Here is a 288358-nt window from a genome sequence, read left to right as displayed (position 1 = left end):
TTCTTTGCAGCCAAAGATGGAGAAGCTCTATACAGAGTCTACTGAGGAAGCAATTAAAAGACTAAAAATTAATCTCTCATTTAATACTATCAAATAATAATTTGGAAGAAAGATTATTAAACTTTCAGTTCATGATAAATCTGATGATGTTGCAAAATCTAGTAAGGACAGAGAAACTAGACAAGTGGACCTAAGTGAAAAGAAATACGGGCAAGAAATAAAATTATATTCAGTCCAGAAAAATGAATTTAATATTGCACATTATCAGAAATGTAAGCAATCAGCAGGAAATGTAAGAAATAAATGCCAAGTTGAAGCACTAGAACTAGATAAAAATTTGATATGATAGCAAGATACACATAATAAGCACCAACTACAGTTTCAAATTCATAAAACTGAGTTTCTAAGAAATATACTTTTTCAGTCAAAGTAATGTAGTATGTGTATACTGACTACTCTTTGCCACACTAAAGGAAGGGATTGAAGAGATGAAATATCATCACTTCTTTGTTATGAGATATCATAAAATTGTATTACATTTGTATAATTATATCACCTTTACAAACTACTATGTTAAAGACTTTATATGCTTTTTAACCCTGAATTATAAATGTTATACTTTTGAAAGGAAGGCAAGAAAAAATGAGGAAAGAAAGAAAAAAAATAAAGAAGGGAGGTGAAAAAAGAAACTAGAAAGAAATAAAAACATTTCATATCCTCCAGATAACCATTCATTTGACAACATATTTCTTTTTACCTTCCACTTCTCCAAACACCTTTAGAAAGCACCATACTGATCAGACAGAAAATTCTCATTTAGGATCTCCATAGACGTTTACATGACCCAAACAAATAATTAGGGTCATCTCAAGGTCAAATGAGTCAAGTTAACAATGAGAAGAAGAGATAGTATGTGGTTGAGCTCATTCTATATGACAGACCAGGTTGCATATATTATCAAGTTTAATTTTCACAATGACACTAAAAGGTATATCATTTTAAAGAGGTCACTGAAAAAGAGAAGAACCTAGCCAAAGGTCATGGAACTAGGAGGTGGCAGAAAATTAAGAGCCAAGTCTGTCTGACTCCAAATCTTTTGACTGTACCACGTTTCCCAAACTGTATTAAGCGCCTTAAAACAGAAAACATATCGAACTCTATCTGGGTCAACAGTTACATGAAATAAAAGAAGAAGAAAACAAAAGAAAAAGAGGAAAAAGAAGCATAAGTCAACTGCATTTCAATAAACATAATAAAATAGAGGAGGAGGAAGGAAAACCAAGGAAGGAGAAAGAAAAGGCACCCCTGAGTTACTTAAAATCCTATTGAGGAGTGAAATAACTACAGTCCTCGAGGTCTGACATGTAAATAAGCCTCCCAGATTTTATAGAGGAGATTTCTCAGCATAAATTCTGACACAGAAGGTGTCCTCAGTATGGGTATGAGTTGAATAAAAAAATCTGGGATGGACAATTCCAAGCAGAAGAACAACACAATTCCTAGAAGGAAATGATGATTAGCATAGAGGAAGGAAAAATCACATCCAGATATTTTCCAGAATGTTACATCTGCTCATATCCTTAAGTGAACTTTAATTTTTTACATCTTTTTATACTCTAACCAGCTTAGTTTTCCTTTTTTAAAGTTTATTTACTAGACTTTAAAATTCACAGAGATTTGCAATATTTAACTTCTGAGACAAAATCGTGTCTCATAATCTAAAATCGTTCATGTGAGACTGAATGTTCCATTTGACCAATTATTACTAAACAGCTGATGTTATTTGTTGCATTTTAAATTCCAGTCCTTAAATTCACCCTGACTGAACAATGATCTCCCTTTTGTGGTAACAGTTCTTTCTGAAAAGTGATTATGTTATTTATTTCCTCAACAGAGAGTCTGCATGGGACCTACCACCAGGAGTTAGTTTCTCCTGGGATTTATGGTTAAAAAAAATAAAGTGCTAAGTTTTCTAAATATTACGTTATCGAGGTCTTGATGTTTTGTACCTATACAATACTGACACCACTGGAGGAGTGAATTCAGCACAGGAATAAGGCAAAGCTATTATTCCTACTTACTTTTTACCTAACACAACTCTCCAAAAGGACATATTTCTCTTTAGAAACAAGTTTTCATCTTCCACTTATTCCTGTTTCTTTGGAAGGAAGACATTATCTGTTTATGCAGAGCTAAATTATCAGAACAGGAGAACTGGTACGAACGTGAAACTGTTCAGCTAAAATAATTATAGCCTAGTCGGTAAAGAATCTGCCTGCAATGCAGGAGACCTAGGTTTGATTCCTAGGTCAGGAAGATCCCCTGAAGAAGGAAATGGCAACCCACTCCAGTTTGACCTCCCATTTTCATCTGCTTCAAAGATCCATGAATTGCTGTTGAAGGTGAACTCACTGTCAATGAATATTCCTAAAATGAGGCTGTGATGAGGCTCTTAACCCTCAAATCTCTCCCCTTTATACATTTAGTCAGTCACTCAACCAGCATGTACTTAGCACTCATAACTGAATGATGTTCTAAACACAGAAGAAGCTACAGAAAACAGCAGCAGAATCTCTGCTCTAAAGGATCTCAAGTGGAAGGAAACCAACATAAACAAATGCTCAATCGGATACACAGTGTGTCAGGGGAGAAGTGCTGTGGAGGAAATCAAAGCACTGTAACACAGTAGGGGGTGCTGGAGGCAACGGAGAAGTGGCCAGTCTATACAGGATGATCCTTGGGGGAGTGTTATGGAGCCCCAGAGGTAGTGAGTGTAAAGCAATAGTTTGGATACAGAGACAAGATGCAAACGCTAAGACCATGCCTGGAAAGTAAGGTCACTAGCGTGGCATCAAGGAACTCTAATCTTCTAAGCATCCAAGCCTAGAGCCCCAAGAGATTAACTAGACTATGAAGACATCGCTGAGTTTCCAGAGTCACCATAGCTGAAGAAGATGTGAAACAGTCAGGGCCAGGCCAGAATAAAGACATCTGGCAAGAAATGGAACTTGAGAGAGACAGAAGACCTGCAACTAAATGTGGAAGTGTAAATAGCAGCTATACACGATGCTTGAAAGGAAAGCAAATTCAGCGCGCCTGTTGACCTTATGGTCCCGACACTTTGCTGCAGGAGCTTTGGGGTGTTGGCCCCAATTTCTCAGAGGAAATGAAGAGATTACATGAGTTTTCTACCAAGAGCAAACCCTCAGTGCCTAAATGTATATAATGAGGAGGCCAGGTAGATATGGAGTTACAAGACAGCTGAAAGAAAGCCTTGGACTCCCCAAATTTTTTGTCATATCCTGAGCCCTAAATTTCTCAGAATTTCTCAGAGAAAGATTTGATACATATACCAAGTGCACAGGTATCAGAAAATGAATTGATAAGTTAGAAGTTATAGCTATAGTATAAAGTATAAATATAGGTTAAACCATGGAATAATAATATACAGACAGAAAGAGAATAATGAGGCATTTATCTTTCTTTCTAATGGTCAAGAATGACTTATAACATACAACTTTGGGGAAAATGTTTATATTTCTACATCATATCTCTTCCCATTCTTCTACGATCATCTAACCTGGATACTTCCATTAACATCCCTTTAAAGTGACAATATACTATACTTGACCATTTTGGCAGGAACATTTTAATGGCAGGAACGTGAGGCTGCACGTGCTACAGTCCATGGGGTCACAAAGAATCAGACACGACTTGGCAACTGAACAACAACAACTACCATTTTAAGAAGCAAAAAACATAAGGGAAAATTTTTCCTTAAATTAAACTTCCAACTCTTCCATCAGTATCCCATAGATTGCTATACAAAACATCAGCAATTTGATTAATGTATCGTGTTTAATAAAGATTCCGTAAAACTACTCATCATAATGATATAAAACTTTGGCCATACTTAAGTTGCAGTTATTGGCACCTATTTGGGGTTTTGAGTAACTAAATTCTAGACATCAAGGCAGTGAACCATGTATATTCTTCAGGTCAAGTTCCACAAGGAAAAGGAAGCTACAGAGAGTCCATGGTAACGCTCCAAACCATGATGAACTGAGGCGATCTCATTTTGTTGACCATTGCTTCAGGTCATTGTAATTTAATGAGCAGCAATCCTCTTTAAAAATGTGTTTCAGGCAGCAAGGTGCCTGCTGGGAGAGAGTGGCTCCGCACGAACAAATCAATATGCATTGTGCGCTTTCAACCATTCAATAATCGATTCACCCTTGTTATAAGAAAATAAATGTCAAAGTCCCCAAAGTTAATTTCTGAAGAAAGCATTTACAAGGCTATCACATTATTAAAAGTTTCCATGGGTTATCTTCTATTCGCTATTGAAATCTCTGTGTTACATCTCACAATATTCCATTCAAAACCAGTAAGGGAATCCTGAAAGTAAATTCCAGCAGAAAGATTGGTTGCATTTCTTTACTATCACCAAAGTGTTGAAGGCCTATTTGGACTAAAGCATTTTACAGACTCATCTCTTTCCCCCCCTCCCCTCTCTAGTCATACTTTTAAACATACCAGCTGCATTTAATAAGCTATCAAATAAGGCTTTCAGCAGGCTTAACTATAAGATGTCAGATCTTCTGCTTCATGTGTTATTCAGTAATTTTCAATTTCTCAAAATTTGTGCATTAAAAGAAGATAATGTATTCTTTAGACTAGTCAGAATTTTCAAAAGTCTTAGTTATACGCTATGGGCTTTCAACACTTCCCTGTTGCCATAGAAATGGGTTTATGAAGGACTCAATCTGTGTAGCATAATCACAAACATTAAATTGGCATATAAAAGCATTCCAACCTAGCATCTCTACTGTCTATGCTAATGCTTTTGCTGCTTTTATAGCAGTATCTTCCCTGCTGTAATTCATTCAGGCAGCCTCAGACGCTATTTTTCATTGAACTGGATTTCAGAGGAGTGTCTTATACATTGTGTATCATTTTTCTCTGCGCTAGCTGAACTCAGCGCAGTGCGTTGCCATATCAATGAGTTCTCTGGATTAGAAATCAGACCCGAGAGCTAGGCACACCAGAGCACCAACAGCTTACTCATTCAATTAGTAGGATGAGTGGTAAGCGAGATTCATTTCCTTGGATTCCAATGTCATTATCATTTTTTAAAAAATTGATTAAGAGTTCACTTTAGTGAGTAAATACACTTTCTTGGTCACCTAAGTGACTAAACTTGTTTCCTCACATCTTTTTCTAAGACGGTCACTCGTAATTTTAAATGGCACGGTACTTATACATAAAGCTGAACATGATTAGGGTTTTACTTGATTAATAACCAACCCACTCTGCCATCAAGCCAATCCAAAAAAATGCAAGCTAGTCACCTCGGGAGCTCTGGAAAAGTAATACAAAATACTCTTACATTTGTTCCTCTGCTTTAAAGTTCAGTCAGGATTCCCAGCCCTTCTATTTTAACAGCTCAAAACTTCGATTTTTAACTCCCTGTAGATCAAGAAAGCGGATGTTCTCTTCTGCTATCTACCTAAACTGAAGCTAGTTAAGTTCTTTCTTATAACTGAAACTAGAATCTAAAATCAACAGCTACTTTAATTCTTCTGTGTGTCATCTTTCAATACAATCTGCTTTTGGAATGGACACTGTTCAGCAACTTCTCACTTACTCATAGAGAACTAGTTTCATTTGAGCTGATGTCAGTAGTGTTACTGTTATTCTTGGGAAGGTCAAGTCACTTGGATAATCCTCAAAGGAAATACTAAACTCAACTTACTTTAACCATACAAAGAGACTGCACAGTGCTGGTTGTCAAAATAATGTAGTATGACTGTTTTCTGTCACTTAGACATCTAGGTTGTAAAGCAAGGTTGAGAAAACTAAGATCTATTATTATTTGTTGGCTTTGTAGCCAAGTATCTATCCCTGCTTCCTATGATATGATGTCCTTTACATGAACATTGACATAATACACACATACACACACACACACACACACAAATACATAAACCTTAGCTAAATCGAGCCAGGAGACCAAAAGAAAGAGTTCTCATGCCCTGCAATAAGAGCAGAGTCTAATAGGAGGAAGAGAGGCTCATCTTCTTTCCTGACAGACTTGATGGGACATATTTCCAGTACTCAAAGGGATTATCCTCAAAAAGGAGATAAGGCAAAAATAACACAGGAGACATTCTATTTGTGGTCCCTGATTGTTTCAAAATAAACTTGAATAGAATAACACAAAGTAAAAATATACTATCAGAGACTTTAAGAATTAACTAGTAAAGCAGATTGTACCACATTTTTTGTTCCATTAGCAAGCCCTGATAACACAATTAAGGTTGGTCAAATTAACTTTTACTTCATTTGGGAAAATATGATGGTTACTCCTATGAACTGCTTAGAAACACTTATCAATTTCTCTTCTAACAATATTAGATCTAGAGTCATGTTCATGATTCATACTTTTATCAGGCCTCAAAGTACAACCAACATAAGTTAAGGTCACAACTTGAATTAATACCAAAAAAATTTTTTTAATGTGTAACAAAATGCCAACATTAGCATGAAGCAAGAGAAGTCACAACTTTGAGTCCATGTAAAATATCTCTCTTTTAGCACTAGCATATCAGAAAATATGTAAAATATCTCTTTAAAAATGTCTACCCAGGCATTAATATTATAAATGATACAAGCAAACTTTTCTTAACCCAGGGTTCTCCCGTTATTTTCTTTAACCTGCTGACCCTTAAGAACCACTTATTCCTCCTCACTAAAATATTACTTAACTCATTTTAACTATGTGCATATTTCACACATCAGGTATTTACATTAATGAAAATAAAGTATAATATGATACTTAAGAACTTTTAAATTCAGATAGATCTATTTCGCTTTTCAAAAACGGGCAAACGGATTCATTTCTCTGATGTTCAGTCTCTTACATAAGGAGAGTATAATAATAACTGACCTAATTGGTTGGGGAAGGAATAAGAGTGAAATGCCTAAAGCACTTACTAGCAAAGTACTCACATATAATAAGCCCCAACAAAATGGCTCAAAGGCAAACTACCAAGCCAACACACTATCCTGGAAGAGAGAAACAGTAGCCTAAGAATTAAAAATCTTTCATGTTACATGAATTATATGTCTGCATCGGTTTCCTATTATTGCTATAGAAACTTACCAGAAACATAATGGTTGGCTGCTGCTGCTAAGTCACCTCACTCGTGTCCGACCCCATAGATGGCAGCCCACCAGGCTCCTCCATCCATGTGATTTTCCAGGCAAGAACACTGGAGTGGGGTGCCATTGCCTCCTCTACATAATGGTTTAAGACCATACAGGTTTATTATCTTTAAGTTCTGAAGGTTAGAAGTCTGAAAAGGGCCTCCCGGGGCTAAACTCAGGATGCTGACAGAGCTGCATTCCTTAGGGAGGCTCCAGGGGAGAACCTGCCAGGAGCCAGCACGGGAGATCCCACCCATGAAAAGGTCATGCAGAGAGGCCTGATGGGCAAGGCGAGTGAGGCTTCAGGGGTTCCCCCTGGGTTTTCCTGAACATCTACCCCCCAAAACTAGAGTCTGCCGGCCTTATTGTACTGTGCTTTCCACTCTTCTGCCTCTAAAAGGAATTAACTTAGGGCTCAGTTAACTTAGTTAACAGTCTCCTGCATATAAAGAGAATGTCTCGGCTTAAACCCCTTTGATGGCTTTCTAACATATTTGACCGGTCTGCCCGGACTTTACAATTTGTGGGTTGTTTACAGCCCCCAACCATGAGAGGCACGAAGCTCAAAACATCTTAAAGATATAGAGCCTTTTAGAGTTAAGAATTAGTTTGGTGAAGAGTTTGTTGAGTTAATGTTTGCTGCCAGGCCTCCATATCCTTTATCTTTTAGGCACCTGGGAGGATATTAATCAATGTAATCAGGATGCAGAAATAGGAATATAGTAGTTTTGATGTTAGCAATACTTGACTTTTGAATTAATTAATTTTCTCTTTGTTATAAATCACTGTACTCCACGTTCTTGTTATAAAATGTTGTATCCTTGCTATGTAAGACTCTAACTTTATTTAGTGCTTTCTGACAGTGGCACCAGACTTTGGGAAGAACAACACTGTTAAGGCAAATAAGTCTTCTGGTTGACAAACACTTATCAGAAAAGGGCCGTAAAATATTAATTGGCCTTCTGGCCAGAAGATGATGTAAATCACCTAAGACTTATGTATACAACTAGGTATGCAGAGAGAAAGCCTGGTGTCGATAAGTGTCAGGACTGCTGATGTTGCATAATTTTGTATTATCCATTGATCTCTATGCAAAATCAAAAGTATATAAGGCCTTTCTGGACAACAGAGGATGGGCCAGTCACTGGAATCGTTTCCCCCGTGTCTTCTTTACTCTATTTTCAGGCCGAATTCCCACCTGGAGCAGGGAGGCTCACGATGTCTACTTACTTGCCCCAGCTTCTAAGATCCATGAGAGAGGGAGCCCAAGGCGGGGCACTCTCCGCTATTCAAACGGGCGCCGGTGGCCTAACATAGATGGTGCAAGTTCCTTGTCTGGAATTTTATTAGCTTTCCACGTAAACCAAGTTATTCAGCCTCTTTTCTCCACTAAATTTCCCACTACACTATTTTTTCCTAATCTCTCTTTATATTTATAAATAAATAAGTTTTTCCTTGCCTACTCCGTGTCCCCTTCAAATCACCCTGGATCCACCGGGGCTGGACCCCGGCAAGAACCATTTCTTTTCCTTTTCTAGCCTTGACAGGCTGCCGTCAGTCCTTGACTACAGCCCGCCTCCATCTTTACGACCGGCAGCACAGCATCTTCAATACTCTCTCTGACTCTGACTCCCCTTCTGCTTCCTTCCAAGAGTTTACAGAACTCTTGTGATTACCTTGAGCCCACTGGGTAATCCAAGGTAGTCTCTTTAATTGATGAGCAACCTTAATTCCATCTGTAGTCTTAATTCCCACTTGCCATGTAGCATAATATATATGCATAGATTTCGTGTAATAGGACATATGCATCATTGGGAGGCCATTATTCTGCTTACCACAACATCTCTCTGTATACTTATTCTTTGAACTACAAAATGACAATTCCTAGAATTCACTTCAAGGCAGTATACTATTTATATTTTTCATTAACCCAGAAAACACACCCATCCTGGAAAATTCACAATCTCATTAATAAACAATATATTTCTCTATTTTTCAAGTTTTCTTTCATGCCTTTTTATAAGTCTCTTCCATTTTTCTCAAATGTCAGTATTATATTCAACAACTTTGTAAAGTTATCATAAAACTTCTGGCAGTTTACACATTTTTCTTGATTTTGCATTTAGATAATTTTATTATCTGAAAATAAGAAAAGTTCTTTGTCACTTTTTTTTTTCAGTTCTTTAAACCTCATTTATTTTTGATATCTTAGTGCATTGTCCAGGTTCTCCAATACAATACTGAATAGTGAGTGTAAAGTGGGAATAACTGTCTCATTTCTGCTCCAATAAAAACTACTAGGAGATAACTATCTCTCATGCCTCATATTTCCATAGACTTTACGTTTACAACTCTATGCGGCTAACTGTCACTACTTTATCAACCTGATACGTTTAAAAAGAACTGAGCGTGCTCTAATCACCCCGTTCTGGGCCATTCTTCATCAAAACCACTTTCCTTTTGCAAAATTGGGTCCTACGACACAGAAAAGGAGAGAGTAAAAAGATCAATGGTTTCCAGGAGTTTGGATGGGGAGGGATGAATAGACAGAGCACAGAGGATTTTTAGGGCAATAAAAGGACTCTGTATATAAATTGATGGACTTCCCTAGTGGCTCAGATGGTAAAGAATCTGCCTGCAATGCAGGAGACCCGGGTTTGATTCCTGGGTTGGGAAGATCCCCTGGAGGAGGGAAAGGCTACCCACTCCAGTATTCTTGCCTGGGAAATTCCATGGATGAAGGAGCCTGGTGGGCTACAGTCCATGGGGTCACAAGGAGTCGGACACAACTGAGCAACTAACACTTTCCCACTTTCATAAACAAATATATATTTTCAATAGGGCAATTTCTTTGATACACTGCATTCTATTAGAGAATCTTTTGTTCCAAATGACACATTTTACATTTATATATGTTTTTATGTTTTACTTCCTTATAAAAATAACAAGATAATATAGTTTTAAACCACAAGGGAAATGAGAAAAAAAAAAGTGGACAATCTATGTCAACAAATGTCAGGATATGGAAAGGAAGTGAATAAGTTGTAACACACTTAGATGTGCAGAGAAAGCTAAAACGTCAGCATGTGCAGTGGGGCACACCCGTGAGATGAAGGCAGGAAGCCTCATAAACTGCTCCCCAAGTGGAGAAACTGGAGAATGGTAGGCTAGAAGCAGAAGTATCCATCACAGAAAACCTCCCCTCAGACAAACCCAGACTCCTACTACAGGCAAACAAGGAACAACTCCCTTTGGAAAGAGATGGAGAGTTTAGTCTTTAAAGAAATTAACTAGGCAGGATAAAAACTCGGGGAGGCAGTGTGGAGGATAATAAAGTTAAATTCTATGTATTGAAGAGTAAGTTTCCAGCCTTCTCTCCCACCTAAATTCTCATTATGCTAGAAGTCACATACTCTAACAATAGAGTAAATTAATCTCTGGAGAAAAAGATCAGAGAAAAATCCAACAAGACATTCAGGGGTCCCAGAATGAATCTTCTGAAAGTCTGTTAGACTCACTTTGTATAAATAAAATCTACTCCACACACACACACCATAAAGTTCCTCATCAGTCTTTAGTTCTCACTTCTAAACTTGAATGGCTGCCAAGAACCAAAAGAGATTTTTTAAAAGGCCTTCAGCATGCAAAAGAGATGGATTAAAGAAAGTTCACAAAATAGAGAAAAAATATTTTCTGAGATAAAAAAGTTATTTTATCCTTAAAACAAACAAAAAAAAAAGGTACAGGTTTTTTTTTTAATGGGGTATACAGAAAAGGAAGAGAACATGGAAATGTTAGAATAACTGAAATGTAAGTCTTAATAGTCTACCTTGTGAAAGAAAATGAAAGAGTTAATCATTCAGTCATGTCCGACCCTTTGTGATCCCATAGACTATAGCCCTTCACACTCCTCTGTCCATGGGATTCTCCAGGCAATAATATTGGAGTGGGTTGCTATTTCCTTCTCCAGGAGATCTCCCCGAACCAGGCGTTGAACTCAGGTCTCCTGCAATACAGGCAGATTCTTTACTACCTGAGCCACCAGGGAAGCCCAGTCTACCTTGTAGGAGGATAATTTTTTTTTTAAAAAATGAAGAAAAGAGTGGGAAAATAGGAAGAAAGGATAAGAAAATTAGAAAATCAGAGCAGGAAGTGAAATACTTACCTAAACAACGTTCTAAGTTAGAAACAACAACAACAAGAAATAATACTTCCAACAACTGGAGGTTAGTTACCACACTAACAGGGACCACTGACTACCAAGCTCAATGAATTAAAAAAGGGCCCACACTAAGTTATGTTATCATCAAGTTCTAAAAAACTGAGTGTAATCGCCTTCTATAGACAAAATTAAAGGAATATACACAGAGGATGACTCAGTATACAATATAACACAGCAATTCTCAGCAACAGGGAGAAATGCCATCAAATTCTGAAGAAAGCAATACTAATTATAAGTTATAACCAATCAAACTCTCAAGCAAGTCTGAAAGTAGAATGAAAGTACTGTTAAACATTTTATTCATGTAAAGCTTCACAGTCTTTACATGATTCCTAAAATGTTCACTAAAATGAGGCAGATAATCAGGAATAAGGAAAGTCTAAAATTCAGGAAACAGGACACCTACTGAGAGATACAGAGAATATTCACTATAAAGACAAAGAGAAGACCCAGGCGAGTCGTGCTTCAGGCCTAAAGAACAACTATTGTAATTTGGAACAATAATAAAGTATGCAAGAGAACTGAGAGTTACTGCATTGTCCACCTTGGTTGGAGTGGGGACAAGGGATACCTTTTACATCATAGTCAGTGGAAATGCAAATCTGGAGGTTTGCGATACGAGTCACCTTGTGCAGCAGTAAGCTTGGAAGGGCTCCAAATAAGATGCCTCCTGGTCAAAAGAAGAAAGCAAGAAACTGATAAAATTATGATATGCTTTACCGTAAAGAAAAAAGTACCCAATGGTGTTTCACAGTTCCATGAAAGAGTCTGTAAGGAATTAGTGATCATTAGAAAGAAAGCTTTCAAAGTGAGGCAATTTTCAACTTTAGGAAAACCAAGAATATCTGTATTGCTGGAAAGGTGAGCACCATGTACAATTAAAAGACACTTGCTCCTTAGAAGAATAGCTGTGACCAACCTAGATGGCAGATTAAAAAGCAAAGACATTATTTTGCTGACAAAGGTCCATCTAGTCAAGCTATGGTTTTTCCAGTAGTCATGTATGGATATGAGAGTTGGACCATAAAGAAGACAGCACAGAAGAATTGGTGCTTTTGAACTGTGGTGTTGGAGAAGACTCTTGAGAGCCCCTTGGACTGCAAGGAGATCCAACCAGTCCATCCTAAAGGAGATCAGTCCTGGGTGTTCATTGGAAGAACTGATATTAAAGCTGAAACTCCAATCTTTTGGCCACCTGATGCAAAGAGTTGACTCATTGGAAAAAAACTGATGCTGGGAGGGGTTGGGGACAGGAGGAGAAGGGGACGACAGAGGATGAGATGGCTGGATGGCATCACCAACTCGATGCACATGAGTTTGGGTGAACTCCAGGAGTTGGTGATGAACAGGGAGGCCTGACATGCTGCAATTCATGGGGTTGCAAAGAGTCGGACAACAGAGCAGCTGAACAACAAGAATGTGCAAGTAGAGCGTGTTACTTGGCATGTCGGTTAACAGTATTTATGTAATCATTACAGTGAAGACTGAATACTAGTCACATCAAATATCATGATATAGTTTTGCTAGGAGAATATTAAAAGAAAAAGAACATATATGTACGCATCTCCTTAATTAAGTAATATGGGGTGACTCTTAAGAATAAAACCAGCTAAAGAACTGAATGTAGTTTCTCTTAAAACAAGATCTGGGGTGTGGTACCAGAGACGACTCATTCTAAACTTTATTTTATAAACCATTTAACTTTTTTTAGCAAGTAGATGTTACTATTATTTAGATTTAAAAATATACTTGGTAAAGATGAGTGTTAGACATTAAATACCGAGTGTTCCTGCTTTGATTGCAGATTGTGCAAGTGTTATTTTAATCTGTTGATACTGCTTTCATGATGTGATCTGTGACATTGTACAGATTTGATCTAGTAGAGATTCATAATGAGGAAGCTATTTTTCTCAAATCCTAAATGCATCTTTTATTTTGTCTTTGTCAGTTTCCTTTAGGGAAAAAAAAATTGAAAATAAGTAGAGCTGATTACAGTTTATTAAGAACAGATGGATAATGTTTCCATTAGGAAGTGGATCAAATGGACATAATTTTTTCTCCCTTTTTATGTCCATCATCTGCAATAGATACTAGAGTGTGTTAGATTCATAACACATAGATAGAAAAAGTAAATATTCCTAGACTACAGGTTCAAAATCTAAAAGAAAGAATTTTATTTTCCTTCCAGGGACAAACAGACAGATGACAAAGCAATCTTCATAGTTCTTAATGAGATCCCAAGGTACTCATGATGGTGTCAAAAGAGAAATAGTTGAATATCTGAGTTTTTACTAAATGTTTTTCCTAGAACCTCCGGGTTGATTTTAACAAAGAATACTGGACAACAGAGGTATGATGCACTTTTGCATTCTTGGAACATCAAGATTTATTATCAGGAGTTGAGCACTGATTAATGACATCACAGTGAATACCGAAAGGGAGCATGGAGACATTGTCACTTATTATAAAGTGTAGTCACATTCATTTTAGTTTCTTGCTGAGGGTCCAAGGATCCAAAGTCATTACTTTATGAATGAAATATTGTATGCCAGAAATTAATCATAGGGCATCTGGAGATCTCCAGTTCCCCTGGATTATCATCTACGCATACAATTTAGGGAGAGAACTGAAGAGAACTGCTTAGGGCTTTCGAATACTTGAGAGTGATAGTATTGCCTAGGGCAAGATATGGGCCCCTCAAGGCCACAAGGTAATTGTGTAACTGGCAAATTCCCTCAGCTCTAACCTGAATTCCCCTTCATCCCAGAATTATTTTGCTCCCTGCCATCAATGAGCCAAGGGGTAATTTCATTATAAATGTATATTAATTTCTATCTTCCCTGTGACTTATTTTTTGGTGCATTAAATCGTGAACCTAAATTTAATCAAATAATTTTACCTACCAGAGAGTTTCAGTCTCTTAACTCAAGGATGCTGAATCATTCACAGTTAACTGCAGGTTACAGACATAGCTAACAGCTAAACTTAACAAGAAGGATGGTTTCATACCTTCACCCAACAGCTGCTGCTGGCGTCATTTTTTAAGTGTCTGATATATGTAGGCTTGTTAGACAAGAACTTGAAATGAAGTGCAATTTCATGGGGTTAAAAGATATAACTATACCTCTAGCCCACATACCCTCAATTGGGTCTTTTATTAAGTTTCGAAAGTGCTCCTGTTTCACTTTGTAGATGGTTCATCTACTACATTTTGTTTCTTTTTATATCTCCCCCCTTCACACATACATACACACACACACACAATTTTTGATGATAGGATTAAACAGATTTCCAGAAAACTACTTCAAAATGTTTATTTTCTAGCCCTATTGCAGCAAAAATTAAAATTAGGTTTTTCCTCTACTATGAACAAAGAAAGTAAAGGGAGCAGTGAACAGGTGAGAGAAGAAACATAAATGGGTCTAAAAGAATTAATCACTTATTTTACTGGTTACAAATCTGTAGAGTCTGTAGGTAGACTTGTACTTCTTGGTTTAATTATCACTCCCTGACACTATGTAAATGACATCCTGCACCTATTGCCCCTCAACTTATTGCAAAATACATCCTGTACCTGGTGCTTACATTCCCTGCACTCCCTTGTAACAGACAGCCCTTGTAGCTTTTTCATTTCAGAAAGAAACTCACAGGTTGATAAACCAGAACCAGATCCAATAACACTACTACCTGACACCAGCTCTGACTGTCTTGAAATAACGCAAGAAGAAAAGAACACAGGACTCCCAGTACTTCGTTCCTCGTCAAATATCCCAGGTTGTGAGCCCCGCATGTGTGCTTCCCTCCATTTCCCCGTGGAGGGGGGCACAGCTCTTGAAGCGCTAGACTGCGATGTCTTCCCCGACACCTGGCAGAGGAATAAAGTCATCTTTCTATTTCCTCCAAACCCTGTCTTCATGTTTCTATTCGGCATCAGTAGACAGGGAGCCAAGATTTGGGCAACAGTCCCATTAAGAGTAAAATTTCAGAGCCCAGCATAAACTAATTTAGTAACTTTGTTTTCCCGTAAATATAATAGAAAATCATATGGCTAAATTCCCACTTTTGCCCTAGAATCTTAAACCAAACCACTCCCATTTAATTGAAATAACTTTAGAGAAATAAACTTGTCAGCTACGTATAATCACACACACAAACAAATAAGAATTCAGAGTTTTTAACCATTTGTGGTACAATATTATTATATGGTATGTCCTCAGGAAATAATCAACAATAAAAAAATGAAATGATCCACCCATTGACCAGAATTAGCAGAATTCTCTATGGGGCATCATGACGCTAAGTATCGTTGTTAAAAATACTGGGACATAGGTAATTTCTATGATTTCAGTAGTCCTATTAAATCATCGCCCATCCCTCGAAAAGAGCTGCTACTCTTTGCTAATAAGGAAATCTCGGAGTTGTTGACAGTACTTGTGGCAGAAATTGACATTCTCCTTGAGTTCTTAGGGCGTCCCTGGTGGTTCAGACGCTAAAGAATCTGCCAGCAATGCGGGAGACCCATGTCGGTCCCTGGGTCAGGAAGATCCTCTGGAGAAGGGAATGGCTACCCAATCCAGTATTCTTGCCTGGAGAATTCCATGGGCAAAGGAGTCTGGTGGGCTACAGTCCCTGGGGTTGCAGAGTCAGACAGGAATGAGCAGCTAACTTAAAAAAAATTTGTAGTTCTTAATATTCAACAGTTCCCATTCCTCCCTAGTCAAGAGAACTGCTCACGTGGGTGTGCGTGTGTGCTAGTCACGTCGGACTATTTGCGACCCCATGGACTGTAGCCCACCAGGCTCCTGTGTCCACGTGATTTTCCAGGCAAGAATACTGGAGTGGGCAGTCATTTCCTTCTCCAGGGGATCTTCCCGACCCAGGGATCAAACCTGCATTTCCTGCGATGGCAGGGGGATGCTTTCCCACTGCGTCACCTGGGAAGCCCGGAGAACTGCTCACCCTATCAGACCTGTGCGTCCAGTTTTTGTGCTCAGGAACAACTGGGATGGATGCATTGGACCATCTTCAGCCTGATCCATCTGAATACATTTGACAGTAGGACGTGACCTAGTATTTGAATCTGTCTCTAGAATCTTCCTTCCTGCTATTTCCTTTACACATAGAGAAGTGTGTATATATATATATATATATGTATGGCTGCAAGGAGGAGATGCACACGTGCACACCCACACACACTTTTATCATTCTGCTAATCTCAGACAACAGAGTGCTACGTGCAAATATATAGGCAACCCCAGCCCTCAGCCTAGTCAACTTCCAATTCTGCAGAGCCAATCCCATTGACTGGCTGTGGATTTAAGAGCTAGGTAGAATGGTAAGTGGACACTTCACCCATTTGCTCTTGTTTATCACTAATGAGATGATGAAAGAGAGGCTCCAAAAGAGGCTCCTGGTTACCAAGCAGAAGAGACGACAGCCCATATGGTGGAATGTGAAGGGCACCATTATTTGTGAGGGGACGAATACCTGCTGGAAGATAACTCACAGAATATCAGGGCAAGAGGGAGCCTTAAATTTAGTCTGGTCAGGCTCACCATCTGATGGTTTAATTCTTTCTGGAATTCCCTGTCAGTAGTTGTTTACTATTTTCTTAAAAATCACTCATAAATTTGTAGGGACTGAAACTGAAATACAGCAGGTTTAAAATTAATGAGAGGTATAGAATTTGAGACAATAAATTCTATGGTAAAAGGAGAAAAAAAAAAAAGGTAATTTAAGGTTGAAAGACCAAGGAGTTGACTAGTTTCTGAGGGAGGCCTTATTCTCAGAAACTTCTAGCTGTTAGTTCCATTTGATACAGATTCGATTTCTTTGTTACTTCATTCTACACACATTACCAAATACCTAGTATTTGCTAGGATTTGGGGATACAGAAGCAATCAATGCATGGTTTCTCTTCCCCTTTAAGGAGCTTAGACTCTGGCTGAGACACATGCTGCATAAAAAATCATCTTGCAATGGGAGTGCTAAGTGCTAAAGCGAAGTACTCACTCTTAGAGGAGTAGAATTCAGGAGCTCTCTGTGGGGATGATTATACAGCAGATGTGATTATAGGAGCTGGAATCTCTGAGAAGGACTTTGCTAGTGGACAAAGCAGATGGATGAGGTGAGTGAAGAGCCTAATGGAATCCCAAACAGTGTTCAGAGACAAAACGTCCATGACATGCTTAGCAAGCAGTCAGACGTTAGATGCGGCTGCAGCTTCAGGCGTACGGAGAAAAGACGGATGCTGCGAAGGCAGCAGAAGCTCCGCTCTGGAGGGCTCAGTACAGTACGGAAATCCAACTTGATCGAGCTAAAAATCTACTTCCTACTGTGGGGATTTGGGGATTCCAAGGTTAAATAAGCAGCAAAAAACAGGTGTTCGGACCAAAGCAGTTACAGGAGACAGGGTCTTATGTTAGTTATCTACAACAGTGATAGGCCAGATAACTGAAAATGTACTAAATCAAGGAAAACACACGTAATACCTTACATATTTCACTTTATGTCACATAAGACACAATCATTATCTACTACTTTTGATATAGGACAGGGTCTTTTCTTAATAAAGCATGGGTTTGATTCTAATCCCCCATCTTCCTTCTTTCACTACTCATGCATATAAACCATAATATGTGATTCCTTAGTGTCTCTCAGACAAGAATTTATAAATGCCATCAGAAAAGTCTACATTATAATGACTTTACTCCAATTGTTTATATTTGGTTTGCTCACACCTAATTTGACAGCAGACACAGTATTTTTAGCAATTTACCTTTATCAAGACTTTCCCAGAGCATTCTAATTAGTTATCATGGAAACACCTCTTTTCACACTCAGACTACATTAATTCACAGATTATCAAGCAAATTATGTAATTATAATAATCATTGACACAACTGGTTTGGGAATACACTGTGGTAAGCATATATGCCAGCTGATAGTGGAACAGTGCAAACACACCAGACGAGCCGAGCAGGTCAGCAGACTGTTAGCCCTCCGTGCTCTGCAGGCCCCGGGCAGAGGATGGCATGCTGTGAACAGAATGGTGAGCACTTGTTTTCCTGGTGAATTGGTTAAGCGCACAAGGAAGAATACAGAATTTGCCTTGAAAACCATTTTCTTACCGATCCTCCATATACATTTAGATATCTCAAAGACTGGACCAGCCTTTTCAATCATAAAGTCACATTAGGAGAAACAGTAATTCCAAAGATGCTATGTGCTACAGATTTTTCAGACATCCTGGAAGTGCCTCATTAGACCCCTAAACATACAAAACGTGACATTAGGGTTTAGTTCAGAGGACTTGTCCAAAGGAGTGCAAGGGAAAGTGGCTCAGTTAAAATTTTTTAGAAAACATTTCTGTAGTATGCAAGGCAAGTAATCAGATTTCTAGGGAGGCAGAGACATCCAGGCAAGAGTTACTATTGTAGTACGTAAAGACTTTGCCTCACTCCTGTGCCAAACTACCTTTGAAGTCAGGTTTATACCCCAGAGGACCGCAGACTGGTAAAGGCTTAAGTACTCAAACCTTAGACTTGATAAAGTCCACAAAGTTCACATGCGTTCCAAGTCCAAACCCAGCCACCATGACAACGCCTCACAATCTTAAAATGAACACCAGTGGAAGACTTGTGGAAGATATGACTTCATTATCCCCACAAACATTCTCACTAAGTGGCAATAAAGAATCCTAACCATGGAGAAGCTTTGTGACTTGTACATTAACGCACATCACTCTCGAAAGAGTTATAAAATAAGAAGAACCCATATTTCAGATTCTTTAGGATCCATAATATTGTAACTCTTCAAGTTTTGTTCTTTTTGGGGTTATTATGGAAAGTGTTTCAGTTGAGTTACAAAACAGACTAATATTCTTAAGCTCTCCTATGGGAGGACATAGTTCATTTAAAACTATCCTGGAGGGACTTCCCTAGTGGTCCAGTGGTTAAGAATCTGCCTCCCAATACAGGGAACACGGGTTCCATCCCTGGTCAGCGAACTAGGATCCCACATGCTTCAGGGCAACTAAGCCTGCATGTCTCAACCACGGATCTCAAGAGCCACAACCAGAGAGAAGCCCACATGAGCCACAACAGAAGATCCCACATGCCTCGCAACTAAGACCAACACAGCTAATCAATATATGAATACTTTAAAAAATTAAAACTAACTCTGACAATTTTTCAGTTCAGTCACTCAGTCGTGTTTGACTCTTTGCGACCCCATGGACTGCAACACGCCAGGCCTCCCTGTCCATCACCAACTCCCAGAGTTTACTGAAACTCATGTCCATTGAGTCAGTGATGCCATCCAATCATCTCATCCTCTGTCATTCCCTTCTCCTGCCCCCAATCTTTCCCAGCATCAGGGTCTTTTCCAATGAGTCAGCTCTTCGCAGCAGGTGGCCAAAGCATTGGAATTTCAGCTTCAACATCAGTCCTTCCAATGAACAGCCAGGGCTGATCTCCTTTAGGATGGACTGGTTGGATCTCCTTGCAGTCCAAGGGATTCTCAAGAGTCTTCTCCAACACCACAGTTCAAAAGCATCAATTCTTCAGCACTCAGCTTTGTTTATAGTCCAACTCTCACATCCATACATGACAACTGAAAAAACCATAGCATTGACTAGATGGACCTTTGTTGACAAAGTAATGTCTCTGCTTTTTAATGTGCTGTCTAGGTTGGTCATAACTTTAAAGAATAATGTAAGAGAAAGCAAATTATATAGACATATATATTTAAGTATATAATATATAAAAACAATATTTTCATGTCCCTGCTTGAATGTAAGAAAATTTAGGACAGCTAGTTTGTTGTATATAAAATATGATTGTATCAAAAATAGCTTTCTAAATCAACTGAAGTAACCAGATAAATGACCAATAATTCTTCACAAAGTTAAGTGTAGCTGAATTACAAGGGGAAAAATTAAATTTGTCTCTCTGTTCACTATATTTATTTTAGTGTTGGTTATAAACTATAATATAAGGAGAACTCATAGATGACAGTACATACCTATTTTAAACTTAGGTATACAAGACACGGCATTTATAACAAAAGTCCAGTGTCTGGTGCATACACAGTGTTCCTGTTTTTCCATGAATATGCTGCCGTGAATATGATGTTATTACATATTTAATCTACTATAATACCTGTGAAAGTGAAGTCGCTCAGTCATGTCCAACTCTTTGTGACCCCATGGACAGTAACCTACCAGGCTCCACGGTCCGTGGGATTTTCCAGGCAAGAATACTAGAGTGGGCTGCCATTTCCTTCTCCAGGGGATCTTCCCAACCCAGGGATTGAACCCAGGTCTCATGCATTGCAGACAGATGCTTTACCGTCTAAGCCACTAGGGAAGCCCAATATTATTATAATACCTGTAACCAACAATAATCTATTAAAGACATAGAAACAGGATAACTGTACATTTGGATAAACACACTTCACCTGAAGGATCCTACATTTTTTGCACTTTCATCAGGCTTGAAGGTGAAGGGGAAGTCGCTCATTCCTGTCCGACTCTTTGCGACCTCATGGACTGTAAACTACTAGGCTTCTCCGTCCATGGGATTCTCCAGGCAAGAATACTGGAGTGGATTGCCATTTCCTTCTCAGGATTGCCTTTCCAACCCAGGGATCGAACCCAGGTCTCCCGCATTGGAGGCAGACGCTTTAACCTCTGAGCCACCAGGGAATAAATATATATCTAACATATTTTCCTTGTATCATACATGATTCTCTTATTGAGAACCTTCAAATAGGAATGCATATGATTTTGATTGAGTATATTAGTAAGCCATATGGTAATTATAAACTCACTAATGTCAATTTTTCCATATTTTAGAATTAGATAAGGAACAACACATCTTGGAAAATGATTAAATTTCACATGCTGAGTCACAAGACAGTGATTTTGGTTGAAAAAAAAAAAAAAAGCTTGCCGTGATTTTAAAAATACTAAGATACTAGTAAAACAACTACTTAACTTTCATGAGTAGGAGTATTTTAATTTTTTTTTAAAAAGTAACCAAATTCAAACTAAAGTTTTCAGATATGAGCTGAAGCTCAGTTTAATGCCCAAATGTACAGGCTAGCTGTGAGACCTTTTGAACAGATAGTGTTTTCATTAAGGCAATGCCTCAGCCTAGTTCAGTTCTGACACACTTAATATTTAGTAGCACAGACCAATATGCTGGTTATATGTCATCTAGAAGTTAATGAATATCACCTTTATCCCTTCAAAGGCAGGAAATCTTTCCAAGTAGGCAGGAATGAGTTAATACTTCTGTTCCTCACAGGTGCTTGGAAATGTTAGCAAAAGATTTTGGGTATCTTTAGCCAGTCACAGAAATTTTAGGTGATGAAAAGGAATTCTAACCATGGGAACTACCTTGGCAAAGTGAGCAAATTAGTTGAAGGAGCACAGGATTCCTGTCAGTGAATTAAGGAAAGGGTTTCAGTAGGCTCAATATACTGAAGCTAAATAAACCGGGGCTTAGAGTACAAACTATAAGTATGAAGAGACAATGATTGCTAATTCTGAATCCCAAATTTTGGCAGTGGTGAAAGGGAGGTAAGACCTTTGTACATTTGTGGTTATAGGGAAGAGAAGTTTGGAGGTAGAAAGATTGAAGATGCTCTAGGTTAGGGTACAGCCTCCAGACCACAGACTGGCAGATGCCTCTAGTCAGGTCAGCAGCAGCAGCAGATTAAAGTACACGATAAAAGTACTGCACTTGAATCATCTATAAACCATTCTCCCAGCCCCCGGTCCATGGAAAAATTGTCTTCCACAAAATTGGTCCTGGGTGTCGATAAGGCTGGGGACTGCTCTAGATCAAGAGTGAGCAGGGTCTTTGTGGAGCAAATGAATTGTCACTAGCCCTAAAAAAAAGAAGACAGGGCACATCTTCCTCAAACAGACAAGGACGGATGCAAGGAGGAAAGATGAGCAGGAAGGAGGGTAGACGGGCAAAGTCGTGGCTAAAGTGGTGACGTCTATCCTTCTTGTGAAACTGGCGGGTAAGATTACCTGACCGGGTGAGTCTGGTGAAGTGAGACGAAAAGACTGAAGCAACAGAAACTGACGAAAAGTCTGGTTAGAAAAGTGATACATGAATTCAAAGTCGGTGTTCATGACGAGTTTAAAGGTAAACGAGAGGTCGCAGCAAGTCAGATCCACACAGCTGTTTGCTAGCCTGGGAGCATAAAACACAGTAAATCGGCCAGGGCTTGACCCAGACACAGCAGATCTGGCTATAGGTTTTATCGTACAATGGAAGCTGATTGCTGAAAATTCTCACCTGAGCCAGGACTGCAGTGCAGGCAGAATGAACAGTGACTGAGGGAAATGAGAAGCTGGGCCATCAGAGGTGTCTATAGGACAGAAGCCAGTCAACAAGCGGGGGAGAGGATCTAAAACACGGAGCGCAGCCATCTTAGCACACAAGGCGCTGGCTGCCTTTTCTTCCTAATAATCTCCCGAGTCACGTAAACTCCAAACAATGAATGAAATAATACAGGGACTTGTACTGAAACATAAACAACTGCTTACCACCATTTGGAGTCTCACTTTTTAGCTCGTAGAGCGTTTGTTAGGAGACCTAACCTCACTAAAAAAGAGACGTGTCTGCTACCTTCCAAACAGTAGTGAGTAATTAACGGGCATCAAAACTCACAATACGCTGCAGGTTATTAACTCAATTCTCTCCTTGTCTAATCTGCCTTCTGGGCATAAATCAGGCAGCTGTGACACAGCTTTAACTGTTGTAGAACTCTACAATGCTATTTTAATAAGGTGAGTTTATATCAGTTCAATAACATTCACTGAATTTCTACTACGTGCTGACCATACTAGGAAATTCAAACATGCCTAATGCACAAAACTCCTTTGATACATGTATCTCCTTATAGATGCTTCAAGACCGGTTGAGGGGAAAAGAAAAGAAAAAGGAGGAAGGAGATCAGCAAAGTGCAGCAGTGACATTTTCTTTCACTTTTTTCATATGGATATGAGAAAGGGAGCTATAAGCCAGAAAAAAAAAAAAAAAAAAAAACCATCAAAACGAGAAACCCAGTTGTAAAAAGAGAGAAAGAATAAGGAATAAAAGAGTCAACCCACAGTTAACACTATTAATTAGAAGGAGAGACATAAACAGCACAAAGAACAGTGCCAGCTTCAATGATGAAGAGGTTGCTGGTGAACAGGGTAATAAGCTAACTACACTGGTTGAAGAGTTCATGACTGTTAGCATCCAACCTGAAGAAAGTGATTGTTTGTACTCCAAGTATAATTTATATTATGGTTACTGAATATGTAATCAGTTTTCATGGTGCTAGGGAGTCTGTGGATAAGAGATGTAATGAGCTGGAGGAAAATTATTTTGCATTTTATACCCACATGATAAGTAAATAATTAATTAGTGGAATGTGCATAGTCCCACAAGTCATTTCAGTATTAGGATGTTTTTGCTTGCAATGGAAAGAAAGTCAACTCAATTTATGAAACCTAAGAAAAAAAAACAGAGGAAGCACTAATTTGCAATTTTCTGTGACTGAAAATTTCAGAGTAGATGTTAGCTTCAGGCATGGTTGGACCCAGAGGCTCAAACGATATGATCAGTAGCTTATCATTTTCCTCTCTCAGCTCAGTTTTGCTTTGAGGTGGCTGTAATTTAAACATGACCTCTCTATATTGTCTGAGTACTGACACTTCTAGTCTTGCATTATCCCTGTGAAAAGCAATCCCACAAAACCAAATAAATAAAGCAGCTTCTTCATTCTAGTTCATGGCAGAGTTCTTCCTGGAACTGAATTGCGTGCATCCACCTGCTTCACGTACCAATCTCTGAACTGCAACGAGGAATAAAGAGCCCACATGAGCCGCTCCTGACTCACTGGGTTAGATTCAAATCAGCTCCACTGCATAAAGTAAAAGAAGGGAAGGTGGTTCCCAAAAGGAAAACTGAGTCACTGTTTTCAGAGTCACATTCTAAATTAGTATTTCACAAGATAGGTTGAACGGGTGTAGCAGAATCTGGTGGATCAGAATTATATGATCATAAATAGGGAACACAGACAATAAGAGAAAGCATGGGTTGAATGAAACTGAGGGCCACAACTTTAAACATATTGTTGTCTATGATGAGGATATAATCTATTTGTAAATCCAAACATGCAAGGTATGCTCTAAATCCAACATGTATATGTTATTTTCAAATCTAACTTCACCAAAAATAATAGGAACCTTTTGATACACTATCAACATACTTCCCCCTAAAAATTCCTTTCCACGAGAAAAGCATTCCCTCTAATTATTCCCTATACTGTCTATCCTTTATTAGAGCCGCACGTGATAAATATCCCCAGTACAAATAAATCATCTGTCATAAAATAAGGAGCATGAGACAGTGGGATTTATGTACCCAGCTGTGTTAAGTCTTGTTTCAAGACTTCAACAATCTCCAAACTTCAAATACCTGCTTTCCAACTCTGGATACTATTCGGAATATCATTCAGTTCACTTCAGTTCAGTCACTCAGTCGTGTCCGACTCTTTGCGACCCCATGAATTGCAGCACGCCAGGTCTCCCTGTCCATCACCAATTCCCGGAGTTCACTCAGACTCACGTCCATCGAGTCAGTGATGCCATCCAGCCATCTCATCCTCTGTCGTCCCCTTCTCCTCCTGCCCCCAATCCCTCCCAGCATCAGAGTCTTTTCCAATGAGTCAACTCTTCACATGAGGTGGCCAAAGTACTGGAGTTTCAGATTTAGCATCATTCCTTCCAAAGAACACCCAGGGCTGATCTCCTTCAGAATGGACTGGTTGGATCTCCTTGCAGTCCAAGGGACTCTCAAGAGTCTTCTCCAACACCACAGTTCAAAAGCATCAATTCTTTGGCACTCAGCCTTCTTCACAGTCCAACTCTCACATCCATACATGACCACTGGAAAAACCATAGCCTTGACTAGACAGACCTTGGTCGGCAAAGTAATGTCTCTGCTTTTGAATATGCTACCTAGGTTGGTCATAACTTTTCTTCCAAGGAGTAACTATCTTTTAATTTCATGGCTGCAAGCAACATCTGCAGTGATTTTGGAGCCCCCAAAGATAAAGTCTGACACTGTTTCCCCATCTATTTCCCATGAAGTGATGGGACCGGATACCATGATCTTCATTTTCTGAATGTTGAGCATTAACCCAACTTTTTCACTCTCCACTTTCACTTTCATCAAGAGGCTTTTTAGTTCCTCTTCACTTTCTGCCATAAGGGTGGTGTCATCTGCATATCTTTAAGTATGTCTAAATTTCTTTCAAGAGTAATATCTTAAGTATATTTACCGCAAAATAAATTTTGGGCTTAAGACATTCGGAACCAAACTAAACTATATAGATTTTAATAAGTCTTTATTGCATTGTTTTACATAAAAGACTCTATAACACATAAGAATCACACCATTTATGCATTAACTTACTTAAGATATAACTATATAATGTCATATGTTATTTAGAAAATGTATTAAATCATGCCTTTATGACTTTGGCCTATTTATGAAGATAAATCACTACAATTCAACTTGAGAACATTAAAAAAAATAGTGTCTACCACAACATTGCATATAAAGTGAAAATGAGAAAAAGGTATAAAATATGAAAGAAATGTATAAATTCATCCACAATATGTAAAAAAAAAAATCGAACATGTAATTACCTCAAAGAACTTTAAGTTTTCCATGTTCCATTCAGGAACACTAGGTCATTTTTAAAAATCATCATTTAAATCAAGGCCATTAAAAAGATGCATAGTAAAAAAATTCTAAAAAGATGTTTGAGAAAGTGTGAATACTTGGGAATTTTAACACTGTTCTTTTGTGTTCTAATTCAGCTACTATTTTGACACCTATTTGAACATTTGGCTGGGGACTTTTTTCACTTCTGGATGAACTTAATCGATGAGACTATCAGAAATAGAATGAAGTTAACTTTTAATAAGCTTGAACGTTATAAATCCATGAATGTACTTTAGGTTTAGTTGGGGGATTCTTATTTCTCTTTATAGTCTTCTGTCAGTCACACTTCTTTCAAGCCAGGCGTTTTCTAATCATACACATATTGTTAAATTTTGGTTATTCATATATTTGCAAGAAGCCACTTCCTGTTGACTTAGTTTTAGCTTTTGTTGGCTATCTTCCTCATTTTTTATGATCTGTTCGATTTAACACATCTGCCATCCTACTTAACAATCATGTACATCTTGATTCACATGCACCAAATATCATCTAGTAAATTATTAATTTTTTAAACTGATAAAAATCAATTATTTCAAAGAAAATCAGCCCTACTTTTGAGGCTGAGATAGCATAACTTGTTCGTGTGTTTTTTCTCATCCTAAGCAGACCCATCCACACTATGAGACTGACACGTGATGGGGCACTTGGACGTTTTTTCTTTAATTGTCCAAGACAGGATGCACTCACAGGAGCAAAAAACGGTGTCATGTCTGTACCCAGTGGTAGGAATAACTTTAAAGGTTCAAGTATTTTTCCTACATTTGAATTTTATTCTAACTCATGTATGCTTACAAGGTTGTTTTCCCTTTTACAAACAAACTTTCCCTTGGACAATTCTGAAAGGCTTCTCTAACAGTCTATGGGGCTGCAAAGAGGCAGACTGAGCATAGCACATCCTTAAATCAGTCTGCAATATCAAACCCTAATGCATTTGTAATCATGTCTACCCTGTCTCAGGCTTCCCAAACGTCATTCGTCAGACCCCTCTGATATGACTGAACCCTGTAATGAGTGCACATCACCCATTCCTTCCCTAGCCTCTGGAATTTTGTTGCCGAGCCTTGTTTACTTGTCTCTCACACACACTTTGTTGTTCAGTCGCTAAGCCATGCCAACTCTTTTGCAAGCCCATGGACTGCAGCCCACCAGGCTCCTCTGTCCGTGGGATTTCCCAGGCAAGAATACTGGAGTGGGTTTGCCATCTTCTTTTCCAGGGAATCTTCCCAATTGAACTCACATCTCCTGCATGGCAGGCAGGTTCTTTACCACTGACACTTACACCTCTAATCAAGCTACAGTATTTTCTATCTTAAACAAAAATGCTGAACACAATTTAACATTTTCTTGGGGACCCAGTCGTCAAATGAAAGCTATTCACTAGAGCATAATAGATCTGTGAAAGAAAGTGAAAGTCATTCAGTTGTGTCCTATTCTTTGCGACCCCATGGACTGTATAGTCCATGGGATTCTCCAGGTCAGAATACTGGAGTGGGTGGCCTTTCCCTTCTCCAGGGGATCTTCCCAACCCAGGGATCAAACCCAGGCCTCCCGCATCGCTGCCAGCCTCCTTACCAGCTGCAGGAGTGTGTGTTCCACCTCTGCCTCACTTACCTGTGTGACTGTGTGCAAATGACTTACTTCTCTATGCCTCTGTTTAATCATTTATAAAATGGAGTAAACAGCAACATGTATTCCATAGATTTCAGAAAGATCAGATACAAAAGTTCACAAAAAGCATATCCTGGTTCATAGAAACTTCTCAGGAAATTAAGGCCATTACAATGACTACCATTTTCACCATCACCACTATTATCTTATCACTACCACCCTTTTCACTGTTATCATCAGCAGCAACATTATTCTGAGTTGTGCAGCGCTAACCTCACAGATCACAGAGGTTTTTCAGCCTGAGGCCTCCTTCACCTGCAAGTCATCAGTGTCCTTCCAGCTGACCTGCAGGTAGCTCTCTAACTGCTCTTCCTCTTCTTCTAAAATGTCTTTGAAATAGTACAAGTTGGGTAATCAGAAAATAACTTATTGGATTGTTAATAATCCAATAATAGAAACTTGAACAATGAAAGCTATCAGAGAATCTAAGAAGCCTTCCCATGAATACACTTTATGAGCTTTAGTACATGAGCATATTTGTTGGCAACATACAAGCCTTATTTTTTCAACTCTTGGTTTTAACTGGGATCCACATAGAGGAAGTGCAAAGATTCTTTACCTCCTTGATAAGTGAGGGGATAATTGCTTGTCTCCTTGGTCCCCACTAGGCTCCAAATATTGTATATCAAACCTTTTCTATAGTTGTAACTGAATTCCACCCATGCACAAAACAGCATTACTAAGTAGAAAAACTTCTTTAAAAAGTGAAATCTAGCTCTTTCCATATCAGGATTTTCTTAAGCAGAACAGTTGCTCTAGTTAATTCATAATAATCCATTCGTTATCAACAAAGAAGTATTTTGTTTCCCTAAACCAAGGAGACGGAGAAGGAAATGGCAACCCGCTCCCTTATTCTTGACTGGAGAATCCCAGGGACAGAGGAGCCTGGTGGGGTGCTGTCCATAGGGTCACACAGAGTCAGACACAATGGAAGCGACTTAGCATGCATGCATGCCTTGGAGAAGGAAATGGCAACCCACTCCAGTGTTCTTGCCTGGAGAATCCTAGGGACGGGGGAGCCTGGTGGGCTGCCGTCTATGGGGTCGCACAGAGTTGGACACGACTGAAGCGACTTAGCAGTAGCAGCAGAACCAAGGGGACAGAGGCTAAAGCCATGGAGAACCAAACTTCGAGAGCGATTGCTTTTCTGTGTAGATATACTGGCTCAGAATCCTAAAATGATGAAATAAGTTCTTGAAAAATATCAGTATCAGGAGTTTTCAGGCTATGTCAACATCAATTCCTGAAAGTTTTCTTCTTTTATGTCTTTGAACAAGCTCTAATCTTTCAAGTATCACTAATCCACATACACATCACAGACGAAAACTAGCTATTTAATAAGAGCAGGCATGATAGAGAAGCATCTTGCAAACAAGATAGAAAATGCCTTGTTGTAACTATTCTCAAGTTTCCCTCCAAGGTAACCAAATTAACAGTAACTATGCAGCATTTATGAAATTTTACATATATTTGGGGATAACAAGAAGAATGATTTTTTATGAACAGTTTAATACTTTAGAGGTGTATGCATATTTCTTTTTTCTTTCTTTTTAAATACTCAGTGCAATTCTACTTAGTGTACATCATAATTTAAAACATTGGCAGCTGTTCTAATGCCTGCAATATCATTTTGAAGCCACAAACTAAGAAAAAAACATACTTATGTATTCAAATGGATGAAAAAATTTTCAGTGAAATATAGGGATTAAATTCTTATTGACATCCATTAAGTAAAATTTCATTTCAAAAATAATATGTTATTACTGATTTCTGCATACTATGGGTGTTATGTTTAAGATCTAAACTATTTTTTTCCTCTTGAGTTGCTGGCAATTATCATTTTTGCAACTTGTTTCTTTATGCTAGAAGAATTGTACTAGATTTCTTAGCTTTGTCTGAGCTATCTTGAAACCAACTCACCTTTCCTTTTAATGCTACTCCAAAAATAGAGTAGATCAAAACATGTAAAATATATATATATCAGTATCTTCCCTGGTGGCTCAGAGGTTAAAGCGTCTGCCTCCAATGTGGGAGACCCGGGTTTGATCCCTGGGTCAGGAAGATCCCCTGGAGAAGGAAATGGCAATCTACTCCAGTATTCTTGCCTGGAGAATCCCATGGACGGAGAAGCCTAGTAGTTTACAGTCCACAGGGTCGCAAAGAGTCAGACATGACTGAGCGACTTCACCTTACCTTACCTTACCTTACCTTAGAGTAAAAATGTAAGGTTAGGTGAATATTAAACAACCAGAGTTATATAGAGGGGCAGCTGCATTTGTAAATGTTCTAAGATTTTTTCCTCTATTGTCCAGTGTGAGAATGTTTATATTAATATTCTAGGAATAATAAATCGAAAAAAGGAAAAAAAAAATGAGAGAAAATGCCTAAATTTATACCGTAATATTTGGGGAACATGGAGGAATGATAACAAGCATGTGTGATAGGTAAAATAAACTAAATCCTTACCTTTACTCATGAAAAGTCAATAAATAATGTCTTAAAATGAAGCACAATATACAGACGTTCCTTAAAAATAATGGAGGCGGACACCAAAGGAATCAGTCTGAGTCATTTCAAACTGAATAAGATGAACTATGTGAGAATGTGAATTAATGATCAGTGTTGGCTGGACAGAGAAAATCTAGTTAGATGATCTAAGTTTTTTTCTTATAAAAAAACAAACAGAAGATGCTTTACAATAGGTTAGCAATCCAAATCACTAATAACAAGTAAGTATTTTGCAGGCAAAATAAACGTTTCCGTTGGGTTCATAAAACCCAGAGTTAGAAGTTCTTTGCAAATGAAATAACAGCACTTCCTGCTTAGCTCAGCTATACGAAAGGCATTTTTTGTCAAAGTAGTAATTCAAACCACTCCGTAGTTTTGTTGCATTTCACACCACAGGTGCAATTTCACAAAGGGTTAAGCTCTCATTTATCACTTAGACAGACACTGGACAGGTGAGCCAGTCGTCACGAATGGATCATAAATGTATAATCATATGAGTCATATGAAAAATAATGTAGCTATGGATCGTGTGATATTCACCCTGGGCCTTCAAGTTGGTACAAGACCAGTAAGCACTGACTGAACACTCTTACCCTCATTTTCTGAATGTTTCACTGACCTCCTCAGAACATATTTTCTTCCAGGGCTCACAAAATTATTTCTCATCTTCTGTGAGTGCTATTCCCCACTCTTGCCCCCTAGCCTTCTGGTCCTATTTAAGTGTTACCTTCCACTACCTCCAACACTTCATGATTATTTATAATCTAGAATCACATCTTCCACAATGATTTTACTGGTTACGATCTATAACCAGCCTGTTTTCACTTCTCCGAAACCCTTTAGCCTTTTTCACTTTTTTAGTCCTTTTCTAAAAGTCAAGCACCTGCTTTGAGCTCCACAGCCTCCTAGAGGTTAGAGTCTACAGATAATTGAGGTTTTAGAGCAAGGAAGTGCTAATTAATAGACTTTATTCTAGATGAAGTCCTTAGGAGGCTGGGGGGGAGAGGGGAAGGTAAGATGAAGGTCTAAGCTGTAGCTGAGATAACAGAAAGAGGAAAGCTGGAATATTTACTGATGCTTTCTATATATTGGTTTCATAAAAAGACTTTTCTATCCATGTAAAAATGGCTGTATTTTCATCCCATTTTTTACTTTCATTAAGAATGTTAAGTGTGGGACCTACATATGCCTTGGTAGTTACGTGATTTCTATTTGTGAGGAAAGTTTTGACCTTGCAAGAAGTAGAACTTTATAACCTGAATTTATTTTGTCCTCTAGCAGGAAAAAGAACACATTACCACAACAGACCTCTTGAGTATCATTTTCAAACTAATGCATTCAATTTCCAACAAAGAGCAAAGGATAAACAATTAAACATAACATGTAACAGAACTCTTATCCACCTGCCAACAATTAAACCCAGTAATTAAAAATTGTAGGAGAATACGCATAAGCATATCCTCAGCATATCCTCTGACCACGGTCAAAGAGGGGAAAAATCTTTCCTAATACATTCCCTTTCCTATTTCCCAGGCAGCTTTTCTTGATATTAAACAGACATGAGCCTCTGTCAACTGGGTTTCACTTTTTAAAAATAAAAAAAAAAAGAGGGAAATCCCATCTTTTTCCCCTGGGAGGACTATTATATACAGATGAATGTATTTTGTTATTTAGTTTAATAAATGCAGCGTTCAGAACAGATGCTAAAGCTTGAAATTGTCCAGAGAAAGGAACAGCTCAGGTGGCAATAATGCAGCCTTCTCACCTGCCGTGCTTTCTTCTTTGTCTTTGGAAGAGCTGCTTTCACAGGTGAAAAAGTATTACAGTATTTATAGCCACTCAAGTCCTCACCACTGGACTGAAGCTGCCAAACAGGGTGCTAATTAGTACCAGGAGTGGAGGTGGTGATGCTGGTTTTATGACACAGTCATCTGGCCAGTAAATTGGACAAAGAGAAACAGCACATTTACAGAAGCACTGCAAATTCAGCCATACAATGGGTAAGGGGTGCCTGTGAGGATCTGTTAAAAAAAAAAAAGATGGCTCAAAACCAGCCTATTTGGCCTTTCCATGGCTATGCTTTTCTGTGAATTTTCTAATGCACTACTTAAATCACCATAATCTGAAAGGATTTCTTTAGAGTACATCTGTGAATAATGGTATGCATGGGATACTTGAATATTTGTCCTCTGAGTATTATAGTTTATAAAACAATAAATCTCACTGTAAACAACAGTCAAACTGGTTTTGCAAACTAGAGAGCAGTAAACCTGCAAAATCAAATCAAATAATAATTATTTTAGCATCATTAATAAAATTCATTATACATTATTGTATACATTTTAAACAGCTTTATTTAGTTTAAAACAAATCTGAGGTTCATAAATGTGGCCAGTACACCTACAGTGTCTTCACTGATCTGGGATCTATAGTAGCTGTGATAAAAGGAAAGTATGATATTAAATATAATGGAGGAAATTAATTCATTACTAGGAAAGTTTCATTCACACTTCAAAGCATGTTACTGTGGTTAAGAACAAGAGCTTTTGGCTCCGACAGATTTGAGGCTAATTTCACACACTTACTGTGCCATTTGGGCTTCCCGGTGGTTCAGTTGGTAAAGAATCTGCCTGCAATGCAGGGGATCGGGTTCAATCCCTGGGTCAGGAAGATCCCCTGGAGAAGGGAATGGCAACCCAGTCTAGTATTCTTTCCTGGAGAATTCCATGGACAGAGGAGCCTGGTGGGCCACTGTCCCATGGGTTAACAAAGAATCGGACACAACTGAGCGATATGGTTTTCAATCAATTACTAAGGTAATTGCTCCAAGCCTCACTTTCCCCATTCATAATACCTACTTTTGGGGGTTTGTGAAAGTAAATGAGAAAATATATAAGGCAATCAGTAGAGCTCCTGATGCACTATAATTTTTATTAAATAATAGATATCATTAAAACTATGAATGGCTGTAATGAAGTCACAATGCTTTCTCCATTGTTTCATCTTTTGAATGTAAGGTTTTAAGTTTATCCCTGGTTATTTTAAGATTAAATGATATTAAACATTAAAGATATTAAACATGACAATATATGCAAATCATTTGAAAATTATAAAAAACTACATATATTCTACCATTAAGGAATATAAAGTGTCTCATTTTCTATTGAAAAACTAGTTTTTAAAGACAAGTGTTTCAAAAGTAATTTTTATTGTCACTTTCCTTCACCTTGCACACATTTAATTCTCCCAAACCATCTTTCACAAAAGGCAAAATGTTTTTCCAGAGAAACATAAATGCATTCTGGCACCAGAAAAGGTAAGGGCAAAATGACTCATTGTATTTTAAGGAGCAGGATGGTGATGATTTTAAGGAATTTGTGCAGTTCATAAATATACAACAATTAACATATCAAGCTCAATGCTTAAAACTACATCTCTGAGAGGTGTTGTCATGTGAAACAGCAAAGTGAACAGAGCGAGGGACTCAGTTCTCAGTGGGTATGTTTCCTCATGCTCCCAAAAGTACCGGATAGTCATAGCAGGGATGACAAGGAAAAAAAAAAAACCCTACTATAATAAAGCATGTCATGCATTTCTATCAGGCCAGAAGAACTAGGAACTAAGAGCCTCTTAACAAGGGTGAAAGAGGAGTGAAAAAGCTGGCTTAAAACTCAACATCCAAAATAGGAAGAGCATGGCATCCAGTCCCATCACTTCATGGCAGATAGATGAAGAAAATGTGGAAACAGCGACAGGTTTTATTTTCTTGGGCTCCAAAATCACTGCAGATGGGGACTGCAGCCATGAAATTAAAAGATGCTTGCTAACTGAAAGGGATACCATTACAAACCTAGACTGCTTATTAAAAAGATATCACTTTGCTGACAAAGGTCCATTTAGTCAAAGCTATGGCTTTTCCAGTGGTCATGCATGGATGTGAGAGTTGGACCATAAAGAAAGCTGAGTGCCGAAGAACAGATGCTTTCACACTGTGGCATTGGAGAGACCCTTGGACTGCAGGGAGATCAAATCAGTCCATCAGAATATTCGGGAAATCAACCCTGAATATTCATTGGAAGGACTGATGCTGAAGCTGAAACTCCAATACTTTGGCCACCTGCTGCGAAGAGCCAACTCACTGGAAAAGACTCTGCTGCTGGGAAAGGTTGAAGGCGGGAGGAGAAGGGGCTGACAGAGGATGGGATCATTAGACAGCATCATCACCAACTCAATAAGCATGAGTTTCAGCAAATTCCGGGAGACCGTGAGGAAAAGGGAAGCTTACCGTGCTGTAGTCTATGGGGTCGCAAAGAGTCAGACACGACTGCGTGACCGGACAGCAACAAAGAAGCAGCAGAATAACCGTAAAGCTGAGTAGATTTGGAAGATTTCATCACTCGATAGATATTAACGTCCAAACATGTGCCAGACACTGCTACACTGGACGTAGAGACAAAACAGTGAGCTAAATAAACAGAACTAGATTCAGAGTTGTGAGCAAAGCATGGCAACTATCCTCAGGAATTAACAATTGAAAGTAAGACAACTGTAACAGAGAATTCATTCTGAGACTTTAAATCTTGAGGTTACCAAATAACACATGCATTATAAAATCCAGTAGATTATAAACAGAATGTTTAAATTATCACAAAAATGCAATCATTTACAACCTTATTTTGAATCAAACATGATTTGTCTATAAAATCAAACATGAGGACAAAAAAAAATGGAATGTTAATCAGTTTGTCACAATTAAAAGTAAATACAGCTCAGAACTGATTTACTAGATTTCCTGGAAGAGCTGAGCTTCTCAAAGCAATTACGCTAACCCAAGCGATGGGAATAGAGAGGTTCCTTATTTCTCTCAATTTGGCTTTGAATCTCTGCAAAAATTCCCACCCATGTCAGAGTTTGTGGCTGGATACTACATTAATTCCTAGTTTTTGCTTTCAGTAAAAGAAAATTGCAAAGTGACTGCTGGTATATTTTTCCCAATAAAACTTCAGCATATGTGGTTACTGTTAAATTCAAAAGTACATAAAAATGAACCATGGAGATTTTTAAATTTATATATCCCTGTTCCCTACTTTTAGGCTTTCTATCAATAACTTACTAAGTCTAGGATGGAGTCTTGGCATCTGGATTTTTTGACACCCAGTAGGTGATTCTGACTCACATTCAGAATTAAGAATCTCTATACCACAGCCCAAGGAAAACATTTTCAAAGTCTTCTTCCCTCTCACGTCTTACCCTGGAAATATAGCTGGTATGGAAAAAGCGGCACAGCCCATCATGGACCGTAATACCCATTTATATACTAAAGAGGCATGTAGTTTTATGCACTGAACTGGGCTGGTAGAGGTAAACTGAAGCCAAATTACCTGACAGAATCTTCTGTAGACTGTCACATCCATCATACCCCGCCTTCAAAGACAGCTGGTTGATTTATTATATCCCATACAACAGAATATTCCAATGCTATCATCAGACAGTGATGTTCGTCCTAGGAAAGACTAGCCCACACATGTGAATTCAGATAATTAAATTATTTACTTCTCCTGAGAGTCAATTCAAGAATCATCGTTTTTAAAAGTCTGAGAACTAACCACTTTGAATCAGTTCTGATGAGATGGATGAAACTGGAGCCGATTATACAGAGTGAAGTAAGCCAGAAAGAAAAACACCAATACAGTATACTAACACATATCTATGGAATTTAGGAAGATGGCAATGACGACCCTGTATGCAGGACAGGGAAAGAGACACAGATGTGTATAACGGACTTTTGGACTCAGAGGGAGAGGGAGAGGGTGGGATGATTTGGGAGAATGACATTCTAACATGTATACTATCATGTGAATGGAATCGCCAGTCTATGTCTGACGCAGGATGCAGCATGCTTGGGGCTGGTGCATGGGGATGACCCAGAGAGATGTTTTGGGGAGGGAGGTGGGAGGGGGGTTCATGTTTGGGAATGCATGTAAGAATTAAAGATTTTAAAATTAAAAAAAAAGAATAAATATTTGGAAATAATTTAAAAAAAAGAAAAAAAGGAAAAAAATAATAAAAATAAAAGTCTGAGAACTAACCACTTTGAAAAATTCCTGAATTTATAAAAGAGACTCAGTTCCGTGTGTTGGTACATTCCATTTCTCAGCATAGAAACTTGCATATTGCTCTGCTAATCATGTACAATGAAAACAACTACAGAACGGCATCATGAAGGAAAATATATGATTTTCTGAGCATGTTACTCAGCACAGAGAACAGTTGCAGCCAGTGATTGATAACACAGTCATCTGAGACCCACTTAATGGAGAAGAGGCTGAGAAGAGAGAACAAGAGGCAAACCCTCAATAAAGCTGGGGTGACCTGGGAAGTCTGACCTGTGACTCTGCCACAGTTGAGAGTGTTTTGCTGTCATTAACCAAGTGACCTTAAAGGGGCATGGTGAAGTCAGTTAAATCATTTGGCCTGACTCTATGAGAATCTGGATAAATTATCTGAAAACCAGGTGCTTGAAAGTCAGGTGTCTGATAACCAATTGATCTAAAACTTCATTCGTAAAAAGGGGGCACTTTTTAATTATTGTAACACCCATAATAAAAAGGTTGGTGGTATCATATTATCTGTCATTTCAATATTTTTTTAAAAGGCAGTATCAGTGTATCTTTTGGCAGACATTATGCCAGTTGTGTTATGAGATGGCCAGTTGTGTTATGAGATGATTAGAAAAACAATGGGATGGGGAGGGGATAAATTAAGAGTTTGGGATTAACAGATATATACTACTATATGTAAAATGGATAAAAACCACAAGGACCTACTGAATCACACAAGAAACTATATTCAATATCTTGTAATAACCAATAATGTAAAAGAATCTGAAAAGCAATACACACTCACACGTATAACTGAATCACTCTCTGCTGTACACCTGAAACTAACACAGTATTGTAAATCAACTAGGCTTCAACTAAAAAAAAATACAATAAACTACACTGATCAATTATATATCAAGTTCAGTTCAGTTCAGTCACTCCGTCGTGTCCGACTCTTTGTGACCCCATGAACCGCAGCACGCCAGGTCTCCCTGTCCATCACCAACTCCCAGAGTTCACCCAGAGTCTCATCCATTGAGTTGGTGATGCCATCCAACCACATCACCCTCGGTCATCCCCTTCTCCTCCTGCCTTCAATCTTTCCCAGCATCTGGGTCTTTTCCAGTGAGTCAGTTCTTCGCATCAGGTGGCCAAAGTACTGGAGTTTCACCTTCAACATCAGTCTTTCCAATGAATATTCAGGACTGATTTCCTTTAGGATGGACTGGTTGGATCTCCTTGCAGTCCAAGAGACTCTCAAGAGTCTTCTCCAACACCACAGTTCCAGAGCATCAGTTTTTTTGGCACTCAGCTTTCTTTATAAGCAATACAATAAATAATTTACATGAAATTATATCACATAATCATCACAACCATATTACATGTGCTCTATCTATTATTAGCTCCATTTTACAGAGGAAGAAATTGAGACTTAGACTATCAATATGTCCAAGATCACAAAACTAATAACTGGCAAGGCTGGGATTTAAATACAGGGAATGTGTCACTGAGACTAGCTTCAATAAAATGAGGGGAAAATTGAAAACATCATGAAGAGACACAAACAAAAGCACAATTCATAGAAATGTGTCACTTTTATAAATTAAAAATTATCTTCCCAAGTGCAGTGAGGCAAACATCAAATCTATGATTGTTTTATACACACAGTTCTGGCACAAGGTGTAGGCAGATTCAATTCCGCTTGGATGTGTTTCTTTATGAGGAGATTACTTTATCACATGTAAGTGTAAAGAGCAATTTAAAAGTCAAACTGGACTAAATTATAACATTCATGAAGGTGGAATACCCTTGTGGTGATTTTAAAACATGCCTCCACATCAACATGCCTCCTTTTAAAAGGTGAAGATTTACATTCAGTATTTTATAATAACCTAAAATAGAAAATAATCTGAAAATATAATACATATCTCCAAATCACTTTGCTGGATATCTGCAACTGACACAATATTGTGAATCAATCATACTTCAGTTAAAAAAAAAAAGAATCAGTAGAGACTAATCGCTTTGCTCTAGAATATGAGCTGGACTTAGTGACTGCCTTCTAACAAGAGAAATGAAACTAACATATTAACAGATAAACATGGCAGAAGTAACAGAGTATGACTTTCAAGCCTAGGGCATATAAGGTCTCTCTCTCTCTCTCTCCTGCTCTCTCTCCCTTTCCAATCACTCTCTCTGGAAGCTGACTAACATGCAAGGAGGAAACAACTCAGGCAGCTCTGGGGAAAGGTCCAGAAGACAAAGGACTGAGGTCCCCTGCCAGGAGCCTGAACAACCCGGCCAGCCATGTGACTAACCCACCCGGGACGCAAATTCACCAGTCCCAGTCGAGCCGTCAGGTGACTGCAGACCAAGCCTACTCCATAACTGCAATTCGCTGAAAAACCTTGAGTCAGAATCCCTAGTTAAGATGCTCCCAAATCTCTGACCAATAGAAACTCTGTAGGATGTTTTCCTGAGTTTAGCTGCTAAGCTTGTTATGAAATAACCTATGACTAGAACAATAATATCGTCTACACAATCAGCTTAGTGTTGTATCACAGGAGGAAGGTGCTGTCCCTCTTTGTGTATCTCAGTAGTCCTCATTGCGCTTCGTTTATAGATGAGTTCCATTACGTATAAAATGAAGAATATATACATATCTCCTAGAGCTGTTGTGAGTATTCAGTGGACAGATCACAAATACTTGTTAGAGGAGTTCCCAACAGAGGAAGCCTTAAATAAAACTTAGCCATTATTACTACTAAGTTGAGAACCCATTAATACTTGTCAGAGGAGTTCCCAATGGAGGAAGCCTTAAATAAAACTTAGCCATTATTGCTACTCTCTTGTCCTTGGAGTCTGAATGGGACGTCACTGTGGAAGAAAAGAAAGTTGGACTCTCTACCTACCACTCTTGGCTCTGCTTCTTGACTTCACTTCCTTCTTTCATCTGCTCTTATTTCTCATCTTACATGAGAGGTGGTAAAAGAATACTAATTGTGATATTTCTTCTACTTTATGTTACTTCTTAAAACTTTTCCCATTTCGGCAGCTAAACATTTGGCATACATGCAAAGTTTGGGAGAGTAGAAGTACATAGAATAAGCTTTGAAGTGTCAAAAATCTAAGGTGCAGGCAGCTTCAAGGATATAAAGAATATAAAAGATGAAAGTAAAGCTTTCTATCTCCACGAAGAGGAGAAGCAAAGATAGCTGAGACATTGATGTGTCCCTAAGAGAGTTACCTGTACACTAACCATGCCCTTTAATTTGGACCAGATAGACAGAAGGGGATAAACCAATTCCAAACAACTGTGAGGAAGTCTAGGTTATAGAGAACTACCTCGCTTCCCAGAAGAGCTCAGAGAGGTGGAAAGACCTCAGAATTTCCCTGCTTACGAGACACGGCACAAGAGCAAAGGATGCCTGAACCCACCAGCTTTGACCTCAGATCATCTTGTAGTTTCTGCTGTTGACCAGAATGATTCGGGAAGGGAAAAAATGGAGACTCAGATAGGGACTCAGCCGACCCCAAAGAGACCTCTTAGCCAAAAGCAAGATGGCACAGGCATAGTAATGATCTTGGGAAAAAATGCAAAGATCAATGACCCAAAGAGATGAGGTACAGATCGGCAGATATTGAGCACCAAAAGGCTCCAATCTTAACACATCGCCTGGACTCTTCAAAGTCCCCTAGCACTCAGACTCACGCCAGGGAGAGATGAAAACTTCATTGACTTAGATTTTCTATTATCCAGTAAAAAAAAAAAAAAAAAGGAGGCTTGGAGTAGGTTAAAATAAGTAATAAAATGCAGTTACATTTCCAGCACACTTGATTTTGTAAACTGAGACTTACACCTCTACCAAGTAGATGGCAAAAAATGATTTCAAACCTCCATTTAAACACTTCTAACCTCTTATACGTCTCAGAATATAAGTGAGGTTGGCCACTCTGTAGTTAGTCTTTAACTACTCAAAGTTCAAATTTTCTCAAATTCCCTGAAATTACACAGTATTCTCAGTCTCTTCTCCACTTAAGCCTTCTTCTCAACAAGACTTTTTTAACACACAGATTTAAATAGCCTTTTTACTACTACTGCTGTAATGTTATACTCGTGTTTCTTTTTCATGAAAAGTCTGAAGTGTCATCGGCAGGGACCAGGAGCACCATCTGTAGAGAGAGTAGGGGATTACTGCAGAAAACAGAGCCTAGGTTTCATATTTTCATTTGCCCTCGAGGGACCTAGCACGGTGCCAGTCCCTGCCACTTACTTACTGTGTAATTTAAGACAAATTAGTAACCGCTCTGAGCTTCAGTTATCTCCTCTGTAAAATGAGGGCAATGAACCGGCCCTTGTGGCAGTCCAAGGAGATAATGGATGTCTATAAAACGGCTATGTGCTGTCCAATTTAGCTATTTAACAGATGAAAGCTGTTTTTGAACTGACACAAAAGTCTAGATTGTCAAGTCACCCTTGAACGAATCAGAGATCTCACCCAGAGTCAGGAGGCAAAGGCGAAGCAGGGAGAACTGTGGGATACCCCAGGCAGTTCTGACAGCCCTTTCTTTCTAAATCCCAGGAGCTTTCTGACTCAGGGTAAGTTGAGGACTCAGAGAGGATGCCCTGTAAATCCACAGACTCTGCATTTGTGTGCCTTCAGTAATCCGAAAACAAGGACATCAAGCTTCCTAGCATTGCATAGATAAGCACTCTCCTGCTAGTCATGTCGGCAGGAGGGTTCTCAGCATGTCTATGATAATACTGAAGTTGGTCCCCGGCTTTCTCTCACCGCGAGAGAATCAGCCAGTCTGGTCCTCTGGTAGTTATTTATCAGAAGAGAAATGGGTTGCAGCCCACTTGGTTTAATTCTTCCATTTTGTACTATCTTGTTCAATCATTACTGAATCGATATTGAATTAATGTTCAAACTTAATGCAATCATAAAGTAATCTGTGACTATAATCTCTGACTATTTACTGCAAGTGAACACTTCTTTATACCTGGAGTCCTTCTCTCTTTTTCTTTTATGCAAATTATTACACACAGTTGGGACTGTTTTCTCTGTAAACCAGTTCAGTTCAGTTCAGTTCAGTAGCTCAGTCCTGCCCAACTCTTTGCAACCCCATGAACTGCAGCACGCCAGGCCTCCCTGTCCATCACCAACTCCCGAAGTCCACCCAAATCCATGTCCATCGAGTTGGTGATGCCATGCAACCATCCCATCCTCTGTCACCCCCTTCTCCTCCTGCCCTCAATCTTTCCCAGCATCAGGGTCTTGCCAAATGAGTCAGCTCTTCGCATCAGGTGGCCAAAGTATTGGAGTTTCAGCTTCAGCATCAGTCCTTCCAATGCACACCCAGGACTGATTTCCTTTAGGATGGACTGGTTGGATCTCCTTGCAGTCCAAGAGACTCTCAAGAGTCTTCTCCAACACCACAGTTCAAATGCATCAATTCATCGGCACTCAGCTTTGTTTATAGTCCAACTCTCTCATCCATACATGACTACTGGAAAAACCATAGCCTTGACTAGACGGACCTTTGTTGGCAAAGTAGTGTCTCTGCTTTTGAATATGCTATCTAGGTTGGCCATAACTTTCCTTCCAAGGAGCAAGTGTCTTTTAATTTCATGGCTGCAATCACCATCTGCAGTGATTTTGGAGCCCAGAAAAAATAAAGTCAGCCACTGTTTCCACTGTTTCCTCATCTATTTCCCATGAAGTGATGGGACCAGATGCCATGATCTTAGTTTTCTGAATGTTGAGCTTTAAGCCAACTTTTTCACTCCCTTCTTTCAGTTTCATCAAGAGGCTCTTTAGTTCTTCTTCACTTTCTGCCATAAGGGTGGTGTAAATACATTATCTCTGTAAATACGTTTAGGAAAATACAGCAGTCACGGGCACGCACACGTGTGCACACACACACACAACACACACAAAACACACACACACACAATGATTCTCCATCTGAGCAGCTAATGTATATTAATCAATATTCATTCCTTTACTGTGTCATATCTAAATCTGGGTTTGCAGAATAAATACAGAAAATTACTAATTTATGCAAACATACAGTTACTACTTACAGTGAAAAAATCAAAGTGCAGTGTGGGGGAAAACCATGTAAAGAAACTCACAGGAGACAGAGACTTTGAAATTTTGTTTTATGCTAATAAAGCATAAAAATATCTGATTTTAAACAAAATTTTCCCTAAAGTAGAGATACGTGTTCACTTTATTCAGCTCAAGTCTGTTCCCCTCAGAGTGGCTCCGACGGCCCTTGAGTGTTCATATAATGATGCCAGAGAGGAGCCTCTGCCTGAAAATGAGCACATTTCCACCCAAGGACGTTTAAAGTACCTTTTTTAAAAAAATACTTTTTAAAAGTACTTTCTAAGAAGTTTCAATGAGTTTTCATTAAAGGTTTGTTTGCCCGTGGAATAGTCTTTTGTTTTATAAAGTGTACTAATTTCTCTTCCCTAAATGAAGTCACCCAATTATGTAGTTAAGCATTTGCCCTCCACCCAAGAAAAATCATAGGTACATAAAATTGTTATAAGTCATTTTAGCTTCTCTTCTATCCTCAAGCATCAAAACCGCAAATAGGGGGATAGTCACTAATTCACAGATGTTGTCTGCAACATATTGTCAGATACTGTGGCACGGGAAATGGTTAGATATCCACAGAGTTTGCAAATCCAAGCACTCTCCAAACATATTCCAACACAAAAATACAAATACCAAAAGAACTCTGCCATACATGGAATGTTTTCTAAATAATTCTGATTTTCATTCATGGTCATGAATTTCATCCAGGATTGAAATTAAAGCAATAGGAGTCAATCAATTTATTGTAATTACGAAGGCATCTCCTAACAAAAATAAGAATTAACTCAAAGAAAAGCTTAATGCCTCTCTGTATTCCTCCCATTTATCTCTCTCTGCTTCTACTTTAAATTATCTCTAAGAAGGACATACTTTTGGATCGTCTTTTTCGGTTGCTGTTTTTAAATGATCTGTTTCTCGACTATGAGAGCTAGTTAGCTGGAACACTTTCTCCACATCTGCGCAAAACTTTTGTGTTCCAGCACAGTGTGTGCGTCTCTTGTCTTTAGCAAGGTGTGTATTTTCCCTAACTTTTTAGGTCCTGACACCAGTTAGAGAGATGTAGAGATAGGATATCCGAACAATTCAAGGTAAATGATTCCCAAGCATTCTTTATCCGTCTTAATTCTATGTCATCTGCTAAAAGAATTAAAAGCATATACACTAAAGCTTTGCTGTTTATGCAGATTATCTTCGACTATAAAAACCTAACATAAATTACAATTTTAAAGACGTGTTTAAAACTCCATGCCAGTGCAATTTGAGGGTACAGAGGTACAAGGAATGGAATCGAGCTATAGTATGAGAATAAAGAATGGGAAAGCAAGAATTTCTGTAGAAAAGTCTAGAGGATAAACAGAAGTACATAAAGCACAGGAAAAATACTTTTCCAGGGTATTTAAACAAATTTAAAATATTGTATATATTATCTTTGCAGAAAACTTTAAAAAACTGACTATTGACAAGATATCTTATTTGGTCCAACAGTTTTTATTAGACTTTCTTATTCTCCCTAGTATAATAGTAGTGCCTCATGGTAATCATATTAGTAGGAAAAAATACAGCTCAATAGTGATGGGCTAACTTTTAATTTTTAGTAATGTCATTTATTTTTTTCATATACTTTTACTTTTTCATATACTGCTTCATTTCAGGTCAGAAAAATTTCTTCCTAAATCTAGATTTCTGGGCCATTTTAGTCACTAAAAGTTTTTGAAATAAATGAATGCATTAAATGTATAGTTCTCATTTAATGGATGACAAATTAGAGATAAGGCACTATTTTTATTACTTACTTGTACATTTTTTTCTTCTTTTGATGTTCAACTGTTAACCTTTATGAAATGCACCTATTATGGTAATATACTGAAAACGTTTCCCAAAAGTTGAGTTTTGACAAGAGATTTGGAAGAGAACAGGTGGCCTTCTTGCCAGATTGCAGGTGCAAGGAAGAAGGGACAAAGTTAAGTTAGAGTCAAGGGAACCAGGGGGCAGGTGTGAGAGAGAGAGAGAAAAGCAGCAAAAAGTTCACTGGAAGGAAACTGACAGAGACAGAATGAAGAAAGGAAGCAAGCGATCAGAGCAAGCAGTCAGTAAAAGGAGTCCCTGCTGGGAGACATCTGCAAAAAACATCTGTAGACACGTCTCCGTGACCGCCAGGAAGGGGGATCCCTGCCACAGAGACACGAAAACAGGTTTAACTACCTGTGGTATCTGGTTATGGCGCACACAACGCTCAGGGCACCAGGCTCTAATTATTCTATGACAACCCCAGTTCCGCCCTCCCAGTGGAAAACAGATGTCAGAGCACTTAGGATTGATTGAAACAGAAGGAAATTCTTTGATTCAACTCTTTCCCCACAACAAACCTGCATTATTTCACCCTCATTTGTCTGAGAAAAAGAGGGGAAAAAAAAAAAAACCATTCCTTCCAAAGGGAGACAGGAAAAGGTTCTGATCCATTTATCACAAACTGTTCTGCTTTGCCTTCGTACCCGAGGTTAGAAAAATTTTGCCGACACTCCCCTGTCAAGCTGGCACTGAATGCAACCTTAGGTGCGACAGAGGTGCTGGCAGCCGGGATGGTCCTGCCTCAAGTGCTAGAACTGATGACCGCAGCAGCCATCTGGCAGACTGAACAAGCCATTAGATGGTCAGCGGTGAAAAGGACACCCCTCCTCTGCCTGCCGGGTCCCCATTGAACGTCCTGCCCTTCCCAAGTTCTACATTATCCCATTTACAGTTCATTCAGGGCTAATGTAGCAGAGGGGAAATGTGTAGACGTCAGAGACAGGAAGAGAAGGCTTGCAAATGAAAAAAATATATATATATATACTCTTTATCCTGACAAGTGGAGTTCACAGTTTCCAAAAAGAAAAAGAGGGTATAGATTTGTGTGTACACATTAGCTACTCCTGGCCCATCAAGTCATTCAATCGGATAAAAACTGCCCCTCGCAGAGTGAGTGCATTTTGTGGGTCAATCGCAGGCATGTCTGTGCGGATGGGCTGCTATCGAGAGCCGGGGTCTCCAGGTCAACGATGAGCCAGATGCCGCCAACAGTGCCACTAGTGGCTTGCTGCTTCTGAGAGCTGGTGCTTTTGAAGTGAGGCCGGCTGAAAGAAACAAGCAACCACAGAAAATAAAATAGAGCCCATAAGAGGCCTCGGCAAAAAAAAAAAAAAAAAAAATCCATATACACAATTGCCTGATTGTGAGGCTTCACATTCAGTTACAGAAGTCTGCGTTATCTTAGTGACTTGCTGGGCTGTGCTGGAAAGTCACTAAACCTTCCATGCTAGTCAGTTTTTCAATCTATAAAATAAGCTAATAAAAGCAATTTGATACAGAATAGTGTTCCATATAAGCAGGTGTCCTTGAAACCACGCACTTTATTTAAGAGATCAAATAGATTAGCTTCCTATTGACAGCCTTGCATGCTATCACAGAAAGTACCCATGAAGGACAACAGTCAAATGGCTAGGGCATTCATAAAACCAAAATTTACAATTAGCTGGAATTTGAGGAGGCTGCTTCTTTTCCCTTGCTCAGGCCCTCCAATGAGAAAAAGTCAAGGGTTCTAAATGCTTCGATTAGCAACGATTAGCAAAAGCATCAAATTCTCCTTTCCACACACACGCACAAAGGTGGATGGATACACCAGGACAAAGAATTGAGACCTGTGGCAAAGAAACACTAAAATACTGCCCCATAAGCAATTCAACCATATACTTCCTCCACTCAAACCACTTGGAGCTCGGTGCGTAAGTATCTGGGAAATATTTTTAAAAAAGAAGAAGAAGAGGATTAAAAAGGAAAGGAGAAACAAACACAAGAGAAATGGTAGAAAAAGGAAAGAAAAAGGAATGAAGAATAGTTTATGGAACACAAATATTCACTGTCATTTCCTTCCCCTCACCCCTAGTAATATCTATTACCTCAAACTACTATCAGTTCAGTTCAGTTCAGTCGCTTAGTCGTGTCCTACTCTTTGCGTCCCCATGGACCACAGCAAGCCAGACCTCCCTGTCCATCACCAACTCCCAGAGTTTACTTAAACCCATGTCCATTGAGTCGGTGATGCCATCCAACCATCTCATCCTCTGTCGTCCCCTTCTCCTCCAGCCTTCAATCTTGCCCAGCATCAGGGTCTTTTCAAATGAGTCAGTCAACTACTATACTCATAAGAAAAAAAAAATCATTATTTCTTATAAACATCTCCCCATCCAAACCACCATCTTCCACTCCCATAGCATTTTATGAAGTATCATGCACAAACTATAGATGGTCATAAATATTATCTGACATTAAATTCAATCATGGAAATGCAGTAATTATTCTTGGAAACAAATACCACTTTTCCACACTTTAATTTTATATAACTTGGCAGAAGAGTCTGAAAGAAGAATAGCTCTCTCTCAGAACATACAGCAGCATAGCAACTTACATATGCATTTGTATCTACTCATGGGTGAGATTTTTAAAAGTCTATTTCCAAACATTTCATGTTGTTGTTGTTGTTCAGTCCCTAAGTGGCATCTGACTCTTTATGATCCCATGGAATGAAGCACACAGCCTTCCCTTTCCTTCACTATCTCCCAGAGTTTACTAAAACTCATGTCCTTTGAGTCAGTGAAGCCATCCAACCATCTAATCCTCTGTCGTCCCCTTCTCCCGCCTTCAGTCTTTCCCAGCATTGGGGTCTTTTCCAATGAGTCAGCTCTTCGCATCAGATGGCCAAAGTATTGGAAGCTTCAGCTTCAGCATCAGTCCTTCCTTCCAATGAATACTCAATGACTGATTTCCTTTAGGATTTTACCTCCAATTCCCAATACATGCTGATTGATAAAGAGGTACATTTTTCAGAGCCGATCTGTTAAAATCTTACCATTGCTGATTTTATAGTCCTGTTTTTAGTCTTCTATTTGCTTTTGTTAATATGAACCATCTGTGTTTCTCACCGTGTGTTTTTAAATAAGCTGCCTAATTGTAGGATTTTAAATTTTTATATTTTACCCTCAAGCCTGCCGCTGATCACTTTTGTCAAAATTGAATGTCTGCCCTTTAAAAGGTCATTTCTGAGATTTAAACGTGTTGGTTTATGTTATTACAGCAAATCTTACCCCAGATACTTTGGTGTTGTACAATAACAACCCACCCACTGCTGTGTGACATGAATAACTAAGTCAAAAGCCACTATTTCCTCTTAGTTGTCAAGATCAACTTATAAACACATGCACATTTGCTGATTTTCCTTTTCCCATTTTTCAAGCATTTAGCAAGTAACATTCTGAAGAAAATTTACCAAGACAATTCCTTTCAGGTAACTCTTTGAAAGGTAGTATTTCTACATGGTTCAGCTCAGTTCAGTCGCTCAGTCATGTCCGACTCTTTGCAACCCCATGAATCACAGCACGCCAGGTCTTAGACAATGATAAATCTCACCAATACACTCAACAAATTTTTTTTTCCAATTTTAATTTTCTTCGGCCTCATAGATTCAACAACTAAATTATCCTTTATTTTTTTTAATGCAAGATAATTCAATTTTATTCAGTGGAAAGAGAATATATATGCTTTCTAAAGAGAACTGGAGGGAGTTTAAATTACAAGCTAACCAAAAAATTTATAGGTAAGTACAAAATAAAAATTTCAGAAGGAAATTTTTTTTTAAATTTAAGATATAAAAGCACTTTCCCCCCCTTCCCCCCGCCAAGAATATGGATTAGTTGTTAGAAATGTGTACTAAATTTACACTCTAGAAAGCCTGTGGTAAAAGACCATCAGGGGGAGCTATGGTGTTTTCTAATTCTTAATCATTTATTAGACACACACCATTATCTTTTTCTTGATAGTTGCACAGTTATATTGAATACTGGAATTGTTTGACGTTCATAACCATGACCTAACGGAATCAAATACTTTAGCATTCAAGAAATAGTAAGGAGTCCAACAGTCCTATTTACTGGTCCAAAAAGTCTCTAATTTTAGAAACTAGTAGAAATAATAATATCAGTAATGTTAGAAATAACAAATACCTAGTGCATTGGTCTGCATATTTTAAGAACATTAAATACACAATTAAGGATTCTGAAAGAGAACCACCTCAAGATGACAGGCAGATACTTCAGTTGACGTAACTTTTCTTATAGTATATACACTAAAGAGTGCAACTAAAAAATAACTATTTGTATCATTTTTGATGCTCTAGAAATCATAAATATATAAGTGTTATTGTTCTCTTTAATTATTTTACCCGGTTCGATAATGTGGACAGGGATCCAAATATTAATAGAGTATTAATAGGAATTACCTTCACAACTATTTTCCAAGAACGCAGGTCTTTTATTTTGCTGGTATTCCACGGCCATGTTTCTCATTTTTGTTAAAGAGATGTAATGGCAATAGTATGAATTTGGAAGGAAGACAAATTTGGCTTTTGAAATACCTAAGTTCACTACACCTTGCCTGACGCAGGTTACATTACCTAACCACTTGGCTTCTCTGTTTCACAGTATGTACAACAAAGGTTAAAACACAGACCTTGATGGCTCTTGTGAGGGTAAAATTTATGTATAAAGCACTATTCACAGTCTCTTAAACACAGTTGCTGCTTAAGAAATATTTGTCTATAAACAACCTCTCTACAATTACATAAAATGCAACAGCTGAATCATTTCTGAGTTTAATTCTGGAGATTATTTAACTAATATCGCTAGTTATATTAGTGGCAAGAGGAAGTTTTATTTTTTTTTATTGCCACTATCAATGAAATTCTGTTTTATGTTATAATTTCCTTGGTTCCTCTCTACTTCAATTTTAGCTTCCTCCAATTACACATAATCTCTATCCTTTTGCCATAACACAATTATTAATGAGGGAGAAGTAGAAAGAAAGGTAAACTAATGTGTCTTTTAGTATCAACAAAAGCATGCAGTCCTGAAAGAGTATCCAGCTTTGCTGCTGCTGCTGCTAAGTCGCTTCAGTCGTGTCCAACTCTGTGCGACCCCAGAGATGGCGGCCCACCAGGCTCCCCCGTCCCTGGGATTCTCCAGGCAAGAACACTGGAGTGGGTTGCCATTTCCTTCTCCAATGCATGAAACTGAAAAATGAAAGTGAAGTCTCTCAGTCATGTCCGACTCTTAGCGACCCCATAGACTGCAGCCTACCAGGCTCCTCCATCCACGGGATTTTCCAGGCAAGAGTACTGGCGTGGGGTGCCATTGCCAGCTATAAGTTAAACCAAATACTTTCAGCAAATCAGTATATTTTGAAGCTGTGGCAAAAATTAACCTTTAAATTTTCTGACCGTATTACTAAATGACAGCCAACAAACTATCATCATCACAGTCATCTTCTAAAACATGGCGACAGTAAAAAATGAAATGAATGTAAGAAATATATTTGTATTCAGTTTTAAAGAGCACTTTTCTTTACACATCAAAAAAGCCTCATCAATTTATCCTGCTTTATGTAGCAAAAACATACAGCTCCCTTTCTAAAAGTGTCCGATTAAAAAAAAAAAGTTTTGCTATTAGGGTGCTAACAAATAAAAGACCACTCTGAACAACATAAACAGAGTTGAAAGTGAAGTTAAGGTGTTAGCCACTTAGTCTTGTCTGACTCTTTACAAGCCTACGGACTGTAGCCCACCAGGCTCCTCTGTCCATGGGATTCTCCGGGCAAGAATACTGGACTGGGTTGCTATTTCCTTTTCCAGGGGGATCTTCCCAATCCAGGGATCAAACCTGGGTCTCCTGAATTGCAGGCGGATGCTTTACCCTCTGAGCCACCTACTGGCTCACATAAAACAGGGTTAACAACATGTAATAATGGTGTCAGTCAATGGTTCTCGTGGACAAATTTTTATTTTAGAGGAACAGAAAACCATCATACATTACCAGTAATAATTTCAATTATGTTTCTGGTAGGTTAAATATTTAAACATAAATCCAAATATAAACTCCTTACCTGAATATAAAACACATGAATCAAATATGATCAAAGCTATAAAAGCAAAAAATTAAACTCAGTATTAACTTAATGTGATGTCTGACGATGCTTTGCTTTAGATTACCAGATCCAACACTACTGGCTGCTAGACTTGCTTTCTCTTGCACTCAGGGTAACTGCACAACTGATTTGTGTAAGGACTTCATTTTCCCACTACTTTCTGAGATGCCTACTAGCCACACAGAGGGCATGATCAGAAGACAGGGTTCAAGGAAGTGGTTTAGGCTGGATATGTCAAGTTTACTGTTAAGTAAAGTACAGCTGTTGTGAGATCATGGGAGGAATGAAAGTACTTTGAGAAGAAGAGGTCTCATGGCCAAATAATCATGATACAAATCATAATGAAATAATGATTCAAACTCAGGAGAAATAAATGCCTCTGTGTGTCTAAGTCCCCCTGTTCCTTTCACCACCTGTTTATGGGTTTCCTTGTATCTTCATTTCAGATCAGGAAAGTTTAAACTATAGGAAGAGGATACTAGATTCTAAAGAACTGTCTCAGCTGGTGACAATGGGGAGTTGGGAGAATCAAGGAAGAGTGCCAGACACTTCAGCCCTCTACCATTGCCGCAAGTGTACAGGATTTCACTTGCTTGAAAATAATAGGGAGCTAAAAACTAGCTCACTTAAGGAATTGGTTCTGCTGTTAGGGAAAAAAATAGTTATCATTGTATGTCAAGGAGAGGGTGGGATATATGAGAAAGTAACAGGGAAGCAGTATACGCATGGCTGATTCATGTTGACATTTGGTAGAAAACAACACAATATTGTACAGCAATTATTCTTCAATTAAAAACAAATAAATTTAATCATTTTAAAAAAAGAAATAGAGACAAACTTTATAGCAGGAAGTGTGCTGTGAGGGTACATGACCATGGCTACAGAAAGCCAGGACAGTCTGGAGCCCGGATGATAAAAACCCTGCAAGGTGGTAGAATCTTTACACCAGTGTTCCAGCTTTAGCTCAGCTAGGCTACCTATCTCCATTCATACAACTAGAGACTAATCTTTCTCTTCTTCGTAACTTCTGTTTGCTCATAATTCTGCCTCCTCAGACCTCTGGCTTGTGATCATCACTCATCCCATGACATCTTTCAGTTTTTGCTCCCCTTATTAATCATTAATTATTCCTCTATTTCCCAATCAGCCAAGTCAAGAGGGCAGGAATCCATTATCTGCACAAGTCAGATTCTTTAGCAATGGCTGCGGACAGGAAAGGCTGACCCAGGAGAGATTCCTAGTTTGTTACACACCAAAGATAGACATCTGTAACTAACAATAAGCACAATTCACTCAACACATACCTTCAATAAGAATGAAGATAAAAGTTAGCATTTTCAATAATTTACCAAAGGACAGTTACTTGTGGCACAGTATAAGAAAACAGCTGTGACAATAACTACTATCAAAACGTATTAATTTCATCCAAATATAATCCGATCTCAGTGACGTTTGTGTGTGTCACGCTGTCCATAATTTGAGAAGCAATTTACACAAATCAATATAGCACACAGCTGACTTCTTAATAAGGCCTGATATATTTCCTACCTCAACTTCAGAAGATTTAAGGACCTTTTCAGATCATAGTCACATGGGATCACTAAGTCATATTCAAACAACCAGAGAAATCACAGCTGCCAAAAAAATAAAGGGAATGTACTATATGAATTTCTCAAAAACACTTCAAATTCATTTCTTTTCATAAGAATGGCTGAATACAAACAAAAATAAATCAACACTTTGGCCACGGTAAAAATCAATTTTTAACAAACATAAATGCTCTAGTTTAGAAATGCCAGCTGAGGAATTAAGTGTGGGAGCTTCAAACTTAGATTTAATAAACACAAAACTTCCATCCCCACTGCTTCTAGGAACTCTAAAAATCTCCTACTCCTTTATATAGAAAAAGTAACTCCAGAAAAGGATAAATGTTTTTTAAATATCCAATCTCACAATAGACCGATTTGGGCAGGGTGTCTTTAAAAATTTACTTTACAAGCATGGCCATTAAACAGGTAGAACATACAGCGGAAGACATCAAAGTTTCCAGGTAACAAAAAATCTTCTCAAGCAGGTGAGAATGCTATGTCTGATGAAAACCAGATTACATTTCAACTCATTATGAACACTGAGGCTCGGTGTTGGAAGCATTTCCATTTCACTCTCCTTTCCTAAAAAGTTAGGTCATATTTGTCAGTCATTGAATTTTGTACATTCAATAAGAAACTTCTGTGTAACATATATTTGTTCTGTTCACATAGAAGATTGGTATATAACATTTGGCATAATTAGCTAAAAGGCTGAAAAGAGAAACAAGTAAATCAAAAAGAAAAATCAGAATGTGTTTGGAGTGTGCTTGGGGAACCTATTACCTTGAGAAAGCATAAGTCATCTTTTGATAAATACCATCATGCTGATGTGATGTTGTTACTGCTATTTTTTCCATTACTTCAGTGTATAACAGCAATACCACTACCTCCATTTCATTATACCTTTACAGCCATAATGAGGTTTTTTAATTATGCAGAGAAATTATGACTGGATGTCATAGTCTCACCCATGAGGACATGTTATGTAAATATTTTTATGTTTGTTGTTCCTTTTAAAAATCCATATTTGCAAAAACGTAAAAGCAGTACTGCATTACCTGTTGATTACATAACACATGGAACTCATTATCCTTGAAATATTATTCAAATTGGAACTCTGAAAAGTCTGAGTTTAGGTGGATTCACACAGATTGACCCCATTACAAGCTATTTAAAAGATAATATTCTTGAGCTAGAGAATAATATAAAGACAGTACAGTATCATCAGCTCTTCCCAAAATGTAGTTTGTGTGTTGTTGCTATAAACCAAGAATCATTATATCATGAAAAGAATGTTACTGATCTCCATTCTTAATTCTCATATTTCACTGATTGGGGGGAAAAAAAGAGCTTTTAAAAGCTTAAATAATCTTCCCAGTGTCTGATAAATGGTGGTAGAGTCTGCCTAGAAATTCGCGAGTATCCCTCTGATTAGAATTTAAAATCTAGAGGGACTGTGTTGCTAATTCAGTAAGCATGTTTCAAAACAAAATGAAAATAAAAAATCCTAGAAAATTTCGATAGAGGAAATGGTATCCTGAGTAGATATCATTTTAAGTGATGCTAAAAAAAAAAACAACAACAAGTTCTACACTCCTCTGTCTTATAAACTTTATATCATAACTGTTTCATAATGCTTTAAAGCAAATGGGAAGATAAGCATTCTGTACTCGGGTAATGTGGTATTATTACCACTATCCAGAAACAGCCTTAAGATATCACTGGTCTTCCTACCTATGCAGTACAAGGGAAAAGAGATCATCGATACTTAAAATAACATAAAATGAAACAAGAAATTATATTTGGCATAAATTCACCATATTTCATGTCTGAAATTACAAACTACAGCCTCACAAGTGGACTCTCAGGCCTTCAACCTTGATTGTCTGACCCACTACTGTTTTCATTCTTATTAACTGAATTCATTACAAACATTTAAAAAATGGGAGATTTCAAAGAAAAATACAGATTTTTCAAATTCAAAAAAACTGACCATACTTGGGTTGCATTTTCAAATGTTAACAATTCATAGAAGCTGAGTAGCCACCCCATAAAGCAGATTCTACCCTCTTTAAGTACCCTAGAGTCCCCATTACTCCTTATTCTTCAATATATTAACTGTGTGGACCTTGTATTCTAGAGGTTGTAACCTGATTTGCAATCAATATCTAATAATTATACATCAGGTCACTTTGTTCAAATCCCTAGAGACGTATGCCGTGGTTAACAACATCCATTAATACCCAATTAGGATTAAGCAGTATAGACATTTATTAATAGCATCTTGGATGTAAAGAAGTTTTAAACTCAGGGTTCTTACTCTGGCTAACTGAGCAGCTCAGCAGTATCTCAAGCACCTAGAACGTCTTGGTTTCCTGCTCTGCAGTCCTGAGTACACAGCTTTGGTTTCTGTGGCTCTTCTTCTCTCCTTCCAAGCTCACCAGCACTGACCCTGGTGTCACGTAGGCCAGTGAAGTCCAGGGTGAAAAAAGAACGAAACGCCTCTCTTATATCTCCTTTTACCACTGAGGAAATATTTCTCAAAATGTTCTCAGTAGAATGCCTCTAACCTCTCATTTTCATCTCTCGACTAAAAGGAAGACCAACCTCCCCTGAAGCCCTTGGGTTCTCCAGAGAAACAGTACCACTAAAATGGAGATTTATTTTAAGGAACGGGATCACATGATTATGGAGGCTCGCAATTCCAAAATCTGCAGAGTAGAATGGCAGTCCAGAGACCCTGGAAGAGCTGATGCTAAAGTTCAAGTCAAAGGTGTCTGCTGGCAGAATTTTCTCTTGATGGAGTGAGGTAAATATTTTTTTGTTTTTTTCAGGAACAGTTAAAAACTCATGTTAAACTCATGTTAAAAACTGTTACAGAAATATCCAGAATAATGTTTGTTCACATATCTGGGCACCACAGCCCAGCCAAGATGACACATGAAATTAATCATCACACTGTACAAAACGTCAACAAACAAAAAAGGAATGTGGAGATGGAGGAATAGCTAAAGGAGGTCAAAGGTGATTCATCCTGAAAGACAGGTATACCAGTTGGTTGCATTGCTTAAATTTGTGGTTTTGAGGAGAATAATCAAACTGGGAAAAGATGTAAATGCTACCTTTTAAATAAAATTCAGGTTAATCAAGACTGGAGCTAATATGGGCCTTCTGATAAGGACGTGATGCAAGCTACTTGCCCAGCTGGAAAGGTGAAAATGGCTTCAAAAACAATTTTGTGAATCCCTTTTTACTATATGGAGGCTGATACATGGCCACTTCATAAATGCATTCTTAACACCATTAAAATAAGTAGCATATTTCATCCACTGCAAGTACCACCGGGAAATAGACTTTATATACGATTGCATCCACTCTAATAGCTGTCTTCTGCTACTAATAGTGGTAAAGAGGCAGGAAAGCATAGTAGTTAGCAGTATGGATTCTGAAACCAGGATACTTGGAATTGGATTCCAGTTTGCATTTCAATGTGTGACTTTGAGAAAGTTATTTAACCTCTCTGCTTCCATTTTTTTTTAATGAAAAAGTTTTTACTAGTGTAAAAACTTGCAGGTAAGCACTTAGAACAGAGCCTGACACATGAGTGTGGTCTGAGTTTTCTATTTTAGCTCCCTTATAAAAATTTTTGTGATACTTATACTTGGTGAATTGCGCTATGTTTATTTTTTAAAGAAGCATCAAAATCTTTTAGAAAGAAAAAAACATGTAGTAAATATGTAGAAAAATATGTAGTCTCTCCAGAGATTGGACTTCCCTGGTGGCTCAGAGGTTAAAGTGTCTGCCTGGAATGCAGGAGACCAGGGTTCGATCCCTGGGTCGGGAAGATCCCTGGAGAAGGAAATGGCAACCCACTCCAGTACTCTTGCCTGGAGAATCCCATGGAGGGAGGAGCCTTGTAGGCTACAGTCCATGCGGTCGCAAAGAGTCGGACACGACTGAGCGACTTCACTTTCACTTTCCAGAGATTAAATGCTCACTTATCCTGGGTATAGAGAAGAGAACCATTTTAAGAGGGAAAAGGAAGCGGACACAGGGATAAGAAATAACTGTCCTTTAGGCCAAAGGAAGCACGTTTGCAAGTGGAGGAGGAGACACAGGCAATTTGATTTGGGAGAAAAAAAATTGGGAGTTCCAAAGATAAATGAGTAATAAAGAACAGTTTTAGGATCCAAACAGCAGAGAAACTGGAGAAAATTTCTTCTTCTCTCTATCCATTGGTTATCTATTGCTGCACAACAATATTACTACAAATGCAGTGCTTTTAACAAGACACGTTTATTATCTCACAATTTCCATGGGTCAGAAGTCCAGGACCAAGTTGGGCAACTCTTCTGTCCCAGGGTCCCATAGCACTTCAGTATGGTGTCAGCCATGGCTGTGGTCCTGAGGCTCAGTGGAAAATGACCCACTCATGCCCTTGTTGGCAGCATTCAGTTCATTGTGAGGCTAGACTCAGGGGCTGAGTTTCTTACAGGCAGTTTGCTGGGAGCTCTTCTCCTCCTCCAATGGCTTTCTCCTCATGGCGGCTCACAATATGGCATCTTGCTTCTTCAAAGTCAGCAAATGAGAAAATTTGAGAGTCCTAGCAAGATGGGCTGTGAAGAAAGCTGAGAGCCAAAGAATTGATGCTTTTGAACTGTAGTGTTGGAGAAGACTCTTGAGAGTCCCTTGGACTGCAAGGAGATCCAGCCAGTCCATCCTAAAGGAGATCAGTCCTGGGTGTTCATTGGAGGGACTGATGTTGAAACTGAAACTCCAATACTTTGACCACCTGATGCAAAGAGCTGACTCATTGGAAAAGACTCTGATGCTGGGAGGGATTGGGGGCAGGAGGAAAAGGGGAGGACAGAGGATGAGATGGCTGGATGGCATCACCGACTCAATGGACATGAGTTTGGGTGAACTCTGGGAGTTGGTGATGGACAGGGAGGCCTGGCGTGCTGCGATTCAGGGGGTCACAAAGAGTTGGACATGACTGAGCAACTGAACTGAACTGAACTGAGCAAGATGGGTGGTATAACTTTCTGTGAGGTAATCACTCACTCATAATCATGCATGCCCTGTCACCTTCGCCAGACTCTTCTTAGTCAGATGTCACAGATCCTGATCACACTCAAGGGGAAGAGTCTGAGCTAGGACAGGAATACTGGAAGGCAGGAATCACGTGGGCCACCATAGAATCTGTCTGCCTCAAATTACTCATACAATTTCTTCTTTCCAACAATTCTAATCACATAAGAATCATATTGCTCTTTCTTTTTGGTCACTAGGAGACCCAGAGCCAGAATTTGACTCAGCTTTAGTACCTTTGTAAGGCCAAACAGTCTATGTATCTGCAGTGTAATTATCTACCTGCCTAATCCTGACCTTCCCTATAAAGAAATATTTACTGTTGCCCCTAATTTATACTTCTTTCATCCCCTTATTTTTTAATATGTTCCTATAACTGCGGCAAATCCTCTGTAGAATGAGACACAGAATCAATAATTAGACCGTAAGGACAGTGTTCAAAAGAGTAGTTCAGCTTTGAAAAGTTAGAAGTCACAGCGTTGCGTCAGCTTCTCTAGTTTTCTCCATTGTTACCGCAGACATCCCCCAGGCGGAACCATGTCCAACACCTCCCTTGATGCCACGACTGATTCCCCTAATTACAGCATAAGTCGTCTGTTCAGTTGCTATATTTAGCACCACACTCACTTCATTAACGGAAATGTCCTTTTCCATTTGACTTCTGTAAGCTCGCTCCTAAAAACCTACACAAAGAAAAATAATGCAAGAAACATAATCCCACAAGGATTAGAATTAGGAAGAGAAGTGTTTCAGTTTATAATACACATTCTATAAACGTGTACAAGTGATCGCAGAGGGGATGGGGGTAGACGGACACTGTTTTAGAGAAGCATTACTTTGAGTTCCATGAATGAAATATTTTAGAAGACTTTAGCTTAAATTTGATGAACACTGGTATGCAACTTGTAAAAGCTTTCTGTGTTGCCTTTATCGAGCATATTTTTATCTCATGTTCTTCATGTTTTATTTGAATGATAGGGCTAAAACACCATAAGAAGAATTAGTATCCTTGAAGTCACCTATATTTTCTGTCAGCTCCTTTCAGCAACTTTTGTTTCCTGAGGAATAATAATGTCACACAATGAGTAAATAAGAAAGTTTTTTAAGTATACTTTCATCTTGTATTTTCTCACCTTTTCTACAAAAATAGGTGCTCTAATGCTTTTCTGCTTTATAACCAGAAGTTTATAACTTTACTCACTCAGAGAATTAAATGATACTCCTTGATGCTCGGTTCAAGCAACAGCTATGTTTAATAATGATGATTACAGTCTTCTCTGAGGAGATTATTCGGTTGTAGGAGCCGTTTCACCTCACTTTACACAGAGGCAGATTACAGAGGATTTGAATGTTCTCTTTTTTGATAAACTACAGTTGCTTAGTCATCAGAGCCAAGTTCCTATCGCCATAGCTTCCCAGCGTGAGGTAAGCATCCCAGGTTACAATAGGGTAAGTCTGGTCCAGCACTCAGCAAAGTTCACGGAATGTTCTTCGGAGTGCCCCTGTGATTTTTTTTTTTTTAAGAGGTAAGAACTATGTGCATGCTACATCTCCATGTCTTTTAGAGAGGAAAAGGGACGCCACAAAGCTGCCTCAGATGGCTGGGGCAGAGTGGAGGGAAGGAAAGGTGGTTTACTATAAACACAGACATGCCTGCTTTGGAAAGTTAATCTTGCTGCCTGTACTTCACATGGGACTATTTGTCAGCAGATTGCTTTCTGTTCATTATAACTCTCATATTCAGGAAGAAGGAGAACTGGCCAAACCAGTAATATAAATGCATTGTAGGCCCTATTCTCCCTCTTTGTGATTAATTCTGCCACTGGTGCAAATTTGCATGAATGAATGTCAGTGTGTTTTCTGCCCTGAACATTTCCTGCTGGCTTCAGTTCAGCCCTGCTGACATTTATTACAAATAATAGCTAAATATTCCTGATTTAATAGCTGCAGTGGCCCCACATCTGAAGGTGATGTCTATAATAAAAGCAGACAAGACGAGCTTATAACAAATACTAATCAGATTGTGTTTGCACACATAATGGATAAGCCTCACAGTACACTCAAAAAAAAAACGTAATGGTTGTTTTTTTACATGCAGCTGCTAGAAGTCACAGTTCAAGAACATATTGGTTGCTCTATTCTTTTTCATTTCCCTTCTTCCTCCATCTCCTTAAAGTACCAAAGGCCTCGGCGCACAAGCAAGATTGAATATTATCCCCTTTTTTATCTGGAAAAATGGGACACTAAGCACAGAAGACTGGCTGTGTCCTTTTATTCATCTTTTGTTGCTCCTTCTAAACAAAGGGCATTGTCCCCTGATAAATTCCATTTTCTGCCTCTTATTCAAAGGTAGTTTACACACTAGCTCCAGCGATCCTTACACAATGCAGTGACTGCCAAAGATACGAATAACTTTCAAAGTTCTCTCAACCTGTTGACCCAGGTGTCCCTTCTGAAAGATATAAACTAGCATTCCACACCTCTCACAATTGATAAAGGGGACTATAAAACCCGAGATTACAAAGAGAAGACACAGAGTGCCTACTAAAGGCAGGTTTTAAAAACCTTGGGGAATAAAAGGTACCTTTCTCTTTACCCGAACTTCATAAGGCTCCATATGAAAATTGAAGAAGGTCAGGTTAGCATTGTCTTTTATTTGACATTTAAACACTTAGGAATTTTACTCATTTGGCATTATTGTGAATAATTTCTGAAAATACAACCTTGTTTTTCTATTTTTGTAGCATTCTTTGCAGAGTAGATGTTGCAGAAAATTGTAATGAGAGGTGATTACGGTCACAAGAGTTGAAAAATACGTCCCACTGAGATACGCTACTTGATCGGCAGACATTCCCTGTAGTGCATAAACTATGTGACACTTGAAAGCCAAAGTCTTAAACAATATTCACAGTGATGAATACCAAAAAGATACACTGGCAGTTTAAGCATCGGAGACTCACAGACATAGGCACAAGCCAGCGGCAGAACATCTCTGTTGAAGGACCGGCATCATGCCCTGTTCTACAAAGTCACCTTTGAATGTGCCCAGTCACAGCTTCTAACCCCCACCCTTCTCTGACCCCTCCAGCAGTCCAGGGGTCAAAAAGGCAGTAAACTGCAACTCTACCACTATTGCTTGAGTGTCCAGCAATGGTTCCATTTGCATCAACTTGTGGAATGTCGATTCAACAAAATTTACTGTCTTGATACTCAGAAAGCAATTTAAGCTTCCCATCTCATCATATTGGTTGGCACAGTCTCCCAAACTGAAATTTGTTTGTTCACTGTGATCTTCAAAGACCTAGAAAGCTTGGTGAAGTGTATCCACGTCGGCCAGGAATAGAGACTGTCCTCATTTTACAGCCGAGGATGCCGAAGCCCATGCAGTTGCAGAGACGCCGAGAGTCACCCAGTGAATTAGGACAGAACCTGAATAGCTGTCCCTGTCTGAATCCTGAGTCAGTGCTCCCTACACGAGACCTGTCTCCACGTTCCCCTACCTCACCTGCCCTCTCCCAGATCATGAGAACCAATCACTTTACTTGTTTCATCGATCCTGAACTTAAAAGTGTGATCAATCATAGCTTGACTGATCAAAACCCCCAATCATGGGTTTTCTGGATTCTCAATTTATTAGATCCATTTGGGCCAAACAAATGACCAATGTATTCTTTAGACTCTGAACTATGTGGCCGCGATCACTTCATGGGGCCACTGATTTCCGATCTGTATACCCTGTTTGAGGAGAAACCTTGCTCAGACTGACAAAGACTTCACGTGCATTTCTTCACTGCTCAGCGTGACCTGTCCAGGGCCAGCCTTCAGCGGTCAGGCATTCAGGCACAGAGTTGCCTTTCTTCCTGCGGCACTTCTCCCTGCAGGCTCCTTTTCTCCCATTTTCATCACTAATGATTACGCTTCTTCCAGAAAGCCAGTTCACATACTTAGCACACTGTGATCAGATTCCTCTGTCTCCCACCATTTGCCTTCACATATATTCAGCTTCGCCTGAATGTCCATTATATTTCTGGGCACGTCATACATAAATCTGTTTTAGCATCTGTGCCCTTGCTGTGTTCTGGGCTGGGAATACCATTTCCCTATCCCATTTAGGTCCTGTTCAGATACTACCTCTTCTTTGAGGCTTTTCCTGACTATTCAGCCAGATGTGACGTCTCTCACCTCTGAGCACCTAATGCCCTTCTTGTCACTTCTACCTCTGTAGCACTTCTACACTGGCCTATCTGAATCACAGTATGTGCATTAGGCTCTAAACCATGTATTTTATAGTTCATCCTTACACGCATAGCACACAGCAGAGGTCCTTCCTTGCTCGTCACTGGGGGAAAAAATTACACACATATATACATACACACACACAAAATATTTGTTATCCAAAAGTGATAGCCATATATTTTAATCCCCTGTACAAAATAGTGTCTTCTAGCATACAAACAATGAAAATGAAAGTCACTCAGTCAAGTCCGACTCTTTGCAATCTCATGGACTATACATTCCAGGGAATTCTCCAGGCCAGAATATTGGAGTGGGTAGCCTTTCCCTTTTCCGGGGGATCTTCCCAAATCAGGGATCAAACCCAGGGCTCCCACATTGCAGGCAGATTCTTTACCAGCCGAGCCACCAGGGAAGCCCAACAATACTGGAGTGGTTAGACTAACCCTTCTCCAGGGGATCTTCCTGACCCAGGAATCAAACCGGGGTCTCCTGGATTGCAGGCAGATTCTTTTCTTTTAATTTATTTATTTTAATTGGAGGTTAATTACTTTACAATATTGTTTTTGTTTTGTTTTAATTTTTATTTTTACTTTATTTTGCTTTACAATACTGTATTGGTTTTGCCATACACTGACATGAATCCGCCACGGGTGTACATGAGTTCCCAATCCTGAATCCCCCTCCCACCTCCCGCCCCATATCATCTCTCTGGATCTTCCCCATGCACCAGCCCCAAGCATCCTGTAATATTGTATTGGTTTTGCCATACCTCAGCATGAATCCACCACAGGTATACACGTGTTCCCCATCCTGAACCCCCCTCCCACTTCCCTCCCCGTAACATCCCTCTGGGTCATTCCAGTGCACTAGCCCCAAGCATCCTGTAGCATTGAACCTGGACTGGTGATTCGTTTCTTATATGATATTATACACGTTTCAATGCCATTCTCCCAAATCAACCCACCCTCTCCCTCTCCCTCTGACTTCAAAAGACTGTTCTATACATCTGTGTCTCTTTTGCTGTCTCACATACAGGGTTATCGTTACCATCTTTCTAAATTCCATATATGTGTGTTAGTATACTGTATTGGTGTTTTTCTTTCTGGCTTACTTCACTCTGTATAATAGGCTCCGGTTTCATCCACCTCATTAGAACTGATTCAAATGTATTCTTTTTAATGGCTGAGTAATACTCCATTGTGTATATGTACCACAGCTTTCTTATCCATTCATCTCCTGATGGACAACTAGGTTGCTTCCATGTCCTGGCTATTATAAACAGTGCTGCAATGAACATTGGGGTACATGTGTCTCTTTCAGTTCTGGGTTCCTTGGTGTGTATGCCCAGCAGTGGGATTGCTGGGTCATAAGGTAGTTCTATTTCCAGTTTTTTAAGGAATCTCCACACTGTTCTCCATAGTGGCTGTACTAGTTTGCATTCCCACCAACAGGGTAAGAGGGTTCCCTTTTCTCCACACCCTCTCCAGCATTATTGCTTGTAGACTTTTGGATAGCAGCCATTCTGACTGGTGTGAAATGGTACCTCACTGTGGTTCTGATTTGCATTTCTCTGATAATGAGTGATGTTGAGTATCTTCTCACGTGTTTATTAGCCATCTGTATGTCTTCTTTGGAGAAATGTCTGTTTAGTTCTTTGGCCCATTTTTTGATTGGGTCGTTTATTTTTCTGGAATGGAGCTGCAGGAGTTGCTTGTATATTTTTGAGATTAGTCCTTTGTCAGTTGCTTCATTTGCTATTATTTTCTCCCATTCTGAAGGCTGTCTTTTCACCTTGCTTACAGTTTTCTTTGTTGTGCAGAAGCTTTTAATTTTAATTAGGTCCCATTTGTTTATTTTTGTTTTTATTTCCAGTATTCTGGGAGGTGGGTCATAGAGGATCCTGCTGTGATTTATGTCCGAGAGTGTTTTGCCTATGTTCTCCTCTAGGAGTTTTATAGTTTCTGGTCTTACATTTAGATCTTTAATCCATTTTGAGTTTATTTTTGTGTATGGTGTTAGAAAGTGCTCTAGTTTCATTCTTTTACAAGTGGTTGACTAGTTTTCCCAGCACCACTTGTTAAAGAGATTATCTTTAACCCATTGTATGCTCTTGCCTCCTTTGTCAAAGAAAAGGTGAGCCATAGGTGCATGGATTTATTTTGGGGCTTTCTATTCTGTTCCATTGGTCTATATTTCTGTCTTTGTGCCAGTACCATACTGTCTTGGCTTTGTAGTAGAGCCTGAAGTCAGGCAGGTTGATTCCTCCGGTTCTATTCTTCTTTCTCAACCTTGCTTTGGCTATTCGAGGTTTTTTGTATTTCCATACAAATTGTGAAATTATTTATTCTAGCTCTGTGAAAAATACCATTGGTAGCTTGAAAGGGATTGCATTGAATCTATAGATTGCTTTGGATAGTATACTCAAGTAAAGTTGCAGGATATAAAATCAACACACAGAAATCCCTTGCATTTCTATACACTAATAATGAGAAAATAGAAAGAGAAATTAAGGAAACAATTCCATTCACCATTGCAACGAAAAGAATAAAATACTTAGGAATATATCTACCTAAAGAAACTAAAGACCTATGTATAGAAAACTATAAAACACTAGTGAAAGAAATCAAAGAGGACACTAATAGATGGAGAAATATACCATGTTCATGGATCGGAAGAATCAAATATGGAAATAAGTATACTACCCAAAGCAATCTATAGATTCAATGCAGATTCTTTACCAACTGAGCTATCAGGGAAGCCCATGCAAACAACACATCTTTGCAATTCTACATCAAAACTAAAATGAACATGTGCTACTTCAGTGTTCTCAAAGCTATATGAAGACTGAAGAGAAAGCAAAATAATTTTATAGTCTAGCATCCTGTATCTGGCAAAAGTTTAGGCAGGTAATCACTTCCACTTCTTGAGGTGGAAGGGAGGCGGGCAGTTCTAACAGTATAAAACCCAATCTGAATCCAAAAGGCCAGGAACCAGGAGCTGACTTCTCATGTCCAAGAGCAAGAAAGGGTGGATGTCTCAGCTGAAAGACAGGAAGTGAACTCACCCTTCCTCTGCTTTTCTGTTCTCTTGGGGCCCTCAACAGGTTAGATGATGCCTGCCCACCTTGGGGAGGGCAATCTGCTTTACTCAATGCTCTGATTCAAATGCTAGTCTCTTCCAGAAACACATCCACACACATGCCCATAAGTAATATTTGGAGTCTGGCACCTCTAGTATTTAATTCCCTTAGTTGCCTCATTGTGAGCAGTCACATGCTCTAAAACAACTCAGGCAGAGTTTATTATTATCCTCATATTTAGCCCAGGTAACACTATTAATTTGAGCCTAAAAAAATGAGCATGAATTTTTTTTTATTTATTTTTTAAATTTTATTTTTACTTTATTTTACTATACAATACTGTATTGGTTTTGCCATATATTGACATGAATCCACCACAGGTGTATACAAGCTCCCAATCCTGTATCCCCCTCCCACCTCCCATCCCATATCATCTCTCTGGATCATCCCCATGCACCAGCCCCAAGCATCCTGTATCCTGTATCGAACATAGACTAGCACTTCGTTTCTTACATGATAGTATACATGTTTCAATGCCATTCTCCAAAATCAACCCACCCTCTCCCTCTGAGTCCAAAAGTCCATTCTATACATCTGCGTCTCTTCTGCTGTCTCACATACAGGGTCATCATTACCATCTTTCTAAATTCCGTATATATGTGTCAGTATACTGTATTGGTGTTTTTCTTTCTGGCTTACTTCACTCTGTATAATCGGCTCCAGTTTCATCCATCTCATTAGAACTGATTCAAATGTATTCTTTTTAATGGCTGAGTAATACTCCATTGTGTATATGTACCACAGCTTTCTTATCCATTCATCTCCTGATGGACATCTAGGTTGTTTCCATGTCCTGGCTATTATAAACAGTGCTGCGATGAACATTGGGGTACATGTGTCTTTTTCAATTCTGGTTTCCTTGGTGTGTATGCCCAGCGGTGGGACTGCTGGTCATAAGGCAGCTCTATTTGCAATTTTTTAAGGAATCTCCACACTGTTTTCCATAGTGGCTGTACTAGTTTGCATTCCCACCAACAGTGTAAGAGGGTTCCCTTTTCTCCACACCCTCTCCAGCATTTATTGCTTGTAGACTTTTGGATAGCAGCCATTCTGACTGGTGTGAAATGGTACTTCTAATTAAAATTAAAAGCTTCTGCACAACAAAGGAAACTATAAATAAGGTGAAAAGACAGCCTTCTGAATGGGAGAAAACAATAGCAAATGAAGCAACTGACAAACAACTAATCTCAAAAAATATACAAGCAACTTATGCAGCTCAACTCCAGAAAAATAAACAACCCAATCAAAAAATGGGCCAAAGAACTAAACAGGCATTTCTCCAAAGAAGACATACGGATGGCTAACAAACCTATGAAAAGATGCTCAACATCACTCATTATCAGAGAAATGTAAATCAAGACCACAATGAGCATGAATTTTTAAAGGGCAACACACCTTAGTGGGACAACCACCAAAAGGCCTGCTCTCAAACTTTGATATGCAAATGAATCACAAATAGGGAATGCCTTAAGCTGTAGGTTGTGATTCATAAGTCAGGAATGGGCCTGAAATTCTGCACCCATGCCATACACCTGCACCAAGTTCAAACTCTTGAGTAAGAAAACCTAAACAATAACTAAATCAGAGTCCAAAATACAGGGTAGGCATACTTTTAAATTGCAACTTAATGCTTAAATTAAGTAATATATATACATAATTTATAGACTGTATAATGTTATATTATCTGTAATAACATGTTATATTATTTCAGACCTCAGAATATATATTGTTACATTCCCCTTGCCAACATGTAACAAAATTTCTGAAGCCCTTGTTTTCCATATTTATCTCTCGCCTCTGTCTGCTTATATTCTTTTTAATAGGTTCCAAATGAGAAATGTTCACTTCACAGATTTTAATTACCTGAAATCCCTTTTTCCTTATTGATCTCTGAAAGCAAAGTAGCTTTTTGCGTTAACCTTTCAAAATGTCCAATTTAATTTATGAATACAATATTTTTTCAGCTCAGTGTGTTTAGAGGATGCATACTGTTTCATACTGCCGTTATAAAAAGACCATTTTAATTACCCACAGAAATGTGCCCGGGATGGAGAATTGCGAGAATTCATGAAGAGAAGTGCCCAACCATTTATTGGAAGAGTACCCAGCACCAACAAAGCCATTGTATCTGTGGTAGATAAAGCATTCTCTCAACTACTGGGGAAATTTGTTTTGACATCACATTAGGATTAAATCAGTTATGCAATATTCCATAATGGCTGCCTTTATTTTGTGTTTTTGAAAACAAAAGCCTGATTTTCTGGATTCCTGCTAATGTCTAAACATTGGCATAGAGCCTGGAGACATGTCAGTAGGAGGAAGGGGGCTGTTGGTGATGAGGTCATCCTGAGGCATCTGAATCCAGGGCTTCCATTATTCCCAATGTGGTAGCTATTCTGGGAAGCTTCAAGGTCACAAAACCAACACTGCTTGATTGCAGTCACTTCTCTGATGCCTTCAGCAAGTGTTTGCTCCTTTTTCACATTGTCTGGGCTTTGAAATTCACACAGCAACTTTCTCCCCCCAGCCCAATCAGAAGGCTTTCATGCAAGCTATTCTGCAAAACACAAAATCAGGGGGAAAGGAAGCTAAATCAAACTCAAATAAAAAGCAGTGATAGAAGGCTTCAACAAAGTCCACACAGGGAATCAAACCTGCTTTCAAACAAAAATATTGACATAGCAATTTAAAATAAATACCAGCTTCATATGCTGAACACTTTATTATTGGCTCACAGGACTGCAAATGTAAGAAACACATTCTTCTCTGAAACACTGCCAAAGGCAAACCTCTTAAAACCCAAACATTGTGACATGTTCTTAAGTAGCTTGCCATCATGTCGATTGTTGCATTTGGTATAACATAACGGCTGCATGTTCATTAAGCCCACATTTTGCAATTAAGGTACATATGTTTTGCTTCTCCAAATGTCTGAGAGCCAGGTGGAACAAGTCAATCGCTCTGGTGACATTGAGCATTTCTACAACAATGCGGAATTCTAGCTCAGTATTTTGCATAGTAGTCCTATTACACAGAAAACGGAATTGCCAATATGCCCTTTTGTGTGAAGCTGTAAAAGCTAAGAAGATCTCAGCAAATAATGGCTATGTCACTGGTAAGGTAACATGAAGCAGATGTCTACAATTATCCTGTTTAAAAGTTTCATTGTAAAAGACCCCTCAGATAAAGCACTGATGCCGGTAATTGCAGATTAACTGGCTTCACGCCTCTGTGAAGGTCTACCACAGCATGGACGACCCTCTGATTTGCGGCCTTTCCAAAGCACAGTGTATGCTAAAAATATTAAGAGTTTCTTGTTCTTTCATTACCTTTTAATCTTTAAGTAATATGCCTATAGAAAGAAACCCAGTGACCCTATCCTGACATTCAGTATTTCTTCACATTTTAAAAAAGCAAAATAAAAATGATTTCACTATGACTTGGGACTTGTAATATCTAAAGAAAAGAGGCAGAAACAGAGTAAAGAAGCTGACCTAAAGTTAAAATGCTAAGTTTCAGTTCATTGGAACCTTTACATTGTGAGCACTCAGGCAACCAAAATGTTAGGTGTCAAGCAGCCAAACAAAATATGGTTTTTACAAATAAATCCCAGCAAGGCTAGAGTTGTGTGACCTCCCCCAATCCACCTTACTAGGTAGAGCACAGTAAAACTCTCATTGAGGTGTCAGGAAGAGCTAATTAGCTGAAAGCCTCATCCTGGGTGAAAGGGCAATGGGAAGAACACCAAGGATTGCTTCAAAATTGCTCTTACTCTGTGTCTACAGGAGAGGGGTTTAGGAAGATTGCATAAAGTGCAAAAGCTCTTTCTGATATTTCTGACAGTTAAAGTGCCCTAAATTGGAATGCATTCCTATATAACAGAAAAAGGAAGAAAACAATTTCAAGGGAGTGTTGATGGTCATGAGATGGTTAGTCTTTGCTATAAAAGCCCTTGCAATTTGGTGGTTTAAAAAAAATAAAAATAAAAAACCTCTGCAAATAATAGATAAGCATGATGCATGAAATCTTCCATGTTTAATCACTCACCACTCACCTTTGCCCAGTCTCTCACCCCTAGCTCAGCACATCTTTCACTGTTTCTCTTTCCACGATGTCAGGAAAAGGTTTGGCGGGACCTGGTCACTTTTGATTTGCTCTAGACCAAAGAAAGCAAGGACTGAGATGGAGAGGTGCGGGCATCTGAGCAATCTATGGTCTACCTCCTAGGACAATTGAGTTGGAGGAGAATTGAGATAGGTGTCCGAGGGTCCTTCAGTTACCAACAGGCGTGCTTTTTGGACAAGTCAGTCTTTCTTTAATTTCATTTCCTCATATGTAAAATTAAGAAACATCTCTATATTCAGTTTTGAATCACTATGGTATTACAAGATTCCCACTTCTACATTTCCTTCAATGTTCTTAAATATGGAAATTCTGCTTTCCTCTTTCACAGTTCATCAAAATGACAAGAAAAATTTAACTACCAACATCTCCCTTTGTACCCTTTATTCAGAAAATTTCATCTAAAAGCTTATGAGTGATATTCAGTGAAAAAATAACTTTGGAGTTTCAATAAATCTAGAAAAATGGAAAGGAAAGGAATAGGATATCTGAAATTGCCAAAAATATCTCAGATCCCAGAAGGAGATCTCATAACGAGGTCTTCGAAAATGGTTTGGGGAGACTTTGAAAGAGCTGAGAACATCCAAAGTTACTAAACTAAGATTCCAGAGGAATTCATATCAGAACCACATAGGTGAAGTCCTAATTCATGGTATAACCTCTTAACCTATATCTTAAATTAAAAAAAAAAAAATAGAGATTTAAAAACAAATATTGAGAGCCTACTGGGTAGCAAGCACTGTCCAACTGCTCAAAGAAAGGCAAACACAATATGGACCTGGCAGCAGGAGATGACTACTTTGTAAAAACAGCAAAAAAAAAAAGAAAGAAACAAACAAACCCACAACCTCCAGCCCTTGAATTACTTGCACAACACAGACACCATGAGGCAACTAGTTAGAGTTTACAGTGAAGAAGGCAAAATAGACTCAGTGAACGAAATCAGCTTACCAAAAGGGCAAAATCGGAGAGTATGAGTACAAAACCATCAACCCAGTCCAGACGAAACTCAGACAGCATGGCCAGGGTGTGAAAGCACACCACTGTTGGCTTAGTTCAGCAGGCATTTCACTGAGCCAGGTGTCTGACTGACACTAAGCTTCGTTCAGAAAGTGGGATCCGACTTATTTCACTGCATTTGTTCTAAAGCAATACGACCAAGACCAAACAAATGAGATAACAAAAATAAAACCAAATGACCAGAATGAACACAGAAATCACATAAAATATAAAGCAAAAGAAAAGCGAGGAAAGGAGAGTGAGAGAGCTGAGTTAGATATCTAAATGTCTTTTTCAGTTCTTAAGAAAAAAATCCCTTTGATTATTTCAAATATCAGAAATTAGAAAAAATTGGTTCAGATGATTCAAATACCACAAATAACTCCAGGATTATATATATATATATATATATGAAATAATATATTTCAAAGTACATTTATCCAAAGTCCTATTTTAATTATTTCTATTCAAAAATTCTAAGAACTTAAGTGCCAAATTCACTGCCAAGTTTGAAGAAGAGTAAGACACATTTAACAGTTATATGACGAACACATGCTTACTTCCATAAATTGACATTTCTTCCTTGTGATCACTTGGATTTTTGCACTAAAAATATTCCAAACATAATGGTGCTTTTCATCTAGTTACATAATTGTATCATATTTTGATACTTTTCTTGAGAAACAAATGAAATTAGATCCATATACTGGACTGAACGTTTCCAACTTATTTTATATGGCATGTTGCAGGTGGTAGGCAAGGAAGAACTGCTCTAAGAAATATAAACTGAAGCGGGTCAGATTTGTATTATAATTATGGTTCCATGTTTAAAGCTACTGCTGCTGCTGCTAAGTCATTTCAGTCGTGTCCAACTCTGTGTGACCCCATAGACGGCAGCCCACCAGGCTCCCCCATCCCTGGGATTCTCCAGGCAAGAACACTGGAGTGGGTTGCCATTTCCTTCTCCAATGTTTAAAGCTGAACTACCTCTAAATATCTCTAGATATGCTTGCTCCCTTACTTCTCACCCTTATATTTATCTTAACTAAGACTGCATAACTGAATTCTAGAAGTTTCTGTAGCAATTTTAAAAGGTTGCAATTGAAATGTTTTGTTTACTGGACACTAAAATAGTACCTCCTATGGGCTTATCAAGAAACAACACCAGTGGGTAAAACTGCAAGATTATTTTAAATAAACTAAAACCTGGTATAGATGAATTATATTAACTGATGCTAACTTGAGTTTCCTATGGCAAAATTTAGCTACTACTTTTATATGCTGCTTGTACACACTTATCTTGTAGCACACAATGTAAAAATAATTTGAGTAATATATAAATCCCAGAGTGAAGAAAGAAGAAATTGTTACGAAAGATAATCAGATTTTCCAAAAGCATTCACTGAAACGTATTTTTACTACCTTACATATAAAATCTTATCATTGCTTTTACTGCAAAGACACTATGTAATATACTAGGCATTCCCAATCATTGAATTGTAGAACTAAAAAATATCTTAGAGACTATAAAGTCCAAGATAGCAAAGACACAACACATGCAAGCTGCCGTTCATCTTTCCTAAACCCAAGGCAGACAGCACCAATCAATCTCGGGTTTCGTTTCTGCTGCACCTAGGTGTGGTCGCCAATGCTTATCCACACAGCCCTCTAGGCTGCCCTGGCCAATCGATCACAGCTGGCACAGACGATGAAATGTGTTTGCTAACTCTCCACTCCAGAATCCTCAACATACAGAAAGGAAACTGGAGAAATTTTGCCCCATTTTGCTGTTCCATTAGTTCTGCAACAGAGCTAAGATTAAAACAGATTTCAAGCTTTTATAGCAAAGGCTCGTTGCCTTGGAGAACTTTTTAATAGTAAGACATAGGAGGTTTGAAAGTAGAACATTTTTAATTTAAAAATCTCATTGGCTTATTTTCACAGCACTGCAGCTGCTGATTTTCATAGACATAATGTGTTATTTTTTATGCTGTCTCTCTTTGTAAGCCAAAAACACTTCTTAAGAAAAGGCTATTAGTCTCCATCTTAAAATATATATATATTGAAGAAGTTACAATTTGTGACAGATTTTGTTCAAGAATTCATGAGGCCAGTCAGAACTGGGAACAGTTCCTGCTAGCTAGCGTATCTCAGGTTTGCTTTACGACTGAGTGAAAAATTCTGGGGTTGTCCAGCTTTACATGAGGATATCCTCCCTGGCTACTCTGAGGCCTAACAAAGCTCATCATCCACCTTTATGCTACATGCACCACTCCATCCTCCCCCAAACAGGGAGAATCCCCTTCCAAGGATTGCCAAACAGGCGACACCTGGGTTCTGGCCCCATTCTCCTTCCACACATACATCCTTTTGTCCCTCCCCATGATGCCATCCAAACAGAACTTGAATTCAGTCCTTAAAACTTTAAAAACAAATAAGAAACACTTGTCTCCCTTACCATCCAGCTATCTACCCGTTCAGTAAATATTCAGTTCAGTTCAGTTCAGTCACTCAGTCGTGTCCGACTCTTTGCGACCCCATGAATCGCAGCACGACAGGCCTCCCTGTTCATCACCATCTCCAGGAGTTCACTCAGACTCACGTCCATCGAGTCTGTGATGCCATCTAGCCATCTCATCCTCTGTCGTCCCCTACTCCTCCTGCCCCCAATCCCTCCCAGCATCAGAGCCTTTTCCAATGAGTCAACTCTTCACATCAGGTGGCCAAAGTACTGGAGTTTCAGCGTTAGCATCATTCCTTCCAAAGAAATCCCAGAGTTGAACTCCTTCAAAATGGACTGGTTGGATCTCCTTGCAGTCCAAGGGACTCTCAAGAGTCTTCTCCAACACCACAGTTCAAATGCATCAATTCTTCGGCACTCAGCCGTCTTCACAGTCCAACTCTCACATCCATACATGACCACAGGAAAAACCATAGCCTTGACTAGATGGACCTTAGTCGGCAAAGTAATGTCTCTGCTGTTCAATATGCTATCTAGGTTGGTCATAACTTTTCTTCCAAGGAGTAAGCGTCTTTTAATTTCATGGCTGCAGTCACCAACTGCAGTGATTTTGGAGCCCAAAAAAATAAAGTCTGACACTGTTTCCACTGTTTCTTCATCTATTTCCCATGAAGTGATGGCATCGGATGCCATGATATTCATTTTCTGAATGTTGAGCTTTAGGCCAACTTTTTCGCTCTCCTCTTTCACTTTCATCAAGGGGCTTTTTAGCTCCTCTTCACTTTCTGCCATAAGGGTGGTGTCATCTGCATATCTGAGGCAATTGATATTTCTCCCAGCAATCTTGATTGCAGCTTGTGCTTCTTCCAGTCCAGCGTTTCTCATGATGTACTCTGCATAGAAGTTAAATAAGCAGGGTGGCAATATACAGCCTTGACGTACTCCTTTTCCTATTTGGAACCAGTCTGTTGTTCCATGTCCAGTTCTAACTGTTGCTTCCTGACCTGCATACAGATTTCTCAAGAGGCAGGTCAGGTGGTCTGTTATTCCCATCTCTCTCAGAATTTTCCACAGTTTATTGTGATCCACACAGTCAAAGGCTTTGGCATAGTCAATAAAGCAGAAATAGATGTTTTTCTGGAACTCTCCTGCTTTTTCCATGATCCAGCAGATGTTGGCAATTTGATCTCTACAGTGGAAGTGAGAAATAGATTTAAGGGCCTAGATCTGATAGATAGAGTGCCTTATGAACTATGGAATGAAGTTCGTGACATTGTGCAGGAGACAGGGATCAAGATCATCCCCATGGAAAAAAAATGCAAAACAAAATGGCTGTATGGGGAGGTCTTACAAATAGCTGTGAAGAGAAGAGAGGTGAAAAGCAATGGAGAAAAGGAAAGATATAGGCATCTAAATGCAGAGTTCCAAAGAATAGCAAGAAGAGATAAGAAAGCCTTCTTCAGCTATCAATGCAAAGAAATAGAGGAAAACAATAGATTGGGAAAGACTAGAGATCTCTTAAAGAAAATTTTAGAGATACCAAGGGAACATTTCATGCAAAGATAGGCTTGATAAAGGACAGAAATGGTATGGACCTAACAGAAGCAGAAGATATTAAGAGGTGGCAAGAATACACGGAAGAACCGTACAAAAAAGATCTTCATGACCCAGATAGTCATGATGATGTGATCACTAATCTAGAACCAGACATCTTGGAATGTGAAGTCAAGTGAGCCTTAGAAAGCATCACTACAAACAAAGCTAGTGGAGGTGATGGAATTCCAATTGAGCTGTTTCAAATCCTGAAAGATGATGCTGTGAAAGTGCTGCACTCAATATGCCAGCAAATTTGGAAAACTCAGCAGTGGCCACAGGACTGGGAAAGGTCAGTTGTCATTCAGTAAATATTACTCAGTGCCTATTACGAGACAGATGCTGTTCTAGGTACTAGGACTCAGCAGTCAACAAAGTAAAAATCCTGACTCAGTGAATATACAGCGTGTCAAGCGTTGATGAAGGCTGAGAAAAAAAAAAAAAGAGGAAGGGGAGCCCAGGAGTATCCAGAGTGATGGAGGAGGCTCTTTTATACAGGCTGATCAGGGAAGACTTTATGGAAAACCCATTCAGCCACATACAAGTCAGATATCCTTCATGAGAGCTGTTTCAAGGTCATCAGGTGAGCTCAGAGACAAACGGGAACAAAGGACACACAGAGTGTAGAGAGCAGCTCTTTCGAGGGGTTTTGCTATAAAGAAGAGCAAAAAAATGGAGGGAAGGGATTTTTTGGAGTTTTATTATTATAGTTATCTGTTTCTAAGAAAGCAAAGAATAACATGTGTTTGCTCATTGGAATTATTTGATAAAAAGCAAAAAAAAAAAAAATCATGAAGAGAGAAAAACATTTGCTAGAGCAATGTCCTTGATTAGACCAGAGGACAGGACCTTAAGAGCAAATGGTAGGAGTGTGGTCAGGGAGGAGAAAGGGACAGCTTCCACAGAAAGAAATACACCGCATCCACAGTGAAGGATGAAATGGAGGATTTGCGTGTATAGACAGACAGATGGGTTGAATAATGTGAAGAGAGGAAGATAGAGAAATTATCTCCGGATTACTTCTGTGAAATAATACTTTTCTGCTGTGAGATAAGAAACAAAGTTATTGCTTAAAATGAGAAAAAAGAAGTGTTGAAGGTTTGAGGAGAAAGACTTCCTTTCTCCTCTATCTGCTACACAATCTGAACCAACCACTCCCCTGCCCACGTTAATAGAAAAGCATGGGGAACTATTGACTCTCTGCTAATTATCCACACCACTGCCCCCTTACATAATCAAGGGTTGACAGTATGTTCCAGAGACACTGGCAAATGGTTGGCTTATTACTTTCACCTTGAAGACAGTTTTCAAAAGTCACTTAGCTCACAAATATGTTATATAGGCTCTCCCCCCAGCCCCAACCATTTCTTAATCATAATCTCATCATTTTAGTGTTTTCTCTGACTTCACTCAGGATATAAGCAGCTTTCTAAAACAAAGATCTTCACAAATGCATTCACTGGGGAATCAAAAGAGTGGAAAATTACTCACTGTCCTTTAGTCCTTCCAGCCAATTTTCTTTAAACCTCATCTTTATCTCTTTAGTCCCTTAATCCTTACTTATCTTAAGTTGCAGTCTGATAACTATGCCACAGAACTTTAAAGACTGGAAATACCTCAGAAAATGTAAATTATACCATAACATAAAATCTGCTATACTGAAATGAGTTAAGTATCATATTGAGACATAAATATAAAGCAGTTCACATCTGTGATCTTTTTTCTAACACACAAAGTAAACATGTTTCTGTTTATCTGGGGAGGAGGAGTGAGAGAGAGCTAGCAGGATTGAGAGAGAGCTAGCAAGATTGAAGAGCTGTCCAGGGATGCTTCTGGAATCTTTAGACTCACCTTCTCCAACATGCAAAATATATGGCCTATGTATTCTGACCAGTGTATCCCGGGGGCAGAAATCTGTTATAGTGGCAAGTCATACTTTGTTTAGGGCAGGACAGTCCCCTTACAGGGAAGAATATAAAAATAATTCTGCCGACTTCATCGGCACACTGAGAGCTAGAGCTGGAAGATCTTAAGACAATCAGAGGGTTCTCTTTCCCTAGCCTTTCTTAGGAAGAGCCTAAACTACCTCTGATTTATTTGGCACTCATTACTGTGAATGACTCAACCCAATTTCCTAAAATCTAACTACTACGCAAAGGGTGGAAGAGAACATTCAGGGGATGGCAGAGTGGAAAGCAAAAGATGCCCCAGGGCAGAGTTGGCAGGCTTTGTGACGTCTGGTGGCAGAATGTGAGGGAAATATAGAGATCCAGACTGAAAAAGTCAAAAGCAAGCAGAAGGAAACAAAGAAAAGGGAAGCTACAAGAAGAGAAAATGAGAAAAGGGAAAAAGACGAAAGTGGAATTTAAATAACAGGGAAAAAAACAACGTAGCTTAGATCTCATGCCCTCACATTAAAAGGTAAAATGTCTAACTGATTCAATAATTAAATGCCAAAAAGCTTAGAAAAAAATAATACATTTTCTAAATATCCCAATGGGGTATCACATCTTAAATGTAAAAGGATAAGAAATCACTCCAAAAGACGGACCAATTTACTTAAAGAAAATCTAAAATTTGTAACATGAGGACACACCATAAACTAAAAGACATTATTCCCCCTACATCCTTCTCCTCCTCCCTTCCTTTCCTACAAAATTCTGTCTCAAACTGACAGAGAGGGCCAAGCAAGGTAGTGTCAGAATACGTACCCAGCTCTTAAGGTTCTTAAAACGATGGGCATTTTCCCGTTCTTTGCTCTCTTTAACAAGTCTCTAATACTTTCATCATGACAAATATAGAAAACACATAAGAGAAAAAGGAGGGAGATGACGGTTCTGTGGCCTTCATGGACCATGTCCCTTTCACAGGCCTCCTTGCTCTTGCCTTCCCTACAGTCGCAGCTAGAAGACAAACAAACAAACAAACAAACAAAGCCCTCTTTTCCAGCTTTCTCTGGAGCCAGCTGTGGACATACATTAGGGTTCAGGCCATAACAAAGTGGAGGACGTCTCTAGGGAATGTGCCCGTGAATCAAACAGATCAGGACCTAGCCTGCTAGCTCTTTTGCTCTCTTGCTTCTTCCCACCTGGAAGACATGTGTTCTTCCAGCGGTTCAGCAGGCATCTCGAGACCTTGAGTCAAGGCGCATAGGGAAAAAGGCCTAGACGCCAAAGAGAATGGAGTGGGAAGGAGAGCCCATCTCCCTGAGCTTCTGTGACAGCTCTGGACTCCTCACCTGTCCATTTCTCATTTCATAAAACTGGCAAGACTCATGAATGTCAACTGCTATCTACAGCAGAAAGCATCCCTAATGATACATTTATTTAAATAGAGAGGGAAGGAGAATAACAGAGAAAAGCACTTATGCTGGGTACAAACAGAAGGCCTGGGCCAAGGCATCACGTGACTTTCATGGCTGGACTCGGAATAGCAATTGTGATGTTGTCATTCCAGGATTGTAAACATACCATGTGCCACCAAACATGCAACAGTTTTCTAAAACCTCTCCTTCCTTGGATTGAGAACTACTTGTCTCCTAAAATATGGCATTTAATTCAATTACACATGCCACTCATCTCTTACAAACACTAATTTTCTGATATCTCTTAAATGTAACTTTGTATCCTAAATTCTATAATATTCCTGAGACTATGAAGTCCATTAGCAGACTTCAAGGATCTTGCCTTATTCATTATTTCTTGAATTTTCCTGGTTTTAACTTCAATGATAGGGCACTTGAGACCAGGACAGAGCTGGGGAACATGGTACCTACAACCTTTAGTAATAGTGGAGCAAATACATAAGAAAACTTTCATCCTTTGGGACACAACCCAAAGTGACCTCTTGCAAGCCAAACTGCAACCAAGTCTTATGCTTATGCATTAGCTAACAATGTGTATTCAACACAAGGTATAAGAGAAGATATTTGCAATATAGATACTTGGTAAAGGGCTAGTAGCCAGAATATACAATGAACTTCTACAAATCAATAAGAAAAACACAAAAGCAGAAAACTCAGTAAAAAGGTGGACAAAAAAAATGAACATTTAACCAAACAGAGTATCTAAATTAAAAGAAAATATTTAAAATTATGAAAATATCATATTGAAGAGATACAATTAAAACTATAATCAAATATCACTGCATACTCATTAGAATGACTAAAATTAAAAAGATGGAAAAATTGTGTTAAGAACATGAAGCAACTAAAATTCTAATATACTGCTAGTGTGAATATAATTTGCAACACCAGTTTGAAAAAATATATCTTTTAAAGCAAAACATATATAAAACTATGACCCAGCAACCTGGCTCTTAGTAAATGCATACATATGTTCATGAAAAAGTTTTATATCATATCAAAGCTCTTTGTAATAGTCAAAATCTGTAAATTGCCCAAATGCCCATAAAGAAGAAAAAGTATAAACAAAATGTAGTATAGTCACATAATGAACACAAGACAAGAAGAATGAACAGTCTACGCCTACTCACAGAGAACAGTGTTGACTCTTCCAAACTCAACACTGAGTGATAAAAGCAAGACGTTTGTGCTACCCTATGGTTCCATGTCGCTAAAGTTCAGAAACAGGTGGAACTAATCTGTGCTGTTGGACGTCAGGAAGGCTTACTCCTCGTGGAAGGAGGCAGACACTGGAAAACTGCACAGTGTGGTTTGAGGGTTAATGCTCTATTGCTTGGTATGCTATTAGTCGCTTTCAGTGAAAATTTATTATCTCCATACTTATGTTCACTTTTTCTATGTATATTTCAATAAACAATTACCAAATTTTAAAAATGAAAATACAATTGGCATGCTTTTTGTAAATTATCTATATTTAGTATTTTTTAATTTAGGATTTATTTCTTCTGGGTGGGCTTCCCTGGTGGCTCAGATGGTAAAACAAAATCTGCCTGCAATGCAGGAAACTTGGGTCGAATCCCTGAATGAGAAAGATCCCTGGAGAAGGGAATGGCAACCCACTCTGGTATTCTGGCCTGGAGAATTCCATGGACAGAGGAGCCTGGAGGGCTACAGTCCAAGGGGTCAAAAGGAGTCGGACACGACTGAATGACTAACACTTTCACTTTCTTCTGGCTAGTCAGAAAAAGTTGATACTATAGAGAGGACAGGTTTATATATTGGCCTCTGTACCACTTAGAAACAACCACATATTCCAAGATATCGGTTCTCCATTTTGAAGGACATGGGAAGAAGTTCCCAGTCTTTGCCATGAGATCAAAAGCCATTTAGCAAAGCACACATTTCAACTCTCTTCAGCTTTATTTTCAGATACAGTTATAGGTAGTAATCTATCCATATCAAATATTTGCTATTTACCATTGTCTCATTCCTCCAAATCTCTACTAATTTCCATTATCTAGAACCTAAGACCTAATGAATACTCAATATTTAACAAAATAATAAATAGTTGGCATGCAAGTTGATGTTCAGCATTGAGGGCTACTCTGTATAATGATCCCTTACTCATCACGGAAGTTTCTGGTGGCCACTCTCCTTGGGGATCTGGCATACCACAAACTCCAGACAATTTTCTGCAACAAACAGAAAGTATAAACCATCCCCTATGAGGCATTACATGCTCAGATGTCAGCAGTTAGGATGACAGTTTAAAAAACTAAGAGGAGCACAGCTTGGTATGTTACTCTCTAGTCATTATCCACACATTCTGCACACCCCCAAAACTTTACCTCACCACCACCACCACCACCACCACCACACACACACACACACACACACACACACACACACACACACACACACACCAAATATATTGATTTTATGTTAAAATAAAAGTGTGACTCAGCAGATAAAAGATGGAATAGTGTGCACACTCGGGTCAGACAGATCTGAGATCACCTACTGGTTCTACCTTTCTAATCTCAGAATATAAATTCTTCGACTTCAGTAATTTTTGTCTTCTAATTCACTGCTCTATTGTCAGCATCCAGGCTAGACTGTAGCATATGCCTGGCACTTAAGGATTACTGGCTGAGTGAATATGTTAGATTGGCAGCATCCAAAACTGGGCACAGAGCATTTGACATCCCCAAAACAGAGATGCTGAAGGTGCTATGCAATTCAGACTCCTTATGAAGAGAGAACATGTGAAAAAATACAGCTTGTGTCACCAACAAAAAAGAATCCAAACATTGACCACAAACTTCTATACACTGTTCAACTATTTGATTAAAAAAATGAAGAAATATGCAATAAATTATGTGATCTGATTTTCAGAATAACCATTCCAAATCTACTAAAACTGGAAACAAAAAAAAAAATTACTTTTTTTTTAACCAGAAACCTTCTCAATTGGAGCAAGAAACAAAGTGAAACTAATTAAAATATTTATCAAGTAATGAATATGCAGAGAGGTGACAAGAGTGTTGGGCTTGGAGTCAGATGGACCTAAATTTTAATCCTACACAACTTAGACAGCATATTAAAAAGAAGAGACATTACTTTGCTGACAAAGGTCCATCTAGTCAAAGTCATAGTTTTTCCAGTAGTCATGTATGGATGTGAGTTGGACTATAAAGAAAGCTGAGTGCCAAAGAATTGATGCTTTTGAACTGTAGTATTGGAGAAGACTCTTGAGAGTCCCTTGGACAGCAAGGAGTTACAACCAGTCCATTCCAAAGGAAATCAGTCCTGAATATTCATTGGAAGGACAGATGCTAAAGCTGAAACTCCAATACTTTGGTTACCTGATGCAAAGAACTGACTTGTTTGAAAAGACCCAGATGTTGGGAAAGACTGAAGGTGGGAGGAGAAGGGGATGACAGCCAGTGAGACGGTTGGAAGGCATCACCGATTAAATGGACATGAGTTTGAGTAAACTCCAGGAGCTGGTGATGGACAAGGAGGCCTGGCATGCTGCAGTCCATGGGGTCACAAAGAGTCGGACATGACTGAGCGACTGAACTGAACTGAAATTTTAACCCAGCTCTGGCACTTATTAATAGTATTAGTGACTGGAAAAGTTTTACCTGCAAAAAGAGGATAATTATATACCTCATGCGGTTTTTATGAGGAATAAAAGAGATAATGCATTAAAGTTTTAGTACGCAGGCTGGCAAAAGATAGACAAATTCTCAATAAATGTTAGATCTTATTATTAGAGTGCCTTCTTGACAAATATTATGATAGATATTTCACATTTTAATTTTTTAGAATATTTTTAGAGAAGATTCAGCAGCACCCATACTTCTAGGAGTTTCTGAACCTGCTGATAGATAAAATATCAGAAACTTATTTTACCCATGGGGTCAAACTTGCATATGAGATCATCATCCAATCTTCCTCTATTATGTTGAGCAAAATTATTTTCCCAAAGTGATCCACCTTTAATCCAGCCATAAAGAGTTGCAGTTCCCAATTTTAATTGACAAATCTAATTACTGTGATGAGTTTATTTATAGTCACTATTCAATATCAATTGATAGTTTCTTGACCTTGAAGAATATCATCTAATTAACATGGCAATATGTGTTAATGGATTTTTAAATTACTTCACACTGGATAAAAGGTAAAATGAAAAAGGGAAATTCATTTTCAGAAAAGAGAATCACAATTGATGAAAACAAGCCTTACACATGGCACCAAATATGGAACATGAAGGATTTCCACAGCATGCATTTGATATTATGGTATACGGGGGCAAGTTATTTTACAGGAGGGGTGGTACGTGTTTGGGAAGTTCTGTCAGAAACATTGTTAAACAACTCTGCCTCAATATAAAAGACTTTTTTTTTTTCAATTTAGCTCAGAAAAAAAGGCTAAATGAAGTGGTAAGTTTGGGGACCTAATTAATTATGAATGATGTCCCTGTAGGAAGAGGAAGACCCCAGGGATGAATGTCCACAGAGGGAGACCAAGTGATGATACAGGAAAAAGACAACCAGGGGGAAAGACTTCAGTAGAAACCAAACCAGCCAACACTGTGAACCCCAGAACTAGGAGAAAATAAATGTTTGCCTGTAAAAAACCCATTCTGCGGTATTTTGTTATGACAAGCTTAGCAGGCTAACACAGGGAGCTGTGTGCCAGCAACTGGTACAGTAGCTGGCACAGAGTAAGTGTTCACCTTAGAAAGAAAGAAGGGATAGATGAAGTAAAGGAGGAGGATAAAAGGAAGCGGCCTCTTACAGATGGATATCCACATGCACAGGACCCAAATTCAGAATGTCTAGGCCTTTTCCACTGCAGCAAATGCCGTGACACCTTTCAGTTCCAAAACCTGGAAGGCACTTGGTTCACATTTGCCTTGCTTAAACTTTCAACCTTTTATGTTTATTTACCATCTGGCCCCCGCAGGACAGTAATGTCATCATCCATGGGGCCCAAATCGACAAGTCTGAAATCAGCAGTTACATTTAGAGAAAACAGTAAACTAACACCTGTGAAATTCCTATTTTGTTTCTAGCAGTTTATTAAGAAATATTTTCTGGATTGAAAGAAGTGGGTTAGCCAGGCTACACCTTAAGAATTTGCACAGCTACCACAAATTACTCTGCTCTGATATCTAATCTTTTTAGAATAAGGGGCTTTCCTGGTGCCTCAGGGGTAAAGAATCAGCCTGCCAATGTAGGAGTCATGGGCTCAATCCCTGATCCGGAAAGATGCCTGCAGAGCAACTAAGCTCGGCTGCCACAACCACTGGGCCTGTGCTCTAGAGACCAGGAGTCGCAACGCCCTAGAGCCCGTGTTCGAAAACAAGAGAAGCCACCACAGTGAGAAGCCCACACACAGCAACGAAGAGCAGCCCCGCTCCCCACAGCCAGAGAAAGCCTGTGCGCAGCATGGAGACCCAGCACAGCTAAAAATGCAACTGCAAATAAAAACAGAGATGAGAAGGTGTGGGGAGAGGTTTTTAAAGATTTTCTTTTTATTTGGAAATGACCTTTTCTTTCACGACAGAAAATATAAGAAAGGAAATTATACCTCTGGAATTTAGGAAATACTTGTTTTCTTGGCATAAGACAAATGGGAATGAACTATCGCTAGCACAGTGAAGTGTAGCAAAGTTGTTGCAGGAAGGGGGACCCCATCCAGGGCCCCAAATTGGACTCTTGTCTAACGCTTGGAAATGAATTGTCCAAGAAGACACATGTACTGGCAAAGCAAGAGATTTTATTGGGAAAGGGCGGCCAGCGGAGAGCAGTAGGGGAAGGGAAGCCCGGAGAACCGTTCTGCCACATGGCTCACAGGTTTTATGGTGACGGGATTAGTTTCCAGGTTGGCTTTAGCCAATCGTTCTGACTCAGGGTCCTTCCTGATGGTGCCTGCCTCATTCAGCCAAGATGGACACCAGAGAGAAGGATTCTGGGAAGTGGTCGGACATGTGGTGTCTCCTTTTGACTTTTCCTGAAGGCTGCTGGTTGGTGGTGGCTAATTAGTTCTGTGTTCCTTACCAGGACCTCCTGTCGTAAAACAACTCATGCAAATGGTTACCATGGTGCCTGGCCAGGTCAGTGTGCTTCCCCTAACAAAGTGATGTTCAGTGAGGCTCACTGTACACGAAGATGTTTCAGTCAAATGCACTCAAGCACAGTTTTAGAATGGTTCTTTATTATTTGAAGAGAAGCTAGCTAAAAACCTATTTAAAATCGTATCTTCTAATACTTTACTTTTTTCCATCAGCAACAAGGGTTGAAGGAGGCAGTACAATTAGAGGAGATAACAGAAGACCTTCCCGGGAAATTTGGAAAGCCAGACCTTGGCTAGCTGACAATCACATGGACATACTCATCTCTCAGGTCTATCAGTAAGGTATTCACAGTTCATGTCTTAGTCCTATTGATTCTGTGACCCTGTGGATTCCAGAAGTGCTGGCCTGAAGGAAAATATCTCTCCTTTTCTGTTATCTGAATCTTTTGATACAATTATGGCCTACTAATTGATTTATTTTGGCAGTTTTATCAATATTATGTCTGATCCCATCCTTTAAAGCCATTGAACAATTTGAAAGGAAAATAGTATATATACGTGTGTGTATGTATGTATGTGTGCATATTTGTATTGTGTGGGTGTATCTAGGTATATGTGTGTGCATGTGACTGAGTGTCTTAGAGACATGGGGAAAGAGTAAAAGAAGACTTGACTTCCATTAAAACATTCCCAGATTTGTTTATGCAGCTCATTCATTTCAACCTCAGAAGCCACCAAACCCATCACAAATGACTCGAGTCAAAAAGTGAGTAATGCTTGTTTGGCTACTGAATCTATTGTTATACAAATTAGTTTAATTTTTTTCTACTTAACCTCCCTACCTCCCTAACATATTTTGATCTACCTATAAAAACCCTGATTAAGACCCAAGTAAAATCCTTTTTTTAAATTTTTATCAGAGTGAGCCCTGTGTTATAGTCTACATAATTTATAATCTCAAGTATACAAACTTGGCAGGTAATGTGAGTGAATAGTGTAAATACTTGGTATCTGTATGTTTCTCATTTTCCTCACACCTAATACAGTCATGAATATGAGAAATAATCTTCCTCCTAACTCTTCCACAAGGGAAAACACCTCTAAGCAGGAGGATATACGGCAGCTGGCATACAACATTCACGTGGGAACAAAAGGGAGTGGTGGGGACGATGGCAAATTGAAGAATGACGCACTTCCAGAGGGAGCTGGAGCTTCTCGGCTGCAGACACTGCTCCCTCTCAACACTGTGGGTAGAGGATCTACAGCTTTTCCGGATTCTCAAGAGAAGACAAACTCTGAATCTGTTTTTAAATACTGGCAATTAATTAACACTTCTTTTAAATACACCGAAACTTTTCTAAACAACATGCAGGCAAAAGAGTATGGTCCAAACATCTAAGGGACAAATTTAGCCCAAGCCATCATCTGCCACCTCTGAAATAGACATTCATAATACATACAGCTTTAGGGCATCTCCTATTACTATCTAAAACAGTAGGACTGTATAGCATACACACTCCAATGCCTAGCTGTCTGGGTTTAAATTCTGTTCCTCCATTAACTTGCAGGATAAGTTGGTCAAATGACCTAACCTCTCTGTGCCTCCGTTTCCTTCTTTGTAAAATGCAGATAATAGAATTTTTATAAAGATTAAATGAAGTCCTATTAGTACAGAAATTCAGTTCAGTTCAGTCGCTCAGTTGTGTCCGACTCTTTGCAACCCCATGGACTACAGATTTTCATAAACAAAAGCAAAACTGTAGTGCCTCATATACAAATTTAAAATATTTCAGGTTTCATTATGTAGCACGTTGTTTAAGACTGCCTGCTTTTGAACCTAAAGATCAATTACTACTTTGTGGTTTAAAATTCAAACAACACTATGATGGACAGCGGGGAGATGAATCCAATCAATCCTAAAGGAAACCAACCCCGTATGTTCACTGGAAGGACAGATGGTGAAGCTGAAGCTCTGATACTTTGGCCACCTGATGCGAAGAGCCAACTCTTTGGAAAAGACTCTGATGCTGGGAAAGATTGAGAACAGGAAGAGAAGGGGGAGACAGAGGATACACAGAAATTAGAATAGCTTAAATCACAGGGTAATTATTCACTATAAGGTGGCTGTTATTAAATTTCATATTGAATTATAACTTATGGTATTTCTTTGATAACTTCTCCCTCACTAAACTGTAAATGTCTTGAAACTATCATTTTGTATAATGTGACACTTAACATAGCTTCTTTTTCTAGAAGGACCTTCGTATTCTTTAAGCCCCAAATGTAGTAGAAATCTTAAAAAGACATTTTGAGAGACTGACTGGAAATAAGGTCATGAGACTACCTGTCCTTGCCTTTGTTCTATATATTTAAATCTACTGTAAGGCCAGCACAGTGCACTAGTCCATGTCAATTCATTCTATGATCAGTTATAATGAATGTTTTCCAAGTCGCAGACATATAATTTCCTCTTTGATATATTCTATCCAGTCTGTAGTACAACAGACAGGAACTATTTCATGTCCTTTTCTTTTCTCCTTTTGAAAAGGCTAGGAGAGAGTTAGGGTTAGATAGAACAGTAGGGACATGTAGGGCAGACTTGTGTGACTGGAGCCCCTGGGTCTTTCGCACCTGCCTTTACTTAAATTGACAGAGGTTACATCACAAAAACCTGACAGGGGGCTTGTAAAAATGGAGCCATTATTATCCTCATTCTTTTCTTCCACTATAATCCTTGTTCTCTTTGAAAATAAAGAGTAGGTTCTAGAAAGGGAGTGTTACAAAACGGAACCCCCATATTTCGCAGCATGAAATTCAGAATTCTGAGACCAGTAACACAAATAGAGCTTTACACTACAGACTACGATAATGACTGTACCTCAGAACTCTGGGAGACAGGCGCTAACACACAAAGTTAAAGGCATGTCCTGGTCCAATCTAAACTTCTCTCCTCCCCAGATGATATTTTAAAATGTTGAATACAACCATCACAAATCATGTGTCACTAAGCAATCAAAAACCTTCTCCTAAGACTTAGTGGTTTGAAAGTAATACAATGGAATGGGGCCAGAGAAAGTGAAAATATGAGAGGGCTTAAAATATACTGATATTAATACTAAGGGTTTTTCAGAGGAAACTTTTATTGTTGAAACAATAGTCATGAGCCTTGGGCCACCTTGCTGTATTAGTGCTCATACGCTACATGTGGGTTTATGTGGAAGGGGAGGGGAGAGAGAGAATGTGGGAAAGATAGGGTTTTGGAAGAAGCCAAATGAATCAGGAAAGCTTAATGAAGAGTTACATAAACTATGTAGATAAACGTCTCTTGAAAATTTGGCTTAAACAATGGTGAAATCTGAAGGAAATTAACCATATCAGAATTTACAGTACTCAATAGTTTCTTCAAATAAATGGTCACTGACTGTTTAGTCTGTTCCGGGCACTGGACTTGGTTTTGGAGACAACAATGCGAATGAGACATGGCATCTGCCCTTGAAGAGCCACTGATTCCAGTGTTTGTCCCTGTGTGCTGGGAGTAGGCTTTCCCAAAAATGGAGGCAGGGAGGGAGGGAGGGATGAAGAAAGGGCGACAAAGAGAGAGCACGCAATAAAGAAGAACGTGAAGGTCAAGTCAAAGGAGACATCGGTCAGTCAGGAAACAGAAGCAGAGAGCAGAGAGGCTTTATGTGACTTAACTTCGCTCTAACTGACCAGGTGTCGCTAGACAGACGGTGACTGAAGGGTAGCACTTCACAAATCAATCTCTTGAAATGCTTATTTTGCTTCTTTTCATAAGCTCCAAAGCCCAAGCCTGTTAACTTATGGGAAAACAATTCACTTACGCTCTTGCATACTGCCAGGTACATGACAGCAACCATATCCTTAATATCCTAAAAAATCACCGTTTGTAAGGAAATGGTAGACAGTACTTTGAAAAATATATCCCAAAGTCATACCATCCAGCTGTCTGATAAACTCTATAGACCCCAAACATAGAAGACAGAAGCCACAGAAGAAAACAGGCTGTAGACTGGATCCTACAAGAAAAGAAACTAGCCCTAGATGATTAAAATTGAAAGAGATTTATTGAAAGGATATTAGATTGATATCAGATTCACTGGAAAAGTCGGGGAAGCAGAAGTGTGGATACACAGCCAAGAATAATCCCTAAAATTAGCCTAGTGACTTGATGAACTGGAACACCACAGCTGCCTCATTTACCATGAAATATTTATGTATTATTTGGCCTAAAGAGAACGAACAAAAAAAACTTGTAAAATTCATTCCTAAAAGATTCAGATCCACTCAAGAACTGTGTGAAGATGTGAAGTAGAGGAGTCTCTATGCTGATTACCCAGCATTAGGAGTTTCCAATGAAACCAAAATCTTGCCCCCAAAAAACAAAGAAGGAAGAAAAAGCCTAGATGGGGAATAAAAGCATTCCTGGGGAAGAAAGCAGGAGGGGAGAGTCTGTGGTGCTGGCACTTTCTCCTCTCCCTTCTCGCCTCTGTGTGAGTTAGCAGACGTCTCAAAGCAACTCATTATTCAGCTGACTGTGTTTGCTGACCACCAGGACCTGCAAACATTTGGGAATAAGGCAAAGACTGCCCTTTTCAGCTTCCCCCTGAGCCCAGGCTCCTTGGCAGGGCCTCTGAGGCTTTGTCAGGGCTTAGAGGAGCCTGCAGAAATAATCTCGGGCAAGGCGAGGGGGTCACTGAGGGGACCCACCCAGAGACATCCATTAGGGGTTTTGAGGAAAAAGAGGTGTCACTGTTTCCCACAGACATCTGAAGTCAGGGGGCTGCACAGAGAATGTCCCCTAGGTACCAAACCCCATCTCAAGTGTCACACCAGAGAGCCAGCATAGGACACCCACTGTTCCAAATGTCACCGGGCATCCTTGTTAGATGGACAGGAGGTGATGGCCCGTCACAGAGGCGCCCTGAATCCTCACAAGGAGCACTGTGCTCACAGGAGCGACAGGCCCTTACCTAAACCCCAGGCTCCAGCAAACACGGGTGAGCGAGGGTGCAGGACACTCCCCCTCCACTGAAAGACACTGACCATGATAAACACTGACTGTGTCCTGAAAAAAACTATCTGCACAGATTGAGATATTTCTACCGTAAAGATCAAGCTTCACTCCTCAGCCTTATCAGTGGGTGATGGAACAGAAAATAACGTTAACAAGATATGAGGGGGGAAAACTGAATACTGCATGTTTGTATGTTGCTGACTTGAGAGTATTCAAGGTATGGCTTTTATAACTATTTGACAGTTGTATCTGAAGGAGCCTAGGAGAGAGGGTATAAAAAGGGAACAGAATAAAAAACTGAAGCCGGCCAGCCATCGCTGAATTGAGGAAATTTCATCTAACAGAATTGATTCTATCTGGTACTAGGACACCTTCCAATTTCAACAACAACAAACACAAAGAAAATGTTTCTATGGATCCTAAGTAAATATATTGTTCAGTGCTTTTCCAAGAAAAGCAATTATTATACTTGAACCTTGTTATCCATTCCAATAGAACTCTTATATTATTTAAGCCGAACTGTGTTGATTTTTAGCTAAAAAATACTCAAGTCTTGACTGACAGTGCTGCTTACTCTAATGTACCACTGACAATAATTACTTAAATAATAGCAATAATTTACAGTATACAATGTGTCTTTGCTCTGAGAAACTCTTAAACAACCTCACATTTACGATATTCCTTGTTCACGGGCATCCCTGTGAGGACTAGAAATGAACACAAACTGTATTGATTGTGCTGTACAGAAAAAAGACCCACTGAGGTTAAGTACTAGACCAGGTCTGCAGCAGACCCATGATAGACATCTCTAACGGTAACTACATAAACCAGCGTTGGGCTAAACCCAGTTATAACAGATGTGATTAAGGCCCACATCTCCACAACACAGAAACTGGACCTCTCAGCAGAGGCATGAAATCTTAGGCCCGGGCGGACCTCAGTCTCTCTCGAAAGAATCTTAAATCAGCCCATCAGCCTCTGTCATTTTACATTCTTCAAGTTGTTAGGGTTGTGGTACCTTTCTGGTCTGCATCAGGCTAGATGTCTTGGCCAAGACAATGGGCCCCAGGAGTGTGACTACAAGGACTTGCCTGACAACAAAGTAATTCTTCAACTGAGGAAACTTTTTTTATCACAATATTTGAAGATCACAAAGTTCCCTTAATGTGTGATCACTGTAAAATTACTGTTAAAGACTACTTTAATAAAAAAGATACTATCAAGTTGATACCTGACTGGCTAATATTTTCGCCTTTTTCATTTGCTCCTGCTGCTGCTGCTGCTGCTGCTGCTGCTGCTAAGTCACTTCAGTCGTGTCCGACTCTGTGCAACCCCAAAGACGGCAGCCCACCAGGCTCCGCCGTCCCTGGGATTCTCCAGGCAAGAATACTGGAGTGGGTTGCCATTTCCTTCTCCAATGCATGAAAGAGAAAAGTGAAAGTGAAGTTGCTCAGTCGTGTCCGACTCCTAGCGACCCCATGGACTGCAGCCTACCAGGCTCCTCCGTCCATGGATTTTCCAGGCAAGAGTACTGGAGTGGGGTGCCATTGCCTTCTCCATTATTTGCTCCTGCCTGCCCTCATATCTGTATGCATACTTCCCACTTCTGATATTTGTCTTAGGCTAACGATTTTGATGACTTGGTGCTATTGCCAAGATCTCCTTCAACACATTTTTGATTCTGGTTTTTGTCCATTATTTATAAAAACCTACATTTTTCAACTCATCTTGTCACTTATTTCTTTAATTAAATATGGAAAATCTTGGCTAAGAGCTCAATTTTCTAAGACAACAGATTATTTGAATACAAATTTTAGCAAGAATTTGAGTATGCTGACAAGCTGATGGAATGGATTTTTCTCCTAATTACAATGGGTTTTTGAAATTACTTTAGCCCTATTTACTAAAAGAACAAATACTTTTCAATCCTTGATAAGACAGTCAATGGGCTTTATCTATTGAAAAATGGAGTCATTTCCCAGGTTTTCCTGAGAGTTTAAAAAGTCTCTCTCTACTAACATCTGCCCTCCCTCCACATTGCCATCAGTATAGACAAAGGTGAGGCCTGAGGTCCAAGAAGCTGCCTTCTCACACAGACGCACAAGTAGGGGCCAGCAAAAGAGCCATGTGCTATATTCACGAGTTGCAATAATCAGGAATTTCATTGTCTGCAGTGCAGTTATCAACCAAGTCATGTTTGGCAATGTTAAGCAATCAGGAGACAGTGTCAGATTCCAGCTTCCCTACAGGGAGCTGCTTTTATCTCCTTATATTATCATTCCTTATGAAATTTCTTCAATGTATTCTTCTAAATTATACATAGGGAAGCAGCATACAGGGAAGATTATAGAGTTCTATGTACTAATTCTGGTTCAACCATCATTCACTGAGAATCGGTTTCCTTGGCCATACGATGGAGGCAATGATATTCACCCTCTCTCTCTAGAAAAGCTTTAAGAACAAAGCAATGCAAAAGTGCTTGCTATACGATAAAAAACCAGTGAAACAACTTTATATGTAACACTGATATTTTTTTTCAACAAACCAGAGTAGATGTACTCTCTTTTCTCAAGGAATGAACAGCACTTTTCAAACCCTAATAAATGTCAAGGTTACAAAGGTACAAATATCACTTGTAAAGTTCAGCATAAAGGTAAATAGGGTGGCTTATTAGCATCCACAAGAACTGCAAGTAATTTGAACCTAATAAATATCCTGAAAATATCCATAAGAAAATAGCTCATCATGTGGAAAAAAAAAGTCTCTTTTAATGTCATACTCTGCTGGTTTCTTGGGCATGCTGCTAGTTTACCCTTTTCACTGTTTTATGATGCCACTGTCTTCAGCAATAGAGTCTATCTAGTACACAAGTGAGCTTTGAAGTCAGACAGCCTAGATTCAAAGCCCTTCTCCCCACGTATTTCTTCTGTGACTTTGGGCAAAGTACATAACCTCTCCATGCCTCAATTTCTTTAACTGTAAGAGAGAAAAGGTCAATGCCTGCTGCATAATAAATGCAGATTAAATGAAACAGCGAGCATGAAGCACTTAGCACAGTACCTGATATACGGAAACATGACACAGTGTTAGTTGTCAATGTTGTTAGTAATGATCATTATACTGCTGCTACTCAGGTGCTCAGCCACATCCGACTCTTTGCGACCCCACGGACTGGAGTTCTCCAGGCTCCTCTGCCCATGAAATTTTTCAGGCAAGAATACCGGAGTGGGCTGCATTCTCTCTTCCAGGGTATCTTCCCAACCCAGGGTTTGAACCCACGTCTCCAGCATTGCAGGAGAATTCTTTACCACTGAGCCATCGGGGAACCCCAACGGTCCTTATAATGGCTAATATTTATGATCTATTATTAGAACATATCTGTACATTAGGAATCTTCATAATCACTTTAATACTGAATGACCTAGTATATAAGCATGAGCAGTTCTAGAAGGGAACAAGAGGTTTCAGTGCGGGCAAATGTAAACAGGACAATTTCTTACCACTAGTTTGTTCTGAATAGGCAAAAGCTAGTTACAATCATTTCCTGAGTGTCTTTTTTTCCTCTCTCTCAGTTGTCAATTAAATCATCCAGTGTGGCAGAATTCTCAGAGACTTCCACGCTCTAAGTAGGATTCTGAGGTGCTCAACCACGAAAAAAAAAAAAAAAGATACAAGAAGATATCTAACATAGGTAAATAAAGGTATAAGTATATAAAATAAAGGTATATGATATATAAAATAAAGGTACAAGATAAATAAAATGAAGTTTAAGTTAGTTAGAAGTTGAAAACACATTAACAATTATCCATGACATGTCACACAAGGCTTTTGAGCATAATGCCTACATTTAAAGTTACAAGTGACAACAGTCATAATTCAGGAAAAAGATGGCATCCACTTTTCATGATTTATAGATTTATGTGAAAACCCGGTATCTCCTCCTAGGGACACTACTCCCACACATATTAACACACGTGGGGTGAAGATCATAAACAACTAGTATGTATGGAAATTAGAATCCTGCCTCTTCTTCCAAAAATTAAAAGGAACAAACAGTGTTTCATAAATATTCAAGCCCAGAAAAAGCACGTATTTGAGAAAAAATAACATGTATGTTTATCACTAAAATGAAAAGTTTGTAGGAGGCATATTTCAACAATTCGGAACTGCTCTCAGTCCCTGAAAAATTATTTACTCTTGTGAATTTGGACTCTTTCCACTTGCTGCTCCCTCTACCTGCAATATTTATCCATCCTTAACCAAGTCCTATTTGTACCGGGTTATCTTCTCTTCATTCTTGACTTCTCAGCTGAAATGTCTCTTCTAATGGCAAAGCTTCTCAGACAGCACATGTGAAGATGAACTGCCCTTGCTAAGTACCCACATGCCCTGTATTTCACCTCAGATGTGCATTTTCATAGTATATCTTACCCCTTATTTATTTATATCCCCAACTAGACAGTAAGCTCAAGGAAGGCAGGAGTTGTGTGCATACTATTATCACTGCATCCTAAGCACTTAACACATGCCTGATACTCTGCAGGTTCCTGTTTAACATTTGCTGAAAAATGTCAAATGCTCTCAAATCCTAACATCACTTCCAAATTGCATCTAAGCAAATACAGTTATTATGTGCTTTGTAAATAACTTCATTGTTTGCTTTTTCAAATAAATATATAATATGCCATGCTGTGTGGTATAGTCTCCATTATGGTTTTATATTTTTCAATGCCAACAACCAAGAATCCTTTTAGTAAATACTTAAAAATAAGCAATCAGACTTAGCTCCATTTTTCTTTGCCAGGAAATAAGCTCAAAGGACTCTCAAGGGCACTTTAGCCATTTTTGCCTTCTCAGATACCAAGGGATACATTTACTCCAGGTTTTAGTCAGAAAATGCATGATGTTAAGGAAGGATGAATGGATCAGGAGGCAGATGAGAGGCCTGACCTGTCTTTCTCGACTTAGCAAACTATGTAAACAGAAAGTCATTTAACTTTTCCAACTGTCTCACCTGTCGTAGAATGATAAGACTGACTCAGGCAATTTCTAAAAGGGAAACATTTATATGACATTAAAACAGACAGAATACAGTCCCAACTACGCAAAAACTTGTCAAGAAACTGGTTGCTGGAGTCTGGATTAAAACCAAGGAAACCGAGGAGGAAACAATACAACCGAGGAGGAAGAGGTCTGAGCAGTGGGATCTCCAGCAGAACAGGAGAGGGAAGCTCACTTGGGTCCTCACCAGAGCGATGCACGGAGCAGCGGGAGATCCAGTGATGAGGCCTGCCCACAGGGATACTGACACCCCTGGGTGGTCAATCTCATCCCCGATCTGTCTGACACTGCCTAAGTTCTCATTCATCCACTCAGGTCTAGTGTTAAAAGATTATGTTGATTTGTTAATTCTAATCAAGGCTTAATAGATAAAAATTTGGACTCTAGAAACACACATGCACACTAATTAATAAGGTAGTTCAGAGTATACTATTGGTTAACGGGCAGCAATAACCGCTTCAGGCCCCCAGAGTTCTGCTGGACAGATTACTAGTTCTTTCAATGCACAAAGCTGAATTCTGCATGAAACCAGATCTGCATGATCTTAGCTTATAATATTATTATGCCAAGATTCTTTCCTCATTTTCGCTTGCTTTTTTGATGGGTTATTATAATGCAAAACAGAAAGGAACATAAAGAACAGATTTTTTTCTTGATGATTGCTTTGGACTAGTTTTCCCAGCAACTACTAACACAGATCTTTTCCTGTTCAGTGATATTCCATGATAAATGTGAGGATTCTCATGTATAGATGGGGGTAACGATGTGAGTTAGGAGACAAAAATGGACCATCTGGCCCTCTCCTCAGAGAACCATCAGCGATGTTGGAGTGCCCTTAGAGTCCAAAGAAAGTTACTTATTTGGAAGCAATTCTGGAAGGAACGAAACTATAGGAAATTAGGGGATGTGATCTGGGGAACATCTGAATAATATCCCCTCATCAAAAATCTGATCTTCAAGCCTGCCACAGAGACGAAAATCTCACCATAGGGTCAGATCTTTAAGTTTTAAGGACTTAATTTCTAGTGAAATTTCAAAGTCTGATAACATTTAAATAGTAGTGGAACATATTTTAGGTCATTTCCAGTCATTAATATAATAACAGAAATGAGTATATCAAATGAGTCATTCCTTTAGCACGATTCTATTGATTAGGGCACCAAATAATAAAATTGAGAATGATAAGGAGATGGAAAGAAGGAGGGAAAATAGCTCCAGGATAGAGCTGCCTATTCCAAAGACAAAACCAAGGTAGGAATATCTAAAAGGTGAGTAAGAGTTGATGCAGGTAACGAGCACTGAAAAGGGGAAATGTCTACTTCCTGATTTTGGTAATGTCTGAAGAAACACAGTCTTGGCCTTGAAGCAACGTTCAATGCATTCATTCATTTAGCAATGTATTAGGTACTAACATGCTCCAGGCACTGTTGTAGGTACTTTGAATACCAGCGTTCACAGGAATCTCTTAATAGGGAGGCAGTCTACAACTGTGGAACAGAAGCGCATGCAAAGTATCCAGAGGACCTCACGGCCAAAGCTTAAAGCTCGGGTGAGACGGCAGGGAAGTCTTTTTGAAAGAAGTGACATCTATCGAAATAATTAGAAATAAGACAAAACCACCTAACCTGCCTCTTGAGAAATCTGTATGCAGGTCAGGAAGCAACAGTTAGAACTGGACATGGAACAACAAATTGGTTCCAAATAGGAAAAGGAGTATGTCAAGGCTGTATACTGTCACCCTGCTTATTTAACTTCTATGCAGAGTACATCATGAGAAACGCTGGACTGGAAGAAACACAAGCTGGAATCAAGATTGCCGGGAGAAATAACCTCAGATATGCAGATGACACCACCCTTATGGCAGAAAGTGAAGAGGAACTAAAAAGCCTCTTGATGAAAGTGAAAGTGGAGAGCAAAAATGTTGGCTTAAAGCTCAACATTCAGAAAACGAAGATCATGGCATCTAGTCCCATCACTTCATGGGAAATAGATGGGGAAACAGTGGAAACAGTGTCAGACTTTATTTTTCTGGGCTCCAAAATCACTGCAGATGGTGACTGCAGGATGAGATGGCTGGATGGCATCACTGACTCTATGGACGTGAGTCTGAGTGAACTCCAGGAGTTGGTGATGGACAGGGAGGCCTAGCCTGCTCCAATTCACGGGGTCGCAGAGAGTCGGACACGACTGAGCGACTAAACTGAACTGAACTGAAGACAAAACCACACCCACGTATAAGAACCCTCCAGAATTTTTTCTCAATGAAGACTGGACTGGAACTGATCCTCTACTGACCTCCACACATGTGTCTTTCAGAAGCCTACCATCTACAGCAATGAGAGTGATGGTGTCTGGACAGGAAAGACACTAGAATCTTGAGAGGATATGAGATCTCTGAGGGCTTTAAAAGAAAAAGAAAGTAAGTTAAAAACAAAATCCAATGAAGTTTTATGATTCCAAAGTTACCAGTATCCTAATGTTATCTTTAAGGATAATAGTCTTCAGTTTTACAGGCTTTTCGGTTGTATAAAGTTGAGCAAAACTATATTCTGGAATGTCCAACTTAATAAGGATGAAGACATATATAATAGTATGATAATGAAGTCCTTCCTTAGAGTATTTGGTAGTATTCCCTAAAAAATGTACCTCTGAATCCAAAGTCTCCAAACGTTTACCTCTTTTCATTTTTTAAGACACTTTCCTCTAAGTCAGATGATTTGTGGACCCTAATTTATAAGTAAGATAAAAGCAACATTTTAATAATATAGTAGCCTGAATTTAGGCACAAATGCTTTTTTACTATTTATTATAGAATGATTTGGCTAGTGATGTGATTTGAAATGATCAGTTTATCTTGCACATGAATCTCCTAGCCCTTATATGCCAGGCCTCTCTCAAAAGGAAGCTTTACGAAGGAAATATCTCTGTTTTGGAAGCAAAGTGGTCCAGAGAAAGCTACAGAAGCACAGACGAAGGATATGATTACCTAGGGACCTGCCGATAACCAAAGCAACAGTTCAACAAAGAAAACAGGGGAAATATCAATAGTAAACTCTTCGAAAAAACTGAAGTACCTGGGGAGGACACTGGAAGGTGAAACATGGGTTCAGCTATTACAAGGAAGCTGACCCTATACAACTGCACAGTCTGGGACTGATTTGAGGTGAGTGTGTGGGGTGGACAAACGCGTGTGTGCCAACCATCAACCTATCGCCTCTCGGCTAGAAACCCCGCTTCCTCCTTCAGGTACTGAATCCACACTTTACAATGGTTCGCTTTTGCCAGCTGGTCAAAACGGGCCACTGAGAGGCCTGCAACTCCGGAATAAGCAGCAGCGGTTGACATTCTTCCGCACATTTGTTTTCTGCTTCCATGTGGCAAAGAGAAGGCTGAGATCATGTGGGGGCACAGCGACCCCCACAGCGTTCTCTGAAGCACTGACCACTCCAGACCAGCCTCGGGTTTCTGTGAGGAGACCCCCGAGTCCTTCACCCCAGGAGAACACAGTGTATTGTGGACAGTCATGCTCTTCCATCTGAGGTCACCATCTCAGCCTTATGGGGATCTTCCCCTAAATTCCTTCCTGAGTCACCAACTCTGTAATCACAGGGATGGTAGCTATCTTCTGCAATTGCTAACTCTGTTATTCCTTCAAATTTTGTTTACCTTTTGAATCAAATTAATAATCATTATCTTTTCCCTGCTCAAGATATTACTGTAGATTTTGTCTTCTGACTGGACCTGACTGATACAAGGTCACACTTAATAGTCAAGAGTCCCAATTTCCTAGTAGCTTTTCTCCACCTATTAATACAGAACGTCCAATTCCTACAATATCCAACACTAACACAACCACAACTAGATATTTCTGAGATCCACAAAGTGTCTTACACAGACTCACCAAAACGTATACTTCCGGTGAGTCTACTCAAAGAGTATACTGTCTGGCATTAATTGATGCAGGGAGTATCGAACAGTGAACCACACTTCCCTGGGGACTGCCACTGGACCTGCATATAATCAAAGCTCTGGAGAATTCTATGGCAAAGCACAGCAGGAGTTCTGTCTTGTTCCATTTAAGGAAAAGACTCACAAAGCAATGATGCTGGAGTCCTAATGTTTTACACAGATTTTAGGGAAATTGCATTTTACGACGGCTTCTTTTGTTTTCATCCCTCTCCCACTCAGTCTCCATGGGATTTAGACACGTGTGCAACAGGAAAACTGAATGAGTGATGGACATGTTGAACTTGAGGCTGGCTTTGTTCTTCTGTGGCTAAGGTTCACTTTTTACAACAGCTTCATCCTTATTTTCCCCTCAGAACGAGTTCTTCTAAGACTGCTCTCAATGCACAGAAAAAGTGCCCACCCCAATAGTTTTCCAGACCAGTTACATTACATTTGCATTTTACTTAGAACCTCTCCATACTTGTAAAAATGTACACAGATGTGGAATAGTATGGCTTAATAGTTCAATATAATTTGAATATAACATGAGAGAGGACAGAGAAGAGAGAAAGAGGAAGGAGATAAAGTCATTTAACTAAAAAGGACTTGTTTATGAGTTCTACAACTCACAGTTATTTATTATTTATAAATAACATAAATAGGAAGCCATTTGTATTATTTATAAATAGATTAATTCAGAGGATAGACTGGGATGAGGAATAAGGGCAGATGACTCTAAAAGCAGAGAATCCCTTATCTCTCACCTGTCTTTCTAAAGGACAGAGACTATCAATAGAATCTAGGCTAATATTGACAAAATACATTAAATTTCTTTTAGAAAAAATGTCCTCTAACACGAAACAAGATAGAGAAAGTCATCCTTTTCATTTAATCTGATTTTTAAAACATAACATTGAACGTAATCTCTATTCTGGCAAAGAACAATGAGTTTGATTTTCAATGGATGCAATTCATGACTTTCTCATCAATTTGTAAGAAAAATGACTATACCTTCTAAAGATGATATATGAGAATTCAATACACAAAAACATCAAAATAGGAAGCTGTTGTTAAATATAAATGGATGAATTATTTCTGGGATGAAACTGAAATAATCTTTCTATATATGTCAGTTCAGTGTATTTTCTAAGAGGCATTTATATAACTGATACCTTTTTTCTAACAGTCACATCACTTTAATTCTTAAGTGTAGATCACTGTCCCTATTTAATGAAAAAACTCACTCATCTTATGTGTATTTAAACATTTGCACAACTAAAGAAGCAAAAACATACCTTAGTTGGTTTGTTTACATGAATACTTTTAAAACATACATTGTTAAGGAACAAAAGAGATCTTCATTTACTCAGGTGCAGTGTAATATTAATAGATTGCACCCAGGACAAAAAAGAAAATCCACAATCTCTTGTTGTAAAGATATACTTCTGAGCCTACATGTAAGAAAACTATGAATTTGAGGTAATTATTCATAAGGCAAAAACGTAGCTCACCTACTTGTGGAGCTGAAAAGGTTCAAAAGATTTGTAACTACGTCTTCCTAACTTCTCAGGTGACTGTGGTCCTGGAACTGAATTGTGATCCTTGCTTGTTTTCTATTCTACAACCAAAGGGTTAATAAACTCTATCCTTTAACCTTCCCCCCAACAGACAGAGAAAAAAATGGCTTTATCAGAAAGAATGTTACAGGAAGAAGAAGAACACATGTGCCTGAACCATCTGTTTCATGAATACGGTTCACCCTCCAAATCCTTGGATTCTACATCCTTGGATTCAACCACCTGCAGATTCAACCAATTACAGATCAAAATGTTACAGAAAAAAATTCAGAACGTTCCAAACAGCAAGATGAATTTGCCACATTCCCCACAACTGCTTGTCCATAAGAAAGTTTATTTACATAGTATTTGCATTATATTAAGTTGTCCAGAGATAATTCTTTAAATCATCTCTAGATAACTGAAGCTAAAAAGATCACTTTTATATGAAGAACTTGAGTATCTGCAGACTTTTGTACCCAGAGGTCACAGAACCATTCTTGAATACCGAGAGACAGCTTCATAAATTTTTGATTTTGCCCTGTCTTTAAATTTTTTCTTCAGTTTCTCCCTCTCAATCCCTGTTTCCCCCTCTTTTACCCAATTTCTGGTCATTTGTTTTTGCTATAATAGAATGTGCGTTGCTAAAACGTTGGAAAATGTGGTGACAAAATGAGAGTGTGTTAGTTTTCTGTTTGCTGCCAAGACAAATGACCACAAACTGGATACCTTGAAAACACCGGAAATCTGTTCTCTGACAGCTCTGAGTACGAGAAGCGCCAAATCAAAGTGCCCATATGGCCACCCTGCTCCTCCAGGCGCGAGGACGGATCGCATGCATTGTCTCTTCCAACTCTGGGGCTATGGGAACTCGACGTGAGTATCCATCACCCCTCCCTGTCGTCTGCCCTCGACAGCCCACCTCCAGTGTCAAAGGGCCTCTTTCTTCTTCTGTCTGTCTTCTCGGTGCCATTGGATTTAGGGCCTACCTGGAAAACTGAGGATGATCTCCTTACCTCAACATCCTCAATTTATTTATAGCTGTAAAAACTCATCTTCCAAACAAGATTCGGAAACTACAACAATTTCAGGATACGTGGACTTGCCTGTTTAGAGGTCATCATTCAATCCACTAGCAATGTCAGAATAAGGAAGTGAACATAACTGATAGAAATGATGTATTTGTGTGTGACAAACATTATCAAAGTCATTGTTACTTATATAATCGATGGAAATTTGATGAGTCTAGAGGAGAATAAAATAAACGTGCTAAAGAGCTACTAGGTACCAGATAAAGTGTGAATCCAGGTTTTCTAAATCCAGAAGATCTGTTTTTTTAGAAAATAATATAAAATTATGAATACAAAGGTAGAAGTGAAAATAAGTACATATTTAGAATAAGGAAAGGGTTCATCACAAATTACAAAGTTTTTAAAAGCTGACAAATGCCAAGAACATAAAATCCAGAGAACAGCTTAGCACTTTTGCATTATTAATTACCTCTTCCGTATACCTTTTCCCTATATTTTGGTGTTAATTCTCTCTGAGAGAGAGAACAGCATTTGTTCAGATTTTCTCCTTTGAAATCAAAAACAGGATCCAGATGAACAATGATATCTACCAAAGTCAGGTTTTCACCAGGCAAGTGGGTAGACATGAAGAGGATGATGAGCCAGAACCACCCGCAGGCCCAGGACCATCACCAACAGCACGATCTGGGCTTCCTCTCCACATCCCTAAAGTAGATGCTGACATTGAAAGAAATCTATGCAAGTGAGGGCCCTGAAACTTAAGCTTTGTGGGTTTCATCTTAAATTCACTTTTTAAATCAGGTACTATGTATATTTTAAGAATTACTTTAAAAGTTTAAAGCGTTGCTTAAAGCAGTTTGAGATATAGAATTACAAATAACACATGATAAATATTATTTCCAAGTTAGGGCTTTGTAAAATTTGAATCACGTGTATTCAGTCTAAGAAGATATGATTAGATTTGGCATTAACCAGTGAAATCTACTACAGAAATAATTAAGATCACTTTCCTTACTAATAAACAACCAAGGGCAAAGTTTATACCACGACACATAGGAATTTGCATATATGCTTTCAATACAGCACTAGTTTTATTTAACGCTGAATAAACATCAATCAGAATGCCTGTGTACAAAAAAAGGAAATGCCCATTTGCAAATAACCTTTTCCCTTTTCCAAAAAGAAATGACCTATGTACCATAAATATGATCACACAGTAAGAAGATAAGGATTAAGAATAACAAAATAGCATTTAAAGAACTGTCTTACAGTAGTTCACTTAAGCATGTAAGGTGCACAATGCAGGTCCTAAGAATAAACTAGTAGAATAAAATCTGTTTTATGGTTAAAAAAAAAAAGGAGTGGCATTCTAAGATACAGCTGCATAGACTATATGATGAATATTCAACATATGAGAAACTGACAAATTTATCTTCACTCCATCATTAAGCATTTTTGTGACAAGCTGGGTATTCATCGCATTAGGGGTCTTTTTTGTGTGTATTCTTTTTGTTTAATGCTTGCTCATGCCCTTTCCTGACATCCTGCAAGACTAGTCTTTTCTTTTCTTTTCCAAATTTCTGATTGCTCATATTGTTAGAAACTCAGAGAACTCTTTTCAATGACAGGAAGACAGAACCTTGGTCAAAACTCTTTATTCCATCATCAAAAGCTTGATCTAATAGTTTTTCCCTTGACCAACAACAACAAAAAAGGTATCAGAAATAAATGTAAGTTTTTCATTGGCAAATATATATTCTTAATCATATTTGCTCACTAGAATTTCACTTCCTTTATAACTTTTATATTACCCCTAATTCAAAGAAAGATATCTCCTTATTTTATATCAAAGCCTACCACTTCAAAGATTTCCACTTCTCAAAGTAAATCATTCTTTTCATACATCTTTTACTGCTATATACAAGACATAGCATTTGATGGGGGGAGGGGGCATACGTCATCTAGTTTTAGATCACTCATTGAAATGACATGCATCTAATAGTTCACTGAGAAAAAAAATCAATGTCCAAAATGAATTCCTAGTGTTAAGCTGGGAAACAACAGAGGTAATAGGACTAAACTTTGATCTCTAGAAACCGAGGACACCACCCTCACAGAGAAGCTTGCAATAAGATTTTTCAGTAAACTCTTGAAGTTTGACAAAACTGTGCACAAGAAGATGTCACAGTTCCTTTCCAAGATTTGACAAGAAAGAATACTGTTCACGTAAAAATAAAATCTATATGAACATATATCATCAGTAGAACATTAGAGCTGTGGCTCCTTCATATATTATGTATTCAGCGCCTTTAAGTGTTTCACTGTCTCTGAGTTCATAACCAAACATAAATACAGGTTAACACCTTTTCGATATTCCTAAGCTAAGAGCTTATGTTATCAATAATGGTCCAGCTCCTCCCTTCATACTCCCAAGCATCTCAATTATACTGCATACCAAGAGGCATCCTTAAGAATTTATGCAGGCTAACAGTTTTTTAAAATCAAATTTAAGTCGGCTTTAGAGTTAGGAGAGCCAAAGGTCTCACTTTCTTGAAATATTTATTCTAGAAAAGATTTTGTTGGACACAAGACAAAATATGTAAACAGGTGGCTAAGCTCAAAATTATACTTGCATAGTGTTCATACCAAAGTTAAATAGGAAACTGCCTTGCCTACCAATATAAACAGCAGTGACCGGTAAATAAAATAGAGAAATGCCAAAAATGCATGTTTGTCTAAACAAAGATGAGTGTGAAATGGCATGTATTTATCATAAATATCCAGCAACAAAACAGCCTGTTTCACTGAACACCAAGCAGAATCTACTTACTTTGTTAAAACAAATGTGCCAATCAATGCAAAGTGATTTTTCAAATGATACAGATTTTCCATTAATTACGCACATTCATAAAAAGACTGATATAAAAATCTTTCCATTTATATAAAAATGCATATCAAACACATTTTTGTAAGTATGTCTAATGAGACTTTGATTTTTAAGAATTTAAAGAATGCACAATTGCCTACTGTTCTGAAAGGGGAAAGATTTTTCACCTTAAAATTACTGTTACGATAAGAATTCAACTAACAATACGCTATCAGAAATGGAATGATAAATCCTGGCTATCTGAGAGTTTCCTAGAAAGCCCTTTTTTTAAATATTGACTTATTACTGAACAATATTTTTTAAACATTAGGTTATTTTATTATTATAGAGTAAAAATTATCGTACTGTTGAAATCTATCTGATTTATGTCCCTAAGGTATTGATTTCTAATTAATTAAGGTTTTACTGACTGAAGTCTAAAGTGGGCACTTGAATCATAACATGCATTTATGCCCCAATTCTAAGGGTTACTCTAGTTTGAAAGTGTGGTTTTAATCACTCAATAATAAGATATTGCTATGATAACAGGTTATCATCAGCAGGCATCTGAGAAATAATTTTTTTCAGTGTTCTAGAAATTTAACTGAATACTAGAATCAGAAGAGTCATAGCTCCAACTGGATGTTTTATGCTTTATTTCGCTTTACATTCATCCACACACACACATCCTAGTGCCTCTTCCAAGCTAAACATATTCTCTAAATAGAAGAAGGTAGGGAATGTGTCCTAAACAAAACAAAGATGAAGGTGAGATGGCTGTTTGGCTAACAATAGTGCTGAAAACTGTGATTCGGATTAGTGAAATGTGCTAGAAATGGGTACCAAACAAGTTTTAAGCCATCTGTTTGGGCCACTTGTTTCCTAGGAAGTTTCTCTCTCTCTGTCTCTTTCTACCTCTCTGTCTGTCTGTCTCTCTCTCTCTCTCTTTCTCTCTCTCTCTCTCTCTCTCTCTCTCTCTCTCTCTCTCTCTCTCTCACACACACACACACACACATGCATACACAATGTGACTATTATGTGTCAAATGCTTGAATATAGGATACATTCAATCTTCACAATATGTTGATATTTGACCTCCTATTAACACAAGCATTGCATAGAAATAGTCAAATAGTTCAACATCACACCTGGCCAACAACATTAAATCTCTGTAATCCTATTAAGAATCAGGGAATAAACTATTTTATTAAAGAGCTCAAGGAAGCAAAAATAGAGGTCAAAAGCTATGTACAAACTCTATTTTTAAATATTATTCAGTGACTACTTATTCCAGCTTCAGGTAGAATTCTATTAGGATAGATCCCATTTTTCTAGTTCACAGTAGATTAAAAGTAGAAAATTAGAGAAGAGGAAAAATGTGTGTAAGACAAAGAAAAGTCAGCTGATTAAAGACAAATATATATATATAATAGGATATCAAAAATCACTATATATATATATATATATATATATATATATATATATATAGTGAAACAACAAAGAATCTCAGCGGTCATTCAGTTTGAGGAGATAATGACTCAGCGGCCCCCAAACTAGTAACAGTACCTATTACATAGTATATATGGGTGACGTTTCATCACCTACAAGTGATTTAATCTGGTTCATTATATTTGCTGTAAGTAGATAAATCAGTGATTTCTAGTGAAAATTTTATGTAGAAAATGGCTTAAAAAATATATTCTGACAATAAAGCCAAATTTTTGTTGTTATAAAATTTGTTTATGAAGAATATTATATTCCTTGGTAATAAGTATTCATTAATTGCTATGTCAACTTAATGTTTTTAATATTGCATATTTTACTACACAAGCATATACAATCTCATGTACCTACTTTGCATCATGGACTATACTGTGAAAACTGAGAAAACAAAAGGATACATTAATACCTTTGAACCTATCTAGAAAAATAAGAAATTAATTCATGTCAAGCAAATAATTAGTCTGATTAATGAGCCCCAAACCAATGAAGTTGCATTGTTTCTGAAATTTAAAAAAAAAAAGAGCATAAAGGAAAAACAAATTTAAAAAAAAAAGGAAAAAAGAGTGGAATAATTTGCCTCCAGGTGTGGCAAAAAAGAGTAATAACATATTGCATACAGACAAAAAAGATCCACATTACATGAAATTCACATCACATAAAAGAGGACGACAGAAGGAAGAGCAGGAAGAAAGGAGGAAGACCCAGCATCTTAGGACAGAAGAGAACAATCCAGAATCATGACCTTCTTAAATGGAGCTAGGAAATCTGATCTATAGAGAAAAAGACTGTGATCACAGTGACCTAAAGATCAGCCTTCAGATCTCCTCTGAGAAAAAGAAAATAACTACCAATGGATACTCTGGTTAAAGAAAAAAAAAAACCTTCATTTCTATTTCAAAGTGCATAACCGTAAGTGTTACTGCTTTGGCTTTCAGTTCAGTTCAGTTCAGTTCAGTCGCCCAGTCGTGTCCGAAACTTTGGCTTTAGGAACAATCAAAAAATTCAACTACTGTGAAATGATGGACTCATAAATAAATAACCTTGCATAAGTATTAGAAGCTGGCCCGTGAAACTGGAAGATGATTCAAGTGTTTTCTTTAATCTTTTCCCCATCTCTAATAATTTCTTTCCTTTCCTTTTGTCCTTTGTGTAGAGGACAAAGCCTGTCAAGATTCATGTCTACAACACAAACACAACCATCTCCCCTCCAGGTCCCAACCCAACTGTAAATCCATCATTTCAAATGACAATTCCATAGGAAATCAATATCTTGAAAGGAAGATTGCTTCAACTACTGCAGCACGGACTGTTGGTACAGGCAGTGAATTCAAGAAAGCAGACCCATTTGTATCTGCTGCTCACTCTAGCAAGACTGATTGCAGGTAACTTTCTCAAAGAGGAGCTGGAGGAGCTATTCATTTCTTGGGTGTTTTTTTTTTTTTTCTCCCAAGTTACTCCTCTATTCTGGATCTAAAAACAGTCCTAGGTTATAAACAGCAGCAGGAGATAAAGAAGCACCCTGGCCCACTCACAATTCTAAATAATAACTCCACCTATTGTTTAAAGATCGATGCCCTTTCCATTTAGCATCTTATTTTTTCATATTGCACATTACTGGCAGTGGCTGTAAGTCATTGAGGTTACATCTTAGGATATGCCATCCAAGAAACTGTGTTAGCATCCCAACTCATGAAGTTTCCTTAAAAACTGTAACCAAATACAAACTAAAAACCTTAAAAGCTTAAAACCTGAGATTTTTCCTGCTTCCAGTGTTTTTAAAAAATATTACATATTTGTAAAATACTTGACTTTTAATTTTTTTAAATTTTTTCTGAGTATGTACAATATATAGTAATTGAAGAAAAAATTAAGACTCAGAAGGAAAGAAAAAAACTGGATCAGTGTAAACCATCTCCCAGAGACAATCAGTATTATATTTTGGTTTATTTCCTTCTAATCTTTTTCTATATAATTTTTGTTAGTTAATCTCATACTGAGGATACAATCTTAAATCTTTTTATAAAATCTTTCAAAACACAAACTTTCCCTATAACCATGGACACATCATCAATATCATATTCCAAGACTGGATAACAATTTATTTTCTACAACATTTTGTGTAATAATTTTTATTTTAAACTGGATTTATTATAATTTACTTAATCATCTTATTGATGATTGTTGTTCAGTTGCTAAGTCATGTCTCACTCTTTAGGACCCCACGGACTGCAGCACACCAGGCTCCTCTGCCCTCCACTATTCCCGGAGTTTGCTCAAATTCAGGTCCACTGGGTCAGTGATGCTATCTAACCATCTCATCCTCTTTTGTAAACTTCTCTTTTTGCCTTCAATCTTTCCAGCAACCGGATCTTTTCCAATGATTCAGCTCTTCCCACCAGGCGGCCAAAGTATTGGAGCTTCAGCTTCAGCATCAGACCTTCCAATGAACGTGTGTGTGTTAGTCGCTCAGCCATGTCCACCTGTTTGCGACCCCACGGGTTGTAGCCTACATATTTTAGATACATATTTTTGAATACCACTTTTTGCAGATCCCTGGTGTACATCATCAGAACTGTCCGGATATCTTTAGGTCAGTGTATGAAATATGTATCCCCTAAGATGAGTTGAAATGGAGGATGGTTCTATTAAGATATTGCTGACTAAAGCCAAAAAGCAAAGTGACTATCAGCTTCAGTTCAGTTCAGTTCAGTTCAGTTGCTCAGTCGTGTCTGACTCTTTGTGACCCCATGAATTGCAGCACGCCAGGCCTCCCTGTCCATCACCAACTCCCGGAGTTCACTCAGACTCACGTCCATCGAGTCCGTGATGCCATCCAGCCATCTCATCCTCTGTTGTCCCCTTCTCCTCCTGCCCTCAATCCCTCCCAGCATCAGAGTCTTTTCCAATGAGTCAACTCTTCGCATGAGGTGGCCAGAGTACTGGAGTTTCAGTTTTAGCCTCATTCCTTCCAAAGAAATCCCAGGGCTGATCTCCTTTAGAATGGATTGGTTAGATATCCTTGCAGTCCAAGGGACTCTCAAGAGTCTTTTCCAACAGTTTAATCCCACCAAATCTATGTCTTATGGCATGTGAGTTTTAGGTTCCCTAATACCACAGTTTAAAAGTGCCCCCACAAAAGTATAAGCAGTATTCTTTACTCTTCTTCTCCCAAGAATGAAAGAAAAGAAAAGAGAATGGAGAAAATCAGGAACTACCATCAGACAGAATGAATACTTCAACCTCAGGTTAATGAAGGAAGAGAAAAAAGAGCTAACAATCATTAAGTACGTGGTGAGAATGAGTTTCTATTTCATGTTAGTGCTTCATAGGTGCTTTCATTTGACCAATACTCTGACTTTAAGAAGAGAATGAATAGTGTTAAGGAGAAAAACTGGTGACATGACAGTCAAGAGCCAGGGGTTTGTGTTTTGGCTCCAACAAGTTCTGTAGCCTGGGACAAGCCAGATGATTATGCCTCATTGAACCGCTTGGATGGGAAAATTAATGTCTCTGCTTTTCTGTGGCGTTTTTAAATTCTGTGGTTCTCTGCTCTGATTTATACGTATCAGGATAAAATCTGCAGATTTTTTGCTCTCATTTTTCTTGCTGTTTTCTGCCCGTATATTCAGAGGTATTTATGGCCAAAGGTGGAGAATGGGATACAGGCCAAAACAATAATTCAAATGAATTTTCTAAGCACATTGCATAGATACTGGTCTGAAGGTCAAAGCTCTTTTCATTTGCAAGATCCAACCACTTGAAAAGGGATGATGTCTACTAGAATCTAAAAATCTGGCGTGGCTTTGCTTAAAAGGAACAAAGAATGACTCAGAACAGAGGTTTAGAGCACTGCTTTTCAAACTGCTGGTCAAGGCCACAAGAAGGTCATGAAATCATTCTCCTGAGGCTAGACTAGCATTGAGGTTTTGTTTGTTTTTGTTTTTTCCCCCTAATGAAATGGAATAGAGTACTCTACGATTCGTCAGAGTAAGGTAAATGTGTGGTATCTGGGGTTGATAAGGAAATGTGTTACTCACAAAGAGTTTCTATCAAAAAATTTTGAAAAATACCATTTTAAATTACAAACCACATTGGGGTGGGAGGAGCAACATGCTTACGTATTGGGAGGAATCTTTGTATGTACCTATTGGAAAAGACCCTGATGCCGGGAACGATTGAGGGCCGGGGAGAGGTGGGACGACAGAGGATGAGATGGTTGGATGGCATCACCAATGCAATGGACATGAACTTGGGCAAATGCTGGGAGATAGCGGAGGGACAGGGAGACCTGGCGTGCTGCATTCCATGGGATTGCGAAGAGCTGGACATGACTTGGCAGCTGAACAACAAAAGCAACAGATGCGGAATGGGAAAGAGACCTTGGAGAAGCTTGGGGGACAGCAGCAACATGCAACTGTTAATTTGTTGCCCCTGAGCCTCCTTTTCTCACTGAAGGCTTGAAACCCAGATAAACAGAGACTTCAGAGGCCACCAAACTTTCATGAGAATACGTGGCACGAAAAGCTCCACCTCTCGGCAGGATTTTGGAGAGAGAAAGCCTAGCAGTGTGATGCTTAACACGGAGCTGCTGCTTCGGACAACAGGGCATGTCTAGACATAGAAATATCCTGAAACCCATGTCCACTCCATCACCCTTTCTTGAATTCTTTGGAATACAAAGAGAATCTAAGAACAGTCTCCTGCCCAAGTACAGCACAAAGATAAGGTAAAAACTGAGATATGGCAGCCCTGAAGGTTAAGAGGATAAGGAATGTTTGGGGGTAGTGAGGGAGACTTGGAGTACAGAGTAAGCATTTCAGAATAGTCACTGCACTTTGCTGACACGGAGAGAACAGAGGAAAAGTTATTAAACAGCAGTTAACACAAAAGATAGGCACCTCAGATCATATTCTCTTCCCTCGGTGTCAGGAAGATATGGAAGCACTCAAGAACCTAGAGGATCCTAGAAAGGGGAGTAGGAATGAAGCCTTGAAGTTGTCAGAATTGGTTCAGAAGATATGATTTAAACTGGACACCGTCTTGATTTGGCAAGAATGTTTTCCATTATAATGGAAATGAAGGCTTGGAATGCACGTTAAGTTCATTTAAACAGAAATAACAAATGTGAGTTTGCAACACTTTATTCATTGCATATCCCTCTTATGTTAGATTTTAAATACTTTTTAAACCATAAAAGGGCTCTCCAGGAGGTGCTAGTGGTAAAGAATCTACCTGCCAATGCAGGAGATACAAGAGACACGGGTTCTTTCCCTGGGTCGGGAAGATCCCCTGGAGTAGGAAACGGAACCCTGCTCCAGTATTCTTGCCTGGAAAAGTCCACGGCCAGAGGAGCATGGTGGGCTACAGTCCATGGGGTTGCAAAAGAGTCAGACACGACTGAGCAACTGAGCACCTAAAAGCATAAAATACCTTGTTTGTTTTTAAATCACTTTTATGTCTTAGGCCAGTATCTTCTGCAGAATTGCTGTTCAGTGCTTTTATTCTTGTCTGGAGAATTCCATGGGCAGAGGAGACTGGCAGGCTGAAGTCCATGGGGTCGCAAAGAGTTGGATACGACTAAGCAATGAATACTTTTAGTGGTTAGGCCAGTATCTTTCACATAACTTCTGCTCAAAAATGCTGGTTTCAGGGTTTCCAAGCCATTTTATTGGCATAGCACGTATCAAAATTGATATGTGTATTGTGTTCGGCTTCCCTGGTGGCTCAGTGTAAAGAATCCAACTGCTAATGCAGGAGACGTAGGTTTGATCCCTAGGTCAGGAAGATCCCCCGGAGAAGGAAATGGCAACCCACTCCTGTAGTCTGGGAAATCTGGACAGAGGAGCCTGATGGGCTACAGTCCATGGAGTCACAAAAGAATTGGACACAACTTGGTGACTAAACAACAACAGTTTATATTGTGTACTCAGTAAAGTGGAAGAGGCTGACCTGCCCAAAAGTCTGGGCTCACCACATGCCCCACTGATGCATCTGAAGACTGAGGGACTCAATCAGTGAGTGCACAGACAGTCATGTCAAAGCCTGTGGTCTACTGCATTACTAAATAGAATTTGCATAGTGGATTAAGCTTGCCTGTGATATTTAACATGGTACCATAAATTCATATAATACCACATTTACTCAAGTGGTAACAGTGTTTACACACAAATACTGTTAATGAATGTGCAATCAAATCTTTCAACATCTTGTAAACATCTGGAAAACTTCTGCTCACAAGGGTCTACAGTGATCCGTGTGTATCAGAACATCAGGGTGATAATGCTGTATAGCAGGCAAGTACTCAAGAGATTAATTCAGAATTTATGCCAACTATGAACCATTATTTCTTGCCTATTTCATAAATAATCAGCAACACTTCCGTGCTTAGCCATGGCTCCATGAACATGCCCCTGAACAAGTACACAGAAATGTCAGAGGTCCTGTTATAATCAATTACAAAGAGGTTATATAATATTTTTTTCTATTGCTTCTAAATGCCATGATGATTTTTCCTGTTTCAAAGTGTGCTTTTATAATTCTAAAAAGCCATATGAGTTCTTCTTAAATCTAAAAGTATATTTTACTGAGTAACCACATTGATGCTTTTGATCTCTACTAAATAAATAGTGTTCATTTCTAATGATCTACTATTTCTCTAGGAGATAATGAAAATTTTAAAATAATTTTCTTGCTGGAAATCAGGTCAATCAACTACAAATAAGCATACAACATAGAATTTTTGGCTAAACATAATAATAATATTCCATAGTGATTTAGATAATAGAATAATTTTCTTTTAGATGTTGCTTTTTCTATGTGCAATGGCAGGAGATAAAATCAAAGAGGGTGTATTTTCCTGTTATAATACTTGGTCAAGAATCCAGCCATGTGGATTTATTGATTTCAACCATGGATTTATTGATTTCAACTATGTGAAAAAGAAATGTAATTACTTTTTTGAGGGTGAATCATTTACCTGAGTCTTAAGTTTAGTACCTTACAAGCATATTAATTTAATGAAGGTATTCCTATTAGTGACAATGGTCTCAGGACAAAAATAACTTAAATAACTTACAAGGCCCCATTCCAATACCACCTTCTCCACCAAGCCTTCCCTGATCCTCCAGCTCAGCAACTGACCTCTCCCTTTTCTCAACTCCAGCAGCAAGTAGCATCTGAACCCCTAATAGAACCTATGTGTCCTTACAAAATGACCCAAGAAAAAAAAGAGCATTAATCCCCAAGTAGAAGGATACCAAATTATCTTATTCTGTAAAGGTCATGGCCCATATTTACAGATCTTTTACATCATTTGTATTTTTTAAATCTCTTTCAAAGGAAACCAGAAAGCTGAATATTGTTAGAACTAATGGAAATAACAAAGTGCTTTAGCCATCATGGTTTCAAATCCGTCATTTTAAGGCTTTCAGTTCATGAATATTTTATTTATTAATATATACACCAAAGAAGTAATCTGCATATGCATGTGTGAATTCATAACAAGGAGGCTTGTTCTTTTGTGCAAAGTAGACTTGTACTTTACTTGTCAACATTAAAATGCCCGCACTAAACAATAAAGTCATTTGTAATGAAAAGTATACTTCTCCAAAAGCAAAAATGTATTGGCAATGCTTGACAGAATGCTTATAACACTTTAGTAAACACATTAGTTTCACATAAGGTTATTTATTTTCATTTGCTCTCTCTTTTTCAAAACAATGAGTTAAACTTTCATTGCAACCAATGTACAAGGCTGGATAACCCCAGTGAATTAATTATAAAATGCATGTTAAGAGTTTAGCACAGTAGCTAGCTCCCTCTAAGGGCTCAATAAAATATTGCCCTAATACAAATCTTACTTCGGTTGCACATGTCAGAAATCTACTTAGAACAGCCTAAAGGGACAAAAAATAGATTTTCCAAAGGACGTTAGTTTGTTTTATGAAATCCAAAGAATAACTGGACAACCGAGGTATGGGAAAACAAGCAAGCGTCCGGATCTTGGCGGGGGAACGAGATCAAGGACTTAACGTCGTTTCAAGTACTTCCTCTCTCCTCACACTAGCTTCATTCTTTCTGGTCACACATACCTGTCTCAACATACACTACCATATCAATCAGAAATTCCACTTCTGCCTATTCACTCAAGTGACATAAAAACTTAGACCACACAAAAACCTCACCCACAAAACATTACAGCAGGTTTATACCCAATTACTAAAAATCAGAAACAACACAAATGTCTTCAACCTGAGAATGAAGATGCAGACCATGCTCCTGGTACATCCACATGCTGGAACATTACTCAGTGATTGGCAGTTAAAGAATAAACTATGATAAATGCAACATCACGTATGCATCTTAAAAGTATTTCATTAATGAAAGAACTCAGACACAAAAGACATACTGTACGATTTCTTTTATATGATATTTTTGTAAATACAAAACTATAGAGACAGAAAATAAATCAGTGGTTGCCAGGGACTGGGGTGGGGTAAATTTTCAGTTACAAAGGAGATAGAGGAATTTAAGGGATGAGAGTGCTAGAACTATTTCCATATCTTGACTATGGTGACATTTACAAGATTTATGCATTTCTCAAAATCCAAAGGACTTTACACTAAAATGGGTAATTTTTTTCTATAGAAATTATATCTAAGAAATTTTTGAAAAAGAAAAGATAAAGATGATTTAGAAAAAAGGACAGATAAATATTGAATAGACAAGTCTGAGTGAACTCCGGGAGATGGTGATGGACAGGGAGGCCCGACGTGCTGCGATTCATGGGGTCGCAAAGAGTCGGACACGACTGAGCGACTGAACTGAACTGAACTGAAAATACTGAAGATGTTGTCCTAAAAAGCCAATCCAAGATATAGATCACACGAGTCTCTAAAATAAAAAACAAACCAAAAGAATGGAACAAAAGATTTGAAACTGCATATAAAACAGCACACATGTACTTGACAATTTAAACTAAGAACTACTATCTAAAGTACACACTGGTAAAATTACCAAACTTTGAGGGAAAAACCCTTTGTGCACTTTTTTTTAAAAAAAAGGAGAACGTTCATTTTATATGAAAAATAAAATTAGATTATCATCAGGCTTTGATGGCAATGCTTTATGCCAGAAGAAAATGGAATAATATATTTGAGAATCTCAGTGACAGAATATGTGAATCAAGGATTTCATATCCAGCAAAACTGACTTTCAAATATAAACAGTGTAAGACAAACTATTATCAACGTTAAAGAATTCAGGAATGTTCTCATGAGCACTTCCTTAAGAATCTACCAGGCAAAGAATACTGACAACCAAAATGAGAAATAGTAACATAAGCACTGACAGTGAGCATTAAGTTTATAATTGCATTTAGAACCAAAAGAAATGAATTACTAAGTTAAAAGGAAAATATAGTATGTAATTGTTATATACTCAGACCTTGCAGTTCAACTACCAGAAAATGAGCAAGGAATGAGGATGGCATATGCAAAAATCACACATAAATGTGACCCAGAAGCATACTGATAGTCATTGTATTAGTATTGTCATTCAGGACTACTATATGTATAATTTCTTAATAAAGAAAACAAGAAATTATAGCATAAATTTAATTCTGCAAACCCCTATGTTCTTGAGGAAAGGTTAAGTAAAATCCTGTCATACTTAAATTGATTTGAAAATATCAGTATAAATCCCCAAGATACATTATCTTTGGATATGTATACATTTAAACATATATATTTCTGTATGTTTCACTCTGCCAACATAATTAATTTTATTAAAATGCCTAGGAACAATGACCAGTCCAAGATAAATAAACATCCCTACCATCCAGACTTTAATCCTGAAATTCAATTTTCCACTAAACCATTCAGCTTGATTTCTTAGAAAAAGTGTGATTCTAGGACTGAGACAGGAAATATGTAAGATAAATGTAAAAAGTCTTGTCAAATTAGATAGTAAATACAAAGTAAGCAATCAAGAACTAGTAGGGTCCTGCCAAAACACTCAAAAGTCAAATGGAACAGGTTTCCATTAGCCAAAAATGAGACAACTGAGTTTCAATAAGACAATACTGCCAACAGATTGAAATATACCAAAATACATTTAAAACTATGAGTCCTTTATAAAGACAGAGAAAAAGCCAATGGGTCTCTAGAAGATGACTGAAAATCAACTCACTCTCCTGGAAACTGGTAAATTAAGAAAAATAAGCGTCTATACTGCCTTCCTTATATGAATTCTACCATTGGGTAAATACCATAAAAGATGGGGAACAGCAACATTTCATAAAACTATTCCATCTGATAAATGAAAACAAAATACTAAACTTACATATATCACCAGTTCCCAATTAGCATGAATGGTTGCTAATATTATAATACAAGAGTTACACTGTAACTCTTGAGGGAGAGAGGGAGAGATTCTGGCTAGGATGAGGGGACTGAGATAAAACCAGACAGTACATGTCTCCTTAATGACAAACCAAGACAACCAATAGGTTTGCCAAGGGATCTAACCCATCAGGTCTTTGGAACCAGCTGCCAACACGCAAGAAGTCAGAGGGCAGAGGAATGTGAGGAATAGCATAGCGCTAAGTATGAAATTACCAATCCAGAGTGGGAAATCCTGAAAGTTAAATGAATTCCAAAGAAGAAACAGATATAGAGAGAAATTTTATGCTAAAAGATATAAAGGGCTTCCTTGGTGGCTCTGTGGTAAAGCATCAGCTTGCCAATACAGGAGACGTGGGTTCAATTCCTGGCTTGGGAAGATCCCCTAGAGAAGGAAATGTAACCCACTCCAGTATTCTTGCCTAGAAAACCCCATAGACAGAGAGCCTGGTGGCTACAGTCCATGGGGTCACAGAAGTCTCAGATATGATTTAGCAACTAAACAACAACAAAAGATATAAAAGGCACAGCAAATATGTAAACAAGGTGTTAGACTACAGGGATGCAAAATTGGTAAAGAAGCCCAAAGGAGTGATTAATACAAAAATCAAGGTAGTAAAAGTGACCCTATATTATTCTTCTTTTCCAAACTTATCTTTACTAACTTTTTCAAGTTATATTTTGGATCTTTTTATGTACTGCTGGTACAGTATGAATTAGATATTACTGTTTGTAGTTATACTTAATAAATTGTCATTAATTAGATGAATGACTAGGTTCAGTGAGGTGATTAGGATTAGAATAAAGCAAATGGATGAATTCTCAGATGGTAGGCAAAATTCTGTTTCCTAACTCAGGTAGTAGCTAGAAAAGTACTCACATTATATTAATCCACAAAGGCACATATGTGATTTTCTTGTGGTTTTATATCTAGGTGTTTTATTTTAAAACAAAAAAAAGCATAATTCATATAGAAGGCTGAGAAATAGATTCAAAAGCTTTTTTTAGAGACAGTAAATATAGAAGAATAGTAAAGATAAGTTTGGAAAAAAGAATAATACAAGATCACTTTCTACCAGTTATAAATATAAATGTTTGGTAGTTTACAGTAGTCTGGTATTAGGAGAATAATAAAGACATCAAAGGAAACAAATAGAAAATGCACACTTTTACACTCATATTAAATACATCTAATATGAGAAAAGAACTGGCCATCTAATGTATATGATTATATGGTAATTAAACAAATTTCAAATTGATGTAAGATCTAAAACTTAAAAAGAAAACAATATAGGAGTTATATAAAATATACCTTAGGTTGGGGGATTAGCCAAAAAAAAAATTCTTCTTAAGATAGTCATAAGATCTAGAAAACAAAAAGAAAATATTGACCTTCTGAATAAATGGGAAAAAATTTATCTTAAGGACAAAATATAACTAATTTTTAATAGCAGATCAAGATAATGTATTTACAGATTAAATGACTGGCAAAGTATCATTAGTCCTTAAATACAAAGAATGTTTATATACCAACAACAAAGCAATCATTTAATAGAAAAAAGCCAAAGATTTTGAGTAGGTAATAGGAAAATGGTATATATATATGCATTTATCTGTCTTATATAGGAAGCAGTGTTCAACCTCGCTAGTCATATAAACGCAAATTAAATACCATTCACAGTTTTTAAACTATTGAATTTTCAAGAAAAACTAATCAATAACAACACTGTCAATTTGTCTCACCCTCTCCATTGACTCATACACACTACCTTGTGTAAAACAGATAGCTAGTGGGGAGGAGCTGGGTAACCCAGGGAGCTCAGCTTAGCGCTCTGTGACCCCTAGAGGGGGTGAGATGAGGGGCATGAGAGGGAAGCCAAAGAGAGGGGGGATATATATATATATATATATACATATATATATATATATATATAAATAATCATGGCTGGTTCACACTGTTGTATGGCAGAAACAATACTGTAATTATCCTCTGATTAAAAATAAATTAAGAAAAAATGATAAGCAATTTTTAATGCTTTCCAACTCAATTTACTGGGTCTTTGCCAACGATGTAGCTATAAAAGAAGACAAGTTACAGTCAAATGAAGAGAAGCAGAGAACAAATAAATAAATTTAAAAATAATAATCCATGTTTGAGAGTATTCAGGTATATGGGCACTGTCAGAAATTTTTCTCCTCTTGGAAAACTTACAAATGGATATGGCCATTTTTAAACCCACAAGAATCACTGATTTTGTACTTTTCATCTTTTTGTCTTTGTACTGAATTCTAGATGAAATCTTTTGTTCAGTCTTCTTAAGATCTAATTACACTTCATCTATGTTTATCCCACTATTCAGCCCATTTATTGAGCTTCTTTTTATTTTGATGATCTCTGAATGATCAACTTTTTTCCCCTAACAGCCTGTTACTGCTTCATGGTTGCATTAACTCATTTTATTTCTTTAAGGATACTGTACTTCCTTAAAGTCCTACTTGTTCTTTAATTCTGTTTTTTCTAGTACTATCCATGGAACTTCATGGATTTGATTATCCATAGATGTTTGGCAATACTCAGTTCATCTTCTGCTCCAGCTATGCTGTGATGTCAGGCTTCTCCTGTCCAATCACCTCCTTTGCTTCTCTTCTTTCACAAGAACCAACAATGACAAAATCAGTTCAGTTCAGTTCATTTTAGTCACTCAGTTGTGTCTGACTTTGCAACCCCATGAATCGCAGCACGCCAGGCCTCCCTGTCCATCACCTTCTCCCGGAGTTCACTCAGACTCGCGTCCATCCAGTCAGTGATGCCATCCAGCCATCTCATCCTCGGTCGTCCCCTTCTCCTGCCCCCAATCCCTCCCAGCATCAGAGTCTTTTCCAATGAGTCAACTCTTCACATGAGGTGGCCAAAGTACTAGAGTTTCAGCTTCAGCATCATTCCTTCCAAAGAAATCCCAGGGCTGATCTCCTTCAGAATGGACTGGTTGGATCTCCTCGTAGTCCAAGGGACTCTCAAGAGTCTTCTCCAACATCACAGTTCAAAAGCATCAATTCTTCGGCACTCAGCCTTCTTCACAGTCCAGCTCTCACATCCATACATGACCACTGGAAAAACCATAGCCTTGACTAGATGGACCTTAGTCGGCAAAGTAATGTCTCTGCTTTTGAATATGCTATCTAGGTTGGCCATAACTTTCCTTCCAAGGAGTAAGCGTCTTTTAATTTCATGGCTGCAGTCACCATCTGCAGTGATTTTGGAGCCCAAAAAATAAAGTCTGACACTGTTTCCACTGTATCCCCATCTATTTCCAGTGCTGCACTCAATATGCCAGCAGATTTGGAAACCTCAGCAGTGGTCACAGGACTGGAAAAGGTCAGTTTTCATTCCAATTCCAAAGCAAGGCAATACCAAAGAATGCTCGAACTACCGCACAATTGCACTCATCTCACACGCTAGTACAGTAATGCTCAAAATTCTCCAAGCCAGGCTTCAGCAATACGTGAACTGTGAACTTCTTTATGTTCAAGCTGGTTTTCGAAAAGGCAGAGGAACCAGAGATCAAATTGCCAACATCCGCTGGATCATGGAAAAAGCAAGAGAGTTCCAGAAAAACATCTATTTCTGCTTTCTTGACTATGCCAAAGCCTTTGACTGTGTGGATCACAGTAAACTGTGGAAAATTCTGAAACAGATGGTAATACCAGACCACCTGACCTGCCCCTTGAGAAATCTGTATGCAGGCCAGGAAGCAACAGTTAGAACTGGACATGGAACAACAGACTGGTTTCAAATCGGGAAACGAGTACATCAAGGCTGTATATTGTCATCCTGCTTATTTAACTTCTATGCAGAGTACATCATGAGAAACGCTGGACTGGAAGAAACACAAGCTGGAATCAAGATTGCCGGGAGATATATCAATAACCTCAGATATGCAGATGACACCACCCTTATGGCAGAAAGTGAAGAGGAGCTAAAAAGCCTCTTGATGTAAGTGAAAGAGGAGAGTGAAAAAGTTGGCTTAAAGCACAATGACAAAATAAACATCCTCAAACATCATTATATTCTGATACTTTCCCTTTTGAAGGATGGATTCATAGAAATGGATAAAATATTTTTATTTATAATTTAAAAGACAAAGTCAGATTATGTTACTTGCAAGCTGGAATAAATCACATGCCTACTAAAAATCAGTTAGGTAGCCTTATTTCCCCATACGACCACCACATTTGCTGACTTCTTCAAGTGAGATTTTGGATTTCTTTAAGAACTGCTGGTACAGTATAAATTGAATATTATCTTCTTTGTTGTTCCACTTAAAAGGTATTCATTAATTAGGTGAATGATTATGTTCAGCCTCTGGATCCGTGTTACACTCTACTATTTTCTTCAAAGCAATTTTCACCTCATAACTTACTATGTAAAATACTCATTTATTATATTTACTTTTTAAAATCTATCTTCCTATGATGAAACAGGAACTGGAATCTCTATTTTGTTCATTGATATTTCCTAGTGCCTAGATATTGGTGCATAACAGGCACTCAGTATATAATTGTGAAATGAATGAATGACTGTATGAAATACTCATTGAATATACTAGTTAGAACTTTAAAATATTTACCTCAAAAAAAATTTTGTAAAGTATTTATTGTAAAAATATATATGCTTCTTCTAACAAATATTACTGGTCTCCCAAGTGTCTCAGAAGTGTCTGAGAAACCTGTATGCAGGCCCAAGAGCAACAGGTACAAAGGGACATGGAACAACAGACTGGTCAAAATTGGGAAAAGAGTACATCAAAACTGTATATTGTCACCTGCTTATTTAACTTATATGCAGAGTACATTGTGAGAAATGCTGGGCTGGACAAAGCACAAGCTGGAATCAAGATTGCCAGGAGAAATATCAATAACCTCAGATATGCAGATGACACCACCCTTATGGCAGAAAGTGAAGAACTAAAGGGCCTCTTGAAAAAAGTGAAAGAGGAGAGTGAAAAAGTTGGCTTAAAGTTCAACATTCAGAAAACTAAGATCATGCATCTGGTCCCATCACTTCACAGCAAATAGATGGGGAAACAATGGAAACAATTAGAATTTATTTTCTTGGGCTTCAAAATCACTGCAGATGGTGACTGCAGCCATGAAATTAAAAGACACTTGCTTCTTGGTAGAAAGGTTATGACCAACCTAGACAGCATATTAAAAAGCAGAGATATTACTCTGCTGACAAAGGTCTGTAGAGTCAAAGCTATGGTTTTTCCAGTAGTCATATATGGATATGAGAGTTGGACCATAAAGAAGGCTGAGTGTCAAAGAATTGATGCTTTTGAACTGTGGTGTTGGAGAAGACTCTTGGGAGTCCCTTGGACTGCAAGGAGATCAAACCAGTCAATCCTAAAGGAAATCAGTCTTGAATATTCATTGAAGGGACTGATGCTGAGGCTGAAGCTCCAACATTTTGGCCACCCGATGCAAAGAGCCAACTCATTGGAAAAGACCCTGACATTGGGAAAGATTGAAGGCAGGAGGAGAAGGGGACCACAGGGATGAGATGGTTGGATGGCATCACAGACTCAATGGACACAAGTTTGAGCAAGCTCTGGGAGATGGTGATGGACAGGGATGCCTGGAGTGCTGCAGTCCATGGGGTCACAAAGAGTTGGGAACAACTGAGCGACTGAGAAACAACTATAAAGTGTCTCAGTGGTAAAGTATCTGCCCACCAATCCAGGAGACACGGAAAACTCAGGTTTGATCTCTGAGTCAATAAGATCTCCTGGAGGAGGAAATGGCAACTCACTCCAGTATTCTTTCCTGCAAAATTCCATGGACAGAGGAGCCTGCTGGGCTGCAGTCCATGGGATCTCAGAGTCAAACATGAGTGAGCACAAGACACTACAAAGATATTATTAATTCCTCCAGTCATATACACAGTCAAGCCTGCTGCAAACAGGAAAGCAACACAACAAGATTCCTTCTTCAACTCTGTTCAGGAAGTGTAAGATCAATGGAAACAAGAGAATATGCGCTCGTCTGTGATTGGCTTTGGAGTGTGGACCATGAGGACACTGTCTCAGAGAAAGGCTCCAACTTAGTCATAATCAAGCTGTCAATCATATTAGTTGTTCTGGATGAAATAACAACAAAATAACATTAACTTGGATAAAGTAAATATTGCTTATCTTTTGAATACACTAAAATATATAATTTTAATGAACTTGACTTAATAAATGGGAAATAGATGGGGAAACAGTAGAAACAGTGTCAGACTTTATTTTGGGGGGCTCCAAAATCACTGCAGATGATGACTGCAGCCATGAAATTAAAAGACGCTTACTCCTTGGAAGAAAAGTTATGACCAACCTAGATAGTATATTCAAAAGCAGAGACATTACTTTGCTGACTAAGGTCCACCTAGTCAAGGCTATGGTTTTTCCTGTGGTCATGTATGGATGTGAGAGCTGGACTGTGAAGAAGGCTGAGCGGCGAAGAATTGATGTGTTTGAAATGTGGTGTTGGAGAAGACTCTTGAGAGTCCCTTGGACTGCAAGGAGATCCAACCAACCCATACTGAAGGAGATCAGCCCTGGGATTTCTTTGGAAGGAATGATGCTAAAGCTGAAACTCCAGTACTTTGGCCACCTCGTGTGAAGAGTTGACTCATTGGAAAAGACTCTGATGCTGGGAGGGATTGGGGGCAGGAGGAGAAGGGGACGACCGAGGATGAGATGGCTGGATGGCATCACGGACTCGATGGACTTGAGTCTGAGTGAACTCCGGGAGAAGGTGATGGACAGGGAGGCCTGGCGTGCTGTGATTCATGGGGTCGCAAAGAGTCAGACACGACCGAGCGACTGAACTGAACTGAACGGACTTAATAAATACTAACAAGGTAGTCTCCTATTTTTATGCTGATCTTACAAGCTGTACCTCCTTGTAGCACTTTATAGTTTTCACTGGAGCCTCATTACAACCCTAAGAGTTAATTAGAATAAATATTACCATCATTTCAAGGATCAAGAAGCAAAATCCTAGAAGAGCTGGGTGACTACTAGTATCTGAATACATGTTTTTGGACTCATTTCTTTTCTAAAGAAACAAGAAATTAAAGGAAAAGCAAATATTCAGAATCAGAAGTAGATTTCTACTGACTCTGTAATTACTATCTGTGGAAACATCAACCAATGAATCACCTACTCTAAGTCTTAATTCAACATCTTTTTATTTGTCATTATGCAGAAAAGGATAAGGAAACAGCCATGCACCAAAGGAAATCTATTATCCAATTATCTATACATTGAAAATACACTAAGGATTTTATTTATATTGTTGATTCATGGGGGCTTCTCTAGAACATGACATTATCCTCCATTTCCCTTCTGTTAGCAAGATGACTCTAAGTCTAAGAATCCACTGTTGTATGATTTATCCCTCTGTTGCCCCCAACCCGGACTGCTGAAGCTGGGCTAGTCACCTGGCTCTGTACTCTGAAATTGCTAGGAAAGGTCGACTCCGTTATTCTCTTACCTTTCCTCTCTTCAAGCGCATGTGGCTAACGACAGAAATTTCAAGTCCATCTTATTCCACCCATACACCCTACTTCCAGTGCTGAAGCCTTAAATTCTTTGGAGTTGTATAAAAATTAACTTTGGTAAAGGACCAGTGAGGTCCCAAATTCTTGTCTTTCCTATTTTTCCTCTCTTCTGCCCTTTTGGTGGAGAAGGAAATGGCAATGCACTCCAGTGTTCTTGCCTGGAGAATCCCAGGGACGGGGGAGCCTCGTAGGCTGCCGTCTATGGGGTCACAGAGTCGGACACGACTGAAGCGACGCAGCAGCAGCAGCAGCAGCAGTCCTTTTGCTAATAGGTTCTTTAAGATTCTATTATTCCTTGATAGTTCAGTTGGTAAAGAATCCACCTGCAATTTAGGAGACCCCAGTTCTATTCCTGGGCCTGGAAGATCCCCTGGAGAAGGGATAAGCTACCCACCCCAGTATTCTTGGGCTTCCCTGTGGCTCAGCTGGTAAAGAATCTGCCTGCAATGCGGGAGACCTGGGTTTGATCCCTGGGTTGGGAAGAGCCCCTGGAGAAGGGAAAGGCTACCCACTACAGTATTCTGGCCTGGAGAATTCTGTGGACTGTATACTCCATGGGGTCACAAAGAGGCAGAGACAGCTGAGTGAATTTCACTTTCACTTTCATTGCTATAATTCATTATGTACAGTGGTTAAAGATAAGCTCAAGGTTTTACAGAAACAGAGAAGAAAAATAATTAACCACTCTAAGAGTAGGAATCCTGTTAATAAAGGCTACAGGAGAAATGAAATCTGCTCTTGCAGCACAAGTCAGAATTAACAGGTGAAGAAGCATATTACAGGTATGAAAATAATATGAGTGACTTCATAGAAGCATGATGCCAAAGGTTTTGTTCAGTTTACAACCAGTTGAGTATTTCTGGAGCATAAAATGTGTTTGAGTTTTGGACATGTGCATTCAAGGTGTCTGTGGGATGATTTAATAGAAATGTTTATTGGAAAGTTTAGCAGAAAAGTCAAGACTAAGTATTTGGCTACCAACAGCAAGATGAAAATAAAGGAGAAGAGAGAGCATTGCTATTTTCTGTAGCATGGTCAGGAAGTGCTTCTATTCCCAGTGATTTTTGAGCAGATATGTAAAGTAAGAAGGTGAGTTATATGAACATCTCGGGATAGAGCTGTCCGTGATTATTGTTTTTGTTGTTGTTTAGTTGGTAAGTTCTGTCCAACTCTTTTGCAACCCCATGTACTGTAGCCCACCAGGCTCCTCTGTCCATGGGATTTCCCAGGCAAGAATACTGGAATGGCTTGCCACATTCTTCTCCAGAGGATCTTTTTGACCCAGGGATCAAACCTGTGTCTCCTGCATTGGCAGGTGGGTTCTTAACCGCTAAGCTGCCAGAGAAGTCCTTTCCATGATTAAGAAAAAGAAATTGCAAAGGCCATGAGTTGAGAGTATGCTTGGAAAACCCCATGGACAGAGGAGCCTGGTGGGCTGCAGTCCATGGGGCCGCCAAGCATCAGACACGACTGAGCAACTTCACTTTCACTTTTCACTTTCCTGCATTGGAGAAGGCAATGGCAACCCACTCCAGTGTTCTTGCCTGGAGAATCCCAAGGACGGGGGAGCCTGGTGGGCTGCCATCTATGGGGTCGCACAGAGTCGGACACGACTGAAGCGACTTAGCAGCAGCAGCAGCAGCAGAGCAACACTTTCACTTCGGATTATCTGGAGAACAAGGGCTTGGATCAAAAAGAATCTTAATGGCCATTATACAGACTTCGTTATATGGAACTTTACTCTGAATAATATTGATAGCCAGCAGAAGTTTAGACTGGAAAAGTAAAATGATTGCTGTTTTAACAAACTTACTCTGGCTATTGTCTATGGAATCTACTATGGAATCTGTCTATGGAATCTGTCTATGGAATCTACTATGGGGCAAGGGACAAAAGTAGATGTTGTGGTTTCCTGTAAATTTTTTTTTTTTAAGGTGGCTGTACCATTAATTCATGAAAGAATGATGGTAGTTTAGAATGGTAATAAGAAACTGTAGGATTCTGGGTACCTTTTAAAAACAGAGCTCCCAGGATCTTCTGAGTTTGAGTATGTGAGAAAGGATAAAATTAAGGCAAAATATAATGAAAAGTCTCAAATAAGAAAGAGCAGTCAGTGACAAAGGAAAACAGGGTAAGAATGATGACGCGGCAGTCCTAAGAGGAAAGACTATTGTGATACTGGATCTAATCCTTGCTATTGAGAAACTCATGAATAAAATAATTTAATATGGCCCATTTGTACAGTACTTTAAAGTTTTCAAACATTTTCACATAAAATATTCCACTGTGTAGCCACTTCATATTAATCAAGTGACCTGTTCAAGTTGAATTTCAATAATTATAAAATTGAGGGTCAGAGAATGAGTGAATTCAAAGATTGCCCCAGATCAAACTATCCAACTACAGGTCTCTCTACAATGTTCTTTACATTTTCACACATGAATATATTTGTAAACATATATGCAGAACAATGTGAATACTAAACAGTTGAGGGGGAAACCCTAGAGAATATAGGGATTAGTCAGTGACAAAAATATATAGTAAGTACCTAGTGAAGTTTAAAACTAAGGAAGGAACAGAAATATAAGGAAAGAATGAAGGAAAAAGCTTGCATTTAGGAGTCAAACTGACTCTCTGCACCACATGAAGTAGTGAAACAGTACCATCCCCAAACAACACAGAGCAAAACAGACGTTAGTACATGATTACAGACATTTTTCTCTCAGACTTCAGTGGTAGGAAGATCTTCCTTTAAAGAAAAAGACTGCAAGGCCTAGGAAAGATGCAGAGGGAAATATATACAGCCAGCATCCGATATATCAGAGCTAATTCTAGCAAAGCTGGAAGATTTTGGCCTGTGGAATGTTCCCATTCACATCACTTTCTTTTTCTTCTCTGTTGCATCTATTAATTAAAGTAAAACTTAAAAAAAAAATAAGTAGAAAAGAATGATGGCACAGTGCAAAGGAAGTGTACTTGCTTAAAGACAGCTTCAGTTCAGTTCAGTTCAGTTGCTCAGTCGTGTCCGACTCTTTGCGACCCCATGAATCGCAGCACGCCAGGCCTCCCTGTCCATCACCAACTCCCGGAGTTCACTCAGATTCATGTCCATTGAGTCAGTGATGCCATCCAGCCATCTCATCCTCTTTTGTCCCCCTCTCCTCTTGCCCCCAATCCCTCCCAGCATCAGAGTCTTTTCCAATGAGTCAACTCTTCGCATGAGGTGGCCAAAGTACTGGAGTTTCAGCTTTAGCATCATTCCTTCCAAAGAAATCCCAGCTTAGAGAAGGCAAATGAAACAATATTTCCTAAAACAGTGGAAGAAAAAAAGGATAAAAAATTTCTGTTGGACTTGATGATTCTTAAGTTGTTATTCTTTGCCAGATAAATTTCACTGGAGCAGCAAGGAAGAAATCAGATTGCAATGGATTAGAGGATGAATAGGACCCAAGGAATGAGAAATAGCACATGTTACCATTTCAAAACATGACAAAGGGCAAAGAAGAGGGTTGGATATTTGGGGTAAAAGATGTAATCAGTCATGGGATATGATTTAGAACCAGAAAAAATCCGCGGTAATCTCTTTTAAACTAAGGTTTCAAAGATGACCCAGTAAAATTGGTCATATCCTCTTTCCAGTCATAAAGATTTAAATGTCAATTTTCCTTGAAACCTAAATCAAAGAGAGACCCTCAGAAGAACAACTCAATTCTTCAGCAGTTATCCAAACAGAAGCATAATGAATCCAAAGAAGTCACCAAGTTCAGTTCAGTCAGTTCAGTTCACTCAGTCGTGTCCGACTCTTTGTGACCCCAAGAATTGCAGCACACCAGCCCTCCCTGTCCATCTGGAGTTCACTCAAACTCACATCCATCGAGTCGATGATGCCATCCAGCCATCTCATTCTCTGTCGTCCCCTTCTCCTCCTGCCCCCAATCCCTCCCAGCATCAGAGTCTTTTCCAATGAGTCAACTCTTTGCATAAGGTGGCCAAAGTACTGGAGTTTCAGCTTTAGCATCATTCCTTCCAAATAACACCCAGGACTGATCTCCTTTAGGATGAACTGGTTGGATCTCCTTGCAGTCCAAGGGACCCTCAAGAGTCTTCTCCAACACCACAGTTCAAAAGCATTAATTCTTTGGCACTCAGCTTTCTTCACAGTCCAACTCTCACATCCATACATGACCACTGGAGAAACCATAGCCTTGATTAGACGGACCTTTGTTGGAAAAGTAAAAATACAAGTAGTATTCTGCTTTTGAATATGCTATCTAGGTTGGTCATAACTTTTCTTTCAAGGAGTAAGATTCTTTTCATTTCATGGCTGCAATCACCATCTGCAGTGATTTTGGAGCCCCAAAATATAAAATCTGACACTGTTTCCACTGTTTCCCCATCTATTTCCCATGAAGCGATGGGACCAGATGCTATGATCTTCATTTTCTGAATGTTGAGCTTTAAGCCAACTTTTTCACTCTCCTCTTTAACTTTCATCAGAATGTGGTCCAATGGAGAAGGGACTGGCAAACCACTTCAGTATTCTTACCTTGAGAACCCCATGAACAGTATGAAACAGGAACTCCCCAGGTCAGTAGATGCCCAATATGCTACTGGAGATCAATGGAGAAATAACTACAGAAAGAATGAAGGGATGGAGCCAAAGCAAAAACAATACCCAGTTTTGGATGTGATTGGTGATAGAAGCTGTAAAGAGCAATATTGCATAGGAAGCTGGAATGTTAGGTCCATGAATCAAGGCAAATTGGAAGTGGTCAAACAGGAGATGGCAAGAGTGAACGTCGAAATTCTAGGAATCAGCTAACTAAAATGGACTGGAGTGAATTTAACTCAGATGACCATTATATCTACTACTGCGGGCAGTAATCCCTTAGAAGAAATGGAGTAGCCATCATGGGCAACAAAAGAAGTCACCAAAGGGTTACCTTACCTGTCTTTTGGGAAAATGATATGTCCATTAACTTTGTGTGACCTTTTATTCAGTTGTACTAATACCTGGTTTAGTAACTTCACCTAATAAACCATCTGTTCAGCTTTGGCTTCTGGTCAACAGATAAAAATGTTAAGTTCCACAAAATAAGCATGCATCTTACTTTCATTTATGTAAATGAGACTGACAGATTAAATGATTATTTAATTACAGTAGTGTCAGTAAGACCTTAACATTTTTCAACTTTTAGTCAAGTATGATCTATCATAGATAGATTATGCTAAGTCGCTTCAGTCGTATCCACCAGGCTCCGCCGTCCCTGGGACTCTCCAGGCAAGAACACTGGAGTGGGTCGCCATTTCCTTCTCCAATGCATGAAAGTGAAAAGTGAGAGTGAAGTCGCTCAGTTGTGTCCCACTCTTAGCGACCCCATGGGCAGCACCCCACAAGGCTCCTCCGTCCTTGGGATTCTCCAGGCAAGAGCACTGGAGTGGGGAGCCATCGCCTTATGCAATACCTTCTAAATGTTCATACACTACTTGTGTTTTTAGAATGTTCTTCAATTAGGAGCAAACAGAAGAAAAGTCATAAAAATTTTTTAATGGAAAAGTTATAGAGACATCATATCCAAACACCTTTATATTTATAAATGAGGAAACAAACTTAGGAAATATTCTTCCTAAGGGTGCTGCTGCTGCTGCTAAGTCACTTCAGTCGTGTCTGACTCTGTGCGACCCCATAGACAGCAGCCCACCAGGCTCCCCCGTCCCTGGGATTCTCCAGGCAAGAACACTGGAGTGGGTTGCCATTTCCTTCTCCAATGCATGAAAGTGAAAAGGGAAAGTGAAGTCGCTCAGTCGTGTCCAACTCTTAGCGATCCCATGGACTGTACCCTACCAGGCTCCTCCATCCATGGGATCTTCCAGGCAAGAGTACTGGAGTGGGGAAGGCTAAGGTTACATAAATACCAATAGAAATAAGATGAAAATATAGATTCCTGGATTTCAGTCCAGTTTTCTTCCCACTACTACAATCTGTAAAAGTCATCTCTGAAATAAGAACTTGGATATCATCAGCAAAACTAAAAATCTAAAATGTATTGACTCCCTTCCTATATTTGGCTGTAGGGATTGTTCATAGCAACTCTAAGAGACAGGTACTATTATTATCCCAATTTACAGGTGGAGAAACAAAGCATTAAAAACACTGAGTATCTTTTCCAAAGACACTCTGATAGCAAGTGGTAAAAAGGATTCAGGCTAAGCAGCTTGCAAAACTTCAGTTCAGTTCAGTTCAGTCACTCAGTCGTGTCCGACTCTTTGCAACCCCATGAATCGCAGCACACCAGGCCTCCTTGTCCATCAGCAACTCCCAGAGTTCACTCAGACTCCGTCCATCATCCATCATAGTAAAATAGGTAAAGGGTATTTGTGTGTGAGCTCAGTCATGTCTGGCTCTTTGCAACCTCATGGACTGTAGCTTCCCAGGCTCCTTTGTCCATGGAATTCTCCAGGCAAGAATATTGGAGTGGGTTGCCATTTCATACTCCAAGGGATCTTCCCAATCCAAGGATCAAACCTGCATCTCTTGCACCTCCTACATTGGCAGGCAGAGGATTCTTTACCACTGTGCCACCTGGGAAGGCAAATGGTATTTAGGGAGGAAAAAAAAAAAAGCAAAGTGCATAGTTCAGTTTAGTTCAGTCGCTCAATCAAGTCCAACTCTTTGAGACTCCATGGACTACAGCACGCCAGGCCTCCCTGTCCATCACCAACTCCTGGAGTTTACTCAAACTCATGTCCATCGAGTTGGTGATGCCATCCAACCACCTCATCCTCTGTCATCTCCTTCTCCTCCCACCTTCAATCTCTCCCAGCATCAAGGTCTTTTCCAATGAGTCAGTTCTTCACATCAGGTGGCCAAAGTATTGGAGTTTCAGCTTCAGCATCAGTCCTTCCAATGAATATTCAGGACTGATTTGCTTTAGGATGGGCTGGTTGGATCTCCAAGGGACTCTCAAGAGTCTCCTCCAATACCACAGTTCAAAAGCATCAATTCCTCAGCACTCAGCTTTCATAGAAGAGACAGCAATTTCAGGGCCAGGGGTGAACATGAAAATATAACCTGCTGAGCTCTACTTTGAGCCAATCTGCTCCCAGTAGAGCCCAATGGATATAAAAATATTTCCTTTTAATATTTTTATAAGCTTGTCATCCAATTCAACTTTTTTCCAAAACATACTTAACACAGCCACTTCTAGATTTAGTTAGCACTCAAGGCATTTATTTTAATGCCCATGTGCTGAGGGTAAAAAGCATACAGCAAATAAATCAGCTGTGCAAAAGCTCCCTTCATATATCAAGCCATCTTTACAGAAAGTTATTAGAGGCCTCAAAGTCTCCATAAAATAATCCATTTACATTCACTGTCCACTTAAGTGGCAATCTCCAAATTTATGAGTTAGCTACTTGCTGAAATATCATATAACTTGCTGAGTGTTAATTTCTTGGATGACCCTGGTCCTATAAGAAAAGTTCAAGCAGGAGTCAGAGTAAAGAAATGAATACATCCTATTTCTGGACTCTTAGATATGAACCCAGACCACTCAAAAATCACTGTGTCCTCAATGGAATTTTTTGACAAATGCTTATATTATGATATACTAAAGATTAGAGGATATACTTACAATTTTTCTTTTAAAATGTAGCTAAATTTTAGCTATATATTGTTCAATTGTTACCAAATATGTTTTATTTTTAAATACCCAACATATAAAATAAACTTCACATGTTCAGAAAAAGTCAATAGAAAAGCCATTGTTTCTTTTTTCCATTTGCTGACTACAAACATGACTATTGCAAGCTAATTCATTCCAAGTGTGAGTGTATGGATGTGAAAATAGCATTGCGTTTCCTTTTTATTTCAAGAGTGGTCTATCCAACTTTCCATTTCAACCATTTGATTGTTTCCCCTAGTGTTGAACAAGCAGAGTTCTGCCTCCCTCCCAGTGTACAGAGTTCTGACCTTTAGAAGGTGGAAGCACAAAGGAAAGCTTTAGCACTGCTGTTTGGCAAAATATCTCCAAAATCTCTCATAAATAAGAAAGCACCTCTCTACACCAGTATTGGCTAAACCACCCTCACTTGCATACTGCTGTCTTGACTTGTATCTTATCTCTATAACACCTAGACTCATATACTTGTATTCTAATTTAAATAGTATCATTATTTTTACTTAAATAAATTCACTTTTAAAAACTTTCTACCTTTATTTTAAGTGAAAAGCCAATACCATGTGTCATTTAAAATGGCCATAAACATCTTGCTGGATGCAGCTGTTTGCCCAGGCCAGCCTCTGGATTATTCAATAGGGAGACAGCAAGTGCCAGTGACTAGTTAGGAGACATTAGCACCACACTGAGGTTTGGTTTTTTGTTTGTTTGGTTTTTTTTTTTTTCCTCTATCCCTATTCTAATTAGGAAAATATTGTTTTGTTTTGTTTTTTTTTTTTAAAGTGCTTCTCTTTCTAAAATGTGGCTTGGAGTTTTTAAATGTCGTACCCATGTACCTTCTAAAATCATCTCAAGTTCCTCCAAGCAGCCCAAGTGGCACGCTCAGAACACTTCTGTCAATTATTCAGAATTTCACAAGCCCAAACCCTACCACTTCTAGTTGGTTCAGAATTCAGCAGCACGGTTGTCATCTACAGACTTATCTGGGCTCTCCTTGTCTCCCTCCACCCACTCAGACTCACCTGTGCTGCTCTCAAAGCAGGATCAGTCTGGTTGTGTGGAGAATTTCCACTGCCAGCAAGCAGGCCTGTTTACCTAGCAAACTGCTAGCTCAGTTCCAATTTCAAAAAAATAAAGTTGGTCCCACATCTATCTGCTCATACTGTCTCTAGATTTACTTTTTCAGTCCAATGCTGTGCTTTCAAAGGTTTAGACATTTGTCATAAATAATGAGACGCCTAAAAACTCTGTCTTCCTTAACACAAACCCTTTTTCTTTATTCTCCTTGTTAACTATATGTTCCACTTGGAAACAAAGTTCATATTGTCGGTTCTAGAATAACTGTCTTACTCATTCTAATTTTTACAACCTCTAACTTTGGACAGATTTTTCTTACCCATAACATTCTTAAAATATAAATTTCCCACATGATGTATTTTCTACTAGAAGATAGTCAAATAATGCCAACATAATACATACTTTCTTTTTGAAACTACCGGTAGAGCTGTGTGACCTCATAAAGAAATGTTAGCAGTCAAATGAAGATGTCCTTTACTGCAATTATCTTCTTCCCAATTATTCCAGCTTTAAAAATCAAAGTCAACAATGTTGAAAACTCAGCATTGATATAAATATAAGTCAGTGGCCAGGATTAGTTAAAGTATATGCACTTGTTATGTTTCACACAACCAAACTTCTCCTAGGGTATTTCCTGAACATTACATGTGATCAAATGGCTTTTCACCCATTTTATGGGCTTTTAAAGGCTCACCATGATTTCACTTACAGCTATTATTTCTAATACAGTTGAGCATTGACCTGACGACCCATCAGATCATCCAGAATACAAAACAAAGGACACATACTGGTCAACTGCTAGCTGGCAAGTTCCTCAGTGACCAGGTCATGAGTGATCTAAAGGCATTCAGCAAGTATACAGGAAAAGATTAATGAAAGAGGAGGAAAATCTTCAGCTAACACCACAGTCAAACTAGCTGTTCTACAGAGACTTTAAACTCAAAATCCAGCTACTTTGGCACTGAACTCTATATCAGGGCATTAACCACTTTCAGAAAACTTAAATATTATTTCTCTAATTTAAAAAAATGGTGCCTACAATTAAGAGCCAACGATGTGAACTGAAAAATAATATACACATTATATTGGATGACCCAAATATCAATGATTCATTAAAATAATCTCAAAATGAGTCTTTTTTTTACCATAAGAGAAAAATTGTAAGAAAGAGGCAATTAGATGATAGATACGGTATTTCTGTGGTGAGCTACTGCAGCAGCTCATCATATTTACCCAGGTGTCTCTTTAGGGTCTTATCTGTGAAAGGTTGCGATAAAGTGGAATAGAACTCTAAATTCATTTGGCTTTTGAGATTATCACTCTATTTAACCTTGAAAGCTCTCTGCATTTTCTCATGCCTTTGTTTGCCTTCAGGAATTTATCTTCATTTTAAGTTTAATCCATCTTATATCTCCTGCCTCATCTTTGATCCACAAGGTTCAAACTTTAAAAAAAAAAAAATCTTCAGCGTCTATAGTATAGGTGGGGGGTGGGAGGGCTTCCATCAGCTTTCCATAAAGATATATACTATGGTTATGTTAAAAAGGTTATACATACATACATACATGTGTGGACCTGTGAGATTAACCAAGGATCATTTTATCTGTTACACTGAAAAACTAGCCTCTGGGTAATACTTGTTCCATATCAAGTAGCAGTTTCACCTGGGATTTACGACACTGATTCTGTCAGTTACACTATCCTCAAGGTAACAGCATTTTGTCTCAAGAAGCCCAAGCATTTCAACATTACTTCTTAGAAACGTGGGAGCAAACACTTACCAACGTTGCCATAAGAACTGTGAAACTAGCTTTTCAATGGCTATCTTAGACCTCCGTATAGAACCACAATGGTTTAGACCAACTTTTCATAATCAGGGACATTTTTTGCATTAGCCATTTCAAACACAAAACCTAAGATCTGTTAACTTTCCAAGCCTCCCCACCAAATTATATACCACTGTCTTCAAAAATTTTAAATATATGTATTCAAAGAATGTCCGCAAAAAATAATTTATCCTTCTAAAATAAAATTATATTAAAATTTTACGTTAAAATCAACTTAATGAAATGCATGCTAGTAAGTGCATTAGGACTAGAATTGGATATAATAAGAAGTGGGGTCTACCAAGTAAATGTGCCTGGGACATCCTGTGATCATGATAGATCTTCATTCACGTGTCAGCAAGGCAGTAACTACAGACTGGAACACTGAGAATTTCATAAAGCAATGAAAAATCTGTATTAGAGTTGTCTAGAAATTACTTTCTCACAGGCGTTAAATCAGATTAATTGGGATTTCCCTAAAATCTTACCCAGTGAGGACCAAATCCCAGGAGCCTTGGGTCTTCTTATTATAATTGGTCTTATTCTTATCTCATTTCTGAAAACAGTATGAGGCGAACAGCTGTATTCTAGGATAATTAAATGCAGTTCACAGTGTCCCAAAAGTTATCAGGATTATCAATGTGTCTATGATATACATATACATATATATATATATAACCAACAATTTAATCATGCCAAAGATATACCACATTAGAGATGCTAAGGAAATGTTCCCATATAGTAATTGTTGAAACAATAGTAATTGTTTCATATTTATTTTATTTAACAACTCACTATCTAACAATGACCCCCATGTGTTTCTTGCCAGAGAAAAATAAAAAAAAAAAGAATTCTCAGGAGAATGCTACAGGCTTTTAAAGGTTAGACTTATAAACTACCTTATGTCAAACCACCACATCCTATTACAGTTCCACACCTTGTTGAAGGCCCAATATAAACTTGGACTTGAAATCAAGCACCCCAGTGTTACAAGCTAGCCTGTTTTTTCACAGTAACAATTCCATGGAGAGAAACTGCTCTCACTTTCTAACAGTTTGAGACTCTGAAATGTGACTGCTTCTCTTCAGTAATTTTCCATCACATGGGCAAGATGCATCTTGAAGGTGAAACACTGTTTCTTATTCACCTCTTCAACAAGATTGAAAATATTCCCTCTATATAGGGGCATTCACTTTACTTAAATAAAACCAGGATTGATCTCAGTGGCTTCGTTTCTTTTTCCAAATCTTTCCTCATAAAAAAACATTGATTTCTTAGCTCATAGGACTTGATAGGGAAATTTTTTTTAACATGCTACCTGTATCTGAAAGGGATATGCTGGCTTACCATTGTTACAACATGCTGTTTGGGTTCTATCAAGGCAGCCACATTTAGTGGCTAGCTTTCTGGGTAACCACAGATCTAGTTGCTGAAAATGCAAGTTGCAATTGTGGACACAGTTTAAAGCCATGAACTGAAAATATAGATCAACAATGCCATGCATATCATGCCTGCTGGGGACTGAAAAGTTTTTAATTAAAGTAAAACGTTTCCAGCAGTAGAAACGGAAATAAATAATTTTGAAAGTTTAAATCATAGTGATGAATTATCACAAACTTTCAAAACTGTGGCTACCAGTATACCCACCAGAGGATTTACTCTGTTGCATCATGAATGGGAAGCCTGATCCACTTATAAATCAAACAAAAGCAGTACTAGGGATGAAGTTCATACTGAACTTCAAGGCCTTTATAGGAATTTATCTCTGTCAAACAACCAGTGGTTCTATTTTCCCCAGGTGCTGATACCTTGCTCCACTACAATAGTAGGTTTGATGATAAATAATAAGAAAGGTATTTAATCTTTAAGGCTTCCACCTAATAAACTTCAGTTAACTATAAATGACACTAATGGCCTGAAATCTTCCAAAATTTCCTGGGAAAAGAGTAAAAGGGATATATAAAGTTTACATATGTAAAAGAAGAATCTAGATTTTATTATAAACAGGATAAATTTCTCTTTAAAGCCAGGTAAAAGGAAGTGCCATCTGAAAGATCATAATTATTCTGTCCATCTATAAAGAAATGCTAATACTTTCAAACTACAAAGGTTGTAGAGATGACAGTAACATGACAGGTTGGCACTTAGGAACCATGTGACCCCTGCTCTCTCATCCACCTTGGTTACTTAAATTCATAGTACCTCGGGTTCCTGGACTATAAACTGGGACAGGTTAAAGGAGACCACGGTTACAAAGAATTTTGCACACTGCATTCTGAAATATTGTGAGTGCTCATAAACATTAACTTTACATCCCATAATAATTATACAAGAATAACATAATATTACCAATAACTATTTATCAGGTCTGCCTCAATAACATAAAACATAATTTTATATAACAATTTTTTTTGTTTTGTTTTGTGGGTATCAGTTCTATGTGACTAAACACTTCCAGAGGTCTAGAAAACTGCTTATTGTTTAGGAGGTTAAGTAAAATTTTCCCTCTGGTAACTTATTTATACTTTTCATTTAGTTAGCAGAATAGCAAACAAAACAAATAAATGAAAGTCTTCAGGTTTATCAAAATTTGAAAATTCGGTATGTCATAGCAAAAAAGGATGGACTTTGGAATTAGAAATAGCTGTGTTTAAATCCTAGTTTTACATTATCAACATGTTTAAGTCACTTAAGAGGTTTGAACTTCAGTTTTCTCATCTGTCAAACAGGGGTAATACTGCTTTGCCAAGTGGAAAGAACTAAATAAAAATGTTATCTGTGTGCCTATGTGTGTGTAATTATATACACTTAAATTTTTTTAAATATGTAAATCTCACAAGGTGTTTTATAGATAATTGCCTTAATTTTTAAATTAAGACTTTGTGATTAATGATGACTTGATTAATAGATATTTCTATATTCCATTTTAATTCCTGGTCCACACTCATGCTTTAATTCATTTATATAAACCACAATACCTAGATCTGGCCTTCTGTACCTAAAAGTATATGTCCAGAATCTGTGTGGGATAAGATATTTCTGCTCCTCACCTAACTGCCAAATCTGACTAGTAGAAAGTACCAAATTAGCAGTGGTCTTATATTACTTCCTTGGGTTATTACGTAGACTAGAGCTTTAGAAGATTTTCTAAACAATGCCCTTGCTTGACACTGAATTTTTTTCTTCTGGCAAATAAAAAGGTCATAAATGTAAGAACAATATTAATCATTTTTCTTTTTACAGTTGAGAAATTGTCTTGGTTTTCAGAATTAAAGGTCAAAGTTTAGAAAGATAGCTGTAGGACTGTCAAGCAAGGAGACGTGTTTAATGGCTCATGGATCTTTGTTAAAGACGGTTTACACGGACTTCTCTGCAGAGTCAATATGGGGAAATGGCCAGCAAGTTTCTTTCTGAGCATAGCCTTGTTCCCGTACCCAGCTGCTGATCTGCTGTGCTGGCTCCCGGTGCTTGGAACATTCATATCCCCACCAGATCTTCACAAGCCACTGTCCTTTGTCATTCCGTTTTTAAATGTCCCCTCCTCAGAGAGGCTGTGCCTGTCCGATCCACCTAAGTCTCCACCACACTCTGACCAACCACGTCACTTTCCATGCCATCACTCGTCTTGTTTCCTTTCAGCAGTGATCTTATTCATGTACTGACTCACTTGTTTAATAAACGTTCAGCTTGGCTTGGAAGCTTCTTTACCCCATACAGTTAATGTCGAAACTACAACTCGGCCTGTAACAAACACTCACTAATTATGAACTGAAAAGATGCATCCTGGGGCCTGTTACATAGACCACAAAAGATAAGCATTTTCGAAAAGAAACTGCCTATCTAGACATTCTTTATCAAGGCATAATTCCACCTTCTTTACAAACTGTGAAAGTGAAGTCGCTCGTCGTGTCCGATGCTTTGTGACCCCGTGGACTGTAGCCTACCAGGCTTCTCTGTCCATGGGATTCTCCAGGCAAGAATATTGCAGTGGGTTACCATTTCCTTCTCCAGGGGATCTTCCCGACCCAGGGATCAAACCCAGGTCTCCCACATTGGAGGCAGACGCTTTAACCTCTGAGCCATCAGGGAAGCCCTTTACAAACTGTACTTGCCCCCCAGATACACAAGTCTAATGTGGAACTATCTTGGCCTAATCCACCTCAGGGCATAATTGAGTAAAAGGAGAAAGATAATAACAAAAGCAAGTTCCTGTTAGGATCAAAAATGCATGGAGCCTCATAAAGTGAGAGCCTGAAAGAACAATGCCAGACAGTTTTAGCAAAGGTTTTAGCAAAGTTGAGATTTCTTCACTAGGGGGAAAAAAAAAAACCTGTATAAAAAGCTTCTGTTAGATGGCAAAATTAGACAACATCATTGTGTAGTTCTTAGTGATCCACCATGATGCATTGCACAGATGTATAGTACCTACCCCTCCTGAATTAATCACTAAAAAGAGAAAGAATTTTGACACTGAAGGATAGTTTGGACTTTAGGAATTGCTTTTTTTCTATTCATTTTATATTATATATATATATATATATATATATATATATATATATATATATATATATAAATATATAAAACATCCCCCAATGGTTTTTAGTTATTTCTGAGTTGTCCCTCGGTCACAGCCTCTTTATATGCACCTAGAATATTGCCTGTGAATATTTCCTGGAAGTACTAATCTGAGCAAAGCCATAAAATTCTGACACCCAGGATTAACCTCCAGTTTTCTCCTCTTTTTTACCATCTTATTTCTCTAGTTTTTTAACTCTACTTCAGGCCTTCCCTTCATTTGCAACATCTACTTTCTTTGAAAACCATTTCAATTTCCCATTTTTAGTATGTCTGGTTCCCTCCCACAAAAACAGACTCTTCTGGGCTTTAACACACTGGAAGAGAAGGAAAGCTCACACTTCCTCCATAGGTATCCAAAGAATACTGTAAATCACACAGTGGTATTTGGGTATCAGGTATGTTATACTGCGTTCTTTATTCTTTGGTCATTGATAGCCTTTTTATGGCAATAATAATAATAATAAAGTATTATTGAGGCTTCCCGGAGGCGCTCATGGTAAACAGCCCACCAGCCAATGCAGGCGTCATAAGAGACGTGGGTTCAATCCCTGGGTTGGGAAGATCCCCTGGAGGAGGGCCTGGCAGTCCACTCCAGTGTTCTTGCCTGGAGAACCCCAAGGATGGAGGAACCTGGCGGGCAACAGTCCATAGGGTCACAAAGGGTAGGACACAACTGAAGTGATTCAGCACACACAATTATTATTGTTAGTTTTTACTTAACTTCAAATTTTCCTTTAATGATGGCATTCTGCTTCATTTTGTCCCACTTTCCACGTTACCAGCTCTCTGAGGACAAGGGCCATGTTTCACTCAGTGTGAAAGCCTTCACAACACATAACACAAAGAACTTCTCGAGTGCTGTGTTAATCAGCGACTTTCACCAGTCATCTGTTTCACACATGACGGTGTATATATTCATCCCACTTTCTCCTTCTCCCACCTTGTCCACGTCTGTCTACATCTGCGTCTCCCTTCCTTCTCTGCAATTAGGTTCATCAATACCATTTTTCTAGCTTCCGTATGTCTGTGCTAATATATATTTGTTTTTCTTTTTCTGATTTACCCTCACTCTGTATAACAGGCTCTAGGTTCATCCATCTCACTAGAATTGACTTCAATTCATTCTTTTTATGGCTGAGTACTATTCCATTGTAGATACATACCACATGTTCTTTATCCATTTATCTATAGATGACCTACAGGGGTGGGAGGCTTAAAAGAGAGGGGATATATGTATGATTATGGCTTATTTGCATTGCTGTATGGCAGAAACCAATACAACATTGTAAAGCAATTTTTCTCCAATTAAAAATTAAATTAAAAAAACACATAGTACTTTTAAAAAACTGTTAAATTAACTGAATTGAATTAAATCCTGAACAAATGGAAATTTTTTGTAAAACTTTAATGTCAAATTTTAATTTCTAAGACTCCTGTTTTATGGATGTTTTGTTTTGGTTAGCTCTATAATTCATTTAATAGCTGCTGCTTACCTCAGAAAACCAAACTTGAACACAAATGTATGCAAAACAGCATATAAAATGGTTCATACAAGTTGGTCCTGGTGGTACATGTTAGAATCAGGAGGGTTCGTAAAGGAGATAGGGCCTAATCCCAGACCTACTTCCTGAATTAGAATCCCAACTGTCTCCGACGTATATCCCTATAAAGAATCACTGATAGAGGTATAGACAATTACAGAGGAGTTCAGGAAATGAAGACACTTTATAGTGACATTGTGAAAGTTAAACAAACTTTGTTACAGAAGGAGTATCACTGTAAAGTGGTAAGTGGAAAGTGCTGTAAAGTGTTAATGACCAGCATCAGCATCATGACTTCCAATAGAAATTTTTTGGTAGCTACTTGGGGAGGAAGTTTCCGAGCTCAGCTTTCAAAGATGCACTGTATATAAGACAGACCATATTAAAAATATATTATATATTCCATGAGTCTATTTCCTTACTCTCATCTATTTTCAATTGCATACCAATTTTTTTCAACTCAACTTTTAAAAATCACCACTCTTGAACTGATTTATAAAATTTTCATCTGTAAATCTTACTACAATTTTAGATACATCCAATTATTTCTAGCTTGGTGAATTATCCTTATTAATTCTTAAAAATTCATGAAAAGGACATATTTGTCTATTAGAATATCCAGATTATACACTAATACGTGGTCTTTGCGTGATACAAAGCCTTGTAGTACATTAAATAGTATCACTCACAACTTGATCTGAAAACATGAAAATGTTTATTATATACAAAACAGTTTGGAAATTGGTTGTTTTGTTGCAATATGAAACCTTCACCAGCTTCTATTTGGACTTGTGCCATAATTCTTATTTAATACTCTGAGGTTCCACAACATGGTTCAAAAACAATGGTAAATCATTACCTTACAGACAGTGATTTCTGAATTAATTTCTAAGCACCAACAGCAAGTCTACTATTATGAGCTGCATTTATATCATAAATTATTCTGTGGGCCCTGATGCCCATGCCAAACAAACATGATATTACTAATGTGCGTGAAAACAACAATTTGACAAAATGCTATTTAGAGCACAAAGGGCAAAATTATTACTACTCTTGGTCAGGACCCTCTTGTAGCTAAAAATGACAACGAAAAACTAGCCAAATAGTACGTGAAACATATATGTTGAAAATCTGCTTCATCTTCAGCAAACACCTGAGAAGAAACTAGTTAGCAGCTTGACAGATTCAAGACAGAGAGAAGCATCTTTCCTTGGTGCTATTTTAAACTGCTACATGGGAGGGTGAGTCAGTGAAACTGGGGTCAGTGGGGAAAAAAAAATAGGTGCTTCTTAGAATAAGGAAGAAGAGGGCAATAGAGAATGCTAAAGCAAATCACCAGAAAATACGTGTTAAAAATAAACCCAGAGTAACTTCAAGTTCTTAAGGAAATAACTTCATTTAGAAAAAATCACATCTAAGCAATAGTATGTGCCTAGATATAAAAATAAAGCATGATTTTTAAAAGTGCTGTTAAACCTCAGGAGTACATTCGAGAGTTAGCTTAATCTACAACGCAAGATACTGCAAGAGTTTTAACAGGCTCATAGGAAACAGGAAAGTATGTTCTGACTATCAGCTTGATGTAAACTAGTCATACCTAAAGGAGATATTGTGACATACTATGACAGCAACTCTGCATATAGGGGTCGGCAAACACATTTTATAAAGGGCCGGATTGCAAACATTCTCCCTGGAGGAGGGCATGGCAATCCAGTCCAATATTCTTGCCTGGAGAATCCCCCTGGACAGAGGAGCCTGGTGGGCTACCGTCCATGGGGTCACAAAGAGTTGGACAGGACTGAAGCAACTTAGCATGCACACAGCTAACACTTTAAGATTTGTAGGCCATAAAGTCCCTCACAAAAGCAGCCATAGACAGTGTGTAAACACCTGGGCATGGCTGCATTCCAACTAAATTCACTTACAAAGACAAGCAAAGCCTAAGACGAAGACAGAGACCAAGCTATGAGAACGGCCAACATCCAGAACACTGACACCACCAAATGCTGGTGAGGCTGTGAAACGCCAACTCTCATTCACTGCTGGTGGGAATACAAAGCAGTACCATGATTCGGCCACTATGGCAGCTTGGCAGGTTCTTTAAAAACTCACCATATTCTGACCACACAATCCAGCAATCATGCTCCCTGGTATCTACCCAAAGGAGCTGAAAACTTACGTCTCCATAAATACGCGCACACAGACGTTTACAGGATTTGTTCATAATGGTCAGAATTTCGCAGCAGTAAGATGTTCCTCGGCAGTGAATGGATAAACGAACTGTGGTCCATCTAGACAATGGTTCAGTGCTAGAAAGAAATGAGCTGTCAAACCATGAAAAGACACAGAGCACCTCAAATGCACACGACTAAGGGAGAGAAGCCAATTCCACAACTGAGCAGCAACACTTGCACTTTCCACAGAGACAGTAAAAAGATCCCTGGTTGACGAGGGCTGTGGGGTAGAGGGGTAAACAGGCACAGCACAGAGGATGTTTAGGCCATTGTATGAAAGGACAGTGGTGGACGTCTGTCATGATGCATTTGACAAACCTCGCAGAATGTGCCATGCGGAGATGAACCATAATGTAAACTGTGAATTCCGGTTGATAACGATGTGTCGACGTAGGCTAACTGACGGTAACAAATGCGTATCTCTGGCGGGGGACGTTGATGAGGGAAGAGACTGTGCATCTGTGGGGAAGGACCTATACAGAAAACCCCCAGACCTTGTATTTAATACTGTTATGGACGCAACAGTGCTCTGAAAAATAAAGTGCATTACAAAACAAAAAGAGGCAATCCACAGGTTCTGAGAGAATTAAAGGAGTTCCATCTATAAACCGTTCAGGAAAGTCTCTCACATACATGAGATACTTAATGATTTAAGCTATTATTTTTATATTTCTGCCATTCCATAAGCTTTCTCTGAACAAACGATCTTTTGACTGCACTAAAGAAAAAGGAAAAAATACAGGAAGAGAAATATGTTAAAAGCTCAAAAGATTATCCTGCCACACAGAGTTGCCCCAACATGCCACTGACTGGGATAAGAACTAGAATGTGTCCTGAAGATGCTCGCTTTGACTCTTAACATAAGATAAAAAAAACACCCTCTCTAAGCAGTTCATCACAACTCTCACACGTGCCTATGGACTGAGAGAGGGAAATATGGAGAAAATATGGACAAACTTGATAATAACAAATAATACCAGCCACAACATCTTTAGGGAACAGGCTGAGTAGCAGTACAACTTTTCAGTTCACCACCAGAATACAGTTGGATACAACAGAGCAAAGGCGAGTGACTATAACTTGGAGCATCACCCACTCCAGCTAATAGTCAATACAGCTGGGCATTAATCCCAAACAGGCTGTGGCTAATAACTCCTTCATGAAGCAAATGCCTATTCCAGTACAAAAGCAGCACCATCTGAGCCACCAGGGAAGCTTGATATTTCCTATTTGATCAAATAGAAGCAAATCTTAATTTCCTAACATAGGAAACAAGTATATGGGGGTTCACATGAAAATTCTTATTCTCGGCATTTTTAAGAAACTTAACATGTGGACTTTGAAAACACTGACACTTGAGTCACTTAATGCACACTCAGTGCTGCCAGGTCTGGACACAAGGTGATATTTATTATGTAACTTAAATTAACACTATCTTAATTTTTGTGTGTGTGTCAGGGAGGGGTGCCTACCCTTGTGGCTCAGCTGGTAAAGAATCCACCTCCAATGCGGGAGATCTGGGTTTGATCCCTGGTTGGGAAGATCCCCTGGAGATGGGAACGGCTACCCGCTCCAGTATCCTGGCCTGGAGAATTCATGGACTGGATAGTCTGTGGGTTCACAAAGAGTCATACACAACTGAGCGACTTTCACTCTCACGTTTTTTAAAATTCAAGTTACTACTTAGTACATGCTTTGAATTACAACTAACATACAATAAAACACTTACTTTGTATCCTAAGATGTTTTTAGGTATACAATTCATATTCAAAAACTGGCCTACATAAACTTAAGAGCAAGTAGCAACAGTGAAAATAAAATTCATGATCAGCTTATTACCAAGATATAACCAAATATATATTATATATATATACCCTAAATAACATGATTGTTTTAATCATCTTTTAAATGCCCAAATTAAAACTTTCTACCTATTCATCCCTTTATTTTATTAAAAAAACATTTTGAGGACACTTACTGGTTAACAATGGTGAAAGTATCTATTCTCTCCCTTGCCAGCATTGCTAATTTTTCAGTATTTGGAGTATTAAATTTTCAACTGTAAGCTATCTTACATCACACACAGGAACAAATTTTGTACCATAAACTCACAGACCCTAAGTTTATCATCAAGTCAGCCTAGAGATGGCTGTACAGAGTAGCACCTAGACTCCTCTCTTCTTACCTGAATACCTACAGCAACTGGTTTATTGAATCTCAAATATAATAACTGGTTCTTTACCTGTGCCTCAGATACCTAAAAGGTCTTCAGTCTCTCCCAGGAATCCTCTTCTCCCATCACGTTGTCCTCCACTACCTCTCGGAGTTTGCTTAATCTCATGTCCATTGAGTGGGTGATGCTATCTAACCATCTCACCCTCTGCACCCCCTTCTCCTTTTGCCTTCAATCTTTCCTAGCGTCAAGTTCTTTTCCAATGAATCTGCTCTTCACATTGGAGCTTAGGCATCAGTCCTTCCAATGAATAGTCAAGGTTGACTTCCTTTAGGATTGATTGGTTTGATCTCCTTGCTGTCCAAGGTACTCTCAAGAATCTTCTCCAGTACCACAGTTACAAAGTGTCAACTCTCTGGAACTCAGCTTTCTGTATGGTCCAATTCTCTCATCCATATATTTTTACTGGAAACACAACAGCTTTGACTAGATGGACCTTTGTCAGCAAAGGGATGTCTCTGCTTTTTAATACACGAAGTTTGTCATAGCTTTCCTTCTAAGGAGCAAGAGTCTTTGAATTTCATGCCTGCTGTCACCATCAGCAATGATTTTGAAGCCCCCAAACCCTATTTGCCATGAAGTGATGGGACTAGATGCCATGATCTTCGTTTCTTGCATGTTGAATTTCGAGCCAGCTTTTTCAGTCTTCTCTTTCACCCTCCTCACGAGGCTCTTTAGTTCTTCTTTGCTTTCTGCCAGATGGTATCATCTGCATATCAGAGGCTATTGATATTTCTCCTGGCAATCTTGATTGCAGCTTGTGATTCATCCAGCCTGGCATTTTGCATGACATACTCTGCATAGAAATTAAATAAGCAGGGTGACAATATACAGCCTTCACATTCTCCTTTCCCAGTTTTGAACCATTCAGTTGTTCCATGTCCAGTTCTGTTTCCTGACCAACACACAGGTTTCTCAGGAGGCACATAAGGTGGTCCAGTATTCCCATTTCTTTAAGAATTTTCCACAGTTTGCTGTGATCCACACAGTCAAAGGCTTTAGTATAGTCAATGAGGCTGAATTAGATATTTTTCTGGAACTTCTTTTCTTTATCCATGATCCAACAAATGTTGGCAATTTGATATCTGCTTCCTCTGCCTCTTGGAAATCCAACTACCACATCTGGAAGTTTTTGGTTCAGGTACTACTGAAGTCTAAATTGAAGGATTCTGAACATTACCTTGCAAGCATGTGAAATGAGCGTAATTGTACAACAGTTTGAACATTTTTTCGCATTGCCCTTTTTTGATATTAGAATGAAAACTGACCTTTCCTAGTTCTGTGGCAACTGCTGAGTTTTCCAAATTTGCTGGCATATTGAGTGCAGCACTTTCACAGCATCATCTTTCAGGATATGAAACAGCTCAGCTGGAATTCCATCACCTCCACTAACTTTGTTTGTAGTGATGCTTCCCAAGGCCCACTTGACTTCACACTCCAGGATGTCTGGCTCTAGCTGAGTGATCACACCATTGTGGTTATCCAGGTCATGAAGACCTTTCTTGTACAGTTCTTCTGTGTATTCTTGTCATCTCTGCTTAATCTCTTCTGCTGCGGTTAGGTTCTTAGCATTTCTGTCCTTTATCATGTCCATCCTTACATGGAATGTTCCCTTGATATCACCAATTTTCTTGAAGAGAGAGCCAATCTTTCCCATTCTATTGTTTTCTTCTATTTCTTTGCATTGTTCATTCAAGAATGAACCTTCTTATCTCTCCTTGCTATTCTCTGGAACTCTGCACTCAGCTAGGTATATCTTTCCCTTTCTCCCTTGTCTTTTGCTTCTTATCTTTCCTCAGTTATCTGTAAACCCTCATCAGGCAAACACTATGGCTTCTTGCATTTCTTTTTCTTGGTGATGGTTAACAAGCTCATGATCTGAGCTGCAGTCAGCTCCAGGTCTTGTTTTTTCTGAGTATATATAGTTTCTCCACCTTTGTCTACAAAGAACATAATTAGTTTGATTTCGGTATTGACCATCTGCTGATGTCTATGTGTAGAGTCATCACTTGGGTTACTGGAAGAGGAATTTCATATATTTGACAAATTCTGCTCCCCTCTAAGCATCATTTCTATCAAGCTGCAAGATACAGGTCAGATGTTAGCATAAGTCACAGCTATGCAAATTTCCACTGCCAGGAAAACAAGGCTTGTATTAATTAGGAGTCTGCTTATACTTACATTTGTCAGGAATAGATGCTGAAGTAAAATACCTGCTTATAAATATCCATAATATTGAAAGAATAAAAATGTCTTTGAATTGACTCAAATATTCAAGTTAATATATAAACTGTCACATAGACCAGCCCAAATTATAGTCAATTCTTAACGATCTCGAATGGATATGATCTTTATTTAATTCATCTAAGGAAAATGTCAAAACTGCTGCTGAGACCTGTAGAATCCATAGCATTTATTTGTTAACATTCCTTCCATTAACAGTCATCACTTACGCCACTGAGTTTCAAGTGATATGCTGATCCCTTTAAGTTCAACTGATCCATTTAATGATATTCAAAGTGTTCTAAAATAACACATGCACTAAAAAATGAGAACAGAGGCTGTACATAACTTAGAGATAAAACAGAAATTGCCTTCCTTCTTGCCCATAATCCTGGTGCTCTATCGACATCCTTCTATACTGTGACTTAGGAAGCTCTTTCTTTAATGCCTTCTCTTAATCGTCTGTGACCATCTAGGAGACAAGAAAGCAATGCTTGCTCTTAACCGCCTTGCCCTGGTAGGGATACTCATTATTTCCACACAGATTTCATTAGCAAGAATAAGTTATATACCCTACCAAAATCCGAGAAGCCTAAGCAGTAGAGCCTAGGAATATATTCACTAAGTACAAACACTGTCTCATCATATGTAAAATATATTAGAAGATAAAAGAAAAAAAAGTTGCTCAGATGTAACTGACTCTTTGCAACTCCATGGACTGTAGCCCACAAAGCTCTGTTCATGGGGATTCTCAGGCAGGAAATATGAGTAGATCCATATGCTACTGCTACTGCTGCTAAGTCGCTTCAGTTGTGTCTGACTCTGTGCGACCCCATAGATGGCAGCCCACCAGGCCCCGCCATCGCTGGGATTCTCCAGGCAAGAACACTGGAGTGGGTTGCCATTTCCTCCTCCAATGCATGAAAGTGAAAAGTGAAAGTGAAGTCACTCAGTCATGTCCGACTCTTAGTGACCCCATGGACTGCAGCCTACCAGGCTCCTCCATCCATGGGATTTTCCAGGCAAGAGTACTAGAGTGGGGTGCCATTGCCTTCTCCAAGATCCATATATGTGTGTGTGTATATATATATATACACACACGGGAGAAGAGCATTTCAGTAAGAGTGGACAGTCAGTTCAAAGGGCATGATATAGGATGGTGCCTGGAAGGCTCAAGAAAAAGAAAGAAGATTGTCATGGTTTCAGCAGAGTACTGCAGGAGAGATCTGAGAACTAAAAGGAGCCAGTAGTTCTTGCAAGCTATTATAGACTGAACGTTTGTGTTCGTTAAAAATGCATATATTGCAGCTATCTCCAATCAGATGATATTCAGAGTTGGGGCCTTTGGGAGGTAATTAGGTTTAGATGAAGTCATGAGGGTAGAGCACCCGTGGCAGAACCTATGGGTGCTAAGTCAGTTCAGTCATGTTCACCTCTTCGTGACCCTAAGGACTTCAACCCGCCAGGCTCCTCTGTCCATGGGATTCTCCAGGCAAGAACCCTGGAGTGGGTTGCCATGCCCTCCTCCAGGGGATCCTCCCGACCCAGGGGTCGAACTCACATCTCTTACGTCTCCTGCATCAGCAGGTAGGTTCGTTACCACGAGCATCACCTGGGAAGCCCAGTGCCCTTATGAACAGAGGAGAAGACACCACTGCTGCTTGTCTCTGCCGTGAGAAGATACAGCAAGATGGTGTCTGTCTGTAAGCTAGGAAGAGGGCCTTCATCATATAATTGAATCTGCCAGCACATTAATCTTAAGGCTTCTCAGCTTGCAGAACTGTGATAAATAAATGTCTGTTGTTTAAACTACTCAGTCTACGGTATTTTGTTACAGTAGCCAAAGAAAGAAAGCTGAGCGCTGAAGAATTGATGCTTTAGAACTGTGGTGTTGAAGAAGACTCTTGAGAGTCCCTTGGACTGCAAGGAGGTCAAACCAGTCAATCCTAAAGGAAATCAGTCCTGAATATTTATTGGAAGGATTGATGCTAAAGCTGAAGCTCCAATACTTTGGCCACCTGATGTGAAGAACTGACTCACTGAAAAAGATCCTGATACTGGTAAAGACTGAAGGCAGGAGGAGAAGGGGACGAAAGAGGATGAGATGGTTGGATGGTATCACTGACTCAACAGACATGAGTTTGAGTGAACTCCAGGAGATGGTGAAAGACAGGGAAGCCTGGCGTGCTGCAGTCCATGGGGTCGCAAAGAGTAGGACACGACTGAGCAACTGAACTGAACTGAACTGAGCCAAACTAATACACGTTACATTGTAAGGCCTTTTGCTTTACTGAAAAGAACAGAAGACCCCCTTGGTAGATTTTGAGTTGAAGGGTGATAGGATCGGGGTTACGTTTTAACAAGACTATTCAGAATCGTATTTGAGAACACACACTGAAGTGGGGCAGACACAGGATAGTAGAGACCAGAGAGGAAACTATCACATACAACAGTTCCAGCAAGGGAGCTGCTAGGTTGGACCCAGTTAGTAGCAAAGAAAATTGTGAGCAGTGGCAATATTCCGGATTTCAGGTAGAGTCAGTACATGTACTGACAGATTGGCTATATTCTATTAATGAATAAAAGTGGCAAAGGTGATTCAAAGTTTCAGGGGCTGAGCAATCAGAAAGTGGGAGTTGTCAGTGACTGATATGGGGGAGACAGTGAAGGAAGCAACGTGGAGGAGGACGAAAGTAAGAATCCTTTTTTGGACATGCTAATTTTGAAACAGCTACTCAACATGTAAATGGAACTGTCAAGTGGTCCTCTGGATATACAGTCCTGGAATCGGGGAGCAGTCTGGGCCAAAGATATAAATTTGGCAACTGTCAACTCATGGATGAGATTTAAGCCATGAAGCAGATGAGATCACCAACTTAACAAGGAGAGAAAGAGAAGAGGTGCAAGGTCTGAGCCCTGAGCCAAAGCCACATCAAAAAGGTCAAGATAAATAAGACACAGCAAAAAAGAGCTAGAAAAGGCAGAGTAGTACTGTAGAAAATAATCCAGGAGAGTGTGGTATCCTGGGAGCTAAGTGAAGAAAGACTTTTCAGGAAAAAAAAAAAAAGGAATTATCAACTCTGTAAATGCAGCTAATAGGTCGAGTTAGATGAGAACTGAGAACTGCATTTAGCAACCTGAGAGTCTTTACTGACCTTGGTGAGGGCAATTTTAGTGGGAGATAGAGTGTCAAAAGCCTGAGAAAATGAGTGTAAGAGAGAAATGAAGAGAGAAATCGGGGACTGGAGGTGCGAGTAACTCTTTTAAGGACTTTTTCCGCAAAGAGAAACAAAGAAAACAGGTTGGAGAGGAATTCTGTTAAGAGACATATTTCTATTTTAAAATGAGCTAATACCATGCTGTTTCCAATACGTACCAGTGGTAAGAGGCTCGAAATTTAAATATGATCACAGACATACTCTAATTTCCACATCTTCAGGTGCTACTGATAGTGTCACAATTTTCAGTTCTAATTTGTTCAAAAATATAATTATTTAGGTTTTCCTTCTATGATTAACATAGCAATATGCTTATTTGGCTCCACTAAAAATTTAGTACTTTTTAAACATATTCTATCAACTAATGCCATCTCACAGTTCAACTTAAAGTTAGCATAACTACATGTTGGGAAAAATGCGGATGGTGTGTACTTATCCATCTTTCCTTTCCTGCCAAAATATGATACACACTAGTGTTTTGCTCTTTAATCTGAAACATCAAATTGTTTCTCTCCTCCAGTTCTTTTGCTTAGAAGCAAGAAAAGATATATCCTCCATAATCAGAAGAAATACACACAATGTATTTGTATAGGAGATGAGTCTAAATCTATAATCTCAGATCCCCCTTCAAACAAGATATCACCCTCTCTATCCACATCTCTGCCTGCAGACTTAAGGCAACAGAGGACCATTGCTTTTTTAGAAGCAAGATGCTCCTCAACAAAGTCTGGCTATTCCACAGTCTTCCACCCCTAAGGAAAGTTCATGAGGCAACACTGCAGTGGACCATTGATAAGTTTCCACTGAACAGCATATGGCTGATGCATTTTAGAACTGATATTAGTAGGACTTCGAAAAAAGACTAGAAGCCTATCAATAGTTACCCATTTTCCCCACAGTAGCAAAGCTTAACTTTCTGAGTCATCTTTTAGATCTAATTGAGCAAAAATATTTAGAGACCAGAAGTATATAATGCAAAATTTTAAATATCTCTTTAAATAAACATTAAACGTGTAAAATAACTGTTCTACTAAGAAAAAGCAGTCAAGTGCTACTCAATACTATTTTTTATTATTTCGGTTAAGTGGTTACAAGTAAAATTAATTGAAATAGAACAAGAAGTAATTCAGTGCTTTCACTTGATCAAACATTTAATTAGAACCTATAATGTGCCAGGTTCTGTGCTAGGAATATAAGGATGAAAAAAGACACTTTTCTTGCCTTTGAAGAGCTCACAGTCTATCAGGAAAGACAAAACTTGAAACAATGAAAATGTAATGTGGAAAGTGCTCTAATAAAATATTAGAGATAGGTACAAAAAGAAATAGAAGCACGGAGTGATTAATTCCATTATTTTCAGTGGGGAAAATGAGAGAGGAGTTAGTATTTGAAGGGTGAAACTGTCATTCTAGAGTTTGCAGAGTGGTGGGGGAGGCCAGAAAGACAGGTGGAATAATTTAAAGCAGTATCTGGACACGGCAGCCCACTCCAGTATTCTTGCCTGGAGAATCCTGTAGACAGAGGAGGCTGGCGTGTCACAGTCTATGGGGTCACAAAGAGTCAGACTCAACTGAGCAACAAAACACCCACCGGTATACCCATGCGCAACAAAACACATACCGGTATACCCATGACTGCAGAGGCTCAGCAACAAATATTACTTCTCACTATTGTGGAGGCTGAGAAGTCCAGGATCAAGACGCTACAGATTTTGTGTTTGGTGGAAACAAGCTCCCTGGTTCATAGATGACCATCTAAATTGCTGCACCCTCAATTGGCAGAAGGGTCCAGGATCGCCCTTTCATAAGGGCGCTAATATCATTCATGGGGGAAGTTCCCCTGGAAGAGGCCATGGCAACCCACTCCAGTACTCTTGCCTGGAGAATCCCATGGACAGAGGAGCCTGGCGGGCCATGGTTCACGGGGTGGCAAAGAGTCCGACATGACTGAAGGGATTTATCACAGCACAATCCCATGCGTGAGGGTGCAGCCTTCATAACCTAACCACGTCTCAAAGGTCTCATCTCCAAATACCATCTCAGGGACTTTCCTGGGGGTCCAGCGGTTGAGAATCTGCCTTCTGATGCAGGAGCAGTGGGTTGGATCCCTGGTCTGGGAAGATGCCACATGGATGGAGTACGAAGACGGTGCCCCACAGCTACTGAAGCCCACATGCCTGACAGCTTGTGCTCTGTGACAAGAGAAGCCACAATAATGAGAATCCCATGAGCCGCCACTAGAGAGGAGCCCCCACTGGCCACAACTAGAAAAAGCCTGCTCTCATCAAGGAAGACCAAATGCAGCCAATAAAGAGCAATTAAAAAAAAAAAATACCGTCACAATGGTAGTTAGGCATCCACATACAAAGTTTGGGTGGACATACTCAATATTCAGCCTATGGGCTTCCCAGCTGGCACTTGTCATAAAGAAGCCACCTGCCAATGCAGGAGACATACGAGAGGTGAGTTCTACCCCTGGGTCAGGAAGATACCCCCTGGATGAGGCCACGGCAACCTGCTCCAGTATTCTTGCCTGGAGAATCCCATGGACAGAGCGGCCAAGCGGACAATAGTCCATAGGATAGCAAAGAGCTGGACACGACTGAAGTGGCTTAGCACACAGGCAGCACTCATTCAGTCTATAAGAAGGGGTAATGGCAAAAGCAAAGGCAGGTAAATATAACATTGTTTCCAAAATGGAAACTTAAATGATCCTTATCAAAATTTTAATAGGATGTATGTCTCATAAACAAAACAGAAAAAGATGGATTTTTCTTTCTAGAGAGTTTCTCTGCCAAAAAAAAAAAAAAAAGACCTGGAAGGGGGTTCCATAACTAAACATGACAGGGGGCAGACATGGAGGAAGCAAAGGAAGACTTGGCGTTGCTCAGCTGTTCAGTCGTATCCAACTTTTTGCAACCCTATGAACTGCAGGCTTCCCTGTCCTTCACCATCTCCCAGAGCTTGCTCAGACTCATGTCCATCAAGTTGGTGATGCCATCCAACCATCTCATCCTCTGTCATCTCCTTCTCCTCCTGCCTCCAATCTTTCCCAACATCAGGATATTTTCAAATGAGTCAGTTCTTCACATCAGGTAGCCAAAGTACTGGAGCTTCAGCTTTACCATCAGTCCTTCCAATAAATATTTAGGGTTGGTTTCCTTTAGGATTGACTGTTTTGATCTTCTTTAACCATCAAGAGTCCTCTCCAGCACCACAGTTCAAAAGCGTCAATTTTTCAGTGCTCAGCCTTCTTTATGGTACAATTCTCACATCCATACATGACTACTGGAAAAACCATAGCTTTGACTAGACAGACCTTTGTTGGCAAAGTAATCGCTCTGCTTTTTAATACTCTGTCTAGGTTTGTCATAGCTTTTCTTTCAAGGAGCAAGCATCTTTCAATTTCATGGCTGCAGTCACCATCTGCAGTGATTTTGGAGCCCAAGAAAATAAAGTCTGACACTGTCTCCATTATTTCCCCATCTATTTGCCATGAAGAGATGGGATCAGATGCCATGATCTTCATTTTTTGAATGCTGAGTTTTAAGCCAGCTTTTTTATTCTCTTATTTCACTTACAGCAAGAGGCTCTTTAGTTCCTCTTAGCTTTCTGGCATAAGGATAGTATAATCTGCATATCTGAGGTTACTGATATTTCTCCCGGCAGTCTTGATTCCAGCCTGTCCTTCATCCAGTTCAGCATTTCGCATGATGTACTCTGCATATAAGTTAAACAAACAGGGTGACAATATACAGCCTTGATGTACTCCTTTCCCAATTTTGAAAAATTGTTCCATGTCCAGTTCTAACTGTTGCTTCTTGACCTACATACAGGTTTCTCAGGAGGCAGGTAAGATGGTCTGGTATTCCTATCTCTCTAAGAATTTTCCAGTTTGTTGTGACCTACACATCAAAGGCTTTAGCATAGTCAATGAAGCAGAAGTAGATTTTTTTCTGGAATTCTCTTGCTTTGTCTATGATCCAACAGATGCTGGCAATTTGATTCCTCTGCCTTTGCTAAATCCAGCTTGAACATCTGGAAGATCTCTTTCAGAAATCTATTATAAAATCTATATTCTTCAAAGTTTTAAGAGGCAAATAGAATTGTTGTGATATCTAATAACATGCAGACTCGGGGTTCAAGGCAGGTGAAAATAAGCTTCACTTTATGTGAGATACAAGTATAAGCCTATGTGAAGACATACTGCCCGGAAATAGTTACTTCCTGGGCAATAAAAGCAATTTGATACTCCTCTGTCTTTACGAGGTAGTATTAGTTTACATGTAACAGTCAAAGGCAGTAAGAGCTACGTGGAAACTATAAGTCATGGAGGGTTGTGATAAGCACCTTCTAGAAAAACTAGATAATAGGAGAAATTAAATTTTACTGTGAAAAAAATATGATAAATAATAGAACTGGAAATGTGGAAGTTTCACAGCTAAAACTGGCTCTATGAAGTGTTCAGATATATCATATTGATTATATTCTTTGCAGCCAAAGATGGAGAAGCTCTATACAGTCAACAAAAACAAGACTGGGAGCTGACTGTGGCTCAGATCATGAACTCCTTATTGCCAAATTCAGACTCAAATTAAAGAAAGTAGGGAAAACCGCTAGACCATTCAGGTATGACCTAAATCAAATCCCTTATGATTATACAGTGGAAGTGAGAAATAGATTTAAGGGCCTAGATCTGATAGACAGAGTGCCTGATGAACTATGGACTGAGGTTTGTGACATTGTACAGGAGACAGGGATCAAGACCATCCCCATGGAAAAGAAATGCAAAACAGCAAAATGGCTGTCTGGGGAGGCCTTACAAATAGCTGTGGAAAGAAGAGAAGCAAAAAGCAAAGGAGAAAAGGAAAGATATAAGCATCTGAATGCAGAGTTCCACAGAAGAGCAAGAAGAGATAAGAAAGCCTTCTTCAGCGATCAATGCAAAGAAATAGAGGAAAACAACAGAATGGGAAAGACTAGAGATCTCTTCAAGAAAATTAGAGATATCAAGGGAACATTTCATGCAAAGATGGGCTCGATAAAGGACAGAAATTGTGTGGACCTAACAGAACAAGAAGATATTAAGAAGAGGTGGCAAGAATACACAGAAGAACTGTACAAAAAAAGATCTTCACGACCCAGATAATCATGATGATATGATCACTAATCTAGAGCCAGACATCCTGGAATGTGAAGTCAAGTGGGCCTTAGAAAGCATCACTACGAACAAAGCTAGTGGAGGTGATGGAATTCCAGCTGAGCTGTTTCAAATCCTGAAAGATGATGCTATGAAAGGGCTGCACTCAATAAGCCAGCAAATTTGGAAAACTCAGCAGTGGCCACAAGACTGGAAAAGGTCAGTTTTCATTCCAATTCCAAAGAAAGGCAATGCAAAAGAATGATCAAACTACTGCACAATTTCACTCATCTCACATGCTAGTAAAGTAATGCTCAAAATTCTCCAAGCCAGGCTTCAGCAATACGTGAACCATGAACTCCCTGATGTTCAAGCTGGTTTTAGAAAAGGCAGAGGAACCAGAGATCAAATTGCCAAAATCCTTTGGATCATGGAAAAAGCAAGAGAGTTCCAGAAAAACATCTAATTCTGCTTTATTGACTATGCCAAAGCCTTTGACTGTGTGGATCACAATACACTGTGGAAAATTCTGAAAGAGATGGGAATACCAGACCACCTGACCTGCCCCTTGAGAAATCCGTATGCAGGCCAGGAAGCAACAGTTAGAACTGGACATGGAACAACAGACTGGTTCCAGATAGGAAAAGGAGTACGTCAAGGCTGTATATTGTCACCCTGCTTATTTAACTTCTGTGCAGAGTACACCATGTGAAATGCTGGACTGGAAGAAACACAAGCTGGAATCAAGATTGCCCGGAGAAATATCAATAACCTCAGATATGCAGATGACACCACCCTTATGGCAGAAAGTGAAGAGGAGCTAAAAAGCCTCTTGATGAAAGTAAAAGAGGAGAGTGAAAAAGTTGGCTTAAAGCTCAACATTCAGAAAACAAAGATCATGGCATCTGGTCCCATCACTTCATGGGAAATAGATGGGGAAACAGTGGAAACAGTGTCAGACTTTATCTTTCTGGGCTCCAAAATCACTGCAGATGGTGATTGCAGCCATGAAATTAAAAGACACTCCTTGGAAGAAAAGTTATGACCAACCTAGATGGTATATTCAAAAGCAGAGACATTACTTTGCCGACTAAGGTCCATCTAGTCAAGGCTATGGCTTTTCCCTTGGTCATGTATGGATGTGAGAGTTGGACTGTGAAGAAGGCTGAGCGCCAAAGAATTGATGCTTTTGAACTGTGGTGTTGGAGAAGACTCTTGAGAGTCCCTTGGACTGCAAGGAGATCCACCCAGTCCGTTCTGAAGGAGATCAACCCTGGGATTTCTTTGGAAGGAATGATGCTAAAGCTGAAACTCCAGTACTTTGGCCACCTCATGCGAAGAGTTGACTCATTGGAAAAGGCTCTGATGCTGGGAGGGATTGGGGGCAGGAGGAGAAGGGGACGACCGAGGATGAGATGGCTGGATGGCATCACTAACTCGATGGACGTGAGTTTGAGTGAACTCCATGAGTTGGTGATGGACAGGGAGGCCTGGCATGCTGCGATTCATGGGGTTGCAAAGAGTCGGACATGACTGAGTGACTGAACTGAACTGAAGCGTTTAGCATATTCCACGGGAAAGAGAACTACATTTAAGAGACACGGACAGTTACCAGAGGGATGTCCTGCCCTGTACGAGATATTCCTATGGCTTTCTCATGGGCTGAATAAAGTCTCTCCCTTCCTCTTGTTTTCATTCCATATTTCCCACACAACTTTCTAAGTACAATCCAGTTTTCCTGGTACCTTGGTGTACGAAAATAGCTGAGCCAGAACAAGCATTCTACTCACCAGAAAGGGTGGGATTGTCTAAGTCCTTGCTGAGACTGAATTACAGTCCAGCTTCTCCCCGTGTCCAGCTGGAGTCCTTCTCTGCTCTCCCCAGGTGTTGATTCAAATGCACTTTAATTCTTGTAGCCTAATCTCAAGCTCACAGTTCAACATCCCTGAGAACCCACCAAACTCTATCTTTAAGCACAGTAGGAACCAGGTGTTTTCAATTGATGTTGTCAGCAATCTATCTTTCAGATCCACATTAAATTCATTTTTAACAAATTGCTCCTCTGTGATAGAGGTTTTTATGTCACTTCACCAAAGTTTTTTTTTTCAAAATCAGCTCTGTAATAATAAATTTATCTAATGAAAATTGTATAAACAAGTGCAAGAAGCAAAGTAAGCGATTTGTTATCCAAGGAGTTGTTACAAGAAAGCTGAAAATGTCTAAAATTAGAGAGAATGTCAGATTCTTCACCATCTGAGCCACCAGGGAAGACCTAGAGAGAATGTGACATTAAAAAAAAAAAAAAGTCACCAAATAGAAATGAAAAGTTATTTTTGTTTCTCACAGTAAACTATTAGATATATGAACCTAGAAATAAGATGCTAAGGGATTTGACTTAGAACAATAAAATTATTCAAAGCAATGTCAGCAAAAGTAGGATGACTAGAAACAATTCATATTATTACTATAATACACGAAATGATTACTATGTCATTTATTGAAAATGAGACAAAAGTAGAAATATTTGAAGGGTAAACACAGAAATTGGATATAAAAAAGCAAATACTCAATCAAAAAAATGGGCAGAAAGTCTAAATAGACATTTCTCCACAGAGGACATAGAGATGGCCAAAAGGCACATGAAAGGATGCTCACCATTGCCAATTATTAGGTGCAAATCAAAACTACAGTGAGGGATTACCTCAGACTGGTCAGAATGGCCATCATCACACAGTCTACAAATAATAAACAAAGAAGGTGTGGGGGAAAAGGAACTCTTCCTACGCTTTCGGTGGGAGTATAAACTGGTACAACCGCTTTGGAGAACAGTTTGGAGGCTCCTTAACAAACTAAACACAGAGGCACCGTATGATGCAGCAATCCTACTCCTTGGCATACGCCAGGAGAAAACCAGACTTCTGAAAGATATACGCACCCCAATGTTCATAGCAGCACGACTTTCAACAGCCAAGAAATGGAAGCAACTTAAATGTCCAGATGAATGGGTAAAGAAGATGTATATATACACAATGAAATATTAATCAGCCACAGAAAAGAAGGAAATAATGCTATTTGCAGCAACATGGATAGACCTAGAGATCACCATATTAAGTAAAACAAGTCAGTCAGAGACAAACATTGTATAGCTTATACACATGGAATAAAAAAAAATGATACTAATAAACTTATTTACAAAACAGAAATAGATTCATAAACATAGAAAACAAACTTAGGGTCACCAAAGGGGATGGAGGAGGGGAGAAATAAACTAGAAGTTAGGGATTAAAACACACACATTACTAACGTATATAGATCAGATACAAACAACAAACACCTACTTTATAGCACACGGAACTATACTCAGTATCTTGCAATAACATGTAAAGGAAGAGACTATAAAGAAGAATATGTCTATGTTGATATTTCTATATATGTATAGTATACGTCTAACTGAATCACTTTGCTATATTGCTGAAACTAACACATTGAAAAATCAGCTATATTTCAATAAAAATCTTTTTAAATAGAAATTGACTAAAAATCTAAAAACTGATACAATTAAAACATAAAATTAACTGGAAAGCAAGAGAAAAATCACACCAAATATTAAATTTTACTACCATTTTTTATAAATAATCTAAGGTTTAAATACCACATGGAAAACTGGCAGAAAAATCTTAGTGCTAAATGTTGTTGATACAAAAACTACATTTAAAAAATGTGAAGTAAACAGAAATTGAAAAATTCATACAAAATGGTACTTGTCTTTGATGATAAAATATTGCTTTCCAAATATGAAATATAAGTACTGCAAAAATAAATCACCCTGTGAGCCTCAGAATTCACCAACTATAACTTATTTAGAGTGTCCATATAAAGAAAAATAAAAACCAAGAGTCTTCTAAAGCTTTGAAAAGCATCCCCAAGTATAAATTGTGGTAATCTTTGTAAGTAGTTAAAAGACATAAGATTTTGATACATTGGTAGACACGTCATACAGTGAAGTTTCATTTGGGAAATTTAATTTCAGAAAATTAGTTTTTGTAGAATTGATTTTCATTGAGTTAATCTGCCTCTAGCAAGAAAGCCACAGGCAAGTTATATATTCTACCAAGCTGACCAATGCCAGCTAAAATGTATATTTTGTTCCAAGACTTCCAACTGAAGTCCTAGCAGTAATATTGACCAAGACAGTTTGAGTCATGAGCTCATTGTGTACCAGCGATCATGGCCAGGGCTCTGGAATACAGCGATCACTTAAGCTTGATGCTTGTGACACCCTCTGAGCTAGAACAATAAGCAGGCCCATCTGAATCCTGTGGACTGCAAGTGGGAGGAGAAAACTCTCAAAAGGGAAACTGGAATCTATTATCAGGTAAAAGGGATAGAGTCATTTGTTACATATTTCATTCTGAGACTTCAAATAAACTTTTTTCTTGTTTAGCAGCTTTTCTCTAACCATTGCTAATGGAGCCAAGTGTAACCATGGCTTTCGAAAGAGGGTATCTTATCATGTATTCACTTATTAAACCCACTTGAACTCAGAAAGCAAATGAAAACTTTTTCTTCAAAAACAAAAATGTGTTTGCTCCCCAAAAACAAGCTGTAAAGAAGAAATGTTATCCTTTTATCTATCTTATGATTTATTTAATCACTTTGCTTTTTTTGCTTGGATTCCAACTTTCAAACTACTATTATTACTACACTTCTAATGATAAGGAAGAATGTTTCCAAGTTCAAGCAGATATAATTTGATGCATGTTTGATATATCATAGATATTAGTTATTACTTAATTTCACTGAAAATAGTCTTTCTGATATACAGAAGTTTTTTGCTATATACCAGAATTTTTAATTATGTTAATTTTTTAAAATTTGAACTATCATTACTTTCTATCATGTTTAATCTCTAAATCAATTAGCTCCACCCTCGATGACTGAGAGCTGGCATTTTTGTAATAAAGCAAAATCAAAGTATCAAATACAAGTGTCTAAACTGAATCTTCCTGGTGGCTCAGATGATAAAGAATCTGCCTGCAATGCCGGACACGCAGGTTCAATCCCTGGGTCGGGAAGATACCCTGGAGAAGGAAATGGCAATTCACTCCAGTATTCTTGCCTGGAAAATCCCGTGGAAAGAGGACCCTGGTAGGCTACAGTCCATGGGGGAGGCAAAGAGTCGGACACGACTGAGTGACTAACACTTTCTTTTGTCCAAACTGAATCTTCAAGTGATACTGAAAATGTTCTTATATGCTTTCCTTCAATAATCATTCAGTAAATGATGAGCCAAGTAACTGTGAGCCACGCACTGTTCCCAGAACTGAGAACACAGCTGAAACAAGTAGCTTACCCTCATTTAAAACAGGAAGTGGAGAGCAAATAAAATAAGTACATTATATCAGGTATTGGTAACTATTAGAAAGAAAACAAAGCAGGGCAAAGAAACAAAGAGAGGGCAAGGTAGCTACTTTTGATGGAATGCTCAGAGTTTGGGGCACTCAATAAATAATACACTCAAGTTCTATTTCACTTGAGAAAAAAAAATAAGGAAGAAGCAAATAAGAAACCAAATGTCATCTGTTTTTGTTGATGGCACTGAATTTGGAAAACGTGTCTGAATCTGTGGAAAACAGGACTACATAATATTAAAATCTACAGTTTCACAGACCTGCCAACCCAGTTGTAGTCAGTGTTAGGAAACTGCAGGACCACACCCCCAACCAGGGGCAGACCCCTCTCCCAGCAGCACAGCAGAGAGCAGAGGGAACTCATACTGCCTGGACGCAGCCAGATCCCAAGGAGGCCAAGGCAAAGGCTCCTAAATTTCCATTTCAATCACCCAAGTAGAGTAAAGTCCCATCTCCTTCAGTGCAGCCTGAATGGGAGGGTAGAGACAGGAAAGGCAAGCTACTGAAGCTCCTATCCCTGGAAGGAAACAGAATGGTAAAATAAGAAAGATCTTCCTGAACATACATTTTAATCTAACCACATCCTGCTGCTTAAGTGCAGATGCAAAATAGGTGGAAAGAGAGGTGGTTGGGCTTAACAGGGACACATCCTGATGTTTACAGAAAGCAGCGGTGGGGAAGAGGGATGGGAGGACGATGGCTGAGAGTGTCAGTTAAGTTCAGTCGCTCAGTCGTGTCCGACTCTTTGCGACCCCATGAATCACAGCATGCCAGGCCTCCCTGTCCATCACCAACTCCCAGAGTTCATTCAGACTCACGTCCATCGAGTCAGTGATGCCATCCAGCCATCTCATCCTCTGCCGTCCCCTTCTCCTCCTGCCCCCAATCTCTCCCAGCATCAGAGCCTTTTCCAATGAGTAAACTCTTCGCATGAGGTGGCCAAAGTACTGGAGTTAGAGCTTCAGCATCATTCCCCCCAAAGAACACCCAGGGCTGATCTCCTTTGGAATGGACCGGTTGGATCTCCTCGCAGTCCAAGGGACTCTCAAGAGTCTTCTCCAACACCACAGTTCAAAAGCATCAATTCTTCAGTGTTCAGCCTTCTTCACAGTCCAACTCTCACATCCATACATGACCACAGGAAAAACCATAGCCTTGACTAGACGAACCTTTGTTGGCAAAGTAATGTCTCTGTTTTTGAATATGCTATCTAGGTTGGTCATAACTTTTCTTCCCAGGAGTAATCATCTTTTAATTTCATGGCTGCAGTCACCAACTGCAGTGATTTCGGAGCCCCAAAAAATAAAGTTTGACACTGTTTCCACTGTTTCCTCATCTATTTCCCATGAAGTGATGGGACCAGATGCCATGATCTTTGTTTTCTGAATGTTGAGCTTTAAGCCAACTTTTTCACTCTCCTCTTTCACTTTCATCAAGAGGCTTTTTAGCTCCTCTTCACTTTCTGCCATAAGGGTGGTGTCATCTGCATATCTGAGGTTATTGATATTTCTCCCAGCAATTGTGATTCCAGCTTGTGCTTCTTCCAGCCCAGCATCTCTCATGATGTACTCTGCATAGAAGTTAAATAAGCAGGGTGATAATATACAGCCTTGACGTACTCCTTTTCCTATTTGGAACCAGTCTGTTCTACTTCCAGTTCTAACTGTTGCTTCCTGACCTGCATACAAATTTCTCAAGAGGTAGGTCAGGTGATCTGGTGTTCCCATCTCTCTCAGAATTTTCCAGTTTATTGTGATCCACAGAGTCAATGGCTTTGGCATAGTCAATAAAGCAGAAATAGATGTTTTTCGGGAACTCTCTTGCTTTTTCCATGATCCAGCAGATCTTGGCAATTTGATCTCTGGTTCCTCTGCCTTTTCTAAAACCAGCTTGAACATCTGGAAGTTCACAGTTAACGTATTGCTGAAGCCTGGCGTGGAGAATTTTGAGCGTTACTTTACTAGCGTGTGAGATGAGTGCAATTGTGCGGTAGTTTGAGCATTCTTTGGCATTGCCTTTCTTTGGGATTGGAATGAAAACTGACCTTTTCCAGTCCTGTAGCCACTGCTGAGGGTCAAAGTCAGAACGAGGTTTGAAGACGCTATGTATCTGACTCTGAAGAGGAAGGTAGGATAGTCAGTAGCCTCTAGAAGCAGAAAGAGCTGAGAAAACATATTCTCTCCTAAAGATTCACTTTAGACCTTTCATCTCCAGAACTATCAGTTCAGTTCAGTCGCTCAGTCGTGTCTGACTTTTTGCAACCCCATGAATCGCAGCATGCCAGGCCTCCCTGTCCATCAACCAACTCCCGGAGTTCATTCAGACTCATGTCCATCGAGTCGGTGATGCCATCCAGCCATCTCATCATCGGTCGTCCTCTTCTCCTCCTGCCCTCAATCCCTCCCAGCATCAGAGTCTTTTCCAATGAGTCAACTCTTCTCATGAGGTGGCCAAAATACTGGAGTTTCAGCTTTAGCATCATTCCTTCCAAAGACATCCCAGGGCTGATCTCCTTCAGAATGGACTGGGTGGATCTCCTTGCAGTCCAAGGGACTCTCAAGAGTCTTCTCCAGCACCACAGTTCAAAAGCATCAATTCTTCAGTGTTCAGCCTTCTTCACAGTCCAACTCTCACATCCATACATGACTACTGGAAAAACCATAGCCTTGACTAGACCGACCTTAGTCGGCAAAGTAATGTCTCTGCTTTTGAATATCCTATCTAGGTTGGTCATAACTTTTCTTCCCAGGAGTAAGCGTCTTTTAATTTCATGGCTGCAGTCACCATCTGCAGTGATTTGGGAGCCCCAAAAAATAAAGTCTGACACTGTTTCCACTGTTTCCCCATCTATTTCCCATCAAGTGATGGGACCAGATGCCATGATCTTTGTTTTCTGAATGTTGAGCTTTAAGCCAACTTTTTCACTCTCCTCTTTTCATCAAGAGGCTTTTTAGTTCCTCTTCACTTTCTGCCATAAGGGTGGTGCCATCTGCATGTCTGAGGTTATTGATATTTCTCCTGGCAATCTTGATTCCAGCTTGTGCTTCTTCCAGTCCAGCGTTTCTCATGATGTACTCTGCATAGAAGTTAAATAAGCAGGGTGACAATATACAGCCTCGATGTACTCCTTTTCCTATTTGGAACCAGTCTGTTGTTCCATGTCCAGTTCTAACTGTTGTTTCCTGGCCTGCATGCAAATTTCTCAAGAGGCAGGTCAGGTGGTCTGGTATTCCCATCTCTTTCAGAATTTTCCACAGTTTCTTGTGATCCACACAGTCAAAGGCTTTGGCATAGTCAATAAAGCAGAAATAGATGTTTTTCGGGAAACTCTCTTGCTTTTTCCATGATCCAGCAGATGTTGGCAATTTGATCTCTGGTTCCTCTGCCTTTTCTAAAACCAGCATGAACATCAGGAAGTTCACGGTTCACATATTGCTGAAGCCTGACTTGGAGAATTTTGAGCATTACTTTACTAGCATCTGAGATGAGTGCAATTGTGTGGTAGTTTGAGCATTCTTTGGCATTGCCTTTCTTTGGGATTGGAATGAAAACTGACCTTTTCCAGTCCTGTGGCCACTGCTGAGTTTTCCAAATTTGCTGGCATATTGAGTGTAGCACTTTCACAGCATCATCTTTCAGGATTTGAAACAGCTCAACTGGAATTCCATCACCTCCACTAGCTTTGTTCATAGTGATGCTTTCTAAGGCCCACTTGACTTCACATTCCAGGATGTCTGGCTCTAAATGAGTGATCACACCATCATGATTATCCGGGTCATGAAGATCTTTTTTGTACAGTTCTTCTGTGTATTCTTGCCACCTCTTCTTAATATCTTCTGCTTCTGTTAGGCCCATACAATTTCTGTCCTTTATCGAGCCCATCTTTGCATGAAATGTTCCCTTGGTATCTCTAATTTTCTTGAAGAACTATAGTATAGTTTTACAGTATAATTTTCCAGAACTATAGTATAAAACAAATGTGTTGTTTAAACTACTAAGATCATTATGATGGCAATTTAAAACTGATACAGCTATGCAAAGAATGGAAGACATGAAGTCATTGGTAATGACACAAACTAGGATAGGACATGGACTGCAGTGTGGTCAGTGAAAATGAGGTCAAGGAGCTCAGACATGTTGAACCTGAGCACCCACATCAATGCAGAAGTCAAGAAGAATGAAGAAAGTTATCTGGATGCTCATATCTTCAATGAAGGAGCAGGGAGGTTTGCACATCACCAAAAAGAAGTGTATTTCAGAGGGTCTTGTCTTTTAGAGGGAGGAAGGAGAAGGGACAATGAAACAGAATAAGCACAATTATCTCCTCCCCAAGCTCCATTACATGTGAAATATGAAATATAAAAATAGTCAGTAAAGAGAGCTATTGATAGAAGAGAATCAATATCCTCAAAGATGACCAGGATGCAGTTAAAGGAAAAAAAGTGAAGTGAAGGTAATGATGAGGAGAAAGCTGAAAATACCGAGGATTTTAGATTTTGATGACAAACTGTAAGGGCACAATGAAAAAGTGTAAAATACAGGATGGAAGCAAATTATCTGGTTGAATTAGAGAATTTTTCAGGTTTATGGAGCATGAGTCTAGTAATAACCTATGAATTGAGATTCTGGGGCTTCTGAAGGTGACTTTGATAAACAGAAGTGTAAAGCATGATGGAATTTGTCCTGATGCTTTTCTCAGGAGGGTAAGCAGTTCAAAACACAGCATTTGGGGAAGATTATTGTCTTAGGTGTTTGAAGTGATGAGGTGAATACAAGAGTAACTGTCTTACCAACAAGGAACCTGAGCTCTTTGGGATTCCTCATAAGACTATTTGGGGTCAGGTAGGGGGGTGGTTTGACTTATCAGCAACACAAAGAACTAGAAGGCTTTGCTAAAATCATTTAAGTCCATAGAGAGCCCTCAGGCCTCCTTTGCAAATTCCAGAAAGTTCACCATGGCTATGGGAGGGACAGTGGACCTCTCACCAATCTGCTGTGGAGCTATGGTGAAGAGAAGGGCAAGCAAGGGGTAAAATTAGCATTATCTCAGAAGGGTTTTCCTTGGTCTACAGTCCTATTATTTCCATGAATTCAGGTATCTTAGTAATAAATATTACTCTTTTTAGAAACATAATCTCATATTTGGAAAAAAAAATAATGTATAAGAAAAGCTGAACAGAATTAGAACAGTGAGACCGAAAAAGACAAAGCACACTGCGAATGAGAAGCAGCACAGATTGAAATGTTTCACAAACACAGAACGAGAACTGGTTTTTCCACAACCTATGAGTGTTTGGGCAATCTTAAAATCTCAAGCCTCTAGTGGAAAAATCCTAACATTTTAGAGAAAAACTATGTTCATCAAACTGTTCTAAAAATGAATTAGAACTGTTTCTTTGCATCTATTTTCCCCCCAGACAGGAGGCTGGTGCAAATTTTTCATCTTTACACATTAATTTTAGTTAATATTGAAAGAAATGAGATTAGTACTTTTTTCCATGTGACAGAAACAACTACACAGAAATTGTAGAAGAAATCTACACAGAAATCTCTCTTTAGGATAGCAGTCCTTTGTACAGCTTCAGACTGCCCTAAAACCAGTGAAGTTTTATTTATGTAATAGGGTGGATGTCAGCGACTATAAGGTGAGGGTCCTTAGTTTCCTTCAAATCCTCAAAATGGTTTCATCTTTTAAAAAAAGAAGAAAAATAGCACATCTCTAGGAGTTTCTTATAAAAATAAATTAATTCTGATATCAATAATATAAATTATAAAACAGTAGGCCAAAATGTTAGACTTTCATTTTCCGACTAGTGTGTAGAGAGGGATGTGAAATCAGTGGTTGCTAGATGGAAAGGGGAGAGAGGAATGCATCAGTACAGTAGAAAAAAACTTTAGGACAATAAAACTGCTCTGTATGATACTCGAATGGTGATACTCAAATACATGTCTTTGTACATTGGTAAAAATCACTGAAGGTACAAAACAGTGAATGCTAATATGAAATATTCTTGTTTTTGTTCACTTGCTAAGTCATGCCAGACTTTTTGTGACCCCCAAAGACTGTGGCATGTCAGGCTTCCCTGTCCTTCACTGTCTCCTGGATTTTGCTCAAATCATGTCCATTGAGTTGGTGATGCCATCCAACCATCTATCCTCTGTCGTCCCCTTCTCTTCCTGTCTTTGATCTTTCCCAGCATCAGGGTCTTTCCCAGTGAGTCAGCTCTTCACATCAGGTGGCTAAAGTATTGGAGTCTCAACTTCAGCATCAGTCCTTCCAATGAATATTCAGGGTTGATCTCTTTAGGATGGACTGGTTGGATCTCCTTGCAGTCCATGGGACTCTCACGAGTGTTCTCCAACACCACAGTTCGAAAGTACCAATTCTTCAGTGCTCAACCTTCTTTATGGTCTCTCACATCCGTATATGACCACTGGAAAAACCATAGCTTTGACTAGATGGACCTTTACTGGCAAAGTAATGCCTCTGCTTTTGAATATGCTGTCTAGGTTGGTCATAACTTTCCTTCCAAGGAGCAAGTGTCTCTTAATTTCATGGCTGCAGTCACCATCTGCAGTGATTTTGGAGCCCAAGAAAATAAAGTTGTCACTGTTTCTATTGTTTCCCCATCTATTTGCCATGAAGTGATGGAACTGAATGGCATGATCTTAGTTTTCTGAATGTTGAGTTTTAAGCCAGCTTTTTCACTCTCCTCTTTCACTTTCGTCAAGAGTATCTCTTCAAAGAGTATTTCATCAAAGAGTTCCTCTTTGCTTTCTGCCATTTGGATGGTGTCATCTACATACTGGAGATTGTTGATATTTCTTCCTGAAATCTTGATTCCAGCTTGTTCTTCATCCAGCCCAGCTTTTCTCATGATGTACTCTGCATATAAGTTAAACAGGGTGACAACATACAGTCTTGATGTTCTCCTTTCCCAATTTCAAATCAGTCTGTAGTTCCATGTCCAGTTCTAACTGTTGCTTTTCGACCTGTGCACAGGTTTCTCAGGAGGCAAGTAAAGTGGCCTGGTATTCCCAGCTCTTTAAGAAGTTCTCACAGGTGTTGAACTACAGATTTCTGTTAACAATAATGTATCAACTATGGCTCATTAATTATAACAAGTATAGCACAAAAAAGCAAGATATCAATAACAGGGGAAACTGTTGGGGCCAACGAAGTATATGGAAATTTTCTGTACTTTCTGCTCAATCTTTTTTATAAACCTGAAACCTGCAAAAAACAAACCCACTAATTTCTTAAAAAGATGATGCTGACCACTGTGAATAAAATTAATTGGAGTAGAGCTAGAGTATAAGCAGGAATCCAATCAAGAGAGTTCTGCAATGATCAAGTCAGGAGATGATGGCAGATTGGACTAGGGTGGATATGAATTAAAAGGCCAGAATCAATATGTATTTAAGAAGTGGTATGAGAATTGGTGATGATTTGAATATATGTAAAGAAGGAGGGAGATATACAGATATACAACCTATAAATTTGGGGCTAATAGAAAACAGGTAAAATTCCAAAGTACAGATTTTGAGGAACAGATACTTTTTGAAGCCAACAGGATGGGTCCATGGCAGGAAGAGATTTATTAAAGATAGCATAAAAGGTTCAACAATACACTGTATAAAGAAAGCAATATAGTAATATTTTATCTTAGAATCATTTTGATATTTCCATCCTGTCTTAGTCAACTCAGGTTGCTCTAACAAAACACCATAAACTGGGCAGCTTAAATAATAGACATTTATTTCTTAAAGTTTTAGAGGCTGAGAAATCAAAAATCAAGTTGCTGACAAATTTGATTCGTGGTGAGAACTCTCTTTCTGGCTTGTAGAAGGTTGCCTTTTCACTTAGTTCTCACAAGACAAAGAGAAAGAGCTCTGGTCTCTTTAGGACACTAATGCCATTGTGAGGATCACACCCTCATCAGTTCAGTTCAGTTCAGTTCAGTTCAGTCGCTCAGTCGTGTCCAACTCTTTGCGACCCCATGAATCACAGCACGCCATGACCTCATCTAAATATAATTACTTCCCGAAGGCCCCACCTCCAAATACAATCACATTAGGGGCTAAGGCATCAACACATGAGTTCTGAGGAGAGATAAACAGTTAGTCGTTCTTCTAGCCCTAAGCCAGAACTGCATTATTTTATAACACCAGTTTAACTCCATACAAATTAAGTGTGCATGTAATACTTCTTTATTTGTAAGAATATACAAGGAAAACAATATTTGGGATTTAAAAGCAATTAGTTATTTTAGATAATTTAAATATTCAAAACTTTGAAATAAAACTTCTTTTGCCAAAGGAATGTCAATGTCAACAGATGTTGTTTACAACATTTGTAAGTTCACCCTGTCCCTTCCTCCACCAAGAAAGGTAAGCTCCTGAGGAAGGATTCATGCATCCAAAACACGTTTTATTCTCCAGTTCTCATCAGTGTAGTCTGAATACTTTCAGCAAGAATATACAGAAGTCTAAATTTTTAATGTATCACATTAGGGGAGAATAAAGTAACCAAGATCCAGATAATTTTGGACTTTACAGTCTATAGTCAACACCTTAAATTTCGTCTGGAACCAGACCAGATTACAGAACACTGATGCAATATCCAATGGAAACATTATCACAGCTTGATTATGGAATAATATGCTGCATTTCTCATGTTGCTTTCATTAAAATAGCATCATATCCACAAAACTTTTGAACAGACCATCTCTGGGGAGAACAGTCCAAAATTATCATCTTATTAAAATATAAGTTCTGATTTGGTTGCTTTCGCTTGTTTTCTTTCAAGTTCCAAACTATGTCAAATGGCCAGGGGAATACAGATTATGTCTGATATAGAACAGGCCTGGCCCTTCCTGTTACACACAGGGCCAGGAGTGTATTTTCTATACTTCTTCAAAACAGAAACTCTTCGCCCAGTACCTGGTCCACCCTAACACCAGGGCATCAGCTTCCCAGTTAGGGTGGAGACAAACATTTCACATTTTAGGCCTACCCGCCTCAGTCACTGTCAGTCTGCTTTTTTTTTAATTTTCTCTTTCTGTCACAGAGTCTCAGAGAGTTTGGCACCTGAATGTCATGATTTGTCATGACCTCAGCACTAAGATCATGGCATCTGGTCCCATCACATCATTGCAAATAGATGGGGAAACAGTGGAAACAGTGTCAGACTTTATTTTTCTGGGCTCCAAAGTCACTGCAGATGGTGACTGCAGCCATGAAATTAAAAGACACTTACTCCTTGGAAGAAAAGTTATGACCAACCTAGATAGCATATTGAAAAGCAGAGACATTACTTTGCCAACAAGGGTCCGTCTAGTCAAGGCTATGGTTTTTCCAGTGGTCCTGTATGGATGTAAGAGTTGGAATGTGAAGAAAGCTAAGCGCTGAAGAATTGATGCTTTTGACCTGTGGTGTTGGAGAAGACTCTTGAGAGTCCCTTGGACTGCAAGGAGATCCAACCAGTCCATTCTAAAGAAGATCAGTCCTGGATGTTCACTGGAAAGACTGATGCTAAAGCTGAAACTCCAATACTTTGGCCACCTTATGTGAAGAGTTGACTCATTGGAAAAGACTCTGATGCTGGGAGGGATTGGGGGCAGAAGGAGAAGTGGATGACAGAGGATGAGATGGCTGGATGGCATCACCGACTCGATGGACATGAATTTGAGTGAACTGTGGGAGATGGTGATGGACAGGGAGGCCTGGCGTGCTGCGATTCATGGGGTCGCAAAGATGCGACTGAACTGAACTAGAACTGAAACAGCTTGTGTTCACTGACAGGAGCTTGTGAGAACATGAGCTGGGAGAAATAGAGGTAACCAAAGGAAAGTGAAAAAGAAAACTATATATATATATATATATATATATATATATATATATATATATATATTATTTTTTTTTTAAGAAGAAGAGGATATTCAGGAGTTCCCCTCAACCTCTCCTTTCCCCAAAATTGCACACACCGCCTGACAACTGTTCACAAACTCCATTCTTTCAGCATTCACAGGATCAAGATGATTTCAGAACACAGGGCAAAGTTAAGGCTGTAAGAGGTCATTCATCTCCACAAGAGAAGAGAGGTGATGTGCCTCCTCTTACTTGTCAGGTAGCCCATTGGAAATGAAGACTGTTACGTCAAACTGGAATTTTCTCCATTCTTTCTTGTACAAATGTACGAAGGCTTCTATACGCTAAGATGAGTCACCAAGGCGGCACATGAATTCTTCTTCCCCGGAGACCTTTACAGAAGATAAATATCAAACTGTCTTTGAAGGATGGCATGAAATCCTGACCACATCTTGCGGAATGAGTTAAAAAACCTCTGCTGTCCCTAGTGCCTTATGAGTGAGGAACAAAGACCAAAAACAAAGTAGAAATGCTCACAACATAAAACAATCCCTTTTAAACACTAACTCTTTATTTCCAATGCACTCATTTTTCTTCTTGAAATATAACCCTCTGTCACCCTGACATTAAAAGTCGAAGTAACCCCAGTTCTCTCCAGTTGGGCTACAAAATTAATTGAGTAATATGAAGAATATCAATTTAGCATAATGAACCATAAAAGACTCACATCAACAATAAATTAGAAGACATAGCTGCCTTTCATAACTGAGTTATACCCAACCTTGTAGGGTCCAGAAATTAATTCAGGGTAAATAGAATGTTTATTAAAAGTACTAGGATATCTGATATATTCTGAGTTAGAAAGGATCTAAGGGAAAGATATGCTCTCTTTAGAATTCCAAGTACTAAGAATTGATTGGTCTTAAAATAGCAACAAGATGACCAATGTCTGGTACATAGTAACAGAATGTTGAATAAATGCACTAAGGGTAAAATCTTGTTTCTTCTGTATTTTCAGTCTTTTTGAAATGATTTGTTCCTTCCCCTCACAGTATGCTCAGACCTCTCTCTCCTTCAGGTATGAAATGTGAATTAATATATCTTTGTTTTCTTTTTTATTCAAAGTTTAATTACCTATGTCTATAATCCTACTGCCTTAATTTATACATCTGAAGTCTTTTTTATCTTTTGGTAATTCTTGAGATTGGTATAAATGTTAATAGACCTTCCCAATCACTGTTGAAATGCAGTTTTTAGAGTTCAGCAAGAGCATTAATTTTCTTCTCTTACATTACCATCTTCCTCATCTCAACTAGAAACTTCAAGGCTACAGAACAAGTTGGATTAGCCCCAGAACCTCAATGACAATTTCTAAACATTCATACATAAGTCTATCCAATGCCCCAGAACCTCAATGACAATTTTTAAATATTGATGCATAATAAATCTATTCAATGACTGGTACTTAATCACTCCAAGAATTCTTGTAACATTCTGCATGTAATAAAAGGTATAAACAGAGATGTTCCTGCTATTAGATATGTAGGGCTATAATCTCGATATCTACCTCTTAGGCAAGTTCCAGGAACCTGATTCTTATGTGCTGCTGCTGCTGCTGCTGCTGCTGCTTCAGTCGTGTCCGACTCCGTGTGACCCCACAAACAGCAGCCCACCAGGCTCCCCCGTCCCTGGGATTCTCCCGGCAAGAACACTGAAGTGGGTTGCCATTTCCTCCTCCAATGCATGAAATTGAAAAGTGAAAGTGAAGTCGCTCAGTCGTGTCCGACTCCTAGTGTCCCCATGGACTGCAGCCCCCAGGCTCCTCCATCCATGGGATTTTCCAGGCAAGAGTACTGGAGTGGGGTGCCATTGCCTTCTCCATCCCATGTACACAGCAGTGTAAAGAACAGTGTTACTAGATATTCCCTTAATTCAGTTATTGGGGAAGATGGTCACTGAAAAGATGGAAAGAGGGCACATTGTAGGGACTTCCTGTGTCTCTAAGATTCTGATGGTGAAAAAATGAGGAATGCTGTGAAATTTGGGGCATCTATTAGTAAATGACAGCCTATAACAAAAAAATATTTCCAATGACTCAACATCTCTTATGAGATTTCATTTTAAAAGCTGATTTTATTTTGAAAAACTAACATAAAATCACCAAAGACCATTACTTCTAGAGCAGTTCTTTCAGATATAGCCTTAAAACTAAATACCTAACAAATCATTAATTTTTATTTCCTCTCATTTACAACTAATAGAGAATACAGTTCTCAGTTTCTTCTAAGATTGTCATGAAATAAACCAAAGATATTATTTTGAAAATATTTTTACCTCATCTAAATGTCCAACAACAGGAAATGAAACTTTATGAAAATAACCGCTCTGTAACTGGCACCCGGCTTGTGGCTTCTGTCAACTATTAATACTTAAAGTTACTTTTAGGTAAGTTTTTTGTTTGTTTGTTTAGTTGAGTTTATTTCTTAAAATGTGCAAAGGACCAAATAATTCATTAGAATCTGCCTACAAATATGTTTCATGAAATTACATCATTAAAATAGAAAATAATTCAAAGACCCAAAATAAAAAATAGATAGAAACCGTGTTTTGTATTTAGAAGACATTTTATGGCACGGGTCCCCAACCCTCTGGGATCTAACCTCTGATGATCTGAGGTGGAGCTGATGCAATAATAATAGAAATAAAGTACACAATAAATGTAATGCTTCTGAATCATCTCGAAACCATCTAAAACCCTGGTTCATGGAAAAACTTTCTTCCATGAGATCAGTCCTTGGTGCTGATAAGGTTGGGCACTGCTGTTTTATGGCATTTTTTGTCTTTCTTTCTCAAATTTTTCCAAAGCCTCTTATTCTAACAATTTTCTCTCACCAATCAAAAGTCCACCTTTACAGATAAAATATAAAATAGGATTTATATTTGTCTAAAATAGTAACTTATGACTTTAAAACCCTAGATTCAGTTTAAACAGCAGCAACTGTAATTATATCTTGCTTTTAACACTGCTTTACTGATATGATGCTATTCAAGCTTTTTAAGAACCAACATAGTAACAACTTGTTCATTCAGAAAAATCAAGAAAAGTAAGATTATACTCGAATGAACATAAACTCATGTCATGTTCACCAAAATGCTCTCAAAGCCTTGGATGTTTTCTGAAGTGTTAAATATTTTGTGGGCACAGAGATGCCCTTCTCTCAGCGGCTCCTCACTCTGGACCCTGGGTCTGTTCATCCTGTAACGCCTCTGCGCCCTCTGATGGTCACTTTAGGATCTGCTTTGTTGGGAGCAACTTATTCAAGGCGGTTCAACGGTTTCTTCATCTTGCAAATTTGATTTTTTATTAGAATAATGACATCTACACACTTTCCACCTTTAAATCTGTAATTTTCATAATCCCAAATATTACCTGAAGCTCACTCTTCTTGACACTGTTGAGAAAACAGAAGTATTTGGAGTCGAGGTTACTAGGATAATAATTAGGAAATACTCCATATTTTCCAATTATGTCTGGCAGACTGACAAGCTAATAAGAATTTAAGATTCTGCCACCCAGCACAAAGCAATTCAATAGTAATGCCATCATTAGATAACACAGTCTTTATTTTCTGATACTGGCATGATGAAATCAACTTAGAATCTGTTTGGTCCTGTTTATATAAAGCATGGATATGGCTTCTAACTTAGTACAATATCCTAAAAAGAACAGTATAAATGTGGCTGTCCTTCATCAAGAAGTTGCAATAGCAAAATTAAGCATACACACACACACTTTATAACTCAGTTGGCTCATGTCATCTTGGAAACATTAAATTCCTTAGAGTTGATTAAAAAAAAATCCTAAGGATCAATTGTTACCTTCTATTATATTTAATTTGATAACCATAATAAAAACAAAGACTGATTGCACCTTTCCTAACTTAAAATCCACTCTTTCTACTATAGTTTCTTGTTTAGAAAACATTTAGGGAAAATGTGTAAACCTTTAATGGCAAATTTTACTTTTGAATTCATGCTGCTGACAATTCATTTCTGCCTTTTAAGCTCAGTTTAAGCCAGTGATATGGATATCTGCTTTGTGGTAAAAAGAAATAACTGCTCAAACTGTACATATGGCAGAGGAACTAGTCTTTATAAAGTGTTTCTAAGAAGAACTATTGCACTGCCATACATTTTTTTTTTCTTTCCAGGGTAACAGCTACACACGTTAAGATGTTTTCAATTTGAAAAGAAGAATCACTTGAGTAACTCTGGGTTTTAAATTCCAAACATATTACATTCACATTTTTATCAGGAAAGTACATCAGAACCTATACATATATTTATAAATCGATATCTTTGGTCTCAAACTACAACTCCTATTATTAAAAGACACACAAGAGTACTAACCCAAAGGGCAAGAAATCCTGTGACTGAGTAACAGTTGAGAAGACAGAAGATACAATTTTACCATGCTAAAGTCAGATATCACACAGGCTGAGGCACCAAATACGTAAAGCTTCTATCAATTCCCAAATTACAAATGAAGTTTAAAATAAAATTTGGGTGGTCTATCCAAAAAATATAATTATCACTCACAGTAGGTAACAGCCTTTACAAAGACTGCCAATGCCTGCGAGATATTAATCTATAGGTTTCCCATGTGTAATTCACTGTATCAGCTGTGTTGACAGCAAACACATACCTCCCAACATTAAACTTATTGCCAGTTGTAAAAGTGCTTTTTATTTATAAATATACTTTCAAATAATCTAAAAACCCATGTCATCACTCTTACAATGCAATCATGTATGTAGTCTGAAACACACTGCTCATATTTCATAAATGTTGAAAAACACACTAGGAAATTGCCAAGTGAATACTACTAACACCTCCTCTTGCATGCACTCTTCCACAACAACAATCACGGACAACTGGAATCTACTTTACAAGCATGTCTGTCTTTTTAAAAACCGCATGTGCTTTGTTAGTGGGCATTGCACTTGTGTCCGACAAAAGTCTGATAATTTAATTGTATATTCAAAGATACGAAACAGTTAAATCCACTAGCATCAACAGCCATCCAGGAAACCAATAATGAGGGTTGTTTGAAAGTAGAGTAACCCAGAGGTCCTAAAGTACTTAACATAAAATTCCAGGCCTTCAATATCAGCCACAGGATACTCCTCTTCATTTCTTCAGCATTACATCTTTTAATATTTCAGTGATTACACACTTAGTTCCCTTTATCAGAAATAATTTCCTTTCTTAAACCTCTAATTCTAAACATACCTATACCTCAATGTTCCTTCATGGGAAATAGATGGGGAAACAGTGGAAACAGTGTCAGACTTTATTTTTGGGGACTCCAAAATCACTGCAGATGGTGACTGCAGCCATGAAATTAAAAGATGCTTACTCCTTGGAAAGAAAGTTATGACCAAACTAGACAGAATATTCAAAAGCAGAGACATTACTCTGCCAACGAAGGTCTGTCTAGTCAAGGCTATGGTTTTTCCAGTGGTCATGTATGGATGTGAGAGTTGGACTGTGAAGAAAGCTGAGTGCCGAAGAATTGATGCTTTTGAAGTGTGGTGTTGGAGAAGACTCTTGAGAGTCCCTTGGACTGCAAGGAGATCCAACCAGTCCATTCTAAAGGAGATCAGTCCTGGGTGTTCTTTGGAAGGAATGATGCTAAAGCTGAAACTCCAATACTTTGGCCACCTCATGCGAAGTGTTGACTCATTGGAAAAAACTCTGATGCTGGGAGGGATTGGGGGCAGGAGGAGAAGGGGATGACAGAGGATGAGATGGCTGGATGGCATCACCAACTTGATGGACATGAGTTTGGGTGAACTCCGGGAGTTGGTGATGGACAGGGAGGCCTGGCGTGCTGCGATTCATGGGGTCGCAAAGAGTCGGACACAACTGAGTGACTGAACTGAACTGACTGACTGTATAGGACATGGGTTCCCTGTTCATGATAACCTATAATAGAAAAATATGAAAGACAATATATATATGTAAGTGAATCACTTTGCTGTACAACAGAAACTAATAACATAATAAGTCAACAATACTTCAATTTAAAAAAAGAAATAATTCCCTCTCTTACTGCAGAACATCATTATATACTGGGATTTATCTTATGATAACATAAAATATTTGACTGTCTCTCCCAGTTGACCACTATTTGAATTCCTTGAAGACAGGAACTGATTTGATTCACTTTTTTTCTTTTGGCCGTGGCTTGTGGGATCCTAGTTCCGTGACCAGGGACTGAGCTCAGGCCCTCAGCAGTTAAAAGCACAGAGTCCCAACCACTGGACCACCAGAAAATCCACTTGATTCATTTTTAATCCTCAGTACCTAAAAACTAGGAGGTGCTAAAGCAACATGACACTTTTAGAGTCGAAAACATAATTATGGAAAACTATGTTTTAATCCTAGGCTCAATCAGCCAATTTTGCAGTTTCCTTATATGTAAATCAGGACTAAAACACCTGGCAGGATTGCTGGGAAACTGAAAGACACCTATAAAGTGACTAACCCAGTGCCTGGCACACCGAAGACTGTAATGTGTACTCATCAAATGTTAGTTGAACTGATTCTCCCCTACAGCTCTCTCCACTTCTATGCTTATTCAGAATATCCCCATACTTCTCAAAATTTAAACCGCCACCATGACCCTTTGTACCCTTTTCATACACTAGAATTTAAAAAAAAAAAAAAAACTACAGCTATAAAAATAAAGGGTTTTACAGTGTATTCAGACAAATAGGAATTTGAGGGCACTAAATTCAAGTTTTATCCAGAAATAAAATATCCTAAGAAATGGGAACTACAGTACCAGGCATTCAGCTTTATTGTCCCTTCTGCCTCCCACCAAAAGGGCAAGGGGAAAAAGCTTCAATATTTATAAGACTAAGAATAATGGATGTGCATAATTTTGCCTTAACATACATTTCTGCCTTTTTAGCTCAGTTTAAACTCAATGAAACGCCTAGAACACAGACTAATTATGCATAAAGAAGATGCTTCAACTGCAGTGTACATTCAGTAGACAAAAATCCAAAAAAAAGCAGACCTCCCTGTTACATTTACAAATCAATTCATTAAATTGATTTGGAATGAATCTTGCTGTAATTTAAAACATAGATTACCACAGGCCAAACTTGATAAAGTTCCATTTTTAAGGCACTTTCACTTGACCTAAGAATTTTCAAAAACAACGATTTGCCTAATCTTAAAAAAAGCTATTGTAGGTAAATACTAGCTTTTAAAGGAGTAATGCTTAAGAACATAATCATAAAGAAGTTTCAAGAGTACAAAAAATTATATGTTTGAATTAACTAATAACTTCAATAAATCACTGATATTTTATTGAGAACAGACAATGTGTTTCCATTTCAAAATGAATTATCCCACATTTAATGTCTAGAATGTTTTTCACCTCATTTCATAATTCTAATATAATAGTAGAAGAAAATTTTTAAGTTTGCTTCTCTTTTCTTTTTATGAAAAAAAAAAAATCTGTTCCTTGAGAAACAAGTGATTATGCCTAAGTCTTTTTGTTCTACTCAAATCTCATGAAGACTTACTCTTTATCTTAATGCAAGTTAAATATTTTGCTATTTTTTTCTCCTTATCTTTCTTACAATGTAATGATAATAATAGTTGTCACCACACAGGGTATAGCTCAAAAAGCACCAAAACTAAGGTTCAGAAAGACTCATCTAATTTTAATTACACATCAGGCAAATGGGGGCACGAAGTCAACTATTCAGTAATTAAGTGGCTAAAATAAGTGCTTCCTGGAGGGGATAGGGTATCTGTTAAAATCACGATAAAGTGGAGAAGGAACTGGCAACCCACTCCAGTATTCTTGCCTGGAAAATTCCATGGACAGAGGAGCCTGGTGGGCTGCAGTCCATGGGGTTACACGATTGAGCATGCATGCATGAGGGTGGAGGGAGCTGGGTTGGTAGCAATAAACTGGTAGAACTAAAAAAACAATAATCACGATAAAATACGGACCCAGTGAATCACAAAAATATATAAATCTAGTGAATCAATCTTTCTCTCTTTCTCTCTCTCTCTCTCACACACACATACCTCCAAAAAAAGACAAACACAGGAATCGGAAAACATAAGTAATCAAAATAATACTGGGTTGACCAAAAAGTTCCTTCAGTTTTTAAGTACAAATAAAAGGCCAATTTTTCATTTTCACCAAGAATTTTATTCACCATTTTGTATTCACCGTTTTGTTCCACTACCTTCTGCCATTTTTCAGGCAACCTGTTAAATCCATCTGCCCAAAACCTTTTATCTTGAGTAAAGAACTGTTCCAGGCACCTTTTACAGTCTTCCAAGGAACTGAAATGTTTTTCTTTCATTAAGAGAACTTTATAAAGACTGAAATAAGTGGAAATCTAAGGGTGCAATGTCTGCTGACTACGGCACATAAATCAGAACTTTCCAGTCAAGTCGTTAAGAGTTTTTGCCTGGTCACCAAAGAAAACATGCGGTCTTGAGCTATCCTTATGGAAGACGATGTGTTTGCTGTTGGCTACTTCCAGATGCCTTTTTCGAGTAATGCTTTCAGTTGGTCTAACTGGGAGCAGTACTTGGAATTAATCGTTTAGCGTTTCATAAGGAGCTCATAATAGAGAACTCCCTTCCAATCCCACCATAAACTGGCCTTTGGTGTGATTGGCAGTGGTCGTTTCACTTGTCCCATGACCTCTTCTATTCTGCACTACTGTACAGGATCCACTTTTCATTACTCATCTTAATTTGTTTTAAAACGGGATGTTTTTGAACCTCCCTAGTGGTACAATGGATAAGAATCTGCCTGGCAATGCAGGAGGCATGGATCCGATCCCTGGATCAGGAAGATCCTACATGCCGTGGAGCAGCTAAGCCCTTGCCCCACAACTCCTGAGCCTGAGAGCCACAGGAGCTGCAACTTCTGAAGCCCGACACCTAGAGCCTGTACTCTGCGGGAAGAGAAGCCGCCACAATGAGAAGCCCGAGCTCCGCACCGAAGAGGAGCCCTGACTCGGGGCAAGTAAAGAAAGCCTGCACACAGTAACGAAGACCCAGAGCAACCAAAAATTAATAAATTAATTTAAATAATAATCAATTAAAAATGGAATGTTTTTTGTTATGCTTAAGTAGAGGATCATAGGAAGAAATACGATCAAGAAGGTTGTCCACTCAGCTTACGTGTAACCCAAACATCAAGTGATGACCGTAAGGTAACCAAGCTGGTGCAAATGATTTTCAGTGCTTGATGTGGATATTTCCTGTGTGTTGACTATCTCTCATGTGGTATTAGCACTGATTCCTCTCAAAGTCTCAATATGATTTCTATCAACTTCAAAGGGTCTACCCGCCCATGGACCATCATCCATAGAGAAATCTTTAGTACAAAACTTCAAAAACCATTTTTGACAGTTTCAATCAGTCACAGCACCTTCTCTACACACTGTACTAATCCTTTTTTTTGCTTCAGTTGCATTTTTACCTTTCTTGAAACAATAAACCATAATATGCCAGAAATGTTGCTTTTTCCCTTCCATCTTCCAGGGAGGCGCGGGGGGGTGGGGGGGGGGTGGGGGGGGGGGTGGGGGGGGGAGGTTCAGAATGGGGAACTCGTGTATACCTGTGGTGGATTCATGTTGATGTATGGCAAAATCAATACAATATTGTAAAGTAATTAACCTCCAATTAAAATAAATAAATTTGATACATTTTTTAATGCACACTGATATGATAGCTGTCATACTACAATCTAACAACACTGTTTCAAATGAAGTTAAAGACAGCTAAGCACTATTAGAGCCAGTTTATAGAAAAAGCAAAACCAACCTAATAATTTGAACTGAGCCATTTCTGAGTCTGCCTAAGCAAGAACCACTGTAATAGGTCTTTGCATACCATCAAGTCTCCGCCAGTGAAATCCCTGTTGGGCCTCAGTTTCCTCATCTGTGCAATAACCCCATTCAACTATATGATTTCTCAATTCTATTCTAATTTTGTGTGTTCTAAATTAAATTAGGTTAACAATAGTAATTAACTAAATTGTCGTTCATGTCTAGATGACATCAGTTCAGTTCAGTTCAGTTCAGTCGCTCAGTCGTGTCCGACTCTTTGCGACCCCATGAATCGCAGCACGCCAGGCCTCCCTGTCCATCACCAACTCCCGGAGTTCACTCAGACTCACATCCATCGAATCAGTGATGCCATCCAGCCATCTCATCTTCGGTCGTCCCCTTCTTCTCCTGCCCCCAATTCCTCCCAGCATCAAAGTCTTTTCCAATGAGTCAACTCTTCTCATGAGGTGGCCAAAGTACTGGAGTTTCAGCTTTAGCATCATTCCTTCCAAAGAAATCCCAGGGTTGATCTCCTTCAGCATGGACTAGTTGGATCTCCTTGCAGTCCAAGGGACTCTCACATACAGACATGTAAAGATATGAACATTTAAAAAAGCAATATGTAAGTTACTCAAACACATATTATGAATCTTCTAAAATCCAAGAAAGAATAAAGTTTTTGATATGTCACCCTTAAAAGTCTTTTTGTTTCTAGTAATACGACACAAAAACCGAGAAAAACCAAACAATACCTCAATGAAAACAAAAATTATTTTCTATTCCAGGTTCCTTTTCTTTAAAATGAAAAAAGAGAAATGCAACAAAATCATGGCCTATGAAACAAACTGTAACGAAAGAGGTTATTTTAAATTATTTCCACAAATGCCCAAAGCAATTTGAACTTTCTAAAATTTGTTACCCTGTTGAACTAGAGTACTTTAGCTTTATAAAAGCTTTCTTGAAGTTTGCCACAAAATTTCAAAATAACTACCTTTTCTTCAGTGGAAATAAATGATGTTGCTGTGACATTTTTCTTGAAAACTTTACAGTATTCAAACTACCTAATCTTTCTTTTGTAAGTATTCTGTGTTTTTTTTTTCCTCTTGGTTCTATAAGCAAAAAATCAAGTAAAAAGCTGACTTATTTGGTTCCACAATTAAAACAAAATTTAGTCTCTAAATGAGTATTTTTTAAACATATTCATCTTACAATTTTCAACTGAGGCTTAAAATAATACTTGAAATAAAAATTGGCAATAAATTTAAGTCTCTGCATAAAGATTCCTTTCTAATTGTATTATTCATGTAGATTTGAAAGACACATATATTCCAGTTCAAGCTGATCGTACATGAAAAGTCACAACCTTTGCTAGTACTGCCACCTGCTGTTGATTCTCAATCATTTTCCAGCAAATATAAATTGAAATAAAAATAAATGGAAGAGCATGGACAAATTGGTCTGGAAAGCAAACATGGAAGGATTTTAAACACAATTTGTGTGCAAGCCACTGATAAAGTTTTTCTAACAAAGTTATATCTACATTGTAATAAGCCTCTTACTATGAAAGAGCAGCATAGTATATGACTGAAAAGACCCTTGAACCTTTTTCATTAGTCAGATTTGATTGAGGTATATTTGCTTTTAAATTTTTTATTGAAGTATAGCTGTCACACAATATAATATTGGTTTCAGGTTTACAACACAGTGGTTTGACATTTATATACACTACAAACTAATCACCATAAGTCTAGTAATCATGTGTCAGACTGAAGTATATTTTTTACAAGAGCATTAATTATGTGACAAAAAAGAGGAAATTCAGTACCAAAAAACTGAAAGTATTAAAGATTTTTCAGAAAGAATTGATTTTCTTTTCATCATGTAAACATGTCTAATAAATGAAAAATAAGCATATATGTACAACATATAAACAGAAATCAGTGAATCTATTTGAAGGATATACAGAATATCATGTTTCTATCCTTTCTTTCTGATGTTTATAAGGTTTCTAAATAAAAAGTTGGAGAAAAAATAAAATGCATTGACATTTTGTATCTGTTTTACCAGTGCAGCTAAATTTCAAGGAATTTAAGAGAACACTGAGCTTGTATTTAACAAATTTAATACGTATTTTAAAGTCTGAGAAAGGCTGAAATAATATTGAGACTTTCGTTTTTCCCCATTCTAGAGAAACATGATTTAGAGCAACCCTCTTATGGGAGTTGGCTAGTTGTACAGTTGGAGCAGTGACCTAATACTCCATCTTAGGTAAAACAGGAACAAAATGCATAAAAGAACATGAGTTTACTCCATACTTTTTCCCTTCAAAATTTAACAGCTTTAAAACTGTTACTTTAAAGCTTTATCAGTGTCCTTCCATTTTCCGTGTCTATCAAACAGTAAAAAAATAGAACCAAGACCTTTTCAAAATATATGCATGAGAATTTTATTATTAAAACTACAGAAAACTCATTTTAAAGCTGCCTATTTTCTACCAAGAAATCTAGCATTTGCAAAATAAACAGCTTCGGATTGTCTGCTAAACTCTTTATGGATTTCCCCACTCACTTTCCTCATCCGTACGTGTGTGTGTATGTGTGTATGTGTTCAGCCATATCTAACTCTTTGCAACCCCATGTATGTGTTCAGCCATGTCTAACTCTTTGCAACCCCATGGACTGTAACCCACCAGGCTCCTCTATCCATGGAATTTTCCAGGCAAGAATAGTGGAGTAGGTTGCCATTTTCTCCTCCAGAGGATTTTTCCAACCCAGGGATCGAACCTGCAACTCTTGCATTTCCTGCATTGGCAGGTAGAATTCTTCAACACTGTGCCACCTGGGAAGCCCTCCCTCATCCATAGAATTTTAAAATCCTTGATCCCAGAAGGTCATAGTCTATAGGGCAGTGCTTCTCTCTTCTTGAAGTTAAGAAAGGATGGTTCAGTATCTGATATTTTTGTAAAGTGGCAAAATATAAATTTAATAAATTTAATGGTTATGGGGCTGCCATTGGGTACAAAATGCATTGAAAAGCAGAAAGAAATGCCCACATGCAGAGAGAAAATAATAAAAGGGAAGTACAATTTTTTTTTTCCAAAAAAAAAGAGAGAAGAAAACACAGAAGGAGAGACAGGGGGTAACGCCCAGCAGCTTTCTAGTCCATGAGCCCAGCAGTACTTCGTTCCACGACCTCTCCCACATCCATACAACCCCCTTCACAAAGGGAACTCCGACTACTTTGCTCTGTGATTCTGTTTCTTGAAGCCAAAAACCTTGACTCCAACAAGTCCAAATAAAATTCTTGGACATTTTTGACACATGAGAAAAATTTGAACCCAAATAAAAATGAAAAAAAACTGAAAGATGTGGATGGATGTTGTCCGTGAAATACAATTTTAGAGACAAATAACTATCCATTAAAAAACTTGTAGTATTGACCTAGAGGATAGTCCACACATCGGAATTTCAATGGTTTCTGTGGTAGATGGTATTATTTACTCAAAATATTAACTCCTTATAAGTTCCCTCTGTAATGACTTGACTTACATAAAAGATATAATTCCTGCCACCACAATCTCAGGCTTGACCATGGAACTTGCTTTGGCCAATCCAAAGTAAGCCCAAGGAACCTGTGCCATTGTCAAGCAGATACTTGAATGGCATGGTGCGATTTCACCGAGCTTTCCTTTCTCTCTGACCAAACCGGAAAAACCAACAATGTGAGGTTGTATTACAATAATGTCAGGATGTGTTACATGTCAATTTGCAACAGAGGTGTAACATGAACAAGAAATAAACCTATACTGTTGTAAGTCACAGAAATTTAGGAGTTGTTTGGTACCACAATATAACCTGGCAAAAGCTGCAGGCTCAGGTCTCAAACAGATTCTCATTATAAATAAAGCCAATGGCTAAGAAAGCAAATATTTAATTCTGAATGAGTGAGTGAGAGTCATGCAGTCGTGTCCAACTCTTTGCGACCCCATAGACTATATAGTCCATGGAATTCTCCAGGCCAGAATACTGGAGTGGGTGGTCTTTTCCTTCTCCAGGGGATCTTCCCAACCCAGGGATTGAACCCAGGTCTCCCGCATTGCAGGCAGATTCTTTACCAGCTGAACCACAGGGAAGCCCAAGATTACTGGAGTGGGTAGCCTATCGCTTCTCCAGTGGACCTTCCTGACCCAGGAATCAAACTGGGGTCTCCTGCATTGCAGGCAGATTCTTTACCAACTGACCTTCTGAAGTTCATTTAAATATTGCGAAAACGTCACTTCTGAAATGCCGTTTTAGTTCTCAAGCTATCACAGTGTTGAATGAGTTTAAGGCTTTTTATATAGAATACTCGGGACTTCCCAGGTGGCACAGTGGTAAGGAATCTGCCTGCTCATGCAGCAGAGACCCAAAAGACGTGGGTTCAGTCCTTGGATCGGGAAGATCCCTTGGAGTAGGAAATGGCAACCCGCTCCAGTATTCTTGCCTGGAAAATCCCAGGGAGCCTAGCAGGTCCATGAGGTCACAAAGGGTTAGAAATAACTGCACACACACACACACATACAGAATACTTACCAAGGAATAGATTTATTACGTTATCCATGTTTCTAAAAATTGCCAACAGATTTATCAAAAAGATATATTTTTCTTAATATATATTTCAGAGATATCTAATTTTAACATGTATACTAAATACTGAGTAAAAATTTTTTAACATTTTAAAACAATGTATCAGTTGAGAAAAAGTTTCAGCAAAATTTTATTTTCTCCTTCTATAATTATGAAAATCTGATTCCAAGGATTTCTCCCAAATAGTATAAACCAAAAGCAACTGTTAATACCACTCTTATTTTATTGGTCATTTTATAATATCTGAAGACTTACATGATCTAGACATTAATTCTGCTTTAAGTATCTTTTTCTGAAAAAATATGCCTTATTTAATATTTTGATAACTGGAAAATGTTATCAAATAATTATAAAATTAAATATGAAACTAATTCTATATATCCTGCCACTAAGATTAGTTGCATGGCCTTAGGGAAGTCTTTCAGCTTCTCTAGTTGGACACGACTAAGCAACTAAGCATACAAGGCAGCAGAAAGGCTAAGAAAAACAAGGAGAATGATCTCTGCCAACTGCACAGAGTAGGAATCAAATGATGCTATAAATCCTTGCTCAACCTAAAAGAAAGGCCACATGGTCACAATAAAAGAAGCAGAATAGTTACATACAGTTTTCATAAACTTTAGTATGAAGAATAAATTCTTGAAGAATCAAGTAGTGTGGGACATCCTTCTACTTCTCCACTAATCCCACCATTTAACCACAATAAACTAACTGTATTAATGAGAGAAATTTCTCATACAATTCACCTTTTTATTCTAGGTGATAATTTGATAAACACTCTCCATTTCAAGTGCAAAATAATGTCTTAAAGAAAAAGAGATTAAGGACTAACCCCAAAATGTTTTAAGTTACATATGCCAGTATTTCTTAAACTTTTTCTCATTTACTCAAATAATCCTTATAACAATTTTATGAGGAAGATACTATTAATCAATCCATTATCCAGATACAATAACTGAGGCACAGATTAAATTACTGGCTCAAACTCACAGTTCAAAGTAACAAGAGTCAGGTTTTGAACCAGGCCAGCGGTATTAGATTAACCTCCATGTCAACCAAATATTATCATACTTCCATAAGTGAAGCAAAAAGAATTTGGGAAATAAATGAAACATAGTAGTGCCAATAAAGTAATAAGCTATTATTTCATTAGCTCACATTAAGAATGTCTTTTGATCAATATCATTCACTTGAATTATTGAAATTCCATATTGGTAGAATCATGTGATTCATCAACTAATATAAATGTTGTTCACCTTAATGCATAACTTCCATTGCTACAATTTATTTCTTTCATCACTACTGATGAATCACCTTGGAAAAATCCATTTTGTTTCTTTACTGGGGCTGAGAAATTTTAACCTGTGAACTACATTGTGTCCTTGGTAATGAAAAGGTAAAGTTGGAAAGGTTAAGATCAAGAACAAACAAACATATAGTAGTTGTAACACTAAAAATAACAGCTATTGCACCTAGAACAGATCTGTGATACAGCACAGAAGTCTGCAAGAAGACACCCCAAATTGTATATATAGCATACATTTATTGTATCTTTTGGAGAATGAATCTGTAAAAAAGACAATGTAAACAAATAGCCCCAGAAGTATCAACACTGTGAAAACGACTATACTACCAAATGCAATCTACAGATTCAATGCAATCCCTGTCAAATTTCCAACAGCATTTTTCACAGAACTAGAACAAAGAACTTCACAATTTGTAGGGAAACACAAAAGATCCCAAATAGTCAAAGCAATCCTGAGAAAGAAGAATGGAGCTGAAGGAATCCACATTCCTGACTCAGACTACACTACAAAGCTACAGCCATGAAGATCGTATGGTACAGGCACAAGAGCAGGAATACAGACCAATAGAACAAGATACAAAGCCCAGAGATAAAGCCACACACCTATAGGCAGCTTACCTTTCACAAACAAGACAAGTACATACAATGGGAAAAAGACAGCCTCTTCAATAAGTGGTGCTGGGAACACTAAACAGCTACGTGTAAAAGCATGAACACTTGCTAACACCATACACAAAGATAAACTCAAAATGGACTAAGGACTTAAATATAAGACCAGAAACTGTAAAAATCTTTGAGGAAAACACAGGCAGAACTCTTCATAACATAAATCACAGCAAGATCCTCCATGACTCACCTCCTAGAGTAATGGAAATAAAAACAAAAATAAACAAGTGGGACCTAATTAAACTCAAAAGGTTATGTGCAGCAAAGGAAACTAAAATCAAGGTGAAAAAGCAACACACAGAATGGGAAAACAGAATAGGAAATGAAACAACTGACAGAGGGTTAATTTTCAAGCAGCTCATGCAACTCAATGTCAGAAAAACAAACAACCCAGCAGGAAAAGTGGGCAAAAGACCTAAACAGACATTTCTCCAAAGATCTCCACATGGCTAACAAACACATGAAAAGATGCTCAACATCACTCATTATTAAAGAAATGACAAATCAAATCAAAACTACAATGAGATATCACCTGACACCGGTGGAAATGACCATCATCAAAAAAAATCTATAAACAATAAATGATAGAGAGGGTGTGAAGAAAAGGGAACCCTCTTGCACTGTTGCTAGAAATGGAAACTGATACAGCCACTGTGGAGAACAGTATGGAGATTCCTTAAAAAAAAAATGGGAATTACTTCAGTTCAGTTCACTTAGGTCGGTAAGTCGTGTCTGACTCTTTGCGACCCCATAAATCGCAGCACGCCAGGCCTCCCTGTCCATCACCATCTCCCGGAGTCCACTCAGACTCACGTCCATCAAATCAGTGATGCCATCCAGCCATCTCATCCTCTGTCGTCCCCTTCTCCTCTTGCCCCCAATCCCTCCCAGCATCAAAGTCTTTTCCAGTGAGTCAACTCTTCACATGAGGCAGCCAAATTACTGGAGTTTCAGCTTTAGCATCATTCCTTCCAAAGAAATCCCAGGGCTGATATCCTTGCAGTCCAAGGGACTCTCAAGAGTCTTCTCCAACACCACAGTTCAAAAGCATCAATTCTTTGGCGATCACCCTTCACAGTCCAGCTTTCACATACATATATGACTACTGGAAAAACCATAGCCTTGACTAGACGGACCTTAGTCGGCAAAGTAACGTCTCTGCTTTTGAATATGCTATCTAGGTTGGTCATAACTTTTCTTCCCAGGAGTAAGCGTCTTTTAATTTCATGGCTGCAGTCACCATCTGCAGTGATTTGGGAGCCCCCTAAAATAAAGTCTGACACTGTTTCCACTGTTTCCCCATCTATTTCCCATCAAGTGATGGGACCAGATGCCATGATCTTCGTTTTCTGAATGTTGAGCTTTAAGCCAACTTTTTCACTCTCCTCTTTCACTTTCAGCAAGAGGCTTTTTAGTTCCTCTTCACTTTCTGCCATAAGGGTGGTGTCATCTGCACATCTGAGGTTATTGATATTTCTCCCAGCCATCTTGATTCCAGCTTATGTTTCTTCCAGTCTAGCATTTCTCATGATGTACTCTGCATAGAAGTTAAATAAGCAGGGTGACAATATACAGCCTTGACATACTCCTTTTCCTACTTGAAACCAGTCTGTTGTTCCATGTCCAGTTCTAACTGTTGCTTCCTGACCTGCATACAGATTTCTCAAGAGGCAGGTCAGGTGGTCTGGTATTCCCATCTCTCTCAGAATTTTCCACAGTTTATTGTGATCCACACAGTCAAAGGCTTTGGCATAGTCAATAAGGCAGAAATAGATGTTTCTCTGGAACTCTCTTGCTTTTTCCATGATCCAGTGTATGTTGGCAATTTGATTTCTGGTTCCTCTGCCTTTTCTAAAACCAGCTTGAACATCAGGGAGTTCACGGTTCACGTATTGCTGAAGTCTGGCTTGGAGAATTTTGAGCATTACTTTACTAGCATGTGAGATGAGTGCAATTTTGCGTTATATAATGGTCATCTGAGTTAAATTCACCCATTCCAGTCCGTTTTAGTTCGCTGATTCCTAGAATGTCGACGTTCACCCTTGCCATCTCTTGTTTGACCACTTCCAATTTGCCTTGATTCAGCAACCTGACATTCCAGGTTCCTATGGAATATTGCTCTTTATAGCATCAGACCTGCTTCTATCACCAGTCACATCCATAGCTGGGAATTGTTTTTGCTTTGGCTCCATCCCTACATTCTTTCTGGAGCTATTTCTCCACTGATCTCCAGTAGCGTGTTGGGCACCTAGTGACCTGGGGAGTTCCTCTTTCAGTATCCGATGATTTTGCCTTTTCATATGTTCATGGGCTTCTCAGGGCAAGAATACTGAAGTGGTTTGCCATTCCCTTCTCCAGTGGATCACATGGGCATATACCCTGAGAAAACCATAACTGAAAAAGACACCTGTACCCCAGTGTTCATTGCAGCAGTATTAAAATAGCTCAGATGTGGAAGAAAAGTAGATGTCCATTGAAAGATGAATGGATAAAGGAGCTGTGGAATATAATAATGGAATATTATTCAGCCATGAAAAGGAATGCATTTCACTCAGTGTTAATGAGGTGGATGAACCTATAGTCTATTATACCAAGTGAAGTAATTCAGAAAGAAAAATAAATATTCTATCTTAATGCATATACATGGAATCTAGAGAGATGGTACTGATTATCCTATTCGTAGAGCAGCAGTGGAGACACAGACATAGAGAACAGACTTATGGAGACAGGGGGGTTGGGGAAAGGCAAGGGCGAGACGAATGGAGAGACAACATGGAAACATATATAAAACAGACAGCCATTGGGAATTTGCTGCATGACTCAGGGAACTCAAACCGGGGCTCTGTGACAACCTTGAGGGATGGGTTGGGGTGGGAGGTAGGAGGGAGGTTCAAGAGGGAGAGGACATATGTGTACCTATGTCTGATCCATGTTGATGTGATGGTAAAAACCAATATAATGTTGTAAAGCAACTATCCTTCAACTGAAAATAAATAAATTTAAAAAAGAAAAAGTCCCATGGAATAATCTATGTAAATGAATAACAATTCTGCAAATACCAGTGAAGGAAACACACCTTAGATTGAGAGCTGAATGCTAATGACAATTTCTTGCCAGCTATTACTTCATACAAGATATGCCATTGAAACAGAGAAATTTGAACTTTTGATTTGAGAAAACATTCACTAGCTGCAAAAAAAATACATTTTTCCAAATTTAAATTATATTCAAAACCTTCAAGAAAAAAAACCACAAGATTCGGTTTAATTTAAATAACTTACATTTGATATATTCAAATAACTCAGAACTTTTAAATTTCAAGAAACACACACACAAAGCATGCCCCCAATATCAGAGAAAGGTGACAAAAATCCATTACTTTCAGGAGAAAAGAGTCAACCATTTCCAAGGAGACTATTTGACTCTTTAGAAGATCTAATTTCCCAGAACTGAGCCAGGGTTTTTATGACTGGTCCATTATGAAAAAGATCTTATGCATTTTGTTCCAATTTTTCAAATGAGAAAATTCACACAGATTAAATATAAAAGAATCTCTATATTTTTACATCTAAATTTGCTCAAATTGTCAACAGAATAGAAATTTGTTTTTATCAATGTATCACAGGAAAATGATTTCTCAAAACAACTTTCCTTGGTACTGTAAACTACGTAAAACAAACAGCAACTGAGATATCACTACATCTTAGCTTTTGAGGAGGCTGATCAGGATCACATACTTTCTTTTTCTAGAATATATCTGTTGCTTTTCTAATAATAGCAATAAGCCCAAGAAGGCATCCATACACATTTCCAAGTTTCAATAATAGTCAAAGTATTAAGTAACTATTCCAGTATAATTCACTATCCAAAACAGTCTTTGGCCAGTACACCTCTTCAAAGAGATACTGTAATTGCTTCACTCTGCCTTCAATGAACTATCTGTAATGAAAGTTGCTTTTTAGGCTTAACCTAGAGCTGCGCCCTGTGGGAAATGATGGGTCTTTGTAAAATGTGTTACCGTTTACTAATAAGGATGCAGAAGCAGCACAGCTGATGAACCAGCAAATCTGCTCTGACTAATTTGGGCTTCGCTGAATGAATTTGAATATCATCAAAATACATTATCCTTATCCATAATCTGCTTCCTATGATTCGCTCTATCTCCACACTCATTTCAAAAGTAACTTTAAGCACTTCGATATTTTACATACCTGCGCTACTCCTATGGCATTATATAAAACAGGACTTCCCCCCCACCCCCGGCCCCCGCCAAAGGATAAAAATGAAGCTTGCTACAGAAAAAAGTTACCAGGTGACTATTTCAGACCTGGAAAAAAATGAGAACATTTATACAGCAATATTTACATTTGAAAACATATAATAAATAAGAATTTGTCACTTAATAGAAAATTACTTGAATTATTTACCAACTAACCACCAGGAAACCATGAAAGAGTAGGTTAAAATTCTTTTCCGAGTAACAGATTGCTTTATCTTGAACACACCTTCCCTCCCTCCTGCCCTCTCCCTCTCTTGCTGCTGCTGCTAAGTCACTTCAGTCGTGTCCGACTCTGTACGACCCCATAGACGGCAGCCCACCAGGCTCCCCCATCCCTGGGATTCTCCAGGCAAGAACACTGGAGTGGGTTGCCATTTCCTTCTTCAATGCATGAAAGTGAAAAGTGAAAGTGAAGTCGCTCAGTCGTTTCCAACTCTTAGCGACCCCATGGACTGCAGCCCACCAGGCTCCTCCGTCCATGGGATTTTCCAGGCGAGAGTACTGGAGTGGCATGCCATTGCCTTCTCCGCTCTCTTCCTTACTTTCTTTTCTCTCTTCTTGGGTCATTCACGAATCTATTTAACTTCTACTAAGAGTATAACACATGCCAGGCATTATGCCTGAAAAGGATGAAAAGATGGACAGGAGAGTTGTTCCCCAAAGGAGCTCCTAATCTTTTGAGTGTTAGAAAAAGAGAAATTGCCTATACTATAAATTATTATGAAAAAGGTTTATTTGGAGTGCGCTGGAACCAGCCAAGCGAATATAATTTGAGTGCCATGGGATGGTGACACAAGAACTTAGTTCTGAAAGTCAAGTAGGAATTACTCAAGAACAGGCTGTATGAGTGAAGAGGCAGAGTGGGGAAGGTGTTTCTAAGAGAAGAAATAGAAGGAGCTGACATGCCACAGTGTCTATAATAACTGGTGGCACTCATGGTAAAGAACCTGCCTGCCGATGCAGGAGACAAGAGACACAGGTTTGATCCCTGGGTCAGGAAGATCCCCTGAAGGAGGGCACACGACTAAAGCAACTTAACACATACATACACACACACACACACACACACACACACACACACACACGTGGAAAATGAGAGTAGGGGAGCTCCCCAAAGTTGTATACGTAAGACAAATACAAGAGTCCAGAAAGAAAAAACTAGAACTTTTGTTACAATTATTCTTACCACCTCCTTTTCCCAAAATTATCTTTTTCTACATATGATACACTGTATACAATATTTTAGAATGCTAACCATTGTACATGTATATAATTTACAAATAAATAACTATATTCTAGATATATATCCTTCAAAATGCAATTGATGGTATTGCGATTAATAAAAAGAAAGAACTCATATTCTATATTGTCTTGAAAGTGATGTATAGTAATGAAGTACTTAAAGCAAATGAACAACTGGATTTTAAAAGATCACTCTACCTGTAACCTAGGAGATAAATTAGAAGAAGAGATCTGAGACAAGAAAAGTAGTAGCGAAGCCTCTGTAGTTATCCCAGCAAGAAGGTCTTAAACAACGACGGTGTCACAGTGTGAATGCCAAAGAGGAGGCAGAATTGCTTATAAGGAAAAAAGATTATCAAGTGTAAATCAGATTGACTTACGTCATTCATTAGATTTTGGTGCAACACAATTCCATAAACACAATTTATACATTCTTCCAAAGCAGGCTTACAAATCAAGTTATAAGGTACTATTATCTATTTGAGGTCATTGAAACTCAAAGATGAAATTATATTCTGATTTCAGGAGTAGGACCAATCCTTGAAAAGCAGTATGATCAATGTTATAGCTATATCATTCCAGTTTTTCTCATATATGGTAAATTAAAATCTTAATCACTGAATATGGGAGAAAAAGAAGGAAGGAGGGGGTTGGCAAAGGTGAGGGTGAAATATATTGGCTGATATTAAAGTAAGATGCTAAGACCAGTATCCAATTATGCCCTGCCTTCCCATCAGTGATGGAACAAAGACAGCATTGTGTTTCTGTTGTTCTCTTTCTGCTTTACCAGGTTCCATAGGCCAGGAACTTTTAAATAAATCTGCCTCCAAATATATCACAGATTTTGTTAGCTAAGTAAAACAGAAACCATACAAAAGAGGATGAATGATGACCTATAACTTAGGCAGTTACTGTTGTTTAGTCACTAAGTTGTGTCTGACTCTGTGACCCTGTGAGGGCTACTCTCTGTAGCCCGCCAGGCTCCTCTGTCCATGGGATTTCCCAGGCAAGAATACTGGAGTGGATTGCCATGCCTTCCTCCAGGGCATCTTCCTGACCCAGGGATTGAAACCACGTCTCCTGCTTAGCAGGTAGATTGTTTACTGCTAAGCCACCAGGGAACCCCACAGCTAGGTTTAAGTTGTATTCATTGGGGTCTAAAGTTGGACATTCTGCATAACTGAAGTATAATATTACTCTCCACCAACATTTTAAGAACTCCTTATTTTTTGAATGAATTAATGTTTAAATTTTATTACAGATCAAAGTACCTGATCTTACCTAAAATGTATCATACTGATGATCCAGTTGCCAGTAAAGTTCCTTGTGATAAACTGAAGATGTTTTCACTCACAGCATGTAACTTTTTAACTAGAACAATGTGGAATATTATAAGAGCTATCCCTAGTTGCATTTTGTAATAATTTCTTATTCTGCTTTGTAAGTATTTCATATGCCTTGGGACTTCCCTGGTGGCTCAGATGGTAAAGCGTCTGTCTACAATGTGGGAGACCTGGGTTCGATCCCTGGGTCAGGAAGATTCCCTGGAGAAGGAAATGGCAACCCACTCCAGTACTTTTGCCTAGAAAATCTGATGGACAGAGGAGCCTGGCATCCATGGGGTTGCAAAGAGTCGGACATGACTAAGCAACTTCACTTTCACTTTCAGTGGCATAGCTTTTCAAAGCACTCTATAGTTTTCCCACAGTTTTATTGGTCATATTTATTTTGAAACTGACTAGACAGTATAATGGCAATAGATGAATTTGCAAGGATTTTTCACAAGAACTTCAAATATTAGAAATTATTTTTAACATTAACGTGTGAAGCACGAATGTCAAAGCCACTAATTTAATACTGAAAGTAGATTTTCCATCCTAAAAACATGCAAGTACTTTTTGGAATAAAAACTCCGCAAGTTTACTGGATTGAGACCGACAGTTCCGATCAGAGAATAAACACAAAATGCCATCCCACAGATTGAAAAAGTATTTATTAATCAGTTTAAATTTCACTCCTCTTTTTAATGTATTCTGAGAATATTGAAGCAATCAGCATTATATTATTGTTGTAATGATAGCTTAGGAGGTGACAGAAATCCTCTTCTGGAGACTGAACTCAGACAAGCTGGAGACAGCTGACAGGGCACACTGCAGGGGCAATTTGTTTAGCAATAACAGGATAGGTGCCCTCTAATCATAGTAAAGTCATCCCAGTTTTTCATGCCAAAATTCCAGATTTACTCCTGAACTAACCCTACACAGGGCTCAAGAAAACAGAATATATTCACCTCCAGCAATAAATTAACTGACATGTGAGCACATAACATGTGGCTTTAAATATAGCACTATATTACCCATCTTCCACAGAGACAGAATGGACTCTGATTCATAGAGCAGGTAACAAACCTAAGGCTCTCAATCATGGCTGAAAGAATTTACGTGCACTGCAGACACTCACTCTCCTCCGAAGGTCATCTCTGCACAGCCTGGGAAATAATCCCTGCCAGCCGATTTGCAAACTGCCTGAGGCATCGCTCCTGAGAGACATAACTCCTCTTCTTTCAAGGCTAGAGGTCAGAGCCATGATCACAGCTCAGTCAAATGTAAAGGAAAAAGTATCTGGGGTCAAAAATATCCTAAGGAAAAATAGAAGACTAAAACTGACAAAATATATTGTGCTCCTCTGAGCTTTAGCATGATGATGGAAAAAAATCTGTTGCAGAATACTAAGTTTAGATTTTTTTTTTATCTGACAGCTTCAAAATAACTAAAACTGAATACAGAATCTGACAAATGTCATGCTGCAATCAGTTTCGAGGACATTTTTAAATGCTACACACCCATTTAAATCCTCATCAGCCTAGACATTCCAAAAAAGTAAAATAAAATCAAGTGTAAGAGACTTAAACATGAAATGTGAGCAGCAGCTCAGTGATTAAATTACTGCATCAATTAACTTGAGTACACAGATAGAAGGCTGCTCTTTCAAGCAACGTTAATTCTGCCTCTGATCAGACAAGACTCCTCCTCACATCATGCTTGTCGCTTCATAAAACACAATGTACACAGCAAAAAGGCAGAGACAATTTGTAAATAAGAACAAACTGCTCCTTGAGAATTCTCTATAAAATACATAAATTGATGTTTGTGTAAAAAAAAAAAAAGTAGTCATTTCCATACACTTCTTGAAAAAAACTTGTCATTTCCATACACTTCTAATAGTGAAAAACTCTGAAAATTGTTTTTGAAAATCATAAGACAGATGAAATTACCATTAAACTCAACAAGAGTCACTTGGTACCCATAAAAATCATAAATGAGCACATTTAAAGACTAAAGGCATTTCTGGATGTACACATCGCAAAAGGGTAAAGTGCTTCATTTTGGTCATCTCTGCCAACTACTATTACATGCTGTCGTTCTCAGTAAGAGGAAATGCATTTGCAGAAGCAGAGTGAGCGCAACAGGCCTTAAATCAGACAAGCGGGGGACTGTGGACAGAGCGCTGTCCACACTCTGCCTACGGGGGCCCTTGAATATCAGGATTTTATGGGGTGTTTTTCCGATATCTCTGACTCTTAGTGGACTCTAGTAACTCCTTAAAATCTGGGCTCCTAACCTACTCAGTATCTATTCATTTTGCTCCCGCCCTTTTTTAAGGTTCCAGCTTCTATCCAGGCAAAGAGAAAAGAAAGAATCCAGTTTGTACTTTCATTTTTCCTGGCCCTTCAAAACGGAGTTCAGAGGTCACCTCCTCATTGTTTTCTGTATTACTCAGAACAGACTTGTTCTGGCAAGCTAGTGACTTAAGGCTGCTGAAGCTGCAGGGGTTCACACCTTTTATTTACATATGCAAAGCTCACTGCAAGTCTGGTGGCTCTCCAAAGCAGCACCCTCCCTAGGCTAAAGGCCAGTCCTATCTCCTTAACATGCCACACCCAGATTACCACAGTAGGGTAAAAAGGATCTGGAAGACAACGTAGGTCTCATAACTACATTGTCCTAGGAGATCACCACTTCTGTCCAAAATGCATTGGCTATGACTAACCAGAAGTCACGCTGAGCTTTAAGGAAAGTGGGGTCATATCCTCTTCCCAGAAGATCTGGAAGAAGAGAAGAATGAGACATGGGTAAGAACTTTGGGTGTCCACTGTACCCCTTCTAACCATGCACTGTGCGTGTAGACTGGGTACCCAACATGCTCTCTGCTTTGTCTTCACTCTGTCATATAATGGAAAATGTAATAGGTTTATTGTCTGCTTTACCTCATCAGGCAATGAACTTCTTGAAGGGAACAACCATATAATATCTCCCCAGTAAATTACATAAACATACAAACATAACCACAGAAAGTCAGGTGCATGTCATCTGAGAAGTTCTAATTTGGAGAAGACTCCTGAGTCCCTTGGACAGCAAGGAGATCCAGCCAGTCAATCCTAAAGGAAATCAGTCTTGAATATTCATTGTGTTAGGTAGTTAGAATAGGAAAAAGGGGTCCAGAATGGCGGTGGCTAAAAGACAAGGGAAAAGCCCCCAGAAATAGAACAGAGGAAGGTCCAAGGAACAGACCGAGGACCTCAGGTGGAACAAACAGCACTCCTGGCTAGCCCCATGTACACAGGGCAAGCCCAGAGGGAGGAGAAAAAACATAAAAAGAGGAGCCAAAGAGTCAGGGGTCTCTTTGGCTCCCTCTCTTCTCTTCGCGCGAGTCTTTTGGGTCGGCATGCCCTCAAGCCTCGAGGATGTATTTCCTTTATTTTCTAAATAAAACAGAGCTGTAACACTGATCTGTCTGAGAGCTGTGACATGGTCTGTCCTAGGACTGTAATGCTAGTCTGTCGCTTCAAATTTTTGTTGTAACAAGACAGAACTGAGGAAATTACACTCTCTCCTGACAACTGGAAGGACTGATGCTGAAACAGAAACTCCAATATTTGGCCAACTGATAGGAAGAACTGACTCATTGGAAAAGACAGACCCTGATGCTGAGAAAGACTGAAGGACGGGAAGGGGTGAGGAGAAGGGGACAACAGATGAGATGGTTTGATGGCATCACCAACTTGATGGACATGAGCTTGAATAAGCTTCAGCAGTTGGTGATGGACACAGAGGCCTGGCATGCTGTCATCCATGGGGTCACAAAGAGTCAGACACAACTGAGTGACTGAATTTCCAAGGTACGGTAGCAACATCAAAAACACATTTGACTTAATATGAAAGCAACTATTTATTTAACATCAAAAAATATTAACTGAATGTCTCCTATATGCCAATTGAAACTTCAGGCCCTGTGAAAAGAGAAATAAATGAGATAAGTGAGGATCCTCTCATGTAGTAGTTTACATTCTAATAAGGATATACAATAAATAAAAATAGAAACAAGAAATATCCAAAACAAGAATGCCAGAAACAAGAAAATATTTTATCATTAGGAGAGCTACTATAAACAAGGTCATCAGGGAAGTCCTCTACAAAGGTGACCTTTGAACAACCCATGAATAGCGAAAGTGATGTGAAGTGAAGTCACTCAGTCGTGTCCAACTCCTTGAGACCCCACAGACTGTAGAATACCATGCCTCTCCATCCATGGGATTTTCCAGGCAGGAGTACTGGAGTCGGTTGCCATTTCCCTCTCCGAATAGCAAAAGAGGAGGCTACAGTTAGAAAATCTATGAGAGGGATAATTTTAAAAGAGGGAACAACTAGCCCAAAGTCCAGAGTGAACTTGCTGTATTCAAGAATGTAGAATATACATATGATGTATGATCAATCCCTATCTGTAATTAAATGTGACATTATTTTATATTAAAGACCTTAGCAAGAGTTCAAAATATCTTCACTTTTACTGAATTCACCTCTAAATTATATAGAGTTAAAGCACAATTCCCAGCATAGCTAATCACTATCAACCACCAACTTTTATTAAGCACCATTACACATGAAAGAAAAGTGGCTATCATTGTAGAAATTTTTTTAAACATCAGACTTCACTTAAAAATTTACAGTCTATTACAGAAAAAGGCAAATATAATAAAGTACTAATACAAAATTATAAAAGCAATGTGTAGCAAAAATGATACGTATCTCCAGGCAATATAAGATTAATCACCAAGTAAGATTATCTACATAAACATCTATTTATATGTTGTTCATAAGTTTCTATCTAGATGGAAGAAAATTGAACAGATTTTCACTAAATCTGCAGGAATCAGTTGACGTATTTCTGTCTTAAGAACAGTCTATGTATGACACACAACATTCACTTGCAGGGTACCAAAAAAAAGGTAGAGAGCAACTTTCCAGAGCAGCTAAAACTGGTTCTTACATCTAAAAGTGCAACAAAGGGTCCATGAGGTCTTCAGTTCAGTTCAGTCGCTCAGTCCTGTCCGACTCTTTGCGACCCCATGAATCACAGCACGCCAGGCCTCCCTGTCCATCACCATCTCCTGGAGTTCACTCAGACTCAGGTCCATCGAGTCAGTGATGCCATCCAGGCATCTCATCCTCTGTCGTCCCCTTCTCCTCCTGCTTCTAATCCCTCCCAGCATCAAAGTCTTTTCCAATGAGTCAACTCTTCGCATGAGGTGGCCAAAGTACTGGAGCTTCATCTTCATCATCATTCCTTCCAAAGAAATCCCAGGGCTGATCTCCTTCAGAATGGACTGGTTGGATTTCCTTGCAGTCCAAGGGACTCTCAAGAGTCTTCTCCAACACCACAGTTCAAAAGCATCAATTCTTCAGCAGTCAGCCTTCTTCACAGTCCAACTCTCACATCCATACATGACCACTGGAAAAACTATAGCCTTGACTAGATGGATCTTAGTCGGCAAAGTAATGTCTCTGCTTTAGAATATGCTATCTAGGTTGGACATAACTTTTCTTCCCAGGAGTAAGCGTCTTTTAGTTTCATGGCTGCAGTCACCATATGCAGTGATTTTGGAGCCAAAAAAAATAAAGTCTGACACTGTTTCCACTGTTTCCCCATCTATTTCCCATCAAGTGATGGGACCAGATGCCATGATCTTCGTTTTCTGAATGTTGAGCTTTAAGCCAACTTTTTCACTCTCCTCTTTCACTTTCAGCAAGAGGCTTTTTAGTTCCTCTTCACTTTCTGCCATAAGGGTGGTATCATCTGCATATCTGAGGTTATTGATATTTCTCCTGGCAATCTTGATTCCAGCTTATGTTTCTTCCAGTCCAGCATTTCTCACGATGTACTCTGCATATAAGTTAAATAAGCAGGGTGACAATATACAGCCTTGACGTACTCCTTTTACTATTTGGAACCAGTCTGTTGGTCCATGTCCAGTTCTAACTGTTGCTTCCTGACCTGCATACAGATTTCTCAAGAGGCAGGTCAGGTGGTCTGATATTTCCATCTCTTTCAGAATTTTCCACAGTTGATTGTGATCCACACAGTCAAAGGCTTTGGCATAGTGAATAAAGCAGAAATAGATGTTTTTCTGGAACTCTCTTGCTTTTTCCATGATCCAGCGTATGTTGGCAATTTGATTTCTGGTTCCTCTGCCTTTTCTAAAACCAGCTTGAACATCAGGATGTTCACGGTTCACGTATTGCTGAAGCCTGGCTTGGAGAATTTTGAGCATTACTTTACTGACAAGATGTGGTCCACTGGAGAAGGGAATGGCAAACCACTTCAGTATTCTTGCCTTGAGAACCCCATGAACAGTATGAAAAGGCAAAATGATAGGATGAAGAAAGAGGAACTCCCCAGGTCAGTAGGTGCCCAACACACTACTGGAGATCAGTGGAGAAATAACTCCAGAAAGAATGTAGGGATGGAGCCAAAGCAAAAACAATACCCAGCTGTGGATGTGACTTGTGATAGAAGCAAGGTCCGATGCTGTAAAGAGCAATATTGCATAGGAACCTAGAATGTCAGGTCCATGAATCAAGGCAAATTGGAAGTGGTCAAACAGGAGATGGCAAGACTGAACGTCGACATTCTAGGAATCAGCAAACTAAAATGGACTAGAATGGGTGAATTTAACTCAGATGACCATTAAATCTACTACTGCAGGCAGGAATCCCTCAGAAGAAATGGGTAGCCATCATGGTCAACAAAAGAGTCCCAGATGCAGTACTTGGATGCAGTCTCAAAAACTGATGATCTGTGTTCTTTTCCAAGGCAAACCATTCAATATCACAGTAATCCAAGTCTATGCCCCAACCAGTAATGCTGAAGAAGCTGAAGTTGAACGGTCCTATGAAGACCTACAAGACCTTTTAGAACTAACACCCAAAAAAGATATCCTTTTCATTCTAGGGGACTGGAATGCAAAAGTAGGAAGCCAAGAAACACCTGGAGTAACAGGCAAATTTGGCCTTGGAATGCAGAATGAAGCAGGGCAAAAACTAATAGAGTTTTGCCAAGAAAATGCACTAGTCATAGCAAACACCCTCTTCCAACAACACAAGGGAAGACTCTACACATGGACATCACCAGATGGTCAACACCAAAATCAGATTGATTATATTCTTTGCAGCCAAAGATGGAGAAGCTCTATACATCCAACAAAAACAAGACCAGGAGCTGACTGTGGCTCAGATCATGAACTCCTTATTCCCAAATTCAGACTTAAATTGAAGAAAGTAGGGAAAACCACTCGACCATTCAGGTATGACCTCAATCAAATCCCTTATGATTATACAGTGGAAGTGAAAAATAGATTTAAGGGCCTAGATCTGATAGACAGAGTGCCTGATGAACTATGGAATGAGGTTCATGACACTGTACAGGAGAAAGGGATCAAGACCATCCCCATGGAAGAGAAAAGCAAAACAGCAAAATGGCTGTCTGGGGAGGCCTTACAGATAGCTGTGGAAAGAAGAGAAGCAAAAAGCAAAGGAGAAAAGGAAAGATATAAGCATCTGAATGCAGAGATCCAAAGAATAGCAAGAAGAGATAAGAAACCCTTCTTCAGTGATCAATGCAAAGAAATAGAGGAAAACAACAGAATGGGAAAGACTAGAGATCTCTTCAAGAAAATTAAGAGATACCAAGGGAACATTTCATGCAAAGATGGGCTCGATAAAGCACAGAAATGGCATGGACCTAACAGAAGCAGAAGATATTAAGAACAGGTGGCAAGAATACACGGAAGAACTATACAAAAAAGATCTTCACAACCCAGATAATCGCGATGGTATGATCACTCATCTAGAGCCAGACATCCTGGAATGTGAAATCAAGTGGGCCTTAGAAAGCATCACTATGAACAAAGCTAGTGGAGGTGATGGAATTCCAGTTGAGCTATTTCAAATCCTGAAAGATGATGCTGTGAAAGTGCTGCACTCAGTATGCCAGCAAATTTGGAAAACTCAGCAGTGGCCACAGGACTGGAAAAGGTCAGTTTTCGTTCCAATCCCCAAAAAAAGCAATGCCATGAGGTCTTAGAGGTCTGGTAATAGTGAGGGATAAACAATTTTGGAAAGTAATACAATGAATGAACAGAGAGAAAAGAGTGATTTTAAATTTGAACACCGAATTATGTGACTCAAAGGCAATCAATCCAAATTTCATGCATGGATATGCAATAACACTGACCCTAACATATACAACAAAAAATAATGTGATCCAGAATGAGTGGTAATAGTGATTTATTTATTTAATGATAATTTATGATCCTCTCAAGTTATACAAAGAAAGCTAACCACTATATGATAGAGGTTAAGAATTCAAAAAAGAAAAATCTTGTCTTAGTTTAGTTTTTCCCAGAAGTAAATTCTGAGACAAAGATTCACCAATTCATGAAACTGGTTATAAAGGAGGAAACAACTGTAAGAGAGGGAGAAAGTGAGACAAGGAAGGGAAAGTAGGTAATAAAGAACTGATCATTAATAAGTGTCCACTATAGATAAAAGAGCCTAATACTACTGGAGGAATCTGGTAGCAAGTCTAGAACAGGGTAGTGAAAGAATAAAAAAAGCTGAGAAATTTATACACTCACTCATGTCAGTAATTGGCTAAGCGTGTTCCCAGGCAATATTAATTAACTGGTATTGCTGATCTACTGAGTAGGAAGACAAGTGGTGACAAGAAAAAAAGCCCTCAGGCAAAAAAAATATATATATATATACAGTTGCTGGCAACTAGAAGAAGGGCTAGCAAATGCTGAAGTGGCAAGGAGAAAGGAATGTTGATGGTGAACTGATAAAAATATGCTCAAGAATGATTTAAAAAAAACAAGAGAAGAGGAACTTGAGCCAGGCTTTGAGAAATGGGTTGGATTTAGTTAAGGGAAAACATTTAAGTTAGGAAAAGTGGCATGAACAAAAATACTGAGGTAAGAAAGAGTAAGAGGTATCAAGGTCAGTTATAAGTCAGTTTGGCAGGATCAGAGACAGTTTATACAGAATATTCTCAGGAAAATACAGCTAAATATACACACTGGGCCCATGTTAAGGAAGGTATCTAATGCTAGGCTAAAGAATTTCAACTTTTTATCTGAGGTATCAAGGAACCTTTAAGTTTCTAAATGAGAAAGTAATAAAATGAAAATATTATGGCATTAAAATCTGTGTTGGCACCATTATTGCCCCTGGAATATAAATGCCCATTGGATAGGATCTATAACCTTCCCTAAAAAAGCATTACATGCAGAGAAGTGTTCAGTACCACATTAGCAACAAGCACCCAAGTACAAAGGCTGTGGTATCTAAATACAATTTTTTACTAAAAGGAACCAATGCACCTAGGAGAAAGGGCTGATTCCAGGTCTGCACAGAGTATCTACAAGAATAGTCTAAAACATTTTGTTATGTCAGAAAGAAAGTAAACTATTAAGCACTATAGTTGCCTGGTCAAAAGAACTCAGAACCCACTCAGTACCCACTGGACAAATAGGAAAGAATTTGAGCATAAAAATAATAAACATTTTAGAAATGTATGAAAAATGTTAACATCCATGAGTTCATCTGGTGGTGGTTTGGCTTCTAAGTCATGTCCGACACTTGAAATACTCTAAACTGCAGCCCACCAGGCTCCTCTGTCCATGGGATTCTCCAAGAAAGAATACTGGAGCGGGTTGTCATTTCCTTCTCCATCATAAGTTCATAAATATACTTAAAAACTAGAAAATGACAAAGGAATTAACACATTCTGAAAACTAGGAAATACAGGAGAAAATCACCATTTACCTTACTCTTCCTATAAAAACTGTACAAATATTGAATGATGTAAAGTTTATTATTATTATTATAAAAGAATTTCTGTTAGTAAATGAAGAATTAATGATCAAATAAGAATATTACCATTTTGTAACTCAACAAAGGTCTGTCTAGTCAAGGCTATGATTTTTCCACTAGTCACATATGGATGTGAGAGTTGGACTATAAAGAAAGCTGAGGGCCGAAGAATTGATGCTTTTGAACTATGGTGTTGGAGAAGACTCTTGAGAGTCCCTTAGACTGCAAGGAGATCCTACCAGTCCATCCTAAAGGAGATCAGTCCTGGGTGTTCATGGGAAGGACTGATGTTGAAGCTGAAACTCAATACTTTGGCCACCTGATGCAAAGAGTTGACTCATTTGAAAAGACCCTGATGCTGGGAAAGATTGAGGGCAGGAGGAGAAGGGGACGACAGAGGATGAGATGGTTGGATGGCATCACTGACTCAATGGACACGAGTTTGGGTGAACTCTGGGAGTTGGTGATGGACAGGGAGGCCTGGCCTGCTGTGGTTCATGGGGTCGCAATGAGTCGGACACGACTGAGCGACTGAACTGAACTCAATGAAATGAACGTATGCTTTCAGACTGTGATGGTGGAAAAGACTCTTGAGAGTCCTTGGACAGCAAGGAGATCAAACCTAATCAATCCTAAAGGAAATCAACCCTGAATATTCATTGGAAGGACTGATGCTAAAGCTCCAATATTTTGGCCACCTGCTGCAAAGAGCCGACTCCAATATTTTGGCCACCTGCTGCAAAGAGCCGACTCATTAGAAAATACCCTGAAACTGGGAAAGATTGAGGGCAAGAGGAGAAGCAGTGATAGAGGATGAGATGGTTGAATGGCATGACTGATTCAAAGGAGGTAAGTTCAAGCAAACTGCAGGAGATAGTGAAAGACAGGGAAGCCTGGTGTGCTACAGCTCATGGGGTCACAAAGACTTGGACACAACTTAGTGACTGGACAACAACAATAATGAAATAATGGACGTAGACAGCAATCATCAGCAGTTGCTAAAACTATTAGCTGAAGAGGTGACAAGAAATTCTGTGTTGTTTATTGTAAACTTTATCAAGTTGACAACATCTGAACCCAAAAACCAAATCATAACATGACAGAAAGACAACCAGATAGTGAATGCTTCTTAAAGCTATGCAATAGGAAGTAAACAATAACACCTATGAAGTCTTTTACAGAGAAAAAACAAAAATCCTGCAATCTGAATAACCCTGTAGATTTAACTATCAGTTTACAAAAAAAAAAAAACACGAGAGAGAGAGAGGACATCATATGTATACATACAATTTACAAAATTCAGAATGTGTGAAATTCTACAGAATCATTATTTTTTAACAAATAGTCGACAATGAAAAAATTAAAGGGGAACCTAAACTGGAGACTGTTTAGGTCTTGATTTCAGCAAATCAATTGTAAAATATAGAATAAAATTTAAGACAATTAAATTTGACATTGAGTGTCTCCTTTATGATATTCTGTTCAGTTCAGTTGCTCAGTCGTGTCCGACTCTTTGCGACCCCATGAATCGCAGCACACCAGGCCTCTCTGTCCATCTCCAACTCCTGGAGTCCACCCAAACCCATGTCCATCGAGTAGGTGATGCCATCCAGCCATCTCATCCTCTGTCGTCCTCTTCTCTTCTGCCCTCAATCCCTCCCAGCATCAGAGTCTTTTCCAATGAGTCAGCTCTTCGCATGAGGTGGCCAAAGTATTGGAGTTTCAGCTTTAGCATCAGTCCTTCCAATGAACACCCAGGACTGATCTCCTTTAGGATGGACTGGTTGGATCTCCTTACAGTCCAAGGGACTCTCAAGAGTCTTGTCCAACACCACAGTTCAAAAGCATCAATTCTTCAGTGCTCAGCTTTCTTCACAGTCCAACTCTCACATCCATACATGACCACGGGAAAAACCATAGCCTCGACGAGACAGACCTTTGTTGGCAAAGTAATGTCTCTGCTTTTCAATATGCTATCCAGGTTGGTCATAACTTTCCTTTCAAGGAGTAAGTGTCTTTCAATTTCACGGCTGCAATCACCATCTGCAGTGATTCCGGAGCCAGAAAAATAAAGTCTGACACTGTCTCCACTATTTCCCCATCTATTTCCCATGAAGTGATGGGACCAGATGCCATGATCTTTGTTTTCTGAATGTTGAGCTTTAAGCCAACTTTTTCACTCTCCTCTTTCACTTTCATCAAGAGGCTTTTTTTAGTTCCTCTGCTGCTGCTGCTAAGTCACTTCAGCCATGTCCGACTCTGTGCACCCCATAGACGGCAGCGCACCAGACTCCCCCATCCCTGGGATTCTCCAGGCAAGAACACTGGAGTGCGTTGCCATTTCCTTCTCCAGTGCACAAAAGTGAAAAAATGAAAGTGAAATCGCTCAGTTGTGTCCAACTCTTAGTTACCCCATGGACTGCAGCCCACCAGGCTCCTCCGTCCATGGGATTTTCCAGGCAAGAGTACTGTTAACATTTTAGTACTAATCATTTTGCAATAATGTTCTTTTTAAAAGCCCTTTTATAATTTAGATATATTCATAATTCCAGAAAGCTTAACCTTAAATACTTATCACTAAAATAATATGATGTCTGGAATTCATTTTAAAAGAATCCAAAGGACTGGAAGGAAGACTATGTATTCATTACCAGGGGATCTTCCTTACCCAAACATCAAACCCTGGTCTCTTGGCACTGCAGGCAGAGTCTCTAAGGTCTGAGCCACCAGGGAAGCCCCAAGAATACTGTTGTGGGTAGGTATTCCCTTCTCCATGGGATCTTTCTGACCCAGGGACCCAACTGGTGTCTCCTGCGATGCGGGCAGATTCTTCACCATCTGCGCCACCAGGGAAGCACTTATTTACACTAGTTGATTAATATAGGTGCATTTATTAACTTACTTAAGATATGTATGAATACAGAGATTTGGTATTCCAAGTGAGTTGACTAAATTTAGTATTTCTGATATCCTGCCTCATCATTAAAATCATTAAAGACTGATAACTGCTCAGAGAAAGAAACATAGAACAAAGTTAGAAGGAAAAAAAAAGTAGTTATGAAAGTACAATGTGGGTGGGCACGCAAAAACTTCACTGAGTAAAGCAACTTCCAATGCCTACAATCAGGGCAGGAAGCAAGGGTCTACCTCGAGACTCCTTATCTGTTACGGAATGCCACGTGGGCAATTTAGTAAAGAAAAAAAACACCTAATCTGGGAATTAGAAGGCTAACAATGCCGAGCTTTGTAAATCACAAATCACTTGACCTGAGTAGGTTTTGGAGCATGACAACACAGCAAATTAAATAATAACAGCAACAATAATAATTGTGTTGCGTGTATTAGCTGCAGACCTCGCACTTATCTTAAGGTCTTTGCATACTTTATCCTCAATTTCATAGCAACCCAAGGAGGCGGTGTAGGCGACTGACGTAAACTTTTTAGAGGGGTACTGAATGAGGTAGGCATCAATACATGGGACCATTTCTCAAAAGAGGAGACTGAGAGTCGGAGGCCAACAACTCGTTTAAGGTTCTACACTGGAACGACTTGGTCCAGCCAATATTCCAAGTTTGTTTAAACACGAAAGAATGCTTTGAACACTCCAACGCATTGAACTATACATACATGAAAGAAGCTTGTGGGGGCTGGGTGTGAAATTCTGGAGAACTCAAAACTTCCCACAGACCTACAGGTTTTCGTCGCTTTAGACACCTCGGTCCCACGGGGGAAAACAAAACAAAACAAAACAGACCTTCACTCACCGCTAGGAAGCCTGTCCTCACCGCTGGACTTCAAGCCCTGGCTTCCCAACGCCTCCACTTTCTCTCATCTTCGGTGTGTGACCTTCGAACTACATCTCCCATAAAGCCGTGCGCGGACACCTGCCCTTCACCGGAAGTTCGCGAGGCTCCATCCGGCCCGGAGTGTGGGGTTTCCCCGGCTCCTGGACTACAAACTCCGGTGTCCTTACTGTGGTCACCTGTGGGTTAGTAGCAGAAGCGACGAGTTGGCGGGCCCAGGGCCCCTTCTGGAGCTGGTAACCAGTTCTCTGCGCTCTTTCCGTCTCCGCGCTGACGGGCCCTGCGCTGTTGGGTGGTGTGGCGCAGCCTCGCGCTAGGGCGCGGACGCAGGTGTGGACTTAAGAGCCTGGGCTTCCGGGAGGGGCCTGGGCGCGCAGCCGACCCAGCACAGTCAGTGAGGTGGGGATTCGCTATGGGTTCACTTCACTATGTTTAAACAATTCTCACAGTCCTGGCACGGAAAAAGACGTTCAAGGAACTTGGAGACGCTGGGGAGACCGTGAATGGGGCGGGGAGGGGGGCGTTTGGTAGGTGAGCTGGCCCTCGGGAATGCCCCAGAAATTCGGGTCGGTGACCGCAGTGACAAAGTTGTTTGTTAAGTCTGCCTTATCACTTGAGCCATGTGGCCTTGGACCAGTCAGGGGCCCTGGTCCATACACCCATAAAACTGGGTGTTGGTTTGGTTCAAGGTTGTGAGACCCTTTAAAATCAAGATACTTTAAAACCATCCCTGAGGATCGTCCATATTCTTGGAAACCAAGGGCAGCATTAGGCTAACTGAATAACCTCATCCTGCCTTCAAACACCTTGTCTTTAGAAGAACCTGAGGAGAAATGAAAAAGTAAATCGAACAGTAGACCTGGACTTTAGACTTTGTGTGCTCTTCTGGAATGACTAATGGTTCTGTTTCTAGATGGCCTTTCTGGCGAGAAAGCGTAAGGGGGGAAAGTATACATTTTCTACTCTTTTCTCCTGAAAATACCGTATGCATAAACATTGCACTGTGGGTAGTGAATGGTACTGTATTTTTGGAGGCCACTTTTGCAGTCAACCGGGAGTGAGTGGACTGTGGAGGAAGTGAGGAAGTGACCATGACTTAAATATTGCCTATAGTAAACCAAACCGAAGAACCTGGATGATATGATTTTAAGGAAAAGGCAACTTCAAAGGGAAAGCCATACATGAGTCAGTATTCAGCAAAATAAAAATAAATCCTGAAATGCAAGATAAAATCCTGAAAAGTAGCTTCTGTTATTCATAATGTTTTTAATGCATTTAGAAATCTTAATATGAAGAGAATGGTGAAGTAAATTCTAGGGTAAATCAAAAGAAATGAATTGTTTTCTAATCCAGAAGTCACCCCTCCTAATTTATGTACAGAATTTCAGTATTTTGTCTCTATTCCTGTGAATAGTTTTAGTCTATTTATAGGTAGCAGAAAGATAATAAACAGGTAAGGTGAACAGACACAAAATAAGAAAGTTAATCTCCAACCCATTCTTTTCTTTAAATATTGTCATGCTGCTACTGATAGACAATTGGTAAAATTGCAGTCAGAACCTTAAAGACAACTGCTGTCAAAAATTATGGATTATATAACCTTTCTTTATAGCCTCAGTAGGTTATTCTCAGAAGGTAGAAACCTAGTTACAATCCCAAATCTTTTCTTAATAGAATTTCACAGAAAAAAAAAAAATCATGCCTTAAAAAGAAGTACTTTGAGGAGTTTATAGACAACTGAAATATGAACCATTTCCCCCAAAATTGTGCCCTACCACAACTCAGTGGTAGTTGTGCCCTACCACATTCAGCCCACAATTAGGAAGCATTTATTAGAGGATATGGAATAATTAGTTTCAATCTCTGGGTCAGGAAGATCCCCTGGAGAAGGGCATGGCAACCACGCCATTATTCTTGCCTGGAGAATCCCGTAGACAGAGGAGCCTGGTGGGTGGCAGACCATGGGGTCCAACAGAGTCAGACACGACTCAAGCAACTTGGCATGCACACATGCACAAGCACATAGAACAGTTCTTTCTTACTGAAGTAGCAGGGTGACAAAGCAGACAAAGTTAATGATTTTAAAAGCTTCTGTGATTCAAGGGTAGACAAAATGACCAATAGAACAAATAATAGGTCCAAAAATATATGTTCATCTCATTTATGACAAGTCTAATACTGCAATATAATGGGACAAAGACAATAAATTTGAGAATGACCCGGACTCAAATGGATTTTATCTATTGGGATAAAAATGTATCGTGACCCTTACCTCACACCATGAGCAAAAAATCAATCCCTGATGGATTAATCAATCCCTGTGAAAGGTAAAGCAATACATTTTTTTCACATAAAACTTAGTTCTTTGAATAGGATCATAATTTCCCTGAGAGGACAGATCTATTTCTAGTATCATTTAGGCTAAGAGAATACTACTTGTCATCTGCTAAAAACGCCTGCTTTATTTCTCTCTACCTTAACTCCCCTCATGCCCTGATCTGTATTGAAGTCCCTCTGGTTTGCCTCCAGTACACTACCCTGTTTGTCGTATCTTTTACCTTATCCTCCCTCCCACTGATGTCACTCCCTTCAACTCTTTTCCACCAAGTTCTTTATACATTATTTTATACATCCTTCATATTGAGTTACATTTAAAATTCTCAACTGATAACAGTTTTGAAGTGTATCCTGTGATGACACTTGACAGTTACCTTTTTAAGAGTAAATCGTTTTAGAAACCATAACTAATGTTCTAATTATATCAACACTCTGATAATGTTCAATCACTGATACAAGAAAGCAATTGTAAATGAGTTTTTTCCTATTTTCCTGTTTTAAGGAAGAAATGTCTTCTGTAAAAAGAAGTCTGAATCAAGAAATAATATCCCAGTTTCACTATTCAGCTGCAGAAGGAGATATTGCCAAGTTAACAGCAATACTCAGTCATTCTCCATCTCTTCTCAATGAAACTTCTGAAAATGGCTGGACTGCTTTAATGTATGCTGCAAGGAATGGGCACCCAGATGTTGTCCAATTTCTGCTTGAGAAAGGGTAAACGTTTTAGGCTGTGCCACCTGAAGAGTATCTGGTTTAATTTATGGATAATGTATTTTCTTTTCAATTTTTCATATAGCCATAATATTGGGCTTGTAAATAACTCATTGAACAGTCTTATTATATAATAGCATAATTTCTAATTTAAAACTTAACTTTTTTATTGGGGAATTAACTTTTCATACTTAATAGCCAAGCAGTTAATGAGTTAATCTAATTTTTTTCTGAAATAAAAAATGTAAATCTGCCTACTATGACTACTGAAAACTTCTTGTAAAAATTCAATATCTCCTTACAGCACATAAAATGTATGCTTTTTATTTTACAAATAATCTCCCAGAAATTTTAAACATCCACTGTTTCTAATTTTTAATCATTTATGATTGGTTTTTAACCTTTCCATGAATATATTATGTTCTAAAAGAAAATGAAATTATGTAATTATTAAATAGAGGGACTATCATATATATCTAGAAATTTTTATTGTAATAAATACTGAAGAAAATGTTTGCTAGTTTATTTTTTGCTTCTATCCACAGGTGCGACAGATCCATTGTCAACAAATCAAGGCAGACTGCACTGGATATAGCTAAATTTTGGGGTTATAAGCATATAGCTAACTTATTAGCTAATGCTAAAGGTGGGAAGAAGCCTTGGTTCCTAACCAATGAAGTGGAAGAATGTGAAAATTATTTTAGCAAGACACTACTGGACCGGAAAAGTGAAAAAAGAAATAATTCTGACTGGCTGTTAGCAAAAGAAAGCCATCCAGCCACAGTTTATATCCTTTTCTCAGATTTAAATCCCTTGGTTACTCTAGGTGGCAATAAAGAAAGTTTTCAACAGCCAGAAGTCAGGCTTTGTCAGCTAAACTACACAGATATAAAGGATTATTTGGCTCAGCCTGAGAAGATCACCTTGATTTTCCTTGGAGTAGAACTTGAAATGAAAAAAGAGTTTTTTAATTATGCTGGGGAAGTCTCAAAAGAAGAAGAAGATGGGTTGGTTGCATGGTTTGCTTTAGGTATAGATACTGTTGCTGCTGAAGAATTTAAGCAAAGGCATGAAAATTGTTATTTTCTTCATCCACCAATGCCAGCTCTTCTGCAATTGAAAGAAAAAGAAGCTGGTAAGAAGTGAACACTTGTTTACTTGTATTGGTAATAATCTGATTTTGGGTACTGGATTAGAATTGCATGTATTTGCAATTTCTAGGAAGCACACTTTTTCTAGGAAGCAATGAAATCAGGCTGTCTTCAGTAGAAACTTCCTGATGTTCTTACCCTAGAGGACTTCTCTTCTGGGTGGTAACAGCAGTTTTAACCCTAATGCATACTGGTTTCATTTGATTGTTCAGTGAATGATTATTAAGTGCCTGCTATACACTAAACATGCTGGCAAAGACCTTGACTATTTCGCTTTGTTTTCTGTTGCTTGTTATACCAGTTCACATGGGGTTGTATGTATCATGCTCAGAAATGAGGGATTTTATCCTAAATTCCATCTAAATGTTGTAATCTGGCCTGTGTTTAAAAAAAAAAAAAATCACTTTAGCTGCTTTGTAGCTCATGAACTGTAGATAGTTAAGTGTGGAAGTCAGGAATCCCATTAAGAGGAGGTTGAAGATTACAGTAGCCCAGGTAAGAGAATGCAGTGGCTTGGATTAGTGGAGCAGAGAGCAAGGGAGAGTTATGAGATATTACGGAGGTAGAACTGATAGGGCTTGAACAGTAGGGTGAGACTTACAAGTGAGAGAGAGATGATGGTAACATAGACTACAGCCTGAGTTGCTAAGATGATAATAGGAGAGATGGAGGAAAAGTGATACAGTCAAGGTATATTTTGGAGAGAAAATCAGCAGTACTTGTTAATGAAGTGGGTGTGGAGTATATAATAATGAAGTGAAAGATTAAAAGGACTGCTAAGTTTGAAACTTTAATCATTTGGTAGATACTAATAAGCTTTATTGATAAAATAATACAGTCATGGGTAGAGCAAGAGAAACAGGACAGACTTGAAGCAAATAAATGAAGATTTTATCTTTGGGCATGTTAAGTTTTAGAGATGGGAAACAGAATCTGGAACAAAGAGGAAAGAACTAGAATATACCTGTATGAGAGTCATCAACACAGTGGTGGTGTTTAAATCCCAGGCTACTTTGAGGTTGCATAAAAAGTTGAGAGCAAGCAAGAAAGGGAACCTGAGAATCGCCTGAATCCCCCTGAGTTCTAGAGGTCAGATAGGAGAGGAGCCATCAAAGATGATGTTGACAGTATGGCTACAAGTAAGAACAGGAGAATGTGCTCATAGAAACCAAGAGAGCAAAGTGTTTCTTGGAGTTACTAGTCAATGCTGCAGAGAGTTTGAGTAAGACGAAGATAAAGAATTTTTTGAAGAGTCTTTGGTTTGGTAACATGAAGCTGTTGGTCATTTGACGAGAGGAGTGTCCATGGAATAGAAGGGGTGGAAGGTGTACTGCAGTAGGCTGAAGAGTTAATGGGAGGTGAGGAAGGGGTCACTTGCCAGCGTCCACTTTCCCTTAGGTAACCTGGCAGGCTCTTCCAGAGACCTCTTAGACACTCATCTCAAAATGGGGAGTGTTATGTTTTATTCTCTACATCTGTGGAAAAAACACTATGAGTTTAAAATTTCTTCTCTTTGAAGCTGTATATGTATACAGCTTCAAAGAGAGTCACACAGAGTCAGACACGACTGAAGCAACTTAGCAGCAGCAGCAGCAGTAGCAGCAGCATGTAATTACAAGGTGTTAAAAACCAGTAAGGAAACTGAGGCTCTTTTACTCAGCTGCTGTGTAACCTTATATAGTTCCATAACCTTTGTGTGCCTCAGTTTCCTCCTGCCAAAATGAGGATAATAATGGTACCTACATTATAGTGTTGCTCTAAACAGTAAATAGGATGATGTATGTGAAGATCTTTGCTGGGTGCTTGACACACAGTAAGTACTCAATAAGTGTTAGCTTTCCTTATTGTAATGAGAGTAAAATAATGGAGGTACTTTGAGGTAAGTTACATATTACAGAGTAACAGAGCAGGCAGATATTTAGTGTTGCCTATGTTCATTGAGTGTCACTGTTCCATTTGTTTTAATTTATGGCTTATTCATTTTTCCCAGTTTAAAACATTATTGCTATTTATGGTTATTTTATTTCAAAATCTTTAGACCAAATAATCTATTTTAGGGGAGAGAAGTTTTGTCAGGCATTTGAAATGTAGCATTTCTACTCTTATTGCCCCAATTCTACTATTTTTGGTCAGGCCATATTAATTATTTTTTGAAGTATCAGGGTAGAGGTTGTAGACAGCGTGTACATAGTCTTAAGATTTATTCTATTGGGCATTTTTGTCATAAACAAAGTTAATCACAAGAGTTGTAAACACAATATTTAAAAACCTGTTAATAAAGGTCTTAAATAATTGTCAAAAAAATATTCTATGTACTTTCCAGTTATAAACAGAATATGTTCCACAGTGACACACACCAGTACTGTCTTAGGCACCAAGGAAAGTAGAGATGGATTCCTACAGTTTCCTAGTAATATTTCATTTATGGTCCAAATCTAAGTTAGAAACTGTCTTTGTAGTGTATTTTTATGAAAGTCACTATTGTAAAGTCTTCCCTGGACTTCCCTGGTGGCTCAGACGGTAAAGAGTCTACCTATGATGCGGAAAACCTGATTTCAGTCCCTGGGTCAGGAAGATCCCCTGGAGAAGGAAACGGCAACCCACTCCAGTATTGTTGCCTGAAAAATCCCATGGATGGAGGAGCCTGGTAGGCTACAGTCTATGGGATCACCAAGAGTTGGACACGACTGAGCAACTTCACTATTGTAAAGTCAGTATACACCAGAGTCATGTATATCCAAAATTTACAAATCACCTATGGTAAAAGCCTAAACTAATACAGTGTATATGGATGTTAGTACATCCATCTTATATGAGAGTTTTATTTCATTAGTCCAAATTAAAGGTGAATCTAATTTTCATTTGTCATCTGTAGAATTTAAATCTTTTAATTAAAAAGACATATACAGATAACAAAAATAGGAAAATAAAACCTTTGATCACACACCTACAATATAGTACATGTCTTTATTATGACTTAAGAATGTTCTTTCCTTATGTATTAATTTGTTTACCATTTGTCATTGAATTAAAGCTTCTTTTGCTCCTGTCATAGGGGTTGTAGCTCAAGCAAGATCTGTTCTCGCCTGGCACAGTCGGTATAAGTTCTGCCCAACCTGTGGAAATGCAACTAAAATTGAAGAAGGCGGCTATAAAAGAGTATGCTTAAAAGAAGACTGTCCTAGTCTCCATGGTGTTCACAATACATCATACCCAAGAGTTGGTAAGCCTTTTCTTTTACAGTGAAACCTCGGCCATCTGGAAACCTTAGGGAATAAGACATTCTGGAAAGACAAGATTTTGAGTTGCTAAGGAGCTTTACCTTTTTATTAAAACCATGTTTAATTTAACCATTAAGTGTATAAGTATTATAGTGAAAGAAAGTGAAAATGAAGTCACTCAGTTGTGTCCGACTCTGCGATCCCATGAGCATGGGATTCTCCAGGCAAGAATACTGGAGTGGGTTGCCATTTCCTTCTCCAGAGGATCTTCCAGACACAGGGATCGAACCCAGGTCTCCCACACTGCAGGCAGACTCTTTGCTGTCTGAGCCCCTGGTGGGCTAGTAAAGTATTATTACTATTAAAGTATTTATTGCTATATAGTATTAGGTAAAGTATTAAGTATTACTACACAGTATTACTATATACTGTAAAGTATTAAGTATTACTATACAATATTAACTATTAAAGTATTACCTAATTTGATGACTTTTAAGTAAAGGACATTGTACATAACTGACCATTTCTTAACATTGGGCTAATCAGCATGAATTTGATGCATTGAGGTACAGGATTTCAAAGGCCCACCATCTGGGTCCATTTAGTGAAGAGAGGGGAAAAAAAAAAAAAAAAAAAAACCACCCTCACAGTCCAGTACCTGCTTGTGGCATCACCAAAACAGCCTGGAGCTAGCTTCTCCATACTGCTGATGTCTGCCTCTACTTTCTCTCTCCCTATTGCTGCTTTGAATTGGCTGTGGACTTGGAAATCTGATAAACCAGCCCTTTAAAACTGCGCAAAAAGGGACAGACCCAGCCACACCTGAGGAGGTCTCCTGGGAGTAAAGTGCATGGCCTAGTGACAGGTGTATGCTTCTTAGAGCATTTCACATTTGATTACCGATCCTCAGTCATAATCTAGTGAGGCGAACTCACTGAATTAGTGACCTCTCGAATCGTTCCAAAAGGCACTAATGCAGTGAATATTATTTAAATAAATTAATATTTTAATGGCTTAAACTTAACCATCAAGCCATATTAGCTTTTAAAAAACACTTTGTTAAGGACAAGAAAGGGGTGACAGAATGAGATGGTTGGATAGCATCACCAACTCAGTGGCCATGAGTTTGAACAAACTCTGAGAGATAGTGAAGGACAGGGAAGCCTGGCATGCTGCAGTCCATGGGGTCACAAAGAGTCAGACACAACTTAGTGACTGAACAACAAACAACAATAAGAATTGGGATGGAAGGAAACATTTACTATGGTAAAATTTGAATTTTCTCCATACTATGTATTAGTTATTTAAACTTCTTTCTAATTAGAAAAATAAGCCTAGCATACTATAAGTATACAATACTCACAATAAATCAACATTTATTGTGTACTTACAGTATGCTAGGCTTATTTTTTTAATGTTTATTTTTTATTTTTATCTTATGCTTTTTTTTATGCTATTGAGATGAGAAAGAAGACAAAAATGGCCTTTCTTTAGCTTCCTGACAGTATTCTATGCAATTTCCCTGAAATACTCTGTCTTTAGGCAGATAGAAACAACCTCTTGTAACTAGAAAAGTCTTGTTCTTACAGGAGGTACACATTTGTATTATCCTATTAGTGACTTTACACAGTAAGTCTAAATTGTTTTTTCCTATCATTCATACATCTGATTTTTTTAAACAGATCCGGTGGTAATCATGCAAGTTATTCATCCCGATGGGACCAAATGTCTTTTAGGCAGGCAGAAGAGATTTCCTCCAGGCATGTTTACTTGCCTCGCTGGATTTATTGAACCTGGTACGCCTTTTCTGTATAATTTTTATAGTAATTGCCATTTAACGTATGATTTCTAAATAAAAATTTTGGACAGCATTTGAAAGTAATCTCTGATGAACTATCATGTTATAAAACTGGGGTATTTTAAAATATTGTCTGTGTTTTAAATAATATAATTTTTGTTGTCACTAGAGGAATAATTTCATCTGTTTTAAAAATTCTTTGCTTCTTCATATATTGCTCTTACCCAAGTGCATCACTTCCTTCTGTACTAGACTCAGTTGTCACCTTTTCAGAGAGACTTTCCCAGATGGCACCAAGTAAATTAGTTAACCCCATATCCTACATTCATAGTCCCTGTTATCCAGTCTGGCTTTTCCCTAGAGCACTCATCAGCACCTAACAGGGTATATATGTAAGTACATATTTACTTATCTACCTTTCTTTTTATTTATTTATTATTTGCTAGTACAAGAAAGTAAGTTCCATAAAGGCAAGGACTTTGTTTTATTTATTGCTCTATCCCAAACCCTTGGAGCATATCCCTCCTATGTTGTAGAAGTTCAATAAATATTCAATAAATATTTGTGGAATAAATGAATATATCTAATTAGCACATGTTTAATCTCAATTTCCAGTATCAATCTACACTGATAGATAATAATAGTACTAAACATATGAATTTTTCCAAAGGCTTTCTGTATATTAAATCATATCATCCTCATACAACTTTACATAGTAGATACTATTTCACCATAGTGGCTGAATAACTTGCCCAAGAACAGAGAGCTAGTGAGTGATAGGACAGGCATTCAGACCTGGGCAGTGTGGCTCTAGGTCCATGCTCCTAATTACTATGCTTGCTCTAGTAGCTCTAGGTCACTTTTTTAACTGTTATGTAGCCTCCCATTTATGAATATTCCACAATTCATTTATCCATTCTGCTATTTTACCATTAACAGCAACACTGCAGTGAATCCTTGTGTACATTTGGCCTTCATAGGGTGTATATCCGAGAGTAGGGCTGCTAGCTCATAGACCATGAGCATCTTAATCATTTCCACATATTGCCAAGTTATTTTCTGAAATATCCCTGCCAATTTACACTGCGTCTGGAAGTACATAAAATGTCTGTTAGTCCTCATCTTTACAGAGTTAGGAATATCAGGATTTTTATTTGCTGTTCTGATGGATATGAAGTGGTATGTCATTGTAGTTTTAACTTTTATTTCCCTGCTCATGAAGCATCTTTTTCAGATGTGTGTTAGGCATGCAGTTTCTTTTTTTTTTTTTTTTTTTTTTTAGGCATGCAGTTTCTTTCCCCTTGAATTTTATATTTTATATTCTTTGTTTTTGTTTTGGTTGTTTAATCTTTTTTTCTTATTGATTTTAGGGGTTTTTTAATATGTACTGCATGCTAATATTTATTTAGGTTTGGTCTTGCAGATATGCTAGTGTAAGAGTTATCTTTTCAATATTTTTTATAAATATAAATTAATTTTATATAGGAAATTTACTAATCTATTTGAAATAGAAAGCTATGTTTAAATCACAGAATATTTCTAAACTTTCAGATAACCTTAACTTACAAATTATTCCATTTATTCTAATTCTCAATTTCAATAAATCAGAAATATAAATTAATTTATAGGCATCACTTTATTTTACCATAGCTGGGTCAGTAATTATCTAGAGAATAATTATTTGGAAAGAGAAAATGAGTTTCATTTTATGCTGTTTTAAAACTTTTAGTGTTATTTGGTTTTTAACTCTGGAAAAGTGTTATCTATAATAGTTGTTTGACAACATAAGAAAAATGTTTCAAGATTTTAGTGAGGAAAAGGTTAGCCACATAAACAAGATAATACATAAAATGTTTGCATAGTGTTTAGCCAGTAGTAAGTAGGTACTGGATATTTGTAGCTGTTACAATTTTTTAAATGTAACAAATTTAGGCCTTTAAGAAATGAAAAGTTTCCTGGCATTTTGATTCTGTATGTAGTCATATATTTTAAAAAATAATGTTTCTTGAATTCCAATCTACTTTTAGGCTTCTGCTTTCTGATTCTATGAACTGGGTTTCTGTCCAAAGTGATTTTCAAAGGTTTGAACCATTTGGAGCACAAAATGTCCAGGGCATGTTCATCAGCTACTTGTTCTTTTGCCCCGTTTGATTAGGGGAGACAATAGAAGATGCTGTTCGGAGAGAAGTAGAAGAGGAAAGTGGAGTCAAAGTTGGCCATGTTCAGTATGTCTCTTGTCAACCGTGGCCAATGCCCTCCTCCTTAATGATTGGTTGCTTAGCTGTGGCAGTGTCTACAGAAATTAAAGTTGACAAGAATGAAATAGAGGATGCCCGCTGGTTCACTAGAGAACAGGTAAAGTTCAATTTAATTTCCTTCTCCTATTGATTGTTCTCTGACTGTATTGGTTTGGGCATGTAGCAAGGATACATGTTTTCAACAAGTTGAATGAATGGCTATGGCCCCCTCATCATTCATGGATTACAACATAATTGATGTGCTCTATGTTACTCCTGCTGTGACATACTTCTAGTAATGATGAGTCTGTGCCATTTTCTTATTTCAGATGCTGTTCCCTGAGATTAGTGATCCTTTCAGTGGCCTTAAAATGCATGGTCATTATTTCAGATGAGAAGTAGGAATATTATTATTAGACATAGTTTATAGTATTGAAACAAATAACTCAAAAAATATCAGTAAAACTGCATAAAAGTTTAGAAAAATTCTTGATCATTTTAAATGCACTTGACCAGACTGACAAAACTGTTTAACAAAGATACACTCAGAACTTCTTAAAACTCATCCTTAAGTAGTACAATGAAAGATAAATTACTTGTCTGTGTCTTGTATAATTCAGTGTCTTTATATAGAAGACAGGGGTACACTACAGTAGTAATAACCTGAAATCCTTTATCACTTTGCCTTCACAAAATTAATTTTATTTTATGCTCAACCTCTAAAAGTAGAAATTAGATTTTTTTCAGAATTTGATAAAAGGAAATTTTTTCTAAAAGTTCATTTTCACTTTGAAAATATATGTGTAGCATATACTTTGTTCTTTCATGACCTTATTTTCATCAGGAAAAATGCCTTTCTGAAATATTTTTAAAATTGAATCACTAATTCAATGAAGCAGCTAAAAACACTGTACTGAATTTTGCATGTTGAAAATGGTTATTACTTTCTCCTTTTGTTATTCACTGTGGAAGTCATTACCTTTTAAATTGTTTTAAAAATAGAAATAATATTTAAGTATGATAGTTTTGAAATCCTAATACGTTTTACTGTGATGTATTTTAGGTTGTGGACGTTCTGACCAAAGGCAAGCAGCAGGCATTCTTTGTTCCACCGAGCCGAGCTATTGCACATCAGTTAATCAAACACTGGATTGGAATGAACCCCAATCTCTAAATCAAATAACTAAACTTTGACTATGTCTAATTGATTTCTAATCCTACTTATTCCTCAAGTGAGATTAGAAATGTTTAATGCTCTTTAGAATGTCAGCTTTTGTTAAATCTGAGTCAGCATTCTCTGAACTTTTTTGAGGGGGTTGTGCTCAACAGTTTAATCTCACAAAACTGTATCTCTAATAAGAGAAATCATGTTATAAAGAAGTAGATTCTAAAATGTAAATAAACCTAAATTTCATTGCCTCTTATAAACATTCACCATTCACTAAAGTTCTTTTATGAAAAATTAGACAAAATATTTGTAATGAATTTTAAGCTTAATTTTTAAATATTTTCATTATTATGAAGGTCCTTTTGGTTGTCATTGGTTGATTTTTGCTCAATTTACCATTGTGATCCACTTTTTTCTCCTGGTTCTATTATTCTGTCAGTGACACTGTTATAGTGTTGCTACTAATCTATTTTGATCAGTGCTAAGAATTTCCTATTTCAACAACTCTGTTAGTGATCAGTATACCACACCTTCAGGGAAGGAGAATTTAAGTGAGAGAATACCATTGTGTCTGGGATCCCCTTCTTAAACATAAAATTAATTAGTATATCTATTTGTTAACTATACTCAAAGTTGTTTTTTAAGACAAATTAGAAGTCTCTTCTTTTTTCCCTAAAATTAAACATATTTGAAAGGAATTCTTTCCAAAGTCAGATATTAAATAACATCTCAGATAGATTTACTTATTAAATAAAATGGCTTATGTCATTTTGTGATAAGGGAATGTATCTTCACTAGGAGAAAATTATGTAATAATTACTAATAATATTTATTATACTCAAATACAGCATCTTGATTTTAGCCTTATTTCAATATTCTAAGAAGCATTTATACAATAACTATATTTTAGAACTGAGTACAATTTTAGAGAAAGTAAATTGTAGTAGTTCACAATTTTGTAACATAGAACTGTTATATTTCACAAGGTTATTTTGAAATTGTTTCAAAGGGTCTTTTATAAGTGTATAAATTTATATAATTTGGCTCTTTACTATTCTATGGTAGAACTGGAAGAGAACTTAAAAATAATATATGTATGTAGTTCACTGCCCTTTTTTTATAGATAAGGAAATCCTAAAAGATGAACTTAATTAATTTATCCATTAAAAGTGAATTGATTTAAAAAAGTAAATTAATTAATTGATGACAGTTACGCAATTACTAGTTATAATTGTTAATACAATTAATTATTGTTAGTATAATTAATTATAATTACAATTAAGTAACTTAATTATTGATACAACAGTCTGTACTGCACAGTGCAGTATTCTCGCTCTAATAGGAAGTAAAAACTATTACTGAAAATAAATATGTAATAAAATAGAGAATGATAAGACTAAATTTTTTTACCAAATACTGTTAATTAAAATTTTAGGCACTAAAGTTCATTTAAATAAGTTAGCTTTTCTAAACAAAACTTCATTTTACTAATGAACAATGATTTTCTTAGTAATTGATGAAGATATTGATATTAGGACTTTAGACAAAATTCAAACTTATATAAGACATTTAGATACATAATAAGATTTGAACTACATAAGTATATAGAAAATGGCATGCCTTGATTATTATAAAATATAATGACTCCAAGTTCCATTTTATCCAAAATGTACTTTTAATACTTATAGATTCTAAGATTACATCATAAAATTCTAGATTTTCATAATGTTAGGGTAGCCAAGTAAAATATAAAATATCAATAAAATTTATATTTAGTTTTTGATATTTAATCCCATACTCAGGGAGAATCAATATCTAAGTAAATTATTGTTTTAATAATTATTCTTAAATTGCTAACCTCTGAGAGGTGGATAGTTACACATAAATAAAAGGACTAGCAAAGAAATATTAGACTCAAGTACCGTGACTGTGTCCTAATGAAAAGGAAGGTAACAATACATTAAAATATTTGTTTATTTTCTGTTTCGTGTGTCATGTGTGGTTTTTTTAAAATAGGTTTTGATAAATGTTTTCTGAAAAATGGAAAAAGCCAAATTTTAGTCATCTTCCTCTGTTTAAAATTAGTAGTGTAGAAACAAAAAATACAAAAGCCTTTTACAAAGTTGCCATATTTGGAAGGCTTAATTTTTATAATTTAAATGTATTTAATCTTTTTAATCTTACAACTTGGGGTCACATATTTGTATACATATGTAATATGTTATATATACATATATATATACACACAGAAACTTAACATATACACATGTACACATCCAGTAAATTTTATCTTCAGATTTAAAGTTACATATCTAGTCTAATGTCTATTTTTATTACTTGTCTAACATTACCAGTCTTTGCATTTTTAATTTTTTATTTGATTGGAAAAATGATTAAGTAACTTTCAAAAATAAGGTTAGGGATATGGATTAAGATAGAGAATGAAGCAACAGAGGGTGAGACCATGAGATGGAAAGAGAAAGTATAAGTTTTAATAAGCCAAATAAATTCAATTAAAATCTTATAAACAGTAGACAGCTAGTCCTAGAACTGTGTTGCTAATGCATGTATAGCAAAATACTAGGTTAGACTGTACTATGAAACAAATCTATTAATTATTCACAATAAAATTCCCACAATGCAATTTAATTAGGGATGACAACCAGTTACTAGGTTCTGAATGTGTACGTGTGTACACATGTCAGTGTATTTGTGCAGGCTCATGCTCACAAGAGGATGAGATGATTGGATGGTATCACCGACTCAATGGACATGAGTTTGAGTAAACTCCAGGAGTTCGTGATGGCCAGGGAGGCCCGGTGTGCTGCAGTCCATGGGGTCGCAAAGAGTCAGACACAGCTGAGCAACTGAACTGAACTGAACTGAACTGATGCTCACAAGCTGGGGGTGATAAGTAAAATGTATGTGTTGGCTTAAAACAGCCAGTTTTCTCTTAGCAGAAAAAGTATCTAGGACAAAGTAATCCAAAGGGCAAAATTAGGAGCATCTGTCTTCAGATGTGAAAGATCTGCATCTTGAGGCAAACCAGAAGTATTTGCAAAGTGGTTGGAAAGGGAGGGCTGAAGAGTCTGAAGTCAGCGCAGATGAGAGGGGTGTGCAGTAAGGGGACCAAGCGCTTGGGAGCTTGGACACCCCGGGGGTGAAGAGAGGCCCAGAGGCACCATATGCTTTGAGGAGACCGGAATAATAATGTTGCTAAGAGCCTGCATCTTTAAAGACGATCTCTTCAGGCAGGAGAGAACTATAAAGGAGTTACTTGTGAAAATAAACAGTACTGAAAAGGATTTTTTTTCCTACACTACACCTTGTCCTTTTTCTTCCCCAGACACTTGGGTAGAATTCAAAACAACTTCTGAAAGGTGGTGTGCAATTTATATTATATGCAACAGAGTTTTCAAGTAATTCCATTTATTTGCCCAACGTAGAAATGGTCACAAGGAAAGTTACGTGAATAATGAGATGGCATGAGAAAAACAGGTCATCAGCAGCCTAAATTCTTTTATATGGGAAAAGTTTTTTCAACTATAAAGTAAAATCTTGGTAATGTTGATTGGCGTACCAGGCAAATACTGTTTTCACTAAAGGATACCCACATATTAATATAATTGTACTCATTGGTGGAAGTAGCAGTTGTAACTTGTCTTTATTCCTTCAAGAATGCATGTCTCTTACTGCTAAGCAGATAACGTCATACATTGGACAACAAATATTTCTCCTTTTCAAAATCCCCATTATAATGATGCTCTACAGAATAGTGGAGTGGCTGTGGAGTTTTTAAACAGATCTTACATTTTTGCTAATGGATAAATTTTTGACCCTGATGCTGGGAAAGATTGAGGGCAGGAGGAGAAGGAGACGACAGAGGATAAGATGGTTAGATGGCATCACCAACTCAACGGATATGAGTTTGAGTAAATTCCGGGAGTTGGTGATGGACAGGGAGGCCTGGCATGCTGCAGGCCGTGGGGTCGCAGAGAGTCGGACACGACTGAGCAACTGAACTGAACTGAACATTTTTCTAAGGAAGTCTGATAAGAGACAAATTACAGCAGAAAGAATGAAAAAATGTCCTGACTTTTCACTCCTGGGCTCATGGGAACTCCTTGTCTTATCCCTGATGGATTAAGAACATTCTCCTAACCACTTAATTTGGGAAGTAGTTTCATTTTTAGTAATGTGGAAGTTAGACCCAGCAGTAGAAATGGAAAATAGTACTCATATCTATTTTAGAACAGAGAACTAGACAAGTGATCCAGTCTGAAGCTTATTTTTGTTTACTTTTTATCCTGCCCATTTTACTCAAGCCTGAAATTACACTCTATTTGGAGCAGTATGATGTTTTGAACACCTCGGTAGAGTACCTTATAAATATTTATTACTGCTTTCAGATAGCAGTGAGCTGAACTCATCTCCATCAACGGGGTAAAAACGATTTAAAATGCCATTTATCCAACAGCTTTGCTGCTAAGAGTTACTTGACTTTTTTGCTTGGTTTACTTGTGTTTATAAAACAAGCTTAAATATGCTAGTGCCAGATAGTTTGGAGGATTTGGAACTCCAAAGAAAAGATGCCCCAACAATGTGCAAACTCAAATCTCAGGAGCCGTGTTGGTCCAGACCATCCTCTGCTCTGCATTGTCATAGTGAGGGCTTCAGTGGGAATCTCGCCAGGAGTGGGAAGCCAGTCGAAACACTGTGTGTTCTGGGATAACAAGAGAAAATACAGACCTGTGTAGAGGTATCTAATTATTATTATTTTTGAAAAATACTCATGTTATACAAATTATCAGGTTTGTCATACTGACCTTTTTCTTTCTTTTCCCAGCCATTTTATACATCCGTATGAGTAATACACATATTTGTCATTCTATTAAGATGATATATTCATCACATAAATGCTTTGTTTTATTTGGGGGCTTCCTTCTTGGCTCAGCTGGTAAAGAACCCACCTGCAATGTGGGAGACCTGGGTTCGATCCCTGGGTTAGGAAGATCCCCTGGAGAAGGGGACTTCAGTATTCTGGCCTAGAGAAGTCCATGGACTGTTGGACACGACTGAGCAAATTTCACTTCACTTAACACCATTAAAAGGGCACATAAGTCTCTTTGTTCAGTATATCTAACTTCAATATTAATAAATTATAAGTTCAATTTAAATCTAGTTTTCTGGCTTTTTCGGTAAGCGGCCTGAGGTGACTCCTAAAAATGGTGCGCTATTCACTTGACCCAGAAAACCCCACAAAATCATGCAAATCAAGAGGTTCAAATCTTCATGTACACTTTAAGAACACTCGTGAAACCGCCCAGGCCATAAAGGGTATGCATATCCGAAAAGCCACCAAGTATCTGAAGGACTTCACGTTAAAGAAGCAGTGTGTGCCGTTCTGCCGCTACAACGGTGGAGTTGGCAGGTGTGCACAGGCCAAACAGTGGGGCTGGCCTCAGGGTCGATGGCCCAAAAAGAGTGCTGAATTTTTACTACACATGCTCAAAAATGCAGAGAGTAATGCTGAACTTAAGGGCTTCGATGTAGATTCTCTGGTCATTGAGCACATCCAAGTGAACAAAGCCCCCAAGATGCGACGCAGGACTTACAGAGCTCACGGTCGGATCAACCCCTACATGAGCTCTCCCTGCCACATTGAGATGATCCTTACTGAAAAAGAACAGATTGTTCCTAAACCAGAAGAGGAGGTTGCACAGAAGAAAAAGATATCCCAGAAGAAACTGAAGAAACAAAAACTTATGGCCCGGGAATAAATGCTGCAAAAAATAAATGCAAATAAAAGTAAAAAAAAGTAAATAAAATAAAATAAATAAATCTAGTTTTCTGGACTTTGTAAAGGTTATTTTTTCCTGTTCTAATATATTTCTAAGAATTACTATGGATCCCTTTTTTAAAAAAGCTTCTAAGGAAACAACTCTAATTAGCTTCTTCTCCTAATACTAATAATGTTTACATAGGCTTTACATATAGAATATTAACAGTTATTTCGTTTTATCCTTAACCCTATCAAATGAATATTAATATCATTATCCCCATTTTATATTTGGCTTAGAGGCATTAAATTTCTCATTCATATTGTTAATCAATAGGAGAGCCCACGTTTGAATTCAAGTATTTCACTCTACCAGAGCTATCTTACAAAATTTTTCCACTTCCCAGAGCTATCTTACAAAATTTTCTTAATAATGCTGCCTTCACAAAAGTACATCCAGTCTTGATTTCGTCTTTCAGTCCTTTAAAGTTTAGTTATTTTTCAGGTTGGGCCTTCTACTCATGTTACTCTGCATATTTCTGCAAGGTCTTCACCACTTAGTATCCAGATTTCTGTCTCCAGCTGTCTGTCAGACATACCTACTTGGATGTCTCAGAGCCTCCTAAATATTACATGTTTTAAAATTATATTTTCTTAAAAAATTAAAAATAAATTAAATAATAATAATAATAAAATTATCTTTTCTCTCAAGCATGTCCCTGCTTCTATGTCTTGCAATGACTCAACATGGAACTTTAGGTATTGTTATCCTTAATTTGCCTACTTTATCCCTCACCCTGCCCTTTCCTACAGCAAACACTCTCCAAACCCTATCCTTTTTACTTCTCCCACTACTTCAGGTTTTATTCCCAATCCATTCTTCACATTACAGTCAAAGGAGATATTGATAAGGGGCAATCTTTTCTAGTCTTTCCCTCACTTGAAGTTCTTGAAAAGATATCCTGTTGGACAAAGAATAAAGTCCTATTTTCTTAGCATAACAATTAATCTCTGCAGTTTAAATTTTCATCACTTCCCTTTCTTCCAACCCCGCATATACCATAATTCATGTTCTTACGAAAGCCACAAGACACATCTTCTAAATTTTTATTTGACATTAATAACATTCATTAAGGGTTGCCTGAATAATTATGATCAATATCATATAACACTAGCTTAAATAGAAATATTTCATTTATTTAAAAATTCTAAACTGTTTTTTCATTGATATAAGATTTCAGAAATTCTAAATCAAGGTCTAGCTATTATTTATCCTAGTTTTACAGATGAGTGCAGTGAGTCCAGGGGAAGTCAGATACTTCCCTGAGGTCAACACAGGTTATGAAAATAGGACTCAAATTTAAATAATATTAATCAAAGTCTACAACCTCCACCATACCATACACCATACTGCTTCGCTTCTGAATCTACCACATGAAGATAAATAAATCACCATCCAAGAGCCCAACTGGAGCATTTAAGTTTCCTTTTTTGTTTGGGTTTCTTCCACTCCATCTGCACCACATGAACATCACAGCTGTGTTTCTTATATGTCCCGTCCAAGATCCTAAGCCACAAAGGCGTGCAGTGCAGCATTGTTTATGAAAAGCATATCTGAAAATAAACAGACCATTAGGAATGGTTAAGACAGATAATAATAGAATGATTAAAGGATGGTAGATCATTCCTGACACTGCATAAGATTAAGATGCTAATCAGATTTTGGATTTAGACAACCCAGATAAATCCCAAGTAGAACAAGACAAGGTACTCGAATCTTTACTTCATTTTCTTGCCTTTCAAAACACATTTTGCATTTTTATCCATGTCTCCTTTAGAGCTGAGGAACTTATGAAGGCTTTACCCAGGTGAGCTGATTATATGTTCCTTTTAGTTTTTTCTTCTTTTTTATGCCATTTTGAATGAACTATACCCTATTTTAATTCTTGCTGTCCTAAATTAGTTGTTTAGCAAAAGGAAAATTGTTTGAGTGTTATATATGAAGATAATTTAACAATGTATTTCTTTCCAGCCACAAAAAAATCCAACAGCTGTTCTTAACCTGCTTTGTTACAAAATAGGATGGATATATCCCAGCCACCCACCCCAAAAAAAATTCTGAATAGTCAATTTGTTTAGGCTTCTTGTATTTATGCAAAGAAAGATATCATATGTACATGTGAATAGCCACCATCTATATCCTAATTTGGTTATTTGAAATAAATTGTACATTTGGAAAGCAAGGAAATTTTAATTGAGAAGCTAGGCTACCCAACATAGTTGAAATTCTTTCTGAGTTCAGTGAGGGTCAGTTTAATTTCAAAGCAGCAGTCCTTGTTTTGAATTCCTATATTCTGCTTTGTTTCATTTGCAGCATTAAATTTACTAATCACCAAACTTGATTTCCTCATCCAGTTAGGTTATAAGAATTTTTCCTGATTAATTTTATACTCAATTTTTTCTATTGTGTAAATGTTTACATTCAATTGCTTTGAAAAATATTAATTACCTAAAACATTGTAATCTGATCTCTAGAAAGGAGAAATTAAGAACTAAACATTTTTTTCTATAATAACAATTGCATCTACTCTGAGATTTAGACCAATTTCATAGGCAAAATATTCTGACTGATACCTTTTGTGTAAATAATACCAAATCAAACTTGGCAAAATAATGTTTTTGCGACCTCAGTTTCAGTTTTCATTAAATAGTATGTCCCAAGATTCTGATGGCAATGTATATTTACAATCAAAAAATTCCTCTCTGGATCAAGGATTCAGTCAGTCCCAGTCCTTCTTACCTCCTTACTTTCACTCAGAATTTAAGTATTAGATAGGTTTTCATCTCTTTCTCTTCTCCCAGAATTTTAACATTAGTTCTTTTATTCTAGTGTCAAATTACCATAATGTTGACTAAGTATCCTATTTGGAAAGTAAACTGAAAAATAAATCTCTATTGTCTACTTTTTTAGAAAGATATTCTATTCCCTCAGTTGCTAGCAATTCATTTTTTTCTTAAATTTTATGTGAAGTCATTTAACTTTTCAAAGAAATCTGTAGTAACCATGTGATAATTATAGGATGTTCATAAAATAATCTCAGCATCTTGTCTTCAGGGGGAAAACCATCCAATGACCAAGTTTTCAAATAAGTTTCTGAAATGACACCCAGAATTTTAACTGGGATGGATCACATTCTCAATTGTCTCATCACCTATAATGCCTCTTTCACAGACTGTTCCTGATTGTTTTTGTGAAAAGCAGAATAACAATTCTGAATGTGATCTGAATTGTGAAGATAAAAACTCAGTACACAAAATGCACTGATATGTTACTCTTATCTGGAGACCTCAGTGAATTTGAGAGATAGGATAGAATGTTAGCACTGATTATCTGCCCAATACAAACTCAATCATAAAGTGATCAAATTAACATGGCAGACTAATTCTAAACATAATTTCTCATTCCTTCATCATTGGCCAGACTGCAGTTTATACACTTTCTAATAACAGAGGGCAAAACTACAGCTTAGTAGATCAAACTATGTAAAGGGAATGAAAGCAGAACTATCAAGCATAGACACTTCAAAATAAATGCCATTTTACTGCTTTCAAAAACATGCATTAGTTTGGATTAAGCTACAGAAAAGTATTTACTTTAGTGAATAAATAAAGTGACCATAGAAAATGTTTCAAAATGTTGATTCTAAGATTAGTGGAGAAGGCATATCCTTTAAACAATTTGAATAATGCCTCTATGAAGTTCTTACATCTTGTAAAGTAATATTCTTATCAAATTATTTTTTCAAAGGTGACACAAGTAATTTCAAGGTAATTCAGGTTATCCTGAATTATAAATCCTAAACTAGCAATGAGGTTTAACATTGCCCAAAGTACCCTAAATATTATCAGAATAAAAAGTTGGCTATTAATAAGTAGCTGATGATAACATTTCCAATGAAACATTTGAAAGAACATTGCTCATTAACGTCTTCTGAGTGACTTGAAGAAGTACAGTTAACCTGCAGCCATTTTTAACTTATATGTTTACTTGAAATTACTATTACTCTTCAGAATTTAACAGTGTGATTTTATGTGTTTTCCTTGATTCCAGGCTGGAAAGGAGTGATATTATACATTTTCCACTTTGAGCAATCAAAAACTCTCTAGTACCATAGACTAGATGAGATTTGTCCCGGGGGGAGTAAGACATGACCTCAGTGAATCACAGGAATTTTATGTTTGAGGGGAACTACACACTGAGCTTTCTGTATAGAGATCAAGATACAGAGTATTCAAACACTACTCCAAACAGAGAGGTGAGCCTGAATGCTTCAAAATTAAGAAGGTGTCTCTTAAACCCATCAGCAGTTGGTAATTCAGTGATTATTAAGCCTTCAGAGAAGCATAGCTCTTCTAGAACATAGTTATTGAAGTAGTGTAGCTCTACTTCAGTAAGTGAAAAAGGAGACAGCATTCCTCTTTAGAAAACTCAAAAGCATTCCTCATTTAATTAATAGGTAAGGGAAGGTCGTCCACAGAAAAAAAGTAGTCCCTGAGATTTATTCAGTTTATATTAGGTGCCTGTTCTTTTGCTGACTTTCACATATGTGCTTTATTTTTCCTTTTTCTTCATCTTACTGGAAACACAACTGTTTAGTAAACTTTTTATTATTAGAAATATGTAAGTGTTGAAACTGTCATCTCTTCTCTAGTTTGCAGACAGTATAATCGGCCAAAGAGAAATATTAAGTGTCACATAAGACTGAATACATGAAATGGGTCCCTTAAGATAGATTCTATGCTGGCCAAGGCTAGAGTAGGGGAAAACCACAGTTACAGATTTCTCAGATCTAGCAACTGAAAAATATTTTAGAGTAGGTAGGGCTCTAATTGTAATTGAATAGGGCGATTCCTCCTTGTGCAGTGGTATTTAATCCATGCATCATTCTGCATGTGGGATTAGGTAAACATAGTCTTTCGGTCATTCCAAAGCCAAAGAAGATCTGAGGCAGAGCAAACTACACCTCCAAGGATGTCTAGTCTAGTGTCGCCATGATGAGGGCACACAGATGTGCCTGCACCTTCTAAAGTAAGAAACGCACACCGCTGGTGATACGCAAAATGGCTTCCGGGGATGCAAGATGAAAATATTTTCTTTTCATCAGTTATTTGTTCTGTTTTAATACGTATTAGCTACAACCCAGAATGTCACATGTCTTGTTATCTAGCATGAAGCTAAAGTTCAAAATTTAGTGAATCAAAAATCACTAAGCAAACAAACAGCACGGCTATTTTACAGCAATGGTAAAACTCCTAAAGGCGGTGCACAAATCACTGGCAGGAAACAGGAAAGCAAGTGGTACTCATTCCTGCATCCAATATGATTGATTGACTGTGAGATTTTTCCCACACGTGTGAAATAGGAGCACACTAAGGAAGATAAGAGTTGCCGCTCCTGTGGATCCCACATTCTGTCTCACTTCTCTAAGCGGAACCTGGGGAGACTGGGGTAATCTAAGGCTGTCTACACTGGGGTGTTTTATCGACTTTTGTTGGATCCCAAAGTAAATTTCCTCTGAAGCTCTGGTGGCTCCAGTCAGGTTAGCTACGGAGCGGCCTGGTGTCTGATTGATTGAACCCCACGGAGACAGTCTCACTAGTGGCGCTTCAGGAAGAAACATTCCCCCGCAGTCCTGAGCCTCTGAGGAGGATGAGCTTCCGGTGCACGTTGCAAACAGGAAGGTCAAGGCCTTGGCACCTCATTGCCCTGCCAGGTGCCCTCCGTGTGAACACTTCCCATAATCCCCCCGTCCTTGCCCATCACGTCAACTCTTACAGGCAAAGTCAAGCCAAAGGATAGAAACCTTTGACTCTGAAAAACCACATGTGGGCACCGGGGAGACAAACAATTAAAAACACAACTTGACATCTTACTCTGTAGCCCTGGCCTACTAAGCTGACTTGCTAGATTTTTATCACAAGGTACCTTTAGCACAGGATGAAAGAACGATCTTGTGGCCGTAACACCTAGGATAGATTTAGGATGCAGTGTGGGGCAGAGCCTCTTTATGCTGGGCTAAGAAAATCTAAAAAGTGAGCTCTTCCTAGAAGCTTGCAGATATAGAAACAAAGAAAAAGCATCTGTGCTTAAACCAAAATTTAAAACATTCAAAATTAAGCCTTAGTGTGTACTACTTGGGAAAGGAGGAAAATGAGGTGGAATGAAATGAAACTCTATTCATTGCAGGTTTCCTCAGGACTGTTCTAGTCTAAAATCTTAACGCTGTTAAAGATTTTCTGAATGAGACTCTGTTCTATCTGATTGCATCGGGTTCAGTGGGGTTTCTGAATCAGAACCGCTTGGTATGTTTGTGAGGTTGAGAGGGTGGGTAAGTGCTCATTAAAAATGCATATTTCTAGGCCCCACCTCAGAATCCAAATCGCTTAAGAGGCCCCCAAATTGACATTTTTTGCAAGTTACTCCGTAATTCTTAAACCCTCTTAAGTTTGAGAATTCTTGTGTCAAACCACAAATTCCTTGAAGTTTAGAACATGTTTACATTTTTGTATTAAGGCCCACTCAGAACCTTGAGCCCATAGCACAAAGGGATTCTTCAGTCTGCCTCTGCAGGAAGCACACTGGGTTTTCCTAATTATGATCCATCTCCTTTTACCAAAATCATTCTATAAGGAAGTGAGAGAGGAAAGAGTTCCTAGACCATGTCAGAAGGAGCCTCCACATTTAACACCATAGATCAATAAAAATCTTTCAAAAATCTTCAGGTAAAAAAAACAGCTCTTCGCTTTTCAGAGTATTGCCATGGTGAAAAAGAAGAGAAACAGCATCTCCACACCGTGCCTCCTTGAGCAATCCATTGCACTTCTCTATTTCCTCTGATGAAAAATGAGGATGTTGAGTAGATGATTTCACACCGATCTGTCCTCAAAGGCTAGACACTTTTGAAAATGTAGGGATTTTCATTTTTAGTTCATTCTTCCCTTCCTGTACTGGTATTACTTAATATAGCCAGCCTTATTAAATACTGAGCTCAATTTTCTTTTGGTTTACTAATACAAATTTTTCTTTACCTAACTTTTAAAACATTAATAATAATAATAACAATAAGTTCTACACTCGGCAATGCCCTTTTCTGTCTGCATTTCGTTTCTGCCGAAATTCTGATTTAACTTCTATAGAGTGAGCTTCCTGCCCTCCAAGGGTTACCCTCATCCACTAAAGTTACATTTGAGCAACTGTGGGTCAAGTAGGGTGATGACATTTCAACAAAGCTTATTTTTAAAAATAATTATTTTAGTATTGAAATTGTTTGTATCTATTCTTCTGAACTGAAGACCTTAACTGATTTATGCTCCAGTGATCACCAAGAGTCTGTTTTGTAGATAGCCATCATACTCCCTATAAACTTTAACAACCTACTCAAAATATGGTACTTAGGGCAAGGAAAAGTTTGTTTCATTGGATGTGAGATTTGAAAGTTTTTATTTAAAACCATTAACCTAATAGATTCTAATATTTTATTCATATGAATGTATATAAATATAAGTATAAATAGGGGCTTCCCACGTGGCTCAGTGGTAAAGAATCTGTCTGCAATGCAGGAGACGTAAGAGACACGGGTTTGATCCCTGGATGGGACGATCCCCTGGAGGAAGACATGGCAAACCACTCCAGTATTCTTGCCTGGAGGATCCCATAGAGAAGAACCAGGCAGGTTACTGTCCATGGGGTCTCAGAGTCAGACATGACTGAGCGAGTGAACAACAATAAACCTGTTTAGTTTCACGATACTAGGAAACTTATCGGAGAAGGCAACGGCACCCCACTCCAGTACTCTTGCCTGGAAAATCCCATGGACGGATGAGCCTGGTGGGCTGCAGTCCATGAGGTCACTAAGAGTCCGACACCACTGAGCGACTTCACTTTGACTTTTCACTTTCACTCATTGGAGAAGGAAATGGCAACCCACTCCAGTGTCTTGCCTGGAGAATCCCAGGGATGGCGGAGCCTGGTGGGCTGCCATCTATGAGGTCGCACAGAGTTGGACACGACTGAAGCGACTTAGCAGCAGCAGCAGTAGCAGCAGGAAACTTATAGTAGTTATTAAGAATTACTGCCCAGCAACCAAGTGAGTAAAATTTCATTCTTGCAGGTCCATAGACGTGAGAGCAAGTCTCAACTGATACATGGGCTGAAACAGCTGTTTTCCAGTATAACCCTTCTTATGCTCATACATAATTTTTAGACTTTTAAGGACAAAAGAATACAGTTTAAATTCTAGGCTATTCAAAAATCAGGAATGAGAGTAGCAGATAACATTGCATACTTTAAATATATTTTCAAAAGTAAACGGAAATTTTAGAATTTTCTTTAAATATTTTAACTTGAATTTTTCATAATTTGGTTTACCTATATAAATTTCCTTAAAACATTTAGTACAGAGAACATAGTCCTTGTGTGAAAATCAAGAAAATGAAGTTATAAGAAATGCACTAATATTTCTTGCAAAGTCTACAAGAAACTAGAGCCAATAGTTATTTTAAAAAGTCCTTGATAGCATGCTACACTGGAAGTTAAGCATTTAACTTTCTGAGATTATTTTATAGAATTTTCAGTTCAGTTCAGTTCAGTCACTCAGTCATGTCCGACTCTTTGTGCCCCCATGAATCGCAGCACTCCAGGCCTCCCTGTCCATCACTGTCTCCCAGAGTTCACTCAAATTCACGTCCATTGAGTCGGTGATGCCATCCAGCCATCTCATCCTCGGTCGTCCCCTTTTCCTCCTGCCCCCAATCCCTCCCAGCATCAGAGGCTTTTCCAATGTGTCACCTCTTCGCATGAGGTGGCCAAAGTACTGGAGTTTCAGCTTTAGCATCATTCCTTCCAAAGAACACCCAGGGATGATCTCCTTTAGAATGGACTGATTGGATCTCCTTGCAGTCCAAGGGACTCTCAAGAGTCTTCTCCAACACCACAGTTCAAAAGCATCAATTCTTTGGCACTCAGCCTTCACAGTCCAACTCTCACATCCATACATGACCACTGGAAAAACTATAGCCTTGACTAGATGGACCTTTGTTGGCAAAGTAATGTCTCTGCTTTTCAATAAGCTATCTAGGTTGGTCATAACTTTTCTTCCAAGGAGTAAGCATCTTTTAATTTCATGGCTGCAATTTTAATAGCTATCATTTTGTACCTTTTAATGAATCTTTCTCTTCTTATTGCCAGCAGAACATACCCTGTGAATGTTACAAGGAAAACACTTCAGCTTCAACAATACAATAGAGAATTTTTAAGTAATTTTTCAAAGCAGTGATACCAGTAAAATTTTCTAACAATACTTTTAAAAAATCTTTGCCATCTAACAATATTCTGAAAATAATGGTGTCACTTTGTAATTCTGCAGTAGAAAGATATTGTTCATATTTCCTGTTTACATTTTTCCTCATTATTCTCTGAATTATAATGAGTCAAAGCCCCGTTTAAAAAAAAATCTATAAAATCCAATGTAAAGGACTAAAATATGATAGGTTTTGACTGATATATAATAGTAATCATGGTAATTTTCCTGAGCTTTATTGCCAATTCTGCATAAAACAAATAAACATTTATGAAAAATATAAGTCCAGGAAATCTGCAGTGGAATGGATACTATAATGTAAATCCTAAGGTCTAATGGTGATATACTTTATTTGTGGATAAAATTATAGCTTATGCATTTGTGTAAAAAAAGACAGTAAAGTGCCTAGAATTTTTGAAAGTGAAATGAGAGACTATTAGATTGTATTAAACAGGGGGAATGACATGATTTAACATGTATATTTTTAAAATCTGGCTGCTATGTAAATTCAAAGAACATAAATATAGAAGGACAAAAATCAATTAGAAAGCCATTGCAGTTGTCCAGATTTTTTAAAATATATTTATATATATATTAATAATGTATATATTTACTTTAAATCTTGAATATATTTATATACATACATATGTATGTGAGTAATATTAATAATAACTTTATTAACTATCAACAAATTAATACAGAGTAAAGGGGAAGAATACAGTTGGCAAAACAAGAGGTGACATTATTATTTTTTTTAATATTTATTTATTCGGCTGCCCCCGGTCTTCGTCTTGGCACGTGGGATCTAGTTCGCTGACCAGGGATCGAACCCATGCCCCCTGCTCTGAGAGCACTGAAGTCTTAGCCACTAGACCACCAGAGAGGCCCAAGGGGGCATGTTATTAAGAACATAATTATATACAGGGACTAATTAGAAACTGTCCATCTAGTTCATTTCTTCTTGCACTTTTATTAGGTACTCACTACACTATGCTAGGCTGACACACTCAACAGGTTTTCAATTCCCTGAAATAAAATTGAGCTCTTTCAGAACTAAAATGCAAACTGATGATAAAATTTGCTCTATATGCTCAGAAATAATTCCAGGGCATCTATACCATGTGTTGTTCAAACAACTGCCTAATTCCTAATAGCCTGGGTTCTAGTCCTGAGTGATGCAGAAAGCAAGGGCTCTCTGGGTATGTCTTTCTCCTATAAAATTAGAACTTAATAAGATAATCTTGAAAACTTCTAAATATTTCTAGCTCTAAGAGAGTTTATGGTTTGATCAGCTTTGATCCAAAGGACTATCTCCCAATGTCAAGCATTGTGTGTGTGTATGTGTGCTTAGCTGTGACCCCACTGACTGTAGCCCATCAGGCTCTATTGTCCTTGGGATTTCCCAGGCAAGAATACTGGAGTGGGTTGCCATTTCCTCCTCTAGGGGATCTTCCCAACCTAGGGATTGAACCCAGGTCTCCTGCACTGCAGGCGGATTCTTTACCATCTGAGCCACTAGGAAAGCCCAACGTCAGGCATTGCTCAGCTTTAAGTATGTGTGCATTCTAATAGTCCTGTGTATATACTCTAATACAAGGTTAAGGATAATGCCATCTACTGGAAACATTCATAATGTATTTTCAGTTGTGTTTCTCCACGATAACTCTGCAAGGTGAAATGTGTTGCCATTTTCTCCTTTGGAGACCAGCCTCACAGAGATTACGTGGCCTGCCAAGTAAACAGCAGAGGCAAGACACACCCCAAATCTTCCCCTGAACAAAGTGCAACAGGCTACATTTTACTGTTCAAACTAAATGGCATCATACAGAAATAATCAATAACCTAGTCAAGTGCTTTTGAAGCTTTTTTTTTTTAATTAGAAAATCCAATATGTGTCAGACAGGGGTTAAGAAAAAAAAGATTTTAATTATGTGTTTGTAATCCTCTCCCCAACCCTACCTGCTAAGAAGAAAGGATTATTACTTGCTTACTCAGCCATAGAAACTTAATTGTGTCTATTGGGGAGAGAATATAAAGGCTAATTAGCAGATACGAAATGAGTGTCAATTGCTCTATATAAGAAAGGTAGCCTAAGGAAAAGGAATTTTCATAAAGTTATGAGACTGAGAATTTATGGAAGAAAAGGGATTTGAAATCAACACATTACTATGATGGGATTTTGAGGACAGAAATGGGTTAAGAAGAATTTTAAAAAGTTTTTTGCCAAAACTGGCCACAAAGCAGCCATATTTTATTTGGCAAAACAGATAAAAGATGAGCTTCTCTGCTGAGATGTCCAAAGGCACAGGCGGCCCAAATACACTCAAAACAAACTGCTTCATGGGAAGCTATTTTTCTTTGTATCTGTGCAGACAGTTAAATCCTCTGAAAGTGAAGCAATTGAATCGGGTTTAGTTCTAAGCACAGGCAGGTTTTTCCCTGGTTAGTTAGTAGGCTGCCTTCTCCCTGGATATCTCTCCAATACTTTCTATTAGTTAAGACATCAGCAGGGAAAATAATCTTTTATTTCATAATAAAGGCAAAGAATTGAATCTTTCACAAATAGTAGATTCTTCTATAAAGAATTCATGTTGTATACTAAAACAAAATTTTATATGTAGTATATATGATAATGTAATGAAGGCAAAGCACCTCTCTATTCTACCCCCACTTAATATAGCAGAGCTAGAAATTTGCTGATATTGAAATTAGGCCAAAAGAATTAGGTATTTCTATTAGGTTAGGAAAAAATTGGAATATCAGTTCAGTTCAGTGGCTCAGTTGTGTCCAACTCTGCAACCCCATGGACTGTTGCTTGCCAGGCCTCCCTGTCCATCACCAACTCCCAAGTTTACTCAGACTCATGTCCATTGAGTTGGTGATGCTATCAAACCATCTCATCCTCTGTCATCCGCTTCTCCTCCCGCCTTCAATCTTTCCCAGCATCAGGGTCTTTTCCAATGAGTCAGTTCTTTGCGTCAGGTAGCCAAAGTATTAGAGCTTCAGCTTCGACATCAATCCTTCCAATGAATATTCAGGACTGATCTCCTTTAAGATGGATTGGTTGGATTTCCTTACAGTCCAAGGGAAGCTCAAGAGTCTTCTCCAACACCACAGTTCAAAAGCATCGATTCTTCAGCACTCAGCTTTCTTTACAGTCCAACTCTCACATCCATACATGACTACTGGAAAAACCATAGCTTTGACTAGATGGAGCTTTGTTGGCAAAATAACTGAAATATAAAAATGATCAAATATAAAAATGATCAAATATGACTTTATAACTTGCATCCTAAATGTCTACACATACGAAAAGAATTTATGTTTAAGTGTTCACATAGTATATAATAACGCACTAAGTAGTTGGGATGGAAATAAACAGGAAAGGAGAATATAATTATGAAAACAAAATGATTCAGAGAAAAACATGGCATTATGCTATCAAGTTCACAAATGAATCGAACTAGTTGGTAATTTTACTAAAACCTAAATTCTGAGTGGAAAATAATTTCAAATTTGATACTTTCAAAGGCCAGTGAAAGCTGAAGACCCTCAGCTCCCTAAAATGAGGAAGAAAAGAAGAAAAGCCTATAAAAAATGGAAACTCTTGAATCTCACAGTATGTAAGTCTAATACATTGGCTTTATAAGTACATAAAAAGTGAACTACCTGGTTTATGTATTTTTATCTTTATCACAGAAATAGCTATGAAAATATGAAGATAAATGCACATATATATTATAACATGATTTAGAAATTTGGTCAATTGTTACTATATATACATTTCTGCATTATCAATTATATGAATTACAAGTGATAACAATTCAAATAAAAATATTTACAATTCAAAAAAAGCTATTAAAGTCCCTATTCTTAGACTCTGTTATCAATGCATTCCTATGTAACTGTCTCAAATACATCTCCTACTTGCAGAAATTGAAGCATAGACCATTGAAAGCGGCTATAAGCTGTAAAATTATCAAACTGAAAATGGCTATATACTGTTCTTCGCAAGAGGGTGTTATTTTGAGATAAAATTGTAATCTACAATTCTGGAAGGCAGGCTACCAGCCTGTAACCTGCTGTAAATGGGCGTCAAAGAGCCGTGTCTCCGTGTCTTTTCTCATACAACTTCCACGTGACAGCTCTCACACTATAATCAGGCCCACTGAGTACTTGCTATAAGAAAAGCCATTCCCTCAGACTAAAAGAGAGACAAACAGACAAATGGGAATGGTTTGACTCTCTAAGGACCTTCAGTATGTTCGAGAACCTATATGTCCAATCAGAAGTCTGTACACCTCTCCTGAAATTGGAAAGTAATAATTCCTAAACACATGAGTCTTTATTTGATTATGAAACAGCAATTATTTTTCTGCATCCCAAACTTCTATGCCACCACTAACAAAATGTTGGTAGGATATTTTCCTTTATCTGATTGAAAAGAATTTATTTATTAATTCTTTATATATAAGTATTTATGTAATTTTATTAAAATATAAAAGTATATATAAAATACTATTTAAACAATTATAAATACTACTTTTCCATTTTTATCTTAATTAGCTTAATAAAGATATCCTTGTGGACACCTGGTTCATAGATTTCCATGACATCATTATTTATCTGTTGCCCATTCTTTTCTTTTCCCTTTGAAATACTCTCTTTCAGACATTTAAAACATAAGTTGAAATCTTTGTATTTTGTCTGCTGTTTGTTACACAAGATGCAATGCTTCATGCTCATGTTTGCAAATCTGTCAAGCAAAATATTCTAATATTATAAAGCAGAGGACTAAAGGTTACAAGGTGTCAGTTTTGGGGCCAAATACCTGACCATGGCAACTGGCTCATTATCAAGAAGTCTCTTAAAATTCATTTGCATAAATTTGCTCTGAAATTTTTATTTCACCCACCTTGGAAGTCTCTGCTTCAGAGTAAAACTTAACTTAGACTCCTACTTCCTAAAACTACCAAGTGATATTTTGCATTCTAAGATAATTGATTTAAAATGACATATTTATTAGAAATGTATGTCTGTGAAAAATACCATGACATACTAGGAATGAATGGAAAATGCTACTCAAAATACTTACAAAGAATAGGCATTGAATTTCATCCTGGAATTTGAAACAGCTGCTTTCTAAATGGACACAGAAAGCTTTCCTTTTTTTGCTTCTTCTTTAGGTGAACCTCAGGCTGCTGACCAAGCATGCCAAAAAAACATAAAAGATCTTGAAAAAGAAGTCAAAGGAGACATCGCAGGAGCTTTACTTCATCAGACTGGGGCATTAGGAAAATCTCAGGAAAGTGGAGATGAGCATACCTCTGCTTCTACGAGCAGAAGGCAGAAGTCTCCTTTTCTCCCTGAAGATAAGAAACAACCCCCCTCTGAAAGCAAAATAATTAAGGAAAAGGAAAAGCATGAGCCTCCTTCATCCCTTTCTGATCAATCAGACAAAGTCTTACCAGCAGTCACATTCAATGACTGCGAAGACCCATTATCAGAAAAAATTGCACTGCAGAATTTCCCAAACACATCAGAGGCCCTTCAACCATCAAAAGGCAAAACTATGACAGATGTGAAGCGTGGGGTTGTCCATGTACAAGTAGCAATCAAGAACAGCTGTTTCTGTCAAACAGGAATACAGCTCCCAACGAAAAAGACGTGTTCAAGATGGCACCCGTGTTACTCTGTCAGACACTTTCAGAGATGCTACACTTCTAGAAGCTGCTCTTCAAAGTGCAAGAATCTATCAGTCAAAGAAGGACAACCCAAAGCATCATCTAAATCTGAAGGAAAAATTGCCAGAACTGGGAGCCCCTCACTGAAAGTTAGCATCGTAGGAAAAGGAATTAAAATCAAATACGTGAGTAAGAAAGAGAATGTATTAATAAATATAATTCGTCTACCAAAAAGTGGGAAAATAGCAAAAAACAGAAAGCTTGCCTCCAGCCACTCAGCTGAAGAAGGGCCCAAGTCTTCTGCACAGTCCGATACTGGGTGCCCTGAGAAGTGGCAGCTGGAAGACAAGCGTCACAGTTCAGGTTGCTTGCGTGGCTCTCCCCTGACTGTGTTTGCTCTCCAGAAGGAGGAGAATTTTGATACAGTTGTCGTTTCTCTGTGCTCAAGCCCTGACAGCGAGAAGACTAAGCCTGACACAGTACCCTCAGCCTCAGATGACTGTGTGGTAGAATCTGCCATCTTTCAGCAAAAGAACTGTGCAATTAGTAAGAGTACCCCCCAAAAGAAATGTGTCTCTGAGGCTGAGACTCTTCTCACAAACATTCTTCCTACTTCACGTGGTACCTTAAAGACCAGGAGCTTAAGCAATACCTACTTAAGTAAAACAGCTTTTGAGGACCCTACAGATGTGAACAGAGACAGAAAAATCATCTCAGATAAACCAGAAAAGATCACATCGGACCCAGATACACAGCCCAGCCCAGAAGGAATAAATTATTTGCCAAGTTCCATTACTGACATCTTTCCAGTTCAAGATGGCAAAGGCTCTGACTTTGGTTCGTCTTCTCTGAGCGTGCAGTTTGTGGGAGAAAAGGCATCCAACATTTACTGCAAAGGCAGCAAAATTCCACCTGCAGATTACTATGAGAACTCAGATTCTTTATCTTTCCCTTCTATTCAAAATGTTCTGAAGTCTTCCACTTCTTTCAGCCCTTCACCCTGGGCCGCTGGACACTCAGAACCTAAAGAAACCCCTGGGGATCCCTTTTCCTTTAATCACTGTGCTGAAGTTTTGAAAGACTATGGGCAAGGGCTTATTGCTGTGACTGAGAGAGACTTTGAAAACACTTTACATAGTGACTCTCATACAAAAGCACAGCAACCCCTGGAAGTGAAGGGGACACCGCATCCACCTCTCAGCATCGCATTCTCCGGCAACCTCTCTGCTGGCCAGCCACTCAACAGTAGTAGCTGCATCACCACAGAGTGGGGTCAGACAGGGTCTCAGGCAAGCCATCCAGACACAGCAGTCCCCAGCAAAACAAAAGCACCAGTGATGACATTAATAGCTGATGAGTTAGACCAAAGATTAATTATTCAAGGTGATAAAGAAGACACTGTTTACTCTAATTATTCCATGGGAATGAAAAATTCTAAAGAGTCTCCCTGCTCTCTGGGAAATGTTGAAAAAGACAAATTCCACATAATTATGCCTACAGTAAAGAACACATGCTACAGAGATTTTGAAGACCTAGCAAAGAAGAATCATGATGAAGTCTGTTTTCAGACAAATTTTCCAAACAGTGCTGAGTTCAGCTCTGCAATGTGTGCTACAGATAACCTGTTTCTTTTTGAGAAAACCCTGACCGATGATGTGGACCAATATGGTAACCAGGATGAACAAAGCTTTGGACTAACCACTTGTAAACAGGAGCCAGCAGGATGCCAACCGACTATATCGACAAAGCCAAACCCTGAAGAAAATAAAAATGACCCAAAGGAAACTTACAATCACCAAATAGACATCCTGTTCTCCCCTCAGAAGCAGAAAGCTCTGAAAGGTACAGTGGGCTATATAGAATCTTTAACTTTCATTGTTTTTACTTGTTTGACCTTTGGGAAGTCTTTTTTTTATTGCTTGGGATTTTTTTCTTTATGGCTGAAGATATATTGAGTATTTTAGAGTTAGATGAATACAGGCAAACATATATCAGCCTGCTTTTTCCATTATCACCTACCCCACCCATAAATAGTGCATAGCAAAATTACCAAGACTGCAGTTTAATATAAAGTTTAAAAAAATCGATTTCTCTTTAAAAGGTTGATGTATTGCCAAATCAATTTTGTGGGAAACGTTAGCCTTTTGCCACTCTTAAATAATCTGCCATTTCTTCCTTCTTGCAAGCTAAGCATGTTCAGTAGAATTGGAAGAAAATGTTTGTGATAAAATGTGTTTTTAAACCTTGCCGTGTCATTGCAGAAGCACAGCATACATGTTTCAGGAGGCCAAGTGGAATAGTAATTAAAGCAAAGGACAAAAACCAGAAACAGTCATAGCTAATCCTCATTGAGCCATCCTAGGGACCTCTGACCACAAGCAGACCTCTGACCTCCCCTGTGGATTGGTTGGCCATTTTTAAACCACTGATAGAACCCAGAAGCTCTCTTGGAGACGGCTAAGATAGAAGCTCTTTCCTAAGTACATAATACTGCCTGTCTGCTTTTAATCTTGGATCCTCATCGTATCGTTGGAGGCCCTTCTTGTTTTTCTTCAATAAGCCCAAATATTTTATACTTAAGGTTAGCATTATTCTCTTGCCTGGAAAATCCCATGGACAGAGGAGCCTGGTGGGCTGCAGTCCATGAGGTCGCGAAGAGTCGGACACGACTGAGCGACTTCCCTTTCACTTTTCACTTTCATGCATTGGAGAAGGCAATGGCAACCCACTCCAGTGTTCTTGCCTGGAGAATCCCAGGGACAGGGTAGCCTGGTGGGCTGCCATCTCTGGGGTTGCACAGAGTCAGACACGACTGAAGCGACTTAGCAGCAGCAGCATTATTCTACATTGTATAATTATTCTACACTGTATAATTATTCTACATTAAATGCATCTTGAAAAAGTAAGGATCGAACCCAGATCTCCCGCATTGCAGGCGGATTCTTTACCAACTGAGCCACAAGGGAAGCCCATGAAAAAGTAAAAACTTCCTTCCAAACTACCAGTAACATTCCTAATGCAGCCACAGATGATATTTGGAAGGACGAAACTTAGTCAAGAAGCTGCTTTTTCTTCGTTGCTGTTCTAGCCCTAAGTTTTTAATAGAATAAAATTTAGAAGTAGAAATAAAACACAAAGGAACAGAAGTGTTGGCAAGAAATGTGAAATTTACATCGCAGAGAATTAAATGCCCTAAAACAACACATACAGTCATCTGCTTAATATGAACCCACTGAGGTAAAGATCCATGTCACAGCAATGGCTGCCCAGTTGCCTGCCCACCCCTAGACACCAGAATCAATGGCATTAACCTGTGCATTTGTTTCAGTCCGCAATTATTTCAGTCTGCAGGAAGCCAATTTGCAATAACAGCACTGTGTGTGCTCACCTGGATGAATATTCCTCCCAGGCTGACTCCTCCTCCATGGACATGCTCCTCCCTCAACTGCCTTTCCCAGAACAGCCTATTTCCTTAAGAAAATCAAGAATTCAAGTCAGAGTCCTCCCAGAGCTGATCCTGTGCTTCCTTAGACTTTGAAATCAACCCATTTGGTACACAGTTCCAGCTACCAGTTCCTGGTATCGCTGTGCTGTGTTAAAAGGCTGTTCCTACAACTGTCTCCTTCCTCTCTTTACTTCTCTCCCCCCAGATCACTCTGTTCCAGCCACACTGACTTTCTCGAGCTGCTGGAATCTGACAGGAAAGTGCCCACATCAGTCCTTTGCTTGGGGAGGCTCCAGCCCACATCGGTCCTCCTCAGTCCGACCCCCACTACCTGGACTCCCCTTCCTCCAAATGTGCACATGGCTCACACTCATTCTTCACACCTTTGTTCACCTAGCACCTTCTCTGTGAGGCCCCCTCAGGCCACTCAGTTCAAGACTGCAAGCTGAGCCCTGTCCACTCCAGCCTGGGCATACTGCATTCCTTTCCCGTGTCTTGCTTTCACACACAGCAGCTTCCCCTGTGACTGTGTTGTGCATTTAATTACTTTATTTCTTCTGATTTCTCTCACTAGAATGCAGTCATGAGGGCATGGATTTTTTTTTTTTTTCTATTCTGATCTTTGTTGTATCCAGAGCATCTGAACAGTGCCTGCCTGAAAAGTAGGTATTCAGTGAATGTTTGTTGAATGAAAGGATGAATTCAGGAAAGTTATTCTTTGTGGAAAACTCTGTTCACATACAAAACAAGCAAACAAACAAATAAACAGAAAAACAGTTCAGAAGTGAAAATGTTTATATTAGCTGTTTGAATCTGTAAGTCTTTAGATGGATTTGACTCTCCTAGAGCTATTAGTTTTTAATACTTAATTCAATACCATTGTTATTATACTATTGCTACTTTAGGCTAGGATTTTGTCATTTTTTCGGAGTATAGGTTGCCTTGAAGAGTTGGGACATCTTTGTACTAGAAAATTTTTTTTTAATATAGGCATGAATGTATGCCTTTATTTGCAGAGGGGTCCTCCAGCTTCGCAACATCTATCCATGTACCTTGGATTAAGAATCCCTGATGTGGGAGCTGACTGTATTGATGGAGTTCCTCCCACCATGTGCGTGCTTCAGAATTAACTAGATTAGAGGTCACAGCCTAGAGGGGCCGGGCAGGTAGTATAAATGAGTAAAGCAGGCTGCACATCAGAAATAACGGAGTGTGGGTGGGCCAGAGGGATCGCTGTCCTAAAGCAATGAGAATTCAGGCCCTGAGTGGCCAGGCCTTCTCATTTTTCAAGAGAGCTGGAGATCTGGGATTTTTTTAGTCTATATGAATCTCTAGATTATATGACATGTAAGACACAGTAAAGGCTGAGCAATCTACTACCTCTGAACTAGATTAACCCAGGGTAGTAGGGATGGGCATGCTACGAGAGTTACAAAGCCAGTGCTGTAAGGGAAAGCATACCAGTCCGAACCTCTTAAGACTAAAATTCTGGGTCCCGGTCTGCACATTCTTAGGTGAAGAGGTTTCCCAGGGCCTCCTTTCTTCAGCTACAAGTTGCCTGACATATATCTTTAAGACCTCTGCCAAAGAACCGGGAATTCTGTATCATAAAGCATTGTAATGAGGGAACCAAATCTGGGTGATTCTGAGAGAATGACAGGTAATGAGAAGGATTAAATGATATTTTGCCTGGCGTAGAAATATTTGTAATTAAACAGTCCTTTCTATGTAATATGATACAAAATTTACAGGTAACACATGAGATCGTTTATTTCCCCGTGCCCCTAAGGAAGGAGTGGCTCTGAAAGCCTGCACCCAGGCAGAAGGTGCCGAGGAGCGTAGCCAGGACGAAGTCTGTGGTCCTAAGATCTACCAAGTACTAGGGGTCCAAAGATGCATAAAACAGCCATCCCTTTTCTGGTAACAGAATGTAGCTCTTGGGCTACTTTCCAAGAAACTAACTTCTGACGACATTGGGGAATGTCCACACTCAGGGCCACTTCGGTGTCTCCCAGCGTGTGAGCAGGGCCAGGGGCCCGGGGCCAGCTGCAAGGCCCAGCTTTCTGCCAACAGGGCTCCACCCAGAGCTGCATTTCCCTCTCCTTGGCCTGAACTCACTTCCCAGGCCCTCTCTGGCTTTCACGGTGCTAGCTGTCTACTTTCACAGTCAAGTTTCATAAAACACCAGCGCACTTGTTGATGGACTAACATGTTGTCCCTAACAAAGGGATGGTATATGTTTTGAGTCCTTCAAGATTCTTCAGGGTCCTCATCCCCATCTGATTACTAGAAAGGCTTGATAAAACATCTATCAGGTAGTCATGGAATGAGGGAGAGGCTTATACGTGAGCAGAGATTACTGAGACAGAGGTTAAATTCACCTGGTGAAAACCCTCTATCAGCTTCAAGTATTCAAGGATTATGCGGATTCAGGTAGTAAGCAGGTCGTAAATTTGAGACTGAAAACTGTTCAAGCTCAGACCGAATAATTCCTTGGTAGACATCTTGCAGAACTGTTTTAAGCATAGAGTAGGTGGCTAGACAAAATTACCTTCTCTGTGTTTGCAAACGTGAGGTTCCACAAACACCAAGCAGTAACAATGGGAGATGCTTTACTCTCTGCAAGCATCACGGTGGCTGTCAAATCACACTCCAGAACACACTGGAGGGCATGGATGTGTCCTCGTTTGAATGTTTAAGATTCTAGAGGAAAACTTATCTCTCCATGTCACAGTCGTATTCCCCTTACACATACTTTCCTAGATTTGTAGGACTTCTTTTTTTTTGCCCCCAGCAATTTCAGAAAAGAATTGCTTTAAATGTACAGCATTTGACATGAGAAAAGTCTCCTTTTCATGGATGCCTTCAGAGTCAGCCTGGCCTCCCAATCTCAACAAATCGTGGAACTAGAGTGAGCGTTGAAGGAAAGAGCAGCAGGCCAGCTCTGTAGCATTTTTAAGTTTCACCATTCTGTAAAACCCCAGAGGGCAAGAGTCATCTTGTTCATAGCTGCAGTCCTAGTAACTAGTACAGTAGAAATTAGTTTAGAAAGGAACAGTGAATATTATAGAATGAATGCCATTTTTGGGTCAACTTCTTAAGCCCTAGGGAAGAGGTAGGACTCAACAGGAAAATTATGGAAAAGAAGAGGAATTGAATAATGACTGTCCTCTCTTCCCATGTCTTTGGCCTTGACAAGTTAAAATTGTTGTGTAAATGGATTAGTAGTAACTATATATAAATATAAAGAAGAATATGTATTATGGATATACCACATTTATTATTTAAATTGTTCTGAGAACAAACTTTGATACTGACAAATTAGATTTTAAATTTGAAAAGATTAAGTTCGAAAAACTCATTTGCTGCTGGGAATAAAGTTTAAAAGTTGGTTTCTTTTTGCATAATATCAAGAAGTGAAAGAAAAATCCTAACCAATTCTAGCCTTTCAAATCACTTTCAATGTATTATGTATTCTGCTCTATGGGTTTTGGTTTTCACTTTGACAACTATTTTCTTAAAGTTTGCTCGTATTGCAATTAGTTTAACTGTAATTTTCTTACTTCTAATTAACATATAGTCTCATAGCTTGTACTGACAGAGAGCAGCAGTTTGGAAGTAAATAAAGTATTTCAAATTGTTATTTATTCAAACGGAAAAATATCAAAGCCTTCATGTAATTTCACTTTTATCCTTCTTCTCATTTTGAACCAACACATACAGCAAGAAAACTATGAAATCTGTATCCTTCTGAACTGAACTGAGAGTTCAATAGTAAACTTGTTTTCAGACCGTACCTGAACTAATTCCGATAATAATAATAATATCTTGTATAGTAATTTCAATAGACATAATTGACAATTGATTTACATCATGCTCCTCCAAAACAGCTAATAAACTAACACAAACTAATACAATGTGTCAGGCATACTGCTGGTGCCCAAGGAATGTCTATTGAGTTGAATCCTTCTGAGGAAATGCATGACGATTCCCCTGTTTCCCACATAAATCTCTCTTCAGTCTGTACAGCTCTTTTTTCTCCTTCTTACTCTCCTATTTCTTCCTCCTCCTCTTCCTCTCTCACTTTCTCTTTTTTAGTAGTGCAAGTTGAGAAAGTGCATCAGGAAGGAACGGAATGAAATCATTCTAGTTCTAGTCTTCAGTAGTTCTGTTTCAAAGACCGGAGCATTTGAAATTCTACTTTGAAGTGCTGTCTCACTTTCAAACTTAATGTGGTTTAATCTAGACGGGAATTTGGAAATCAGCAGTCTTCGAAAGTTATCCCAGGACCTGGCTCCAAAAGGTAAAAGGGCCAGCGATGGCTCCCAGGAGGAAGCAGTGGAGCAGTGGGCCAGGAGGAGACAGCAGTTCCGAGACGGCAAAAGGTCCAGCTCTGTGGGAGGAAGTTCGTTTGCCAGTAACATCACCGAAGGATCCGGTGAGTAGACCAACGCCTTGTTCTCCAGAACCAGAGCAAAGACCGCAGCTTCCTGAAGCTTAACCTTGTCCTCTCCTTCTTATTTTCAGAATATAAACCCTGTTGTTTGACCACAGCAATGTGGTCACTATATGCTTTTACAGAAAAGATATTGTTAGAATAATCAGGTCTTTACGACCCACTAAGGAATCCCAACTTGGTAAATTACCTCCTTGAAGACACAACTGCCTACTAAGACGACTGTTCTCTTCAGAAACTGAAATAACTCACTATAGGGTTCTTTACTATAGTTTTGCAATGGATCCTATTTCTAAGAATTTGAGTTGGCTTACAAAAATACCTATAGTGCAAAAAGGTAAGAGTAATCGGTTTTACTATAAGAAACCATTTTCTTGTTGTTTTAACATCTCTGAAATGAGGAAGTAGACGTGTACTTTTTAAGAGAGCACTATTCCTCTCGCTATTGAAAAGATGCTATTGAGTCAGTATCATACTTCTGTCAAGGAGAAGAAGACCTTCCTCAGCCTATCTGTGTTCTTTTGGCAGGCTTAAGAATTAAACTGACATGAGACAAACTAACAAGAGAAAGTCAAACTTAATTTTATAGGAGTGGGAACCTCACATCCATGAGAGGGTCAGAGATTACACCTATGTGAAATATTTGAAGACAGAAATGCATCAAACTCCCACTGGCTCTCTGTCTTACATATAGTAATATTTTTGTTTTAATGCTGTTCTCTCGAATCACCCTACCCTCTCCTTGCCCCACTGTGTCCCAACATCTCTTCCTTATGTCTGTGTCGCCTCTGCTGCCCTGCGCACAGGATCATGGGTACTGTCTTTCTAGATTCCATATATATGTGTTAACATATGGCATTATCTTTCTCTTTCTGACTTACTTCACTCTGTATGATAGGCTCTAGGTGTACAACACAGGGAACCCAAAACTGGTGCTCTGTGACAGCCTGGAAGGATGGGCGGGGGGGAGGTGTAAGGGGGCTTCAGGAGGTTGGGGACACGTGTATGCTTATGGCCGATTTATGCTGATGTGTGGCAGAGGCCATAACAATATTGTAAAGTAATTATCCTCCAATTAAAATAAATACTTTAAAAAAAAAGCCAGAAATGTAAAATGAAGTATATATGCCATCCTGAGACAAAAAATGGAATAGGTTTTTGGTGGTTTCAAAGACAGGAGGGTCGTTCATGGGATGATAAGAATGGAGTTTGGTATAGATATTTCCACTGCCATAAAAAAGGGGGCCACTTAGATAAGACTTATCTCTGGCAATAACTCTTTCTCTGGGAAAAATCCCCAGTTTAAGCTTTTATAGGCAGTTATGGGAGGGGCAGTATTCTCTTGATCTCAGAAAGTTCCCCTGCCTTTAGCTGAAACAAATCAGCATGCCAAAGTGCACACCTTGGGGAGGACTCTTCTGAACCCCTATATCTCAGTCCCACAACCTATGGCAAACTGAGGATGGAAAGTAAGTCATCAGTGAGAAATCTAACTTCCCCTTCAGGGAAATAAGGATTAAAAAATGGAGGGGGGTATTAATATACACCACAATTAGTAGGTCAACTGCAGTTTTTAAAATGCACAAAATTGTGGCTGTGAGTTTCAGTGTTATTTGGAGAACTTACTGAGGACTGTAGCCCAGAGGACTGAAGAGATGGGAATACCAGAAAACCTTACCTGCCTCCTGAGAAGCCTGTATGCAGGTCAGGAAGCAACAGTCAGAATCGGACATGGAACAACAGACTGGTTCCAAATTGGGAAACGGGTACATCAAGGCTGTATATTGTCACCCTGCTTATTGAACTTATATGCAGAGTACATCATGAGAAATGCTGGGCTGGATGAAGTACAAGCTGGAATCAAGATTGCCAGGAGAAATATCAATAACCTCAGATATGCAGATGATACCATCCTTATGGCAGAAAGCGAAGAACTAAACAGCCTCTTGATGAAAGTGAAAGAGGAGAGTGAAAATTTTGGCTTAAAGCTCAACATCCAGAAAACTAAGATCATGGCCTTCAGTCCCATCACTTCATGGCCAATAGATGGGGAAACAATGGAAACAGTGACAGACTTTATTTTCTTGGGTTCCAAAAGCACTGTGGATGGTGACTGCGGCCATGAAATGAAAAGATGCTTGCTCCTTGGAAGGAAAGCTATGACCAACCTAGATAGCGTATTAAAAAGCAGAGACATTACTTTGCCAACAAAAGTCCATCTAGTCAAGGCTATGGTTTTTCCAGTGGTCATGTATGGATGTGAGAATTGGACTATAAAGAAAGCTGAGAACCAAAGAATTGATGCTTTTGAACTGTGGTATTGAAGAAAACTCTTGAGAGTCCCTTGGACTGCAAGGAGATCCAACCAGTCCATCCTAAAGGAGGCAGTCCTGAATATTCATTGGAAGGTCTGATGCTAAGGCTGAAGCTCCAATACTTTGGCCACCTGATGGGAAGAGCTGACTCATTGGAAAAGACCCTGATGCTAGGAAAGATTGAAGGTGGGAGGAGAAGGGGATGACAGAGGATGAGATGGTTGGATGGCATCACCGACTCAATGGACATAAGTTTGAGTAAAGTCTGGGAGATGGTGATGGACAGGGAGGCCTGGTGTGCTGCAGTCCATGGGGTCACAAAGAGTCAGACACGACTGAGTGTGAGGTTTTTGGAATCTAGCTGGTGGGTTAGAAGTACACATAACCTGGACTTGTGACTGGCAGCTAAAGTGGGGGTGGGGTGGGGGGTGGGGGAAGCACTCTTGTAAGATTGAATCCTTAAATCCATACCCAGTAGGTAATGTCAAAATAGAGTTGAATTGTAGTATATACCCACGGGGTTTCTGAAGAACTGCTCCCAACACACACACAAGACTTGGGATATTAAGCCCAGGAACCCCAAAGAGTTGTGATCCAGAGAATGGTGTCCCTATGAGAGAGACAGTAGAGACTGTGTGAATGTCCTGGGTTATGTCCCAAGGAAAAGCTGCTGGAATGACCGAGGGACGGTTCAGAAAGACAGTGAGTTATCCAGTAAGGTATCTGGATACCTTATCCAGAGTGAGTTAGAGGCTGGCACAGGTTAGAGACTGAATGTAGCTCTAAATGTGGGGCAAACTTTTAAGGAATTTATTTAAATTAAACACAATACTGTGTTATCCCACCACAGCGCTCGTACAGTCACGTGAACAGTGAAGAACGCAATGTAAATGTTCTGTTTTGTCCTGATAGTTTTTGTTCTTGTCTCTTGATCATGTCTAATCCTTCCAGTTGCTTCTTCCCATGTGGCAATAAGGACTCAAGAGCTCGAACAGTTTTTTTAATCAAAATTTTACTGCTGTAATTCTAGATTCACGGGCAGTTATAAGAAAGAATAGAGAGAGCCCAGTTTTCCCCAATGATATATTTTTTTTGCTTTTTATTGAAATGTCATTGATGTCCTATATATTATGTTGGTTTCAGGTGTACTAAATAATTATTTCATATTTGCATACATTATGAAAGGATTACCATAAGTCAAGTAACCATTTGTCCCCATATAAAGTCATTGCAGTATTATGACCATATTCCCTATACTGTATATTACATCCCTCTGACTTACTTATAACTAAAGCTTTGTACTTCTTATTCCACATGACTTACTTCTTAAATTTTTATTTGCACGTATACTACTGTTTAGGGTTGTATTATCATCACTCTACTGTTCATGGACCCTTGAAATACCTCCCTGGGGAATACTTTTATTGAACTTCCAATAAAATATTTCTGCTGCATAATGTTCATTTTATTCCGCTCCTATTTCCCCTTGTCAATTTCTGGATTGATATAGTCTAGAAGCTGATTTAGATGTTTAAAACTCAATACTTTTCATAATCAACACTTAATGTAGTTCATCAATGTTTATCACTGCTTTTTACACCAATGACTTCCAAAGGGATTTGTTTCTTCTTCTTACTATAGTTATTCTCTAATAGTTTTTTAAGAGAGTTTCTTTGGGAGGTAGACTGAGTCTTTATAAATCTGAAAATGTATTCACTTCCTTCTTATTCCTGAATGACAGTTTAACATAGTTTGGTAGACAATTCTAGGTTCAGATTATTTAAGAAACTGGTTCACCATCTTCCAGTAACCAGTGGTGTTGATGAGCAGTCTGAATCCAATCTTATGCTCGCAACTTATGTCACTAATCCAACTTCTGTCTATTTTACCTCTTAGGGTTTTCTCTTCATCCTCGGTATTCTAAAATGTTCCAGTACTTATGCCAGCATGACATATATTTCCATGTTTGGCATCCATAAGCTATCACATGCTGATGACTCATGCCTTTCTTCAAGTCTCATAAATTCTCAGATACAAGTTCTCTCCTCTCTATTTTCTCCTGCTGTGACCCCTTTTAGAGAGTCATTTAAACTTGTAGATCTGTCCTCCAGATGTCTTAACCGACCTTTCATACTTTGCATCTCTTTGTTAATTTCTACTGCATTCTGAGAATTCCTTAACCCTTTCAGCTTAACACGTCACTCTGCATCCAAATCGTTCTTTCTCTTCAGCCTTTTTTATTAATTTTTTTTTATTTCAGCAACATTTTTGCTTCAGCAACAGTCAGCGTTTAAAAATGTTTTTATTTCTTAGTTCAAAGGATATTTAGACGGTTCTTTTTTGTTGATCTATTTTTTTTAAATTTTACCTCTGAGAACATTAAATGTATTATATGAAGTTTTAATCTAGTTTCTCTATCAACTATTTTCTCCATACTCATTTCATATTTGCCAAGTTTGTTATCTATATTTCATAGTGTTGGCTTTTCCCAAGTGCTTTGTGATTTTTGATTGGGTGCTTATTTTTTGGTTCAAATTTCCTACTCACCTAACACCTCTAGCTGAGCCCCCAGGCAGGTAGCAAAGGCTCCAGTGTGGTTTTTGCTGTACTCTCTGTAAGAAAGCTGCAAGTTACAATAAAGACATAACCCTGCATAGAATATTCTATATGCCATCTGGGTGTCCTCTGTCCTCAATTTTTATCTTTTTAAACATCCATTTTTTTCTTGGCTAAAGGCAGGTACAATCACTGCTTCTACTTGACTCATAGCAGAGTTTCTAAGATAGGGATGTGCAGACATCAAGCTACGGGCTGTTTCTGGCATGGTGCTCCAATTCATTGCCCTGCTGACTGCACCTGGGGCCTCTCTAGCTCTTCACTCTTGGTCATGCTTCCACCATTCTACATCAAAACTTCCTCACAGACAAGTCAAAGACAAGTACTGTATAATATGATTTTTATGTGGAATCTAAAAAAGCCATACTCGTAAAAGCAGTAAAGTGGTGATTACATGGGATGATAGGATAGATGTTGTTAAGGGTTCAACATGCAAAGGGCACTAAATAAATCTTAGAGGTAACATGCACCTCTAAGTATAAAAAGTATAGTGAATGTAGACAATAATATTGTATTATAGTTATCAAATTTACTAGAAGACGAAAATTTAATTATTCCAACCACTAGAAAGAAAGAATAATTAATGTTACTATGATAGAGGTGCTTATTGTCACTACAATGGCAATCGTTACTATAATGTATTAATGCATCAAATGAACATGTGCACACCCGAAATTTACTCAGTGTTGTACGTCAAATGGGCTTTGCTGGTAGCTCAGGTGGTAAAGAATCGGCCTGTAATGCAGGAGACTCTGGTTTGATTCCTGGGTTGGGAAGATCCCCTAGAGAAGGGATAGGCTACCCAATCCAGTATTTTGGGGCTTCCCTGGGGCTTTAGATGGTAAAGAATCCACCTGCAATGAGGGAGACTTGGGTTTGATCCCTGGGTTGGGAAGATTCCCCAGGAGGACGGCATGGCAACCCACTCTAGTATTCTTGCCTGGAGAATCCCCATGGACAGGGAAGACTGGCGGGCTAAAGTCCACAGGGTCACAAAGAGTCAGACACACTGAGCGACTGAACAACAGCACACACACACACACACACACACACACACTCTATTTCCTTCCTATTTTCCTCCTGGACTTTGAAATACCTCTCTCCTTTATTACACAGAAAAATTTAGCTACAATGCCCACTTGTACCTGTGTATACTTCAACTTACCCCAGTGTTGATAACATAAATGACCTTGTAGGAATTAGGACCCATCCAAACACAGGTTTTCTAGCATTCCTATTAAAATGGGATACTGGGCCTATGCCTCCTCCACTACCTTGAATCCACGTCTGCACATAGCTTCCATTTGTCTCTTTAGCTTCTTTTTCAACCCTTCTGCACCTTACTATCTGCCCCAGAAGTCTCACCCCTGGCCTTCCTATGGGTTTGGCCTCTAGGGAAGATCAACAGAAGCCTGGAGGCAGTGTTGTTCATTGTTCAACTGCTAAGTTGTGTCTAACTCTGAGATCCCAGGGACTACAGCAAGTCAGGCTTCCCTGTCCTTCACCATCTCCTGGAGTTTGCTCAGGAGCATGTCCATTGTGTTACGATGCCATCCATCCATCTCATTCCTCTCTCGCCCTTTTTCTCCTCCTGCCCTCGATGCTGAAGCTGAAGCTCCAGTACTTTGGCCACCTGATGTGCAAAGCTGACTCACGGGAAAAGACCCTGATGCTGGGAAAGGCTGAGGAGGCAGTAAGGAGACCGAGATTCTGGCACTATTGCCTCAGATCTCTCCCTGTGGTGTACCAAAGGCTGCTTGTGTCCCTAAAGTCATACTCCTGTAAAATCATCCTTTCCACACTGCCTTCCGTGGCTCTGGGGTCTGATAACTCTCTTCAGATTACTCACTGAGTGCGCCCCCAACCTTAAGACAAACCAGTGCTCTATCCTCATATTGTGAGGATAATATGAGCTGAAACTCCAATACTTTGGCCACCGGATGTGAAGAACTGACTCATTGGAAAAGACTCGGATGCTGGGAAACAATGAAGGCAGAAGGAGAAGGGGATAAGAGAGGATGAGACGGTTGAATGACATCACTCACTCAATGGACATGAGTTTGAGCAAACTCCAGGAGATAATGAAGAACAGGGAAGCCTGGCATGCTGCAGTCCATGGGTCGCAAAGAGTCGGACACGACAGCAAGGATTAAATATCACCTACATTACAAACTGATAAGACACAGCTGTCCACTGCCTACAGAGATAAGAGAGGATACCCCTCAACAGAGGTCTGGTAGCGCTTCAGAGTGGGGAAAGACAAAGTCTTATTTTATTGACAATTAGAAACTTGATTTAAGGCAGGTGTTTCAGTGTGTGAGCTTGATTAAAACTGGGTAAGGATCATGATTTAAAAGATCAGGACTTAGGGAAATGGCGAGGGGGGGATTTTGAGAATTTCAAAGAGACTAAGGAAATGAGCTATCTGTTGATGCATTTTGTTGAAGAGTTGATGGTCAAGAGAGAAGTACCTGTAATGAACAATAAAGATATTTGCCCAGTCAAGGGTCTTCTAGACTATAAAATGTATTGATAATGTGAAACAAGGTGTGTAACTTAGACAATAAGATGTGTGGAAGTAAGTGATTTTGGTTTTCAGTTTCCAAGCTGTAAAAGAGGGTGGAGGTTTTGTTCTCAATATACGCAAACCTTCCCTAGTCCTGGGATAAGTAAATAGACAAAATTTCACTAAGGCGAATTACTCCAAACTGGATTTCCTAGATAGCCTTATTCTTGAACTGCCATTCATGCTTTTCTTGGCCTTTTATTTGATTAACTTGCAGTCATTGAAAATTTTCTTTCTTTTCACCTGAGAAACTGTTTCCAAGGCAAACCATTCAAGATCACAGTAATCCAGGTCTATGCCCCAACCACTAATGCCAAAGAAGAGGCAGTTGAACGGTTCTGCAAAGACCTACAAGACCTTCTAGAACTAACACCCCAAAAAGATGCTCTTTTCATCATAGGGGACTGGAATGCAAAAGTAGGAAGTCAAAAGATACCTGGAGTAACAGGCAAATTTGGCCTTGGAGTACAAAACGAAGTAGGGAAAAGGCTAACAGAGTTTTGCCAAGAGAATTCACCGTTCATAGCAAACACCTTCTTCCAACAACACAAGAGAAGACTCTACACAGGGACATCACCAGATGGTCAACACTGAAATCGGATGGATTATATTCTTTGCAGCCAAACATGGAGAAGCTCTATACAGTCAGCAAAAACAAGACTGAGAGCTGACTGGCTCAGATTATGAACTCCTTATTCCCAAATTCAGACTTAAACTGAAGAAAGTAGGAAAAACCACTAGACCATTCAGGGATGACCTAAATCAAATCCCTCACAATTATACAGTAGAAGTGACAAATATATTCAAAGGATTAGATATAATAGACAGAGTGCCTGAAGAACTATGGATGGAGGTTTGTGACATCATACAGGAAGCAGTGATCAAGGCCAATCCCCAAGAAAAAGAAATGCAAAAAGGCAAAATGTTTTTTTGAGGAGGACTTAAAAATATCTGAGAAAAAAAGAGAAGCAAAAGGCAAAGGAGAAAAGGAAAGATATACTCATCTGAATTCAGAGTTCTAAAGAATAGCAAGGAAAGATAAGAAAGCCTTCCTCAGTGATCAATGCTAAGAAATAGAGGAAAACAACTGATTGGGAAAGACTAGAGATCTCTTCAAGAAAATTAGTGATACCAAGGAAACATTGCATGCAAAGATGGGCTCGATAAAGGACAGAAATGGTATGGACCAAAGAGAAGCAGAAGATATTAAGAAGATGTAGCAAAAATATACAGAAAAACTATGCAAAAAAAGATCTTAATGACCCAGATAACCACAATGGTGTGATTACTCACCTAGAACCAGACATCCTGGAGTGCAAAGTCAAGTGAGCCTTCGGAAGCATCACTACAAACAAAGCTAGTGGAGGTGATGGAAATCCAGTTGAGCTATTTCAAATCCTAAACAATGATGCTGTCAAAGTGCTGCACTCAATATGCCAGCAAATTTGGAAAACTCAGCAATGGCCACAGGACTGGAAAAAGTTTTCATTCCAATCTCAAAGAAAGGCAATGGAAAAGAATGTTCAAACTACCACACAACTGCACTCATCTCACATGCTAGCAAAGTAGTGCTCAAAATTCTACAAGACAGGCTTCAACAGCATGTGTACCATGAACTTCCAGATGTTCAAGTTGTATTTAGAAAAGGCAGAGGAACCAGAGATCAAATTGCCAACATCTGTTGGATCATAGAAAAAGCAAGAGAGTTCCAGAAAAAAACATCTACTTCTGCGTTAGTAACTATGCCAAAGCCTTTTGACTGTGTGGATCACAACAAACGTAAAGAGAAGGGAATACTAGAATACCTTACTTGCCTCCTGATAAAATCTGTATGCAGGTCAAGAAGCAACAGTTAAAACTGGACGTGGAACAACAAACTGGTTCCAATTTGAGAAAGCAGTACATCAAGGCTGTATATTTTCACCCTGCTTATTTAACTTATATACCGAGTACATCATGAGAAATGCCAGGCTGGATGAAGGGCAAGCTGAAATCAAGACTTCCAGGAGAAATATCAGTACCCACAGATATGCAGATGACACTACCCTGATGGCAGAAAGTGAAGAAGAACCAAAGAGCCTCTTGATGAAAGTGAAAGATGAGAGTGAAAAAGTTGGCTTAAAGCTCAACATTCAGAAAACTAAGATCATGGCATCAGGTCCCATCACTTCATGGCAGCAAATAGATGAGGAAACAATGGAAACAGTGAGAGACTATTTTCTTGGGCTCCAAAATCACTGCAGATGGTGACTGCAGCCATGAAATTAGAATTCACTTTCCCCTTTTGAAGAAAAGCTATGGCCAACCTAGACAGCATATTAAAAAGCAGAGACATTACTTTACCAAAAAGGTCCATCTAGTCAAAGCTATGGTTTTCCCAGTAGTCATGTATGGATGTGAGAGTTGGACTATAAAGAAAGCTGAGCACATAAGAATTGATGCTTTTGAACTGTGGTGTTGGAGAAGGCTCTTGAGAATCCCTTGGACTGCAAGGAGATCCAACCAGTCCATCCTAAAGGAAATCAGTCCTGAATATTAACTGGAAGGACTGATGCTGAAGCTGAAGCTCCAACACTTTGGCCACCTGATGTGAAGAACTGACTCACTGGAAAAGACCCTGATGCTGGGAAAGATTTAAGGCAGGAGGAGAAGGGGATGACAGAGGATGAGATGGTTGGATGGCATCACCGACTCAATGGACATGAGTCTGAGCAAGCTCCGGGAGATAGTGAAGGACAGGGAAGCCTGGTGTGCTGCAATTCATGGGGTCACAAAGAGTCGGACATGACAGAGGAACTGAACTAGACTGAAGAAAATAAATCTTGTTTTAGTCACGTAAGTTAGATACAATTGCTCTTGGTCCTATTCTTCCTGGTCCCCAAAGAATATCTCACACAAAAGCAATGAAGCTGGTACTCTGGATCCACAAGCGATTGTTTCCAGGACCCACCCCCATGGTCAGCAAATGCCTGGATGTTCAAGCCCCTAAGATAAAAGGGCTTCTCTCACATACTCCACAGCAAACAACCTGAAATCCCTAGTTTTATGGACAAATCCTCTACTAGTCTCTTTCACAATCACGTCTGTCCTGCAGAAAAACGAACAACTCGAGCTGTGTTGGAATCAGCTCATTCAGGTGGCACTAGCGGTAAAGAACCTGCTTGCCAATGCAGGAGACACCAGAGACGCAGGTTCAATCCTGTGTCAGGAAGATCCTCCGGAAGAGGACGTGCACCTCACTCCAGTGTTCTTGCCTGGAAAATTCCATGGACAGAGGAACCTAACAGGCTACAGTCCACGGGGTTGCAAAGAGTTGGACACAACTGAGCACACACCAAGTAACCAAATAATAGGTGTGTTGGAATCAGCTCACAGTGGTTTATTTCAGCCAACTGTTCACTTTTATCGGCTGCCCTGGTGGCTCAGAGGGTAAAGCACTTTTATCCCCCCAACACCGTAATTCAGTAACATCAGGCTGGTAGCTTGAAACTGGCCATGGAGTATTTATTCAATGGAAACCAGAAAACACTACAAATCGGGGCTTATTTTTTTCTTTTTCTTTCTGACAATCACTTGTTAAACATTTACCACTACCCACTAGAAACAGCACAGGGATCAGTTGTATGACTTCAATTCAAATTCAAGCTGAAATACCATGATCATTTTAATTAAAGCAAGTATTGTTTCCTTTGGGATGAATTCTGTTTTGAATGGAAACGTATACTAACAATTTGTTTCAGATTAGGCATGAGGGAATTGACTCGCCATTTTATTCTTCCATTTATCCAAGGCACTCAGTAGGCATGTTCTATTTCCTCAGAAACTTTTCAGTAGAGGCTGCAATTCACTAAGAGCTGCTGGAGCTAGCATTGCTTAATGTGTGCTTTAAATTTTATCTCATTTACAGAGTCAGGATATGCTCCTAATCCATGACTTAAAATCTGACAGCTTTATCGAGCATCATTAGAGCTGGTGTTTTTCAGTCTGTTAATCTCACTCAGCTCTGACTTCCTACGTAATAACTGGAAAACACATTAGGAATGGCATATTTATGTCTGTGGACACAGTTGATCAATCCATCCAGGCTGTGGGGAATGCTGACTAAGGCACACCAGGTAAATAACTTGAAGGCTGTAGACTGAAGTCAGAAGGGTCTGCAGCATGGAGCTCTGATTTTCATAATCTCGAATGGTTCCTATAGTACAAACAGATGTGGCAAGAATTTGGGTCTAATTGTGAGAGGACTCTTGATAGAATTTCCCTTATTTCATTCCACAATAAGAATTATCAAGGAACTGTATTTACATAATAAAGGAACTTCAATTTCCAATAGTAAGAGCTAACAATTACATTGTGCTTACGATCCCAGGCTTTATGATATAAACGAGTTAAGCATGATATTTTCACTCTGACTTTACCAAATGAGGAATCTGAGTCATGGAGAGAATAAGAGAATCAGTCATGGAGAGAATAGCCAATGTCGCTCAGCTATAATTAGTGGCAGAACTGACTGGACCATTCATATCTGACCTGGTCTCTCACTGGAAATGCCCAAACAGAGTCTTACTTCATAAGATACCACTTTTTTGTTACCTTCAAATAATACAGTAGAATGAGAGAGATATGAGAATGTCTAAAAACACCTGAAACTGAGCTGAGTATTTTTTTTTTCCTTTTGATACTCAAGTCCAAAAAAATGAAGTATTTAAATTTTTCAAGAGCAAAGAAGTGAACATGCAATTTCTGTCGTACCAAGAATATTTAAGAGCTCATTCTGTGTACATGTTGTGTACAAACTGCTTTCTATAAAATAGATAACAACAAGGACTACTGTATAGAATTTCAATTTTTTAAAAAAGAGCTCTTTCTGTTTTAAAGTTTCATTTATTAAAAGACTCATCTAACCAGCCAAATTTAGATGACCAGATTTTGGTGACAGAAACGTTTGGTTTGTTGTCTCTTTGGCTCAAAGTTCCAAAAGGGCAGTTGTTGGGAAATCCAGCAGCTCGAAACTGCAGCAGGTGTGTGACGTGCTGCTTCACTGGATTTTAACACAAATTTTATGTCTCAGTTTATGTAAGAATATGTTGATCAGCTCTGTCTCGGTAACTGAATGAACAGAGAACTGCTCATCCACATAATCAAACCTGTATATAAATAAGTGAGCTATTTTAACAGTCTCATGCAGGCTGACAAAAACAAAGATGTCTATAATTTAAAGGCCCACCCTCAGACCTTTAAATGATAGGGGGATGATTACCCATCCAACCTGGACAGCTCTTATTCAGAAAAATAATGAAGATAAATCCTTGCCCAAGAATCTACATATGTTATATTCATAAATATTAAAATGTAACTAAATATTTAAGGCAAAGGATATGGACAAATCAAATCATGGAAGACACTTTAGGGCTTCTGTAAATTTAGCAAGTATGTAAGAAGCAGTTTTGATTTAGGCTTAAAGCTCAGATAGGTCAATGAATTATTATAATTTTTCGGTTTACTTTTCCTACCATTTAATGTCAAATGTTACACTCAGATTTATTAAAAAATGAGTGCAACCATATGTAAGGGATGATGAAATATGATATGTGGAAGAAGATATGCCATATCCAAAGTTAAAGTATTCTCTTCTAAAGCTTTCATCATTTTTATTTCAACAGAGAAGATGCCCCATAATATGCTCAGATCATTTACATTTTAACTTTATCATTACATTATATTACATCATCCCCTTTATTTTCACCCACCAAAACTGGATTTATTCAATCAACATGGTCTATCTTTCCAGTACCTTCTTCCCCACTTGTTCACATATGTTTATCTACCAATCCATAGCCCCAACATTTTGTAGAAATTTTGCCCACTCCTCACATGTGTATGCTCAGTCATTTCTGACTCTTTGTGACCCCATGGACTACAGCCTTCCAGGCTCCTGTGTCCATGGAATTCTCAAGGTAAGAATTCTGGAATGGGTTGCCATTTCCTCCTACAGGGGATCTTCCCAACCCAGGGATCAAACCCACATCTCCTGTGTCTCCTGCCTTGACAGGTGGATTCTTTACCACTGAGCCACCTGGAAAGCCCACCGCTCCTCAAGGTCCAGTCTAATGATACCCTTTCTTCTTCTTTTCCCTTCAGTCACGACTACTCTCCTTCTTCTGAACCCTCTTATCTCATCCTAAGTACGACATCCGACTCATCATTCTATCCCCATTATGCCTAAAATTGTAGCTTGCTCATGACAGAGGAATAATTATTTTAAATTAATTCAGCTTGATAAATGAGTAATTTATTGTTTAATTAATTTGTTTATTTTAATTGGAGGCTAATTACTTTACAATATTGTATTGGTTTTGCCATACATTGACATGAATCAGCCATGGGTGTACATGTGTTCCCCATCCTGAACCCCCCTCCCACCTTCCTCCCCATCCCAGCCCTCAGAGTCATCCCAGTGCACCAGCCCTGAGCACCCTGTCTCGTGCACTGAACCTGGACTGGAGATCTGTTTCACATATGACAATATACATGTTTCAGTGATATTCTCTCAAATCATCCCACCCTTGCCTTCTCCCCCAGAGTCCAAAAGACTGTTCTTTATATCTGTGTCTCTTTTGCTATCTTGCATATAGGGTTATCGTTACCATCTTTCTAAATTCCGTATATATGCATTAGTATACTGTATTGGTGTTTTTCTTTCTGACTTACTTCACTCTGTATGATAGGCTCCAGTTTCATCCACTTCATTAGAACTGACTCAAATGCATTTTTCTTTAATAGCTGAGTAATATTGCATTGTGTATTTGTACCACAGCTTTCTTATCCTTGCATCTCCTGATGGACATCCAGGTTGCTTCCATGTCCTGGCTATTGTAAATAGTACTGTGATGAACTTTTGGGTACAAGTGTCTCTTTCAATTCTGGTTTCCTCGGTGTGTATGCCCAGAAGTGGGATTGCTGGGTCATAAGGCAGCTCTATTTCCAGATTTTTAAGGACTCTCCACCCTGTTCTCCATTGTGGCTGTACTAATTTGCATTCCCAACAGTGTAAGAGGGTTCCCTTTTCTTAAATGCATCTAGCTAAAGCTAAGCTAAGTCGCTTCAGTCGTGTCTGACTCTGTGTGACCCCATAGACAGCAGCGCACCCGGCTCCCCCGTCCCTGGGATTCTCCAGGCAAGAACACTGGAGTGGATTGCCATTTCCTTCTCCAATGCATGAAAATGAAAAGTGAAAGGGAAGTCGCTCAGTCGTGTCTGACTCTTTGCGACCCCATGGACGGCAGCCCACCAGGCTCCTCTGTCCACGGGATTTTCCAGGGAAGAGTACTGGAGTGGGGTGCCATCGCCTTCTCCGTAAATGCATCTAAAACCACTTAAATCACTGTGGATTGATATAAAGTGACTGATATAATATCACTTGGTATATAAAATAAAAACCATAAGAACAAGCATTAAAGATATTTGGGATTTGTTCTTGACTGTCTGTGAGAGGCTATGCTATTTCCTGCTTTGTCAGTATACCACCCCTGACCATTTCTACACAAGTTAAACACTAGAACTAGGAACTTATTGTTGCTTGTATCTATGTATCAGGACACTAACACTTGCACCCTTCCATCTAGTATTAGGACAGCAGAAGTAGAAATGTAAGGGGAATGGCAAGAAGCGTCAGGAGTGAGCCTCCAGAGAAAGTCAGTGAGAGCGAAAGAACCTTCCTTCCTAGGGGCTTTACAAAACTGACCTTCAGCAGAAGCACAATACTGATGGCCGATGGACACAGTGAGGGGAGTAAGGGAAAGGCCTTCCCTATAATGTTTAAGACAAACATACAGGAGCAAATATAGTATGTGAGAAGGGATTAAAAGAGGAGTTTGTTGTTATTGTTGAAGAATCATTCTGGGCTCTTCAAACCCCACTCTCTTCATGATAATGAAGAAATGTAAGTAAAGGATCTATGCTTTTCTTGAACATGTTTTAGTTACAAAATAGTGCTTCTCAATGTTGTATCCTTGAAAGACAGAAAGACGTGGGGCATGACTTTATTAAGGTTTTAATTACCCAAATAGGACCACAAAGAAACACTTAGAAGCTAAAATAGAAATGCACTCTCCTCCCCTCAACTGACACAGCCTCCCAGAGAATCCAATAAACTCCCCAATACACAGAAAATGGTCAACTGCTAATGAAACTGTCAGAGAAAACTTTACCTGCCTCCCTACATGCTTCATTCTCCATGTAAGAGCATAGAGTTTTCTCGGAATGTATGTTTTGGCAGCACCTTCTTTGAAGCACAGAGAGACAATAGGGATTTTTTGTTTTGTCCCCATGCTCGGTATTTTGAAAGGGATTCTAAATCTAATTCTCAGTCTTATGTGGCTTCCTCTTGATACCTGAATACTAACATGTAAGTTTCAAAAACATACTCTCTACAAAGGATTAGTATACTGACTCTCACCGCACAGACCCTCAAGCAGTGCCTGTTTTATTCACGATATTTTAGGACTGTACCAGTTCTTCCCAAGAGAACTGTCTAACAAACTTAGCTACTTGCGTTCAGGAATCACACTGCTTTGGTATAGATTTCCCCTGCGTGTATATTCAGTGCTCCCTCACCCTGGCCACCAACATGTGCACAGCTTTCTTCCCAGATCATAACTCATGTCATTGCCTTTTCTGCTCCTCAGTCACCTCGGAAGATGGCTGCTCTGTGGACCTTGGCTTTCGAGTCAGTATTGAAGAAAAAGGATTCTACACAGAGAACTTCCATTCAGCTGCATGGGTTTTCCGAGGGGATGATGGGAATCCTGAGGACAGTCCCAGATGTCTTAGCAAAAAACCCCGACCAGTAGCTGGTAAGGACCTCACAATTACGATAAAATGCATGTGTCTTAGAGAACCTGTAACCAGGCAAATCTCTAAAGTCAGCAAACTTGCACACTGGGTGGAGCATTTGGAAAGAAGCGTGTGTATGTGCGTATATATATGCATGTGTACGTGTATATAGAGAACCTTCTCGATATTGTGAAAGAATCTGAAGCTATTAAAATAATAACTGTCTTAGGAACTCATTCCAAAGTAGACCAATAATTCCAAAGTTGGAATAAAGATGAATGTAGGAAGAGCCGAGAGTCTTTTTCATTCTACAAGTAAAAAATACTGTTATAAAAAACGTACTGCAGAATACAAACAGGCAACAAATCATTTATTGCTCCAACACTGGACTATGACCACTTTACTGTTTCTGCCTCATCTTTTTAATATACATAGGTCTAGTCCTGTTTTCAAATGCATACAAAATATGCATCTCATATTTTCATGTATACAGTTTGATATAAAAGGAAAATCCCCAACCAGTAGCTACAATTATTAAATTAAATTCTATAGCCTGACATATTTAATAACATAATTATTTAATAATTATACTTTCATTTCATAAAATAAATATTTTCATGTGTTTTTAAAATGTCATTAATAGTCTGATAGTTTCATGATGTTTTTTAAGAGATTAAAATCCAGTTTACTAAAACTGTATTTCCTTAATGGAATAATAGCATGGTGATTTTTTTTTTTTAACTATACCTGAATAACAAATTTAAGAATGTGAAATTGCTGTTTCAATCTCATCTTTGCTGCAAAATTTAAGCTGTAGAGCTTTTATAAACTTCTGTTTTATTGGTATAAATAAATTACTTTGATGAATAGTAAACAAGTTAACTCAAGTAAGCAAAGATTCAGATTAAAAATAATGTTTTAAATTAATTTCACAATCATGCATTCAGCAAACATCATTCCTACTATGGTCCAGGCACTGGGGGACGCTACTAAAGATACACAGAAGTAACAGGAGTGAGTATGATAGATTTATATAAATAGGTACTTAAATTTTCAGTACAGGCATCAAAATGTGCTTAGTTTCATCTTAATTCCATTTATGGAGACATGAGTAATTGTTGTTACCTATTTATCTGTAGAGAAAAATAGAGCCTCTTAATTTTTTCTTATAAATGTGAAAGTCAGCATTGGAGGATTTTAATGAGGAAAAGTTGTAACTCTAAGTGAATTGCTGTGTACATGCATAAGACCATGCAAGGTTTGTATATTGCACATTAAGAATACCTATTTATACTCATCTCATAATATAAATTAATTGAGATTAACCCTTCATTGAAAAGCATGCAGTATGAAACTTTGTTCTAAAACTTGAGGAATTTAGAGTGGAATTTTTGAAAATTAAAATGGATTCTGAGAAGCTTCATGTAAGTCAATGAAATGAAAATACTTTCTCATATCATACACAAAAGTAAACCCAGAATGGCTTAAAGACTTGACTAGAAGACACAACACAATAAAACTCCTAGAAGAGAAGGCAAAACATTCTCTGACATAAATTGTGGCAATGTCTTCTTAGATCAGTCAGTCTCCAAAGGCAAAAGAAAGAAAAGCAAAAACAAATAAATAGGACCTAATCAATAAGCTTTTGCACAGCAAAGGAAACCATAAATAAAACAAAAAGACAACTTATAGACCGGAAGAAAATATTTGCGAACAATGCAGCTGTCAAGGAATTAATTTTCAAAATATACAAAAACAGCTCATTCAGCTCAATAACCAAAAAAACTAATAACCCAATCAGAAAATGAGCAGAAGACCTAAACAGACATTTCTCCAAAGAAGACATGAAGATAGCCAACAGGCAGATGAAAAAATGCTCAGCGTCACTAATTATTAGAGATATGCAAATCAAAACTACAGCGAGGTATTATATCACACCAGTCATAATGGCCATCATCAAAAAGACTGCAAATAATAAATGCTGGAGGGTATGTGGAGAAAAGGGAACCCTCCCACACTGTTGGTGGGAATGTAAAATGATATAACTACTATGAAGAACATTATGGAGTTTCCTTAAGAAACTAAACATAGAGCTACCATATGACATATATCCAGAGAAAATTCTAATCTGAAAAAATATATGCTCCCCCATGTTCACTGCAGCACTGTTTACAATGGCCAGGACAAGAAAGCAACCTAAATGTCCCTCGACAGATGAATGCGTAAAGGAGATGTGATACACACACACACACACACACACACACACACAAATGAGGTATAACTCAGTCACAAAAAGAGAATGAAATAATGCCATTTGCAGCAACATGGATGGGCCTAGAGATTGTCATACTAGGTGAAGCAAGCCAGAGAAAGAGAAATATACTGCTTATATGTGGAATCTAAAAGAATGATACAAATGAATGTATTTACAAAACAGAAACAGACTCACAGACATAGGAAACAAACTTATGGCTAACAAAGGAGAAAAGAGGGGAGATAAATTGGATGTTTGGGAGTAGCAGACACAAACTACTATATTTAAAATAGATAAACAACAAGATCCTTCTGTACAGCACAGGGAACTCTGACATATTCAATATGCTGTAATAAACTATCATGGAAAAGAATCTTAAAAAGCATATGCATATATGTATGTGTGTGTGTGTGTGTGTGTGTGTGTGTGTGTAACTGAATCACTTTGCTATATGCCAGAAACTAACACAGCCTTGTAAATCTACTATAAAAAAAGGATGCTGAGAATTGAGGAATAAACTTCTTTTTAAAAAAGAACCAAAATCTTCTATAATTAACTTTTATTTGAGTAATAGAACGGCACAGAGAAAAAACACTAGGCTAAAAATAGGATTTTCGGGGTTAGGCTCTCTAGTTGTTCATTGATGTATTCTCCACACCAAGGACAGTGCCTACTTCATTATAGAAAGCCAATATATATTTGTTGCATGAATGTATAAAAAGTAATTTACTAGCTATGTGACCTTAGAAAGTTCACTTATTTACTGTTATTATCTCTCTGCCCATCTTACAGTGTTATAAAATGGGAAATGACAATATATGTGAAAATTATAGTGGGCTATTTTTATCTGTCTTGACTATTTCTATCTCCTATCCTTACTTCTATTAATTTTATGAGAATTTTAACTAAATATTAAATACATATCCATACATATCTGTTTATATTTATATACACTTTATATAAACTGCAGACAATTGCTATTTCATAATATACTAACTAGATTGACCAATATGTATTGACTGTGGCAGGCAAGTGAAAAGATACATTAGATAGAATTCACTCTTCCTTCACAGTATCTTGGCTAACACTTGATGTAAGAAAGTAAAATTATCACCATCTCTACAACTGTATGGTCATCAAAGAACAAGCATTTAGTTGATTCACCATTATTTACTTTAGCTAAAAAAAAAAGAAAGAAAATCTGCTTAATTTTGCCAAAAAATTCATGCATGTGTGTATACACACACACACACACATATGTGCCCACACACATCCACACAACTAAACAAATTATGTTTAAATGTAGTAAGTGAATTTTAACTATTAATATTTATTGCACTGTCCAAGAATGTGCTAATTGTTCTTGCTTATTGTTATTAATGCTTGAAGTATTCCACATACCAGATACATGTTTTTAACAATGTGATTTTGAGACATCAACAGAAGAATCTGGAGACTGGGAGGAAACATGAGTTGGAGGCAAAAGAATAATTTTAAAACTGAAAGATGTCTTTCTTAGCCTAATGCATTTTGAAGATATTGCAATGCTAATTTATATCTACCAATATGTATTGTGAGAATAAATTTTTAACTTGCAAAATTCAATCTCTAATACTCTAGAAAGTGCCCTTCTATTATTTGGAGAAATAGATTTTTTAAAGTTTTGCATCACTACAGAAGTATGTTGCTGGATCTACAAGAAAGTTTTAGGTATTTTCAATATATAAGTGGTGTTGTATTTATGGAACTATGTACCCTTCATTTGAACTTTTACATCTAACAAGATGATTCCAAGGAAATGCTATCTGGGGGGATAAATTACTTGACGATGTGACCACACAGTCTCTGAAAAGACAATGACATTTATTCGTGGCTTTTCAGCAGCTGTGTGGCACTCACAGATTATCCACCAGACAGCAGCAAGGGGCTCCAGGACTATAAATCTCAAAATGTGAGAAAATTGTCTTCAGAATGGGAGGGGAACATGTTGCAAAACATTCTGAGTGTATCTTCTCCCACAGGAGTGCACTATAGTTGAGCTTACCATTTAAAGATTTTATTGAGTAGTTTATACTTTCGTACATTGTTGACATTCAATTTGCCTGATTGAAAAAATAAAAAAGACACCATGCTACAGCTCGGAAAGCAATAGCTATCTTATCATCGCATGTAAGACAAAAAGCAAACATGATTTGATTTGAATCAACACAGTAAAAATACTCCATTAAACAAACATCAATTGGATAAGCAATTTGTCAAAAGCAGAAGCTTGTATCAAGAGGGTAACCTATAGGGAGCAAGAAGTTTTGACAAGTAGGATTGTTAGAAATTATTTCTACCAAGGTCAGAAGTAGGATTTCTGATTTTCTTTTTTGCCCTGATTAGCTACCAGCTTGTTGCAGACTGCTAAAATACTCATTTTGGGGTCCTTGAATTTCCCAGTTCTGTCCCTTAAATTATGCTGAGATTCAGTAAGTGGCAGTCCAAATAGTCATGTAAAATAACTGCCAAAAGGGAATCGTATTAACAAATGATAAGAAATCATCCCAGGAGCACAGAATAGAGCACAGAATTTTAGCACTGGAATACACTTAATACTTGCACAGCAACTTTGGTAAGCTTTTCCTGATACTGTGTTAACCAACAGAGAAACAGTGTATTTTGTTCAGACATACTGGGATAACAAACATTCCTTCAGGAATCCATATGAAGAGGCTCTATTCTTTCTTTTTTTTTTTTTTTTTAGTTTTTTATTTTTTACATTTTAAAATCTTTAATTCTTACATGCATTCCCAAACATGAACCCCCCTCCCACCTCCCTCCCCATAACATCTTTCTGGGTCATCCCCATGCACCAGCCCCAAGCATGCTGCATCCTGCGTCAGACATAGACTGGCGATTCAATTCACATGATAGTATACATGTTAGAATGTCATTCTCCCAAATCATCCCACCCTCTCCCTCTCCCTCTGAGTCCAAAAGTCCGTTATACACATCTGTGTCTCTTTCCCTGTCTTGCATACAGGGTCGTCATTGCCATCTTCCTAAATTCCATATATATGTGTTAGTATACTGTATTGGTGTTTTTCTTTCTGGCTTACTTCACTCTGTATAAAATGTTTGCCAATTTGGGTAGCCAAGGTCCAGGATGTCAACTCCACGAGAAAAATTCTCTTCTCTGTCCTCAATGCTGCAGTCCTCATACATAAGAAAACAATGGGACACATGTAGATACTCAGTAAATGTCTGTGAATGAATTACCACTGATATTAGGCTACAATGGATTATTAAAGACAAAGATGCTTATTTCCTTCTTTTTATTAGATATTTTTATTCCCTAGCTGACCAAGAAGATGGTCAGCTAAGAACATTTGGAAAAATTGCCTAATCCTTTACTATCTTTTTCATCTTTTTATAAAAAACTTAATTTTTAAAAAGATTTACCTCAGTAATACCTGGGAGGAAATGTAATAAAACAATGGCAAATCTGTTTATAAGCTCTGCGAAATATAAGGTAAATTTATAACAACAATATCTCTCCAAGATCAGGGAGTCACCCACCCAGACATCAGTCAGCAATGGCAAAGAAAGAGATTTTTCATCAAAGGGGAAGCTGAACAAAGGTCCTTAGCCACTCAAAATACAATTGTTAAGAACTCCTTTGAATGCTTGATTGCTTCTAACTTTATCCATATGTTGCCTACAGCAGACATTTTTTTCTTACTTTGAACCTTTTTATATGAACCTAGAGGATGCAATTCTTCATAGAAGAAATGTCCCTGATCTCCAACATGAAGGGAGATGTAAATATTTCTGAGGAATGAAAAATGATACACAAAAATACAAAAGAACGGCTGAGAAGAAGCTACAAAATATATTACCCATAAATGTTAATGTATTCCTATTTTTAATGGAAAGAAATTCTATTAAATTATATCTTAAGGTGTGAATTTGCCCTGCCTTTATTAATAGATGAGCATTCTTATTTTATAATTAATTGCATTTTTCCTAGAGACCGAATAATACCTTTTTTTCCAGAGGCATATTACTATTAATTCACTTCTGGAGCTCAGGAAGTTTATCATTGTACTATATTATGATTTATTCTTTATCATTTTAAGATATTCATTAACATACAGGAAAAAAAGCTCAACTAATAAAGTATTTCAATCTAATTGTTGGGGAAAGAGTAATTCTCCCAGTATTGCATTAACACTTCTCCCCGATGAAGTTGGTCTTAAATACAACCAGATATTTTGAAGTCTTTCATTGTGATTCTTCCTTGGATAACTTTGTCAGCATTTAAAAAGGGATTCTTCTGAGATCACATAAGCCTTTCAGATTTTTTATTTCAGTTTTGTACTCTAGCATGATTCAGGCATGTATTCTTTTCTAAATAAAATGCAAGGTGTAAATATGCTATAAAGACAACACACCTACCGGGGCAACATCTCCTTTACGGAAATTGCCCTTCCACAAAAGGAAGTCTTCCTGTTTTCTGCCTTGGAATTCTGCTCTTTCCTTGTCTCTGAAGAGTGATAGCCCAAAGAGTTCTTAACCTGATAGATTTTATCTTTTAGGAATTCAGCCTGGGAAAATGCCCTTGGATAGTCTTGAGGTAGAAATTTAAAATGTCTTGAGGTAGAGGAAGATCAAGAGGGTCCAGAAATGAGTTATAGTTATGAACTTAGCAAGCAGCAGTCTTGAGAAAGAAACACACTCACCCACACCCACACCCCCCCCCCCCCCAACACACACACCTATATTAACACCTACAGAAAAGATGGTATAAAGACAGCAGGAAGAAACAGGAGAAGACGCATGGGAAAGCAGAGTGGTAAATAGCTGGACCACATTAATTTAAGATGATTAGACTAATGTAATTTTTTTTTTTTTAATTTTTACTGTGAAGCTTCTGGAACTCTTCACTTTCAATGCAGCATAACCTTACCATTTCTGCAAGGCCCAGCTGCTTCCCTTGTTTCTGAGAAGCTCAGGTGCACAGGATTTCCTGGGGTCCTGTAACACCTGACTATTATGGATGAAGATTCGGTTTTCTTATTTCCACGAGTATTAAAACCTTGTGGGAACCGTCCCATTGTTCACAGGTCCGCATGCCGGAAGTCTGCACGGGTCAGCTGCCTCGGGAAGGAAGCCCTGCCCCTTTCTCACCACGTGACTCAGCTGACGTGTTTAGCGTCTATGCGCCTGTTTTCTCCTCTCCCAAAAAAACCCATTAATCTTAGGTCACTGTGAAGATTAAATTAGATTCTAGTTGTAAACTACTTTGACTTTTATTAAGCCCCGTATATACTAAACCAGCAATAAATACCAGTTATATTTTCATTGCATTTGTAGTATCTAAAGATTAACTCAAAAAAATGTCCTTTCCGCTTCCTCTTTAGTTCGTGAGCGCACCGTGAAACTCGTCAAAGGGACCGGCGATTACCCCTGGGGCTTCCGTATTCAGTACTCCAAACCAATCGTGGTAACTGAAGTGGACGCTAGTAAGTTGTTTCACTACAGCAGTTCTAATTCAGACCAGGACAACTATCTGAGGCCTCGCGCATTATACTAAATAGCCTCCAATACTGAAGTCTTGTCAAACACACATATACAGAAGTAGTTTCTAAATCTCAAGTCTGTCAAATACTCATAAGGATTGGCAAGTGCTGACATGATGATCAATTTTTTTTAGAATACTGTACTTCCCTGCTGAAATGGACACCTCTGGTAAATATTGGGCCTCCCCATCAAAGAAGAACCCTGCCTGTATCTACAAAACCAGGGCTCAAGCTCTGCAGACAAAAAGGGTCTTGAGTAGGCAGCTGCCAATTTATTACTATTTAATAGTTTCTAGGAGAAGTCCCATTTCCTTTATGGCTTCTCAGATTTATTTCCTAACAAATTAGGAATTAGTAGATACCTAATGAAAGATAGATCTTTTTCTCCCTAATCTAAAACATGAGAATAATTTAAGATATAAGATAAATATACCCATACCCAGCATGCTGCATTGTTGCTGTTGTTCAGTCGCTCAGTCATGTCTGACTCTCTGCGACCCCATGGACTGCAGCACACCAGGCCTCCCTGTCCATCACCAACTCCCAGAGTTTACCCAAACTCAAGTCCATCAAGTCGATGATGCCATCCAACCGTCTCACCCTCGTCCCTTTCTCCTCCCATCTTCAATCTTTCCCAGCATCAGGGTCGTTTCTAATGAGTCAGTTCTTCATATCAGGTGGCCAAAGTATCGGAGTTTCAGCTTCAGCATCAGTCCTTCCAATGAATATTCAGGACTGATCTCCTTTAGGATGGACGGTTGGGTTTCCTTGCAGTCCAAGGGACTCTCAAGAGTCCCTTCTCCAACACCACAGTTCAAAAGCATCAGTTCTTTGGCACTCAGCCTTCTTTATGATCCACCTGTCACATCCATACATGACTACTGGAAAAACCATAGCTTTGACTGGACAGACCTTTGTTGGCAAAGTGCTGCATTAAGGGAGGCCTAATGAAGTTATGGGAGAAGGCAACAGCAACCCACTCCAGTACTCTTGCCTGCAGAATCCCATGGATGGGGCAGCATGGTAGGCTACAGTGATGGGGTCGCTAAGAGTCGGACATGACTGAGCGACTTCACTTTCACTTTTCACTTTCATGCATTGGAGGAGGAAATGGCAACCCACTCTAGTGTTCTTGCCTGGAGAATCCTAGGGACAGAGGAGCCTGTTGGGTGCCATCTATGAGGTCACACAGAGTCGGACATGACTGACGAGACTTAGCAGTAGCAGCAGCAATGAAGTTATCACAGAAGGGGACCCAGGGCTACTAGGGTTTTCTGAATTACATTATAGTCCTCATCTGAACTGGTAGTTTTCCAAGATCAGAAACTGTATCATATCCATTATTTTAATCCGTAATACTCGGTGCAGTGTCCCAAAGGTAACAAAGCTGATGCTCCCAAAATGCCTGTGGAGGGAGCACAAGCTCCCTAAGTGTGTGCCCACTGGGGCAAGGTAGACAGTCAGGGAGGGATGCATACCATCCACGAGAACTGCAGCCTTTCCTGCTCTGCCCTGCACCCCAATCCTGTCTCTGATTTCATTAAAATCCCACCTCTGTACCTGATTCAAATGCACTTCAATTTTTACCTTTTCCTCCTTTCTTCCTTCTCTAAAAAGATAATCCTTTCACCTTCTCATGACTTACGAAAGTTTTGTTAAGGATAGGAACAGACATCGAATTCTTTAAGGTAATAAAGGAAATTCCTTTTTCTCAGTTCCTATAGTCTGAGAGGTAGACACCAGTGCCGAAGTAGATGTGCAAAAGATTGGAGGAAAGTCTGGACTGTGACAGACAAGTGTAAGTAGGGCCTTTAGACCACAGTGCAGGTCTGGCACCTGTGAAAGGACAGGGAGAAGGAAGCAGAATTGTGTAGGAAAAAGCCAAACTGCACTGTCCTTCTGAGAAATTCTGAGATGACCCAGAAAAACCATCCACTAGATCAGTCTCTCTTTGGCCAGAAACAGGCTGACTCCAGTATCCGCTCCAGATTCAGTCAAGGGCTGGAAGCAGTGACTTATTGGGGAGAAGGTAGCCTTAGAAGAAGGCAGGATGCCCAGGAAGTGTGGCAGTTGAAGCCTGCCTTGCCTGCCCACTCAGTTGCTTCAGTCGTGTCCACCTCTTTGCAACCTCATGGACTGTAGCCTGCCAGGCTCCTCTGTCCATGGGGATTCTCCAGGCAAGAACACTGGAGTGGTTTGCCATGCCCTCCTCCAGGGGATCCTCCCCACCCAGGGATCAAACCCATGTCTGTCTCCTGCATTGGCAGGTGGGTTCTTTACCACTAGTGCCACCTGGGGAGCCCCAGCTTTCACTCGGTCACAATCCTCACAGCAGTTTCTCTTGAAGCTGTGCCTAGGTAGTGTGGAGCTAAGAACTCTATGTAGAGTATGAAGTATAAATCTTTCAGGAAGGAAAAACATGGCAAATTGAAAGAAATAATTCTCATAAAGGTGTGCTGAATATTACTTTGAAAACAAAAAAAATACAGAAAGAAATTAAAGAACTCCTAAATTAACAACAGGAAAAATGGGAGCAGTTTGTAAATTTTAAAGATGTCAGTTCTTCCTTAAATTCATCCATAGATATAATCCTTATTAAAATTCTAGAAGAGTAGCTGTCTTTGGTTTTGCTTTTGTTTTTATTCATAAAAACATTTCAATTAGATCCTAAAATATTTATAGAAAAACAAAACACCATATTATTAACTTTGATGTGAATAAATTTCAATTAAAGTTTAATCAGCTAATCAAATATGGGTTACTATCAAGCAGGTTATTCTCAGAATGACTGGATAAGACAGGAAGCTTATCCAGATGTTGGTGGGAGTTGGGGGTGTACAGGTGGACCACAGGCAAGTGAGGAGAGAGTAGAAGGGGAATATGACTATGGCAACAGAACTCAGATGCCAAAACATAAACATTGCAAATTTTGTCTACTCTTACTCTGCCTCTTAGCGCTCTTCAAATTAGCAAGAACAAGAAACAATTGTGGCTGCAATTATCTCTATATAGACAAAGACAGTTCACTATTTTTCTTTTAATTTTAATTGGAGGCTAATTACTTTACAATAATGTGGTGGCTTTTGCCATACATTGACATGAATCAGCCACGGATGTACATGTGTTCCCCATCCCGAACACCCCTTTCTCCTCCCTCCCCATCCCATCCCTCTGGGTCATCCCAGTGCACCAGCCCTGAGCACCCTGTCTCATGCATCAAACCTGGACTGGCGATCTGTTTCACGTATGATAATATACATGTTTCAATGCCATTCTCCCGAATCATCCCACCCTCACCCCCTCCCACAGAGTCCCAAAGACTGTTCTATATATCTGTGTCTCTTTTGCTGTCTTGCATACAGGGTTATCATCTTTCTAAATTCCATATATATGCATTAGTATACTGTATTGGTGTTTTTCTTTCTGGCTTACTTTGCTCTGTATAATAAGCTCCAGCTTCATCCACCTCATTAGAACTGATTCAAATGCATTCTTTTTAATAGCTAAGTAATATTCCATTGTGTACATGTAACACAGCTTTCTTATCCATTCATCTGCTGATGGACATCTAGGTTGCTTCCATGTCCTGGCTATTATAAACAGTGCTGCGATGAACATTGCTGTACACGTGTCTCTTTCAGTTCTGGTTTCCTCAGTGTGTACGCCCAGCAGTGGGATTGCTGGGTCATAAGGCAGTTCTATTTACAGTTTTTTAGGGAATCTCCACACTGTTCTCCATAGTAGCTGTACTAGTTTGCATTCCCACCACAGTGTAAGAGGGTTCCCTTTTCTCCACACCCTCTCCAGCATTTATTGCTTGTAGACTTTTGGATTGCAGCCATTCTGACTGGTGTGAGATGGTACCTCATTGTGGTTTTGATTTGCATTTCTCTGATAATGAATGATGTTGAGCATCTTTTCATGTGTTTGTTAGCCATCTGTATGTATTCTTTGGAGAAATGTCCGTTTAGTTCTTTGGCCCATTTTTTGATCAGGTCGTTTATTTTTCTGGAATTGAGCTGCAGGGGTTGCTTGCATATTTTTGAGATTAATTCTTTGTCAGTTGCTTCATTTGCTATTGTTTTCTCCCATTCTGAAGACAGTTCACTTTTTATCATCAAGGGGCTTCAGTATTTTTAAAGGACATCTGGCTTTAAGAAAATGCATGTTCGTTTATGGGGAAGGTATTCACGGATGTTGGTCCCTTCCAGCTGCACTTATTTCCTTCCCCATTCCTCCTCGCCTTGCTTTTTCTCTCTTCTGTTCTCTTTCACTTCTCCCTGCTCACCTCTTTCTAGCTCTGACTTTGTAAGATTAGCGTTAAACAAAGAAATGATTCATCAGGAAGATAAAAATGACTCCCCTTTAAAACTCAAATAGGTCTGACTTGATAAGTTTAGCAAATTTTTGCAAATTATCAAAAACCTCGACACACTTTTCATGCCTGCCTTTCTAGATAAAATGAGTAAATGCCATCTAAGAAAAGGTTATGATTTCTCTAATGTCTGATACCTTTATAACTGTCCGGGTGAGACAGTTAACTGTATCTAATCCATTCAGATGTGAAACAAATCAAAATATTTACATTGTAAGTGATGTGATATTCAGGAGGACCTGAGGTTTTGAAAGAGGAAAACTGAAGCATCTCTACTGTAGCAAAAATGCTCCAATAATACACAGTTAACCTACAATTGTATTCAACATCAGAAAGTGCTTCCTTGGCAGGGATTCATGTATGCTGAGTCTACTGCTCTTTTTTTTTTTTTTTTTTTTTTAATGCATTCCTCAGTGCTGAATAGCAACCTCTGAAATCCATTGTCTAGTCAAATCTACTAAATGAACGGTTGAGGGACTTTAAAATTACACATATTTCCAGCATTTCAGAGAATCTCATTCACACCACAAAACATTGTTCTGCATGCAATAGAGACTTAATTACACACTGACGATAAAAAAGATACAGCATGAAGACCTGTAGGTGGGATAGAAATGATTATCCACAAGTACACAGAAAGGGAGCTTGCTTGTAGCTTACATAACTAATTGCCCACACCCAGCTGGCACTTGCATGAACATTTTCTATGAAGGCTCAAATGTTTGTGAGATCTGTTGTCATAAACAAAAGAAACAGATGTTCTAACTCTGATACCAAGCAAAGTTGACAAGGAAATGATACATTTAGGGATAGGCAGACCACAGACGAAATTATGGACAGGCCCATCTTTCTGGAAGCTCTAGAGTTTAAAATGCTACTGTTATAGTAAAAAAATTTTAAATGAAAAGGACAAGCCCCCTTTTTTAATTATAAGTTTTCAGATTCTACATTATATGTAAATATGCATAAAAGGATGAAGTAGCTCAGCATTTAACCCTTTATAGTCAATACAGAACTATGTCGTCAAGTATCCTATCGGGGAAACCAATTTAGAAAAGTGTGGGCTTATTTTCTTAACACTTTGATCCTTCCTGTCTAATGTAGGATGTATACTTCCATTCTGCTCCCAAGAGCAGCCTCAAGTAGGGCAACTGTCTGTGTGGTATATTAGAGTCACCTTGAAACACCTCCCTCCTCCAAGATATCATCATGCCTCAAACTGTCACCATAATTAGTAGATAAAGGGAAAATTTGTAAGTTGCATTCAAATTAGCGGAACACACTCAATACCCTCTATAATTAAAGCTAAAAGCTATCACATAAGTTATCAGGAAGAGTAACACTACAGAAGTAATTCCTCTACAAACAAGAATAATTTTCACTCATAATGCAAAGATAAATAACACAGTTTTTAAATGAGCAAAGGATTTGAGTAGATCTTTCTCCAAAGAAGATAAACAAATAGCCAAATAAGCACATAAAAAAATACTCCACATCAGTAGTCATCAAGGAAAACAAATGAAAACCACAACAAAATACCATCCCATACCCACTAGGACAGCTATATGTAAAAAATATCAAATATTGGCAAGAAAGTGGAGAAGCTGAGAACACTTATACAATGGTGATAAGAATGTGAAATGGTATAGTCACCTTGAAAAACAGTCTGATCATTCCTCCTATGTTAGATAAACATAGAGTTACTACTTCATCCAGGAATTTTACTCCTAGGTGTACACTTTGGGTGATGAAAACACATGCTCACCAAAAAAAAAATTGTACTCAAATTTTCATAGCAGTGTTATTCATCGTGAAAATGGAAAACAATGCAAATTATCATCCATTGATGAATGGATAAACAAAATGTGCTATATTCTTATGATAAAATATTTATTCAGCAATTGAAAAGAATGTAGTGCTTGCTACCACATGGGTGGGTCTGGAAAAGAGCTTGCTGAGTGAATGACACCAAACACAAAAGACCACATATTATATTATTTCACTTTATATAAAATGTTCACAATAGGCAAGTCCACAGAGACAGAAAATAGGTTAGTCATTGCCTAAAGCTGAGAGGCTAGGGGAGATGGAGAATGACTGCTCTTGGCTACTTGGATTTTTCTGGGGCAACAAAAAATATTCTAAAATTATATTGTGATGATAGTTTCACAACTCTGTGAAAAGACTAAAAAGCATTTAGTTATACACTTTAAATGGGTAAAATGATATGGTATGTGAATTTTGATTCAATCAAAGTGTTGAAAGAACAAGGTATGTCCATATTGATGGATTCCTTAGGACTAATATTGTTTTTAAAACTAAGTTTACTTGGAAGAGAAGATCTGTTACCAAACACTCATACTTTTGATTATATAGTAGTTTATCACTTCATCTAATCAATCATTTAGCATATGATTCAGTACAAATAGCTCAAACATGTGTCTTTCACTTTTATCACACTCCTTAAAACTCTTTAGCTATAATTTGCTTTTCCTAATCCAGAATCTGCCTGCAGTGCAGGAGACGGGGCTTCAATCCTTGGGTCAGGAAGATCCCCTGGAGAAGGAAATGGTAACCCACTGCAGTATTCTTGCCTGAAGAATCCCATGGACACAGGAGCCTGGTGGGCTGCAGTCCATGGGGTGGCAAAGAGTCGGGCACAAGTGAGCAACTAACACTTGTGACGTCACTAATCCAGCTTCAGTCACATTTCTTCCATCCTTCTTTGCCTTGACCTTGTGAATAGACAAGGATTTAGAACCATACTATTATTATGGTTACTTTTGTGGTGTCACTATAACACTGTTGACCATTTTCTCCATCTTGAAATTTTTCCTTTGGCTTCACCGATCTTTTCTAACAAATTTTTATTGGAGTATAGCTGCTTTACAATGTTGTATTAGTTTTGCTGTACAGCAAAGTGAACCAGCTGTACATATACATACATCCCCTCTTTTTTTTCATTTCCTTCCCATGTAGGTCACCACCGAGCCTTAAGTAGAGTTCCCTGCGCTACACAGTAGGTTCTCATTAGTCAACTACTTTATACTTAGTACCAACAGTGTGCATATGTCGATCCCAACCTCCCAATTCATCCTATCCCCCACCCCGCTTCGTGGCATCCATACGCTTGTCCTCTGCACCTTCACTGATCTTATACTCTTGCCTCCACGCTCCCTAGGACCTCTCTGCCCTTTCTTTATGTTCCTCTTTAGCTACCCATTTTCCTATCTCTCCTTAAAGGGAATTATGATTATTTTTCAAGATCTTATTCTCAAGATCTCTTATTCAAGATCTTACTTCTCTCCTTATATTTGTCCTTTTCATTCTAAATTCTGAATCCGTTTCTCAGGCCAACTTAATATCCTGGACTTCAAAGATGTTTTTATACCTGGCCCAGTGAACATTTTCAATGTTTTCTCTTCCTTGGTTATCTCAATATATTTAGTCAATGCTTTTAATGCCCCAACTACGTGCAAGAGATTATACTAGCCATGGGAAATGCCTAAACCAATAAATAAGAAATTTTACTTGCTCATGAGATGCTTATGGTCTAAGAGGGGTAGAAAGGCATCAGGCCCTCCTCATGCAAATGAGTGCCTTGAGGTAATTTAGGTCCTATACCTTCTATTCATTTCTAGTTCCTGTTTCCAGATTCTGTACTGATTCTTATAATAATATCTTTGCTGAAAAGCTTAACTTAATCCCTCCTTTTTCTAAATTAATCTTCAGAAAACCATCGTGTATCTATTTTTCTGCTCACAAACTTCTAGTGGCTCTCTTGTTTAAGGACCACCAAGCACAAATTTGTCATCTTCACATTCAAGGCACTTTATATACTGGCTGTCTTTTCATCCTGATCTTCCAGGCTCACTGTATCCACCCACAACATCTGCTCCAGTGGATCTGAATCACCACCTCTTGGCACATCTTTAAGACATTCTGCTTGTGTACCTTTGCTCACAAGATTTTCTTTCTTGGCTGGCTTGCTGATTGAAGTTATGCTAGCTTCGGTAACAGAATATACATTAAGGGTTTAAGACAATAAAAGATCATTAGTCACTCAGGCTGATCATCTCATGTGGATGTTCCTGGTTGGAAGATGGCTTTTGTCCCACATAATGTTTTGAGATCCAGGTTTATTTTTTCTTTAGTGTCTCACACCATAGGACCTTGAAGTCAGGAAGATGGGTGGAGAATATGGAGCGTGGTCCTTGGGATGTTTTTATGAGCCACACCTAAAAGTAGTATACATCACTTCTATCCAACTCCAATGTCTGAAACTCAATTATACTGCCTCCAAAACTGCAAAAAAGTCAGAGAAGAGCTTTCCATACATGAGTCCAGATGGAAAAGGAATTGGGTCTGTGAACACCAAGCATTCTTTGTCACCCTGCCTTCCCCATTACTCCCCACTATGGAGAATCTATTCATCAAGGTCAGACCAAATTCCACCTCTCTGGAAAGCATTTCTTAACCACTCCAAAAGGGAGTGAGAATTCTCTTTTCTGAAGTTTTACAATGCCTATTATCTTCATGCCTTTTTACTTGCCATTCAAGTATTATAGTATTTCTTTTTGATTATGCATGTCTTTTCTTTTTCAATGGAATTTTAAGCTCCTTGAAGATATAATTTTTAGGTTTTTCATTCATTCAAAATGTATTATTGGATAAGTACTGTATAAAGACATAATATTTAGTAGCATATGAAGTACAAAAATTGATAAGAAACTGTTTCTGGATCTATATCATCATTCTAGAATTTGACTCAGGCATTGCCTTAATCAAGTCCTTTAAGACAGTGAAAGAAATCTTTTCAAATGATCAACCATACCATGAGATGTCAATTCATCACAAGGATGATATTATGTAAATAAATAGATATATGAAATATTACTCTTCACTTAACCTTCCTACATTGATTGACCATTGCCTATTCATGCAGAAAAGATCTTCCCTACTATAATAAACAAACTTAGACAAACTACAGTCATTATTAAAAATAATGTAAGCTCACTAACTGAGTCACGCTTCAAGATTAAAAGTATTTGAGGAGGTTTATGACATCCTATATATGACAGCCTAACGTTGTATAATATTTCTGCAAGTCCATAAACACGCACCCAGCACTAAGGTCTAAGGAAGAGAAAATGGGTTTAAACTGAAATGAAAAAGAAAAAACAGATTTAAACTGCTGCAGGAAGAATGGTGGTCAAATACATAGGAGATCTTATTTAAAATGAATTAACTCTGAAATGATTTATTACACCCTTTTTGACTCCTAGAGAATATTAGGTATGTTACAGTAAATGTGGATGCCTAAAAACCAAGGGGTAAACTAAATAGCCTTTGGAGAGATCCTCCCTACCTTCCAAAACTTAAATCTTAATGTTTGAGGCTATTTTTGGCTTCCTTTCTGAGATGGCTCGGAAAGGAGCCTACACCATGAAAAGGAAAAGCAGCTCTTTATCTATTTTTTCTCTGACTACTTCAAGATCTGTTTTTGCCACCACTTCATAAGTATTTCAATTACTTGTTCCCTCAACAATCCTGCAGAGAAGCTCTGCCCCATCCCCCTTTTTACAGATGAAGATATTGAGGTTAAGTGATTTTTCTCAGGGTTACAAAGAGACCTAGCAGCAATGAAGGGATGAGAACTAGCGGTTCAACTTGCGGGTGGATGAATAGATTGAGTTTCTGAGCAGCCTGGCTATTATGTTGCAAAGAGGCCACACAGACGCCTGGGTGGACGTGTAAAGACACCACGCACTAGAAATGAAAGGAGGCTGCGAGGAGAGGCTTTTCCTTCTTATTAATGACACCGGCGATTGTCTAGAGTTGGAAAGAAAAGCCTATTAGAGAAAGAGCCTTTTAAAAAGAGGACAGGCAGTGGGGGCACTCAGTTTGGGACCCCTCCTCAATGAGACCCTCGTTGTCCCTACTTGCAGACAGTGCCGCCGAGGAAGCCGGGCTCCAGGTCGGGGACGTGGTGCTGGCCGTCAATGGCACGGAGGTCACCAGTGTGGAGCACGCAGAAGCCGTGCACCTTGCAAGGAAAGGTAGGTGGTCTGCAGGGTCCAGGGTGACTCTGAGAAGGCAGCGATGTGAAACAGCAGGAAATACCAACACGAGGAGGAGGAAGCCCGCAGGATGGGCACGACTTCACTTCTCTCCTGAGACTACCGTAACCGCCTTGTCATCAACGTGATGTCTCAGAGATCACGTGTCTTGAATCATGTGTCTGTCCCATGTTCCTTCCGCATTGATGCCCAGCCACAAAAGTGAAATCAGTAAATGGGAGCAAGAAAAATGTGCTCTGTTTATTATCGATACATCTCCTTAAACTCCTTGCCATGAAAAATACCACTACAAGGATTCATTTCCTGGGTCTCTTTTTTCCTTCTCCCCTTCCTTTCTTTTTTTTCTTTTCTTCTTTTCTTTAATTCTACCAGTTTTTAGAATTAAACGCCTTGGGGTTTTCATGTTATAAAAGAGAGAGAAGGAAATAAAGAAATTACAAACCTAAAGTTCCTACAGGTTCTACTTGAGGCCTGCCTTTAAAGCAATTTGATACAGAGGGACTCACCAAGAGAGAAATAGTGACCCTTCACCCCTGTATCCACTCACCTTAAACTTTGGGGAAAGGTTAATACCATCTTTGTCTCTACAAAGCAAGTTACTTTCTTTAGCACTGTTTTACAAACCCTCATCTCCCCAGAGACCTAAAAATATACAGGTGATAATTGCTGTGTTCCATCATGAGATTATTTGGTGAGTGTTCTATTCCCGGCTTCCCAAAGGCAGCATGTGTACCTCTGTGGCCCCGAAGTGTATTATCAGGCCATGAGGTATTAAAATGTGTGCATTTGGAACAGAACACATGCGCTAGAAGTATAACTTATTGCTGAGCAATAACTATCTCAACATTTCTCATGATGCCATCACGCTTGGGGGTAAGCAACCACAAGAGACTTCACTAGTGCAGACCAGCACCAGAAAATCGCTAACAAATGCTGCATCCTGACAAGCACGCTGAAGCTTTGGGGGTGGAATTTAGCTTAGTGTTTGGCTGTCTGTCGAGTACTTGCTGCACCAGGAATCCAAGGACACTGCCAGCTTGTGCAGCAACTCCTTACAAGTCCTGCGCATCTCTGTCCTTGTGCGGCACGCATTGGGGACTGGGGCACCGTGGCAGTGATTGTACTGATGAGCTGACGGACTCTCATTCAGTAAGGGAGGCGCACTAACCCTCGCCGCTGGATTTATTTGTTCCCACGGTTCTTTCTCACAAATTAATTTTCCAATTTTTCAGTGAAATAAAACTGAACTATAGTAGTATTTCCGCTCTTACTACTTCTTCTATTTTTCCCCAAGAAGCTTAATGTTCTTTATACCTCTGAAAGCATTCAGCCTCAGTTAATGGAAGAGAGAAAATATCTCTAAAATTTGAATGGGGTTTGGGGGGCTCTCTAAAAGTTGATGGACTAACATAGATACTGGGGAAAGAGCATTGCACTGTCCTGGGCAGTTAGTGGTAGGCTGGTTTTATCCCCTCCTATGAGCTGAGTTCCACCACTCCTTGCTTGCCAGCGTGGACTTCTATCCTAAGACCCTGACCCTAGGGAACCTCGGTGTGTCTTTGCCAGTCCTTCTCAGATCCAACAGTGGAGATGCCTCGGAAGCAGAAACATGAATTCGAGATCTGAGATGTGTAAGTGAGAACAGTGTAAGAGTCTTTTACGGAAAGGGGGTCGTTTGGGACCTGTGTGTTTGGAGGGGTAGGAATCATAGCCAAGAGCAAAAGAGACCTGAAGACACATAGGGAATCACTGAGGGACCGCCTCATAGTGTCTTTCTCCCCATGTGGTCCTCGGGGCCACTTCCCCACCCCACTCCACTGAAACCCTAATGGAGCACCCGTGTGGACAGTCAGTGTGGAGCATTAGAGCAGCCCTTGAGACCTAGCTTGATTAGGAAGCTGATCATTCCATCCTCAGGCATAATCTTCTGCACATCTCTAAGGCTACCCGCTTTTATCTGGGAAATAAAAATGCAAAAGATGCAAATAAAATGAAGAGGTGAAAAGGAAAAACCAGGCTTTAAAAATAATAAAAGACTACTTTGAACACTGGATAATAATAAATTTAAAACCTAGATAAACAACATTTTTCAAAAGCATTTAAAGAGCCAACATTAGTACAAGTATAGACAGAAAATCTGTGTAAACTATTATAAAATATTTATAGAATAAGATAAGAGACCACCTCTCTTTTTCCCCTATTACCATCCCCATTCCATGCCCCACTCAGAAGCCCAGGATACCACTTTTATAACTATCCAACTTTCAAAGAACAAATAATCCCTATTCTACAGAGTTTTTTTCCAGAAAATAAGTAAGAGTGAATGCGTGTCAGCTCATTTTATGAATCTACTACAACTTTGATTCCAGAACGAGAATAGCATAGTATGAAAAACAAAATCATATGTTAATTTTATTTATGAGTGTATAGATACACAAAGGCTGTGGTTTTTCCAGTAGTCATGTATGGATGTGAGAGTTGGACTGTGAAGAAAGCTGAGCGCTGAAGAATTGATGCTTTTGAACTGTGGTGTTGGAGAAGACTCTTGAGAGTCCCTTGGACTGCAAGGAGATCCAACCAGTCCATCTTAAAGGATATCAGTCCTGGGTGTTCTTTGGAAGGAATGATGCTAAAGCTGAAACTCCAGTACTTTGGCCACCTCATGCGAAGAGCAGACTCATTGGAAAAGACTCTGATGCTGGGAGGGATTGGGGGCAAGAGGAGAAGGGGACGACCGAGGATGAGATGGCTGGATGGCATCACCAACTCGATGGACGTGAGTCTGAGTGAACTCTGGGAGTTGGTGATGGACAGGGAGGCCTGGCATGCTGCGATTCATGGGGTCACAAAGAGTCAGACATGACTGAACTGAACTGAGATACACAAATCCAAAGGAAAAAAAAATAATAAATACCTGAATCAAACTATTTGTTAAAATTATACATAATACATCATAATCAAGTAGGATATGTATGTGTCTTAATCACTCAGTCCTGTCCAACTCTTTATGATCCCATGGGCTATAGCCTGTCATGCTTCTCCAGCCACGGAATTCTCCAGGCAAGAATACTCCAGGTAGTAATGGTAAAGGAAGGGAAAATACAGCTTTACCAAGAGGCACTGGGTCTATGAGAAGGATACACATGACCATGAAACTAAAGAAAAAGAACAAAGGGGAAGAAATAACAGGAATAATTTAATTTTTATATTGTACTTTATAAATTCAATTTTCTTAGCAAGCCCTATAAATTGGTCAAAGTATTTTTGGGGTATACGGAATCTGAAACAGGCTTTTGGATGTTCTCTTTGGGAGAGGAAGTCACCAACTTGTCTAAAGAAAGTAAGAATTGTGAAACAAATGATTGAGCTTTTTGTTACATTCGTATGAAACATAGAGGTCTTGAAATATATACCAGGTGCCTATTAAGAGCGTGTTTAGAAACTTCATGTTTACGCTTGACTCTTGTGTCTGTTTGTATAAGCTTCTTAAAAGTCTATCTGATATCTTTTTGATTGCTATGTATCTCTGCACAGTTTCACTCCCAAGTATGTGAAACTTTGGTAAAATCCTATCATATTACTGACTGCTACATTGCTGATTAGATACAGAAACATAAGTAACTTTTCTCAGAACCTTAAATCTTATAATCTAGCTGTATGTCAGACTCACCTGAGACCCCCCTAAATACAGAATTCATGGTGGTGGCCTGCATGTTGGTAATTTTAATCAGGTCTCCCCAGCATCTCTTTCACAGCCAGCCCAGCATCTTGGAAGCGTGGCCAAAATCTTATGGACATAAGATTAAATACCTGTTGGGTTAGCTTCTGGTGCAGGTGTTATCATATCTTCCTAGCCCAGCATTAGAAAGAGGACCCACTGTATGTTACAGGGTCAAGTTTTCAATAGTTCTGTTGAACTAATAATTCCATTCAATAAGAATAGACGAACATGTTAGTATATGTTATATATGATAGAATAGGGAATAATAAAAGTAATAAAATAGCAATTCTATTCAGAAATACTAATCACACACACCTAGAAAAATTACCGCAGTCTGATAGATGGGAATACCAAAGCGGGAGATTTAAGAAAGCGTTCAGTATCACGCTGGGAACAACAGCTCCATGCGAATTTTTCTTACATTAGGTCCCTCTTACTTTCCGGTTTGAGCTTTTATAGGGCTTGGTTCCTTAGTCAAATGGAGGATTTAATCATCAAAATGCTGATTGACAAGTGAAAAGTGCTGAAAAGAAAGAGAGGAAGGGAAAAACACCGACGCTTAGTCAAGCTGGAAGTCCTTCGGATGCAGGCGGGCTCCTCTGTCCTGACAGCAGGCTGGACTCAAAGCGGGCACGGAAGAGCCTGGAGCTGGGACCTGGGGGGTGAAGGCAGTGCCAGCCCCCTGCCCTCGCCCCGGCTTGCCTCGCACGTCGCCGCTCCACGCCTGCGCGGGTGGTGGGGCTTGTCTGACAGCAGAGGTGTGACTCCGACGCCGTTTAAGATTGGTGGCATAAGGGGAAGACAGTGATCCGAGGAGGAAGTGTGAATTAGAAAAAGAAACCCTTTTTCTCGCTCCTGTAGCTGCAAATAACCTCACCGACGACTGCTTACTTCCAAAACCCTCTAGGCCAAAGTGCCAGGGAGGGAGAGTTTTCTGGAGAGCGCTTTCTTTTTCAGGACGTCGTCATCAAAGAGCTGAATGTGCTAAAGGCGTGGATTTTCAAACTCCCCTCGTATCTCAGGAAACAAAGAGTTCTTTTCACTCGTTCACCTCCCTACCTACAGCCTTCCTCCCACTCACACCCAAAAAGCGGGAAAGATTTCTGGGGTGTCCAGTGGAGGAAGGCGAGGGCTGTGTGTTTCACTTCACCAGGGCGGGGACGGACCTAGGGAAAGAAGTAACTGGGGATCGAGGAGGGGGATTGATTGCGGCATCGGGTCTCTGCATCGATCCCCGGCGCTGAGCGGGCTGGCCTGGCCAGTGTCCCCTCCTCCCTCACGTGTGTGTCCCTCCTGGAGCCGCGCCCTTGTCGAAGAGGAGGACCGTCCCCGATAAGGGAGGACCAGTCCCCGCATCAAGGGTGTATGAGTGGCTGAGCGCCCCTGCTGCTGCTGCTGCTGCTGCTGCTGCTAAGTCACTTCAGTCGTGTCGGACTCTGTGCGACCCCATAGACGGCAGCCCACCAGGCTCCCCTGTTCCTGGGATTCTCCAGGCAAGAACACTGCAGTGGGTTGCCATTTCCTTCACCAATGCATGAAAGTGAAAAGTGAAAGTGAAGTCCCTCAGCCATGTCAGTCTCTTAGGGACCTCATAGACTGTAGCCTACCAGGCTCCTCCGTCCATGGGATTCTCCAGGCAAGAGTACTGGAGTGGGTTGCATGCCCTCTGCGAGGGGATCTTCCCAAATCCAGGGGTTGAACCCAGGTGTCCCGCATGGCAGGTGGATTCTTTACCATCTGAGCCAGCAGGGAAGCCCAAGAACACTGGAGTGGGTTGCCATGTCCTTCTCCAGTGCGCCCTTGCTAGAATCTCCAAACAAGCTCTCAAGCAGTAACGGCAGGGGTGAGGAGGGGTGTGGAACTCAGGACTCTGTTGTTGCAAAGTATTGGGGGTGAAAATGAATGCATCCAGGGGAAACAAATCAAAGTCAAGGAAAGGCAGAAGCGCGCTGGTTGCTGACAAAGACTGTGCTCATGAACTGAGCCTCTCAGCAGCTGAGACTTTCTCAGGATTCGCCACTTCAACTGTGGTCCAGCTTTACCTGAGGGCTCCTTACAAATATGAAATCCCAGGCCTCATCCCAGACCTACCGAATGAGGATGTGCACTTAAGAAACCCTCTGGGTGATTTGTATCTGCACTTAGCTTCAGAAGCTCTGAACTAGGACACTGACACGTTTCAGGCACCCAGTAAATTAATAAAGAATAGCAGAACCGGAAGTGTTTAATTGTTCGTACTGAACATTTTTTGGCTTTTGCAAGAATACTGGAATGGGTTGCCATTTCCTCCTCCAGAAATGCCCTTCAAGGAGATCCAACCAGTCCATCC

General features: G+C 38.7%; 2 protein-coding genes and 1 long non-coding RNA gene across 6 annotated transcripts; 2 read left to right on the top strand and 1 right to left on the bottom strand.

Moving 5' to 3' along the window:
• Positions 1-66888: 66888 nt before the first annotated feature.
• Positions 66889-206810, bottom strand: LOC138440549 (uncharacterized). The gene is made up of 2 exons (XR_011257075.1): positions 206319-206810; positions 66889-67244 (listed from the first exon to the last, which is right to left on the bottom strand). It is a non-coding gene; the product is annotated as an uncharacterized lncRNA (long non-coding RNA).
• Positions 206421-220961, top strand: NUDT12 (nudix hydrolase 12). Of its 4 annotated transcripts, none has more exons than XM_069590262.1 (7): positions 206421-206687; positions 209197-209408; positions 209951-210540; positions 213612-213779; positions 215460-215573; positions 217731-217930; positions 218876-220961. In XM_069590262.1, exons 2-7 carry the CDS (start codon positions 209203-209205, stop codon positions 218984-218986), a joined length of 1389 nt encoding a protein of 462 aa, XP_069446363.1. In that variant the 5' UTR covers positions 206421-206687; positions 209197-209202; the 3' UTR covers positions 218987-220961. The 4 variants fall into 4 exon arrangements, with proteins under 4 accessions (XP_069446363.1, XP_069446365.1, XP_069446364.1 ...); XM_069590264.1 differs by having other exon boundaries at positions 206448-206756; positions 209201-209408; XM_069590263.1 differs by having other exon boundaries at positions 206448-206756.
• A 642-nt stretch (positions 220962-221603) lies between these two features.
• LOC138441870 (large ribosomal subunit protein uL22-like) lies at positions 221604-224797 on the top strand. The gene has a single exon (XM_069592913.1). It carries the CDS (start codon positions 224206-224208, stop codon positions 224758-224760), a length of 555 nt encoding a protein of 184 aa, XP_069449014.1. The 5' UTR covers positions 221604-224205; the 3' UTR covers positions 224761-224797.
• The last annotated feature ends 63561 nt before the right edge of the window (positions 224798-288358 follow it).

The sequence above is a fragment of the Ovis canadensis genome, chromosome 5 (assembly GCF_042477335.2).
Source record: "Ovis canadensis isolate MfBH-ARS-UI-01 breed Bighorn chromosome 5, ARS-UI_OviCan_v2, whole genome shotgun sequence".
In the NCBI taxonomy this organism is placed as follows: Eukaryota; Metazoa; Chordata; class Mammalia; order Artiodactyla; family Bovidae; genus Ovis; species Ovis canadensis.
The sequence above is the reverse complement of the archived record's forward strand: the minus strand, read 5'-3'. Positions and strand labels throughout refer to the sequence as shown.

Coding starts and splice junctions, on each gene's coding strand:
- NUDT12 (XM_069590262.1), top strand. CDS start 209,203: ATGTCTTCTGTAAAAAGAAGTCTGAATCAAGAAATAATATCCCAGTTT. Junction 210,541..213,611: donor ATTGAAAGAAAAAGAAGCTG/GTAAGAAGTGAA, acceptor CTCCTGTCATAG/GGGTTGTAGCTCAAGCAAGA. Junction 213,780..215,459: donor TACATCATACCCAAGAGTTG/GTAAGCCTTTTC, acceptor TTTTTTAAACAG/ATCCGGTGGTAATCATGCAA.
- LOC138441870 (XM_069592913.1), top strand. CDS start 224,206: ATGGTGCGCTATTCACTTGACCCAGAAAACCCCACAAAATCATGCAAA.